The sequence below is a fragment of the Eubalaena glacialis genome, chromosome 10 (assembly GCF_028564815.1).
Source record: "Eubalaena glacialis isolate mEubGla1 chromosome 10, mEubGla1.1.hap2.+ XY, whole genome shotgun sequence".
NCBI classification, from domain to species: domain Eukaryota; kingdom Metazoa; phylum Chordata; class Mammalia; order Artiodactyla; family Balaenidae; genus Eubalaena; species Eubalaena glacialis.
Window position 1 is genome coordinate 18,541,426 of NC_083725.1, and position 288,358 is coordinate 18,829,783.

At 41.6% G+C, this 288,358-nt stretch overlaps 6 protein-coding genes, 1 non-coding gene and 1 pseudogene across 10 annotated transcripts in view; 3 read left to right on the forward strand and 5 right to left on the reverse strand.

Annotated features, from left to right (window-relative positions):
• The window catches only part of HTR3A (5-hydroxytryptamine receptor 3A), a 12,708-nt gene extending 8,148 nt beyond the window's left edge, over window positions 1-4,560 (reverse strand). Inside the window, exons 1-3 of the mRNA XM_061202526.1 lie at window positions 4,491-4,560; window positions 1,990-2,156; window positions 931-975 (exon numbers count right to left, since the gene is read on the reverse strand). Coding sequence (XP_061058509.1) covers window positions 931-975; window positions 1,990-2,156; window positions 4,491-4,557 — 279 coding nt within the window. The 5' untranslated portion in view covers window positions 4,558-4,560. The remainder of the gene's footprint in view (window positions 1-930; window positions 976-1,989; window positions 2,157-4,490) is intronic.
• A 23,439-nt stretch (window positions 4,561-27,999) lies between these two features.
• On the reverse strand, window positions 28,000-98,134 carry HTR3B (5-hydroxytryptamine receptor 3B). Its single transcript, XM_061203672.1, has 11 exons — window positions 98,075-98,134; window positions 97,836-97,981; window positions 61,706-61,770; window positions 56,255-56,415; window positions 41,218-41,262; window positions 40,788-40,897; window positions 39,817-39,986; window positions 39,146-39,303; window positions 29,841-30,051; window positions 29,525-29,707; window positions 28,000-28,235 (listed from the first exon to the last, which is right to left on the reverse strand). The coding sequence occupies exons 1-11, from the start codon at window positions 98,132-98,134 to the stop codon at window positions 28,000-28,002; spliced, it is 1,545 nt and encodes a 514-aa protein (XP_061059655.1).
• Window positions 28,745-28,848, reverse strand: LOC133100219 (U6 spliceosomal RNA). Its single transcript, XR_009702456.1, has one exon. It is a non-coding gene; the product is annotated as a U6 spliceosomal RNA (small nuclear RNA).
• On the forward strand, window positions 98,084-154,158 carry USP28 (ubiquitin specific peptidase 28). 4 transcript variants are annotated; one of them, XM_061203871.1, is made up of 26 exons: window positions 98,084-98,189; window positions 111,195-111,272; window positions 112,264-112,396; window positions 119,283-119,388; window positions 120,311-120,470; window positions 125,630-125,716; window positions 126,435-126,572; window positions 127,521-127,594; window positions 129,136-129,215; window positions 130,478-130,626; window positions 132,377-132,504; window positions 135,097-135,192; window positions 138,214-138,393; window positions 140,414-140,631; window positions 141,595-141,665; window positions 143,076-143,304; window positions 145,167-145,361; window positions 145,967-146,106; window positions 146,268-146,453; window positions 147,462-147,557; window positions 148,251-148,429; window positions 148,532-148,610; window positions 149,418-149,497; window positions 150,063-150,186; window positions 151,642-151,837; window positions 152,973-154,158. In XM_061203871.1, exons 1-26 carry the CDS (start codon window positions 98,133-98,135, stop codon window positions 153,146-153,148), a joined length of 3,435 nt encoding a protein of 1,144 aa, XP_061059854.1. In that variant the 5' UTR covers window positions 98,084-98,132; the 3' UTR covers window positions 153,149-154,158. The 4 variants fall into 4 exon arrangements, with proteins under 4 accessions (XP_061059854.1, XP_061059851.1, XP_061059852.1 ...); XM_061203870.1 differs by lacking the exons at window positions 98,084-98,189; window positions 146,268-146,453; window positions 147,462-147,557 and adding exons at window positions 98,849-98,876; window positions 109,389-109,481; XM_061203868.1 differs by lacking the exons at window positions 146,268-146,453; window positions 147,462-147,557.
• An 11,279-nt stretch (window positions 154,159-165,437) lies between these two features.
• Window positions 165,438-166,114, reverse strand: CLDN25 (claudin 25). Its single transcript, XM_061204009.1, is given in 3 exon segments — window positions 165,438-165,767; window positions 165,769-166,072; window positions 166,074-166,114. Coding segments are annotated over 3 exon segments (675 nt in total).
• Window positions 166,115-171,794: 5,680 nt separating this feature from the next.
• On the forward strand, window positions 171,795-204,375 carry ZW10 (zw10 kinetochore protein). Its single transcript, XM_061202528.1, has 16 exons — window positions 171,795-171,970; window positions 174,445-174,579; window positions 179,198-179,299; window positions 179,493-179,570; window positions 180,042-180,201; window positions 181,708-181,860; window positions 182,288-182,479; window positions 189,526-189,689; window positions 190,600-190,782; window positions 193,485-193,723; window positions 195,779-195,850; window positions 198,204-198,373; window positions 199,210-199,340; window positions 199,920-200,051; window positions 200,850-201,052; window positions 203,773-204,375. Exons 1-16 carry the CDS (start codon window positions 171,866-171,868, stop codon window positions 203,891-203,893), a joined length of 2,340 nt encoding a protein of 779 aa, XP_061058511.1. The 5' UTR covers window positions 171,795-171,865; the 3' UTR covers window positions 203,894-204,375.
• LOC133099039 (large ribosomal subunit protein eL42-like) lies at window positions 174,877-175,213 on the reverse strand (annotated as a pseudogene).
• A 27,268-nt stretch (window positions 204,376-231,643) lies between the features above and the next one.
• TMPRSS5 (transmembrane serine protease 5) lies at window positions 231,644-242,677 on the forward strand. The gene is made up of 14 exons (XM_061203673.1): window positions 231,644-231,724; window positions 232,007-232,130; window positions 232,519-232,617; window positions 233,121-233,243; window positions 234,710-234,845; window positions 235,194-235,307; window positions 236,826-236,869; window positions 237,565-237,727; window positions 238,681-238,859; window positions 240,468-240,566; window positions 241,047-241,189; window positions 241,473-241,625; window positions 242,056-242,155; window positions 242,550-242,677. The coding sequence occupies exons 1-14, from the start codon at window positions 231,644-231,646 to the stop codon at window positions 242,675-242,677; spliced, it is 1,686 nt and encodes a 561-aa protein (XP_061059656.1).
• The last annotated feature ends 45,681 nt before the right edge of the window (window positions 242,678-288,358 follow it).

The following is a 288,358-nucleotide window of genomic DNA, read 5'->3' on the forward strand; positions in this document are numbered from 1 at the left end:
AGATGTCCCGGGAAAGGAGCCCCAGGATGCCTGTTCTGGCTTGGGTCCCTCTCTTGAGGCAGGTGTGTTGTGTGTTAAGAGATCTTTCTAAGGCAGAAAGGGAGCAGGATGTCAGGAATCAGCATTCTGGCTTCTTCCTCCACCCCACTCCCTGTCCCATGAGGAGCGGGAGGGATTTAACAGAGACCCATATACACCAGGTGTGTCCTCAGAACCTCTCTCAGGTTTGACTTCTAGGAACTGTCCCCGCCTCCTGCTGTCCTCTCTTCAGCCACTTTGGTGTCCCCTCCTGCTCTGATGTCTCCCCCACAGCCTCAGGGGCTGCCAGAGCAGGACCAGCCTGTGGACCGCGGCCCGTGCTGTCTCCTGCCCTCCCCCGCGAGCTCCAAGCCAGAAATGCTGCCAAGGCCTCACCAGTGCCTGAGTGATGCCCACCGGAAGCTGGAAGAGCAGGCACATGGCCGGGGATGGGAGGACCAAGTGGATGGAATCATCCTGTTTCAATCTCCCAATCTGGTTGTCGTTCAATTTGGCTTTAATAGAAGGAAGAACTTTCTAGCAATTAGAGCTGTTTGAAAACGAAGTGACTGCATTCTGAGCTACCAGTCACCGAGGTGCTTGAGCAACAGAGGTGGGAAAAGCACTTGTTTGCGATGCTGTGAAAAACTTCAGAAACCAGAGGGGTGTGGAGGATTTCTCCTCCGCCAATCTTTAAGCTGCCTGCTATTCCCAGTCCTGAGGGTAGAGGGGTCCAGATCCAGGAGATCCTGGATCTCGTGAGTATGCCTCCCACCTCTTCCCTCCCCTCCCCTCCCCTCCCCAAGGCCTCTGAGATCCTGACTCCTTTGAGATGGAGGAGCCCCTCCAGGAAGGGAAAGTCCCAGTCCGAGGAAATGGGGGTGGGGGAGGGGCAGGGGCTGGTCAGCTCACCTGCCGGTACCAGATGTACGTGGTCAGCACCTGATTCTTCTCATCCTGTGGAAAGAACGGGAGCTCAGCCTAGGTGGCCCTGGGGGCTGCGGGCCCCTTGCACACACCAACCCCAACAGGAGCTGCTGCTCTGTGTCTCTGTTCCCTTGGGAAGTGAGAGTGAGGAAATGAGGTGGAGGAAAAGGGGTGAGCCAGGAAAAGTTGGTCTTTACTAGGACACACCTAGAAAGAAGTTCAGTGATTTCTTTTTTAACATCGTGCGTGTGTGTGTGTGTGTGTATCTTCTATTATCTTCTATTCTGTTGTGTATGTTTTACATATACATTGATAATAACACAATAGAAGATAATGATAGAAGACATATAACAGCATCATATAGATGTATATCTGTACATTTATATATATGTATCTATCTCCTACTCTAGCATGAAGTCAAGCTGTACAAAATCACATAGAATGAAAAATCCATCACTATCCCTCCCTTCGATCCAATTCCCAATTTCCCTTCCTGAAACAGCCAACTGACTCTAGTAGAGACAGCCAGAGAAGTCCGTTCCACCCATCCTACCCCAGCGCAGTGCCCTGCCTCTTGCAATTGCCCTCTCATTTATCTCTGCCCAATGTCCGACTTCCTCGGCTGGGCAGTGCACCCCACCCTACTTCAGTAACTGATTAATTGATTTATTTATGATTAATTCTTCAACAACGATTTAGTGACACCCGCCATGTACCAAGGATGTGTGTAAGACAGCAAGGGTGTAGACAGCAAGGGTGTAGAGACGAATAGGACGGTGTGAACCCTCACACAGCTCACACAGGTAGGTACGATTGTGAAAACCGCATGCGCTGAGTGACCCACTGGCTGTAGGGTACAGGAGAGGCAGCCATGAAGGTGACCCCAGTTTTCTGGTTTGGGCAGCTGTCCTGAGCCGTGGTGCCAGAGCACAGGTACTGGGGGCGCTTGAATGCCCACCGTGTTGCCTGGGGGTGACTTGGTCTCACATGGTCTCCCACCCAGAAGGTCCACCTCTGAGCCGGGCAGTGGGGCCAGACGCTCACCACGCTGAGGATGGCGTAGATGATGACATCAATGGACACAGTGGTCGGAGTCCTCCAGTCGCGCACAGGTCGCACACCCTTCTTGTAGTTGGCCAGGAGGTGATCTGACAGCCGCAGCAGAGCTGGCCTGGAGGCGTCCCGGGCCTGGGGGCCCCGCCTGTGCTTGGCTGGGAAGGAGAACATTTCAAATCAGACAACAGAGCCTGAGTCTCCCTGGCCAGTTCTCTGGCTCTGGTTTGAAAGCTATTAAAAGGAAAGTGTCCCCACCCTTCCCAGATACTCCCACAGACTGAAATGCCCATCACTATAGCGTTTGATCTGCAGAGATTCCTGCCCAAATCCAAAGATATTGTCTCCTAAGGGTAACCTAGGCACCCATTTACATGAGAAGGGAAGCTGGGCTGTTAAAGCAGGTGCCACAAGACAGGTGAGGTCTCAAGTAGGCCAAGGGCTGAGAAGGGTTGAGAGAAGCTGCCTGCCCAGAGGAGGTGGGCCCATGGGGCCCTGCATGAGAGGCTCTGGGAGATAAAGGGGAGCTGGCCCTCAGGTGTGATACTGGAAATTGTGGCCCCAAGTGCACAATTTCTAAGCCCAATGGTCTGCCGAGGGTCAGCCTCAGCCAAGGTCACATCTCAGCGTCCGCATAGCTCATTGTCCCCTTGACCCCAGCCCGCAACTGGTAAGGAGGAAAGGGTGGGCATCCAGTGAACATGGACATTCCTTCTCCCTCCTGCAAAATCTACCCCGAGGAGATCCCTGCCCCCTCTCCACACTCACAGAAACTCCTGGGGAGGGTTTGCCAGGCCTCCTTCTAGGGTAGCTTTATGGGCAGGTTTGATGGGGTTAGGAAGAGGGCTGGGCTGAGGTGTGGAGGAAGCGAGGAGAAACCAAACGGTCCCCAGAGCAGGAGGCCTGCAAAGATAAAACAGTGAAACCCCAACCCCTAAGCCCTAGCCCCGCTCTCTGGGGATTTCATGAGCACCTCAGTTGTCCGTCTGGGAAACAGTAGAAGCACCTCCTGAAAGGTGCCAGAAATATGAAGGTGAAAGACGGGGTCGAGGAGGGGAGCAACTTGGAGGACCAGGGCACAGGCTGCAAGGCAGTGAGGGGCTGGCAGGGGGAGACCAGGGTCTTTCACAGACCAGGGGCCAGCAGGCCCGGCTTTCTCTCGACAAGGCTGCTTCTTCTCCCATCTCATCTATCATGTGTGGACCTCTACAGCAAGTTGGTCCTGCAGACCCCCCTTCCTGCCCCTCACCCACCTGCCCCTGATAAACTTTCAGCTTTTCTCAGAAAAGGCAGAGAAGAGCAGAGAGAAAGACAAGAGGACATTTAGTGAGTGTCCCCTTTGGAAAAATATCAATGAACATATTGTTCATTTCAGTCTTAGGAGAGCCCACTGGAGTGAGTATCATGACACCCCATTTATAGATAAAGAAGGTAAGGCTCAGAAGCCTTGGTGAGGCTCCCCAAGGCTCAGAAAGATGAGTACCATGCCCTGCAAGGGAAGGAACTGAAATTCAAACCCAGGTCCCTATGTGTCTTCACTACACGACAGCCCAGATCCTATTGTCTGGGACTCTGATCTCTTTGGACAGAACAAGTCTGGGCCCTGCAGGCCTCAGAGCAAAGGACCAACGCTGGGAGGGACAGAGCTTCTCTTCAGCCAAGGAAACCCCAGACCACAGTCCTAACTTGCAGCCCAGGCCTACTCATCCCACTGAGTTTCCCCAAACGACAGCTCATGGGAGGAAAACCATTGTGCCCAGAAGCCCTTCAGATCCGTCCAATTAAGCACATCCTAACTGTGCCCCAGCCCCAGCTTCAACCCAGCTCTGGATGGAGAGAAAACCTTCCCAAATGGGGAACGAATATTGTCTGCCGTAAAAGGAAATGGATCCTTTTGTGACCAAAACACCCTGTGTCCCCAGGAGGGGCAAAGGGATGGGTGGGGGAATGCAGAGAGAAGTTTGGTGCTATTAGAGGTTAGCCCTGGAAGGAACTTTAGAGAACCTGTGCAACGAAAGCAGTGAAGCTGGAGAAAGATGATGGCATTCATTCTGGTCTCCACTCTACTGCTAAGGAGCTGTGTGACCTTGAGTGAATTACTCCCCATCTCTGGTCCACAGCATTCCCAGATATAACAAGAAAGGATGGACCAAATGAGCTCAAAGTTCCCTTGCAGCTGCCCTTCGATGAGTTTGGGGGCAGGGCAAAAGAGAGGAGTCCCTGTCCCATGCCCATCTAAGCATTTCCCACACAGCTCAGGGCCCCTCTCTGCAAGCCCTGCTCTCACCCGACGTTCAACATCCCCAATTTCTAGCTGGATCCCAGTGTGTTAAAATCCTCTCATGCTCATATGCAGTAAGATCCCCAACTTTCCTGTAGCCCCACCCACTCCAAAACCCTCTTTCCCTCAACTTTTGGAGGAGCCAAGCATCCCCTATCCCACCTCTGTAGCTGCCAGCCAGGTCCTGCGTGCTTTCCCACTGTCTCCTTACCTTCTCCCTGTGCCAGGAGCGTGGGCAGAAGCAAGGCAAGCAGCGCCTGTGGCACCCACAGCAGCATGGCGAGCTTCTTGCGGTGTCGGATGCCTCGAGTGGCCTTCAGGGTGAGCCCTGCTGAGGACCAGCCTGCCTGCCCTCTGCCAGCCTCATGCCCCAGCCAGCCTGACTCTCCCAGCTGGCTGCTCCCTGCACCTTCTGAGGCTGCAGCCTCGCGCTGCCCCGGCCACCAGGGCTGGGAAGCGGCCAAGTTTTCCTGCAATCAGTCCTTCAGCTGGATCAGGTTTCAGGGCGGGGAAGGAAGAAGAGGGAGCCAGTGAGAGGGGAGCCCACCAGGCTGATGTCATGCGGCCAGAGCTCAGTCCACCCATTCAGCCAGGTGGCCTGGCCAAGTTCCCCAAGGAGTAACTTGGTGTCAGGGGGCTGCGGGAGCTCCTGGAGCAAGGGTGCAGCCTGTCCGCTGGGAGGTGCTTTAGGCTGCTGCCTTCATTTATGCCCGTCGGTAGCATCGGGCTGGGGCAGGGTGGGGTGGGTTCCAAGAAGCAGGAGGACCATACTTTAACTCCACAGGTGACACAGTGCCCCTAGCTAAGCGGGTGACTGATCATTAAAGAGCAAATACACATTTAACTGCTCCCCTGCCACACACACACACACACACACACACACACACACAAGGATACAGAATGTCCCATTATGTATCCTTGGGGCTCCCTGTGTGTAAACATGAGGTGCCCCCTGCCCCGCTGTATTTTGCTTCAAGCCCAGGTCAACGTGGCCTGGGGCCCATTCCTTCCACTGAGCCAAACCCTCCAGAGACAGAGAGCCAGGAAGGAGCATCAGACACTGAACTTGATCTAAAAGGGGCAACACCAAAGCTGGAGGAAAAAAAGGGACAAGAGGGGCTTCCCTGGTGGTGCAGCGGTTGAGAATCTGCCTACCAATGCAGGGGACATGGGTTCGAGCCCTGGTCTGGGAAGATCCCACATGCCGCGGAGCAACTAGGCCCGTGAGCCACAGTTGCTGAGCCTGTGCTCCGCAACAAGAGAGGCCGCGACAGTGAGAGGCCAGCGCACCGCGATGAAGAGTGGCCCCCGCTCGCTGCAACTAGAGAAAGCCCTCGCATGAAACGAAGACCCAACACAGCCAAAAATAAATAAATTAATTAAAAAAAAAAAAGGGACAAGAGGAAGATGAAAAGAAACAGAAGGTAAACTATAGAAAGGGGGGATCTGGAGAAGGAGAAGGGGGAGAAGTAAAAAAGTAAAAAGCAGAAAAGGAAGACGAGAAGAGAAAGAAAAATTGGTAGGAAACTGAGAAGGAAGAGGACAGAAGTAAAAGGCAAGGAAGGAGGGGGACAAATAGAGGAAAAGAAGGAGGAAAATAAGAGAAGAAAGAGGAGGGGAGAGGATGAAGCAGAGGCAGCAGGAAGGGGCTGAGCCGTGAGCCCCAGGTGGCCTGAATGTGGCTGACCATCCCCGAATGGGACCCTGGGCAATGGGCTCTCCACACCGCGGTGGACAATCCCGGGGACAGTAAGGAAGCCTGGAGACCCCGTGCCACGGACCCCAAGCTTTCACTTCTGCAGTGAGCTCCTGGGACCCTCTGGGACTGCCCAATTGTGTTAGGGAGGGAAGAGGATGTCTTCTGCCCAGCGTGTGCATTAGAGAATTAGCTTCTTAGGTAACAGAATTAGAGCGAGCCAGGCAGGCCACGGCCTCCAGTGGAGATGTATTGCCTGTGCATCTCTCTGATGGAGCAGCAATCAAGTTTCCCCTGAAGAAATTAATGGACTTGATGGCACAACAGACAAGGGGAGCTGGAGCCGTGGCCAGTGGCGGGGTGTAAATTGCCTCCGATGAAACTGTGGAGTCACTTTTGCCCCTTTTAAACAAGATAAGAATTAGTGCGAGGCCTTGATGAACTCTCCTTGGCCAGTGGGGATGAGGGAAAAGCAGAGGCCTGGCTAATTTGATTCCTGAGCTCTGCCTGCAGACGGCCAGGCTCCTCCCAGGGAGGCAGACGCACAGATGGCAGCCATCCAGTGTGGGTAATGAAAAGCTCGGAGACTGTAGGGTCTGCAGGCCTTCCTTTGTGTCCAGATGCTCCCAGAACCATGGGAAGGAGGACTTTGTTCACATGTGTGCTTGGAGCTTTCCACCCATTCATGATGCTGTCCCATGACATAGTCCTGTATCACTTTTCTTGCTCCCATTTTCCAGGTTAAAACACAGAGCCCAGAGAGCCTCCAGGACTTGCCTCAGTTCCCAAAGCTACTTATGGATGGAGCTGAGATCCTCCAGACGCTTGGTTGCAGCCCTTCCCGTTACAGCTGTGTGCTTCCCATCTCCTCCAGTAGACTTTTACTGGTCTGTAAAACTTTTACCACCAAAGAACCTGATCTTTTAAAACCTATAAACCTATAAAAATTCTGCAACCTGTAGTAACATCTGGTCCCACTACAGGCCCACTGGCTAGAGAAGGGCTGGGGGAAGCATATGGTTTCTCATTATGGTGCTAAATGGGAGATAGAGCTTTATCCTCCCCCAACGCCTTGAGGAGAGGGATTTACGAAGCCCATTGGTTGGACACCCAGGCTTGGTTCTCGCTCGGAGTCCCTGTGAGACCCACCTCTCTTTGCTCTGGGGGTGGCATGGGGGCAGCCTTTCTACCACCCAGTTCCAGGGACCTGACACATCCTGGCCTGGAGGCTGAACAACTTAGGGGTTGTCTATTCATGGAGAGGGTGGAAACCAGGAGGATCAGTTTTCCTAGTTCCTCTGCCCAAAGAGGCAGCAGTGGCCTTTATAGGAAGGAGAGAAGAGGAACAGTGTCTTCAGACATTGGAGGGTCTCTTCTCTCTGGGTTTTTCTTTCCTCGATGTCCCATCAGGTCCCATCACGACCTGTTCTCTAATAAGGCACCGGTCCTTGGAATGGCCTGGTTCCACACCACTCCACCAACAGTACCTGCTATTTATCAAGCGTACTATGTGCCAGGCACTGTGCTAAGCTCTTTATCATATTTAATCCTTACTTCCTACGAAGAAGATATTATTCCCATATTGCCAGTGAGGAAACTGAGGCACAGAGAAGTTAAGCAACCTTACATAGCCAATAAGTGGAGAACATGGTATTAAGTCTTATAGACTCGGAAGTCTGGGCTTTTAACCACCGGACTGCACTGAGTCCCAGAGCATCTCTGGATTTAGATCCAGGCTGATTAGACTCTGGCTCCAATCCCGGGAATGCACGGGGGTCCACATTCTTGCCTTGATTGGTTTTGTTGAAAGGGTAGGCTCACGAGCCTGCTAATTAAAGATATTTTTATTGAGGCGTGTCATAAGTAGAATATATGATAACTTAATGGACTGTTAAGTGTACTATTTTCCCCACTACAAAATGGATTCAGAAACACCGCACTCTGCCATCCTGGTCCCAGCAAAGCTCATTTCTGTAAATGTCAGGTATGGGCTGCACAGTAAATGTGGAACTGGTGAACTCTGTAGCCCCTCCTCATGGTATGGACGTGATGCTAGAGTTTTTGGAGTCTAATATTACTCTGTAGAGTCTGGGTGCATGAGGTGGGGCTTCATTAGAAGGATGGGGTTATTTCTTGTGTCTTGCCACCGAGGAAAAGGCTTTTTTTTAGCCCTCCAACCAGACAGGATGGAGATTCTGAAGTAAGTGATACATTGGGGCTTTTTCTCTCAATATTGACCCCCAAAGGTCAAGATGACCAAGGGTTTGTTCCTAGGAGGTGGCTGCTTATATTGCCACCTTCCACATGCAGACAGGCAAGAAGTAGGAATGAAGACACCCAGGCAAGGGGCCTGTGAAGTTATGCTGTTCTTTTTGGGACTCTATGAAGCTATTTTGGGACACTAGGTTGAGGAGGAATGAGTGCCCTGTGCCCTACAAGACGGACTGTCTCAGTCTTCATGTATCCCTTTGCTTACTTCCCTCGTCTCTTCCCTTAATATGTACTCAATATGGAATGCCCCACCTTCATCCTCCACGCTAAGGGGAGGAGAAGGAAGGGGAATTTACGACTGATTAGGCCAGTGTGGTGGCAGCAGCGACGGTCTGAGAGAGAAGCACTGAGAACAGTGAAACCCAAGGGACCACGATGGGCTGCTTGGTCCCACTGCCTCGCCTGCCTGGCTGTCTTCCTGCTGCTAAACTTCAGAGATCAGGGACTTGTTTTCACAAGGGAGCTGGTAATCCTTCACACAACCCATGGTGGCGGTGGTGGGGTCATGGGTGTGAGAAACAGCAGAACAGGCAGGGTCCTTCTGGCACCGAAGGATGGAGGTCTCACTCAAGTCCTTGCAAAGATCCATGAAGGGGGTATTCCAGCCTCTTGAATATGTCTCCTTCCTAGAGATGAAACTTTCCGCCTTCCCTTTTCCCTAAATTTCCATCAAATTCTAGCTTTTCCAGCTCCTTGAGATGGAATCTCTTCTTCTGTGCCCCCCAAAACAGAGAAACTTCTCCAAGGTAGAAGGTCCTGGAAAGTGCATCTAGAATTAGCAAGCTAGTAACAAAGGCCAGGCCTTAATGGGGCTGGTTATGGGTCATTAGTCCATCTGGTCACCCGAGATCTAGACCTGGGGACAGAAGGTCATTTGGCTTAAATTTCTCTCTCACTCAAAAGAATTACTAAATTCCAGGGAGGAAGGGACCAGAGAAGACACCTTATTCCTAGTGAGTGGCCATTAGTCCATCTGGACACCCCAGAGCTGGGCCTGGGGACGGAGATGTTTTGGCTTAAATTTCTCTCTTACTCGAATTCTAATTCCTATCAAGGAAGGAACTGGAGTGGCCTTTTTATCCATCCTCTTGTTTCCGGGAAGATTAGAGTCTTAATATACTGCTATTAGTATTTTCTGAGAAATTATCTTTTTTTTTTAAACATCTTTATTGGAGTATAATTACTTTACATTGTTTTGTTAGTTTCTGCTGTATAACAGAATGAATCAGCTATACTTACACTTATATCCCCATATCCCCTCCCTCTGGCGTCTCCCTCCCACCCTCCCTATCCCACCCTTCTAGGTGGTCACAAAGCACCGAGCTGATCTCCCTGTGCTATGAGGCTGCTTCCCACTAGCTATCTATTTTACATTTGGTAGTGTATATATGTCAATGCCACTCTCTCACTTCGTCCCAGCTTACCCTTCCCCCTCCCCGAGTCCTTAAGTCCATTCTCTACGACTGCGTCTTTATTCCTGTCCTGCCCCTACCTTCTTCAGAACCTTTGTTTTTTAGATTCCATGTATATGCGTTAGCATACGGTATCTGTTTTTCTCTTTCTGACTTACTTCACTCTGTATGACAGATTCTAGGTCCATCCACCTCACTACAAATAACTCAATTTCATTTCTTTTAATGGCTGAGCAATATTCCATTATATATATGTGCCACATCTTCTTTATCCATTCATCTGTTTATGGACACTTAGGTTGCTTCCACGTCCTGGCTATTGTAAATAACGCTGCAATGAACATTGTGGTACATGACTCTTTTTGAATTATGGTTTACTCAGGGTATATGCCCAGGAGTGGGATTGCTGGGTCATATGGTAGTTCTATTTTTAGTTTTTTAAGGAACCTCCATACTGTTCTCCATAGTGGCTGTATCAATTTACATTCCCACCAACAGTGTAGGAGGGTTCCCTTTTCTCCACACCTTCTCCAGCATTTACTGTTTGTAGATTTTTTGATGATGGCCATTCTGACTGGCGTGAGGTGATACCTCATTGTAGTTTTGATTTGCATTTCTCTAATGATTAGTGAAGTTGAGCATCCTTTTATGTGTTTGTTGGCAATCTGTATATCTTCTTTGGAGAAATGTCTATTTAGGTATTCTGCCCATTTTTGGATTGGGTTTTTGTTTTTTTGATATTGAACTGCATGAGCTGCTTGTATATTTTGGAGAGTAATCCTTTGTCAGTTGCTTCATTTGCAAATATTTTCTCCCATTCTGAGGGTTTCTCCCATTCTTTTCATCTTGTTTATGTTTTCCTTTGCTGTGCAAAAGCTTTTAAGTTTCATTAGGTCCCATTTGTTTATTTTTGTTTTTATTTTCATTTCTCTAGGAGGTGGGTCAAAAAGGATCTTGCTGTGATTTATGTCATAGAGTATTCTGCCTATGTTTTCCTCTAACAGTTTTATAGTGTCTGGCCTTACATTCAGGTCTTTAATCCATTTTGAGTTTATTTTTGTGTATGGTGTTAGGGAGTGTTCTAATTTCATTCTTTTACATGTAGCTGTCCAGTTTTCCCAGCACCATTTACTGAAGAGGCTGTCTTTTCTCCACTGTATATTCTTGCCTCCTTTGTCAAAGATAAGGTGACCATATGGGCGTGAGTTTATCTCTGGGCTTTCTATCCTGTTCCATTGATCTATATTTCTGCTTTTGTGCCAGTACCATATTGTCTTGATTACTGTAGCTTTGTAGTATAGTCTGAAGTCAGGGAGCCTGATTCCTCCAGCTCTGTTTTCCTTTCTCAAGATTGCTTTGGCTATTCAGGGTCTTCTGTGTTTCCATACAAATTGTGAAATTTTTTGTTCTAGTTCTGTGAAAAATGCCCTTGGTTGTTTGATAGGGATTGCACTGAATCTGTAGATTGCTTTGGGTAGTAGAGTCATTTTCACAATGTTGATTCTTCCAATCCAAGAACATGGTGTATCTCTCCATCTGTTTGTATCATCTTTAATTTCTTTCATCAGTGTCTTATAGTTTTCTGCATACAGGTCTTTTGTCTCCTTAGGTAGGTTTATTCCTAGGTATTTTATTCTTTTTGTTGCAATGGTAAATGGGAGTGTTTCTTTAATAACTCTTTCAGATTTTTCATCATTAGTGTATAGGAATGCAAGAGATTTCTGTGCATTAATTTTGTATCCTGCTACTTTACCAAATTCATTGATTAGCTCTATTAGTTTTCTGGCTGCATCTTTAGGATTCCCTATGTATAGTATTATGTCATCTGCAAACAGTGACAATTTTACTTCTTCCTTTCCGATTTGGATTCCTTTTATTTCTTTTTCTTCTCTGATTGCTGTGGCTAAAACTTCCAAAACTATACTGAATAACAGTGGTGAGAGTGGGCAACCTTGTCTTCTTCCTGATCTTAGTGGAAATGGTTTCAGTTTTTCACCATTGAGAATGATGTTGGCTGTGTGTTTGCCATATATGGCCTTTATTATGTTGAGGTAAGTTCCCTCTATGCCTACTTTCTGGAGGGTTTTTTTTTTTTATCATAAATGGGTATTGAATTTTGTTGAAAGCTTTTTCTGCATCTATTGAGATTATCATATGGTTTTTATCCTTCATTTTGTTAATATGGTGTATCACATTGATTGATTTGCGTATATTGAAGAATCCTTGCATTCCTGGGGTAAACCCCACTTGACCATGGTGAATGATCCTTTTAATGTGCTGTTGGATTCTGTTTGCTAGTATTTTGTTGAGGATTTTTGCATCTATGTTCATCAGTGATATTGGCCTGTAGTTTTCTTTTTTTGTGACATCTTTGCTTTTGGTATCAGGGTGATGGTGGCCTTGTAGAATGAGTTTGGGAGTGCTCCTCCCTCTGTTATATTTTGGAAGAATTTGAGAATGATAGGTGTTAGCGCTTCTCTAAATGTTTGATAGAATTCACCTGTGAAGCCATCTGGTCCTGGGCTTTTGTTTGTTGGAAGATTTTTAATCACAGTTTCAATTTCAGTGCCTGTGATTGGTCTGTTTGTATTTTCTATTTCTTTCTGGTTCAGTCACGGAAGGTTGTGCTTTTCTAAGAATTTGTCCATTTCTTCCAAGTTGTCCATTTTATTGGCATATAGTTGCTTGTAGTAATCTCTCATGATCCTTTGTATTTCTGCAGTGTCAGTTGTTACTTCTCCTTTTTCATTTCTAATTCTATTGATTTGAGTCTTCTCCCTTTTTTTCTTGATGAGTCTGGCTAATGGTTTATCAATTTTGTTTATCTTCTCAAAGAACGAGCTTTTCGTTTTATTGATCTTTGCTATCGTTTCCTTCATTTCTTTTTCATTTATTTCTGATCTGATCTTTATGATTTCTTTCCTTCTGCTAACTTTGGGGTTTTTTTGTTCTTCTTTCTCTAATTGCTTTAGGTGTAAGGTTAGGTTGTTTATTTGAGATGTTTCTTGTTTCTTGAGGTAGGATTGTATTGCTATAAACTTCCCTCTTAGAACTGCTTTTGCTGCATCCCATAGGTTTTGGTCATCGTATTTTCATTGTCATTTGTTTCTAGGTATGTTCTGATTTCCTCTTCGATTTCTTGGTTATTTATTAGCATATTGTTTAGCCTCCATGTGTTTGTAGTTTTTAGCTTTTTTCCTGTAATTGATATATAGTCTCATAGCGTTGTGGTCGGAAAAGACACTTGATACGATTTCAATTTTCTTAAATTTATCAAGGCTTGACTTGTGACCCAAGATATGATCTATCCCGGAGAATATTCCATGAGCACTTGAGAAGAAAGTGTATTCTGTTGTTTTTGGATGGAATGTCCTATAAATATCAATTAAATCCATTTTGTTTAATGTGTCATTTAAAGCTTGTGTTTCCTTATTTATTTTCATTTTGGTTGATCTGCCCATTGGTGAAAGTGGGGTGTTAAAGTCCCTTACTATTATTGTGTTACTGTCGGTTTCCCCTTTTATGGCTGTTAGCATTTGCCTTATGTATTGAGGTGCTCCTATGTTGGGTGCATAAGTATTTACAATTGTTATATCTTCTTCTTGGATTGATTCCTTGATCATTATGTAGTATCCTTCTTTGTCTCTTGTAATAGTCTTTGTTTTAAAGTCTATTTTGTCTGATATGAGAATTGCTACTCCAGCTTTCTTTTGATTTCCATTTGCATGGAATATCTTTTTCCATCCCCTCACTTTCAATCTGTATGTGTCCCTAGGTCTGAAGTGGGTCTCTTGTAGGCAGCATATATACAGGGCTTGTTTTTGTATACATTCAGCCAGTCTATGTCTTTTGGTTGGAGCATTTAATCCATTTACATTTAAGGTAATTATCCATATGTATGTTCCTATTACCATTTTCTTAATTGTTTTTGGTTTGTTATTGTAGGTCTTTTCCTTGTCTTGTGTTTCCTGCTTAGAGAAGTTCCTTTAGCATTTGTTCTAAAGCTGGTTTGGTGGTGCTGAATTCTCTTAACTTTTGCTTGTCTGTAAAGGTTTTAATTTCTCTGTCAAATTTGAATGAGATCCTTGCTGGGTAGAGTAATCTTGGTTGTAGGTTTTTCCCTTTCATCACTTTAAATATGTCCTACCACTCCCTTCTGGCTTGCAGAGTTTCTGCTCAAAGATCAGCTGATAATGTTATGGGGATTCCCTTGTATGTTATTTGTTGCTTTTCTCTTGCTGCTTTCAATATTTTTTCTTTGTATTTAATTTCTGATAGTTTGATTAATATGTGTCTTGGCATGTTTCTCCTTGGATTTATCCTGTATGGGACTCTCTGCACTTCCTGGACTTGACTGATTATTTCCTTTCCCATATTAGGGAAGTTTTCAACTATAATCTCTTCAAATATTTTCTCAGTCCCTTTCTTTTTCTCTTCTTCTTCTGGGACCCCTATAATTTGAATGTTGGTGTGTTTAATGCTGTCCCAGAGTCCTCTGAGACTGTCCTCAATTCTTTTCATTCTTTTTTCTTTATTCTGCTCTGTGGTAGTTATTTCCACTATTTTATTTTCCAGGTCACTTATCCGTCCTTCTGCTTCAGTTATTCTGCTATTGATTCCTTCTAGAGAATTTTTAATTTAATTTATTGCGTTGTTCATCATTGTATGTTTGCTCTTTAGTTCTTCTAGGTCCTTATTAAACATTTCTTGTATTTTCTCCATTCTATTTCCAAGATTTTGGATCATCTTTACTATCATTACTCTGAATTCTTTTTCAGGTAGACTGCCTATTTCCTCTTCATCTGCTTAATCTGGTGGGTTTTTACCTTTCTCCTTCATCTGCTGTGTATTTCTCTGTCTTCTCATTTTGCTTAACTTACTGTGTTTGGGGTCTCCGATTCACAGGCTGCAGGTTCGTAGTTCCCATTGTTTTTGGTGTCTGCCCCCAGTGGGTAATATTGGTTCAGTTGGTTGTGTAGGCTTCCTGGTGGAGGAGACTGGTGCCTGTGTTCTGGTAAATTAGGCTGGATCTTGTCTTTCTGGTGAGCAGGATCACATCTGGTGGTGTGTTTTGGGGTGTCTGTGATCTTATTATAATTTTAGGTAGCCTCTCTGCTATTGGGTGGGGTTGTGTTCCGGTCTTGCTAGTTTTTTGGCATGGGGTGTCCTGCACTGGAGCTTGCTGGTCATTGAGTGGAGCTGGGTCTTAGCATTGAGACAGAGATCTCTGGGAGAGCTCTCACCAATTGATATTACGTGGGGCCGGGAGGTCTCTGGTGGTCCAATATCCTGAACTCCCCTCTCGGACCTCAGAGGCTCAGGCCTGACAGCCGGCTGGAACACCAAGGCCCTGTCAGCCACACGGCCAGGTATGTGGGGAGTTTCTTGCCTTTTGGGAAGTCTGAGGTCTTCTGCCAGCGTTCAGTAGGTGTTCTGTAGGAGGTGTTCCACATGTAGATGTATTTTTGATGTATTTGTGGGGAGGAAGGTGATCTCCACGTCTTACTCCTCTGCCATCTTGAAGGTCCTTCTTCGAGAAATTTTCAAAGAAAAAACCTCACAAGCCCCTCTGGGATTCCAAACCCAAGTTTCTTCTAATATCTCACTTTAATTGCCCTTTGTACACTTTGAATCATTTCCTTCCATCCTGTAGAAACGAGTTGCATCTCCATCCATCCTCTCCATCATCTCTGAGAGGCGGTGAGAACACAGTGGGCATTTCTGGACTCTTCCAGAGAGAAGAAAGCAGAGGCAAAGAATAATAACATTTACCAAACTTTGTACTGCACTGCATGGATTACAATGCACTTTCATGCATCTTCTCATTCCCTTTGAAATACACTAGAGCACTCTGAGGGAGGTGACATTATCCTCACTTTATAAATGAAGAACTACCACATCGAGACATTTAGTAATTTGTCCAAGGTCACTCAGCTAATAGGTGGCCAAGTCTGCTAGGAACCCTAAGCCAACTAGGGCTACACTCATGAAAAACGGATGCTGTCATCTACCTTTTCCACTGAGGTAAGAAGCAAAGAGGAAGGAAACACGATACACTGTAATGGCCATTGCCTCTAGGGAGTTGTGGAATGTGGATCTAAAAACAGGGTAGGCAGGGTGTGGAGGTAGTTTTTCTGTATCTACCTATTAAGCCTTTACATTTTGTACCATGTAAATATATTACCTATTCAAAAAATGAGTTTTTAAAAAGAAGCTATGGGAAGAATGGAATACAAGCCGCTTAGTCATGGCTCCATCATAATCTATCCGAGTGACCTTGGGTAAGTCAGCTAAACTGTCTATGCCTCGGTTTCATCACCTATCAAATGAGGATAAGGAGTAATTGCCCTGACTACTGCATTTACCTGTCTATCAAATGCACAGGACTTTTTTTGAGAGTAATCGTTCAGTAACTACTAATCTGGAATGGGAAAGGCAGTATCAGCATCACCTGGTTGAAATTACACACGCCCCCCCACCCAGATATTCTGATACCTGCTCCCTCTTCCCCGCTACACAACTATGAAAACCATAATTCATAACCAGTCTGTGTTATGAAAAACCACAGAACCTGGAGTCAGACTTGAGCTCAAATCTCAGTTGCTCAGCTTACTAGTTGTATGATCCTGGTCAAGATACCTAAAGTGTCCAACCTCATCTTTCTCGTGTCTAAATTGAGTGTACCATACTTATCCCTGTAGGTCACTGTGAGAATTAAATGAGGTGGTGGATGTAAAGCATGTAGCACAATGCCCAGGACCTAGTATATACTCAAAAGCTGTGTAGTATCCTTCTTATTACAAATAAAAGGAAAGCAATAGAATTAATAGCCACCATCCATTCTACTCTCAAATTCTATGAGTTCAACTTTTTTTTTTAAAGATTTTACCTACAAGTGACACCATACAGTATTTATCTTTCTCTGTATGGCGTATTTCACTGAGCATAATGCCCTCCAAGTTCATCCATGTTGTCACAAATGGAAGGATTTCCTCCTTTATGGATGAATAATAAATATTCCATTGTGTTTATATACCACATATTCTTTACACTTAGGTCTTTCCCATATCTTGGCTATTAGACATGAGAGAGCAGATTTCTTTCTGAGAGTCTGATTTCATTTCCTTTGGATATATAACCCAGAAGTGGGATTGCTGGATCTCATGGTAGCTCTGTTTTTTGTTTTTGTTTTTTTAAATTTAATTTATTTTTATTTTTGGTTGTGTTGGGTCTTTGTTGCTGCACAGGGACTTTCTCTAGTTGCGGCGAGTGGGGGCTACTCTTCATTGTGGTGCGTGGGCTTCTCATTGCGGTGGCTTCTCTTGTGGAGCACGGGCTCTAGGCAAGTGGGCTCAGCAGTTGTGGTTTGCAGACTCTAGAGCGCAGGCTCAGTAGTTGTAGTGCACAGGCTTAGTTGCTCCGAGGCATGTAGGATCTTCCCAGACCAGGCCTCGAACCTGTGTCCCCTGCATTGGCAGGCGGATTCTTAACCAGTGTGCTGCCAGGGAAGCCCTGGTAGTTCTGTTTTAATTTTTTAAAGAACCTCCATAATGTTTTCCATAGTGGCTGTACCAATTTACATTCCCTCCAACAATGTACAAAGGTTCCCTTCTCTCTACATCCTCACCAACACTTATTTCCTATCTTTTGATAATAGCCATCTTAACAGGTGTGATGTGAAGTTATATCTCATTGTAGTTTGACTTGCATTTCCCTGATGGTTAGTCATGTTGAGCACTTTTTCATGTACCTGTTGGCCATTTTCTTTAGAAAAATGTCTATTCAAGTCCTTTGTCCATTTGTCATCAGGTTATTTGTTGTTTTTGCTACTAAGTTGTATGTGTTTCTTATATATTTTATGTATTAATCCCTTATCAGGTAATATGGTTTGAAAATATTTTCTCCCATTTCATAGGTTGCCTTTTCATTTTGTTGTTTCCTTTGCTGTGCAGAAGCTTTTTAGTTTGATGTAGTCCCACTTGTTTATTTTTGCTTTTGTTGATTGTGCTTTTGGTGTCATATCCAAAAAAATCATTGCCAGGAGCAACGTCAAGGAGCTTCTCCCCTGTGTTTTCTTTTAGGAATTTTCTGCTTTCAAGTCTTATATTTAAGTCCTTAATCCATTTTAAGTTAATTTTTGTGAGTGATGTAAGATAGGAGTCCAATTTCATTCTTTTGCATGTGAATATCCAGTTTTCCCAACACCATTTATTGAAGAGACTATCTTTTATAGGCAGGGAATTTTTTTAATCTGCTGTGTTGATTGTTGAATTCCCAGAACCCAGAAGAGTGCTTGTTACATAGTAGATGCTCAATAAATATTTGTTGGGTGAGTGAATTAATGGCATTAGCAGAAGGGAAGAAAAATGGGGCTATTCTATCAAAATCCTCCTGTGCTTTACATTCCTACCAACAGTGCAAGAGGGTTCCCTTTTCTCCACACCCTCTCGAGCATTTATTGTTTGTAGATTTTTTGGTGATGGCCATTCTGACCGGTGTGAGGTGATACCTCACTGTGGTTTTGATTTGCATTTCTCTAACAAATTACCAATGGCATTTTTCGCAGAAGTATCCATATTTTACAGATGAGTAAACTGAGGCTCAGAGAATTATTTAACTTTTCTAAGGTCACAGAGTCATTAAATGATGGAGCCAGGATTTGAATTTAGCCCTGGATGACTCTCATCCCATCATCTTCTTTATTGTCTTTGAAAGAGAAGGCTCCCAGCCCTGGGCACCCCTAAGCCCTGCACCCTCTACTCCAGCCCCAACTAGCTCCATCACTTCCCCAGAGCAGCATGGCTTGTCACACCACAGTGCCAGCCTTCTTAGCCTCCTCCTTAAATCCGGACCTGGCCCATCCTGACTTGACCTGCGGTAGCCCAGCCCCATATCTGACCCCTTCCCCTACCCTTCCCACCAGCTTCGCTTCAACCTGGGCAGGGGAGCACAGGGGGTCCTCAGGATTCTTGTCCAGGACGGTGTGTGCATCTTCTAACCTGACGGCATGGGGGCAGGGCCTCTCTCCCAGCAGGGTTAACTTCGGGGAGGCGCACTGCATTGGGAAACAGAAGACCCCAGCTCTCCTCTGGGCTCTGCACTTGAGACTAATAACCCCTCATGTTTGCAGCTCCCAACCCCTCAGGAGCTGATTTAACTCTGCCACAGCTCCCTGCGACAGGGAGGGCCCCGGTTATCATCACCACCTCCCTAAACTCTAGAGATACTAGATGCACCTAGATACTGGCATCTAGATACTAAAGCTAATAGGTGTTAAGTCGATAATCCTGAGCTCAAATTCTACTCTTTCTCTTACTCACTATGTGATGTTAGGCAAGTTATTTAACCTCTCTGGGCCTCTGTTTCTGTATCTGTAAATTTACCTGACCCTGTAAGATTATCAGGAGGACTAACTTACGTGCAATATGGGAAGTTCTCACATTTAGTAAGTATCCCATAGGTGGTAGCTGTCAGTAATCAGTATCATTACCATCATCTTTATCATTATCTACAGTTTATTGTTATTTTCTCCCAGCCTCATCTACAAAATGAGAGCTTTGAACAAGATGGTCTAATTCCCTTCCAAATTTGAGTGACTCCCTCAGACTCACACACACACACCTTGCTGCTCAAAGAGGCAGTGCAGGGGACCCCAGATTTCCAAAGCCACAGTGACAAGCCTGAGCTCCGCTCAGTTACCCTCAAGGGTCAAGTTCAGGGAGTAGGCAGAGTGTCATGGCGGCTGAAAGGCAAGAGGGCAGAGGGCGAGGGAGAAACAGGCCAAATGCCCAGAAGGATTAGCAGGGTGCAGGGGAGACCTAAGGTCTTGGAGTGCAGCCCCAGAGCCATCACTTGGAATCAGTGCCCCATAAAACCTAATGGGTGTTTGAAATATCACCAGCCAGGGAAGGTCTGGGAGTTGGAGAGAGCTTTCATCCCTCCCCGCGACTGGGGCTGAGACATGGTGGCAGGGAGACCTGGGTGGGGAGACAGAGCATCGTCTCCACTTGAGCGTCGCCTCCTCCCAGAACTGGCACCTCTGGAAGACAGGCAATGAGCGGTGACAGCAGCACGGCGCACCTTGTCACCTGGGGTTCTTCCCGTCCCCACCCCCGGCGCCCAGCGCTTTGATACAAGATGGCAGCAAAGCGCTTGCCCCACCGCAGCTTGGCCGGCTGCCTTCTGGGGAAACTGGAGCCCATGTTCCTTCATCCAGAACTCCCAGTGCCCTACTCTGTGCGGGCCTGTGATTACATGCCAGATACGGTTAGGGCGACTGCAGCTCTGGTCGCAGGTCTACCTTCGCCCGGTGTTCTGAGGCGCCAAGCTCTGGGGAGTGGCGAGGATTGGGGTGAACAAACCTGCTACATCTGTCAGAAGCCAATCCGTTAGAGGAAGCCCCTCCTGCGAGGGGAAGGATTCACGCAATGGAGGTCCGTGGAGATACCGTGGCCATGACCTGGCCGGCAGGAGGGCTCAGGAGTTTGCTGCATTGAGTTTGCTCCACGGCGGGTGGGCTCTGGGGGAAAGGGGCCACCTGATGGTTGGTGTCGGCAGCCTGGTTCTCCAAAAAAGAAGGTGTCTGCTGTCAGGGGGAGGAGGGCAGTGGGAGGGGCCTTCTTTTCCCTTCACTGCCCTTTCTCTTTGGACGGCATACACAGAGTCATCTCCGGCATCTGCCCACAGCCTGTAATTCAGCCACCCAGCTGCACTGAGTGTTTGGCTGCTCCGGTTGTGGGGAGGGCAGATTACCGAGTGGAGTGCAGTGATTGGCAGGTGCCTGGGGGGCCTGGCTGCCCTGGTAGCGGAGGCAGGCTCCTCGTGACGCTGAACTGCCCGAGAAGCCCCAGCTCCCGGGACTCCTGTGTGTCCCCTTCCCAAAACTCAGACCGTCCCCCTTTCGCTTCATCATTCTTTAGATCCACGCTTCTCCAACTGTTATAAGCAAGTGAATCATCTGGGATCTGGTTAGAATTCAGATTCCAATTTAGAGCCCAAGATTCTGTATTTCTAACCAGTTCCCGGTACCGCTGCTGCTGCTGATGCAGGGACAATGCTCTGAGTAGGACATCTTTAGAATTTTCATAGCATTATTATGTATATGACCTCTGCTCTCATAACAGCCCTGTGGAAAGATTAATAATAATAATACTAACAATAATAATAGTAGTAGCTTATATCATTCTCATTGCCTCCAGTGTAAGACAGTGAGCCCCGAATTTCAAAAATCCTATTTCAATCCTCACAGCACCTCAGCAAAAGAGCTCTTTCTCAGAATTTACAGATGAGAAAAATGTTGACATTCTGAGATAACTTGCCAAGGTCAAGAACCCAATGAGCGGTGGAGTTGGAATTCAAACTCCCATCTTCTAACACTGGTCCCTCCTCTATTTATATATAAGGTTGGCAAATTTAGGCTTCTTTTAAAAAGTAATGGTCAAGGGTGTAAGCTCTGGAGCCAGAGTGTGCCTGACTTTAGCAGAGAGCCCAAGAATCTGGACCCAGACTCTTAAGATTTGGATGCTAGCTTTGTCACTTGCTAGCTTAATGATCTTGGGTAACTTATTTAACCTCTCTGTGCCTCAGTTTCTTTAACTGAAATGGGAATGATAATACTAGGGTTATTATGAGGATTATACAGTCAGCCTTCTGTATCTACAGATGTGGAACCTGCAGATACAGAGGACTGACTGTAAGACACTTGAGCATTTACAGATTTTGGTATCCACGGGGGTGGGGTCCTGGAACCAATCCCCCTCAGATACCAAGGGACACTGTAGATACTATGATATCTCATTATATATGCATCTCATAATATATATAAAATCCTCATAATAACCGTAGTATTATCTATCTATCTATCTATCTATCTATCTATCTATCTATCTATCTATCTATCTATCTATCATTGACCTTAAACAAATAGACAGTTATTTCTTCAGCAGTACATGAGTTTATTCAGGATCAGCAAAGAATTGTAATTTGGGGTCTGCAAGCATGGTGAGCCATGTGTAAGTCTTGTGCAACAAAGAGAGGAGAACTCTTCTATAGCGGGGGAAAGGAAGCTGGGAGGGCTATAGTAAACGTAGAGTCCATTGGAGGAATTGAGAGTTCAAAGAATAGTGGCTTTTCATTGGCTGAGCACCTGCCAGCCTAGAAGAGAAAGTTTTTCTTCTTCCTGTAGGGCTCTGCTATCATCCAGGGTGTGAGAACTCCTCCTTCTGACCTCCCAACTCGATTTTCATTGAGGTTTCTGTTTATTCATTTTTATATTATCTATCCAATGAGATTATAGACAGAGAGCACTTAGAAAAGTGTCTGGCACAAATATCAGTGGTATGATTACTTGTGAAATGGGGATATTGATACTAAGGATAAAGACTATCATTCAATCAAAGACTTTGCAAGTGTCAGACACTTTTCTATGTGTAGTAACTCATTTAATTCTCATAATAATTCTATAAGCTAGGTTTAATATTAATCACATTGTATAGATGAGGAAACCGAGGCACAGAGTTTAAATGACTTGCCCCAAATCACATAATTAATAAGTGACAGAGCTGGAATTTGAACCCAGTGTGGTTCATGCAACACGTATTGACATATTGATTGAGTGTTTACAGTGTGCCAGGCACTGCTGTAGGCACTGGAAATACAGCAATGAACACAATAAACCCCTTGCTCTCTAGGGGTCCTAGACTAATACCTCCTAAGCACTCAGCACAGTGCTTGGCACATGGCAAAACCCTCAATGAACACTAGCTCTGCTTGTCCTCTTACCCTTCTCTTGCCTGTGGCAGACATCACTAATTGATCACAGCATTCTTTCCCGCAGAGCCTGCCTCTGTCCAAAAAATCTGTCTCAAGACAGCACTCCAGGCAGCCTCTGTTTGCACTGAGACCAAAGTTATGTCAGCTCTGAGTAACCATGCTATCATGGAACAAATGAACGTTTCTGATCTCAAAGCCTGTGGTGTCAGCACCCAGGAGGAGGCAGGTGGGACAGAGACAGAGGGAGGCTAATATGGGGAAGAGCCGAGAAGCCAAGATTGACCAGGGAGGTGGGGAGGGAAAGCACTGCCAACAGCTGCTCAACTCCCTTGCTCTCGGCCTGGAGGTCTCCAAAGAGGATGAGCAAGATGACTGGGCGGGGGGCTGGCCATCCACATGCAGGTCTGTCCCTAGTGACACCAATTACGGCTGATAATCCTGCTAGGCCCTCGTGGGCCCCAGGTCTTTGGAGCCTGGCACTAGGCTTGGGGAGAGGTAGAAGGTGAGGTAAAGGGCGAGCAAAGGGCTCCCCACCCCGGCTCTACTGCCTGCTATCGAGCCCACCTACTGCCCAGCAGTCCCCTCCCGCCCAGCAGAAAGCCTGGCTGCAATTCCCACTTTATGGCCTCTGCCAAATGAAGCACAAACTTAACTACATCACCCCCCTGACAGGACAGGGAGGGGCTGGGGTGGAATGCTGGACGGCTTCAGCCCCTAATCTAATCACTGGCATGGGTCATTTCAATTCTGCACACCGGAGTGTGCTGGGGGCGTGGCAGCTCCTAAAAGCCTCCATGCTGGTGCTCAGCTAATTGTGAATCTCTTACTGTCTCACAGGTGAATAACTCAGGACTAAGAGCTTCTGGCTGCTGAGATGGAGTGTGAGCTGGGGAACGGGACAGGGCAACACCTGAGATGGGCCCTGGGGCACAGATGGGGTTGCAGGGAGGGAGGCACAGCCTTCCTGGAGGGGACACAGGAACTGGGGTCCCTGCCCTGCGGTGACCACCCACCATCTGGGAATTGGTCTTAAAACCCAAGACCTAGAAACAGACTCACAGACATAGAGGTCAGACTTGTGGTTGCCAAGGGGGAGGGGGAGAGGGGGGAGGGGGGAGGGAGAGGGATGAACTGGGAATTTGGGGTTGGTAGATGCGAACTATTACATTTACAATGGATAAACAACAAGGTCCTACCGTAGAGCACAGGGAACTATATCCAATCTCCTGGGATAAATCATAATGGAAAAGAATATTTAAAAAAAGAAAGTCTATATATGTATAACTGAGTCACTTCGCTGTACAGCGGAGATTGGTACAACATTGTAAATCAACTATACTTTGATTTAAAAAAAAAAAAGAAAGAAAGAAAAAAGAAAAAAAAAAAAAACCCAAGACCTGAAGTTTTCTGGAACCTCAGAGCCACAGGGTAGGGTAAAAATTTGAGTTCCATCCCTTCCTACTAACCTTGCCTTTAAATATATAATTAGATCCCTGAGAAGTGAGAGGGCCCAGGAAGCCTTGGGGCTTTACCGAGGGGAGGACTAATGCCTTCGGGCAGCTTCAGGCTGGCTGCCTGCAGGGCGGCTCTTTGGTTCATTTATGGGTCTGGCCCACAGAGGCTTAAAGCTGGACCCCGGGAGACTGGCTGAGTCATGGAGATGTAAGAGGCGAGGGGCTCAGCATCCTTAACCACACCGCTCCTCTCCTCTAGGACAACTGGAGAAGGAGGTGGGGATGTCTTGGGAGGAAAGTGAGACCTCTACCGTCGAATTATTGGCCATCCAACAGGCTGCAGAGACTGTGGGAGATTGTAGCAGCAGCACTTGGAAGTTTTTCTGGATATAATGACAAATAGAGGGCTGCCTGTCTAGCCAGGGGTTGTGCTTAACTAACTCTTTATTCTAGATGTTGGTGAAGTCCCCAGAACTGGAGCTGTGATTTCTTGGTGAGTGCTGAAACTACCTGAGATTCTGGGAAACAGCAGATGGTAGGAGCATTCACAACTGGGAAAATCCCATTTTTGCTCTGTTCCTCAGTTTCCTTCCTCTATGAAATGGGAATCATGAAAGGCATAAACACTTGGAGAGGCTGAGCTAATGCTGCCCTGTAAGTAAGGGCTGCTGGTGCCCTATCTTCGTCCCACTGCAGAGGGACACTATTCCAGGAGGAGGGCTCTAGTGCCATTCACTAATGATGGCTTTGCTTCAGGATGCAGACCTGACCCAGGGCTTAGAATGAGTCCCTGGCTGCCATGTTGCCATCAGGGCCACTTGGCACTTGGACAGAGGAGGTCCACACACTGGGGCCTGGCTCAGCAGCCCGGCTTCACTCCTGAAGGGCTGCTGACATAGAGAGGCTGGGAGATATTCCCTAGGGAGGAAGCCAAGGTGAGCTGCATGGGAAGTGAAATGGGAAGTCCCTTGGGCAGCACCCACCCCCACCCAACCCCCTGCCCGGCCCGCAGCCCAAGTCCCCGACAAGGAGGCATATGGTGGCTTCAGTCCTTGGCCTTTGGATTCTGGAATAAAGGCCCTTCTGGGGAATCCAGTCCATAAATGGATTCTGATAGAGGTAGCTGGAAGAGGACCTCACAGCAAAGACTAAAGAATGGAATCCGTCTGTTGATAGCAGGCAGGTCTTTTTATTTCGCAATATATGATTTACTTTTCCAAGTACTCTTAAATACATTGCTTCATTCTGATCCTCAAAATTCTGTGATATGGATAGACTAAGTATAAGCAGTCCTGATGTCAAATAGGGTAAGCCGAAGCTCTGAGAGGTCAGTCTCAAGGTCCCCTGGCTAGGTAGTGATGGAGCCAGGAGCAAAGTCAGGCGCTTTCTCCAAGACAGAGGTGGAAAGGAAGGAGACTCTGTAGTGGGGACCTCACTGCAGATCTTTTCCTTTTCTAATAACCGAGGCAGTGAAGAAAGATTTGGGGTCAATTTAGAGGCTAACTGAGCAGGTCGAGGCAGAGGAGACCAGGAGCAGGAAGTAGGAAGCGAGGAGGGAAACAGGTGGAGGTTTGCACGGACACTTCCTGTTCACAAACTTCTTATGCTCCTCATTTCATTAACAGCAGCAGTGGAATTTCATGGACAATTGGTGTTGAGCACTAACTGGGAGGTAATGAGAGAGGGAGGATGCGGGTAAAGGCTGTTTGAATTTAAATTCTTTTTCTTTGGGGGGATTGGGAAGGCAGATTTTTTTAAAGGCAATTTTAGTGCTGGAAAAACTTCCTAGCAAACAGCAGTCCTCTGTAAGCAGTGTTAGGAGTAATGCCTTACCCTCAGCCCACTGTGTTCTTCTACCCACCAAATCCTGGTGGTTGCCCTGAGTGAGGGATGCTGAGGGACTGGGTGTCTGACCCTGGGCAGATTCAGTCCCTCAGACTTGGGGAAACACACTAGAAATGTCTACCATCAGCCATGAGCTAGAATGAGTTTCTCTGCAATAGTTATGGCAGAATCACCATGAAAAAAACTCTGTATGGACCTGGACAGAGATGAGAATGACCTAGAAATAGAAAACAAGATTTCTGTTTTAGGAGTGTGCAATCTATTTGACAAGCGATACACACACACACACAGCCACGAAACATTCAAGGGGAGAAGGATAGGAGATAATGTAAGTCTGAAGTTAGAGGAGAGGGGACAGAGTCATGGAGTGATCAGGTGGGAAGGGTAGGGGAGGAAGGCTGTTTTTTGAGCCAGGTCCTTAGACAAGGACCTACAGATTGGTGAAACAGAAGAAGACTATGCCAACTAGAAGTAGAGGCTTAGATGGAAATGAACCCCTTCCTGAGCAGGATGGCAGGCAGGCTGGCTTGGCTAGATTGAAGGTTCTGTAATAGAAAGCAATGAGAAATGAAGAAAGTTAAATATAAGGGGAGGGAAATTTCGTGGAAGGCTTGAATTCTAATCTTAGGATTCAAGTTATGAGGCCACAGGAACTGCCATAAGATAGGATAATCAGTACAGAATTGGCTACTGAGGAGAATGAACCAGAAGTTGATTAGTTACCCAAGTGCAAGGTGATCAGGGCTCTTCTATCTGGACAGATGGCTGTGGGCACAGATGGGAAGCTAAGGGGCCATCAGGACTCTGATGGCTAATTTTGTGTGCCAACTTGGCTGGGCCACAGATATTTGTTCAAACATTATTCTTGATGTTTCTCTGATTATTCTTGATGTTTCTTGATTTATTAGATGTTTAAAGTCTTTAAACCAGTAGACTTTGAGTAAAACAGATTGTCCTCCAGAATGTGGGTGGGCTTCATCCAATCATTTGAAGGCCCTAATAGAAAAAGACCAACCTCTCCAGAAGAGGAGAAAATCCAGCCAGCAGACCGCCTATGAACACAAACTGCAATTCTTTCCTGAGTCTCTAGCCTGCCAGAATACCCTACAGATTATGGATTTGCCAAGCCTCCACAATCATGTGAGTGTTATGGGCTGAACTGTGTCCCCCCAGAATTCATATGTTGAAGTCCTAACCCCCAATACGTCACAGTGGGCCTGTATTTAGAAACGGGGCCTTTAAAGAAGTAGTTAGGGTTACATGAGTTCATTAGGGTGGGCCCTGGTCCAGTGTGACTAGTGTCCTTAGAAGAAGAGGAAATTTGGACACATATGTGTCCAGAAGAGAACCACAGGAAGAAGGCAGCCATCTACAAGCCAGGGAGAGAGGCCTCAGAAGAAACCAACCCTACCAACACCTTGATCTTGGACTTCCAGCCTGCAGAACTGTGAGAAAATCAATCTCTGTTTAAGCCACCCAGTCTGTGGTATTTTTTTATGGCATCCAGAGCAGACTAATACAAGGATAGCATATTATAATAAACTCCTTGAACCCAAGGGCCATGCATTAAGCCTATCCCCCAGTGCCTTACACATGGTGCGTGTTGATGAAATGTTGTGCTAGATCTGGATCCCCTCCAATAGGAATGCACTGCTGAGAAGGCACAGGGGAAGATAGACTCACCTGGGATGAAGGGAACAAGAGCTCCAGGATACAGATAAGGTGGGAACTTTGTGTTCTGGTTGGAACAAGGTTCCTCAAGGATCAAGTCAAGTGAAGAATGATCTGAAACTGACTTATTTTGTACTCTCTGGTGTGCCTAACATAAGGCCTAGGACTTAATCAACACTCAATACAAGTTTTGTTGAACGACTGACTGAATAAGTGACCAAGACAGGACTGGGAGATGGAGTGCTCTTATAACTTCTAAAAAACCGTTTGAACACACATGTATGCTTGCATGTGCTAGAAATTTTCTGAAAGAGGTTGCTAACGGTGGTTACTTATGGGGAGTGAACTGGGTAAGAGGGCAGGATTACTTTTCACTGGATACCTTGTACTGTTTATGCATTTTCATCATGAATGCATTACTCCTGGGTCATTCAATAGCAAATTAGATGATGTGCATCCCTGGGCTGAATGAAAAGAGGCAACGGGGGCTGGAGAACTTTTTACCCCATCATTTGTCCCCTTCCAATATCCCCACAAAAACTTTCAGCCTTCCCCAAGTGCCACGCAAACACATTGATGGAGACCAGCAAACTTGGGTCTTCATAAGCCACTCCACATCACCCAGAGGGAACACAGTGTGATGGTGTAGAACCCAAGCACAACGAGATAGCTTTGGAAGAGCAGTCGGTCAAAGCGTTCCAGGAGGGCCAGCCACCCAGCCTCCTGTCGGTCCGCCTGGTCCTGGGTCTGCAAGTAGCTGCTGATAGATTGAAGCTGGGACCAGACTTCCCTCAGGGTCCCTGGCTGGGCCTGGTGCTCTTGACAGATGGGGGGCTCTATATGAGAGGAAGACACTCTAGGTGAGCCAGGGGCTACCAAGGCTCCCGCAGCCTTCCCATTGAAGCCGATGGCCTCAACCTTCAAGAAAGGTGGTGGGCAAAACTGGGCAGTGGGTTAGTTAGGATTGGGGACCCTCTCCCTACCTGCTGAGGGGAGGCAAGACTGCACTGAAGGAACCCCTGGAGAACACAGCAGGTAGGGTGTTGTGTAAGTAGGGTGTCAAGGCTACATCCATCCGGGAGATTTTTCTGAGCTAGCAGCCAACCCACGTTGACTTAGAGCTTTAGGGGCTGGAATGGTTCTTTTTTTTTTTTTAATTGAGGTATAACTGACATATTATATTAGTTTCAAGCGTACAACATAATGATTCAATGTTTGTATATATTGTGAAATGATCACCACAATAAGCCTAGGTAATATCCATCACCACACACAGTTACAAATTTTTGTTCTTGTGATGAGAACTTTTGGAATGTACTCTCTTGGCAACTTTTAAGGATACAGTGAAAATATGGACTGCTTCATGACTTTGCATGTCATCCTTGCACAGGGGCCATGCTAACCTCTGTATCATTCCAGTGTTAGTATATGTGTTGCCAAAGGGAACACTGGGATGATTTGTATACTTTTGCACACTAAGCGATCAGATCCCAAATGTATACAAACTATTTGTGTGTGTGTGTGCGTGCACATGCACGCACTCTGCTATTCTGGGGTCAATGGCTCCAAACTGGAAAATAAAACAAGCTAAGGGGGGCTTCCCTGGTGGCGCAGTGGTTGAGAATCTGCCTGCCAATGCAGGGGACACGGGTTCGAGCCCTGGTCTGGGAAGATCCCACATGCCGGGGAGTAGCTGGGCCCGTGAGCCACAATTGCTGAGCCTGCGCGTCTGGAGCCTGTGCTCCGCAACAAGAGAGGCCGCGATAGTGAGAGGCCCGCGCACCGCAATGAAGAGTGGCCCCCACTCGCCGCAACTAGAGAAAGCCCTCGCACAGAAATGAAGACCCAACACAGCCATAAATAAATTAAAAAAAAAAAAAAAAAAAAAAAGCCAAGGGGACTGAGGCCCAGATCTCTAGGCTGACACGTGGCTTTCTGGCAAGCCAGCAGGAGACGGTCTTCAGTCTCCAGGGAGGTAATGTAATATGCAGGGCAGAGGTTAAGAAGCAGGTGTTTCCATTTTTTCGTACAGCTGACTCAAGACGGCCTGCTGTTCCACCCATGGGAACTAAGGCTGAGGGTGATAAAGCAGAACCAAGCAGGGACCTCAAGTCTTCTCACAAACCTGTTACCCCAGCGAGCTGGGCCCAGGGATCCATTCTAGGCCCTTCCTCATTGGTGTCTCCTCGAAGGCACAAGAGTGTCCACTGCCGCCTGCTGCACTGCTCATCATGGAGGAATTTGACCAACAGGATGGACTTGGATAAGCTGAGAACCAAGAAGGCCATGCAGACCATGAAGAAGACCCCTGAGGGAAGGAGCCAGAGGAGGTGGAGTTAGCAGGGGTCTCTGGGACTCTTCCTTCCCCATATGAAAGGCAACATCAGATCTTGGACAGAAGTGATGCAAGACAGGTACCTAGCGACCCTGGAGCTGCTTACCAATCAGAGGGGTGCTCACTGTGCTCTTCGGCACCTCATCAGACATGTTCACCCTGAAGACGGTGTAGCCCACCAGCACGCTGCTCTTGAACACAATCCTGGCGTGGCAGGTGGGCGGAAGATAGAAGCTCCCCAGGTCCACGAGCATTAGGAAGATGCTGGGAATCAGCAGGCTCACAACATAGACCAGTGGGCACCTGCGAATCACCACCTGGGCAGGGACGAGGAATCTGTTGACAAGAGGGTCTAAGCCAATGGACAAATGTTTGGCCAAACCCCTAGCCAAGAATGCTTTCTGCCGTCCCAACATTTCTGCATAATATGAAAAGTCTATGTAGTTTAGAATAGGAGATCATCTTGTGGTTTAGAAAATAGAAAAAAATCCTTTAAGCTTTTACATAGAACTAATATTAATATTATTAATCATTATAAGAAGAAGCTACCATTTATTTAGCACTTGCTCTATGCCAGGCACTGGAATAAGTGTTTCATATGATTTGTCTTATTTAATCCTCACAACAACTCTGAGGGCTGGGTATTATTTTTTTTTTTTTTAACGATTTTATTGGAGTATAATTGCTTTACAAAGGTGTGTTAGTTTCTGCTTTATAATGAAGTGAATCAGGTATACATATACATATATTCCCATATCTCTTCCCTCTTGCATCTCCCTCCCTCCTACCCTCCCTATCCCACCCTTCTAGCTGGTCACATAGCACCGAGCTGATCTCCCTGTGCTATGCGACTGCTTCTCACTAGCTATCTATTTTACATTTGGTAGTGTATATATGTCCATATATACACTACCACTCTCTCACAGGGCTGGGTATTATTGTTTCCATTTTACAAACTGGGAAACTGAGGTTCCTAGAGATTAAATTGCTTGTCCAAATTCACGTAGCTGGTGAGTGAGAAACTGTTTTAAAACCAGGTCTTACACCATAATCTTTCTTTTTAAACCATTTAGTTTGCAATATATTGTATTGGTTTTGGTTTAGTCTCTCTTCTTACCTGGAATGCAAACATTTTAGTACCTGTGTATCTGTCAGAGTCTGGTTAGGAACAAATAGCACAGTTAAACTGGGAAAGTTGAGGAGGGCTTGACAAGGTGTGGGCAGGACATAGAGAAATCACAAGGAGGAGGACAGTGCCCCAGGGATTCGGGGGACTGCGTCAGCTCTTCCTACCCTTAGGCCTGAAGGGACCAAAGACCGGGAATGTGGTTGGAACTTGAGGGGACAGAAAGCTGGTTGGACTTGTGGCTTCCTCTTAGGAGCACAGCCAGCTGGCGGAGACGCCATGGGGTGGGGAGAAATGGAGAGATAAATGCCCCACTCACTCTCCCCCCTCCTTCCAATCTCCTGCCACTGTCTCCCCTGCCCGCTACTGGCCAAACATGACCAGGAGTCCCAACTCTACAGGCCGCAGACCAGCCTCCAGGAGCAAAAGTAGATGTGAGGTGGGGGCAACTGCAGATACCCAGCAGCACCTGCAGCGCGGCTGGGCAGAGAGCTGCTGAGCAGGTTTTTTAGCTGGGAATTTAAGACTCATAAAATTACAATGATGGCTGTTGCCATTTTGTTATACCTAGCTTCTCTGGGATGGGAATAGGAGATGTCTGTAATTAACACAAAATCTATTCTCATCCTTCCTGGAGAGAAACTATGATATGACAGGGCTGTTTCCCCCATCAGACACTTACTGCTTTGCAATGACCATTTGAGGGTGAAAATGGCATTTTTTAATCCTTCATGGGGCCAGAAATAATACCTATCTTACAGTGGGTATTTGATAAATGTTTACTGAACAAATGAATGTTCTGGGCCATGTTGCTGTTAGATTTGGAAAAACATGATGTCTGAAATCTCCCATTTCTCTGATTCACCAAACAGCTGACCGATTTCTACATGTCAGATAGTGTGCTAGATACTTTTTCACATGGGATGTGATTTATTTACTCCTCACTGTCAGTTTGTTGGCAGGTAATAGAGCATCCCCACTTTATAGATTTTTAAAAATAAAGCTCAGCCCCCTAAGTAAGCTGAGTAAGTGGCAGAGCTGGGATGTGCTCCCACATCTTCTGGTTCCAAGCCCTGTGCTCTTTCCCATACAGCCTACTCTCGGTCTGATCAGACCTCTGAGCTGAGTTCAGGGTCTTCTCTCTCACCTCTGCCTCCCTCTCTAGACGAGGATCACATAGACGGGAGCCAGGGCAGAGACCAGGGACGGAGCAGAAGGTGGTGGGAGAAGAGCCTGGCTGGGTGAGACCAGATGTCACCTTGCTGGTGAGAGCAGGGCCTCCCCAGCCTTTGGGTCTGGAAGCATGTCCTGACTCAGTGGAGCTCTGCAGACCAGAGCCATTCGGCGGATTGTAGTCTGGCTATTGTCTTTCACATGAGACATAACTGGCTGCAAATATCTAAACCAGAGTGACACTCACTGCTTTGCAATCATTTGGTTAAAATACATTTTTACCCAAGTGCAGTCAACAAGGAAAACCATGACCTGTCATCAACCTGCACCTTTCTACTCCCTTCGTTGTGCTGTGACAGACATAGCCATGGTTAGGAGGCGCAGGGGGAAGGGAGTCAAGGGGCCAGAGTCCACAGGGGCTCTTGTGTTGTGAGCCCCACCTGGGCTGTTGGTGATCTGGCCATATGGGGAGATGGGGGCGACCAAGCCTGCTGTCTCTGGAGGGTAGAAGTGGGAAGACCCCCAGAGACTTCATGGTGGACATTACATAAAGGAGATGAAAGGAATAAGAATACCACCCTAAAGAAAAGTACCAGTAGGCATGTTGGTTAAGCAGAAAGAGCCCAGACTTAGAGTCAAAGGAACAGCAGAGTTCCCGAGCCCCTCAATTTGATGTGCTGGTTTAAGTGATTCTGGATTGTATCGAACTTCTCCATGCCTTGATTTTTCCCTTTTTAAAAAAGCAGTTTACTTTTGCCTTGCCAAGCATCTTGGGTACAATTGAGATTAGCTGTTGTACTCTTTAAATAAAGTTCCCATGTAAATAGCACACGCTGAGATGACTCTTCTCCACCCAGAGGCTGATGCAGAGAGTGAATGGAAATCTGGGACAGAACCAAAGACGGGCAGTGTGGCTCCTTAGGGTCCCTGGTTCCTAGGAAAGTGCAGTTTCACCAAATCTCATGTTCCCCAAGGTGCCAGGGGAGAGGCCTGGCAAGAGCTAAGAGGCTGGGAGGCAGGCCAGCTTCATGCAGTCACAAGGAGCCCTGCACTGAGATGCGCCCACGCTTGGCTTTGTGCCATTTTGAAATTCTTAATAATTTTTAAGCAAGGGGCCCTGCATTTTCACTTTGCACGAGGCCCCACAAAGTATGTAGCCTGTCCTGTTGTGAGGATACTCCTCACTGGCTATCAACAATAGCTGAAAGTAAACAGGTAGGTACAAGTGTGGACAATTAGCTTGGGCTGTGACATAAAGCAGAAAGCTCTATGTTATGTTTGGCTTGTAAAATCGTAAAACTAGACAGACCCTCCAGAACAACCTTAGCCATTTTTCTGCCTTTTAGCAAGGATGTTCCAATTCCTAAGACAGATCAAATATTTCCTACAGTTTTGGTTTTCTTCAAGCACAAAGGACCCACCTTTTTCTTTAAGTTGATCTGGGGGCAATGTTACCTATGGACTAGACTAATTTTCTCTACAAGCCCAGTGCAGCCTAAAGAAACTCTAATTTTATCCCACAGTTTTCAGAAATGTTTTGTTTTCATGATCTCCTTTGATCCTTAAAGCCTTTGTTCCCCCGCTCAAGAAACATGAATTGAGCATGAACAGAGTATCAGGCACTATCCTAAATAATAGAGTTAGAACTGGTGACAGGACAGGTCTCTACTCTTGCCCCTCAAACCCCCAACCCACGTCTTATGGGATCAGGAACCAGATTCTGATGGTTAGATATTTCACAAGTCTGCAGATCGAAGTTTGCCCCAAAATGGACCATACCCAGGGTCTATACTTGATTTGATGACAAGATTTGGGACTTTCTGAGTTTATGTTTAGGTGATATTCTGGTCTTAGAATCAGTACTGGAATGGGTTAAGACATTTGGGGATGTTGGGATAGGGCGTCTATATTTTGCACATGGGACAGACATGAATTTGGGGGAGTCAGAGGGTGGCAGATGGTACTGGATTGAATAATGCCCCCCAAAATTCGTGTCCTTCCAGAAGCTCAGGATATGACCTTATTTGGAAATGGGATCATTGCAGATGAAATTAGTTAAGGTGAGGTCATATGGAATAGGGTGGGCCCTTGACCCAATATGACTGATGTCCTTGTAAGAAGAAGAAAAGAGACATACAAAGGATAATGCCATGTAAAGATGGAGGCAGGCATTGGAGTGATATGTCTACAAGCCGAGGAAAGCCAAAGATTGCTAGCAACCACCAAAAGCTAACGGAGAGGCATGGAGCAGTCTCTCCCTCAGAGCGCCCAGAAGGAACCAACCCTGCCAACACCTTGATGTCAGATTTCTGACCTCCAGAACTGTGAGAGAAGAAATTTCTATTGTTTTAAAGTGGTACTTTGTTACAGCAGCCCTAAGAAACTAATACAGGCGACTTGGCCAGTAACACACGGTGGAAGGATGCCACAGACTGGACTGGAATATTACTGCTTATCTTTAGTTGTGTGTCACCCTCATATAGGATTAGGCACAGAGTTTCTGGAGTCAAGTCCAGGCTCCACCATTCACCCTATAACCTTGGTTAAGATACTTAACTTCTCTGCACCCCAATTCAAACACTTGTAAAAACGTGGACCCTTAGAGTCCCCACCTCATAGAGATGTGAGGATTCCAGTATGACCTCTTAAAACAGTGCCTGATTTGGAGTCAGTGCTTGGTTTTGCGGTTACTGTTATCATGTCTCCGTGGGCGGATTTTGAGGCCCGTGATAGGAACCAAGAGTCTTGTTTTATTCATGCTTGTGTCCTCAGTGCTCAGCATTGAGCTTGGTGCATGATAAGAACACAAAAGGTGTTCATTGAGCTGTATTAGAATCTGTTAATGACGCTTCTTTTAGCCCCAGTGGGGTGGGAGAGTGGAGTGAGCCCAAAGGGGGGCTCTCATCTTAAGGTCAGTGTTCGGAGGGCTACCTCTCTGCAGGTCATGTCAGGCAGTAACCCCTGTATGCCAGGGGACGGTATGTCACCAGCTCAGTGAGACACCACTCTCTGCAGAACTGCCCCTACCTAGAGCCCATCATTTCTAATGGACTAAAGGAGCTGGTGCCTTTAAATTCCACAGAAAGGGAAGAAAAAGCACTTTGGCTTCAGTCCGTGTTCTCCATTAGACACCCTTCAGGTGTTAGCAATATTATGCCACAATTTCATTATCCATTAAAGCCAGGTAATAATAAGTACACAAAGGTATTTGGAGCCTATTGATGTTAATGAAAGAGATCAATCTAATTCAGAATGTGTATGTGGAGAGCTCCTTGGAGATGGAATAGGCCCCAAGGTTAGCCTCTAATTGCCTCCTTGATGGTAGACCTCACCAGTACTCAATTTTGCATGACCATCTTTATGACATAGTTGGAATTTTGACGCCCAGACTCACGCTTCATACAGAAGCCCATTTTCCTCCTCTCCCAAGCCCCTCCCAACATTCCCAATTCAGAAAGAATGGGAAAGTTGCGGCCATTTAAGTAAGATCCTTGCACAAGAGTGAGAGTTTCTTGGATCTAGACCATGGGTCGGGTTGGATTAGCAGAAAGTCCATGATTCCAGAGTTACTTGAGTGACCCTGGAAGGGTTTCTAGGGGCCTAAATTCTCTCTCTCTCTCTCGCTCTCTCTCTCTCTCTCTCTCTCTCTATATATATATATCTGTGTGTGTGTGTGTCTCTCTCTCCTCTCTTTCTCTCTCTCTCTGGAGTGACCTAATAGAGCTTAGAAGGATCTTCTATCAAGTTTATGAGCTGCATTCAATGGATATCTCAACAAAATTAATCTACCCTACTCTAGAAAGGAAAATTACATCTGAAAATGAGGGTAAACAAGGCGCCTTTCTTTCCCAGATGCCCCTCTGCATTTTTCTAGGAGTCCCCTGTGGGCCTCCCAATTCTGGCCACATGAGCATTTAGGCAGTGAGAGGACATCTGTGGTCGGGCTCACTTTAGTTCCCACAACGGTCCACCCTTTTCTATCCAACATGAGTTCTCAAATTTTATTTCTACTGCCTCTCATTTCTACCCTCATTCTTTAAAAAACAAAAAAGAAACAAAACACTACCATATAGAAATCAAATGTTCACCCTGCTGTTTCTGGGAACCAGCACCTCTGACAATGTATTGGAGGAAACCTCCCCTCCCATGGCTGCTGGATCGGGTGCCAGGCTGCATACAGACATCCTCGTAGGCAGAAGTGCCTGTGCTCTGGGCCCCCTGTGGAATGCAGCCTGACTCCAAAGTGTCAGCGGTGCCCTCTGATCAACAATACATGTCCTGGAGCTGCAGACAGGATTGCACGTTAGCCGGAACTAACGGGGCACCCGGAGCATTTGGTTCAGTATCAATGGCAGCATGTACATCAGGCCCAGGCTGATGACGTATTTAGAATAGATCTTTGTTTCTCCTGCCTGCCCCACCCATTCCCTACCCTCTGCTGGGTAGCCTGGACTTGGACACAGGAGGTGATTAGATTGAGAGGGAGCTGGCCCTTTGCTGTCAGGACCCTGGCAGGCCCAATGTTGGCATGGAACCGGGCTCTGAATTTCACATTATTGGCTAAAGGTCGTTGAAGGACACCAGGGTGACTTGATTGCTAAATTCAGAGTAGGATGTCTGGCACGGAGTAGGAGAACATGAGCCGACACGGTGCATATGGTGGGAATGGGGAGTCAGGGAGGCTAAAAGAGGTCGAGGGGGAAAAAGAACTGAACTGGAGAGTCATTCAATCTACTTTGTCTTCCAAAGTTGCAGGAATGCTCCTGAGTCGCTCCCTGCCTTACCAAACACGATCTGTGGCTCTTCTCAGGATTCTTTCCCTACTCTGTTCCCGAGGGCCAGGGTGGAAGGCAGCCTGCTAGATAACCAACCTTAACCCCCAGGGCAAAGGTCCCCAGGCAGAAGTTCCAAGAGCATGAAATCGAATTGATGTCCCCTCCAGCCCCCCTCAATGTAAACACTGAATGGAGAAGAAGTGTGGCAGTGAAGACAACAAAGGAATGGGACCTTGGTCCCTGAGATCCAGGGAGGAGATCGTCTCCACCCTTTAACAATCTTTTACGCCTCTGTTCATCATATTTAACATGGAGCTAGGACATAGAAAACCTCTTGCCAGGACTTCCCTGGTGGCTCAGCGGTTAAGAATCTGCCTGCCAATGCAGGAGACACGGGTTTGAGCCCTGGTCCGGGAAGATCCCACATGCTGCAGAGCAACTAAGCCCGCACACAAGCCACAACTACTGAGCCCACGTGCCACAACTACTGAAGCCCGCACGCCTAGAACCCGTGCTCCGCAACAAGAGAAGCCACCGCAATGAGAAGCCCACGTGTAGCAACGAAGAGTAGCTAGCCCCCACTCGCCGCAACTAGAGAAAAGCCTGTACGCAGCAATGAAGACCCAACACAGCCAAAAATAAACGAACAAATAAATAAATAAAGTAAAAAAAGAAAATCTCTTGCCACTGTTGAGAAGACAATTAATATTTAGGGTAAAGGGTGACATGTAACTACAAATAATGCCTGCTCTATGGAGAGAGTTCATTTGTGCGCGTGGGAGCACACACTCCTGTTTACCTGTCCCGTCTCCCATCTTTGTTTGTCTCCTCCGTGCAGTGTAGGTAATGGTGTGTGCAGCGTTCTCCGGAGTGCTTGATAGGTGACTGTGTTCCACCTTGCACGTGCTACTCCCTCACATTTCCCTTTAATGCTCTCCATTATTCGGGCTGCATCAATAATGTTTGTGGGCTGATATCTTTAAAATTAATGAGGTGTTTACTCTTAGCCAAGAAACTCATTGAAATTAAAAAAGCTTTCTTTTCCCCTTCCCTTTCTCTTGGTAAAAAAGTGGACAAACAAGCCACAATGCAAGCTTTGATAAAAACCAAGCAGAATAGGCAAGAATCCAAGCCCTACCGCAAGGAAGGTACGAATTGGGATTAGCTGGTACCCGGCGTTATAGATTAGTCAGGTTCAAATCACTGCTGTGTCTAAGGGGCCTTGATTTAACAAGAGCTTTGCTAGAAAGCTGCATACCACACCTTTTAACCAATGGAGGACTTCTGTGCCCTCAATAATCGCTTATTTCATCACCACCACTCCACTTAGCATATGATTATCCATTGTACCAATAGCACCTTAGTCTAGTCTGACTTTTCCTTCTTATTCAAAAGGTTTGTTTCCAGGAGACTTCATCTGTGTGAATTCATCTGTGCAATCCTGACCTGTCTGTAGTCTCTACTTTTCAATCAGACTACCTGGCGTGAAAGACCCTCCCACTGCCCCCAGCTCCCACCACCAGCTGACTCTGTGCAGAAAAGCAGGGCTGAATACTAATGACAAGTCTGCTGGCTGCAGAAACTTGCTGCAGACCACATGTCAGGATGTTTTGCCAGGAGGGAAGGAAGAACGGTGCCCCTGGACTGCAAGGTAACAGGCTTCACTGTCCTGCTCCCAACTGCCCCCCAGGTGTCTGCTGGACAAATTTCCCCAGGAACAGTGCAGCCAAGGGCATTCCCGGTGGCACATCTGAGAAGTCTGGGTTCTTATCACGTCGTTCTAGAGTAGTTGTTCTCTCTGATCCGGAAACCACCAGTGGTCTCTGTGGATCCTGCAGGTGATTTGTTAGCTAATCCCTCAAGATACTCAAGTTAATAATATGATAATTTTATGCATTTGTGTCTGGGATTAATTAATAATTTACTCAATTGCAAACAGGACATTAATGTTGAAGAGACACTCTTCTCCCAATTTTTTGTTGCTGTTGTTTGTGGGGTTTTTTTTTCTCTCTCTCTCTCAGTAGCAATTAAAAGTGAGGCTGTTATATGTATTGAAAGGCTTGAAGATTCCTGCTGTAGTGGCTGGTTCAGGTCTCTGCCTGAAAACCATTCTCTTTATATTCACATATGGAATAGCTACAGCAGGAGTCCAGGATCTGTGGCTGAATCTCTGGTCTCTGAAATGCCAAAATGCAAGTGGATGTTGGAACCACTGGAATCACCTGTACTTAGGTGATAACGAATGAGAAGATGCAGGAGAGAGACTCCTCAGCCCGATAGAGAAGGTGAAAGACTGCAGAGAAGTGGGCAACAGGGACAGGAAGGGGGAGGACCTACATTAAACTGAATCTGTGCAAAGTTTCCAGCGCTGCTCTGCAGGATGTTGTATGTTGAGGACACAGAAAGAAGTTCCCACTCACTGTCATTCAAAAATGCTTTTTGGTCATGTGTAATGTCTTCTCTGCTTCTCAGGAAGGCCAGGTCTACATCTTCCACTGAAAACAACAGAAACAGTTGACTTCCCATGGAGAGAGGCACCAATATTAACCCACTTTTCCAACTCGCAATTCAAATCCTTCCTTTTTACTCCTGTCCCCACATGGACAGTCTTATGGAGATGGGGTTCAATATATCATTTTGAATTAGGGGTAGGGATGGGGGATAAAAACTTTCTGGTCATGAAAAAAAGCAGCTATGAACTGAGGGTTTGTACTCCATTGTCTATAGTATGAGACTTCTATAACGTTCTCAATGGCAGTAGAAGCCTAATATTGTATTTTCAAACCAACAGCAGCAAAGGGCAATATCTCTGGGCACAATACTGTACTTAGTCTGAATTACAGCAGGAGCCAAATAACTGCAAGAAGAGATTTAGATTTATAAAAAGTCAATTATGTGCAAGAATAAAATAGACCTGAGGGACAGCATAATATAATAATTTCACCTGTGTGTGCCAACCCAGCACAAGTGTGTTTGCCCACTAGCAGGTTACACCTCTTATGGCTTACCTGTGTGCAGAATGCTATTGAAGGTTAGGCTGCAATTCTGGATATCGAATGGAAAAGCGTATGTGTCTAAACTGCATGCAGAGACAAGTTGGATGGGCTTAGAGTGCTTAACGGTCCCAGATGAGTTCACGTAAACATAGGGAAGATCAGGTGATCTTTCAATATCCACACTATATGAAACACAAAAGATCTTTGTTACAGAAAGGGCTTTAGTCATTCCAATACATAAACAGAACTGATTATGAGATGATAGTGACCGTAACACCCAAGACTAGCCTAGAAGTGCAAAGACAGAATCACACTTTACATGAGATACCCACCCTGGCAAAGGTGGGTTCAGCAATGACAGCCTTGTAAGTCAACTCACTTGCTAATGTTAAAACACAGACATAGGACTTCCCTGGTGGCGCAGCGGTTAAGAATCCGCCTGCCAATGCAGGGCACACGGGTTCAAGCCCTGGTCCGTGAAGATCCCACATGCCGCGGAGCAACTAAGCCCGTGAGCCACAACAACTGAGCCTGCGTGCCACAACTACGGAAGCCCACGCGCCTAGAGCCCATGCTCTGCAACAAGAGAAGCCACTGCAATGAGAGAAGCTCGCACACCGCAACGAAGAGTAGCCCCCGCTCACCTCAACTAGAGAAAGCCCACGCGCAACAACAAAGACCCAATGCAGCCAAAAATAAAAAATATAAATAAATAAGTAAATTTATAAAACACACACACACACACACGCACACACGCACACACACACACAGACATAATCCATGAGTAACATTAAGCATTAGCAATCAAATCTGTATCTTAAATGATGTCAACTCATGGTACTTCTAACCTGAATACTCCCAACAGTATGCTCTTCTTCAAGTTGAGAAACAAAAAATAGTAACCATGACTTAAAGGAAGCAGCAACCGGCCTGAATATTCTAAGCAGCCTAAACCCCACAGAAACACACCCCAGCACACTTACAACTCATTTATGATGATATCAGGAGCCCAGACGGCACTTAGAGGTAGGGAGATCTCTCTAATCTCATCAAACATGCTGGAGTTCCAGGATAAAAACTCATCATCCCAAACCTGTAGCCAAAAAGGAAACATCACAAAGGGGCAATGTCAATCTCATCAAAGAACTGAAGAGGGATTCGGATGAATAACTCAATTGATCAGCCCGTTGGTTCTATCTGTCAGGGGAGAGGACTTTCCATTCAACTCCTAAAGAGGGTTGCCCCAACCAGAAACCACGGCCATGTATCTTACTCAGATTCTAATAAATCAGGTCTGCTGCAGACATAAAGAACTAGAAACACAAGATAGTATCTATTTCTTCGAATAATTACATCTTGCAACAGATCGAGTTCAGGAGTCCAGCATGCACGGAAGAAAACATAATCATTTACCTCACGATACCATACACTTGTCTTTAATTTTTGATTCTGTGCATCCTGCAAAGCAAAAAGAACATCCACACCAAATCTTAGAGTGTCAGTAAATCAAAGCCCAATTCAACAGTATGACAATTCAGAGGAAGAAAATCAAATCCAACGAAATAATGCTGATTTTAGAAACATTACCTTGACTCTTCAAGATCTGAGTATTCTTAGTTCTTATTTATTACATACACCTGTCGCTATGAGCTTTACTATATTATCTATGATAAAATGACACACTAACTGCACTTGACATCTTAAATGATTTGCTAATCTCTTTCCTACTCTAACTGTTACTCTGCCATTAATCAGACTAAAAGATGATATGTAGTCGTAGCCAATTTTGGACTAAAAAGATGAGACCATGCTTTTATTTGTAATCAAGATGTTATTCATAATCTTTCAATGAGTGTTATCTCAACTGCCATTGGCAGCCATTCCTGTTGTTACCTTATGCTTGGGTTTCTCTGCTTATAAAACAGACTGAATGAGCTTAATCCAAGTGAGGTATATTTTTGGTGATATAAATAGATGTGGCTTCCCATGTGTGCAATGAGTCAGTGATTTAAAAAAAAAGATCTCCCCAAACAAACAAAAAAACCCACTTTACTAATTTTTTTTCATATTGAATCTAGTAAAAACATGCTAAAATGATTATGTTCTTAGGGATTAAAAGAAAAGGAATATCTCATACCATATACAAGCATTAACTCAGAATGGATCATAAACCAAAATGTAAGAGCTAAAACTATAAAACTCTTAGAACAAAACATAGGAGTAAACTTCATGACTTTGAATTAGGCAATAATTTCTTAGATATGACACCACAAACACAAGCAGCAGAAGAAAAAGTAAATGGGACTTCATCAAAATTTAAAACTTTTGTGTTTGAAAGGACATCATCAGGAAGTCAAATGACAACCCACAGTATGGGAGAAAATATTTGCAAATCATATACCTAGTAAGGGGCTTGTATCCAGAATATATAAAGAACTCTTACAACTCAACAATAAAAAGATAAATAACCCAGTTTAAAAATGAGCATCAAAGGACACAGTCAACAGAGTGAGAAGGCAACTCATGGAATGGAAGAAAACATTTGTGGATCCTATACCTGATAAAGGGTTATTATCCTGAATATTAAAGAACTTCTACAACTCAAAACAAAACCAATATCCTTATTTAAGAGTGGACAAAAGACTTGAATACACATTTGTCCAAAGTAGATATACAAATGGTCAATAAATACATGAAAATATGCTCAACATCACAGCTATGGACCAAACTGTGTTCTTCCAAAATTCATATGTGACTGTATTTGGAGATAAGACTTTTAGGAGATAATTAAGGTTAAATGAGGTCAAAAGGGTGGGGCTCTCATCCAATAGGATTGGTGACCTCAGAAAGAGAGGAAGAGAGAATGATCTCTCTTTCTCCTCCCTGTGAGGACACAGTGAGAAGGCAGCCATCTGCAAGCCAGGAGGAGAGCTCTAACTAGGAACCAAATTGGCTGGAACTTTTTGATCTTGAACTGCCCAGCCTCCAGAACTGTGAGAAATAAATTTCTGTTGTTTAAGCCACCCAGTCTATGGTATTTGTTACGGCAGTCGGAGCTGGCTGATATAATCTCTAATCATTAGGGAAATATAAACCAAAACCACAATGAAATACCATTTCACTCTCATTAGGATGGCTACTATTTTTTTAAAAAGCAGAAAATAAGTGTTGGTGAGGATAATTGGAATTCTTGTGCACTATTGTTGGGAATGTAAAATGGTGCAGCTGCTATGGAAAACAGTATGGCAGTTCCTAAAAACTTAAAAATAGAATTACTACATGGCCCAACAATTCCTCTCCTCGGCATTTACCCAAAAGAATTGAAAGCAGGGACTTGGACAGATATTTGTACATCCATGTTCATTATTCACAATAGCCAAGGGGTGGAAGCAACCCAAGTGTCCCTCAGTGGATGAATGGATGAACAAAATGTGGTATATATATGCAATGTAATATTATTCAGTCTTTAAAAGGAAGGAAATTCTGACACATGCTACAACATGGATGAACCTTGAAGACATTATGCAAAGTCACAAATAAGCCAGTCACAAAAGGACAAATATTTTATGATTCCACTATATACAGTCTAAGTACCTAGACTAGTCAAATTCATAGAGACAGAAAGTAGAATGATGGTTACCAGGGGCTGGGGAATGGGAAATGGGGAGCTGGTGTTTAATAGGTGCAGGGTTTCAGTTTTGGAAGATGAAGAGTTCTGGAGATGGACAGTGGTGATGTTTGTACAAAATGAGCATGTACTTAATGCCATTGAACTGTACACTTAAAAAAGGTTAAGATGGAAATTTTATATTATGTGTAGTTTACCACAAGCAAAATTAATAATTTTAAAATAAGCAAAGGACTTGAGTAGATATTTCTCCAAAGGAGATATATAAATGTGGCCAATTAACACTTGAAAAGATGCTCGACATCATTAGTTATTAGGGAAATGCAAATCAAAACCACAATGAGATACCACTTCACCCCACTAGGACAGATAAAATTAAAAAGACAGAAAATAAGTATTGGGAAAATGTAGAAAAATTAGAGCCCCCCTACATTGCCAGTGGGATTATAAAATGGTGCAGCCACTTTGCAAAACAGTATGGTAGTTCCTCAGAATGTTAAACATACAGTTACCATAAGACCTAGCAACGGCACTCCTAAGTGAATAACCAAGACTCTTGAAAACAGAAGTACACACACACACACACACAGTGTGTACAGGAAAAAAAGCAAACTTGTACAGGACTGTTCATAGCAGCCAAAAAGTAGAAATAACCCAATGTCCATCAACTGATGAATGGATAAACAAAATGTGGTACATATCCATTCAATAGAACATTTTCCAGCACTAAAAAGTAGCAAGTTCATACATGCTACAACATGGATGAAACTTGAAGACATTATGCTAAATGAAAGAATTCAATCACAAGAGGCCATTTATTGTATGATACCATTTATATGAAATGTCTGGAATAGGCAAATCTATAGAGATAAAAGGTAGATTAGTGGGACTTCCCTGGTAGTCCAGTGGTTAAGACTTCACCTTCCAATGCAGGGGGTGAAGGTCTGATCCCTGGTTGGGGAGCTAAGATCCCACATGCCTTGCAGCCAAAAAAAAAAAAAAACCCCAAAACATAGAACAGAAGCAATATTGTGACAAATTCAATGAAGACTTTTTAAAAAATGGTCCACATCAAAAGAAAACTTAAAAAAAAAAGTAGATTAGTGTTTGCCTAGGGCCGGTGGGGTTGGGGTGCAGGATGTGGCTGCTAATGGTATGAAATCTTTGGAAGTGATGAAATGCTCTGAAATTAGATAGTGGTGATGGTTGCACAGCTCTGTGAATATACTGCAACCACTGAATTATATACTTGAAATGGATGAGTTTTGTGGTTGTGTTATATCTCAAAAGAATTGCCATTTAAAAAATGTATTAATAAAGAAAAAGAAAATCATTATTTTTTGGCCACGCTGTGCGGCATGTGGGATTTTATTTCCCTGACTGGGGATAGAACCCGTGCCCCCAGTAGTGGAATCGCAGAGGCTTAACCATTGGACCGCCAGGGAAGTCCCAGGAAACCATTTTTGAAGATGTTTCAGGGAATGTATAAGTAAGAAGGCTGGGACAAACTACTGATGAAACCATTCCTTTCCAATTGCATCCTTCAAAGAGAATAAGAGGCATGGAAAATCCAAGATGAAAACATGTGAAATAAAATGTGTAAAACACTTCCTTACTGATTTTGGTTCAAAGCTAAGGAGTCATTTAAATAACATTTGTATTTCTGTAATATTAAGTATAATACCAATTTCAGTAAAATAATAGAGTTGGGGAGTTATGGCATGAAAGCAAATAACAGCTCCATTTTCCTCCCCAGAACAAAGTATATTAAATTAATTATCCAGTCAGTTATCCAATCACATCAAAAATATATAATCTTTGTGCATAGGGTCAAGACAACCACTCTCTTCAATCCAGGTTGGGTTGGGGGTAGGGAGGAGCCATTGATATTTACTTCTTGCGGGGGGTGCACCTGGAATTGTGTAGTACTCAGACTATACAGGTGTACACAGGATGGCATCATTTGAAAGAGAAACAATAAACTTCTAAAATTAAAGTTCCCCCTTTTTGCAATCAAAAAAGCAAGTTGCTATTGAATAAACATTTCTAGGTACCTTGAGAAAAAAGGGTGGTTCAGCAAAGGTTAGACTGAGTGAACTTGTTCTGCAGATTTTTATGAACTTCAAATAGATACTTGAGAAAGGCAGGTTTTAAAATGGTATACAGTTGTCCCTCAGTATCCATGGGGGATTGGCTCCAGAACCCCCTCAGATACCAAAATCTATAGATGCTCAAGACCCTTATGCATAAAATGGAGAAGTATTTGCATATAACCTACACACATCCTCCAGTATACTTTAAGTCATCTCTAGATTACTCATAATACCCAACACAATGAAATGCTACGTAAATAGTTGTTGATGCATGACAAATTCAAGTTTTGCTTTTTGGAACTTTCTGGAATTTTTAAAAATAAATTTATTTATTTTATTTATTTATTTTTGGCTGCCTTGGGTCTTCGTTGCTGCATGCGGGCTTTCTCTAGTTGCAGAGAGCAGGGGCTACTCTTCGTTGTGGTGCGCAGGCTTCTCATTGCGGTGGCTTCTCTTGTTGCGGACCGCAGGCTCTAGGCACGTGGGCTTCAGTAGCTGTGGCACATGGGCTCAGTAGTTGCGGTACATGGGCTTAGTTGCTCCGCAGCATGTGGGATCTTCCCGGACCAGGGATCGAACCCTTGTCCACTGCATTGGCAGGCGAATTCTTAACCACTGCACCACCAGGGAAGTCTCTGGAATTTTTTAAAAATATATTTTTGAGGCACAGTTGGTTCAATCTGCAAATGCAAAACTCATGGATATGGAGGACTGACTGTACAAAATGAAAACACTGAATTCACAAGTATTTCCCCAAGAAACAGCTTGGAGGAGGTACAGAGGGGACTCCCAGCCAAGATTGGCTCTGAGGGGCTCAGGGCAGTTAAAAAAAGACTTCTAGTGAGAGCCCAAGATTGGGTGACACCACTTTCTTCCAAGTTTTACTGGCTGAGAGAGCCTGAAATAGATCATATCTCACCCACTAACACACAAAAGGCACAGTTCTAGGCTTAGCTGCAATCAAAGAGGGTCCCCCCTTAACAGGGGAAAAAGTCCAAAATGTTGTTTCTATTACTGAGAAATATAGCTTTTAGCTACTCTTTCATAACAAATATACTTTTACATCTATGAAATGTCCCAACCAGTTTATCACTGTCATGCCAAGTTGTGAATATAATTCGTTGACTCAGTCATGTGGCTGGGGAGGAAGGTCTCTACGTCTTAATGTTTCATTTTCACTGTCATTTTATCTAGTTGGTTCTTATTAACTGCCATGTTGATGCCTTCACTTGTTTTTCTCTTCCTGCCAAGCACTTTGTCATGTTACACGTAACAATAGTGTTAAGAATTTTTTTCCTAATATCTTATGGGGATGTCTGGGAGGATTTGTCATTCAGCCCTAAAGAACACAATGTCAAAAAGAAGTTTGAGGCTAAAACTGAAGTCTTCTTTTTGTCAAGGGAAACAAGTTTCTCAATGCCAGCTGGTGAACATAATTGGTTCTCTGGTGGCATTATTCACAGCTTTTCCCTCTGTGCATCTCTTTCTTTTTTTTTTTTTCTTTAGATGCCTTCCATCTTGCTTGTTAAAAGCAAAGGATATTTCAGAGAATTGGAATTCATTAGTCTTCCTAACAGAGGGAGTCTATTTAGATCTAAATTGGTGGTTAGCAAATATACAGATAATTCCCGCACATTCTTATTTATCTTTCCCAGTTCCAAAGACTATAGAAACAGATGCCTCAACGTCTGGCTGGGAGGCTCTAGTCAGTGGACTGGAATACAAAGGAATCTTGGATTCAGAATTGACAAAACTCAATAGAAACAAATGGAAACTCTTCCCTGTTAGTAGATTATCTCTATAATCAGATTTCCCTAAGGTACACATAATACCCAGAAATTCTAAGACAAGACTGTAGTCTTTCATGTAAACAAAACAGGAGGCAAAACATAACGGAAGGGAGGTGCACTGATGAAAGCTGGGCTGAAAGCTCTTCACTCCAAACAAAAGTTGCCAGCAGTTCAGCTGCTGGTAGATGCATCCAACAAGTTATCTATTCACATTGGGAGTGTCCTTGTCTGAGCAGAATTTGTGAGCAATTTTTATCAAGTCCTTCAAACCAGCCCTGCCTCTGGAACGAACTTTAGGAGCAGCCCACCTGAATGTAATAGAGACATTTGCAAAGTATATTAGACTAAGTCGTTCATAAAGACAACCCTAGAATTGTACTCACATATCTTAATTAATTGGTTAGACAAATATCTACCCAGTAGCTTTGAAGTAAGATATACTATGCTGCATATTGTGGGAAATAGGACCATGAGTTAGAAAATCCTTCCCTCAAGTAGCTATTAGTGTATGTGACATTTTAACAATTAACTATGGGCATTAAGAAATATACATACTTCGTTGGATTCAAAAGAGGGAGACATTGCTGTCAGTTTGGAGAATTGAGGAAAATTTCTCTTAGGAGCTGAGATTTGAGGACTATAATATTTGATAGATGGCAAATGAAGAGGAAAACACATTCAGTGGAGGAAATAGCAGAATTAACAGCATATAGGCAGGAAACAAGAAGTTCAGGTTCATTGTAGCATTGAGTACATGTAGAAGATAAAGGTAAGACAGTAGATAGGAATAAAACTAGAGGGATGGAATATAAGATTTTCCCATATTTCTGAAGGCAAGTTTTCCATATCCAATAAAATATGTCTAACATATTCTTGTAAAAAATTAGTATACTTCACAACAGTGGAGAAAAGCATATCTTTGAAAAAATAATGGTGTTCTCCTTACCCACCATAAGGGATATAATTTTATTTTCTTTTATTGGGGTAGGAAGAAAGAGTTAGATTAAAATTTTCAATTTGATACAGTTGTTCCAAGGGAATTAGTAATATAAAGACTTTACTCCTTTTCTTTATCTCCAAATAAGCCTCTAAAGGAAAGCCTGAGCAATTCTACTTCACCTTCATCAATATGAAGTCAGAAAGTAGAAGAATGAGGAGAGACCTAGAAACCTGTCTTCAGCTCTTAACTCAAGGCTGATTCTATCTCTTCCCTGGAGTTTCATATAACATGGTTCATATCGTGTCTTTATTCAAATCATGCTTTTCCCATTGGACAATGTCCGATAAACAATATAGACATAATAACCCACTGACAACTAAATAGCAAGGACTAATATCTCTTAAGTAAGTGAAGATGCAGCCCCAGAAAATTGTCTCCAAAATTCTAGTTCAACATCCAAATAGAAAAGAGATTTAAAGGAGTTTTCTATTGGAGCTTTGTGTAAGACTAGGTCTTTTGGAGAGTAAGGGTGGGCGTTTTCTGGCATTTAATTAAACAGTATTTTCTAGGATCTTAGATATAGTACTTTTACTAGTGTGAGTGGGAAAATAAAGCTGAGAAAAGTGAAATTGTGTGCTAAAAGGAGGATTTTTTGTGTTTCATTTAAATGTACCTGCTTATGGCCGCATAGCACAGGGAGATCAGCTCCGTGCTTTGTATCCACCTAGAGGGGTACGATAGGGAGGGTGGGAGGGAGACGCAAGAGGGAGGAGATATGGGGATGTATGTATATGTATAGCTGATTCACTTTGTTATACAGCAGAAACTAACACACCATTATAAAGCAATTATACTCCAATAAAGATGTTAAAAATAAATAAATAAATGTACCTGCTTATGAAGAAATAATGAGTAGGGGTTTATCTAAGCTCAAGGAAAATTATGCTAAAATAACTTCATTAGATAACAAATAATTTAAACCGTGTTATAACAGAAAATTTATACTTTCAGTTTTAAAGTATTTTTCATCAATTTCAATACCTGAGTCTCAGTCAAAAAATCAGAGTCTCTGATTCATAGTGCAGCACTAAGATATTAACATAGAGAAACACCTCCATTAAAATAAATTAAAGAGAAATTATTGGATTATTTTTTTAAAGTACATTAAAATAATAATATTGTATTGTAGGGCGTATTATGTATGTAAATGTAAGGGGAACAGGTAAATAGAATTTTACTGTTATAAGATTTGCACATTTTATATGAAGTGTAATAACATTAATTCTAAGTACATTGTATTAAGTTAATGATGGGTATGGAAATACCTAAAATAACATCTAAAAATAATACACAGAGGGACTGCAAAAAAGCTAATTTGATTTTAGAGGAACTAAAATCAAATATTAAAAAATATTTAATTTATCCAAAGTAAGGCAGGATAAGGGGAGCAGAAAACAGAAAACAGATGAGACAGCTAGAAAACAAATAGCAAGATGGTATTGGTAAATGGACAAAACACTTCCATTAAAATGCATAGATTGATGGGTTAAAATAGCAATACCCTGGAACACTACTCAGCAACAAAAAAGAGTGAACTATTGATACACACAACAACTTGGATGAACCTGAAGGGAATTACACTGAATGAAAGAAGCCAGCCTCAAAGGTAAGATACTACATGATTCCATTTATATAATATTCTTGAGATAACACAATTATAAAGATGGAGAAGGGATTTATTGGTTGCCAGGGGCTAAGGGTTAGAGGGGAGAAAGGATTGCGGCTATAAAGGAACAGTACCAGGGAGCCCTGTGGTGATGATTGTGTAGCTTGATGTGGTGGTAGTGGTGGTTACACAAAGCTACACATATGATAAAATTATAGAGAAACATACACACACATGCAAATGAGTATATGTAAAACTGGAGAAATCTGAATAAGCACCAAAGTCCATTTTCTAGTATTGATACTGTACTGTATTTTTGCAAGATGTTAACATTGGAGGGCATTAGGTGAAGGGTGCACAGAACCTCCCTATAAATTTATTAGCAACTTCCTGTAAATTTATAGTTATTTCAAAATAAAAAGTTTAACAAAATGAAAGACCAAACTACATGCTCTAAGAGATGACTTTGAGTACCACAGAAATTGAAAATAAAAGGATGGCAAAATACATACCATGCAAAAAGTAAGCATGAAAAAAACTTCAAGAAAAAGAATATTACCAGAGATAAAGAAGGGTATTTTATAATGGTAAAAGGTTCTGTTTGTTAAGAAGACATACGATCTTAAATGCGTATGCATCTAATAACAGGGAAGAGAAATAGAAAAACCACAATTATAATTGGGGATTGTTATACCCCTCTCTACGAAATTAATAGAACAACTGGACAAAAAAATTGTTATAGGAGATTTTAACAATACTATAAACACATTTATTGAATTTACATTTATAGAACAGTGCACCCTTCTATTCAACATTGCACTAGAGGTTCGAGTCAAGGCAGTAGGCAATAAAAGGAAAGAAAAGCTATAAAGATTGGAAAGAAAGATGTACAGCTTTCATTATTCGCAGACAACATGATCTTCTACAGAGAAATTTTGAAAGAATCTACAAAAAGACTCAAAAATTAATGAGATGGCAGGGTCACAGGATCAAGGCCAATATATACAAATCAGTTATATTTTTGTATGCTAGCAAGTAACAGAGACCCAAAATTAAAATACATTTATATTATTAAAATTTTAATTCTCTTTCTTATCAAAAAATATCATGTATAATAGCATCAAAAATGTGAAATACTTAGGGATAAATTTAACCAGATATGTGCAGAACACTGAAAAACACTAAACATTATGCAAAGAAATTAAAGAACTAAACAAATGGAGAGATACACTGTTGTCATAGATTGGAAGCTTATTGTTAAGATGCTGATTCTCCTTAAATTGATCTACAGATTTAATGCAATCTCAATAAAAATCTGGTAGTCTTTAAAATAGAAATTGATGAATTTTCTTAAGTTTATATGGAAATGCGAAGTACCTAGAAGAGTCAAAACAATTTTAAAACAGAAGAATAAGGTTGGAAGACTCACACTATCTGATTTCAAGACTTCGGTAATGCACAGTAATTGACACAGTGTATTGGTGTAAGGAGAAATATATTGATTAGTTGGACAGAATAGAATCCAAAAATAGACCAAAACTATATAAAGAACTTCTGCAATGCAATAATAAGGTAATAAACAACCCTATTTTTTTAAAAGTAAAAGATTTGAGTGAATACTCTATTTTAAAAGATATACAGTTGACAAGTAAGCACATGGAAAGATGTTCAACATCATTAGTTTATAGTGAAATGAAAGTTTAAAACCACATCGAGATATCACAAATCTACTTTGTGGTGACAAATCTATTAGAATGGTTAAAATTTAAAGGGATTGACAATATCAAGTGCTGACGATCATGTGGAGGAACTGAAACTCTCAGACATTGCAGGTGGAATGCAAAATAACACAGCCACTTTGGAAAACAGTTTGGCAGTTTCTCATAAAGTTAAACATAGACTTATACAACTCAGCAATCCCACACCTAAGTATTTATCCAACAGAAGTGAAAACGTATGCAAATGTTTATAGTGACTTTATTCATAATTGCTCCGATTTGGAAACAACCCACTTCACATGTCCAACAGCTGGTAAATAAGTAAACAAATTGCAGTACATTTGTACAATAGAATACTACTACTGATATATGCAACAACACAACACTGATAGCTCTCAAAGGCATTATTCTAAGTGAAAGAAGCCAAAAACAAAGAATAAAATACAATATGATTCCATTTATATGACATTCTAGAAAGGCAAAACTATAGGGAGAAAAAAGAAAAGCTGTGGTTGCCAGAGACTGGGGCTAGGGGGAAGGGACTGGCTTAAAACAGATGAGTTTCAGGGACTTCCCTGGTGGGCCAGGGGTAAAGAATCCCCCTTACAATGCAGGGGATGCGGGTTTGGTCCCTGGTCAGGGAGCTAAAATTCCACATGCCGCGGGGTAACTAAGACCGTGCACCACAACTACAGAGCCCAGGCGCCCTGGAGCCCACGCACCACAACTAGAGAAGAGAAAACCCACATGCCACAACTAGAGAGAAGCCCACACACTGCAACGAAAGATCCTGCATGCCTCCATGAAGATCCCACATGCTGCAACTAAGACCTGATGCAGCCAAAAATAAATAATAAATAAATCTTAAAAAAAAATATGAGTTTCAGTCTATATAATTTATACCTCAAATTTTAAAATGCATCAAAATTTCATAGGATGCAGTTCAATTAGTGCTTGGGGGAAAACTTATAATTTTAAATGCTAAAATTATAAAAGAAAAAAGGTTTAAAATCAATGATATAACTTTCCACTTTAAGAAACAAGGTAAAGAAGAACAAATTAAGTACACAGTAAGTAGAAGAAAGGAAATAAAGATAAGAGTAGATATCAGTGAAATAGAAAACAATAAGGAAAATTCAAAACCAGTATTTGGTCCTTTAAAGAAATAAATTGATAAACATTTGGCAATAGTGGTCAAGGGAAAATAAGAGAAAACACAAATTACCAATATGAGGAATGAAAAAGGCAGTATCACTGGAGATCCTTCGGACATTAAAAGAATTAAAAGAGAATATTATGAACAAATAAATTTGCAACTTTGATGAAATAGACAAATTCCTTGAAAAATACAAATTACCAAAACGGACACAAGAAGAAATAGAAAATTTGAATATTCCTATATATGTTAATGAAATTGAATTTATATTTAAATACCTTCCCACAAAGATAACTCCAGTCCCAGATAGTTTTACTGGTGAATTTTATCAAACATTAGGGAAGGAAATTATCCATGTTACACAATTCCTTCAGGAAATCGAGGAGGGAAACTTTTCAACTAGTTTTATAAAGCCAGCATAACCCTGACACCAAAACCAGACAAATACATTACAAGAAATAAAACTATAGCCCAATACTCCTCATTAACATAGATGCAACCTACAATAAGTAGGAATTCAAATCCAGAAATATGTATCAAGATCAAGTGGAGTTTATTCTAGGAATGCAGGGGTGGTTTAACATTTGAAAATCAATCAAAAATAATTTACCATATTAACTGCATAAAACAGAAAAATCATATGATCATTCAAATTGATTGAGAAAAAATTTGATGTAATTTAGTATCGTTCATGATTTTTAAAATATCTCTCAGCACATAGAAAATAGGAGGGGACTTTTTCAACCTGATAAAGATCATCTATGAAAAATCTATAGCTAACATCACACTTAATGGTGAAAGATTTTTCTGTAAGAATGGAAACAAATAAAAATGTCTGCTCTCACCACTTCCATTAACACTGTAGTAGAGGTCTTAGGCAATGCAATAAGACAAGAAGAGTAAAGGGCACACAGATTAAAAAAGAAAGAAGTAAACTATTTGCAGATGAAATGATTGTACATGTAGAAAATATTAATCTGAAAAACTACTAGAATTAGTAAGTGAATTTTGCAAGGTCACAGGACACAAAGTCAACATACAAAATGAATCCTATTTCTTTATAATGACAACAAATAACTAGAACATTTAAAATTTTAAGTAATATTTATAGCCACATCAAAAATACTTTGGGATAAGTTTAATAGAAATATGTATAAAACTTCTACATTTAGAATTATAAAACACTGCTGAAGACCCAAATAAATGGAGAGACATACCATATTCAAAGACTGGAAAACTCAGTATTGTTAAATGTCAATTCTCCCCTAAATTTCTCTGTGGGTCCTACACCATTCCAAGCAAACTCCCAGCAGGTTTTTTTTTTTTAATGAAGTGTGACAAACTGAATATAAAATTTATGTAGAAGTACAAAGGTTCTAAAAAGCCAAACTATCTTAAAAATGAAGAACAAAGTTCAAGGACTTACACTATCTGATTTCAAGATATCAGATAGTCTGACACTTATAAGTTAACTTAATTTTCAGCCAAGACATCAAAGCAATTCAACAGGGAAAGGAAAGCCTTTTCAAAAAATGGTGATGGAAAAAATCCTTTCTAAATGCAAAAACAAAAACAAAACAAAACACAAAACAACAGCAAAAAACTTTGACCTATGCCTCACACCATTACAAAAATTAATTCTCAAGATCACAGAACTAAATCTAAGGAGCTAAAAACTACAAAGCTTCTGAAAGAAAATATAGGAAAATATTTTGGTAAACTTGTAGTAGCAAAGATTTCTTAGACAGTACCCAGAAAGCACTAACCATAAATAAAGAACTGGTAAAAAAATGGACTTCATTAAATTAAAAAATTTCTGTCCATCATAAGACCCATTAGGAAAATGAGTAGGCAAGCCACAGACTGAGAATAAACATTTGCAATACATAGATGACAAAGGACTTGTGTCCAGAATATATAAGCAATCCCTATAAATCTATAATAAAAATACAACCAACACAATAAAAAATAGGAAAAGACTTAAACAGGTACTTCACAAAGAAAGATATATAAGTGGCCAATAAACACACTAAAAAAAGAGCCCCTAATTATTAGCCATGGGAAGTATAAAGAAAAACCACAATGAAATATCCCTACACGCTTACCAGAATGGCTAAAATTAAAAAGACTGATAACACTTAGTGTTGGTGAAGATGTGGGGAAATGGGAACTCTCATAGCTGATGGGCGGGAGTATACAATGTACAACCACTTTGTAAATCAGTCTGGCAGTTTCTCATTACATGTACATCTATCCTATGAGAATTGGCAGTTATTCCACTTCTAGGTTTTACTGAAGAGAAATAAAAACATATGTACACCAAAATACTTGTACAGAAATGTTCACAGCAGCTTTATTCATAATATACTAAAACTGGAAACAATCCATATGCCTATCAACAGGAGAATGGATAAACAAATCATGGTATAGCCATAACCAAATACTACTTATCAATAAAAAAGAAAAACTACTGATATGCACAACAACATGAATGAAGCTCAAAAATATGATGAAAGAAATCAGAACAGCGGTTGTCCTTGTGGATGGAGGGGATGATGATTGACTGGGAAGGAAATGGGAGATCTTTCTGGGGTGATGGAAATGTTTGACGTATTGATAGGGATATGGATTATGTGGGTGCATGCAATTATCAAAACTCATACTGTGCATTTCAGTATCTGTATATTATACCTCAATTGGAAAAAAAGTTTTGAGAAGTAAATTGAAAAACAATTATTAAACTACTTTAACAAACAAGCTCAGTAAAGTCTGCTTTTAAAAGAAATCAAAAGAAATTTGGGATCTATTGATACTGAAGACTTTGTAATTAAGAAAAAGGAGAAAGAAGAAGCAGTGATAATTATACGGGCCATCACTGAGGGCTTCCTAAGACCTCTGCTAACTGCTTTACATGCACTTTCTCATTTAATACCCACAACAACCCATTTTTCAGACATAGTAGGAAAGATGAGCTTTAATAAACAAATCTTCCCACTACCCTTAGCAAATACCTTAGGTATAAAGTCCCTTAAAAACTCAGGATAGCAAGGCACTTTTTTCCCCCTTTTAAAATTTCAGGCAGTAAGTTGTAGAAGTTGTTTCATAAACCCACTACTATCACTAAGAAATGTGAACCATAGAAAATAATGCCTATTACCATTTTGGGTTTCAGCAATGCTCATAAAATATGTTCTGTGACCTATGACCACAATTCTTAAGACATCTTATTTCTGTGAAATTCCTATTTCTAGACTATCTGCCCTCACAATGTAAGTCGGGGGCTAGAAAGCATGATTTGCCTAATAAATATTTATCCTAGGCTCACTGCTGAGTCTAGCACAACTTCTCTATCAGCTCAACGAGAGTCTCAAGAATAAAACTTCTCCTAGACCCCTGCGTAAACAGCAGGTAGTTATACAAAAGAATGATGGGACTAGGAGATGGTAAGATGGTCCTTACCACATCCAACACAGCACGGACAAACACATCCAGGTATACTGTGGTGGCCTGGGTCCAGTTGTGAACTGGCCTCACTTCCTTGCGATATTTCTGTAATAGCTGCTTGGTGAGATGATGCAGAGCAGAACTCCTGGGATGAGGGGTATCTATGGCCAGGATTCCTGAAAAAGAAAACTATCATCGTTTTCATCGTTTATGAAAATAAAAGGAACTTAGCATCTTTAGGACACTTCAGACTGCTCAGGACTCAGTGGCTCCTAGCAGGATATAGTTTTCAGCTCATCCAAACTGCTTAAGTTCACAGCCAACTAGCGGGCTTATTGGCAGACACTTATTTAAAGTAAGCTGATGACATAGAAAATAAACTTATGGTTACCAAACTGGAAAGAGGGGGAAGGGATAAATTAGGAATTTGGGATTAACAGATACACACTACTGTATATAAAATAAACAACAAGGACCTACTGCATAGCACAGGGAACTATATTCAATATCTTACAATAACCTACAATGGAAAAGAATCTGAAAAAGAATACGTGTGTGTGTGTGTGTGTGTGTGTGTGTGTGTGTGTGTATAACTGAATCACTTTGCTGTACACCTGAAACATTGTAAATCAACTATACTTCAATTAAAAAGCAAAAAAAAAAAAAAAAAAAAAGCAAAGTAAGCTGATGGTCTAAGTGCCCAATGGAGAAATCTCATTGTAAAGATAAATAAATCAACCCCATCTCTGAGGATGCAAACTTGCACCTACAGTTCCATTTTTACAACAATCTTGCATCTTGGAGACAGCATCCTTTCTTTTTTCCTGTATCACCCCCTCCCGGTACATAGGAGAAAGCTTCCTATGCACTTAGCCAACATTTAACTTCCTCTTTGGATTTTTCTTTGGATTTTCCATTCGTAATTCAAAATCACATAGAAAGCCCAAGCAGAAACATGGACAAACCAGTTGAACCCAGAGATTTGTGTGGATTTCTGAATAATGGGATTAGTGAGATTCCAATTCATATTTTTCTCCTCAAAAATATATCTGTTCTCTCACTCTGCCTTAAAATGCACTTGTCAGAAAATGAGACCTTCATTTTGGGAAAATTCTCTGTGGTTCCAGGGAACAACCATTTCCTATGACCCAGGAATCTTGATTTGTAGAGGAGCCGTGATTGGTGTTGAGGCCGGGAAGACCAGGGGAAAGCAAGCAAGAGAAATGAGCACCAGCAATTGGAAGTGACAAATCTGTGAGGGCTTTCTCGGAATTGCAAAAAGATATTTTGTTCACCAGCTTTGCCGGCCCCTGAGGGATTCAAAGCTTCGCTAAGTCATTGGACTGAAGCAAATTGCACACCTCCCGCCAACAGCGCCTGAGTGAAATCTATCTGTAGTGTCCTGCGCGTGAATTCACCTCGGCTCTCAGCGGTTTTGATGGTTATTTTGATGAGCTGCTGAAGGTACGCGGGATCCAGCAGGAAACTGTAAATGAGATATCCTCTCCCCATGCGACAATCCTGTTTATGCCCATCTCTTTATGAATGATGCTATGTCACTTGCTGCCGCAGGCAGCAATTTCTATATTTATCAATGTCGGTGTGACCAAAATGCTAACAACGGTGCTGGAGGTGCAATTCCAGACTCATGTGGGCAGTGGAATATTCACTTTCATTACCATCTGAACTGGGAATCTAATTAGCGTTTTAACTCCCTAACTATTCACCCGACAAGACGCCAGAAGTGGCAACAGCTATTCTGGCATGCGGGACTAAGGTGGGTGGTTCGCATCAGGCATCATCTTTAGTTTTTGTGAACTGTGATTGTCAAAAAGTGTGCTGTGAATCTCTCTACCTGAGACTGTTTCTCGCTGGCGGACCCTGGGGGGAGAGAATTCTGGAGCCTAAAACAAAGCTGGTCTGGTGTTTTTCCTGAGAACTTCGCTTTGGGCAAGTTCACTCTTACCTCCCTTGGAAGCTCCCAATTCAAGTCCCAGTTGGGGAACCACTGAAATGTGCCTGTTTCAATACAGGAAACCACTTGAGACAGAGTTAAGACATAATTCTGAGAAATGAATGTGTGTTCCCTATACCCTCTGTTCATGGAGACTCAAATTCCCCTCTGATACCTTTTCTAGGAAACAATCCATAGGTCCCCTATGGATAAACACATACTTTCTAGACTGTGTCAAAGTCTTTGGGTAAAAAGAGAATGTTCTGGAAGCTGGAAATAGGAACAAAAGAGAAACAGGCAATGATTGGAGAAAAATCCGAAGCAAACGGAAGTATGCTTAAATAAACTACAGAGGGAAAGAGTTCTTTGTTTAAAATGGGAAGAAATAATGAATTACATTTCTACTATGAGTGCAAATTTGCCTGAGAAGAAAGATCAATTAGAGGAGAGAGATTAAGGATTTAAGTGACCATTAATTAACAGTAAATTATGCCCCTTGAAAGCTAATGTGACATTCACACAAGCACTAAATGACTCACAGTTCAGTGATGTTTCAACAGACACTGATGGAAACTATCAACGGACCCAGGAGAGATTCCTCACTAGCACTGCCTCCTTGAATGCTAATAATCAGCTTCAAATAATTCACTTGTAAAATTTCTGGAAAGTAGAATGTGTTAGGAACTGAGCTGTGAAGCACTTTTAGGTGAAGAGAGATTTAAAAAAGATAAGAATACAGTAGAATTATTCCTTTGTTTTCCTTATTTCAATGAGTTACACACACACCTATCTGAGAGTGTTCTGGGCACTTTGATGAAAAGAGCTCTTTTTGCTTCAGTGAGTATACCACCTTTAGGATTATAAGAGAGTGATACTGAGACAGGCTGGGACCTGGGACCTAGTGCTTTGCTGCAGTGCTTACACCTGGACAAACATCTCCTTAAGGAGCAAAATACAAAGAAACTAAAAGGGACTAAAAATAACTGTGTGCATGTGCAGTTAGGGCAAATTATGGACAACAAGATACAAAAAGACCAAAAAAACCCAACTGCCACTTCTGAAGAGCAGGGGGCAAAAGCAGGGTATTGCGCATGCCCCCTGCACACAGCACCACCAAAGGGGTGGGCAGACCACCTCAGCCACTGCTCCGACCCGACCCCTGGACCCGCCCCTACCCTCACCCCGTGTAAGGAAGCAGCTCGTCCCACCTCAGGAAGCAAGCAAGGAAACCTGTTACTTGTTTTTGCTCCTCCCTGCTATAGTAGGGGTCCCAGTAGAGCCTTGCCTGAACTTCTTGTCTGGCCTCTTATCAATTTCTATTGATTAAGGAAGGCCAAGAAACCTGGTTGGTAGCAATACATATATCTGAGATGTTACAAGGAAACAGAGGTTTGGATGCATGGTACTACTGAATACCTAATACTGATTAAATAATTTGCTGTGTGCCAGGCACTGGGCTGAGAGCCCTTTACATGAATTATCTCATTTAACTTCTACAAGAATAGGTACTCTACAGCCCCGTGAAGGGTCACTTACAGGTGAGGGACTCTAGGCCTAGTGAGGTGAGTACCACTGAAGATCACACAGCTTGTAAGTGACGAGGCCGGAATTTAAACAAGACTGATCTGGATGCAAAGGTCAAGCTCTTACTCTGGAACTACCCTGAACTGGCTCCCTGAGAACACTAGGAACAGCAGTGAGTAACCCTTCAAAAGGAAGAGTTGCATGTTGTACATTTTTGGACAGAAACAGCCCATTGTTATTTTCTGTGTTTGTGGGTTTTTAAAAAATATTTATTTATTTGGCTGTGCCGGGGCTTAGTTGCGGCACTCGGGATCTTTTAGTTGCAGCATGTGAACCCTTAGTTGCTGCCTGTGGGATTTGTTCCCTGACCAGGGATCGAACCCGGGTCCCCTGCATTGGGAGCATGGAGTCTTAGCCACTGGACAGCCAGGGAAGTCCCCATTTGTGTGTTTTCAGGTCAGTGATATCTTACATTTGCATTGCACCTTACAATTTCATAATGCTATCTTATTCGGTCTTCATGAATATACAAAATAAACAGTTAACTTACAGGGAAACAGAGTCTCTAAGAGGTTAATTGACTTGCCCGGGGTCACGTGGCTGGTGAGTAGAGTGGCAGGAACTAGATGGCTCTAATCCAGGCCTGCTACCCCAGCACACTGTCTCCTGGGTGCAGCGGTGAATTGGTGGTTGGTTCAGGGCTTTAATGTTTACAAATCATCTTGATATTAAACCAGTAAAAATTCCAAAGCATGAATTTTTCTGCAACAAATGTTCTTAGTATGATTTATGGTCAAGCACTGATTACGAGACACTATTAAAACACTTTCTCTGCCACAGTTAGAGCAAAAATCAAGCATAATGCAAAACATTAGAAAGAGAAATCATTAAGAAGAATTTCTTCTGTTTTCAAACCTTCATTTTTCTATTTTATCTTACTTAGTTTAATGTTCACGATTATTTTCTGCTAAGAAACCCATTTGACATTTAATGAAATTCCCTCTGTTTTCATTTTTATAATTAAGATGTGCTTTTATCCTTTAAGTTCAACACCCAGCATTTTTATACTTTAATGATAAGTGGCTATTTTTCTTCTCTACCCAATAAAAAATCATTGCCAGCTGCTTGGCTACCAAATTCCTTCCTCATCTCCGTAATTGACTCATTCCACTTTCAGTTATATTTTAAAACATGGAAATTCAGATACGAGCTCTAGGAGAACCCTCAAGAAAATGGGGTGTTGGGAAACACCAGCATAAACATAAATTTTTGATTTGTGTATATTTTCTAAGAACCAATTGTATCCTAATTCAAATGGCTCAATTCAGTAGAGTTAATACTGGCACTATGGAATTTTAGTTCCAGAAATTTAGGGAAAGAAAGCATATATACATATACATATATATTAGTTTCTAAAGTAGTTTTAAGGGGAATTGTACACTCAAAACATGCAAGTTTATAGAGTTCGTCTTTAGAGAAACACTCATCACCGACACAGACTTTGTACGGCTGGATGTAAAGCCCCTAATACCAAAATGACATCCAGGTTTCTGTAGCCATGATGGATCCAAGGGACTCTCTCCCTGGCCTACTAAAAGCCAAGACTACTTTGGATAATAAAAATATACTATTCAGACATAAAAGTAAATCTGAAAGAGAATACCCCAAACTCTCAATGTCAATTGTTGTAAAGAAAGCCTGATTTCTAAGGAAGCAGAAATTTATCAGACAATTATAACATTTCAGAGCATATTTTCAGCCATGGGTAAAGCCCCACTGTGTGACTCTATGTGTATATACATCTATAATTGTAGGAGCAAAGTCGTAACAAATTGTTGGTCTCCGTATAGCTTCACAGGACTGACATTTTACAGATGGTAAATAAAAACAAACACTTGTGAGGAGTTATACAGCACAGCGTAGAAAACCATGTCTCTAGCTTCTAGGCGTTAATATTCAAAGCCTAGTAATATCATTAAAGGACTCACCTGAGGCGGCCACCAGGACCAAGGGCCACAGAGGGGCCATTGAACTTGCCAGTGTTCCCCAGGCACTTCCAGAAGATGAGAAACACAAACTTGCCTATTGGATGGAATGTCACTCAATCTTTCCTGAAAGACCTCCTTTCCATTCCGTTCTTCTCTGTTTGCCAGTTTATGCTGTCCTTGCTGGTGCTATTTTGTAAACACTAAATAGGACCAAAGGCAGTACCAGCACCACACAAATGTTTTGGAATTGATGCCATTGCAATACCTCTTAACTACTCCATTTGGTTCTGCCCCAGGATCAGATCTTGGCCAACATTTCAATTTCCCTGACAGGAGATAGCTAAGTGAATAATATAATCTAAGAGGAGCCCCTAAGGAGGGGAAATTCCACACTAATGTGATTTCCTTTACAGCCTTTACCTAAGGCAGTGCTCTTGCTGACATTTAGGACACTAATTTCATTAATAATTGAGATCCAAATAGCTGATCTAAATCAGACTTATGCAGTAACATCTTCAGCATTTGACTATGATTTTTGGACTCTTGAATTACACTAAGCTAATGGAAACCTGGTATTGTCAAATGAAGAGCAACTGCTAACAGTACAGTGGGAAGAGTGCCTTTTGTTTCTCCTAAGCCCCTTTCATTAAAAGAAACATCGATTTTTTTTTTTGATTTTTGATAAATAGAAATGCTTCTTAAATTCTCACTGCCCATAATTCAGAAAGTAACTACATAAGAGAGAATGCGTCTAGGCTTACTGAAGATGAAAACTACTAAAGTTTAACATCACTCAATAAAAACTGTTTTTTTTTTTTCACTTTTTGATTGAGCCCCATTAACTTTTCATTTTTAAGGAAAAAGATGCATCATTCCACATAACTCTGACTTGCATTGGTAGACCCCTAGATGCTCTAGAAACAAAAATTAAATTTCATACCATTTCCAACATCTGCCTGCTTTTTACTATAGATGGAATGTAGAGGCACAGGTTTGAGATAAGTTTTCACAGAACAAACTGAGAGGGGGGAAAGTATATACCTGATCCCTGTTCTCCTAATTATTTGGTCCCTTTGTTTAGAATCCATGAAGCTTTTTAATTTTCATCTACCAGTAAAACATAGATGTTTGTGAAAGCAGTTACAAATACGGAAAGGGAGAAAACTAGGATGAACCCTGTAGTGTTGAGTTGGTTTTGGAAGTATCAGAGTGAACTCTTGGTTTTCAATACATGTAGCTAAATATAGAAATACATAAATATGTAAGTGTGTGTGTACATGTGTTCATACATACGTATGTTCCTAGCTCTGACCACTAGAGTGCCTGAGAGCAGGAACACCCCAACAAAAATGAGTACACCTAACACCCAGATCTTGGTCTCTAAATAGCATACATACCTACAAGGAAGAAATGGAGAAATGTGTGATGCCAGGGCCAGGGCAGGAAAGTAGAAAAAGAGCCTAGAACGCCTCCTTGTATCACAAAGTAAAAAAGTGCTAAAAGAATCATGGGGACAGGATAAAAGGACAGAGTCAGCTTGAAGGGGCTCCCACTGGCCAAATCTGTGATGATTCAAGCATCAAAATCAATAATGATGGCAAAGAATTATAACTCACGAAGTAGAATAACAATCCATGAGTCCATCCTGATTTAAATAAAGAGATGAATGGGAAGAAGAGAAAACTTTTCCCTTAAATTAGAATTGCCAACTAATAAATGTAGAAGAAATAATGGAATCTTTATAGTGATAATTAATTCACAAAAGAAACATCAATGGGTGATAAAAACTAGTTGGCAAAAGTTTGATGAGGAACAGGACATTAACACAAAATACTTATTAAATACAAAGATTTAAAAATATCTTTCAGGACTTCCCTGGTGGCACAGTGGTTAAGAATCCGCCTGCCAAGGCAGAGGACACAGGTTCAAACACTGGTCCAGGAAGATCCCACATGCCGCGGAGCAACTAAGCTCGTGTGCCACAACTATTGAGCCCGCATGCCGCAATTACTAAAGCCCGCGCGCCTAGAGCCCGTGCTTCGCGACAGGAGAAGCCACCGCAATGAGAAGCCCGCGCACCGCAACGAAGAGTAGCCCCCGCTCGCTGCAACTAGAGAAGACCCAACGCAGCCAAAAATTAATTAATTAATTAATTAAAAAAATATCTTTCAGTGGAGAAGTCTGGCAGACAACACCTTAATCAAATGATGAAAATTAGCATCTCCAGTTATGGGAGTTGTGCACCACGAGATTTGAGAAGATGCAGCAGCCCTTCTGTTATCATCCTGCCAAAAATTCATAACTTGAATCTATCTAGGAGGAAACCCCGTATTGTGGGACATTCTACAAAACAGCAGGCATGTAATCTTCAAAAGTGTCAAGGATATGAAAGTTAAAGGAAGACTGAGAAACCGTATCAAACAAAAGGAGATTAAAGAGGCATGACAACTCAGTGCAACGCGCGATTCTGCAGTGGATCCTTTTGTCATAAGAATATTTTGGAGAGAACTGGTGAAACTCAAATGGGGTCTGTGGATTAGATGGTAGTAATATAGCGATGTTGAATTCCTCATTTTGATTGTATTGAGATTATGTAAAATAATGTCCTTGTTTGTAAGAATAATGCTCTAAGTAATCACAGGTGGAGGGTCATCATGTTGGCAACAAACTCTCACATGGCTGGTGGGGGTGGAGAGTTCTTTCTACTTCCTGTGCTTCCAGTTTTGCTGGGCATTTGAAAATACTTTTACTTTTTCAGAAGAAAAAGTAAAAAAAAGAAATATAACGTGGTAGAGGAAATTGGATACAAAGTTACGGAAAGTTTGAGAAATACCCTTGAGATAGGGTAGAAAAATAAATGGGGCTTCATCAAGAGGTAAGATCATCAAGGACTGATCCGGCCATCAAAATCCCATCACTTCCCATCAATGCTTTGAATTGTTGGCTTCTACCTATGAGATGAATTAGGACAGGAGAAGGGCAAGCTGCAGGCAGCAGACCATTTTTTTTTTTTATGGGCAGGGAACACAGAAGCTTGCCTTTATGCAAAGGTTTAATTGAGATGGTAATCAACATTATCTTCTTGTCACACATTTTAGTAAGCCATGGCTCTAAGTCAAACCTCCTGGGACACGCTTGCCCTCCCTTCCAGCTCACTTTCTCATATACCCATCTGTTACTGGAAGGCCACTGCTAATGACGTGTAATACAGGTACATTATGACCTTCATTAGCTAATTTAACAACAGTCTGGTGATCCTGCCTATTACAGCTCTTTATTGACTGATGAATTTTGCAAAGACAGGAAAGGTTTGTGTGAGTGACTTGTCTTCAAAGTAGTTTATATACAGATATTTCCTGATCTTCCCTTGATCGCCCTGCTCTGCACCACCAGATGGCTCAGAGCTTCCTTCTCCCAACCTTACTGTCCTGTCTGGGTTCAGTTTATATACTCAGTGCCTTTACGTTTGGTATCTGTCCCTTGCTCAACCTTTAATTTTCCATGAAAACCATCTCTTCTCAACTCCTTAAATTCAATACTGTTTACTCACATTGTTTCTTGCAATCCATTAGTCAAAGATTTCATCCCCCTTAGACATCTCTTTAGGAAGGATGAATGCAGGGTGAACCCTGTTCAGACCCTTCAAACAGGTCAGGGTATTAAAGTAAAGAAAATGGAATTGTCAGGGGATAAGCATTCAGGCTTCTTAAATATCACCTGGGGAAAAAAAGACCTATTAATCTGAAGTTTGAATCTGCCATTCTCTGAGAGCAGTTCAGGCCAGGCCTAACATTAAGAGAGTACCTAGAAATATATTTATTTCGGAAGTCCCCTCTCCACATTCCTATGAGCCCTTGCACTTTGTTTTTCCATTATTTCCAAGTAAGATATGACACCTCTTGGACCAGTTTTTTGGAAGAAGCAGTGGGAGAGTGTTTATTATGCAAACATAATAAGGAAGTGTTTATCATGCAAACAGCAACTGAGTTATGTGTCCTTTAAGACTACTAAATAGTTTTTAATTACTGCTATATCAGTAAATCCCATAAATATGCAAATGCAATTAGTTGACAAAATAGGCCTTAAATATCTTTATTCCTCTCCAACAAAGTTCTTTGAAGTTAATCGCTAACTCTCTTTGTTCACTCCCTTGGCAGTAGTGCTAAAATTGACAGGAATTTTGACAGATGTACATATTCAGGGAGAACGAAATTTTCTGAGCACATCTGGTCAGGCTGGAGGAGAAAAGCAGAAATGGACACTCTAGCCAAACTCAAATATTTAATGAGTAGAGTCCCATATGAAATTTCTTTTATTCCAAAGCATTGTCTTCTGAAATAAATATCAGGGTAACCACTTGGGTACCACTTCAAGTTCAAAGCTACATTGAACATTTGCTTTTTTTTTCTGGCACAGGATTTCATTTTTTAATAATAATGCACATTTTCTGGTCCCTAAAAATAAACAAATAAACAAAGAAATATGGTCCGCCATGACCCTGGCCTTTCGTGGTTATGTGACATTGTTTTCCGTGAGAACATAGGAGCTAAGGTTCCAGGCTTTGGAGTCAGACACACCTCATTTTGCCGCCCAGCTCCATCACTTGCTAGCTGCTCATGGCCTTGGTCAAATTGCTTACTGTTTCTAGGCCTCAGTTTTCACAACTGTAAAAAGGGTATAATAGACTCTGTTTAGTTTTCTATGGTTGCATAACAAATTACCACACACTTAGCAGCTTAAAACAAAGCTTATTTGTGAGCTCAAAGTTCTGTAGGTCAGAAGCCCAGGCACAGCAGGGATAAATTCTCTGCTCAGGATCTCACAAGGCAGAAATCATGGTGGTATGCTGGAGCTGGCTCTTACTGCATCAAAAGGGCCAACTGTGGGGACTTCCCTGGTGGTACAGTGGTTAGGACTCTGCACTTCCACTGCAGGGGGCACAGGTTCGATCCTTGGTCAGGGAACTAAGATCCCGAAGGCCGCCCTGCACAGCCAAAAAAAAAAAAAAAAGGGGGTGTACATCCCTTCCCAACCCCGTGTTCAGGTTAGTAGCTTGAAATCAGCCATGACGGAAGTATCTGCCACATGGGAACCAGCAAACACTAAAAATCAGGTCTCCTCTGACCAGCTGATTACTAAACACCCACTAGCACCCCAGGGCCCACTCCCTTGAACTTACAGGGCTTCATAGACACCTCCATTATGGCACTTAATTCAAGTGTATTATGACTATTTGTTTACTTTCCTATCTCTCAGAATTCTGTGGGTTCCTTGAAGGCAGAGCACTGTATCTTATTCATCCTTCTATCTCCAGCACAGAGCTTGGTACCTAGTGAGTGCTCATTAAATGTTTGAGAAGGATGGAAAGAGGAGAGGAAGGAAGGAATTAACAAATAGGCAGAAAAGAATTTTGGTTTATGCAGGAAAGATGGCACCAAGAAGGGCCTAGCTTTTTCACAACCACATATAATATGCTATCTTTTCACTACCCATCTCACAGAGGATGGTGAGAATGATGACTTGGGTTCAGATCAAGACTGCTTTTATTTAGTTTGCTCCAGAACTGGCCAGCAAGCCGTGAAAAGGATAAACATGGGACACAAATGCAGGAAGTTCATGCCTCTCTTTGAGTCTCTCAGAGGGTACCTAAAATTCGGGGTCTTGTGATCACCAGGAGTGAGATGTCCCCCTAGAAGCCAGAGGAATGTGGACCTGGTGGCTTGCTGCTTCTGTGTATTCCTCCAATGACAGCAGTTCCAGAAGCTGCTTAGACTGCAGTGTAAAGCAAATAGTCTGACTCATGATGCCATGCTGGTCAGGCCTTCTGCACAGATCATGAGCCTTCAAGTCTTGCTGTGCCAGCACTGGGGAATCTCTTGTGACCTGTGGCTCACCGCAGAGCCCAGGACTTTTCCATTTAGGTTCATTTAGGAGTCTTCTGTGGAGAGGCCTGGATACGGTCAATCACAGAAACCAGTAAGATATTCTGGTTTGGTCTAAATTTCTGGATATTTCTATCTCTGCTGTGGACTCAAGATGGGCAAGGGCTTTGATCTTTTAGAGCTTGCTTTATTCGTTCATTCATTCACTCTGTGGAGAATTGTGGTAGACACTGGGGATATAAAGATAAGGGAGTTCAAGGAAATTGGGGTGGAGGTAATAGGTAAGAAACACCTAGAATACAATGAGATAAATGCCAGCAGATGAGTGAAGTGGGGGAAAATAGAAGTAAAAAAAAAAATGGAGCCCAGATTTGGGGCCAGGTGAGGAGAGGCTTTTCACAAGTGACATTTGTGCTGGGTAAAGACAGGTAGGTGAGGAAAGAACTAGGAGAGCAGATGGAAAAGCATGTGAAAAGGCTGGGTGGTGAGATGAAAGAGCACGAGAGAGTGAAATGATGCCACTGCAGCAACATGGATGGACCTAGAGATTATCACACTAAGTGAAGTAAGTCAGACAGAGAAAGACAAATATCATATAGTATCACTTATATGTGGAGTCTAAAAAAATGATACAAATGAACTTGTTTACAAAACAGAAATAGAGTCACAGACATAGAAAACAAACTTATGGTTAACCAAAGGGGAAAGGTCAGGGGGGAGGGATAAACTGGGAGTTTGGGATTGACATGTACACACTACTATATATAAAATAGATAACTAATAAGGCCCTACTGTATAGCACAGAGAACTCTACTCAATACACTGTAATGACCTATATGGGAAAAGAATCTAAAAAAAGAGTAGATATATGTGTATGTATAACTGATTCACTTTGCTGTACAGCAGAAACTAACACAACATTGTAAATCAATTATACTCCAATAAAAACTAAAAAAAAAGAAAAGAAAAGAAAGAGCATGGTACCTTCCAGGGGGCTGCAAGCCTCACTGTGTAAAATTGGGAGGCAGATAATTCCAGATTCACATGAGTTGAGTGGATTAATAAGTTAGTGTTAAAAAGCGTTGAAGAGAGAATAAAACGGAAAAGTGAAATACTGTATGTCTGTATAAGTGCTGTTGTTATAAACCTGTCTCCAAATGGCCTGTAGCAATTATTCTAAAATGCACAACAGCTGTATTTGTCCCCTTTCTGCCATTGCTGAAATTTACACTGTCATTGCTCCAGGAGGAAGGCTTGGCACTAATAATAGGCTGGCTGACTATGGCTGGGGTGTGACAGACCTCTAGTCAGAGCCCTTAAAGACTGCAGAGTGGGAAAAGGGAAAGTTACTTGGAAGTCAAAGTGAATGTAATCAGAGCGCTGCCTTGTGGCAGCTGTCATACCTGCAGCCCCAGAAAACGCCAAGCTGTTTTCTATTTTATTACATGGTGCACTTTTATGTGACTTGAAAGTCACGTCCCACCTCTATTCGTGTCACCACTCTTTTTTCTTTGTTCTGACTATCCCTGTTTAGATTCCCCAACATCAACTCACACCAACCTGTCTAATCTGTTTCCACGCTGCTTACAAATGTCAACCAATTCCTCCCTGCTCACTTACTTTTGTTCCTCCAAACTCTTTGTTTCTGGGAGTTTCCCAGTGACTCAGTGACTTCCCTACTCTGTTCCTAAGAGCAGGAATAAGTAAAGCCTTGATGCCCCTTATCTGAAAAGTTATAAACAGTTATTATTAAAAGTCATATAGAATTTTAATATTAGACAGAAAGTATAAAATTCCATAAAGCTGAATGTCTTAGATTGGGTTTTCCTGAAACATACCTGAGATAAGGATTTGTGAACGCGTGTTTATTGTAGAAGTACTCACAATAGAAATAGCTAAGGAAAAACAGTCGTCATAGCCTCACACTGCAGGGAAACTGACAGAAAGCTACACTAACACTTTGTTCATTAGTAAGGGAGCCTGGTGGCATACTCACACCTGTCCGTCATTAGCTTTGGGCCTGGGGGGCAGGGGTGACAGGGAGTGAACTCCCAGGCATCTTCTGCTCTTTTCTTGGGCAGATAAAACTTTAGTAGCCCAAGGAAAGTTCTATGAAAGTTCTAGGTATTGGCATTTGAAAGCAATAGCACATAGAAGTTGAGATAAGGGAGCACAGAAACAGTAAAAAGGGATCTGAGAAGAGCTGGGAAGATCACTGAAGGTTTCCACTGAAGAGTCAGCAAAGATGTGTGGGAGATACTAAGTTTCTTATTTTTCCAGAAGACTGTTACATTCTAAGGAACCTGATGATCAACTTTGTTTCAGAGCCTAATCATACAGAAATATAAAAAGCTACCTTTCACACCTGAAACTAACACAACATTGTAAATCAACTACACTCCAATAAAAAATTTTTTTAAACAAAACAAAAAGGTACCTTCAAATTAATACTACCCCACCCTGAAGGAAGCTCTTCTCTCCCCAAAATACTCGATGATTTTGCCATAAATTTTAGCAGAGGCACATGATTCCTAACTTGATCACATCTTTTAAGAATAATATATGAAGGGATTTCCCTGGTGGTCCAGCAGTTAAGACTCTGTGCTCCCAATGCAGGGGGCCCAGGTTCGATCCCTGGTCAGGAAACTAGATCCTGCATGCTGTAACTAAGAGCCTGCATGCTGCAACTAAGAGCCTGCATGTCACAATGAAAAAAAAAGAAAGATCCTGCAGGCCGCAGCGAAGATCTCGTGTGCTGCAACTAAGACCTGGCACAGCCAAATAAATAAATAAATAAAAATTTTCAAGTATTAAAGAATAAGATATGAAACCATAAAATCAGAAGTCTAAATTATAATGGCATGAAGTCTAAACAAGAAGTTTGCAACCCTGGCAGCACACTGGGATCATTGGAGTGCTTAAAAACTTTAAAAAAATTACGTGGGCCCCAACTTCACAGATTCTGATGTTAAGGTAAAAGGTGGGAACAAGGCACTGGCATGTTTTTGAAACTCCACAGGTGACTCTGATGTGCAACCAGGTCTGAAAATCACAAGTTTAAATCAGTGCAAATAGATGCACTTGTAGATGGATGGAATGAATTTCGCTTCATTCAATTATTATTGAATTCTACTTTGACGCTTGTAAAAAGACACTGTCAGGTTATTTGCCCTGTGTACACTTCCCTTCTTTGATAATTGCCTCCTTCTCCAGTTCCCATGGCCATGTGTGTACTGTTTTCCCAACCACTCTGACCAAAGCCAATAGGACAAGGGGTGGACATCTGGTCCAAGTGGACCACTAGACTCTCTCCCAGAACTTGGGGGATAAGTCACTGGCCAGTTGGTTAGTGGTGCTGAGGCTGGGAAAGTATCACGGACCTGGGGCCGGGGGAATGTCAATTTCCACCATTTCCACAGAGAAGCAACTGGACGACAGAGAATGAGAAGAAAACAGACCTCTAGAGAGATCAAGGATGAGAAATCACGTGGCAGCAAAGAGAAGAGTAACTGATTCCTGATGACTCTCCAAGAGTTGGTTTCAGTGCTCGTGTGGCCCAGCTATGTTACCAAGAAGTTGCCCTGTGGCCTCCAAAAAAGCCCTCCTCGCCCCTTTTTACTTAGAGCTTCTTTGTGCTGGTTTCTCTTACTTACAACTAAAAAGCCTTTGTTAAAACAATGGTAGTTTGGCCAGGTGCTAAGTTTGTGCCCCAGAATAACTTTCCGTTAGGTAAAGTATATGAGCTGATAGTGCGTATACATTTCTGAGTCTGTGTGGAATCATTTTTCATCACCATGTTTGTCTGCCTCACTGAACTAGAGGGCCCTTAAGGGAGAGAGTCTATGCCTTAATCATCCAGCTGGCATCGAGCACGGTAAAATGGTACAGTGAAGTTTCAGTACATGATTGTTGAATTCAACTATGAGGCTTGTCAAATAGAATATGTATATATTAGTCTGCTAGGGCTGTCATAACGCAATACCACAGACTGTGGGGCTTAAATAATTTATTTTCTTACACTTCTGGAGCTGGAAGTCTAAGATCAAGACATCAACAGGGTTGGTTTCTTCTGAGGCCTCTCTCCTTGGCTTGCAGGTGGCTACTTTCTCACTGTGTCTTCACCTGGTTGCCCCTTGGTCTGTGTAGGTTTCTGTGTCCTAATCTTTTCTTATAAGGATCCCAGTCGTGTTGAACTAAGGGCCACCCTAATGACCCCATTTTAACTTAATTACCTCTTTAAAGGACTTGACCACATATTCTCCACATAGTAACATTCTGAGGTACTAGAAGTAATGGCTTCAACATACACATTTGGTGGGAGCACAATTCAGCCCATCACAATGTGTGCTGATTTATTTATTCAACTCACTTTTATTGATTGTAATGAAATAGGTCGAGTGTGATCCTTCAAACTAAAGACTCTAGGGTGCTCCGTCATTGCTAAATATGCCAACTCCTTCATATTCTTAGTTTATAGCTCTCAGAGAATCTTAGAGATTGAATTAACTCCAAATTATATGATTAGCCCTCAGAGGAAATCTAAGGCTACAAACTTCAGAAAAATAGGTAAGTTCCCAGCACATAATCTTATTATTAAAACCAGTATGGATAGAGTTTTTAAATTTTTGCTTCATTATTTTTTTAAATGAAGACTTTATTTTTTAAAGTAGATTTAGGTTCCCAACAAAATTAAGGGGAAGGTACAAAGATTTCTCATACACACCCTGCCCCACCCAACACACGCATAGCCTCCCATATTATCAACATCCCCCACCAAAGTGGAGCATTTATTGCAATTGATAGACCTACACTGACATGTCATAATTTCCCAAAGTCCATAGTTAAAACTACATTTCACTCTTGATGTTATACATTCTATGAGTTTGGAGAAATGCATAATGAGTGACATGTATTAATCATTATGGTACCATACAGAGTATTTACATTGCCCTAAAAATCCTCTGTACTTTGCTATCCCCTATGCCCCCTCCCCCAACTCCTTGGCAACCACTGATCTTTTTACTGTCTCCATAGTTTTTTTATTCCAGAATGTCATATTGTTTGAACCATACAGTATGTAGCCATTTAAGACTGGCTTTTTTCACATACGAATATTCATTTAAGGTTCCTTCGTGTCTTTTCATGCCTTGAGAGTTCATTGCTTTTTAGTGCTGAATAATATTCCATTGTCTGGATGTACCACAGTTTATTTATCCATTCACCTACTGAAAAACAGTTCAATTGCTTCCAAGTTTTGGCAATTATGAATAATTATTACTATAAACAATTGTGTACAGGTTTTAGTATGGATATAATTTTCAACTCCTCTTGATAAATACCAAGGAACACAATTTCTGGATCACATGATAAGAGTATGTTTAGTTTTATAAGAAACTGCCAGACTGTCTTCCAAAGTGCTGTACTATTTTGCATTCCCACCGGAAATGAAGGAGAACTCCTGTTGCTCCACATCCTCACCAGCATTTGGTGCTGTCAGTATTCTGGATATTTTTTTATCGTTGATTTACAATATTAGTTTCAGGTGAAAAACAAAGTGATTCAATATTTTATAGATTATACTCCATTTAATGTTATTATAAGGTATTGGCTATATTCCCTGTGCTGTGCAACATATATTTGTATCTTATTTATCTTATACCTAATAGTTTCTACCTCTTAATCCCTCACCCCTATCTTGCCTATCACACTGGTCACCACTAGTTTGTTTTGTGAGTCTGTTTCTGTTTTGTTGTATTTATTTGTTTGTTCTATTTTTTAGATTTCACATATAAGTGATAACATAGAGTACTTGTCTTTCTCTGTCTGACTTATTTCACTAAGCATAATACCCTACAGGTCCATCCATGTTGTTGCAAATGGCAAATTTTCATGGCTGAGAAGTATTCTGTTGTATATATACACCATGTCCTCCTTATTCAGTCATATGTTGATGGACACTTAAATTGCTTCCATATCTCGGCTATTGTAAATAATGCTGCTATGAACATAGGGAAGCATATATCTTTCGAATTAGTGTTTTCTTTCTTTTTCGGATATATACCTAGGAGTGGAATTGCTGGATCATATAGTATTTCTATTTTTAGTTTTTTGAGGAACCACCGTACTGTTTTCCATAGTGGCTGCACCAATTTATATTCCCACCAACGGTCTATGAGGGTTCTCTTTTCTCCACATCCTCATCAACATTTGTTATTTGTGGTCTTTTTGATAATAGCCATTCTGACAGGTGTGAGGTGATATCTCATTGTGATTTTGATTTGCACTTCCCTGGTAACTGGTGACACTGAGCATTTTTTCTTGTGCTCGTTGGCCATCTGTATGACTTCTTTGGAAAAATATCTGTTCAGGTATTCTGCCTATTTTCTGATCAGGTTCTTTGTTTTTTGATATTGAGTTGTATGAGCTGTTTATATATTTTGGATATTAACCCCTTATCAGACATATCATGTGAAGATATTTTCTCCCATTCAGTAGGTTGTCTTTTCATTTTGTTGATGGTATTCTTTGCTGTGCAAAAGCTTTTAAGTTTAATTAAGTCCCATTTGCTTATTTTTACTTTTGTTTCCTTTGCCTGAGGAGTCAAGTCCAAAAAAAATAAAATATTGCTATGACTTATATCAAAAGTGTTCTGCCTATGTTTTCTTCTAGGAGTTTTATGGTTTCTAGCCTTACATTTAGGTCTTTAATCCATTTTGAGTTTATTTTTGTATATGGTGTGAGAAAGCGTTCTAATTGCATTCTTTTACATGTAGCTCTCCAATTTTCCCAACAGCACTTGTTGAAGAGACTGTCTTTTCCCCATTGTATATTTTACCACCTTTGTTGTGGATTAATTGACCTTATATGCATGGGTTTACTTCTGGGCTCTCTATTCAGTTCCACTGATCAATGTATCTGTTTCGTGCCAGTTCCATGCTGTTTTGATTACTGAAACTTTGTAGTATAGTCTGAATTGAGGGAGCATTACAACTTCAGCTCTGTTCTTTTTTCCAAATATTGCTTTGGCTATTCAGAGTCTTTTGTAGTTCCATATAAATTTTAGGATTATCTGTTCTAGTTTTGTGGATAATGTCATAGGTATTTTGATAGGGACTGCATTAAATCTGTAGATTGCCTTGAGTAGTATGGACTTTTTAAAAAGTTTTTTTTAAATTGAATTTGTTACAATTATTTCTTCTGTTTTATGTTTTGGGTGTTTTTGGCCAAGAGGCATGTGGGATCTTACCTCCCAGACCACAGACCAAACCTGCACCCCCTGCATTGGAAGGCAAAGTCTTAACCACTGGACCACCAGGGAAGTCCCCTAGTATGGATATTTTAACAATATTAATTCTTACAATCCATGAACATGCGATATCTTTCTAATTCTTTGTATCATCTTCAATCTCCTTCATTAACATTTTATGGTTTTCAGAGTATAGGTCTTTTGACTCTTTGGTTAAATTTATTCCTAAGTGTTTTATACTTTTGGATGCAATTTTAAATGGGATTATTTTCTTGCTTTCTTTTTCTAATAGTTGATTATTATTGTATAGAAAAACAACAGATTTCTGTATATTAATCTTGTATCCATCAACCTTGCTGCATTCATTTATTAGTTCTAACAGTTTTGGGGTGGAGATTTTAGGGTTTTCTAGATACACTATCATGTGATTTTCTGCTCTGATCTTCATTATTTCCTTCCTTCTGCTAACGTTGGGCTTTGTTCTTCTTTTTCTAATTCCTTTAGATGGTAGGTTAGGTTGTTTCTTTGAGATTTTTCTTGTTTCTTGAGGAAGTTCTGTATCACTATAAACTTCTCTCTTAGAACTGCTTTTTCTGTGTCCCAAAGATTTTGGAAAGTTGTTTATTATCATTTGTCTTGAGGTATTTTCTGATTTCCTTTTAATTTCTTTATTTACCCATTAGTTTTTTAGTAGCATGTTGTTTAGTCTGCACATGTTTGCATTTTCCCCACTTTTTCTTCCTGTAATTGATTTCTAGTTTCATATAGTTATAGTCAGAAAAGATACTTGGTATAATTTCTATCATCTTAAGTTTGTTGAGACTTTTTCTTTGTAGCTTAGCATGTGTTCTATCCTAGAGAACATACCATGTGCACTTGAAAAGAATGTGTATTCTGCTGTTTTTGGATGGAATGTCCTGTAGATATCTATGAAGTCCAACTGCTCTGTATCAATTAAGGCCACTGTTTCCTTCTTGATTTTTTTGTCTGCATGATCTGTCCATTGATGTAAGTGGTGTGTTAAAATCCCCTACTATTATTGTGTTGTATTGAATTGAATTGAATTGAATTGAATTGTCTATTTTTCCCTTTATGTCTATTAGCACTTGCTTTATAAGTTTAGGTGCTCCTACGTTAGGTGCATATATGTTAACAAAAGTTATGTTATCTTCTTGTATTGATCCCTCTATCATTATGTAATGTTCTTCTTTGTCCTTTGTAATAGACTTTTTTCAAAGTCTACCTTGTCTAATATGAGTATTGCTACCTCAGCTTTCTTTTCAATTCCATTTGCATGGAATACCTTTTTCTATCACCTCACTTTCAGTCTGTGTGTGCCTTTAGCTCTAAAGTGAGTCTCTTGTAGGCAGTGTATAGATTCATCTTTTATTATTATTATTATTATTATTATTCAATCAGCCACATTTTGTCTTTTTTTTTGAATTTTATCTTATTTACTTTTTCATACAGCAGGTCCTTATTAGTCATCAATTTTATACACATCAGTGTATATATGTCAATCCCAATCGCCCAATTCATCAAACCCCACCCCCACCCCCTTGCCACTTTCCCCCCTTGGTGTCCATACGTTTGTTCTCTACATCTGTGTCTCAATTTCTGCCCTGCAAACCAGTTCATCTGCACCATTTTTCTAGGTTCCACATATATGCATTAATATACGATATTTGTTTTTCTCTTTCTGACTAACTTCACTCTGTATGACAGTCTCTAGATCCATCCACGTCTCTACAAATGACCCAATATCGTTCCTTTTTATGGCTGAGTAATATTCCATTGTATATATGTAACACACCTTCTTTATCCATTCGTCTGTCAATGGGCATTTAGGTTGCTTCCATGACCTGGCTATTGTAAATAGGGCTGCAATGAACATTGGGGTGCATGTGTCTTTTTGAATTATGGTTTTCTCTGGGTATATGCCCAGCAGTGGGATTGTTGGGTCACATGGTAATTCTATTTTTAGCTTTTTAAGGAACCTCCATACTGTTCTCCATAGTGGCTGTATCAATTTGCATTCCCACCAACAGTGCAAGAGGGTTCCCTTTTCTCCACACCCTCTCCAGCATTTGTTGTTTGTAGATTTTCTGATGATTCCCATTCTAACTGGTGTGAGGTGATACCTCATTGTAGTTTTGATTTGCATTTCTCTAATAATTAGTGATGTTGAGCAGCTTTTCATGTGCTTCTTGGCCATCTGTATATCTTCTTTGGACAAATGTCTATTTAGGTCTTCTGCCCATTTTTGGATTGGGTTGTTTGTTTTTTTAATATTGAGCTGCATGAGCTGTTTATATATTTTGTAGATTAATCCTTTGTCCGTTGATTCGTTTGCAAATATTTTCTCCCATTCTGAGGGTTGTCTTTTCGTCTTGTTTATGGTTTCCCTTGTTGTGCAAAAGCTTTGCAGTTTCATTAGGTCCCATTTGTTTATTTTTGTTTTTATTTCCATTACTCTAGGAGCTGGATCAAAAAAGATCTTGCTGTGATTTATGTCAAAGAGTTTTCTTCCTATGTTTTCTTCTAAGAGTTTTATAGTGTCCAGTCTTACATTTAGGTTTCGAATCCATTTTGAGTTTATTTTTGTGTATGGTGTTAGGGAGTGTTCTAATTGCATTCTTTTACATGTAGCTGTCCAGTTTTCCCAGCAACACTTATTGAAAAGACTGTCTTTTCTCCATTGTATATCCTTGCTTCCTTTGTCATAGATTAGTTGACCATAGGTGTGTGGGTTTATCTCTGGGCTTTCTATCTTGTTCCATTGATCTATGTTTCTGTTTTTGTGCCAGTACCATATTGTCTTGATTACTGTAGCTTTCTAGTATAGTCTGAAGTCAGGGAGTCTGATTCCTCCAGCTCCGTTTTTTTCCCTCAAGACTGCTTTGGCTGTTCGGGGTCTTTTTTGTCTCCATACAAATTTTAAGATTTTTTGTTCTAGTTCCGTAAAAAATGCCATTGGTAATTTGATAGGGATTGCATTGAATCTGTAGATTGCTTTGGGTAGTATAGTCATTTTCACAATATTGATTCTTCCAATCCAAGAACATGGTATATCTCTCCATCTGTTGGTATCATCTTTCATTTCTTTCATCAGTGTCATAGTTTTCTGCATACAGGTCTTTTGTCTCCCTAGGTAGGTTTATTCCTAGGTATTTTATTCTTTTTGTTGCAATGGTAAATGGGAGTGTTTCCTTAATTTCTCTTTCAGATTTTTCATCATTAGTGTAGTGTGCATTAATTTTGTATCCTGCTACTTTACCAAATGCATTGATTAGCTCTAGTAGTTTTCTGGTGGCATCTTTAGGATTCTCTATGTATAGTATCATGTCATCTGCTAACAGTGACAGTTTTACTTCTTCTTTTCCAATTTGTATTCCTTTTATTTCTTTTTCTTCTCTGATTGCCGTGGCTAGGACTTCCAAAACTATGTTGAATAATAGTGGTGAGAGTAGACATCCTTGTCTTGTTCCTGATCTTAGATGAAATGCTTTCACTTTTTCACCATTGAGAATGATGTTTGCTGTGGGTTTGACATATATGGCCTTTATTATGTTGAGGTAGATTCCCTCTATGCCCACTTTCTGGAGAGGTTTTATCATAAATGGGTGTTGAATTTTGTCAAAAGCTTTTTCTGCATCTATTGAGATGATCATATGGTTTTTATTCTTCAATTTGTTAATGTGGTTTATCACATTGATTGATTTACGTATATTGAAGAATCTTTGCATCCCTGGAATAAATCCTACTTGATCACGGTGTATGATCCTTTTAATGTGTTGTTGGATTCTGTTTGCTAGTATTTTGTTGAGGATTTCTGCATCTATATTCATCAGTGATATTGACCTGTAATTTTCTTTTTTTGTAGTATCTTTGTCTGGTTTTGGTATCTGGGTGATGGTGGCCTCATAGAATGAGTTTGGGAGTGTTCCTTCCTCTGCCATTTTTTGGAAGAGTTTGAGAAGGATAGGTGTTAGCTCTTCTCTAAATGTTTGATAGAATTCACCTGTGAAGCCATCTGGTCCTGGACTTTTGTTTGTTGGAAGATTTTTAATCACAGTTTCAATTTCATTACTTGTGATTGGTCTGTTCATATTTTCTATTTCTTCCTGGTTCAGTCTTGGAAGGTTATATCTTTCTAAGAATTTGTCCATTTCTTCCAGGTTGTCCATTTTATTGGCATAGAGTTGCTGGTAGTAGTCTCTTAGGATGCTTTGTATTTCTGCAGTGTCTGTTGTAACTTCTCCTTTTTCATTTCTAATTTTACTGATTTGAGTCCTCTCCCTCTTTTTCTTGATGAGTCTGGCTAATGGTTTATCAATTTTATCTTCTCAAAGAACCAGCTTTTAGTTTTATTGATCTTCGCTATTGTTTTCTTTGTTTCTATTTCATTTATTTCTCCTATGATCTTTATGATTTCTTTCCTTCTACTAACTTTGGGTTTTGTTTGTTCTTCTTTCTCTAATTCATTTAGGTGTAAGGTTAGATTGTTTATTTGAGATTTTTCTTGTTTCTTCAGGTAGGCTTGTATAGCTATAAACTTCCCTCTTATCCACCATTCTGTCTTCCAGGTCACTTATCCATTCTTCTGCCTCAGTTATTCTGCTATTGATTCCTTCTAGTGTAGTTTTCATTTCAGTTATTGTATTGTTCACCTCTGTTTGTTTGTTCTTTAATTCTTCTAGGTCTTTGTTAAACATTTCTTGCATTTTCTCGATCTTTGCCTCCATTCTTTTTCCGAGGTCCTGGATTATCTTCACTATCATTATTCTGAATTCTTTTTCTGGAAGGTTGGCTATCCCACTTCATTTAGTTGTTTTTCTGGGGTTTTATCTTGTTCCTTCATCTGGTACATTGCCCTCTGCCTTTTCATCTTGTGTATCTTTCTGTGAATGTGGTTCTTGTTCCACAGGCTGCAGGATTGTAGTTCTTCTTGCTTCTGCTGTCTGCCCTCTGGTGGATGAGGCTATCTAAGAGGCTTGTGCAAGCTTCCTGATGGGAGGGACTGGTGGTGGGTAGAGCTGACTGTTGCTCTGGTGGGCAGAGCTCAGTGAAACTTTAATCTGCTTGACTGCTGATGGGTGGGGCTGGGTTCCCTCCCTGTTGGTTGTTTGGCCTGAGGCAACCCAACACTGGAGCCTACCTGGGCTCTTTGGTGGGGCTAATGGCGGACTCTGGGAGGGCTCAAGCCAAGGAGTACTTCCCAGAACTTCTGCTGCCAGTGTCCTTGTCCCCACAGTGAGCCACAGCCACTGCCCGCCTCCGCAGGAGACCCTCCTACACTAGCAGGTAAGTCTGGTTCAGTCTCCCCTGGGGTCGGTGCTCCTTCCCCTGGGTCCCAATGTGCACACTACTTTGTGTGTGGCCTCCAAGAGTGGAGTCTCTGTTTCCCCCAGTCCTGTCGAAGTCCTGCAATCAAATCCCACTAGCCTTCAAAGTCTGATTCTCTAGGAATTCCTCCTCCCGTTGCTGGATCCCCAGGTTGGGAACCTGACGTGGGGCTCAGAACCTTCACTCCAGTGGTTGGACTTCTGTGGTATAAGTGTTCTCCAGTCTGTGAGTCACCCACCCAGCAGTTATGGGATTTGCTTTTACTGTGGTTACGCCCCTCCTACCATCTCATTGTGGCTTCTCCTTTGTCTTTGGATGTAGGGTGTCTTTTTTGGTGAGTTCCAGTGTCTTCCTGTCGATGATTGTCCAGCAGCTAGTTGTGATTCTGGTGTTCTCGCAAGAGGGAGTGAGAGCACGTCCGTCTACTCTGCCATCTTGGTTCCTAATGTCTCTCACCCTTTGTCTTTTGATTGGAGCATTTAGTCCATTGACATTCAAAGTGATTACTGACAGGTATGTACTTATTGCCATTTTATTACTTTTTTTCTGGTTGTTTTTGTAGTTCTTCTGTTATTTTCTTTTTTAGTCTTTTTCCTTGTGGTGTGACAATTTTCATTAGCAGTATGCTTGTGTTCCTTTTTTCCTAGTTTTGGTGTATCTATTGAAGGTTTTTTATTTGTGGTTACCATAAGGTTCATGTATGTTGACTGATAACTATATTCACTTGTTTTAAACTGGCAGTCATTTAAGTTCAAACACATTCTAAAGATCTATATTTTTTACTCCCCTCCCCCATGTTTTGTGTTTTTGATGTCATGGTTTACATCTTTGTGTCTTTCCCTTAACTGTTTATTGTATTTATAGTTGATTTTACAATTTTTGTCTTTCAATCTTCATACTAGCTTATTTAAGTGGTCGATCCACAGCCTTTACCATATATTTGCCTTTACTAGTGGGATTTTTTCTTTCCTATAAATTCTTACTTCTTTTTGTAGCCTTTTTCCACTTAAAGAAGACCTTTTCACATGTCTTATAAGATCAGTTTAGTATTGATGAAATCTTTTAGTTTTTACTTGTCTGAGAAGTTCTTTATCTCTCCTTCAATTCTGAATGATAACCTTGCTGGGTAGAGTATCCTGGGTTCAGGTTTTTCCCTTCCAGCACTCTAAATATATCATGCCACACCCTTCTGGCCTGCAAAGTTTCTGCAGAAAAATCTGCCGATAGCTTTATGAGGGTTCCTTGTATGTGGCTCTTTGTTTTTCTCTTGCTGAATTTAAAATTTTCTCTTTATCATTAACTTTTTGCCATTTTGATTATGGTACATCTTGGTGTCAGTTTGTTTGGGTTCATCTTGTTTGGGACTCACTGTGCTTCCTGTACCTGGAAATCTGTTTCCTTCTTCATCTTCAGGAAGTTTTCAGCAATGATTTCATCAAATACATTTTCTATCCTTTTCTCTCTTCTCCATCCAAATTCTAGTATGCTTGATATGGTCCCATAGGTCCCTTAAAAGTCCTCATTTTTAATTTTTTTTTTTGCTATTCCGATTGGATGATTTCCATTATTCTCTTTCAGATTGCTTATTTGTTCTTCTGTATCACCTAGTTTGCTGTTAATTCCTTCTACTGTATTTTTCATTTTAGTTATTGTATTCTTCAGCTCTGTTTCTTTTTCATATTTTTTAGTTCCTTGTTAAAGTTCTCACTGTGTTCATATATTCTCTTCCCAAGTTCAGTTAGCATTCTTATTACTATTACTTTGAGCTCTTTATTTGGTAAATTATTCAATATTTATCTCTATTTAATTAGGGTTCTTTTGGGGGGCGAGGGTTCTTGTTAGTTCAATTGAAACATATTCCATTGTCTTCTCATTTTGCTTATCTTTCTCTGTCTCTATGAAATTAGGTGAAATGGTTACCTATCCCAGTCTTGAAGGGGTGTCCTTGTGTGGGACCATCCTTATACAGTCTGCTTGTGCCCAGTGGCTTTAGTGAAAGAGCTGAATCTGAAGCAATCATGGGCTAAATCTTCCCCCAGGGTATGCTGGCAACTACCACCTTGGTAGGAGGTAGGGCTGGAGATGGAAGGGCTAGGGCCTGAGACATGTGTAAGCCAGGGCTTCTCCTCTGCTCAATGGCAGTCACTGCCTTCTCAGGGATGGGAGTGGGGTTCAAGGGACTGGAGTGGAAGTCCTGAGGGTTGGGTCTGAGCCAGCTCCATTCCCTTTAAGTGTGCACACTCTCCTTGGCAACAGCACCTCCACACTAGCAGAGCCAGAGCAAGAGGGGCCAGAGCAGGTGCCTGATATGGACTGGGTTGCATGCTGGGGTGGTCCCAGCAAGCTGGTCAGGGCCCAGGCAGTTTTCAACCTGCTGCCTCCAAGCTCTTCCTGGGGGTAAGCAAGTGTGTGTGTGTGCACTCCCAAACAGCAGAGCCTTGGTTTCTTACAGCCTTCCTGTAAGTTCCACTGGTTTTCAAACCAGCTAAGGGGACTTGTCTTCCTGCTGTTGGACCCCAGGGCTGAGTTGCCCAAAATGTGACTTGAACCCCTCACTCCCCAGGGAGGATCACCAAGCCCATGATATTCCCCTCCTCCTCTGTGTCCCCATGCTAGGAGTGTGGTTCCTGACCCAATTGCTTCTTCTCCCTTTCTACCTGACTACATGTGGATCTTTCTTTATAGCCTTGGTTGTAGAAGAGCTTTTCTGCCAGTCTCCATGTTATTTGCAGCAAGAGATGCTCCACATATAGATATATTTTGATATGTTTGTGGGGGAGGTGAGCTTCACATCCTCCTACTCTGCCATCTTGATCCAGTATTCTGGATTTTGACCATTCTAATAGGTAGGTACTGTACCTCATTGTTGTTTTAATTTGCATTTCCCTGATGACATATGAAGTGGAGCAGGTTTTCATATGCCTATTTGTCATCTGTATATCTTTGATGAGGTTTCTGTTAAGGTCTTTGGCCCATTTTTAGTCAGGTTGTTTTCTTATTGTTGGGTTTTAATATTTCTTTGCATATTTTGGATAACAGTCCTTTATTAGATGTGTACTCTGCAAATATTTTCTCCAAGTTTGTGGCTTATCTTCTCATTCTCTTCACATTGTCTTTCACAGAACAGTTTTTAATTTTAATGAAGTGCAGTTTATCAATTATTTCTTTCATGAACTGTGACTTTGATGTTGTATCTAAAAAGTACCCGAGGTCAACTGTGTTTTCTCCTATGTTATTGTATAGGAGTTTTATAGTTCTGTGTTTTACATTTAGGTCTGTGACCCATTTTTGATATATTTTTGTGAAGAGTGTATGGCATGTGTTAGGATGGTTTTTTTCTTTGCATGTGGATGTCCAGTTGTTCCAGCACTATTTATTGAAAAGAGTACCTTTGCTCCATTGTATGGCCTTTGCTCCTTTGTCAAAGATCAGTTGACTATATTTATGTGGGTTTTTTTCTGCACTCTCTATTTTATTCCATTGATCTATTTGTCTATTCTTTTTCTGAATCTACACTGTCTTCACTACTGTAGCTTTATATTAAGTCTTAATGTTGGGTAGTGTCAGTCTTCCAACTTTTTCTTTTTCAATATTGTATTGGCTATTTGGGGAATTTTTGCCTCTCTATATAAACTTTATAATCAGTTTGTTGATAGTCACAAAATAACTTGCTGGGATTTTGATTGGGATTCCATTGAACCTATATAGATCAAATTGGAGATAACTGACATCTTGACAATATTTACTATTCCTCTCTACAAGCATGGACTATCTCAACATTTATTTAGATCATCTTTGATTTAATTCATCAGCGTTTTGTAATTTTTCCTCATGTAAATCTAGTACATATTTTGTTTGATTTATACCTAAGTATTTAATTTGGGAGGGAGGGAGTGCTAATATAAATAGTATTGTGCTTATAACTTCTAATTCCACTTGTTCATTGCTGGTATATAGGAAAGTAATTAACTTTTGTATATTAACCAAGTGTCCTGAAACCTTGCCATAATCACACATTTGTTCCAGGAGGTATTTTTGACAATTATTTTGGATTTTCTACATCGATGATCATGTCAGATTTATTTCTTCCTTTGCAATCTATATACATTTATTTCCTTTTCTTGTCTTATTGCATTAGCTAGATCTTCCAGTATGTTGTTGAAAGGAATGGTGACAGAGAACATCCTTGCCTTCTACATGATTTTGTTGGGAAAGTTTAGAGTTTCTCACCACTTGGTATGATGTTAACTGTAAGTTTTTTGTAGATTATCAAGTTGAGGAAGTTTCCTTCTATTCCTAGTTTACTGACAGTTTTTATCATTAATGAATGTTGGATTTTGTCAAATGCCTTTTCTGCATCTATTAATACGATCATGTGATTTTTGGAAACAGGTTTTGTTTTTGTTTTTTGTTTGTTTTTGGCCACGCTGCATGGCATGCAGGAATCTTAGTTCTCTGACCAGGGATTGAACCTGTGCCTCCTGCATGGAGTTCTAACCACTCGACCGCCAGGGAATTCCTATGAAAACGGTTTTTTAAAAGGCTTTTATTCTAGTTTTCACCCTCAGTTTGGCCAGCTCACTTTTTAATTCTTTTACTTTTAAATTCTTTTCTGTGCTTTGTTGTTACTGTAAAATGGAGATAATAATTTACATATGCTAAAATGCACAGATCTTAAGTGTACAGGCTGATGCATTTTGAAAAACGTATACATTCATGTAACCAACATCCCAATTAAGATACAGTACATTTCCAAAAATTTCCTTCATGTTCTTTTCCTGTTCTGTTTAACACACCTTTGCCTTTAGAATTTCATATAATTGGAATCATATACAGTATGTACTCTTTTGTGCCAGGCTTCTTTTTCACAATTAAGTGTTTTTGAAATTCAAATATGTTGTTATGTATAACAATAATTCTTTGATTTTTATTGCTGAATGGTATTTTATCATATGGATATTACACAACTTGTTTATCCAATCTCCTGTTTATGAACATTTCAGTCACTTCCAGTTTGGTACTATTATGAATAAAGGTACTATGGACATTCTTGTACAAGTCTGTTTATGGATGCACACTTTTCATTTCTCCTGGGTAAAAATCTGGGAATGGGTTGCTGGGTATTAAGATATGTGTATGTTTAACATATAAGGAACTCTCAGTTTTCCAAAGTGGTTTTACCACTTTGTACTCCCACTTTGTATCTATATGTGAGTTTGGGTTGCTTCAAATCTTTTCCAACACTTTATAAAGTCCTTTAAATTTTAGTCGTTCTAGTGGGTGTGTAGTAATATCACATTGTAGTTTTAATTTGCATTTCCCTGGTGACTAATGATATATGGGACATTCATATATCTTTTGTAAAGTATCTGTTCAAGTGTTTTGCCCTTTTAAAAATGAGCTGTCTTTTTCTTAATGATTTGTAGGCATTCTTTATACATCAGGTTATGAATAATCTTGTAAGATATATGTATTGCAAATATGTTCTCCCAGTCTGTGGCTTACCTTTTCATTTTCTTAACAGTTTTTTGAGGAGCAGAAATTTTTCATTTTGATGAAGTCAATTTATCAATTTCTTCTTTTATGTTTAATGTACTTTATGTTCTGTCAAACAAATTTTTGCCTATATCTAGGTAGAAAAGATATTCCCTTATGTTGTCTTGTCTCTAGAAGCATTAAAATTTTAGTATTACATTTAGATCTTTGGCTGATGTGGAATTAGTTGTTGTATATAAAATTAAAGTCAAAGGGGCTTCCCTGGTGGCGCAGTGGTTGAGAATCTGCCTGCCAATGCAGGGGACATGGGTTCGAGCCCTGGTCTGGGAAGATCCCACATGCCGCGGAGCAACTGGGCCCTTGAGCCACAACTACTGAGCCTGCGTGTCTGGAGCCTGTGCTCCGCAACAAGAGAGGCCGCGATAGTGAGAGGCCCGCGCAGCACGATGAAGAGTGGCCCCCGCTGGCCGCAACTAGAGAAAGCCCTCGCACAGAAACGAAGACCCAACATAGCCAAAAAAAATAATAATAATAAATAAATAAATAATTAAAAAAAAAAGTCAAGGTTCATTTTTTCTATACAAATATCCATTGTTTATCACCATTTATTGAAAAGACTTTTCTTTTCCCAGTGAATTGCATCAGCACTTTTCTGAAAATCAATTGACTCTGTGAATTTGTTTCTGGACTCTCTTATGCTGTTGCGTTGATATATTTGTCTACCATAAGGTTTCTCAATTTCAGCACTATTGACATCTTGAGCCAAATAATTCTTTGTTGTGGGGAAGTTTGTCCTGTGCATTATAGGATATTTAGCAGTGTCCCTGACCTCTACTCATAAGATGCCTGTAGTACCCATCCCCTAATTGTGACAACCAAAAATGTCTCCACACATTGCCAAATGTCTCCTAGGGGACAAAATTGTCCCTGGGAGAGCCACTGCATATCCTTTTGCCAACACCACATGACTTGAAATTATATAGTATAAGGTCTCCAATTCTTTTTCAAGATTATATTAGTTATTCTAGCTCCTCCACATTTCTATACAGGCATACCTCAGAGATATGTGGGTTTGGTTCCAGACAACTGCAACAAAGCGACTATCACAATAAAGAAAATCACATGAATTTTTTGGTTTCCTAGTGCATATGCAAGTTATGCTTACACTCTACTGTAGTCTATTAAGTGTGCAGTAGCATTATGTCTAAAAAAACAATTTATACACTTTAATTTTAAAATTCGTAATTGCTAAAAAAAATTGCTAACCATCATTTGAACCTTTAGTGAGTTGTAATCTTTTTGCAATGGTAACATCAAAGATCACTGATCAGAGATCACCATAACAAATATAATAATAATGAAAAATTTGCAATATTATGAGAATTACCAAAATGTGATACAGAGAGATGAAGTGAGCAAAGGCTGTTGGAAAAATGGTGTCAATAGATTTTCTGGATGCAGGGTTGCCACAAACTCAGTTTGTATTAAAATACAGTATCTGCAAAGCACAATAAAATGAAGTGCAATAAAATGAGGTATGCCTGTACAAGCTTTAGAATCAGCTTATCAATTTCTACAAAAAAACCTGCTGAGATTTTGATGAAATTATGTTGAATCTGTAGATCAATTTGGAAAGAATTAACAACATAACAATTATTGAATCTTCCCATCTGTCTTAGTCAGCTTAGGCTGACTATTTTTATTATTTCTCGTAATAAAAATAGCAGGGACTTGGTGGCTTAAACAGTAGAAATTTATTTCCCACAATTCTGGAGGCTGGGAAATCCAAGATCAAAGTGATTGATTCCTGGTGCTCACTTCCTGGATTGCAGATGGCCAGTTTCTCACTGTCCCTATATAGCCCTTGTAGGGCTGCCATAACAAAATACTACAGACTGGGTGGCTTAAAACAACAGAAATTTATTTTCTCATATTTCTGTAATCTGGAAGTGCAAGATCAAGGTATGCCTAGTTTGTTTCTCCTGAGGCCTCACTCTTTGGCTTATAGATTGCTTCCTTCTTGCTATGTCTTCACATGACATATGTGAATTTGTACACATACATCATTGGTGTCTCTTCCTCTTCTTATAAGGATACTGGTCCTATAGGATTAGGGCCCCACTCTTATGACTTCATTTATCTTAATTATCTCCTTCAACGCCCTATCTTCAAATATAGTCACATTAGGGATTAGAGCCTCAGTGTGTAAATTTTGAGGGAACACAATTCAGTTGATAACATAGGAGGTTATCAGTTTTCTAAAGAAGTATGTTTCAATGAGCCAGATTTTGGCTTTGTTATTTTCTTTCTTTTGTCTGTTTTCTATTTCATTGTTTTATCCTCTTATCTTCATTATTTCCTTCCTTACGCTTACTTTTTTTACTTTGCTCTTCGTTTATTGTCTTACAGTGGAACAGTAGGTCATTGATTTAAGACCTTTCTTCTTTGTCTAACATAAGCACTTAAAACCATACATTTCCTCTAGGCACTGCATAAGTGACACTGCACAAATTTTGATATGTTGTATATTTACTGTTTTTCAGTTTTAAATATTTTCTAATTTCTCTTGTGATTTCTTTCCTGAGCCATGTATTATTTAGAAATGAGTTGTTTTAAATTTTTGGATGTTTTCTAAACTTTGTATTGCTTTTGATTTCCAGTTTAATCTTGTTTTGGTCAAAGAACATACATACATATGATTTCAATAATTTCACTCTGATTGAGAGATGTTTTATGGCATAGCATATGATTTATTATTGTGAAAGCACCATGTACACTTGAAAGGACTGTATATTCTGTCATTGTTGGATGTAGCATTCTGTGAATATCAATTAGATCAGGGTGGTTGACAGTATGTTCAGATTATATTTTTACTGACTTTTTTTGGGGGGGGTGGTATCTTGTTCTACCCCTTCCAGAAAGGTGTTAAAATCTCCTGCCACTATTGTAGAATTGCCTGTTTCTCCATTTTATTCTTTCAATTTTTGCTTCATGTATTTTTGAAGCTCTGTTATTAGGTGCATACACATTTATGATTATTGTGGCTTCCTGATGAGTTGATGCTTTCATCAGTATAAAATGACCCTCTGTGTAATGAGATCTATTTTGTCTGATATTAATAGCCACTCCAGCCTTCCTATGGTTATTTTGCACTATGTCTTTATCATTTTGGGCTGCTAAAACAGAATACCAAAGACTAGGTGGCTTACAAATAACAGAAACTTATTTCTCACAGTTCTAGAGGATCGATGTCCAAGATCAGGGTGCCAGTATGGTCAAGTTCTGGTGAAGGCCCTCTTCTGGGTGGCAGAATACCAACTTCTCTGGTATCCTTATATGGTAGAAAGAGGAATAGAAAGCTCTCTAGGGCCTCTTTTATAAGGGCACTAATTTCTTTCATGAGGGCTCTACCCTCATGACTTAATTACTTTCCCAGAGGCCCCATTTCCTAATACCATCACATTGGGGGTTAAGATTTCAACATATGAATTTTAGGGGGACAGAAACATTCAGTTCATTTTCCACCCCTTTTTTCCAATCCATTTACATGTGTTTTTATATTTAAAGTGCATCTCTTGTGTATAACATAGTTGGGTCTTGCTTTTAATTTTATTTTGTTAATTTGTGCCTTTTGATTGGAATGTTTGATCCATTTGAAGTAATTATTGATATGGTTGGATTTAGGTCTCCCATTTTATGATTTGTTTTCTGTATTTTTCTGGGTTTTTTTGTTCCTCCTTTTTGATTTTTTTTAACTCCCATTTAAGATTACCTATTGACTTTTTAGCTATGTCTCTTACATAATTTTCTTAGTGGTTACACTAGGGATTAAAATATTCATTCTTAACTTTTCACAGTCTACTTTTAGCATTAGGACTGTACCTTCCCATGAAATGTAGTAATCTTGCAATCACTTAGTTCAATTTACTAGCCCCTGCTATCGTCTTATGTATTCTGTTTTATATACTCCATGTGAAAATATTATAGTTTTTCCTTTACATAAAAATATGTAGCCTGTTATAAAGCCAGTTCAATTACTTTATTTCAAATACTGAATGTTTTAAGTTCTAAATTTTTCATTTGGTTCTTGTTTGTATTTTCTAATTATCTGTTGAGGTTTTCCAGTTTTTCATTTATTAATGTATGTTTTCCTTTACTTCATCAAGCATAGTTACCATAGACACTTTAATTTTTTTTTAATTTTTATTGGAGTATAGTTGCTTTACAATGTTGTTTTAGTTTCAGGTGTACAGCAAAGTGAATCAGTTATGCATATACATATATCCACTCTTTTTTTTTTTTTTCAGATTCTTTTCCCATATAGGCCATTACAGAGTATTGAGTAGAGTTCCCTCTGCTATACAGCAGGTTCTTATTAGTTATCTATTTTATATATTTTAGTGTGTATATGTCAATCCCAATCTCCCAATTTATCCCTCCTCCCCCTTATCCCCTGGCAACAATGTCAGGGGATAAGGGGGAGGAGGGATAAATTGGGAGATTGGGATTGACATATACACACTAATATATATAAAGTAGAAATAGAGTCTCCATGACTCTACTTGTTTTGTAAATAAGTTCATTTGTACCCTTTTTTTTCAGATTCCACATATAAGCAATATCACATGATATTTGTCTTTCTCTGTCTGACTTACTTCACTCAGTATGACAATCTCTAGGTCCATCCATGTTGCTGCAAATGGCGTTATTTCATTCTTTTATATGGCTGAGTAGTATTCCATTGTATATATGTACCACATTTCTTTATCAATTCCTCTGTTGGTGGACATTTAGGTTGCTTCCATGTCTTGGCTGTTGTAAATAGTGCTGCAATGAACATTGGGGTGCACGCATCTTTTCAAATTATGGTTTTCTCTAGGTATATGCCCAGGAGTGGGATTGCTGGGTCATATGGTAGTTCCAGACACTTTAATGTTTTTATCTGATAATTCCAACATCTTGATCTGGCCTATTGATTGTCTTTTCTCTTGAGAATGAGTCACATTTTCCTGGGTCTTTATATACTGAGTAATTTTTTATTGTATGTTGCACATTACGTTATTTTGTTGAGACTCTGGATTCTGTTATATCTAAAGGAGAGAGAGGTGTGCGTGTGTGTGTGTGTGTGTGTGTGTGTGTGTTGATGTTTTTGTTTCAGCAGCAAATTAATTTGGTTATATTCAAACTGCAAACTATTTCTTCTAAGGTGGGTAACAGCTCAAAGCTCAGATGATTTCTTTTGTCCTTTCTGAGGTGCTTTGTGTCTATGGTATAAGAGTCAGCCAGAGACTTGGGCAGAGTCTACACAAGAACTCAGGGATCCTCTTCTCTACTTATCTCCTTTTCACAATTCCCTTTCTCACTCTTGAGTGGCTGTATTTAAATATCCCAAGCTCTAGTTTATGGTTTATCAGTCCAGAAACCTGGTTGGTTTTCTATAAGTGCTTCAACCACCCTGTGCCATGCTGAAATTGTGGCCTGTTGTCTGAGTAATGCTGCAAAAATGGGGCACATGCCCCTTCTCAGAACTTTCTTTCACATTTTGATTCCCTTTTAAAAACTATGTTCAATCTGCAGACACTTCAAGTAGTTGTTTTTATTTTGTCCAGAGTTTATAATTGTTATCTGTTGGAGGATAGGTTTTTTAAGATTTTATTCCTCCACATCAGAAGCAGTACTCTTGATTGATTCACTTTTTAGGTTTATTTTAAAAGTCAACACCGTATCAGTAATATAGAAGGAAAATGAGTATCACTTGCTGTGGACTGAACATAAGCATAAAAATAACAATGATTAATTATTATTTATTTTTTAATCTGAAAGTAAAAATAGATAAGAACTATAAGAAATAAATTTTTAAAATATAAATTCCTTTATGAGAAAAATAAAACTATTTTTAATCTGTCACTTTTAAAAGAGAAAATCAGCTCTAGTAGCTTAGTTTAAGACAAAGATGATATCTTACATCATTGAATGGTTCAGATTTTTAGTTTTTACCAATAGAGAGATTCCAAACTAACATGTGTACATGGATGGAAAAGGCAAAAGATATATCATAGCTTTTCTAGTATGGCTAAATACTGCTAACCAAGAAAGTAAACAAAAATGTCACTTTAACAAACTTTTGCTTCAAGAAATCTCCCTCAGGGAATCTCTAGAATTTGCTCTGAAGGTGTAGGCTTATTTGGTAATGTCCACAGGCTGATGGAATAGGGGTTCTTTAACTACCCTATCCAGTTTGAACAATGCATATTTAGCATTTGTAAAAATCAAAACATTCAAGTGTCAGTTCATAATGTCACAGTATTTTCATGTTCATCAGATGAGCTCAGAACCAGCTCATTCAGAAACAAGTCATAGTGTTGGTTTGCCCTCAGCCCATTCTCTTTGTCTTGCCAATGAAATAATGAGATTTAGCATAAAATAATAGTCATTGGGGTCACTGCTCATCTTTTCATAAAGCTGAAGGAACAAAAGTTGAGAATCCTCTACTTCAAATAACATGACTAACAATTTTAAGCTGAGATACTTTCCCAAAGCTTTTTAACTCCTTGGTACTAGAGCTCCTTGATTTGCAGAAACCAACTCTCTAATCTGCTGGCCCCAGTAATGCAATACTTACCTGTACTCCCAAAAGACACTGTCACCCATTCTATAGGGCTGCAGCTCCTCACAAAAAATGGTTGGATTCCAGACAGTCTATTCAGCACCCCATTCCTTTGGTTTTAAGTTGCTTGCTATGGATTACTCTGGAGAAGTCTAAGAGACAATAAATATAACAATTGTTTCAGAGCTTCAGAGTTCTTAGCTTTGTCTCCTCAGGTCTGAAATTCTAAATTCTTCCTCCAACGGGGACAAAAGCCCCATTCAACTTCTGCCCTTAGCTTTTACCCCTCAGGCAGAGACCATCAATTATTACCTGCCTGCCCCCCCCCCCCACTCCCCGCAACTCCACAAAGCTCCATCTCTTCAGGGATGGCCTTGAGGCACCTAGGCCTTAAGTGCCAGTAGAGGTTGGCTTACAAAAGTGAAAAAGCTACAGTCCCTTAAGGGCATGGGACTCAAGGCAGGGAATTCACTCACTCTAGGGTACCCTCTATTCCCTCTGGCTGTGTTCTTTAGAAATGAAACAAATTCTTGTGAATGATGCATGCTTATCAGACATAGCTAGTCTGAAAGACTTTGGGAAATACTATGGTAAAATTCTCTAGGATCATTGTTTAAATTAAGTTCAGGATAAAATGCTCCATAAGGAGGGTGAACACGTAATTTATCATCCAAACCTGGAAGTTTGAGGAAGGTGGAGCTACTAATAATCATGAGGGGAAAATAGGGGTAAATCAGAATTGCACCAGGCAAACTGGGACCTGTGCTTACCCCAACTATACCTGGTCTTCTGAGTGCCTGGACTCCCACTGTCTTCCTCTCAGCCTTCCCTGTCGTTCTCAACTCAAATAGCACCTCCTCAGAGAAGTCTTTAGAGGCTGTTTCTTCTCTAATTATTCATCTTTCCCAGACTGGGTTTCCCTAAGCCAGAATCTTATCCTTTACCCAGGCTACAGAAAGAGAGCTAGATTGCTTAGCTTAGAATCCTGGCTCTACCTTTATTAGTAGAGAGACTTTGGGCAAATTAACCTTTCTGTGGTGGTTTTCTTATCTGTGAAGCAGGTAGTAAATAATAATAGTACTTACTTATGAGGATAAAATGAGTTCATATATGCAAAGCACTCAGAACACCACCTAGGCTGTAAGTGCTCAGTACTGTTAGCTATCACTTCCTCTAAAAATATTATTTTTCCTACCAGAGTCAAGTATCAGATCACTAAAAACTTTGCATTTCTAAAGGCAAAATTGTATAAGTTACTTTTGCCTCATCTATTGTTTCAAATCCTGATATTTGGAGGAGGATATTTTCCTTCAGTGGTGGTCCTGAGTGAAAAAAAAAATTAAGTCACCTCAAGTCCCAATTTATGTCCCAGTACTTGCTGCATTATACAAGTTTCTATTTGCTTTTCCTGGGTGGCTTTCTGGTTTTTATCCTAAGTCATGTTTTTGGTTTCTGTAGCAAAGCCCCAGCTTTGACACATGTGGAAAAAGAAGGTCCCACCTGCCATTTCAGTAAACAAGGGATGTTGCAGCCATAAAGCCATCAGCCACTGTAGCCCCTGCTGGTGTGCCCTGAGGGGAATTCAGGATGGAGGAAAACAGGGTACTGGCCCTAGATAGTTAAGATGCATATCAGAGGAATAATTTCAGTGAGCCCAGACTTGCATCTTTCCATACCTAGAAAAGGACTAAAATCATCTTGAGATGTCTTTATTTTTAACTGAAGTATAGTTGATTTACAATACTGTGTTAGTTTCAGGTTTACAACATAGTGATTCAATATTTTAATAGATTGTACTCCATTTAAAGTTATTACTAAATAATGGCTATATTTCCCTGTGCTGTACAATATATCCTTGTTGCTTATTTATTTTATACATAGTAGTTTGTATCTCTTAATCCCCTTTTTTGCCCCTCTTCTCTTCACTCTCCCCACTAGTAACCACTAGTTTGTTCTCTATATCTGAATCTGTTTGTTCTGTTATATTCATTTGTTTTATTTTTTAGATGCCACATATAAGTGATAATGTAGAGCATTGGTCCCCAACCTTTTTGGCACCGGGGACTGGTTTTATGGAAGACAATTTTTCCACAGACGGGGGTGGGGTTGGTTCAGGCGGTAATGCGAGTGATGGGGAGCGATGGGGAGCAGATGAAGCTTCACTCGCTTGCCCGCCACTCACCTCCTGCCATAGCCGGGTTCCTAACAGGCTGCGACCGGTTGGGGACCCCTGACGTACAGTATCTGTCTTTGTCTGACTTATTTCATTTTTCACTTAGTTTAGATCTGTGATTCGCAGCTGGAGGAGAATTTGCCCCTTAGGAAACATTTGACAATGTCTGGAGACATTTTTAATGGTCCTACAACTTGGCAGGGGAGAGTTACTGGCATCTAATAAGTTGAGCCTCCACAACAAAGAATTATTGGGCCCAATATGTTAATCATGCCAGATGAAACCGGAGGTTTGTCCTAGATACTAATATGTTACCAGTTATATGTATTGTAAATATTTTCTCTCAGTTTGTTGATATTTTCATTTTCCCTGTGGTACCTTTTGATGAAGAGAAATTCTTAATTTTAATGTAATTTAAGTTATCAATCTTTTCTTTTATGGACTGTGCTTTTGTCTCTGATTTAAGAAAGTTCCCCTCTGCCCTAAGGATAGAGACTCCCCAATGAAGTGTCTCAAAAGTTTTAAATTTTGCTTTTTTACATTTAAGCCTTTCATTACATTTGTTTATAATGTAAGAGTCCAAAACTAATTTTTATATGAAGAACTGAGGACCATTTACTAAAAGTCCATCTTATCCCCACTGGGTTACAATGTTGTCAAAAATCAAGTTTGCAAAAATGGACTTATTTCTAATTGTTTATTTTTACCTTTCCATCTGGAGGCTAAAGTTGTTTTCACTTTTTTATAAAAGGAAAATTGAATCCCAAGATTTCAGTACTTTTTTTTGTTTGTTTTTTTAGTGTTTCTCTATATTTTCTAGAGAAACAAAAGGAAGGAAACCTGATGTTGTTATTTTGAATACCAGGGCCAAATATTTCTCAAATTAAAATGAACTCATTAACTTTACTGAAAGTTGTTTCAATTCTCCACAAACTACATTGCCCATAGTACACATTTCAGAAAGGTTGGAAACACATTTGTTTTTCAACTAGCAAAAGACAGCCTTTTCTGAAACCTTTTTAACACCTATATTTAACCTTACACATCATCTAACTCTTTCATCTAGGGGCCATAACAGAAATACCCATATTCTTTCCTCCATAGTAAGAAAGGCCATTTTCCTAACTGCTGAGAAGCTGGCTCTTCAGGACATTCCTGTCTAGATCATTCCTGGAAAGGAATCCATAGCGCAAACAACAGTCACACCTGTTAGTCAGCCTCAGCCATCAGCTTTCAAATCCAGTTGCTCCAAAGCCAGTGGCAAAACTATTCACGGAGTGAAGCAGAGAAGAAATATAAGTATACATTGCTTTCTTTTCCCTTTTTTCCTTTCCGAACATTTCCCCTTCATTCTCATTTAGCCCACACAAGCTCCACACCAGTATTCAATAACATTGAAATGGGATCATTTCATTAAAACAAACTATACTTTGGAATTGAGGTAAATCAGAGGCAGAAATATAAATTCATTGACTCAGAAAATAATTTAGCATTGGGACAAGAAGTTTTCCAGGAGAGGAAATTTTTTCTTTGGGAAAATACTCTGGAAACGATTCCTTTCTTAAACAAGTCAATTATTTGCTACTGCTTGTTATTATTTCTTTTTTTCCTGAATATTCTTGAAATGATTATCAACTAATAACGCAATTATTCTGGAGCCTTCAAGTATGGTTTTAAGGACAAATGAGAAGGGGTTTTCTGTAGTGATGTTCCATGATACCTACTTTTGATATTTGGTCACCATGAAGATTGCCAACTGATGGCCAAGCAATGACACAGAGTATTCATTAAATACTCTGGTTGGACAGGGGGTCTCTAGCTGATTACCACGTCCAGGACCAAGTGGTAGTTAAACCCAAGGGGGCTAAGAGGATTTACCAGATCTACGGCTCTCACATTATAACAAATTTATTAGATCTGGAGCCCTGTTTAGAACCATATAGCAGAAAGACACTTAATCAAAACTCAGGGGCCTGTATTTACAAAATGGCTATGCATACCTCGTTCAGATATATGGGTGTAGAAGGTCTCTGGAGGTCTTTTAAAGAAAATTTCATAAACAAGAGTTACAGGTTTCCACCGCATTTAAACACATTAAATAAGCAATTTCCTAAAATGAATGTGCAAAGGCAAACAAGTTGCTCCAGAGACATGGTAAAGACACACGGAAATAGAGCTTTCTAGCAATGTAGAAGTATGCAATGCTGCAAAGAAAGTGGACTGAGAAATCAACTTATTTTGCTATGACCCCCAGGTTGAGGCCAGGAACACACGTTTTGATTACCCAGGAGAAAAAAAAAAAAAAAAAAAGTCAAAGTCACAAGCATAAAGAGTCCTACAACCATCAGACATAAACACACAGCCTGCTAATGTGGAAGATTATGATCACGCTGCCAGTTTACCTGCCAGGGAAAGGGGACCCCCTGAATCTCCAGGTGAAGGAAGTAGCAGCAGTCGTGGTCTAGGCTCCTGAGAGTAATCGGGTCTCCCACTGGAGCTGCACCTGATCTGTATCTGTTTCCTTATGCCTCAACCTGTGCTCCCATGCAGACTAGAAACGCCTGCAGGTGAAACATCACAATCACACGGACGACAATGCCAGGCGCACAGGAAAGGCACCATCCACATAAAATTCACACTGAAGGTGCTGCCCAAGGGCTAGAGCAGGGCAACCAGATAAGCACTACCCTCTAAAAGAGGCCCTTCCCTACCCAGCCTCCACACAGATTTGGACCAGCCCAAAGTGTGCCAAGTGGATTGTCATTGCGATACATGTGAATAAACGTGAGACAGAGTTTAGCAGTTACAATCTCCATCAAATTGTTGAAAACACAATCCAATTGAGGGCACCTTAGCTCTTAATGTGCCATCATAAGCATCTGGCTCAAACTTAAAACACTATAAAATTTTAGTTTGAACGCCATAAAATCTAAAATGGGAAAACTGGGCAATTCTTGCTCCCCCTGCCCAGGTCGGTGTTAGGGCACTTCCCTGAGCATCAGTGAATACAGGCTCTGGTCCGCTTGGTTAGCTTTACCCGTCAGACCACTCCATTCAGCCTCCGCCTTTCCTTTTCTCAAGCATGATAAATTTTTCGTGTCACTAGACTTGGAAATGGCTCCACCGCCAGGCGGAAAACCCTCTATTACGCGGTCCCTAGACAGGTTCCCCAAATGGGGAGCAGCCTGAACTCGTCCGTGAGGAGTCTTGAGCCGGTGGTGGGTCCTAGAAATGCGCAGGTTTGAGAGACGACGGCAGAGAAGGAGACTTGGGAAAACAGGGTCCACACTCCACAGCACCATTTCCTGGACGTCAACCGCCCGGAACACACCGCTCGGGCGCAGACGCTGACCGTTAGGCGCGGGCGGGGCCGGGGTCACGTGACCGGCGCCGGGTCATATCCCGGCGTTTGCGGGAGCACGCAGAGAGCGGCTCGGCCCTCGGCCGCGCGCTTGGCGTGCGCGCGCAGGCCGGGGGCGGAGCGTGTGGGCTGAGCCGCCGGCGCGCAGCGGGGCGGAGGCGGGGCCTTAGCGGGGTGGAGGGCGGAGGCGGGGCCTCCTTCTCCACCTCCTCCTTCTCCTCCTCCTCCTCCTCCTCCTCCTCCTCCTCCTCCTCCGGCGAGGCTGGGCTGGCCGCGGCGGCGGGAGGCGGGTGACCCGCGGAGGGGCGCCTCGGCCATGACTGCGGAGCTGCAGCAGGACGACGCGGCCGGAGCAGCCGACCGCCACGGCTCGGTGGGCCCCGCGGCGGCGGGCGGGAGCCGGGGGGCTGGCTCCGGGTCCCGCGGGAGTAGGGGGTGCGGGGCCCGGGCGGGAGCGGCGCGGGGCGCCGGCGGGCGGGCGGGCCTGCGGGGCTCGGGCTCGGGGCCAGGCGGGAGGGGTCTGCGGAGGGCGCCCGGGCCCGGCTGGGGAGAGGGCGGCGCGCCGGCCGGGGTGAGCCCCGGGGCTCGAGGAGGAGGGTGAAGTCTCTGCAAGGCTCGGTCGCAGAGATTGAGGACTCTCTTCGGGTTCGGGGACGGGCTGAAGTTCGAGGGAGATTAGCTAATTTGGAAAATCAAATATAAAGGGCTGGACGTGGGCTGTCTGCATCAGGGATCTCTAAGAAGAGCGCTCCTGGCCCCCCACCGAGGGTGAGAAACTTCCGAAAGGGGCAGCAGCTTTGGTGGTTTTTGTTTTTTGTTTTTGTTTTCGAATCCGTTTTAGGGCAGTGCTGTTCTAAGAGTCTAAAGCAGCCCGAAGTTATCTAAGTTAAAGGCAGGATTTATCTACACCGTGTGAAAGACCAGGGGTCCTTGTTACCACTTCATGCCTTCCACACACACCCCTATTTTTTTAAGCAGAAAGCAGCCTTCCCAATTACTGCATTCATCACTCTAGATTTTTAAGGAAGGGGGAGGAACAGAACAGCGCGATGAATACAAGGTATGCTGATAATGCTTTCCCTTTTCTGTTATCTAAGAAGATTGAAATCAATACGAGGATTTCTGGGCTAAGGTGGTGAGAGTGAAAGAATACTGGTTTGAGAGAAAATCAAACGGCTAATGTCTGTGCGAAAAAAACTTGGGAAGTGGGCAATTTGAGAATGTCTGCTAATGTTACTTTGGAATGTTATAACTTAAGAACCTGTCACCCGTCAAGTGCTGCGCTGTTTCAGGACAGAATTGGAACCCTGTACCAAGTATTTAAATGCGAGTTTGGAAGTGAGGAATTTCATAAAATATTTACAGTACAGAGCTGTCAGAGACTTCCACGTGAGAAACCTTTTATGCCTTTTTGTTTTTCCTCTTCAGGCACTCGGGAGACCAATAGTGTGTAAAGCGACCGCACTTACTTTTTAAACTCCTGTAGTAAAAGATACCTCCGGGTCGTGGACTCCAAAATGAAAATAGGCAGATGGTGTTTCATGTGCTGATTTGTAATAGAAAAATTGTTAGGTGTTTACCAATGCCTATTGGAACCTGAGTCAGGATTTTCTTTGGTTTCAGAGATCAGTTCTATTTGTTTTTAGGACAGTGAGTTAAAAACAGGTGGGAAAATCTTAGCTTTGAGACAGTCATGTTGATTTGGAGAAGAGACTATTTTAAGGGAGAGCAAGTCATTTAAATTCGTTGGTTGACACCATGTGCCTTTTGGTCAGCAGCAGCTGCATTTACCTCTGCCGCAGTTTGATAGGTGACCACTGTCTCAGCACTCTCTGTTTAAGAGTTCATATGTGAGGTGTTTGATGAACACTTGTATATAAGTCATAGCTATTTTTGGAAAGCTTTGGAACTCCAGTGGCTGTGGCTAGCTGGAGGACCCTGACTCCTGGCAACCTGCAGAGTGATGACATTTACTGTTCTTCTCAGTGATTCGCCCCATACAGACAGATGATAAGCTTGGAATGCTTGATAATGTTTGCCCTTTTTGTTTTTGCTAATGTAAAATGCTTGAAGTTAGCAGGCTAGGCTGAAGGAGTCCTATATGAGGAAATTACCTTTCACATCTCAGAGGAAAGATTTTAATATCTTCTTCCTAATCTTCATAAGTTTCATGTTAGAATGGACTCTATTTTGAATTCTCTGAAGCATTCTACATTGCCCTTAAAGGATCTTTAATTGCTCTAATTGAGGGGAGCGCTCCTCCCCTGACACTCAGAATCTATTTAAAACCTAGAATGCTTCCTTTCCATTATTGGTCATTTGTACATGGAACAGGCAGAACCCATTATAGCCATCCAAGATTTGAGTGCAAGAAAAATGTAGTACTCTTGAAATATGTTCTCAGTATGTACTCGAGTCTAAAAGAGGGTACTATTTCAATCAATTCTTGACTTAGATGAAAACCAGCAGCAATGTTTACTGTTATTGTAGGTTAAACAACTTGAAGTCAGGTTGGCTCTTAGAAACCTGTGGTCCTTGGCAGCTATACTAGGGCTCATCACACATTCTGCTAACTGAAGCCCTGTGAAAACCTGTCCGTTTCGGTGAAAATGTAATGCTTTCTTTTGATTTTTTGGCTTTACACCGTCTTTTACCTTGTCTCATTAATTGTGATTTTTGGAACATCAATAAGTCAATGCTTGGTTGGCTTCCACAACTCTCATGCCTCCAGCTACAAACAGTTCCTATTCACACAGTACTTTTAGGAAATTTATAAAACACATGGACAAGTAACACCTCACCAGGCAAGATCTTTCCATGTGTTTTGTTTCATCCAAGAAATTTAAAGCAATAGCCAAGTGAAACATTTTTCAAGGAAAATAATGACGCTGATAATAGTAGTAGATAACATTAATTGATCATGTACTATATGCCACACTCTGTGCTCCGAATTTAACATATATTATCTCAGTACTTATGACAACTCCAGGAAATTTTCTTGTTTCTTGTTAAATAATTTGCCGAAGGTCACCAAGCTAGTCAATGGTACAGCCAGGATTGAACCCAGGCACTTCTGACTCCAAGGAGCCCAGGAAATCCCTGATCCTACTTCTTAGTCAGTGGACCCACTGTTTTGGGTCAGATCCTTTCTATTACTCTCTAGAACTCTCTTCCTGATGTTTTAAACTTTCAGTCCTCCCTGCACTCTTTCTAAATAGATAACCTTCCTTTCTACTTAATGGAGCTTGCTGATACCTTAAGAGCTCTCTGTCTCATATTTGGGGTTTTTTTTTCCCCCCTCTTCATCATCTCTTTTTCTCTCAATGGAAGAGGTACCCTTCCCTTCTCCCTTCATTTCTTAGAGATGGATCTAAATCATTGGTGTCTAGAGACCTTTTTGATTGTGACTACTGGGGGAGAATGCTCCAGTAGAAGCCAGGGATGCTGCTAAACATCCTACAGTGTACAGGATAGTCCCGCCTAAACAAAAAGCTGTCTGGCCCAAAATGTCAATAATTTTGAGCTTAAGAAACCCTGATTTAGATGTCTCTCCTCACATGCCTAGGTTTTCTTACATCTTCCTTATCCGAGCCTAACCCCCAGGCACCTTCACTGACTTCTGCTTCCTTGCGACTCAGACTATGGTCCATGGACCAGCAGCATCCACATCACCTCGGAGTTTGTTAGAAATGCAGAAGTTTGGGTGTGCTGTAGCCAGCTTGTACTTGTCCTGCATCCAGACTTTTTTGACAATTTATGAAGCACTTTAACATTTATTCTCATTGAACCCATATAGCAACCCTATGAAGTAAAATTTAGTGCGACTAGGAAGTAGAATTTGCAAAGTGACACAGCTAGTAAGTGATAAAACCAAAACCATAGCACAGGCAGTTTTCTCCTAGGATATCAGTATTTTTACTACAACCTCTAGATAAGTTTTGTTAGATGGGCAGGTCACAATATTTTACATTTAAAAATCATTTTTTCATTTTAGTAACAATTCCTGTATGCATTACTTCATTTCATAGTCACACCAGTGCTGTCAAGGCTTATGGTATACTTTATTTTCCAGGTGTGGAAATTGATGCTCAAGAAAGTTGAAATTTGCCTAGAGGCTAATGTGTGCTAAGAATCTGGGCTACTTAGTGCTATTTCCACCATCAAGGCTTTATAATCAAAAGGGAGGTCAAAATACCAGACATTCAAAGCCAAATTAAAGATCTGCTTGAATAGGTGCCGGCAGCTGCTGCATGATGGTTGGTAGTCAGGTTAAACTTGAGATGTCCTAAACACATATTTCCTTTTTCAATATTCCAGCCCAAGTTAGTACTTTCCTGGTGTCTTTTTTCTTCTTTTGTGTGTGTGTGTGTGTGTATGTGTGTGTGCACGATTGTGCAAAGCTTTCCCTTTTTATTCAGTTGAATAAATTCATATACTATAAAATTAACTATTTTAAAGTGTACATTTAGTATATTCACAGTATTACACAACCACCACTTCTATCTAGTTCCAAAATATTTTTAACACCCCAAAAGAAAACCCACTAAGCTGTCACTCCCTGTTCCCCCTCCCCCCTCCCCCTGGCAACACCAATCTGCTTTCTGTCTCTGCGTTTACCTGTTGTGGATATTTCATGTAAATGGAATTGTATAGTACGTGACCTTTTGTGTCTGGCTTCTTTCACTTAGTTTAATGTTTTCGAGGTTCATCCAAGTTATAGCATGTATCAGTACTTCATTCCTTTCAATAATGGCTAATATTCAACTCTATGTATCTATTACATCTTATCTGTTTTTCCATTGGTGGACATTTGAGTTGTTCCCACCTTTTGTTTTTTATGAATAGTCCTTCTGTGAACATTCACGTACGAATATTTTGAGTACCTGCTTCCAGTCCTTTGGGTATATACCTAAAAGTAGAATTGCTGGATCATAGGGTAATTCTATGTTTAATGTTTTGAGGAACTGCCAGACTTTTGCACAGCAGCTGTACCGTTTTACATTCCCACCAGCAACGCACAAGGGTTCCAGTTTCTCCACATCCTCCCCAAACACTTGTTATTGTCCATTTTTGCTTTTTTTTTTTAACATCTTTATTGGAGTATCATTGCTTTACAATGGTGTGTTAGTTTCTGCTTTATAACAAAGTGAATCAGCTGTACATATACATATATCCCCATATCTCCTCCCTCTTGTGTCTCCCTCCCACCCTCCCTACCCCACCCCTCTAGGTGGTCACAAAGCACCGAGCTGATCTCCCTGTGCTATGCAGCTGCTTCCCACTAGCTATCTATTTTACACTTGGTAGTGTATATATGTCCATGCCACTCTCTCACTTCCTCATTTAGTTTTGATTTGCATTTTCCTAATGGCTAATGTTGTTAAGCATCTTTTCTTATGCTTATTGGCCATTTGTATCTCTTCTTTGGAGAAATGGCTGTTCAGGTCCTTTGCTCATTTTTGAATTGGGTTTGTTTGTCTTTGGTGGTTTGAATTGTAAGAATTTTAATATAATCTGGATGCTAGACCCTTATCAGATTTATGATTTGAAAATATTTTCTCCCATCCTGTAGGTTGTCATTTCACTTTCTTGATAATGTCCTTGGATGCACAAAAGTTTTTAATTTTGATGAAGTGCCACTTACCTATTTTTTCTTCTGTTGCTTGTGCTTTTGGTATAATATAAAAAGAATCCATTGCCAAATTCAAGATAATGAAGATTTACCTTTAACTTTCTTCTAAGAGTTTTATAGTTTTAGCTTTTATATTTAGGTTGTTAATCCATTTTGAGTAAGTTTTTGAATATTGTGTGAAGTAGGGGTCAAACTTTACTCTTTTGGAAATGGATATCTAGTTGTCCTGGCACCATTTTTGTTTGTGGTGTGTGTAAATTTAAGGTGTACATCATGTTACTTTGGTAAATTTGTATATTATAATATGTTTGCTCCTGTAATGATATTTATTATATAACGTACTTATAGTGCAATATTATTGTCTACATTCAATAAACTGTACATTAAATCTCTGTGACTATTTTAGTACTTGTTACAAGTTTGTACTCTTAAACACCATCAATCTTATCCCTACAGCACCCCCAGTACCATTTTTTGAAGAGAATATTTTTTCCCCATCAAATGGTTTTGACACCCTTGTCAAGAATCAGTTGACCATAGATGTATGGTTTTTTTCTGGACTCCCAATTCTTATTCATTTGTCCATATGCCTGTCCTTATGCCAGTATTACACTGTCATGATTACTGTAGTTTTGTAGTAGGTTTTGAAATCTTAAAGTGTGAGTCCTCTAACTTTGTTCTTTTTCAGTATTGTTTTGGCTATTCAGGGTCCACTGAAATTCCATATGAATTTGAGGATCAGCTTTTCCATTTCTGCAAAAAAGGCCATTGGAATTTTGATAGGAATTATACTGAATTTGTAGATCACTTTGGGTAGTATTGATATCTTAACAATGTTAAATCTTTGTGATGATTAGTTTTATGTGTCAGCTTGACTAGACCAGGAGGTGCCCAGACATTTAGTCAAACATTTTTCTGGGTATGTCTGCGAGGGTGCTTCTGGATGAGATTAGCTTTTGAATTGGTAGGCTGAATAAAGCTGATTGCCCTCCCTAGTATCTGTGGGCCTTACCCCTTCAGTTGAAAACCTGAATAGAACAAAAAGGCTGAGTAAGAGGAAACTTCACCTACCTGACTGGGTGCAGGTCTTCTCCTGCCCTCAGACTGGAACTTATATCATCAGCTCTCCTGCTTCTCAGGCTTTCCAGATCTGACTGGAATGACACCCTTGGCTGGTTCTCCAGCTTGTCAACTGCAGATCTTGGGACTTCTCAGCCTCCATAATCCCAAGAGCCAATTCCTAATAATAAATTTCTTAATTCACACACACAGGAAACTAGGAATACAGGGTCTCTTCATGTACTCGCACACACATGTGCCCTATTGGTTCTGTTTTTCTGGAGAACCCTGACTGATACAGTCTTCCAGTCCATGAACTTGGATGTTTTTCCATTTATTAAGGTTGCCTTTAAGTTCTTTCTCAGTGTTATGTAGTTTTTAGTGTACAAGTTTTTCACCTTCTTGGTTAAATTTATTCCTAGGTATTTTATTCTTTTGGGTATTATTGTAAGTGTAATTGTTTTCTAAATTTCCTTTTCAGATTGTTCATTGCTGCTATATAGAAACACAACTGATTTTTGCCTGTTGATCCTGTACTCTGCAACTTTGCTGAATTTATTTATTAGCTCTAGTGACTTTTTTGTGGATTCTCTGGGATTTTATATATCATGTCATCTGTGAATAGAGATAGTTTTACTTTTTCCTTTCCAGTGTGGGTGCCTTTTATTTATTTTTCTTGCCTAATTGCTCTGGCTAGGACTTCTAGTATAATGTTGAACAGCATTGTTGAAAGTGGACTTCTTTATATTCATACTGATTTTAGGGGGAACTCTTTCAGTCTTTCACCATTGTGAATGATGTTAACTGTGAGTTTTTTTTTAATAAAGGCTCTTTATCATGTTGAGGAAATGACCTTCTCTTTCTAGTTTCCTGATTGTTTTTATCATCAAAGAGTGTTGGATTTTTTCTGCATCGACCAAGATAACTGTGTTTTTATCCCCTTCATTCTGTTAGTGTGGCATGTTACATTGGTTGGTTTTTACTGGTTTCCTTTCATGTCTTCGTCAATCACCTTCTCTTAGGCATCCATTTTCAAATATTTGGCTAAGCTTTATCTCTTCATTCTTTGAGATGTGCAGAGTATACTCTACCTTTCCATTTCTCCTGCCAGCTTCCTACCTCTCTCATCACACTTGGTTTATTCAGTAGCCCTGTAACTCATGGTTAAGCTTTCTTTCCCTAGGCTCATCCCACTTTAAACTAGTTGTTGACATGTGCTAGATGAATCCCCTTAAAGTACCTTTTTTACCCCTCATATTTCTTCCCTGCTGAGGAACCTGTAATAATTTTTCATTGTTCATTAGATCAAGTCTAAACTCATCTTGACATTTAGAACCCTTCATAATCCAATCCCACATCACCTCTCTGGTCCCTGTTATTTATCAAAAATGGAAACTACACACTGAAGCCCATCTAATAATAACTTAAAATTTTACTGTTAGATTTCTAAAACTATAACCATGTAAACTTGATTTCTTATATCTTTTCCCATATTTTCTTAGTTTCTCAATAAACCTTAGCAGTAGATTGCTGAATTTTCTTTAATTTTTGAAGATACATTTTATGAGACCTTATTGTAACAGTTTCCTGGCCTCGTTTCTTGTATTTAGTTGGGGCACATATGTATTTAAAGAAATGAAAAAAATACTGTCTTAATGTATTCAAAAGTAAGAAAAAAACAAGGTGCAGGACATGATGTATAGTATGAAAGAATATATTTGTGTGCATAGACCATTTCTGGAAAGATATGTCAGAAACTATTCATAGTGGTTACTTCTGGGAAATGGGACTGGATGGGAGGAAGAGGGAAATTTCCCTTTCATTTTATATCTTTCTGTGCTGTTAGAATTTCCTACTCAGTGAATGTGAAAAAAAAAGATGAAAAAATTTGAGTAAATAATGATTAGTACTTTTTTTTCTTGCTTTTAATTTTAGTTTAAACCCCTCTATACCATTTGGAATTGGCTAACTTTTAAAAACTTTTAATGCTTTTTAAAAACTTTAAGCCAGTTGATGAACTGAAGCAGTGATTTTCATCACGTACCTAATTTTTGCACCATTAAAATAAGTTATCAAGTAGCCCATTTTGGGGGATTTAGTTTCATCCACTAAAAAAATGCTATTTGTCAATTGTAGAGTCATAAGGCACTTTAGATTTCTACGTTATGAGTAAATTGGACCAACATGGAGTTGTTGCTGGGAGAAAAAGTGAAAAAATACCAGGGCTTTTGTGGACTTGTTCCTTGTTTCATGGAAGTTGGAAAGGTTAGCGGCAGTCTCAGACTGTGTTGTTAAGACCCTGTTGTGTAGGTTGGGTTTCTGGAGTTGCTGCTGTATATTTTCTTTGACTCCTAAAGTTATTCCTTTGCTTTCCTTGGGTATTTAAGTTTTATTTTAAAATTAGAAAATCAGATCTTTAACTTTGGAGGGAATTTTATTAGGTACACCTTGGTAGTTCTTTGGAGTAAAGTAACATTTATCAATTATGTACTTAGTTTTAAATTTAGAAATGGCTTTGTAAAAATAGTTGAGATCAGGAAATGTGTGCATCAGAATGATGAAAATAGCATCTCTGTTTGAAGGAATGGAATAATCTAGAAAGCGCCTCATCACAGTGCTAAACTGGGTATTTGAAGATTGTGAGATTAGTAATCTCACTAGTTTGCTGATCAAAGAGTTTTAATTTAGTTGCAGTAGGATTAGGACTATAAAACTTCATAGTTTAATGTTTTACTGGGTGACTAATCCTGTTTATTGCTTACTATAAGGTGAGTTATTGTCTTTGCTTTAAGAAAACCTCAGTCCTGAGAAGTTTTGCACCAAAACCACGGAGTAGTTGAGGTCGGAAAGCTTGAGTTCCTTCTTTCTAGAGATTTGTGTGTGCCTGTCTTTTTTCACTGCCTCTGGGCAAGAAAAGAGAGTGCTCTTTGTTTTATGAAAATAATGTGTATTTAGCTAAGGAAATGCAAACATGTTGGCTCTTGCCAGTTATTTGACTTCATTATGACTGGAGCACAGGCTTTGTCTTGTCTCATGTTGGGTGTGTACTTTATATTTAGCATCACAGTTAGGGTGAAGTTAATATTTAAATCAGCTTCCTGTGAAGTTCCAGAAGAAACTGTGAGTTAGTAATACAGTAGGATCCTAATGAGCTTAGCTTGTCTGTTGTGGTAAAATTAACTAGGTCATATATAGTACTGATCAGGATTTGCATTGTCTGTGTGAGAATTTAGGTTTACCTAAATATTTATAAGACTGAGTCATGTCATAGCAGTTGTTTATGTGTATCACTAGCATAGCTTAATCCTTGTGAAACTTGGTATTCAGACTCTTAGTTATTTTTGAATCTTTTAATTCAAGACATTTGATGACAAAATAGGTTTTGTAAACCTTAGTTTTCTAATTTGCACAATGAAGATAATGATTCTTAACTTTTTTAGGGTTGTTCCAAGGATTACATGTGTGTGTGAGGCATCTAAGGTTCCTGACAGAAAGGCGTTCAGTAAGTGTTAGTTACAATTGTTAATAGCACTGTCCTATGGCTAATTCAAATCAGGTAGTGTGTTGTGTGATTCTTGCCTTTACAGAGGCAGGAATTTCACTTAAAACAGTTAGGAAACCACATGGTGAGAAATACCAGGTAAAGCCAGTAAGTCCTGTTCCTTCGCAGGCTCATTCGTTCCCTCAACATGGGAGGGGGAGAGAATAGGAAGGGACCAGAGTTCTTGAAGGAGGTAAGATGAATATAACGTCGTTCTTGACACCGTACAAAATGATTTTATGTAGCTGTCATCTCTGCCCAATAGCTTTTAAAAAAGGGAAACTAAGAGTTTATTCTCCTTTCCTGAGTGTATTATTCTAGATGTGTTAATGTCCACTGCTACCTGTTACAAAGTGGAGACAGAGGAGTGGGACTTTAACCCACAGCCAAATGTAATGGTTAGTAAATTATTTATCATTTCAATACCGTATTTCATTGATTAGCATTTATTTGGCATTCTGGGATCTCTGAAATTGAGGTGGTCCTTACATTTACTATCATCCAAGTAGCACATGTGGTGTAGTTATCATAGTCTACACATGTGTGGGCTTAGTCATAGCTGTTCCTGCCGTCATGGCAGTCGGGTTATAGGCACTCTTGGTACCGCACGGTTAGTTTACTTGCCATTTAAAAGGGCTTTAAAAAGATCGAAAAAACTATGAAGAAAGGCACAGAAATAGAACAGCAGGGTACAGATTTGATTTCATGTGAAGTAAAATATTTGTCATTGGAGGAATGATTACAGTTTCAAATTTTCTTGCAAAGCTACAATCAAGTGCATTATGGGACCTCAGAAAGGAAGATACTATAGGTGTTTTAAGCTTTTTGTTGTTGTTGCTGAGAAATATGCCAAAGAATTATCTATTGCATGCCAGGCAGTGCACCTGGAAGTAGGGTGAATTGCTCTATTTCTCAACATAAATGAGACATTTTGGAGCTACAAGAAGCTGTTGTGACCGATTCATGTGTCTCCTAGGACTGTCATGAAGGCATTGGCTCCTAGGACTGTCATGAAGGACTTCGTCACACTTCGCTGTCATGAAGGCATTTAAGTGGCAGCCGTTTTTATCTTTGATGGTGCATAAAATAATGGTGCTTTTTATAACTGATGGCACCTTAGGTTCCGTCCATTATAGTGTTTACCTCTCTACTTCCTGATGATAGCTTATTTGGAACTGATTGTACTACTGAGTAATCAAAATTGTGATTATATAAGGGCAGCTAAAATAAAAATAGGAAACTTGTTAAGATGCAGAGATCAAGGTCAAAATATAAGAATAAAATGTTTGCATTGTTTTGCATTAAATAGGTATTCTTGCCTGTTTTCTTTGTCTTCTCAGATACAGCATGGCATAGAGGTTAGAGTGCAGACTCTGGAGTCAGGCAGCCTGGGGTCAAATCCCAGCTCCACCCCTTACTAGCAATAACTTTGTGTAAGTTACTTAACCTCTCTATGCCTCAGTTTTCTGTCAAATGGGCGCAGTGTCTATCTCACAGGTTTGTTAGGAGGGTTAAATGAGTTAATACATATGAAGTGTTTTGAACAGCACCTGGCTAAAAGTAAGCAGTGGGTGTGAGCTATTATTTTAACTGGGATTGTCTTCTGTGACTCCTGCATCCGTTGGTACACAGAGTAATTTGAGGTGAAGATGTGATTCTCTATCCCGCTCTTACCTTCTTGGTTCCAGTTCAGGGCTGATAGGCTACCCATTTCCTCTTCCTTTCATTCCACCCTTTTTTGGGTACATTGATTTGGATTTTTTAGAAAATTGGTTATGATTGACCTATATAGATTCACACACTTTTACACAATACTATCAATGGAATTAGAATTTGTTTGGAAACAAACTTTTTTAATACTTTATTTTTCTAAAAATCATATGCTGTGTTTTCAGTGTTTTCCAAGGTTAAATCTGGATACCTCTTAGTGTGAGAGTCAGTCTAGCAGTGCCCAGGCGGTGACTGCCTTTGACAGACTCACAGCCTCCAGAACTGCTGGGCTCAGCAGGGTAGGGTTCCATTTCTAGCCTATGACGATGACCTGTGACTAGAACAGAAAGACTGTTGATGCTTTTCCAAGGACTGTACAGGGGTGTTTCAGTTCGTTATTTCTAGTGGTGTGCTGCTTGAGTGTTGCATTGGGCCCTCAGCTGTTGAAGAACAGAGGATACTGTTTCTATTACAGCTGGCAGTGAGCTAGACCGCCTCTTGGAGACATAGTACTAACTGAAAGACAGTTAATGGTCAAGCATCAAGTATTGAATCGGGGCTTCATTCTAGGACAATGTTAAGAATAAATTAGATTTCTTCTCGCTGGATTAAATCTGAGCTATTTCGTTTTCAGTATTCGTCTGTAAGATCACTGTGTCTTCACTTGGGCCAGCCAATTGTTTAAATTGTTTAGAAGCTTACTTGTAAATAGGTGTTTTGTGTTAACTTGTCTGTGTTCACTTGTCAGTTGAAGACTTTAAGGCTGAAAAGGGTTATAAACTGATCTTGTAGCTAGAAGTTAATAAGAAGGGTTTTTCCATGATTCAGATTAATGAAGAGAAAACATTCCATACTTTATTCCCTCTGCAATTATATTTATAATTCAGAAAATTCTAGCTTTATCTATACATTTTTTTAAGCAATCAAACCTAAAGTTTCAAATATGACATTGTGGTATCGTTTGTTAATTACATGATTGGAAACTTAATGTCAGTGAAAAATGACACACACAAATGGCATGTGCAGTGAAGCTTAAAATAGCACATCTTCACATCCATGCAAATTCCCTGGACTCCTTATAATGACCTACTTACGTACTGCTCACAGAGAGAAACCTGAGGCACTTGAAGCGTCCATTAAGGCTAGAATATTACATTTAAATGTTTTATGTATTTGTAGTTTTGCTATTTACTCATGTTTTGTCCACAAATGCCAAAAGCATTTTCCATGATTAAGCTTTTAAAAGAGCAATACATTTGGCATTTCAGAATGTGTCTGACAGTCAGTACCTTGTTCCTTGGAGCTTGTTGGTTTTTTAAAGTAAACAGTGCAAGTCTCAAGCCTGTTTACCCAAGATGCTGGTGTCTATTCTTTAAATGTATCCAGGTTTACTTTCTGATTGACACGTCTGTGTTCTTTCTGTTTCTCAAATGTAGAGCTGCCAAATGCTGTTAAATCAACTGAGGGAAATCACAGGCATTCAGGACCCTTCTTTTCTTCATGAAGCTCTGAAGGTTAGTCTCAAGGCCTCTATTAGTCAACAGGTTTTAAAACTGTTGTTCGTATCATAGTTATGTCAGTTCAAGCTATATTTATGCCAAAATGAAAGTGCATACGTATAGGGACAGAAGTTCTAAAGGTCAAATGACCCAGTATCTTCAACATGTAAATTATAAGAGCAGGAAAAAGTTGAGGAGGGGAGAGACTCACGGTGCGGGGGAAACCTACAGAGATTTAAGGTACCTGTCAACTAACTGTACTGTATGGGCCTTTTGTGGATCCTGATTGGAACCAAAAAGTATTTGAGGTCAGGGAAATTTGAACCAGTTATTTGTGTGAGGATAGCATTATGGGTTATATTTTTTTTAAAAGATACATTCTGAAATGTTGACTGATGAAATGATAAGACACTTAGAATTTGCTTCAGAGTATCTGGGGGAGGAGGGCAGAATAGGTAAAATAAGACTGACCAGGGCTCGGTAATTATCGAAGCTGAGTGATGGGCACATGGGGTTCAATTTTACATTCCCTCTCCTGTTGTGCATGTTAGAATTTTTTCCTAAGAAAAGTTTAAAAAGTTAAAATGAAATAGAAGTATGGTCATCACTACAGAATATGATAACTGTTTGGCACGTTTACTGTAGGGGCTGACTTCATGTAGACTCTCTGTGTTAATCGCCAGCCCCCTTTTTGATACATCATGCCTTAGCTATTCTGTGAAATCAGGCGGCATGGTATCCAAAGCAGTGAGATTTCATTCTTGTTTGCATGTTGTGGGAAATCAGAGCATGGCAACTCCCTTCCTGTAACTAGGAGTTTAATAGCAGTGCTTTAAGCATAATAGACCTACTATCCTCCACTGTACTCTGTTTCCTCCTTTATACCCTAGAATTATGCCTAGACTTATTCAGTATGTCACCAGGGTAGTAAGAGTTATAACTTGCTGCTTATTTTAAATGCTCTGATGCTTTACTTTTGAAATTTCTCTTTTTTTCCTCCCCGCAGGCCAGTAATGGTGACATCACCCGGGCAGTCAGCCTTCTCACTGACGAAAGAGTTAAGGAGCCCAGCCAGGAGACTGCTGCTACCGAACCATCTGAAGTAGCGGGCAGTGCTGCCAGCAAAGAAGAATTAGCAAGTAGGTATATCCTGGCTTGGTCCCGCTCTGAACTAGCAGAGAGTAAGAGATGAGTTTACGTGAGTGTCCTTTCCATCACATCAACCCTTCGGAAATAGTAGTAATAATGGCTAATTACTGAGCCATTACTAGGCGCCAGGAACAGTTCTCAGCACTTAAATGGTTCCATTCATTCAGCACTTATTTAATGAACCCCTATTATATGCCAAGCACTCTTTTAGGCACTGGAGATGAACAAAAGAAACAGGAATTGCTGCCCTGTGAGAGATGAGGCCATTGAGGGAACAAATGGGAGGCAGATCTTGCAGAGCCTTCATAGCTGCTTGGCATTTACTCTGACTTAGAGGACTAGCCATTGGAGAGTTTGGTGCAGAGGAATGCTGTAAACTGGTTTCCTTTGGCTAAAGATCATTCTGGCTGCTCTGTTGAGAACAGAATGTGTGGGAGGGAGTCGTGAGCATGGGGCAGAGCAGGGAGCCCAGGACGACTCAGGAAGCTATCGCAGATGAAGGCGGTGTGGGCCAGGATGCAGTGGTGGAAGGGTGACAAGTGCTTGCTCTACAGGATTTGCTTACAAAGGATCTGAGGGTTGTGAAAGAAAGAGAGGGGTTAAAGATGACTCCAGGTTTTTTTCCTAAGGAGCTGAAAGGATGGAGTTGCACTTAACTGACATGGGAATAATTGCAGATGGAGCAGATTTGGGGTGGAAAATGAGGAGATCGGTTTTGGCAATATTAAGTTTGAGATGCCTGTTAGACATCCAGGTGGAGTATCAAAAAGGCAGTGGAGGTCCAAGTGTGCAGTTCAGGGGAGAGATCTGGGCTGGAGATGGATAAAACTTGGAATCATAAATCTGTAAATGGTACTTAAAGTTACGAGAAGGGATGAGCTCTCCAAGGGAGTGAGTATAGAAAAGAGAAAAGGTTCAGTGACTCAGCAGTAGACGCTTCCAGTGTTGAGATGTCTGGGCCGGGGGCAGAGTGGGGGTGGGAGTACGTGAAGAGCATACAGGGGAGTAGGAGGAAGACCAGGAGAGTGGTACTCTGGAGGCCAAAGAGGCTTCCAGGAGGAGGGATCTATCAGCTGTGCAAGGTGGTGTTAATGGATATTTGAGCTGTTTGCAATTTTGAGCTATTCTGAAAAATGCTGCTGTGAATATTCTTGTATATGCCTTTTGGTGCACGTAGTGACTTTTTCAATCCACGTTTTTCTTTTCTAGACGCATCCATGTTGGTTGTACCTGTAGTTATTTCTTTTGACTGTTGTGTAGTATTTCTTAGTCTGAATATACAACAGAATTGATATATTTGTTGATTGACTTTGGGGTTGTTTTGAATTTTTTTGCTGTTGTAAACAAGGCTGCTGTGAGCTATTTTGATTTATGTTTCTTGTGCATGTATGCAAGAGTTTCTTTAGTGTATATGCCTAACAGTGTAATTGGTGAGTATTAAGATGTGCTCATCTTCAACTTAGTAGCTATTATTAGTGACATTATTTTCCAAAGTGATTTTTTTTTCGTATTTATTTATTTGTTTGGTTGTGCCGTGTCTTAGTCGCGGCATGTAGGCTCCTTAGTTGCAGCCCGTGGACTCCTTTAGTTGCGGCAGGCGGGCTCCTTAATTGTGGCGTGCGAACTCTTAGTTGCGGCATGCATGTGGGATCTATTTCCCTGGCCAGGGATCGAACCTGGGCCCCCTGCATTGGGAGTGCGGAGTCTTAACCACTGTGCCACCAGGGAAGTCCCCAAAGTGATTTTTTTACATATTTATACTGCCACTAACAGGGTTTGAGAGTAACTCTTGCTCTCAAATTTGTTAGATTGTAAAATTGTTGCCTGTCTTTTTGATATGAAATGATAATCTTGTTTTTGATTAGAATTTTTAAAAATTAAATTATGAGATTGAGCATCTTTTCCCTTTTGACCATTCATGTTTCCTCATGTGACATTTCTCTTCGTGTCTTCTGCTGGTTTTTCTGTTTGTTTGCCTCTTTTTATTGATTCTTGATGTTCTTATTGATAATGACCTTATATTATTGATATTAACCCATTTTTCTGGACTTGGGTGTTGCAGATACCTTCTCTGTGTTGATGACTTGTGTTTTTACACTATGGTGACGAACTAACAAATAGCTTTCATTTATTAATCTTCTGCTATGGTTTGTGTTTTTTGTTTAAGAACTCCTATATTGTGAAGTTATAGGATATTCTGTTATATTTTCTTCTAAAATTGTAATGTTTTGCTTTTCACATTTAAATCTTTAATTCATCTGAAATGAATTATCTTGGTAAGGCATAAGATAGAAATATGGTTCGATCCACCCCCCCACTTCCTCCAGCTATTCAGTTGGTCCAGGACCTTTTATTGAATAGGCTATACTTACCCACTGATTTGCAGTATTAGCTCTGTGTTATATCCGATTTTCATGTTTTCCATTCTATTTCATTGAGTATCTGTTTTTAATTCTTTGGGGTATATACCTAGGAGTGGAATTGCTAGGTCATATAACAATTCTGTGTTTAACTTAAAAAAAAAATTCTAAAAGAGGACTCTTTTTTCATAACTGCAACAATATTATCACACTTAAAAATTAATAACAATTTCTTAATCTCGTCAAGTACCAGTGTAGAAATTTCCCTGATTGTCTCACTAACAGTATGTTTGTAATTGGTTTGTGAGAATAATGATCCACATAAAATGAAAACATTAAAGTATGTTTGAAATGTTTTTAAAAATCCCTTTTATCTATATAGTCCCCCTCTCTTTTTTTCTTGCAGTTTAATGTTTGAAGAAATAAAGTCCTTTGTTCTGTCATGTTTCACACATGACAGGATTTGCATGATACCACATGATTGCATTCCTGTGGTATCCTTTAATGGATTTTTATGTCCTCTGTCTTTCCTATTAATTTAGATGCTTATTTGGCATGACAAAGTCATAGGTAGTGTTGTGTGTATTTCTTTTATTTTGTTGTATCAAGAAGCAAATAATGTCTGGTCACCCTCTTTTTGTGTTGTTAAAATTGTTAGTATGTTCAGATTGTTAGTTTGATTAATTTATCATAAAATTCCCCACCTAGTATTTCCAGCCACCATTGGTGATTATTGCTTAGATTCTTTATTTTATTGGAGATTTCAAAATGGTAATATTTTATCTATCATTACTTCATAATTTATTAGTTGGAATTCTTTTTTTTAAATTGTAGTTAAAAAAACACATTAACATAAAATTTACATTTTAACCTTTTTAAAAAATTTTTTCATCATGGATTTTTTTTTTTTCCTTTTTGGCATCAGTTTTAATTAATTAATTAATTAATTTATTGGCCACGCCATGTGGCATGCTGGGTCTTAGTTCCCTGAGCAGGGATTGAACCCTGCCCCCTGCAGTAGAAGCAGAGTCTTCACCACTGGACCGCTAGGGAAGTTCCACATTTTAACCATTTTTAAGTGTACAGTTCAGTAGTGTTAAGTATATTCACATTATTGTATAAAAGATCTCTAGAACTTTTTCATCTTATAATCTGAAACTTTATTCCCATTAAACAACCCTTTTCTCCCTCCCCGCCCCCAGTAACAGCCTTCTGCTTTCTGTTTCTGTGAATTTGACTACTTTAGATACCTCATATAAGTGGAATCATACAGTATTTATTTTTTTGTGACTAGCTTATTTCACCTAACATAATGTCCTCAATGTTCATCCATGCAATGGCATGTGACAGGATTTCCTTTTTTTTTTCTTTTCAATTTTTTTTATTATGGTAAAATACACATCACATAAAAGTTACTATCATAACCATCTTTAAGTTCAGTGGTATTATGTACATACATGTCATTGTGCAACCATCACCACCAGTCATCTCCAGAACTCTTTTTTTGTCTTGCAATACTGAAACTCTCTGCCCATTAAACAGTAACTCCCCATTACCCCGTCCCCCAGCTCCTAGCAACCACCATTCTACTTTCTGTTTTCTATGATTTTGACTACGCTAAGTACCTTATATAAGTGGTATCATACAGTATTTGTTCTTTAGTGGCTGGCTTATTTCACTTAGCATAATGTCTTCAAAGTTCATTCAGATGCACGTTAGAATTTCCTTCCTATTTAAGGTTGAATAATACTCCATTGTATGTATATACCAAATTTTGTTTATCCATTTATCCGTCAATGGATATTTGGGTTGCTTCCACCTCTTGGCTTTTGTGCATAGTGCCATTTGAATGTGGATGTGCAGACAGCTCTTTGAGACCCTGGTTTTTCATTTTGGATATATTCCCTGAAGTGAGATTGCGCGATGATATGGTAGTTCTACTTTTAATTTTTTAAAAAGTACGGGAACCTCCACACTGTTTCCCGTAGCATTTGCACCATTTTATAATCCTGCCAACAGTGCAAAAGGGTTTCAGTTTCTGCACATCCTCACCAATACTTGTTATTTTCTGATTTTTGTTTTTTTGATAGCCATTCTAATGGATGTGAGGCATTATCACATAGTGGTTTTAATTTGCATTTTCTTTGATGATTAGTGACATTGAGCATGTTTTCATATGTCTGTTATCCATATTACATCATCTTTGGAGAAATGTCTATTCAAGTCTTTTGCCCATTTTAAAATCAGATTAGTTGATTTTTTGTTGTTGTTGAGTTGTAGGAGTTCTTTATATACTCTGGATATTAACCCTTTATCAGATACATGATTGGCAAATATTTTCTCCCATTCTGTAGGTTGCCTTTTGACTCTTTCGATTGTGTCCTTTCATACTTTAAAGTTTTTAAGTTTGATTTAGTCCCATGTGTTGATTTTTGTTTTTGTTGGTGCTTTTGGCGTCATATCCAAGAAATCAGTGTCGTGAAACTTTCTATGTTTAACTTTTTGAAGAACTGCCAGCCTCCATTCTTCTAACTTCCACAGCAGCTGCACCATTTTACATTCCCACCAGCACTACACAAGGTTCTAATTTCTCTACATCTTCACCAACACTTGTTATTTAGCCATCCAAGTGGGTGTGAAATGTTAATCTCATTGTGGTTTTGATTTGCATTTCCTTAATGGCTAATGATGTGGAACAGCTTTTCATGTGCTTATTGGCCATTTGTGTATCTTCTTTGGAGAAATGTCTAATGAAATTCTTTTCCTATTTTTAAAGTTGGGCTGTTTGTCTTTTTATTATTCAGTTGCAGGAGTTTATGTATTCTGTATATAGGTTCCTTACTAGATACATGATTTGCAAAATTTTTCTTTCATTCTGTGGGTTGTCTTTTCACTATCCTGATGGTGTCCTTTGAAGCCCAAAGATATTTATTTGATGATGTCAGATTTACCAATTTTTTCTTTCACTGCTTGTGCTTTGATTGTCATCTCGAAGATGCCATTGTCTAATCCAAGGTCATGAAGATATACCTGTTCACTTCTAAGAGTTTTGTAGTTTTAGCTCTTATCTTGAGGGCTTGATCCACTTTGAGTTCATTTTTGTAAATGATGTGAAGGAGGGGTTAAAAGCCACTCTTTCCCTATTGAATTGTCTTGGTACCTGTGTTGAAAATCAGTTGACTATAACTGTGAGGTTTATTCCTGGACTGTCAGTTCAGTCCCACTGATTCTGTTCCATCCATCCATATGTTTGTTCTTATGCCGGTAGCACAAGGTCTTTATTTTTAGCTTTGTGTTCTTTGTGGTTTTTTTCTTTATAAATTAAGTATTTCATTGCTCATGTATAGAAATTCATTCAACTTTTGTTCATTGATCTTTTATCTAACCATCCCTTTTTTTTTTTTTTACATCTTTATTGGAGTATAATTGCTTTACAATGGTGTTAACCATCTCTTATTAATTATAACTATTTTCCATAGATTATTTTGGGTTTCCCTTGTAGGTGATCATTATCTGTGAATTATGACAGATTTGTTTCTTATTTTGCAATCTTTATTATTTTTTAAAATTTATTTTATTTTCTTATCGCACTGCCTGGAACTTTCAGAACCATGGTGAATAAAAGCCCTCACAACAGACATCTTTGTCTTAGTCTTGGTTTTAAAGGAAATGTGTGTAACATTTCACGATTAAGTGTAAAGTTTGCTGTGGGCTTTCCATGGATATTCTTTCTCAGTCTAAAAATATTCTTTTCTCTTCCTACTTGGCTTGGAGTTTTTATTCCTTAATGGAGGTTGAATGTTATAAAATACTTTTTCTGGATCTATTGAGATGATCATTTTTTCCTTTAACTGTTAAGATAGTGGATTTTACTGGTCTATTTTCTAACATTAACTCAGTTTTTCATTCCTGCAGTGAATTCAGCTTGGTCTTAATGTATAATCTTTTTTGGTGTGTTAGCAGGATTCTATTTGCTTTTATTCAGGCTCTTTGCATCTGTGATCATGCGTGAGTTTGTCATTTTTCCTCTCTCTTACTGTTCTTGATTGGTTTGTGATATACCAAGATGTTATGCTGACTTCATAAAATGAATTGAGGAGTATATTCTCTGTTCTCTAGAATAGTTTGTGTGCGATTGAAAATATCCATTCTTTGAATGTTCAACTTTTAGCTGATATTTTACAATGATAAGTAAAGAGACTATTTAACCTACAGGTATGGGATATATTTCTGACTCTGTGAAGTAAGACTGCAAAAGGAGGTATTTGATTCATTGCATTTTAGCAGCTTGTTATTACTGTACTATTAGCTAATCATAAGGTTACAGTGTAGCTGTAAGTTATTCATTTGACTCTAGCATAGAGTAATAACGTTGTTTTTACACAGATGAGCCATTGTATTGAGAGCTAGGGAGTGTATCTAATTTTGTGAATGCTTTTACCTTTTTTCCTACAATACAAACAGAAAGGCAATGTTTCCTGCATGTAGACTAATTAAATTTCTATTTATCTTACAGAAGTAATAGACCTTACTCATGATAACAAAGATGATCTTCAGGCCGCCATTGCTTTGAGTCTGCTGGAGTCCCCCAAAATTCAAGCTGATGGAAGAGATCTTAACAGGTTATTGATTTAATTTATAATCTTTGCTCTGCACATTAGTGTGTAGGTCAAAGGCAGTATCTCTGTGAAACAGTTCTGCCAAGCTTCTTTAATTACACCTAAATGAAATTTGTTTTATGAGAAAATTTAAATTCACATTAGCTTACTTACTCTTTGGTTCACTTTTGAAGAAGCTAAATATGATAAGGGTCTTATTGCAGCCTGTGGTCTTTGAGTTGAGTAGAAGCCTGCAAGGTTTTGTAGTTCACATTTGCTAGGGGAGAAAAAACCGTCTAGGGCAAATATCTGATAAATATGTATTCTCTTTATTAACTTTGAGCCTTTGTAAACTTTGAATGTTTTGTTGTTGGCTATTGAAAATGAAAGTTATCACTCAGCTCCCCTAGGACTAGGGGGATATATGTTTTGCATTGGTACTGATTTGGTGATTGTCTGGTATTGTTCACAGATATCCAGTTCCAGTGGTGGCCAGTCAGTTAGCAGACACGTTTATCCCGTCATACTGCCAAGTTGTTTCTTTCAGGGAAACATAGGGCCATGGTTTGTGTGCTAAGCAATTTCGAGGCTCTTATCTTTAGCAGAGTGTCTCTCTTGCCTCTTTCAATGGCAAGGTCTGAGATAAGGCACTATTGTTGAAATGTAAAACTTTTAATATGGTAGCCATAAATAGTCTTGAGTCTCAACTCAGTTCCATCAGGGTCCTTGTTAGTAATAATCTCTGTTATGGCAGGATTAACAACTCGATGTTTAAACCTTTTCACTTATGTTGCAACCTTATAGTTATTATATAGCCAGTGGTTACCCAGTAAATAGTTTATCTGGCACTTTGAATTACCTGTGACAGCTTACCTACATCCTCCATATAGTATATTGTTGTTTAACTCTTTTCTTTTTTGATGTGTGATATGTTGGCACAATATAGGATGCACGAGGCAACCTCTGCAGAAACTAAACGCTCAAAGAGAAAACGCTGTGAAGTCTGGGGAGAAAATCCCAATCCCAACGACTGGAGGCGAGTTGATGGTTGGCCCGTTGGGCTGAAAAACGTTGGCAATACATGTTGGTTTAGTGCTGTTATTCAGGTATGGTATTAAGAGACAACTGTGTCTTCTGGAAACGATTTTGTAATTTATTAAACTGAAATGTGAGAAACATAGCTTTAAAAAAATGGAAACAGATAAATAAAACTGGAGGGTTTTCCCCATGGCATTATTGTGTTTTGGTTGCTTTCTTGTGTTTTGGACGTAGATGCTCTTGTGTCTAAATTGGTCAGTACTGAAAACAGAATCTTCTGTGGTTGTAAATAGGTTGAGGAGGTGTTTTGGATCAGCATTTAGTGAATGCTGTATTACAGCAGAGCAAGAGTTAACAAGGAGAAATCAGTCTTTGGGAGGCTATCATAAATGACCAGGCAGGAAGGAAATGATGGCGGCCTGGAATGGAGAAGTGGCATAAGCCATGGAAGGGAGGAGTCAAAGCATTCACGAGGTATTTAGGAGATCAGATCTGTAGGATTTGGTAAGCAACTGGGTAGGGATATGTGCAGAAGGGGCTGAGAAAGACTGCAAGGTTTCTAGCTTGAGGTACCAGGTGGACGATGGTGCCATTTAACACTGGAGGAGGAATAATTTGTGTGAGTGTTAAACGGGGGATTTCAGTTAGTTTTATACATGCTGAGTCTGAGGGTCCACGTGGAGATACCATGTAGGCAGTTATCTACGTGAATCTGTTGCTCAGTAAAAAGATCTGGGCTGCAGATATAGTTCGGGGAATCAGTAGCATGTAGATTGTGATAAAGCCAAGCTAGAGGATGGATTCCCCTGGGGAGCGTGTTGCCTCTTCAGCTTAACGTGGCTGCAGTGCAGCACTTGATCCTGCCCTGCAAGCTTCTCCTTCACAGTACTTGACACCGACCCAGCTGCTTAGCCAGAAACGGAATCCTCCGTTTCCACACATAAAATCCATGGATTCCTTCAGCTTACTGTGTGCCTGGACTGTTCTAGCACTGGGGAAAAGCAGTGGATAAAACAAAGCCCTCACTCCCATGGAGTTTACTTGGAAAAGAGTGGGACAGACAGGAAACAAAATATATATCAGATGGCGATAAGTGCTATAAAGATGAATGAATGAGGGCAAGAGGGGCTAGAAAGGGTTCAGCTAGAGAGGAAAGGGGTGCTGTTTATATAGGGGGGTTAGGTATGGCCTTTCTGCTAAGGTGGGCATCTGAGTAGAGGCCTGACTTAGGCGAGGGAATGAGCCATGTAGTTCCGTGAAGAATGTTTCATATAATTATATAGAGGACACTGCAGAGGGGGAACAGCAAGTACAGAGACTCAGGTCAGGAGCTGAGAAATAGGAAGAAGGCTGGAACTGGATCGAGTGATCGAGGATGGGAAGCAGACGGCTGTGAGTGCAGGGAGGTGGTGGAGGTGGCGGGGGGAGCTTGGGGTCGTGATGAGGGTTCAGGAATCATGTGAGATGGGAAAGTATTGGAAGGTTTGGAGCAGACAAATGCTGCGATCCTACTTCCATTTTAAGAGGATCACTGGCCTCTGCATTGAGAATAGGATGTAGGAGTCAGTTCTTTCCTTTTGAGAGAGAGGGAGAGATTGAGATTGAGACCGAGACCCTTCCCTGGATTCACTTCCCTCCTGTGAGAGATGGTGAAAGGAGCGAGCCTGTGGAGGGGATGACTGAGAAAGGCTTCTGAGAAAGCATGGGAGGACAGGACAGAGAGCAGGGCGTGTGGGGAGGGCTTGACCTCCAACAGCAAGAGGGCAAGAGGGTAACGGGAGAGGACAAGGAGGAAATGATGACGGCAAATTGAAGTTGAAATAGTTCCTAGTAGTCGTTTTTTCCTCTGAAATAAGCAGCCATTTTTTGAGGCAGAGTGGAAGAGTGACAGAATCAGGTTTTAAAGGGAGTGAAAGTTTAAAATGGTTGTTGTAAACAGCGGGAAACCAGTTGGCGCCAGAATACAATGGTAGGATTTCTGAAAATGTGAAGGTCTACTTGAGGTTGTAGACCTTAAATGTATAGTGGTATCCACGTGTCCTGTCTGATCGGGACTTTTTCTCTTAGCAGTGCTCCAAAACGCTTAAGTGGAAAATTAAATTCATTTAAGTTGGAGGATTTGCTGGGTATGATGAAAGGACAAAAGAGCAGTTGGAGGGACTTCCCCGGTGGCGCAGCGCAGTGGATAAGACTCTGCGCTCCCAAAGCAGGGCGTCCGGGTTCAATCCCTGGTCTGGGGAACTAGATCCCACATGCATGCTGCAACTAGGAGTTCCCATACCATAACTAAGGAGCCCGCATGCTGCAACTAAGACCTGGTGCAACCAAATAAATAAATACGTAAATAAATAAAAACTAAGAGATTGTTTAAAAAAAAAAAAAGAGCAGTTTGAGAATTTAATGAAAGATGGGAAGAGACCACGGAATCAAAGCTGGGGAGAGGGAGAAATGAAGACAGGAAGGGAGGACAGGAAAGAGGTCTGTTTGCTTGGGTTCCTGATGACGTCAAAGCACAGGTGTCCTGTGGGTCATTGAACAAATGAGCCAGAAGACAGGTTATGGTTCAAGAGCAGGTTTTTCTGAATTTGTGATCTGAGAAGTGGTAGTGTTTCAGGTATTGACATATCCTGGGTATGTAGAGATGGAGTGGAGCAATAGGTCATGAGAGGTAAGATGCTCAGGGAGCCGGGGGGGTCCCTCGGCTGAACAAAAGTACCCGTGTTCCCTCAGAAAATGTGAATTGGACTCCTGCTGTGTGCCTAGCACTGTTCTAAGCCCTTGAGATATAGGAGTGAACCAAACCAAGACAGAGCCTTGCCCTTAGGGGTTTAGATTCTTGTGAGGCAAGACAGACAAGGAACAATAAATAGAAAATAAATAGTTGAAATAGGAATCAATAAATAGTTGAAAAACTAACTAGTTAACTACATAGATGTTTATATAATATGTTAAACTCTGGTCAGTGTGATAGAAAAGAGAGCAGGGTAAGGGAGATTGGAATTGCTGCAGGAGAGACGGGAGCAGGTTCCAACATAAACTATGATGTTAGGTTAGGCCTCGCGAGGGGATGAGAGTGGAGCAAATGCCCGGGACTGAGTGAGCCAGGCAGCTGTCGGGGGGAACATTCCACGGAGAAGGGAAAGCACCAAACAATGGCCACAAGGTGGGAGTGAGCTTGGCGTGTTCACAGGACATCAGAGTCCCGAGTGGCTGGAATGCTAGGAGCGGAGGCAAGGATCCCTGGAGGTGGGGTTGGAGAGGTAACTTGTCTTTTGCTCTGAGTGAGATGGGGAGTCATGAGGGTTCTGAGCAGAGGAGTAATGGACGCTGACTCGAGTTTTAAAAGGCTCCCTCTGGCCACTGTGAGGAGAGCAGAATGGAGGGGCCGCGGATACAAGTGGAGAGACCTATGAAGGGGGCCGCTGCAGTCATCACTGAGAGCCTGTGCTGCCCTGGACCAGGCTGGTAGCCATGGAAATAGAGAAGAGGTTGGAATCTTGATTTATTGCCAAGGCAGAGCTGACAGGATGTCCTGTGGATTGGGTACTGACCAAAGTCACCTAGTAAGGATGGCAGACTTGGGATGGCAGAGCTCTCACCATATGACAGTCTTCAATGAATCAGGTGCTTTATTTTGGTTACATTAGAAAGATAGTTAGAAGGACCTGTGTGGAGAGTGGGCGGGTACAGAGGAGGTTCTAGAGGCTGGGAGGCGCTGTGCCGTGATCCAGGTGAGCAGTGATGGGAGTCTGATTAGAGCAGGTGATAGAGACTGATAGAGAGGAGGTGGTTATGAATCAAACAGCGCCCCAGAGGCGGAGTGCAAGGGACTTCTTCCTGGATGTAAATGGTTGATAAAGGGAAAGGAGTCAACGATTATTCTGAAGTTCTAAACTTTGATGCCTGGAGGAGGAGGGTGTCATTAGTGATACAGAGACTACAGGAGAAGAAGCAGATGTTGGAGGATGAAGTTGATATTGTTTTGGGAAATGAGTAATATTAGCTCACACGGTTGTAGATTTTAAGAATAATAGCGTCTTGGGGAAAAGCCAGATTTTGGTGAAGGTGAGGAGGTGGAGTGAAGGGACTTGAGAACGTAAAGCCATTTTTCTCAAGGTAGAACAGAAGTCCTGGAACGTGTTACGGGGTAGTCAGCCGAGTAGGGATGAAACCAGGAGGAACAGAGATGCGCTAGGTAGACCTGGGAGGTGGGAGGAGAAGAGACTGGGCTGCTTGTAGAGCTGAGCATCCCAGCCCTGGCTCCAGGTAGAACTTTGGTATCACATCCTAACCTGACTTAAGTTCCCAGCCCAGGTGTACACTCCTCGTATTGGCTGAATCCCAGTAGAGCTTGTAGTGGAGTGAGGGGAGTCGGAGGCTTACAGGCCACCCAGGATGCTGCTTCAAGAGTTCCAGTCTGTGTGGGCTGGAGGGGTTTTTCATCTGAGCATTATGTTGGGATGAGGAGTTATATTCATACAAGGGATTTTTTAAAACATTAACTTTCAAAAGATATTCATAGTTGGAAAAATGTATGATTTACAAACAGTAAAAAGGAATTCCTTTCCCTAATTCTGCCAGCCAGGAGATATCTGTTAAAATTTCTTAAAATACAGTATTTAAGACAAAGAGTGGCGAATAGTAAACACCACTGTACTCACCACCAGCTTTAGAAAGAAATGTTTCGAATCCCTGTGCTATTAAGTCCCCATTGTACCCATCGCCCGTCATACCACCCCCTTCACACAGATACAACCACAGGTGCATGTAACCCTAAACAGTGTACCATCTTGTTTTATATGATTAAACTTCTTATGAACAATATAATACTCTATCTTTCTACACCTTTTTCTCACACAGAATGTTTCTGAGATACCTCTATGTTGATACATGCAGCTCTTGATCATTCATTTTTACTGTGTAGTTGTCCTTTTATGAAAACATTGTTTCTACAGTATTATTTTAATGACTATATAATAATCTGTTATACAGATGTACTATAGTTTATTTAATCTTTTCCTGCTAGCCATTAGGTTTTTTCTGGTTTTTTCCTAAAAAGGATTAACACTCTTGCGGCGAAATTTTTATGCGTAGCCATTATTATTTCCTTAGACATAGTAGAAGTAGAATTACTAGGTTGACAGTTATACATACTTTTAAGGTAAAAAATATTTTTTTGCTGCAGTTATTTTGAAACAAAGGCTATTAATCCATTTCTTTATTTCAGTCTCTGTTTCAATTGCCTGAATTCCGAAGACTTGTCCTCAGCTATAGCCTACCACAGAACGTACTTGAAAATTGTCCAAGTCACACGGTAAATTGGTATCGAGGAGTCTTCACTGTTGTTTAGTCCCATTCTTCCCAAAGGCCTTTTAATTTTGGTTAAAGCTGGTTACTGTGATGCTCTTTGGCTTGTACAACATTTGTTTTCATTTCCAAATAGCTCTTTTTCTTTCTTTGTGACAAGGAATAATGTAAAGTTAAGCAGGAATAAAATTAGGAAAACAATTCTAAGAAAGTGGCAGGTCACCCTGATGGCCTCAGCTTTTCTGCCTCTGGGTGGGAGATTTAGAAATCCCTGTTTTGTTTGCACCTTCTTCAGGCTCCTTTAGTCGCTTGCGCTGAGGGATGCAGAGTGGATGACCTGATGCCAGGAGGCCTGGGCCTTCTTAGAAGAGTCTTTAGTCCATTCTTGCCAAAGGATATAGCCTCCTGCCGAGATCTAACCAACCCTTCCCAGGATTTCCCTTGGTGATGCCTTTCCCAAAAGGAGGGATGGCAGCGGTTTTAGAAAATAAACACTTTTGCTTTCTGACATTATTCTCTCTCTGGCTTCTACATAGATATTCTCGAGTTTAGGGCAGTCCCCTACACAGACTTTATCAGAGTACCTGTAACAGTTTGAGACCTGATTCCAATCTAGAACTTTGTAAATATAAATTAGGGAGAGATTGTTGACCACTTTTTTCTTTATGTGTTCACATTTTCCAAATATGAGGTTATAAGGGTACACATCGCTGTCTTTCCTGCAGGAAAAGAGAAATATCGTGTTTATGCAAGAGCTTCAGTATTTGTTTGCTCTGATGATGGGATCAAATCGCAAGTTTGTAGACCCTTCAGCAGCCCTGGACCTCTTAAAGGGGGCATTCCGATCGCCTGAGGAGCAGCAGGTACAGGAAGCCCATAGTCCTCGTTCTTTCCCTCGACTCTGGAGTTTGCAGTGATGCCTTGTTACTACTACTGTGATGTTGCCTTGTTTCAGCTGTGTCATGAGCTATGAACATGACCATGCAGGACTCCGGGTGCCTGCTTTTGCCCTTTGTAATGCCTAAGGAACAAGTGAAAAAAAACGTGTGTGCATGTACATGTTGTGTGGGGGAGGCTGGCTGTTTTAAAGGAAAGAAGAAAAAATAGTAGAAAGAATAGAATTTTCCAGGGGCTGTTGAAGTAGAAAGGAGGAGATTGGAAAATATCTCAGTAAATCATGGCAGAGGGTCACCGAGAAAAGGAAAGTCTATCCTTTGTCTGCACCTTTGTCTTGGAATGGCCCAAATAGAAATCCTATTTTTAAAACGATCTAAACCTGAGTTCAGTAGCTTTTCTGAGCAGTCTTTCTCTTCTAGACTCTAGTACGTTCCTTTCCCTACCTCCTATTCAGATCAAAGCTATCACTATTAGAGCAGCTGCTTCTTCATAAAATTACTTTTTTTCTCTATTTGTCTAAAGGCCCTGCAGTTCTACAAAATTCTCAAAACATTTCATAAAGGTTTCCTTTCTCCATTCGGATCTCATATTGTTCTAGAGGACTTCAGTGTGTTCTTTGGGCCTTTTTTTAAAGGCCTAACTGGAAGATTTTGTTTGTTAGTTTGTTACAAATAGATGTGGCTGGAAGGGGTAGTGTTCCCATTTCCTCCTAGTCAGAAATCGCCCAGTGGGTCTTGTGTGTTGTCTGCAGCAGCTGGGTTCCAATGTTCCTTGTATCTTCACGATATTTGGACCTGAAAAAGAAATCCTATGTAGTAATAGAATCTTAATCATTGGTGGGATAAGGGCAAATTTTCATTTCCCTAAGTATACTGTTGGGTCTAACTCTTATGCAATTTGTGCGTCTGTTACAGCAAGATGTGAGTGAATTCACACACAAGCTCCTGGATTGGCTAGAGGACGCATTCCAGCTAGCTGTTAATGTTAAGTGAGTGTTGAGGATTTGTTTGTACATCCTTCCTACTCACAGCGGGCCAGTGAGAATTATGATTTGGGGGGAAATTATTCTTCTCAAGTAGAAATTGCTGATTTTTACCAAACCCTGTGGGGTAACCACTCATATTTGTCATTGTTTATCCCCCTTGCCTTTGGTTTTCCCCCTGTAGATAATCATATTAACCTGTAACTTTTTTTCTAAAAGGGTCATAACTATTAACTTTTTAAAAGTCATCACCTGTGCTGTAAAAGTATTGAAAGATACAAATCAATCCTTGATGTGAGAATGGAGGTATAATATGAATACATTGAATTATTTCAGTCACTGACAGAAGTAAAATTCAAAGCAAAGAATATAAATAGCCCTTGCCGAATACAGATGCAGAGATACTTGCTTCCTAAGTTTTTTTTTAAAACTCATAAAACAGCTTTCCAAATAACATCTTACATAGTTAATTTAAGATAGGCTTATAGAAATAAGCTGTTTTCATTCCATCTCTATTGTGCCACCAGGAAAACATTTTCATATTCATTTGGAAAACTGCACAAGAGGGTTCATTCTTACTTTTATATGACTTCTATACCTTATATATTTCTGTCACTGGATATAGATGTATATATTGAATGTACACACACACATGTATTTGCATATATGACTCCCCTATTAGACTTTCAGTTCTGTAAGGCCAGGGATCATGCCTGTATTGCCTTTGTGTCTCCAGAATTTGGTACAGTGCTGGGCATATACTTGTTTAATGAGGGGTTTTTTTTGTTTTTTTAATTTTAATTTTCTTTAACATCTTTATTGGAGTATAATTGCTTTACAATGGTGTGTTAGTTTCTGCTGTACAACAAAGTGAATCAGCTATGCATATACATATATCCCCATATCTCCTCCCTCTTGCGTCTCCCTCCCACCTTCCCTATCCCACCCTTCTAGGTGGTCACAAAGCACCGAGCTGATCTCCCTGTGCTATGCGGCTGCTTCCCACTAGCTATCTATTTTGGTAGTATATATAAGTCCATGCCACTCTGTCACTTCGTCCCAGCTTACCCTTCCCCCTCCCCGTGTCCTCAAGTCCATTCTCTACATCTGCATCTTTATTCCTGTCCTGCCCCTAGGTTCTTCATAACCATTTTATTTTTTTCTTTAGATTCCATATATAGTGTGTTACCATATGGTATTTGTTTTTCTCTTTCTGACTTGCTTCACTCTGTATGACAGACTCTAGGTCCATCCACCTCACTACAAATAACTCAATTTCGTTTCTTTTTATGGCTGAGTAATATTCCATTGTATATATGTGCCACATCTTCTTTATCCATTCATCTGTCGATGGACACTTAGGTTGCTTCCATGTCCTGGCTATTCAATGAGTTTTTGAACTGAACTAATCCGTTACTTATTTTAGAGCATACTTAGATCTTTGAGGGTTGATGAAAATGTATTAGTTTTGCTTTTGAATGGTGGTTTGGCTTAATGTATTGCTTATCTGATCCAAATGACACAGAATTGTTTCCTTGTTTTAAAAGCAGCAATCCCAGGAACAAATCTGAAAATCCAATGGTGCAGCTATTCTACGGTACTTTCCTCACTGAAGGGATTCATGAAGGTAAATTCTCTGCTCTAAATGTTAATTCTAGACTTCTGACCACATCTGTATTACTGTGAAATGGCTTGAGAGTCAGACAAATGCAGGTCTGAATACTGGTTCTGCCTCTTAGTATGTGTGTGATCGTGGACAAATTACATGAGATCCTGGATCCTCAGTCTCTTCATCTGTAAAATGAGCACAGTGTTCATCTCAGAGTTGCTATATTGAATTGTGTAATATTTGCACAGCCTAAATCTGGTATTAATGTCAGACACACACTGATGTTAATCAGTTTTCTCTGTTGTTTTATCTAATCTCAAGGTTTCATTGAGTCAGGCTGCCAAAAGTGTGTCTACTCTAGGAGCTTATCTAAGCTGCATGTTGGACACATGGCCAATCATTCTCCATCTAACACCTGTCTTCTTTTACCCCTCTGATAGCCTTTGTAAAACAGTCTAATCCAGGGACTTCCCTGGTGGTCCAGGGGTTAAGACTCTGTGCTTCAACTGCAGGGGGCATCAGTTCAATCCCTGGTCAGGGAACTAAGATTCCGCATGCCATGCCGTGTGGCCAAAAAAAAAAATCTAATCCACTGTCACTCCCAAAAAGCAGCATTTCTTGATATCATATAACTAGTCAAGTGTTCAAACGCCCAATTTGTTTTACAATTTCATGTGTATATAAATATATAATTTTACATATGTAAAAATAAATACACTTCCCCATATGTATACTTTTTTACAGTTTGTTTTAATCAGGATGCAAATGTGGTTCATTTATGATTGGTCTTTTAAGTTCTTTTCAAAATCTGCAGACTGTCCTTTCCCTCCATTCTTTCTTCCTTGAAATATATTTTTTAAGAAATTAGGTTGTTTGTTCTCTTATATTCTCTACAGTCTAAAATTTCGCTGCTTGCGTACCTGTGATACAGTTTAACATGTTCCTCTTTGCTCCTCTTTTTGTAACTTGATAGTTGGATCTAGAGTTTGACCAGATTCAGGTAAGGCTTTTTAATTAGTCAAGACTAATTCACAGGTGGTGGGACAGTCTTTGATCAGGAGGCATAGTTGGTTGTCTTTCTTTTTGTGATGTTAGCAGTTGTTAATGATCTGTGCCTGGATCCGCTGGTTCATTAGAGGTAGCCATCCCGGCTAAGTATACTTCTAACCAGTTCTCAGCAAGTTGCTGAATTAAGAAGATACTGTCTCTGTGGTGCCAGGAAAAAAGCTTTCGATAGCAGTAGTGATGTCTTTAAAAAAGCAATCTGTTTCTTTGCCTAGGGAAGCCCTTTTGTAACAATGAGACCTTCGGCCAGTATCCCCTTCAGGTAAATGGTTATCGCAACTTAGACGAATGTTTGGAAGGGGCCATGGTGGAGGGTGACATTGAGCTGCTTCCTTCCGATCATTCAGTGAAATATGGACAAGAGGTGAGTTGGATATTTTTATTTGCTTTGCCAAGACAAAGCCAGTTAAATAGGACTGAGCTTTTGGGCAAACTGTTTTCACATCACATATTAAATAACTTTACACTAACAGGACTTGAACTAGTCTGAAGTCTCTCATGAGTTGATAAGAGTTAGTGAGTCTTAGTGTTTGATGAATAAATTCTTGTATGAATTTGAGTTAATCGTATAAAGGTTGTATGCTGCTTCTGACGTTTTAAGTATGATCAAGTTTCTCTCTTTCTGTTGAAGCCTACCTGTACCTGAGTAGGGAGAACCACTGCCTCCATATTTTCGGAGGGTAAAAGTACAGTGATTAACTCCTATGGTATGCCATTTAGAATATTTTCCCTATTATAGTGTTTACTTTTCTCAGTTGTAAATTCTGCCTTTGCTTTAAAATTTTTTAAATGTAAGATTCATTTATTTATTTTTGTGGGTTGGAAAGAAAGGGGGAATTACAGGGCAAGCAAGGGTAATTAATATCTCCAAGTTCCCGTTAAGAATTAGTTACATTGTGGCATAATTGCCAACACCACACAGCTTGGATTATTCTCCTTTCATCATACATTTTGAACAGAATTGTGCCTTATATGAGTCCAACTCAGTAATTACTTATAAGAGAAAGAAAATCTTTCTTGAATTAAATAGGGAGCCTGACATGAGCCTTGTCAAAAGTGCATTAGCTGTAGAGCAGTGTTGGAACTGGGAGAGAGCTACTGCCTCCCTAGCTTTCCAAGGAAAGTATTAATTCCTTATTCGGAGGCATGTCATCTGTGCCATCTGTGCAGAGCTGATGCTTGCTCTTACAAAAGGCAAGGAGTGTTCATTAGCGACTTAGACCTCTGGAGACCTCTATTCAAGAATGGGACCTCTCTATTAAAAAAAAAAAAGAAAATTGTGCCTATTAGGTATAGCTGTGAGGTGGTCAGGCAGGCTGTCTGGATTCACCTCATGCTGACAAGGGTATGTGGAGGGAATGTAGCTATTTGCACCTTTGGTAAAGGGAACATTTTAAAGCTGTTCATACAGACCTCTGGCATACAGGTGAATTGAACAGAAATGCCTTTCCTGGTTTAGCTTTTTCCTCATCTACGATCAGTGACAGTTGAGACCTTCTTTATAATTCAGTGCTTTCTGTTCTTGAAACTCAAGGCAACATTACAGGTTGATTTGACTAAGTCCTTTGTGAGATCTGTATATTCTTGGAATTCAGAGATTTTCTCAGAAACTTCAGAACTCATAATCATGAAGCTATTTCAAGTTTCCTTTTTAGAAATAAAGGGGATTCAAATTATGGTTAATAGACTGTAAATAAATAGTATATAGTATATGTACACATACTAATCTTTCTGGACAATTTCTAATTCTTTGGTTAGGCTAGCCATTTTCTCCAGGTTTTAAACCTCTTGAATACTGATGATGCAGTGAATGATGTGTAGATTCTTGATGAAGTTCACGTATTTGAGGGTCGTCATTTCTGAGGATGATAGTTGAGTTAAAATGTTGTTCACTGGCTTGTAAATTTGGAGTCTTGAGAAATGTTTAACCATATTCTCTAAGAAGGCATGATTCTAAGCGGTCATTTTACTGTTTGGAATTAAAAAAAAAAAAAAAAATTCTAGTATGAGTTTGATTACCAAAGGAAGAAAGTCTGATGAGGGATAGTTTAAATCTGGCTATTGCTATTTCCTAAAATTAACTTTTCTCTCCCGCATTTCTACTCCTGACATAGCGTTGGTTTACAAAACTACCTCCGGTGTTGACCTTTGAACTCTCAAGATTTGAGTTCAATCAGTCCCTTGGTCAGCCAGAGAAAATTCACAATAAGCTGGAATTTCCTCAGATCATTTATATGGACAGGTGAGTTCTGTGGTTGATTGTCTTCTTAATGTGTTGTAGCAGTAGAAGTGAGCATATACTAAGTGTATTGTACATAGGACTCACCTGGAGCTCTTGCTAATATACATATTTGGATACAGTGGATCTAGGTTGCGAACTAAGAGTTTGCATTTCTAAGAAGCTCTCAGGGCAATGCTGTTTGATGCTTCTGATCTCTGGACCACAATTTGAGTAGCTAGGCTTTAGGTGAAAGCCCTGCTGTCTGGTGAACAGTATCTGGAGTAGCTACTGTATATTTCTTTCTCATTTAATACTATTTGTATTCCTGCAAAAAAAAAAATCCTAGACAGACTTACATTATAGAATTTTAATCTTCTTAAAGTCTGTTTTATTGACATATAGTTTACATACAAAGAAATGTTACCATTCTTAGGTGTACAGCTGATGAATTTCAACGAATGTATACAGCCAAGTAATACCACCATCACCCAGAAGGTGATATAGATATAGAACATTTCCATCACCCAGAAGGTTCCCTCATGCCCCTTTGCAGTCAGTCCCTTCCCTCCACCTTCAGGCAACCACTTGTTTTCTGGCGCTGTACTTTTGTCATTTTTAGAATGTCATAATTAGGGACATTAATATTCAGTATGAGCCCTCTTGTGGCCGTCATCTTTCACTTAGAATAATGTATTTGGAATTCATCCATGTTGTTGCATATATCAGTGATTTCTTTCTTAATATTATTGAGTAGTATTACATTGTATGGAGATACCACAATATTTTTTCCATCGACTAGTTGATGGACATTTCAGATGTATCCAGTTTTAGGCTATTATGAATAAAGCTGCTGTGAACTTTCACATAAAAGTCTTGGTGTGGTTTTTAGTGCTTCTGGGTAAAATACCTGGGAGTGAGATTGCTGTTGTATGAAAAGTATATTTTTAACTTTATAAGAAATTTCCAAACTGTTTTCTAAAGTGGCTATACAGTTTTGCGTTCCCGTCAGCAGTGTTTGAGAGCTACATTTGCTCCAAATCCTCACCAATACTTGGAATTATCGGTCTTTTAAATTTTAGCCATTCTCTTGGGTTTGTAGGAGTATTTTATTTTTCTTTTGATTTATAGTTCCCTGATACCTAACAATGTTGATCATATTTTCATGTGCTTAATTAATGGTCATTTGTATATTTTCTTAGGTGAAGTGTCTGTTCATATCTTTTGTCCACTTTTTAATTTGGTTGGTTGTGTTCATACTGAGTTGTAAGAGTTCTTTATATATTTGAGATACAAATCCAAATATTTTCTAACTCTACTTGTCTCTTCCATTTCTTTACTGGTATTTTTAGAAGAGTGGGTGTTTTTGGTTTTGATGAAGTCTAATGTATCAAGTGCCCTTTTATAGTTTGTGTTTTTTGTGTTCTAATTAAGAAATCTGCCAACCCAAGGTCACAAAGGTTTTCTTCGATATTTTTCTAGAAATTTTGTAATTTTAACTCTTATATTTATGTCTATGAGCCATTTAGAGTTTATTTTCATATATGGTATGAGGTAAGGGGATTTTTTTTGCAGGGTGGGTAAGGCGGCATGCGGATGTCCAATTATTCCAGCATCATTTGCTGAAAAGACTCTCTTTTCCCCCATTGAATTACCTTGGTACTTTTTTCAAAAATTAGTTGAACTTGTATTTGTGGGCCTTTTTCTGGAGGTTTTATTCTGTCTATTGTATAATCTTATGCCAGTGCTACATTGTCTTGACTACTGTGATTTTATTGTAAATCTTGACATCAGATAGTGTAAACCTCCCACTTTGCTATTCTTTTTAAAAAATTGTTTGGGCTATTCTGATCCATTTCTATCTAAATATTAGAAGCAGCTTGTCAAAACCCCTAATAGCTATTAGGATTTTGATTGGGACTGTGTTGAACCTATAGATCAATTTGGGGAAATTGACATCTTAACAATTTTTAGTCCTTCAATCTATGAATATGGTATAGCTCCATTTACTTGAGTCTTTGCTAATTTCTCTCAACAGTGATTTATAATTTTTTGTGTACAGTTCTTGAACATATCTGATTGTTTATCCCTAAATAATTATTGCTTTTGATGTTATTATATGGCTTTTTAAAAAACTTTACTTTTCATTTGTTCTTTACAAGTATACAGAAATGCAGTAGATTTTTTTCCTCTTTCTTTTTAAATTGACTTTGCATCTTTTGACCTTACTAATAAATTCACTTATTAGTTCTGATGCATTTTTGTAGATTCCTTGAGATTTCCTATGTAGATGATCATGTTATCTGCAACTAAAGGCAGCTTTACTTCTTCCTTTTCTATCTGTATGACTTTTACTTCTTTTTTTTACCTTACTGCACTGGCTATGCCTCCAGGAAAACATTGAATAGAAGAGGCAAGAGTGGGCATTCTTGGATTGTTCCTGATACTAGGGGAAAGCTTTCAGTCTTTCACCATTAAATATGATGTTAACTCTGTGTTTTCATAGATATCCTTTGTCTGATTAAGGCAGTTTCCTTGTATCCCAAGTTTGCTGAAACTTTGTGTCATTAATGTTTTTAAATATAAATTGTGTTTGTGGGATTATTATTTGCTTAGGTACATGTACAGGAGCAAAGAGCTTGTTCGAAGTAAAAGAGAGTGTATTCGAAAGTTGAAAGAGGAAATAAAAGTTCTGCAGCAAAAACTGGAAAGGTAAGTCATAGGCACCTTTGTACTTAGAAATGTGAAAGATAGAGTAGGATATTAAAATCGGATAATTTGCTTTTATCTAAAAATTCAGAGTTTAAGTATTAACTAGTGTTATTTTATAAAATAGATAAGAAAAATGTGTTTCTAAGTGTGAAACTGTCTTTAAGATGTGCAGTAGTAGTCCCAGGGAACCTTAGTGACCCAAGTCACACAATTGGCAGTGTACTGAAGAGCACCCAAGTTCTGATTTCACAGCTCTTTACTTTTTCTGCTCTCCTTGCCATCTGTTTCACAAACACAGGAGAGGTAACTGCCACAAAACTCTAATGCCTTTGTCTTGGGAAAGCAGTTTTGAGGTGCCTGGGGAAGGTAAAACAATGGTGTTCTCTCTAGAGTGGTGCTGACTCAAACTGAAGGCTTGTGTTTGTGACACATACCAAGTCCTTTCTCCTGTGGAGGGATCTTTCCCTTTTTGTTCATCTGTTCTGCAAGGACTGTTTCTGTGGAATCGCCACGTGACTTCCTAAGGAGGAGTCAGTGTCATTTCTCTCTAGTAGAAGAGAGCCCATTGATCTAATGTGCAGGAAGGAAATCATAAGTACACTGTCAGTGGCTTTTCCCCCTTTATCTACTTAGCATTTTTGCTGCTACCACCCCACCTCTACCCACTTCATTGCTAGCTCAGTAATTTCCCTGACGGGCAGAACCTTCCATACCAGCCTGAGAAAGACCCTGTACCTATAGGTGCCCCTCCCCAGCTCCCTCTCTCTCACTTAGGAAGAACTTATCCAAGAGGTATTATGATCCATCATCTAGTTGTCTAAATATAGACTTAAGCTGGGGATTGATTCCTCACATACTCCTGGAAGTGACTTACGGGACTTTATACCTGTGGCAATATTTTACTTTTAAGGTTTTAGTGATACTTTGTAAGATTGGAAAGTTCTGTTTTTATACAACCAGATATACGTGATGCATTATAGCTCAGAAACACTCAATTTGCCAGTAACCAGCAAGGCATTCTGGCTTATTTAGATTTTAAAATAGTGTACAGGAGCATTTTCTATAGTATGATACTACTTTCTTTTTAAAATAAAGTGACTTTTAAAATTTCAGATAATTTTACTTGGGTAATTTTTTAAAAAATTGCTTGTCTGTGTGTGACATAATCCTGGGAATCTATACAGGACACTGTTAATGGATACCATTAGGTGGTAGAAGTGAGATGGGGGTGGATGGCTTTTGTGGTTTGTTTTACACTTTTTTGTATTTGTTTTCTTACCAGGTGCATGCATTACTTTTATTATTTAAAAAAATAAAAATGTTCACCATTTCTTCTATAAGGTACTCTAATATTAAAAATAAGATTTCTTGTGTACAGTGTAGACATCTTTATTGAAACTACTTTTGCTCTGATTCTACTAAATTAATACAAGTGCTGCATTGTATGAAGTAGGAATTCTAAAGGACTTCAGTAGAAGAACAGAAAAATGATTGTCATAAAATTGAAGATAAGTTTCTTAAAGAAAATTTTTTCCTGAAATTTTGTATAAGTATCACGTTAAAATACAACAAACCTGAGAAGAGTTACAGATGTAAAAGAATGACTTAAAATCTTATGACAGATTATCAATGCTGCAGTGCCAGTAAGAAGATGTTTCCTTTGGTCCAAGCCAGTGCTGTATTAATAACTTCTTTCAACAAACACTGAAAGCTTAAGAAGACATGTTAACCATGTCTATGGGATAGACAAGAGGTTTAGTTCATGTACTGTAGGAGTTCAGAGAGGGGAGATGTTCCTTTGGCATTTGGGGGCATGGCATATGGAGGGGAGACTTCATGGAGAAAGTAGATCTTGAAAGACCAGTTGAGTTTAGGTAAGCTGATAGCTGAAATTAAGCCAAGGAAATAGATGTAAGGAATAGAACAGTTCTTCAAAGTTCTTCTAGTTTTACATATTTAATATCCTTTTCAGTGAAAGCTGTAACTCTCTGTGGCAGGCAGATCCACAGGAGAAATCATTCTATTTCTCCTTTCAATTAGAGTAGCTGAAGTGTCTTTGCTGCATACCCTCTAACGTGGTTGATTTTGAGTCGCGTTATATTTTTTTTTATTTCATAATGTCCTTTTTGATATAGAAACAGACAGTTTTCCTTCTTCCTAGTTTTATGCCTGTTTCTTTTTTCACTTTCTTTAGAGAAGAGAAATGTGAAGTGACTCTATCCTTTTATAAATGGAATCCCAGGATTATAGTTTACCTGTACCAATGAGTCAGCTTAATTATGTACCATTTAGACTGTCTTCTGCAGTGAACTGTAGAATTCACTAAAGTAAATCTCTTTACTGAGTGTAGCATGTGCTAGTAATGGCAGAACATTGGGTATTATTAAAATAATTAATTAGTTGTTTTGGTTACATATTGAAGACATTTATTATTTACTAATCCCAAAGAAATCTTCAATAATTTATTCCTGGCCTGTGCTGTTGAATGAGTATGTGAATAATAGGGTACGTAGGACTCAGCAGAAGAAAGATTTGCGTTTTCTTATCTCTGACCTTTGTTAATACCTGCTTCCTATTTCCAGATTTCTCTCTCTCATTTTTCCTAATTGCAGAGTACTTGATCTAAAGGGCAGCAGAGAAGAAACCCTTGGGTACTAGTTCACCAGCATTATTTTCAGATTTGAGTAATGATAATATATCTCTTTTGCTTTAAGAAACAGAATTTACTTTTATGACAAGAGCCTAAATGTGATATGAATCAAGAGGAAGCATCACTGGCGTGACTTTGACTAGGAGCCCATTTTAAATGCTTTTTGCCAGGTGTAAAAATTTAGGTTATTGTCAGTTTTCACTTTTGTAGTTAGAGAACTTTTTGCTCTATAGATTAACGTATTAAATATTGTATGGCATTTAGGAATAAGCCTTTCCATTGACTCTCCAGAAAATAACAGATCTTTTGTCAGCGAGCCTGAAAATACAAGGCAGCCTTGGCAGTAGAGTACCATTGTCTCTGCCTCCTAGGTATGTGAAGTACGGCTCGGGCCCGGCTCGGTTCCCACTCCCGGACATGCTGAAATATGTTATTGAATTTGCTAGTACAAAACCTGCCTCAGAAAACTCTGCATCTCAAAGTGATGCACGCGTGACGTTACCACTTTCTTCTGCGCACTGCCCGGCTTCTGACCTGATATCCAAGGAAAGGTAATGCAAACGAGTTTTAAAAATAGTATATAATGGGTTTATTGGTTTAATTTGAACTGTGCACCATCTTTCCACCTGATTAACACTCACCCTGTAAGAGCTCAAAGGCCGTGAACTCTTTGTCTTAAAGGGAAGGATTTTGCCAACTGTCACTTGGGTGAATCTTTCATAATTCCCACCGGTGCCTTTGTCTTGCCCACAGGATAGTTGGGATTATTTCAGAGGCGTTTTGAACTGTTTGGAATAGTGTTCATTCTCCAGCAGGCCCACCTTGCTTTGAGCTTGCTATAAGCTAGGTGCCACAAAAGGCCTTCCTCAGAGGAAACCTCAGCCCCTGATCTTCTAAAACATCTCATTTTCTCATTTGCTGAAGAAGTGTGCATGACTAAGTAAACATCAAGGGAAGGGAAACTTATTCACAAATAGAAAATTAAGATATGGAAAAGAACTGGCTAGAAATTGAAGAGGACAGCCTAGAGGGGTTTATCCAGTAAAGAGACAGGGAGGCCACGTCACATGAGCCCTTGATTCTCTTGCAGCTCAGCCGTGTACAGCACTCTCTGTGGCCCGGAGGAGCCACTGGGGCCAGCGCGGATCAAATTTGATGTGTGTGTCCTGGCTAACAAAAACACTAGAACCTATAGAAAAGGTTAGACTCTGATGTTAAAAAAACAGAACAAAACAATCATTCTTCCAGCTCCCCCCGCCGCACACACACGTATTAATATTCATTCATTCATGTGTGTGCAGAAGTGCATATCTGGATAGAACATACCAAATGGTAGGAGTGATTATCTCTAGGGGATGGCATGAGGCAAGGGGTGGGGGGTTCTTTTACTTTTATACTCTACCTATGCGTATTTCTTTGGATTTTTGTAGAATGTTTTTATGTCCTTTGTAAAATATAAATGGTTTTAATTTTTTTAAAGTGGTTTAATCTGTTTAATAACAGAAAATAATACTGCCTATATTAGATTTTAAAGTGCTCTGTGTGTGTGTGTAATCTTTTCTGAGATTGAGATGTCTGCTCTTTTGCTTATATTGGGCTTATTTTTCCATATGTATGGGTCCTCAGGGAAAAGAGGTTTTCTCCATTACTCTGTGTATGGGAGAAAGGCAGGTGGGAAAGGGAGAGAGGGTTTCCTTTAAGTCAGAGGTAGGAAGTTTATATTCTTCAGTTTTGGTATGAAACAGAAACCTAAGTACAGTTACAGGATTAGTTTATATTCCTGCTGGTTTGTCTATGTGCAGTTTGTTTGGCATTAGTTAATTAGTAGATAAATTAACATTTACTTTACTTACTTTATTCTTGGTTTACAACAACGATGTAAAGAAGTTAACATCCCACATTTTGTAGCTAAGGTATTAGATTACTTGCCTGAGGCTACTAACTTTTCCTTGGGTATTTGGCTAAGGCTGGTAGAGCTGAGATTGTCTGCCTTTAAGTCCTGCACCCTGTACTCTCCCAGGGGGCTACCTATTTGTATTCCTGTGAGATGGATGTTGAGCTGATACTATTTTTCTTCTGTGTATTTTGTTCCTGGATCTGTCTATCCATCTCACTTTAGTCAATTGCATCTTGGAAACACTATAGTTGATTCCTTGATTATTCCAGTCCCAATCTTCTCTTTTCCATGTTCCTTCTCATCCTTTCTTCATGAAAAGGCAAGTGGTTAGAGAGTAGGAGGCATAGACTCTTAAACCCATGCAGATCTGGGTGTAAATCCCTCTCTGTCATTTACTAGCTGGGTGAACTTGGATAAGTTGCTTTATTTCTCTAAATCTTTGGTTTGTAGTTGGTAAAATAGGGATGGTCATAGTACCTGCCTCATGAGCAAGTTGTGTTAAATGAGATGATGCATGTAAAGGAAAGGTTTGGCTCAGTAACTCTGCAGAGTAAACACTCACTAAGTTATAGCTGTACTTCTCCACGTAGCAGCTTGCTTTAGAAAGCGCATTAATTTAGGCCAAGGCATATTTTGGAAATCATCATCTGAGCATGTTTTTTATCTTCCTTCAGTACAAGTAAAGAGAGCACGTCTCAAGATGCTGAAAGTACCTTTTCTTCTGAAGATTCTCTACACAAGTCTAAGATGGCGAATCAGCCACTTATACCTTCCCGATCTTGCATGGAAATGCCCTCACACCCAGCTCCTCGAACGGTCACAGATGAGGAGATAAACTTTGTTAAGACCTGCCTTCAGAGGTGGAGGAGCGAGATTGAACAAGATATACAAGGTTGGCTCTTTCAATACTTCCCAGTTACTCTTTGCCTTTTCTGTTTGTTTGAATATGTGGAAGTTAGGTACCTTGGGTACATGTCCTGCCTTTGCCGTGTATACTGTTGAATTTTGGGGATTGTGACCTCTTTGGTACTTTTTGTTCCCTGCGAGATAGGGTCACACACTTCTGTTTTACAACCATGAAAAGATCCCCCCTGGATTCCCTCCTCAAAATTTCTGGGAAATCCTGGGTAGCTTGGACACTCATGACACTTAACCTTTGGCTGAGAATTTTCTGCATCTGCTGATTTTCTTTTCCCGTAGTTTATCTGAACTCTGGCTTCAGTTGACCCAAACTTAGAATCTTGTTTTCCTGAATTACCACTTTTAAAGTCTTTTCTACATGAAGTATGCTTTATTGAAGGGTAATGAAGCAAAGAATATTTGAGTAATGCACTCAAGGTAAAATCGTATTATTCAGCATTCTGTTCCGAAAATCCTTTGGCCTCGTTGTCTTGTTGCTCAGACTTCCCCTCCTCCCCTTCTTTCTCCTTTTATCTAGGGAGCAGTAAATAAAGAAATAATACAAATCTAGATTCCTCCCAGGTTCTTATTCATAGAAATCTGGCCCTGCCTTTTGTTCTGCCTTCTCCTTTCAGGTCCTGTCTCTGGGACAGATATTTTACACCCAAGTGCCCCATTAAGGTCTTTTTCTAGAAACTGTTTTCTCTCTAAGAAATTCTGGTGTGAATTATAAGAGGTGATTTTTAAAAAATCTTAATGTAGTTATATTAAACTAAAAGCCTTTGTAGCCTAAAGCTCCACCTACTTTAAAACCGCGTCCTTCTTCGTGGTTCATAGAGTGAAGTTGAGCTGGTCAGAACCCCAGGTACGGAGAAGCACTACTCTTTGCAGAGCTAAAGCTGCCTGGGTGACGTGTAATGAAATCATTTTAACTAAGTATTCTTTTTTTTAACAGATTTAAAGAACTGTATTGCAAGCACTACCCAGACTATTGAGCAGATGTACTGTGATCCTCTCCTCCGTCAGGTAGAATGAAAATTGATGGGAAGGTAGTCAAGGCATGTTCTAATGGTGCTAATGGTAGATACAAAAAGAAAAGTTGATGGTTTTCTTTGAAACTGAATGGAAACTTCCCTGAGATATAAAAATAACTTTAGGAAAGAAATATCTATTATTCTATAGTTTAGGCTAAAAAAAAGCAATGTATCTTCTGTCACCAACAGAACCTAAAATTTATTTGTTTTGATTCTGCCACGTGGTATTTTTTTCATGTATTTGAAAGGTTTGTTGTTAAATATTAATAAAAATTTCTCATAAAATGGTCATTTAAGTAGTGCAGTGGGGGGAAACCTGACCAGGGACTGGTTCCCCATCCTTTCCAAAGTACCACGATCCTTCGTGATCCTTTGTTTAGCAGCGTGCTTTCAAGCTTTACATCTCTAGTAATTCCAAAAGGGAGGTAGGCAGGGCAGAAATTTTAGTTTCCACATATGTTTTCGTTTAGAGTAACATTCTGGGCATAGAGGGGAAAGAGGCTCCAGTTAGGGGCCTGCCCTCCACTGGCTTCTGTGTGAACGATAGGCCGCGGGAGGAGGGCTCTGTTTCTAGGGTCGCATGGAGGCACAGTTGTGTTGCATGGCAGGAATGCATCATGTACATCTTGGCTGTTCCCCATTTTCTCTTTTCTGTTATTTAAAAAATTTCACCACCAGTAAAAACATGTCAAGGTACTGATTAAATGTAAGTTCACTTTGATTCGATGGCTGACTTTCCTTTCTTTCACCAGTACTTAACTTTGGCAATTAAGCATTGCTCTCTTTTCCCCATATTGGGGGAAAAAAAGGCTTTTCACATGTTGAAACAAACAAGTATGTCGTTAAAAGGGTCTTCACCCCCAGATAAGTAGATGATTACTTGCAAGAAGAAATATAGAGACCATGAGACTGACTCATAATGAAATATGCTAACTTAGATTTTGTTAACAAGTAAAATAGGCATAGAACAAGATAGCTGCTAAACTTGTTGTAGGTACCAAGTGTGGTAAACATCTTCTCAACGTGAGTAGTCATGGTGATTCTGTTTTTAGATAAACTGAGTTTGGAACTGGGGGGATAAATAGGTCTCAGTTATCTTTCGTTTTAGATCTGTAATCATAGGAGTTTAGAGTTGAAAGAGGCCTCAACGAAGTCATCTAGTTCAATTGTCCGATTTTAAAGATTCAGGAACCAAGACATAATTAGGAGATTCCAAGGCTGTGTTTTTGTTAGTTCATCTTGAATCAACAAGATGTTTTGATGTGAACCTAACATCAAACACATGTATAAACAGGCAGTTTTCTGATGTCTGATAGTTGGGTATACTTTTGAATTTTAGTAACCTAAGTCTTGTCAGATTATTTTGCTTAACCTGATACAGGAATTGCTTTGTGATTTGCAGGTGCCTTATCGTTTGCATGCAGTTCTTGTTCATGAAGGACAAGCAAATGCAGGACACTACTGGGCCTATATCTATAATCAGCCCCGACAAGTCTGGCTCAAGTACAACGACATCTCTGTTACCGAGTCTTCCTGGGAAGAACTTGAAAGAGATTCCTATGGGGGCCTGAGAAATGTTAGTGCTTACTGCCTGATGTACATTAACGACAAGCTACCCCACTTCAGTGCAGGTAAAAACACCTTAACAGAAGCCAGGGGTGGGGGAAATCTGTACTGCTCAGGGAAGGGAACAATCTTGTAGTTTAAAATAAAAATTTTAACTCAGATTTATTATAAAGTAATAATGTATTTTAAAAATACAAATAGTATAAAGGAGACTAAAAAGGAAAAATAGATTTGCTTTCCTACTTCCGTCCTTGAGCCCAACGAGTATCCATTCTTAGGTTTCATATGTAGTCTTCAAGAAATGTTCTATGCAGAGGCTAGATTTTATTTATCGATATCTCTCCCACACCCCATTTTTCTCCCCAAAGGGGATATTTTTCCATTCTGTTCTGCCTCTTTTTCATTAATTGTTTTTCTTAGTGATCTCTATATTTTTATAAATAGAAACAACTTATTCTTTTTAACAACTGCATAATAATTCCATTGCTTGGAATATGTATATAATCTATTAAACCAGCCTCCCATTGATAGACTTTTAAGTTGCCTCTAGTTTTTTTTCTTTTAGTGACAGTCTTGCACACGTATTTTTACACCCTTTGGAGAATAGCTAGATGTTACAAGTGGATTTGCTTGAACAATTTCATACTTCTCATAATACTATTGCTAATGCTAAGAGCAATCATAATTATCATTTATGTTGGTACTTTACTCCTTACTGCACGCTTTCAAACTTTATTTCTCTAATAACTTATAACTCTAAAAGGGAGGTAGGCAGGGCAGGAATTCTTATCACCCACATTTTCCAGCTGAGGTTCTGCACTTGTCTGGAGTCTTATAGCCAGTAAATATTCTGATTCCAGGTTCTGTGCTCTTTTCCATTTATAGTACTCTCTCTTTCTTTCTTCCTTTCACATCTGAGATCATGGAAGGCACCTTCTTTTAGTGTTCAAACTTCACTGTGTTGCATAAGTAAGAAAACACATAAGGCATTTTGTCCGGGCAGCAAATGATCTTTCTGACTTGTTAGTGTGTGCTTGAGGGATAAGGGATGGAGACAATGATCACTTAACGGTAACCGATCTTCATAATTGCATGTTTGCAGTGTGAAAGCAGGAACAGCTGCTTGTGGGAGTTACTGTACAAATAATTGTGCTGGCTGTTGGTGGTATATAGGAGCCTTGTTGTTACACGTATGGCTCATTTTTATATTACAGAAACAGACAAAAAGTGGAAACTGTCATTTGCTTAGTGAAAAGACTAGTTAATAGCAACCAGTACGTGGATGTTCTATTCTGCTGTAGGTTTTTATGTTTTGTTTTGGTCACAGGGTTAGAAATGAGATTTAATATGTCCTTGATATCCTTGCCATTTTTCATCATAGCCTTTAATGAACCAGGTATTATTGACCATCTAACCTTTGTATCAGTTTGCTTTCTTATAGCACTTGATTGTATGAAACTTAAGGGGGTATAAATGTCTTGGAATTCATCTCTAACCGTCTTGAGGTGGATATTCTTATCAGTAATAGGAGCATTGGTTACACTGATAAAACTGTCTACCTTGAAATATCCATTGGATCTAATGATTTTCTCAATTTCCAAGAAGTGTTTGGTTTGTTCTTGCTACTTTGTCACTGATTGGCCTCTACTCCAAATCCTTAGTCATTATCGTCGATTGATTCGTTTAACAAATATTCAATGTGCCTACCTACTAATATGCCAGGCACTGTTACCGGGGTGCTGTGACTGTTGGCCTGATATTGTCAGTACTTCAGATGGATTATGTACGTGTGTATGTATTTTTCATTAGGAGTAAGAAAAAAAGACAAAGTGTCTTATTTTCTTTCTTTCTAGAAAGGACCTTTGGGTTCCTTGAGACCTTTTGCTTGGTGGAACTTCGTTTAAACTCTGTCTTCGTTCTTCCTCAGAGGCGGCCCCGAATGAATTAGATCAGATGTCAGGAGAAGTGGAAGCCCTCTCTGTTGAACTTAAGCATTACATTCAGGAAGATAACTGGAGGTTTGAGCAGGAAGTAGAGGAGTGGGAAGAAGAGCAGTCTTGCAAAATCCCCCAAATGGAGTCTTCCACCAGCTCAGCATCACAGGATTTCTCTCCATCACAAGGTACCTGAGAAGGGCGTCTATACCAGTGATCTGGTGGGATTCATGCTGCACTCCAGTAGCCAGTCCCGTGCACTTCATCTGAGTGAGCCGTGCCACGGTCTGCACACTGGAGTTCAGATAGAGTTGGTGTTGCACAACCTGACGGCCTAAGCCTGTGGCTCTAGACTGTCATTTCTGCTGAGCGGAAGTAAGAGCAGAAAGACTAGCTACCTGTACTTTCACTCTGTTTAGTTTTTTGCTTATTTCCCAGGTTGCAGGAGAAACTATGTAGGATGAATAGGTAGATTTTATGAAAACTATTCTCCAAAGGTGATCTTCCTAACAGATGGTGGTTTGTAGGAAGGCTTCTTGGCATAAAGAAATAGGACAGCATCAGGAGCACATTAAACTTTACAGCATCATCAGTGGCTTCTTGCTAAAGTAGCCATTTCTTTTAGTCACTAGTTTCTAGGGGAAATTTGCATGGGTTTTTTAAAAAGGTTTGTTAGAAGGTTTGTTAGAAGGTTTGCACATGAAACTTTGTATCAGTCCTGCTTGCCTTTTACAGAGTGTTCTAGAGGTGACTTCTCATCAGATGCTAATTCCTTTGTGCGGTTCTTTATCAGAGTCTTCCGTCGCCTCTTCCCACGGGGCTCGCTGCCTGTCCTCCGAGCATGCCGTGATTGTGAAGGAGCAGACCGCTCAGGCTATTGCAAACACGGCACGCGCCTACGAGAAGAGTGGTGTGGAAGCAGCGTTGAGTGAGGTGAGAATGGCTTACGCGCCCAAGTGCAAGAGGGGTGGGCTCTTGGCAATAACGGCCACAGTTTCTCGCATTTCCGTTACCCTGTGCCTGCTGCATTTAACCAGTCCCTCTTTATTTCTTCTGTTTTTTTCTTACTCTTTCTCTCCATTCTGCTGCCACAGCTTAAGGAAGCTGAACCCCAGAAGCCCATGTCCCCGGAAACAGACCTTGCAGAGCAGCCCGAGCAGCCCGCACAGGCTTGTGACGCAGAGTCTGCTGCCCAGCCTAATGCTGAGGTCTCTGAAGTCGAGATTCCCAGTGTGGGAAGGATTCTGGTTAGATCTGATGCAGATGGATATGATGAGGAGGTACAGAGATGAGTCAGGGTTTAGCTGTCTGTTGTCAGTCTTGTATTTCCTTCTCACGTGACTGAATATAGTTGTGTAAGGTGTTTGGCAATAGTTACTATTTTCTCATTGACGCAAATAATGGGCAAGAGGGGCTATCTCAGTTACCACTGTACACTGCTGCCAGTATGTATCTACCCAGACCTGTCCTTATGAGGGCCGCTGCGGAGTCCAGATGGCTCAGAAAGGCAGAATTTAGTTTTTTGTTTGGTATTGTGAGCAAAGAAATTGCCTTTAGGAGTCTTTGTCTTTGGTAATATTAGTCCATTGTGTGTGTCTCCTCCAAATATAAAGTTTTCAGTTGTCTAGTGAGCAAAACAACAGATGTGACTTGAAGGTGCTTTTAATTCTGAAGCTTTAGGGAGAAGCTGTAGACTCCCAGGTGGTTCATTGTCTGCCGCCTGTACAGTTGTCACCGCACACTAACTGTCAGGCACCCTGCCTCCTCAGGTTTCTGTTTTTTCCTGTGGGGTATTTTTTTAATCATTGTAAGAGTTTCACTTTGTAAAGTGTTATTTGTGTATCCCCTAGTTTCCAGACTGTTTAAAATGTGCTCTTCATCCTAGTAAAACTCTAAAATGCTGGTGTATTTAGGATATACACCCAAATTATAGAACTCAGTTGGAACTCTCGCCTCAGACACTTCCCCTCTGAGAGTTGTAATTTAACTCGATTCTGTAGCAGTGCCACATCGCAGGTATTTTTAGACATACATCTTTATTCATTGGCTAAATCAGAGAGACTATGTAGGAATAGCTTGTCTTGGGCAAAGTCTTGACATTGTGCAGAGGGCCAGGGCTGTGAATGTGTGTAGGACCCGGTGTGTGAGCCTTGCCTCGCAGTGGGTTCCAGCCACGGAGCACGCTGCCATGCTTCCCTGCAGCCGTCTGTTCACCTTTCTTTCATACAGTCTTCTTTTGAACCTTTCTTCTCTCCTTTTTCTCTCTGTTTTGTGCCCTCTTGTGGTAGGTGATGCTGAGCCCTGCCATGCAAGGGGTCATCCTGGCCATAGCTAAAGCCCGTCAGACCTTTGACCGAGATGGGTCTGAAGCAGGGCTTATTAAGGTATCTCTGTTTTTTGAATTCTCATCCTTTTACCACAGGTATCATAACACGGGGCAGTAATCTCCTTAGATGCTAAAACATGGGATTAAAAGGTTTTCATCGAAGTAAAACATAGAACTTCCTTTCCTGCCCGACTAACGACCCAGCCACCTCGCAGCACTGATGGCTTCTCCTCTCTTGGCACTGACACGGCTTTGGTGTTCTGTGTTACACCTGGCCTGGAGGGCTTGTTGTTGTTCTTAGGAGCCATCTGTTCATAAAGCTGTGAATGGGACCTTGCCTTTGTAATTTGGGGGCCATAAAATAAGAATGAAGGCCATGCTTTTTAAGGTACTTGAATAAAATTTAAGGTACTTGAAGAAATTGCATTCATGTGGATTTTTAAATTTCAGGTCCTTGGTACTCAAGGATATGCCTGAAACAATTAAAACTAAATATTTGTTTTTCTGAGAACTTTATGAGGAAGATGAGTTTCTTGTGAGTACAGTATGTCTTTGGTGCCAGAGGAGTTTTATCCTTATGAAATGAAAGAAACTTTCAGATTCCGTAGTTGCCTCTGTCATGTCTCAGTAAGAAGAACTTCTCAGAAGTCTTCTTAGAGTGATGAAAACCTCTGTAGCGCTTAGGCGTCAGTTTCTGTGTGTAGAAGGTCACAGTGTGCACTTTTCTAACCACCAGTTCTGTCTTCAACAGGCATTCCATGAAGAGTACTCCAGGCTCTATCAGCTCGCCAAAGAGACCCCCACCTCTCACAGTGATCCTCGACTTCAGCATGTGCTTGTCTACTTCTTCCAGAATGAAGCGCCTAAAAGGGTAGTAGAGCGGACCCTTCTGGAACAATTTGCAGACAAAAATCTTAGCTATGATGAAAGGTGAGGAGGGGCTACTTCGGTGAACCACCGTTCCTTCTGGGTCTGGCTTGACTAACTCCTCTGAAGGGGGAGCTTTCATTGCTTTCTGAACTTTGTTCACAGGTCAATCAGTATTATGAAGGTGGCTCAAGCGAAATTGAAGGAGATTGGTCCAGATGACATGAATATGGAGGAGTACAAGGTGAGATCTTCTCTTTACATCTACAAAGCAAACACATTAAGGCCAAACCAACAATTTTATATTATCACAGACTGACCACCCGCCGCCCACCCCCCAAAAAAAGCTGGGTGAGAATGAATGAGCGATCTTTTCTTACCCTTAGAATGGCCAGTTTCCTTATTCCATTGTTCTGTTAGACTGAATCAGCACTTCATTTCTCTTAAATACCCACTTTAGCCCTGTTCTGGGCAATGAAATTCTTGAATTCATGGCTTTGGTTTGCTTTAAATAATTTAGTTCTCTAACATTTCTATATCAGAAATTAGATTTTTACACATTAAAGTGCATGCGTGAGTACAGATTTTCAAAAAAGGCATCGTGTTGTAGGAAAGACACCGTCCTGTGCCACCTAAGGTATGTCACCACCCCCACTGAGCTTAGTGTTGTTCTGTGAGGTTGGAATGGCCGTGTCCCTCCGTCTTCCATCATCTGGATGGTTTCGTCAGAACTCGGGAGGCCGTTCATTTAGACCAGAGCTGAATGACTTTGACGTGGGTGTTGGAAATTAAGATCCTAAGTTCTAAAGGTCATATGAAATGAGTATTTCTGTTCCTTGGTGGAAGGAACAAGACATGGAAAATTAAGGTCAGCGGTAGACGTTAATTCTAAATGTCGAATACTTTATTATCTGAAAGCTTTTGTGTCTCCTGTTTTTGTGCCTGGCCATATGTGCTCAGTGAGTATTTGTACTGAGTTTGAAGTTTACTGTGGTGGAAAGGGTAGAAGTAGTGGTGGTCATAATCGTGAATGACTGTCATTCCTTTTCAGAAGTGGCATGAAGATTACAGTTTGTTTCGAAAGGTGTCTGTGTATCTCCTGACAGGCCTGGAACTCTATCAGAAAGGAAAGTAAGTTGGCCTCTTATGTCACTGAGATTACTGGTCAGGACACTTATTTATTGATGCCTACCAGGAATTCGGAAGACCGCAGCCCCTTCACCCCGCTTCTCACATGCACCCTGTGCCTCTCCCTTTTTCCAGTGTTTCACTTCACTTTTGCTCTGAATATCACACATGTTTTTTCATCCTTTACATAATGATAGATTTCTTAGTTGAGAGATATAATGGCCAGGTTTTCTTTGTGATAAATGAAAATGAACTCAGAAAGTGAATTTTAAGAGTTGGCGTGGACCTTAGTGAGCCTCTCGTCCACTTCTTTGTCTTAGAGTTGGGAGAAACAGAAGCCCGGGGAAGTTCCATGATTTGCCTTGGGTTTCTCGGCCAGTTTGCAGAGGAGCTGAGACTGGCTGTGGTCTTTGGCCCTCAGGCTTTTCCCGGTGCTCCGTGCTGCCTGCATCGTTAAGACTTTTCCGTCATTTCAGCCAGTCGCATTCTTGTGTTAGGGAACGGTGGGGACTAAGCCCTGGATGTGGGGAAGGAGCACTGAGCTGTTTTTTATCTCCCACTTTCTAAGGTACCAAGAGGCGCTTTCCTACCTGGTGTACGCCTACCAGAGCAATGCCGCTCTGCTGATGAAGGGGCCCCGGCGGGGCGTGAAAGAGTCGGTGATCGCCTTATACCGAAGAAAATGCCTTCTGGTTTGTACTGATTGTAAAGCCTTACGACTTCTTTATTATTTTATTGTGTTTACCTCTGCTCCTTGAAGCCGTGAAGAAATACTACTTAAAAAAATCTCCAACAGGTTTTAGATTTTTCCAAACTCTGAAGAGTAGTTTTACATTGAAACAAATCATTTTAAGTTACTTCAGTGAATGTCATTCTTCTTCCACCCCTGATAGAAGTTAGGTGAGAATCACTTATCCGCATTTCGGTGCCCTTTATATGTACTGCATTATAGCTTTTATCACATGGGCTGTCTGCTAGATTGTGAGTTCTTGAGCACAGATCCTCTTCTTATTCAGCTGTTTTCTCGGTGTCTGGCCCAGAGTAAACATGTAAGAAATGTGTGTTTTTCCTGTGTTCCCTGCTAAGCTAGTAGATGAGAGTTTTAGTGACTTCTAAAGAGATTCCAGTTTTTTTTTAAAAAGGTATGAACCATCAGGATTGGTCCTGCCGTTCTGTTAATATCCTCGTCATACACCACTGGAGATCTATCCTGACCTATTTTGCATTTGGCCACCACGTGGGAAGGAGACCCATATCCCCTCTGCCTCCCCAGGGGTTCCTGCAGGTGCTTGTCCTTCAGAAACTACAGAGGCGGCTTTCCCAGACCCATGTGCTTGCCTTTAGCCTCTCTGACACCCGGCAGGATCACCCTTCACGGGAGGAGTCAGGCCAGCATTTCTCCCGCTGCTTCTGTTAATACCAAGTGGAGGAGATTAAGTCATGACATGTATTTAATCTCAGAAGCTTCATTTTCTGATTAGACTTAGGTTCCTGCATCAGTTATAGGTATGGCAGGGCACTTTGAAGCTGAAAAAAGGGCCTTGTAGATTTGATGGACCTAAATTTTAGTAAAGACATGCTTTTATTTTTTAAATCACCAAATACAGATTACATTTTGAATGTCCCACTCAGCTGCCACAGGGAGACAGTACTAGGGATTTAGATTCTTTCCACCTCTGGCTCTCGACCCCCAGTGTGCGTCAGAATCGCCTAAGGAGCTTTCACATAGTTGGGACCCAGGCGTCTCCCTAGCCAGTTAAACCAGTCTCCTGGGGAGGGGCCTGGGCACCAGCTTGCCTTCTGCAGGTGATTTTGATGTTCAGTGAAGATTGAGAACCATTGAATAGGCCTTTTGATAGAAGCGGGTGTTAAATATGACCTTGACTTGTAAGTTTAGGCCACTGGGTCAGAGACTTTGCTGCATTCGGATCACCTTGGGAGCATTAAAAAAAAAATCCCAGTGCCCAGGTCACCCAAATACCAATCAGTCAGCTTGCTTGGGTTGGGGCATCAGTAGTTTTTAAAGATCCCCAGGCAATTCCAGTGTACAGTGAAGTTTGGGAAGTACTTGTTTAGGCTCTTCCAAAATAGATATTTATCTTCTCTTTCAGACTTTTTTTTTTTTTCACTCTGTTTTTTATCTATAGGAGCTGAATGCCAAAGCGGCTTCTCTCTTTGAAACAAATGATGAGCACTCTGTAACAGAGGGTATTAATGTGATGAATGAGTTGATCATTCCCTGCATTCACCTTATCATTAATAACGACATCTCCAAGGATGACTTGGATGCCATTGAGATCATGAGAAACCACTGGTGCTCTTACCTTGGGCAAGATATTGCAGGTGTGATGTTGTTGCCGCTTCCAGTAATGTCTAAGGCCCTTGAGAATTCTAGAAATTGCAGTGGACTCAGTCTGTAGTACCGGTTGTCAAACCATTTTAAGGGACTGGAATCCCCTAGAATATAAATGAGTCAAAAGTACACCTACTCTATTGAAACAAGGAATGGGAGCCTGAACCCCTGTCCTTCTTAGCCTCCCCTTACCTCCTCTGTAGCTGCTGAATCACTTCCACAGCCAGCCAGCCAGCTCTGTTTGAAATAAATCACTGCTCTCCAGGAATGTCAAACTGCTGTTACTTTTTCATCTGCCGAAATCTGAACTTTAATTTTATAGTTTAAAAATAAAAATCTGTTTATGCAGCTTGATTGCCTGTTGGTGCCATAATTAAATTTTCCTGTGACTTGAAGTTGCAAGACATAAACATATTATTAACTATGATGCCTTCAAGGTTAACAAATTAGTAAATGGAACGTCTGTGCATGTCCAAAGCATTTTGGAGAGGGAGCCTAAAACTAGGTATTTTTAGGTGAGTTTGATAGATTTAGAAAGTTGCTATGTATCCTAATATGAATCCTCTTTGTTAGTTTCTCACTGATGTAGAGATATTCTACTGACTTGTTAAAGTGTTCAAGTTTATAATATTTATTGAAAAACTCTATAATAATTAGTAGCTATGAATTTTGTTTTAATGTCTTCAGTTTTTATTTAGACCATGTGTGATATATAGCTTTACGTAATGCCATGTACACACTGGTATATTTTAATTACTTGAAAGAAAAGAGCAGCATTATATTTATGGCAATAGTATATTTACGGTACATTATATTTATGGTACTTTCTCAAATTTTAAAGGATGATTGATTGGAGACGTGTCCATAATGAAGTGAATATATTCTGCCACACGTCACATGGCTTAAAACAGTGACCTAAAACTTTAGTATATTTGGCAAATAGGTCTTTGCTACCGGTTTGGCCTGAAGGAATCATCATTTGTCATTAGCTGGCCAAAACAGTGCTTTAACCTTTCAGGTTGGGTGATGGCTATATGAAAGACCTTCTCCTATCATTGCAGACTTATTAGTTTTTACTCAGAGATTTATTTAGCTGTATAGTAACCATCCATTTTTCCTCCACAGAAAATCTGCAGCTGTGCTTAGGGGAGTTTCTACCCAGACTTCTAGATCCTTCTGCAGAAATCATTGTCTTAAAGGAGCCTCCAACTATTCGACCCAATTCGCCCTATGACCTTTGTAGCAGGTTTGCAGCTGTCATGGAGTCAATTCAAGGAGTGTCAACTGTGACAGTGAAATAAGCTCCCACGTGTTCAAGTCCCATCCTGGTCGTTGGTTGACTGTCTGTTGCACAGAAGTCTGTCTGTTGTCACAGTGTTTACCTTGGGAAAGGGATTAGGTGGAAAAGTAAGATTCAGATCCAGACCCCAACCATGCTGTGTATGTAAAGAAGGATTGAAAATAAAATTGCACTTTTTAGGTACAGAATCATAAAAGCGATTTCACTAAAAAAAAGGCAGGAACCAGTGTATTAAGGTATTGATTTATGGCAGAAGACCTGAAATGCCTCTTGTACCTACAAGCGTGCTTGGGCTTTTCTAAACCTCTTGACACTTTTAAAATTATCCTTCAGGCATAAGTATTTTTGACAGCAGAGTAGAAGGGTGATTCATCAGAACCTGAACCATATGAACAGCTACTAGTTATTTTATCAAATACAGATGACATTAAAAAATTCTTAACTGCAAGAGAGGAGAAGTATACACCTTGCCTGGCTCTTGACAGGAGATGACAAAATAGGTTGTTGATGAACCACTACCCTTTCACACGTGGGTAGAACATAAGGTCATGCATGTGGCAGTAAGATGTTCAAAAGTCAAAAGAAAGCTGCCTCTCCTTTCTTTCTTCTCTCTCTTTTATTTTATATTTTTAAATAAACCAGAAAACCTCATACTCAGTCCTGAGTGAAAGAAAGGAAAGCATTAAGGACTTCAGACGGAGTAAGAGCATTGTGAAACTTGACTAAAGATCACGTTTTCATAGTTAACCATTTAGGTAAAATTTTCTAGTGTCTGAAAATTGTCAAAACCCATGTCTAAGGCTGCTGCTGGCCCAGAAGAACATTTTGATGCCCCTCCCCTTTTTTGCTTTTAAAAAATAAGGGATGTGGGTTTGTAAAAAAAAAAAAAAATCTATATATATATGTATATGTAGAGAGAGAAATATCCCCTGTTGATCATTTTTAAAAGGCTCCAAATTGGGTATCCAAATTTTAAGATTAATGAGGGAATCGTGGGAGGGAAAAACACTTAACTCCAACAATGCAGATTTTATAAATGTGCAATAAAAGTATTTGTTTTACCTTTGGTATGCAGTATGGCCTTTATTTAAATATATATTTTCTATTTTGGAAATGGATGGACTCAATAAGCATTTCTCATGTTTCAGTTTTTCTTCTTGAAAAGAAAAAGGCAGATTAGAGCGTTGAGAAGCTTGATGGGGATGAAAGGCAGTGGTCACTTCTTGAGCAGCACCTAATGGTGACTGATCTCTTTTCATCTCATTTGCTAGTTGCATTGCATGTAAGTGTATCCACTTGGTAATTTTTCTGATTTAGAAGGCAAAAAAATTATTTTCTTGAAACCAAATTCTTATATTTTGGTTAAATTAATGGTTAGGCCATCTTTTACAGATATTCAGAGGTGCTTTTGTGTTTTAAAGCTCACTGCAAAGATCTGTTTCGTGGGAAATTGATCAATTTTCTTACCCATTGATTACCTTTTACTATTTAAAATTCTAGGTAGTAGCACCATTTGCCTTCTGCTTTTAGATACCTGTCATTACTGATTACTGTGCACAGTTATATAACAGCCCTGGGATGAAAATGGGGACTGTGGTTTGCCCAAGGTCATAGGTGTCCTAAGTAGTGGAGCCAGGACACTAACGCTTGGTGTGTCTCACTTCATAGCCTGTGCTATTAACAACTGCTTGACTGCCCTTGGAAGTCTTGTAAAATCTTTTGCTTTGTACCTTTCCACATTAGTTATTTCCTTATGAGCTTTTGAGAATCTGCAGTTGGTGAAGAAAGGAACAGCTGGACATCTGTAGTGGTGGATCCACTCAGACCATCATGGCGGGTACTGGGGCTGCCTTAGGTACAGCTTAGTTTCTTTCAGGGTCAGCAAACTGCCTCAAGCTAAGAACGGCTTTACTTATTTAAAGGGTTGTGAAAAAGAAGGATGAGGGGAAGGGATGTTGGGGGTGGGGTGGGAGAAAGAACCAGTGTGACCCTTAACCAGAAATGATTTCAAGAATTTGGGCAGGGTACTTGACCTCAGCATAATTTCCCTGGAGCCTGGGTTTAGCCTTTCCCTGGTTAACTGGAATTGCAATCGTTTTCCATCTGGGTTTGTTAATTAGCTCTTTCAAGAACTATGGAGCATATAAACTCATTGTTACCCTACCCACTTCAAGAAAGAGGTGTGAAGTGGATACATAGAACAATTTAAATAATGAATGAAGAAGAGGCAAGGATTGAATGAAGGGCTGGGATGTAGCAGGGATAGGATAGAAGGGAGAATTTACTCATTTTCCTTGCTCGGTTTATTATATTTCATTGAATGAATATATCTTACAATTTATTATGCTACTGTCATTTGAGTGTTTCCAGTGTTTGGCTGCTACCCATAATGCTACCAGGAACGTTCACGTACATGTCTTTTGATGCACCCAAGAGTGCGTTTCTGTTGGTATGTAATTCTGAGTGGAATTACTGGATCATTAGAATATATGGGTCATAGGAATAGGTAGATGTATCTTTATTAGGTTCTACCAAACAGTTTTCCAAAGCAGTTATACCAGTTTAAACTCCTACCAGCAGTTTACAAGAGTTCCGGTTGCCCCATATCCTTGTCAAGATTTGATTTTGTCAGTATTTTTAATATAGCCATTCTGGTAGACATGTGATGATCTCATTTTGATTTGCACTTCCCTGTGTCAGCTGAAGAAAAATGCACAACCTACAAGTTGCAAGTTATGTTTTATTTAGGGACCTTACTGAGGACTGTGGCCCTGGAGGCATCCTCTCAGATAACTCTGAGGAACTGTTCCAAAGAGGTAAGGGAGGGAAAAACATGTAGTTGAACATTAAAAGACTACTACTAATCACAAAAACACCAGACATTTCAAGTTAATGATTTTAGTGCTTTTCTACCTATGAGAAGATGCGAGCCTCATTGAAATTATTCCTTAGATATGCATCTTAACTATCTAGGGCCAGTATCCTGTTTTTCTCTGTCCTGAATTCCCCTCAGGGTGCACCATCAGGGCTGGCTGCAGTGGCTGATGGCTTGATGGTGGGCAACATTCGTTTTTTTCCTGGGATGGCAGGCAACATTCTTTTGTCCGCATCTGTGTCCTGAGGATGTCCAGCATCTCTTAATATACTTATTGGCCTTTGGCTATTCTCTTTTTTGAAATACGTATTTAAGTCTTTTGTTCACTTTTTTTTTTCTTTTCCTTAGTGATTTATAGGAGTTTTTTGAAAATATAGCCCAGTTATGGAAACTTTTTTGGTTATATGCATTGCCTATATCTTCTCCCACTCTGGCTTTTCATTTGATGTCTTTGGGTGAAAACAAGTTTTTAATGTTAAGGTTGTCTAGTTTATCAGTCTTTTCCTTCATGGTTAGTGCTACTGTGCCCTATTGAGGAAATTATTTCCAAGGTCATAAAGATATTCTGTGTTATTTTCCAGAAGTTTCACTGTTTTACCCTTCACATTTAGTGGACTGACCCTCACCATTTATTGAAAACATTTTGTGTTTCCCAGTGCTATGCCTTTGTCATAAGGTGTCTATGTAGGGTTCTGCTTCTGGGCTCTTTTGTCTGTTCTGTTGGCCTGTTTGTCTGCTTGTACCAATATCACATTGTCCTAATTAGTGTAGCTTTATAAGTCTTGATTTCTGGTACAATAAATTGTCCAGTTTTGGACATCTTCAATATCATCTTGGCTATTCTTGATTTTTTTATATTTCCATATAAACTTTAGAATCAGTTTGTCAATTTCACACATGCATACACAAATCTCCAGGGATTTTGATGTGGTTTATAGTGACTATAGATAATTTGAAGAGAATTGACATCTGATCTGTGAACACTGTATATACTTTTTATTTAGGTTTTCCTCAGTTTCTGTATAAAGGTCTTCCACCTCTTTCATAAGATTTATTCCTGGATCTTTGATGTTTTTCAACCTATTGTAAATGCTGTGATTTTTTAAAATTCCATTTTTAATTGTTTGTTGCTGACATCTAGAAACAAATGGATGTTTTTATATCAAGCCTGTAAGAATTACTTATTAATTCCAATTGTTTATCAGTTTTTTTTAAGATCTTCTCTATACACTATGTTATCTGTGAATGATGACTTTTATTTCAAGTCCTTACAACATTTCTTTTTCTTGCCTGGTCACACTTGGACCTCTGGTACAATGCTGAATAGAAGTGGTGATAGTGGGTGTCATTATCCCCCCCTCCCATATCAGGGGGAAAGTTTTCAGTATTTCGCCATACTGTAGGCTTTTTATAAATTCCATTTATTAGATAAAGAAAGATTCCTTTTATTCCGAGTTTGAGTTTTTTTTAAAATTATGAATGGGTGTTGAAATTTATCAAATGCTTTTTCTTTATCTATTGAAATGATTACATGGGTCTTTTCCTTTACTCTGTTCATGTGTGAATTACATTTATTAATTTTAAACCAACCATGTTGCCAGAAGAAACTGAATTTGATCGTGATATATTTTTTATATGCATATGGAATTTTTTCATATTCTATTTAGGACTTTTGCATGTATATTCATGAGAGAGATTGGCCTTTAGTTTTCTTTTCTTGTAATGTTCTTATCAAAGTTTTGGTGTAGATTATTCTGGCCTTATTGCATGAGTTGGAATGTTCTCTCATTTTCTATGCTCTGGAAGAGTTTGTATAAGATAGGATTATTTCTTCCTTAATGTCTGGCAGAATTCATTGTTGAAGCCATCTGATCCCAGAGTTGTTTTCTGTGTGTTTGAAAAGATGCTTTTAATTATAGATTCAGCTTCTTTTATACATTTAGGGTTTTCAGACTTTTTTTGGTTACCTCCTGGTCAGTTTTGGAAAATTATTAGAAATTTGTCCAAAAAAAAGAGAAATATGTCCGTTTCGTCTAAAATTTAAAATTTACTTGGCAAAAAGTTTATAATAACGCCTCGTGTGTGTGTGTGTGTGTGTGTGTGTGTGTGTGTGTGTGTGTGTGTGTTTAATGGCTCCAGGATCTTAGTGATGTCCCCCTTTTCATTACTGATACTGGGTGACACGTATCTTCTTTTCTTTTTGGTTAGTATTTCCAGAGGTTGACTGGTCTTTTCAAACAACTTTATTTTGTTTTTATTTATTTTTCTCTTTTGTAAGTTTTTTCCTGCCTTTTTATTTATTTATTTTTGGCCATGCCATGAGGCTTGTGGGATCTTAGTTCCCCAACCAGGGATCGAACCCGTGCCCCCTGTAGTGGAAGCGCAGAGTGTAACCACTGGACCTCCAGGGAATTCCCTTTTCTGCCTTTTTAATTCAGAGCTCTTCAGCAGTGATTCCTAACCCTGGTCACCAATCCAGAATCAGCTGTCACTTTAAAAATCCCGGTTGCCAAGGCCTCAACCCTGCAGATATGGACTAATTAGACTTCGGCTGGACCCCAGATGCTTTTATGCTTGGAAAGCATCGCAGGTGATTCTGATAAACATACAGTCACAGCTGAGAACTACTTCTTCATAGAACTTCCATGCCTACTAGTAAGGTGGCTTTTACATTGTCCTCGACACACTGAGTTCTGTGGTTTCGTAAAGTCTGTAGAATCTTCTGCAATGATAGTTTACAGGCTTTTATGCTTTCTGAATTAATATATTATAACTTTGGTGTATTCCTCATGTTGTGAAACTCAACTTTGATGGAGATATAGAAAAATATATTTTTTTCTGTGTAATTAACCTTTCTTTTAATTACCGTGAACACATCAGTTCCTTACAGTTCGCTCACAGGCTCAACTTCTCAGCTATTCAGTCATTACATTGCTTTTCCCTGAACCTTTAAAAAAATTATCCACATTCTCTTAGGCTATTAAACACTAAACTGACATTGTAATCTACTACAAATCAGAGTGGAACTGCCTTAAGAGATTTTCAGGGCACTTTCATGTCCTCCTCCTTTCAGCCCTCTTGTTTGCTGCATTGCCCAATAGGCTGTTGGCTAGTTACCTGATCCCGCAACCTCCTTGCTGTGTGTAACTGATTGGCCATTTACAGACAAGTGAATGGGTCTTATAAGGTAGAGACCTGGTCTCTTCCCTTCTCAGATAAGATAAGCCTGGATTGTTCCTGCTATGAGGAAGACAAGAAATTGTGATAATAAGCAATGAAGCAGGAATATTAACTTTGAGTAGGAGAAGGGGACAGAAACCTTCTAAAGAATTTAGGTGACTTGGGCAACAAAGAGTAGCCCCCACTCGACACAACTAGAGAAAGCCCGCGCACAGCAGCGAAGGCCCAGCACAGACAAAGACAAAATAAATTAAAAAAAAAAAAAGAATTTAGGTCACTTGGAATTGATAAGCTGCTACATAGGTACTCAGGGATTTCCAAGAGTGAGTTTTGAAAATTAAATGTGTGCTGGTCCTGGTATTAATCATGTTCACGGAGGTATGACCATTTTTCTATCTAGAGCCCTAACGGTGGGCTAGAGGTATCACTCATGCCAAAGATGGTCTTCCCAAATTAGCATTTAGATTTTAACAGTGAGGATAGAACCCCCAATGATGACCCGGAAGTAGCATCGTCGTTCATTAAGTCATCTTGACCGTCTCTACTTAGGGAATAGCCAGATCTCACTCATGAGTTGAACAGTTTTACAGCTTTCCTGATTTATAAATCACTGCTGAATCAATGTGTCTCATGAAGATGTAGTTCATGGAAAGAATATTGGCATCGTTATCTAACAACTGAGTTCAAATACTGGCTAAACCTATTTTCCTGGTCTATAAAACAAAAATATCCTTAACCTTGCAGTTATGTTCTAAGGGTTAAAAGAAACAATAGATGCAGCAATGACTCGGTGTAAAGTATTGATAGCTGCAGGTCTCGTGTGGAAATGTATTGTGGGGCAAGGTCTTTAAGGCTTCTCCTTGGCCTATGTAGGGCTCACAGGTGGATTCTAAGTAACTGGGACGTAATGTAGACATCCAGGGTGCTGTAGGTCTCTGGCAAGTGGATGTGCTCATATTAGCCAGTCTGACTGGAAGAGAGATGCTGAAGGGATCCGGGCCTATGCTGGATAGAAAAATTACAGTATCTCCTATCGGATTCTTTTCTTGCTTTGGGTTTATTTTTTCTTTAATCATTTTATCGAATGGCCTAAACTTGATAGGGAACAATGAGTCAATAGCTTTCTTTTTGTTTCCATGGCTACCTTCCAGTATGATCCTTTGGCTGTCCTTTCCCAGAGAACTTTATTGTCACGTTTGAGTATGAGAAGAATAATTTTCATGTATTACAGCGTCTGGACCAGTCTAGATCAAAAGTTCACTCTCATGCATTTGCTTCAGTGCTCCTCCCCTCATGTTAGTCCAGGCCTCAGCCTGAAGTTCAGGGACTAACAGTAAGGAAAGAGCCGTAGGATGTTTTTCTGCTCCCTGCTCCGTTCCCCTCCTAACCCCCAGCTTCCGGCAGCCCTAGAGCCTGGGGGAGGAGAGTTTACAGCAGAAGAAGGCAAAGGACATTGTTTACTTTTTAAAGAAATAGTTTTGTTTCTAATACACTTTTTTTTTTTTAATAAATAAATTTATTTATTTATTTATTTTTGGCTGTGTTGGGTCTTCGTTTCTGTGTGAGGGCTTTCTCCAGTTGTGGCGAGCGGGGGCCACTCTTCATCGCGGTGCGCGGGCCTCTCACTGTCGCGGGCTCTCCCATTGCGGAGCACAGCTCCAGACGCACAGGCTCAGTAGTTGTGGCTCACGGGCTCAGTAGTTGCTCCGCGGCATGTGGGATCCTCCCAGACCAGGGCTCGAACCCGTGTCCCCTGCATTAGCAGGCGGATTCTCAACCACTGCGCCACCAGGGAAGCCCCTCTAATACACTCTTGTTCTTTGTTATGGCAAGAATCCAATTACTAGTTCTTGGGTGGGGTATTTTATGGGTTCTTCAGAGAGCTCTGTAGAAAACTTCCAGATCATTCCCTGATAAGGCCTTTGGACTTCCTGGCTGGCCTCTTCCAGTCCCTCTCAGCTCCCGCTCTAGTCCCTCACGCCGTCCAGCAGTGCTCTGGGACAGTGTCACCCAGACTGCCTGCCCCAGCACCCACCTGGGCTACAGAAAGCTTACCATCCTTGCCCCAGTAAAAGGCAGAAGGGCAGGTGCTGCCACTCTGCCCCACTCGAGCCAGCCCCCTGCTTCAGGCTGCTCTGGTGGTGGTCAGGCACCCTCGTCTGTGCCTCCATAGCCCAGGAGTTTGTGCAGCTCAGCACGGCTGGGGTGGGGGTGTTTCAGGTACCCATCTTCCCTGCTGGGAACAGCTCCCATCTGTGAGTGGTGCTTCTGAGGTCCATCTCCACCCCACTCCTCACAGGGAAGCGTAGAGACATCACCGTGCTCCCAACTGTTACGAATTCCCTTCCAGGAAGCCTCCCTAATGAGTCTGGGTGTTTCTCTTATGTAGGTGTTGGGTGTGAAGGCTGACCACCAGTTTGGTGACTTCTTAGCAGCAGTGTGGTGAGCCCCTGTCTTTAGAATCCAGGGCATGTATCACCCATGGGATTTGGCTTTGAGGCACTATCCAAAATTCTGGGCAACAACAAAACAGTCTGTACACATACTATAAATGTGGACAAGGTAGCAAGAACAACTGGCTTAAAAAAATAAATCCATCAGTTAGTAGAGTGGAATGTGATCCCAGCTTCTTGCAGTTCCATATCAGAGGCCAGTGACTGCAAACATTTCCCTAACTCTGAGTTTTGTATTATCCTAACCCTCCCTGGCTGCTAAGACACATCTCCTGTCCAGAAGCCCATAAAACTATTTCTTACTTTCCTCCCATCCCAAAATGTGTCTAACCCTTGGGACTTTTCCCTTAGAGCTAGTCTCAGAGGCTCAGAAGGGTAACAGATGAATGTTTTGATAGGGACCTTCTGGAATGCCTTCTCTGCTAATGATGAAATGTTCAGACCCAAAGGAAGGCCGGTGGAGAAGATAGCACTGAACATATCAAATTCTAACTGCATCACGTTTGGCGAGTCCCCGGGTTATTTTCTTACAATGCTTTGCACACAATAAAAGCTTTTGCCTTGAAACATCGATTGATTGATGTCCCTTTCTGTTTCTAATACATATGACAACACACCTCTCCATGTGTAACCACAATAAAGAAATGTTTTTAATGTTAATTTGCCACAAATGTATGAGAAAAGGCTGAACTGAAGCTAAGATTTAATTAGTTCTATTTTTATTTCTCATTATTTTCCCTACAACGCAGGTAGACAGAAACAGTGGCAGTTTTTGGTGAAAAGCATCTTCTTCCTCAGACTCTTTCTATAAAAGTAGATTCTGGCCAGAATGCAGATCACCTTTCCTTCAGGGGATGACATGCTATTGACTGCTTGGGAATCAATCAACAGTCCCTGCTCCACTCCTATCGTTTTAAAAAATGCCTTTTGGGACTTCCTTGGTGGTCCTGTGGGTAAGACTCTGAGCTCCCAGGGGGCCCGGGGTTCGATCCCTGGTCTGGGAACTAGATCCTGCATGCATGCCGAAACTAAGAAGTCCACATGCTGCAACTAAAAGATCCTGCTTAAGACCCGCTGCAGCCAAAATAAATTAATAAGTAAATAAATATTAAAAAAATGTAGACCTTTAAAAAAAGTTTTTAAATGCCTTTATGTCCTTTATAACGGAGAGTTAGGAAGACAGGCTGTTTTTTTCCTTAATAAATCTTTAGTTTGTGTCCAATTTCTTTGCAGAGGAAGCCATAATCACATGCTGATGAAAAATACCATCAGCGCCTGCACACGTGGGATTAGGATGAGGGCTGCAGGTCACCAGCAGGACCAGGTGAGCCACCTGGCAACAAAGATCCTGTTTAGACCTCAACAAACGCACAGAGCACAAGATTTTTCTTTTAGGACTTTGGTTTTTTCTTCTGCTTGGGTGCTAGTTTTTCCTTTGGTCTGGTGGATTGTCTCAGCAACCCATCCCCATGAAGCAACAGGATGGGGTGGGTGACAAAAGCCTGCCATGGCATCCAAGCCTTGGATTCAAGTCTCAGCCAGCTAATTACTCACCATGGGCATGTTGCCTAAATTCTTCATTTTCTCATTAGCAAAACAAATAATATCTGTTCTCCCAATCTCAAAAAAAAAAAAAAAGAAACCCTCAATATAACAGTAAATAAAACACAAGATACGTGAAAGTGCGTTGTCATCTCTTAAACCCTACACAACTGTGTGGTGGGGATACGGCCCAGGGACAAGGTGTTAGGAAAGGGGGAGCAAGCAACTGTTTCGGTCAGTTGAGCTCCTGTTCCTGGCCGCATGCTTGGCTTCCCTTGGTTCTGAGAACAGAGACAACATTCTCCAGGCCTTACAGGCCCTACAGGTCCTGCAAGATCCTGTTCCTTCCTACTTCACCAGCCTTGGCTTTTACTTTTTTCTCTCTCTATCTAGAATTGCTATCCATCCTTTAGCTTGTAGGCAGTTATCATTTCCTTAGGGTACCCGCTCATTTAACCTGACTAGGTTAAATTGCTCCTATTGCATGATCTTATAGAACCGTGTACCTTTCCAGATTTGTAAAGTTTGTCACAACTACAATTTGCATTGATGTGATTTCCCATTAATATTTGTCTCCCCTAATTGCCTATATGAGGGGCAGGGATACACTTTGTCCTACTGTTTTATTCCTGGTTGCTAGCACAATACCTGGCACGTGGTAGGTGCTCAATAAATATTTGTTCAAAGAGTGAATAAACGGCCAGATGGATGAATAACAAAATGAGTCCTTTTTGTAGATCCTATGGGATCCAAGGATAACTCTTGGATATTTGAGCTTCACCCCTGATTGAAACTTGGCCTAAAGATCCTTGAAACATAATCAAGAAGGGGTAGTTGATAAAATGGGCATTGGAACCAGAGAAGGCCAGAATACAAATCTGATGCAAACTGCTCTTTTATACTCAAAAATTTATTTACCTAAGAGTCATTTGGATTTGTGTATGTCAAGTGGACATATACAAAAGGACATACTGGGAAAGGAGCTTTCTGGAGAAACTGTGCCTCCTAGAGGATGCTATTCTGGGTGAGAAGGTAACTGAGTCAGGTGCTGAAGACGAAGTTGCACCTGAGCAGACTCATTTCCTCAGGAAAAAAAAGAAGGGAACTGGTCTGGGCTATGCCGGCAAACTTGTTTATTCTTGTGTCGGTGCATGCGTATTCTGTGGTGGCTACCTCAAGATGCCAGGGCTATGCCGATGTTATTTAACTGAGAAGGAGAGGCATCTGAGCACAGGCAGTACAGCCTCAAGGCAAAGCACAGGACCAGCATGTGGAGGGAGGGAGCTCCTCAGTCCTGCGAGCAAAAGGTGCCTCCAAACTTGGAAAAGGGACATATCTGGGGACACTGGGAACCATCACCCTTAGTTGTTCTCCTGTGGGAATTGTCGACGGGGTCAGTGGTGACTCTCAACTGATTAAGGCAGTGGGAGGCAGATGGTAGCGAGAGGATCAGGGTGGACACGCAGGGTAGTTTCAGCTGATAAGCAGGTTTATGAGCAAGCGGGAGGCTCCTCCTTGAGGACTTGCAGAAATGCCTGAGGAAGACCTGGGCCAGGCGGTCAGGAAGCAAAGGAACTTGGGTCATTGTTGTGAAAGAGACTTTACTGGTTGCCACAGCCTAGGTAGGTCTGCTGACATTTGGGTTAAAATTTAAGGGATTTATAATGTGATTTTGCATATGGTAAAAGACATTTCCGAGGAGCTGATAATTCTCTCCACGTGTATGCCCACATTGGGCAGTCCTTGGGTACAGCCACAAGGACTGATGTATTGTGAAGCTCCCTTTCAAATCGTGCACCTGAGACTGAAAATGAACCCAAGGAGGGTCCCTGTCCTGAGGTGATATTATAGGCCAATAATTCATTTTCATTTGCAAAGGCATATCTTTAGCTTTTCTATCTTCATATCCAGTAGACTAGGTTTTCTAGGTTGAATGCTATTTTGTAATATGTTTTCCCTAGTAATAAAAGAATCAAGTATATAATTAATGTTATGAGCTTACAAGTATTTTATGTAAATAAAATCTAAATCAGATAAACATGTTTTTAGAAACTGTGCCTTGATTTTTCATTCTGAAATTAGGATCACCATATCACCAAGATAGTCAAATTCTTGAACAAATGAGACAGTGACTACCACCCCTAAAATGAGGCAAGCAAATATAGAGTGATGAAGGATAAGGAAGAGAGAGGATTCTCCTGACATTCCTCTGTTCCATGGATTCCTTGGCAAAGCTTGTCCTAGATGAACAGGATCCTAGGTCTTGGCATTAGGTAGAACGAGCAATCGGACTCTTCCGCTGGAGCACAGGCTGGTGGGGCTGCTGTAGGGACAGCCATCTGGACAGAGGGCACATCTTCTTTTCCCAGGCAGGCCGAGAAGATGAGGAGTAACCCACCAAGGGCCGGGAAAACACCAGCAGCCCAGCCCAGGTAGAGGGCATCTCCAAACTCCCACCGAGACACAATCTCAGGGATGCTGTCATCCCAGAAGTCTTGGATTGTGGCGTAGGCCACCCAGGAGACTGGAAAGAGGGGAGTGACCGAAGCTGATGCCTCCAAAGTCCCCCCCCCCCAGGAGGCAAAGCCACCTCTGAAATACCCATCTGATCCTGTGAAACTGGAAGCATTGGGCCCCAAAGCCAGAGAGCAGAAGCCTCAGTAGTCCATGGGAGGCTACCATGAGGATGTGGGATGCCTGGAGCTCCAGGGGCAGAGACGAGAAGGACTCAGAGGCCTTGCACACAGTGGCAACTTCCTCTTGATCTATGCAGACCTCCCAAAGTCCCATGATCCAGGTCTCCATTTCGTTCAGCTCCAGATTGAGAGTTTTCCATTGGGGCAGGACACATGAAGAGACCCAGCCAAGCAGAGAGCAGTCCCCCAAGCTGGGCTTTCCCGCAGAAACTCCAGGCCATGGTTGCTCCCGCCACAAAAGAAAGGCAGAAAGAAAAGGAGGACAGGCGGCTTGGTGACTGATCAACAGGCAGGACTTTTGGGGAGCTGAGTGGAGTCCACTCAGCAGGTGAGGCAGGTGCCAGGAACTTGGCAAAGTTTGGGTTTAGGGGGTGTGCCCAAGATTGGATGTGGGTGTGGATCCTGGGGGAGGGTCCCATGAGAGGCTAAAAAGCCAGACAGTAAGCCATCAATACATATTTGATGAGTGAATTCATACACTTAAATCACTCCCCAGTTCCGAGAAGACGAGAATGATGCTCTGGGAATATACATTGATGTACTCTTTCTGGAGGGTCACATGACTTCATGTTTTACACTTCTAAATATCTGCATACTTTGACCCAGCACCCTACGTCCAAGAACTTACCTTAATTTACTGTGAATATATACCAAGATTTATGAAAATATCCATTGAACTAGTGTTAATAATTGTATATTATTATGTACAATTTAGGCCGCTGTTTTAAATTGATGTAGAAGAAATTTTAATGACATGAAAAATGCTTTTGGTATGTTGTTAAGTGAGAAAAGCAGTGACCAAACAGTATATAGAGTATATAGAATGCAGTTTCACTTTCACCAAAAAGCGCATATATCTGTATCTATGTGTGTGTATGTATGTATGTATCATATACCACAAAATGTTAACCATGGTTATTTTAGTGGAAGGATTATGGATAGTTCTTATTTTCTTATTTGTGCTTGTCTATGTATTTTATACATTTCTACAAATTTATCATTTAGTATTTTTGTAAGCAGAAGAAAAAAATTCCCGAATCCAAGGAACCTATCCAGATCCAGAATATACCAGGAGGGAAAGCCCTTCCTCCCCAGTCCCCTGCTGCTGCTGGGACAGCAGCTATAAATAGATGGTAGTCACACCAGCTTCCATTCGTATTTGTTGCTGCTGCCAAGAGGCAGGTGCCGACAGGAAAGGCAATAATTTGCATTTACTGAGTGAGGCTAAATACCAGACTTTTGGCTAGATTCTTTATCCTTATTTAATTTTCACACCACCGCTGTGAGATACGTGTTAGGTAACTTGCCAAGGTGCCCCAGCTGGCAAGCAACAGATCCAACTCCTGAGCCAGGCGGCTCGGACTGTGACATTTCCTATTCTTGTCTCCAGCGCCGCAACAGAGATGCCTCCTGCGCTGCGCCTGCCCACTGGTTACACAGCATGCAGGCGTGGGCTCCTCTTTATGGCAAAATACGGAAGAAAACTGGGATTTATTATATTGAAGACATAGATGTTGACCGATGTATTCTCCTATACATATTTTAACCTACTGATTGCCCTGTGGTACACTACGATGTGCAAAAGGGGCGTGGGATAGTCAGCAACGAGGAAGCGTCTGAAAAAAGCAGTATCTTGACTTTACCCGAATGACGTCTCAACACCTAAGCAGCCTGATTAGCTTATCAGTCTTGTAGGGGTGGAGGGAGGTGAGCAGAAACTTCTGGAATGCCTTTTTTTCTTTCATGTTTTATTATAGAAAATTTCAAACACATACGAAAGTAGAGCAAATGGTATAAAGAAATCTGATGTACTATCACCCAGCTTCAGAAATTATCCACTCATACCAATCTGTTTTCACCCATACCTGCATCCACCACTCCCCCTCCCTCCCTTAATCCTATCTTGAAGCAAATGGGATGCTCTTTGAAATTGTAGGCTCCTTCTGCTGCTTTTATAACAACCACATGTTCTAATCAAAACGATGGCAAAATATTATGCATCTCTGGAAAGTGTCTGCTTGTACTATATCCATCCAGATTTGTGTTTGATACTTTGCTTCCTGAATCCAGGCATGCCACATGTGTGTGAGACATGATTGGTCAGGAGGAATCCTTTCAGACATTGCTCCTTATTTCTTTGGCTTTTCTTCAGAGCCCCTTCTTGGTGATTTATGAAAATCTGTAAGTCAGGAGAGATACAAACCACGATAAGCGTGAAATATGAAGGAGGTCAGATTACTGAGGGAAAACAGAACCCATTCATTTGTTAATTTCTTTTTAAAAATTTAAATTTATTTTTTATTGAAGTATACTTGATTTACAATGTTGTGTTAGTTTCTGGTGTACAGCAAAGTGATTCAGGTTTATATCTACCTATCTATCTACCTATATTTCTATATATAAATATATATATTAATTCTTTTCCATTATAGTTTATTACAAGATATTGAATATAGTTCCCTGTGCTATACAGTAGGTCCTTGTTGTTTATCTATTTTATACACAGATTGTATCTGTTAAACCCAAGTTCCTAATTTTTCCCTCCATGGCTTTCCCCTTTGGTAACCATAAGTTTGTTTTCTATGTCTGTGAGTTTGTTTCTGTCTTGTAAATAAGCTCATTTGTAACATTTTTTTAGATTCCACATACAAGTGATATCATATATTTGTCTTTCTCTGTCTGACTTACTTCACTCAGTATGATAATCTCTAGGTCCATCCATGTTGCTGCAAAAGGCATTATTTCATTCCTTTTTATGGCTTTTTATCCCACTGTGTGTATATATATATACCACATCTTCTTTATCCATTCATCTGTCAATGGGCATTTAGGTTGCTTCTATGTCTTGGCTATTGTAAATAGTGCTGCTGTGAACATTGGAGTGCATGTATCTTTTCGTATTAGTGTTTTCTCCAGATATATGCCTAGGAGTGGGATTGCTGGATCATACGTTAACTCTAGTTTTAGGTTTTTAAGGAACGTCCATACTGTTCTCCATAGTGGCTGCACCAATTTACATTCCCACCAATGTAAAGGAGGGTTCCCTTTTCTCCACATCCTCTCCAGCATTTGTTATTTGTAGACTTTTTGATGATGGTCATTCTGACCAGTGTGAGGTGACACCTCATTGTAGTTTTGATTTGCATTTCTCTAATAATTAGTGTTGCTAAGCATCTTTTGATGTGCTTTTTGGCCATCTGTATGTCTTCTTTGGAGAAATGTCTATTTAGGTCTTCTGCCCATTTTTTGATTGGCTTGTTTTTTTTGTTCTTGTTGTTATTGAGTTGTATGAGCTGTTTGTATACTTTGGAAATTAAGCCCGTGTTGGTTGCATTGTTTGCAAATATTTTCTCTGAGTCTGTAGGTTGTCTTTTCATTTTGTTTACGGTTTACTTTGCTGTGCAAAAACTTGTAAGTTTGATTAGGTCCCATTTGTTTCTTTTTGCTTTTATTTCTACTGCCTTGGGAGACTGACCTAAGAAAATATTGCTATGATTTATGTCAGAGAATGTTTTGCCTATGTTCTCTTCTGTGAGTTTTATGGCATCATGTCTTATATTTAAGTCTTTAAGCCATTTTGAGTTTATTTTTTGTATGGTATGAGGGAGTGTTCTAACTGCATTGATTTACATGTGGCTGTCCAGCTTTCCCAACACCACTTGCTGAAGAGACTTTTTTTCTCCATTGTATATTCCTGCCTTCTTTGTCAAAGATTAGTTGACCGTAGGTGAGTGGGTTTATTTCTGGGCTCTCTATTCTGTTCCGTTGATCCATATGTCTCTTTTTGTGCCAATACCATGCTGTTTTGATTACTGTAGCTTTGTAGTATTGTCTGAAGTCTGGGAGGGTTATGCCTCCAGCTTTGTTCTTTTTCCTCAGGATTGCTTTGGTAATTCTGGCCTTTTGTGGTTCCATATAAACTTTAGCATTATTTGTTCTAGTTCTGTGAAAAATTTCGTGGGTAATTGGATAGGGATCTCATTAAATCTGTAGATTGCTTTGCGTAGTATGGCCATTTTAACAATATTAATTCTTCTAATCCAAGAGCTGTTAATTTCTTTTTATTTACTCAAGTGTTCATTCATGCCTGCATGCATTGTCTGTCTGTGTGTAGCAATCCCACTCCATTCCCTATGCCCTTTTTTCTCCTTCCTAAGTCTGGCTCTCCCCTGTCTCTTCCTGGAAACTTGAGGGATAGTCCTTAGCTTATCCAGTGCTCAGGGAGAGGTAGAGCTTCTGCAGTTGTGTTTGTGGGTATTCATGGCTTAGTTTCCTGGAGGAAGATTCCAGAACTTCCACCTGACACCTCCTTCCATTCTTAGTTCAGATTCCTTATTACTGTGGAACCTCCCTGATTCAATCAGAGACTGGGTGCTCCTCCCCCAATATTTCCTCTGCCCTTTGTACCTCCTTAGAGGTGGATTAAGCTTCCAGGCCTGTTATTTGCACAGACCCCTTCCAAGGCCTGCAGTTAATTTTGTATTTGTTATTTTATATTCTTTTCCTTAAAGAGTCCTCCCCCTCCTGGCAAATCTATAAAATTTAGGCCCTACCACATCTGGATCAATCCCTCATCTACCTCGAAGATAGTAATGAACATATTTTCCTGAGATTATTTACTCACATATTTTGGATTCCCAGCCTAGCACAGTGTCCGTCATATAGTAGTTGCTCAATAAATATGTGATACAAATTTTCAGGAATTTCATCTGCAGGTCCTTCTTTCTCACTGGGCATTTATTATTAGTAGCGTCTAGAATTCAAAGAGAGGCTGACAGGTCTACCAAACAGAAGTTTGGTTGGTTTTCTAGGGAGAGGCGATTCCCAAGATGTTATGGCTTCCCGTCTCAACCCCCTTTGCTCATGTCACAGGAAGCTGCCCCTGCGTCACTAGGACAAGCAGATTGTTCCACAGGCACTTAAAATTGACAAGGACCTTAGGGTCAGCATCTACTTGGGGGTCCACCCTCACAATGTACCTTTAAAAAAATTTAAAAAAGCATTTTAATCAAGGCAGTACATGTTTACTGTAGAAAAATAGAAAAAACAGGGAAAAGAAGAGAATAAATACCATAAATTCACCACTAAGAGAGTTAAATTGGTGTACTTCCTTTACCTTTACCTCTATATATGTATCTATATCTATTTATTTTTTTAATACTGTACATAGTATATTGTGAAAATCTTTTAGTATGTAACGCATTTATATGCATATATGTATACATACATACATATATCTTATAGTATGTATGTAACACATTTAAATAATGAAACAATTTTTTTAAAGTTTCGATAAAATTGATTTGTAATCTCTGATAGAAAGTGCTGAGTATCATGTTACAGTCCATACAGTACTAATGTTATTTATACCTAGGTAATATAAATAATATAAACTTATATTTCATAGATGTTATATATGTATATACATATATACTATGTAATATAAAAGGTGTGCAATTATGAGCATACTTTTATTTATAATGAGGTGATTCCATTTCCTTGCACAACTGCAGAGGGCACCATTCATATGAACTCTGATGGCCACTGAGGCCCATGAGAATGAATATTTAACGAAAAAAGATCAAGATGGGCTCGTTGGGTCTTCAGGCTAGATAAATTTCACAAGTAAGCGTTTTGAAGCTGAGAAAAGTTCAGTTGTGACTGGTTATTAAATAAAAACATTTTTCTTCTAGTGAAAACCCTGCGGGAAAAGACAAGCTATTTGAAAACGAACAAGGAGAAAACGCGTCTCCGCACAGTTTGCCAACTACCGGACACCGTGAAAAGTCTACGCTAGGATAGCCGCGGTGCCTACTGGGAGTTGTAGTACGGGCCTCGCTTTTCGTGCGGAGGTCTGGGCCCCGCGAGACTCCGTTTCCCGGCAGGCCGCGCGCCAAGGCCTCCGGCGGGACTGGAGCTGCCGCGCTGGCTACAAGAGAGTGACCCTGTCCGGGTTGGTTCTTGTGGTAGCGATGGCCTCGTTCGTGACGGAAGTCCTGGCACACTCGGGGAGGCTGGAGAAGGAGGATCTGTGCACTCGGATCAGCCGCCTGACCCAGCGGGTGGAGGAGATCAAGGTGAAGCCGGGGCAGCTGGCGGCTGGCTATAAAGGGACGGAGGGAGGAGTAGAGCCATGGCAGCCAGAGTGGATGCCAGCTGTCAGGCGTGGGAGCCGAGTGGGAGGAATGAGGAGTGGGAGGGCTGGGAAGTATGTGGGCCGAGGAGGGGGCTTAGAGGGAAGCCCAGACGGGGGTTGGCGACTGCGGAGGAGAGGAGGCGGGACAGTGGAGAGGAAGAGGCGGTGACTGGGGCAGCGTTGGGAGTGGGGTTAGGCTGGGGAGGGATGGGGGGTCGAGGGCGAAGGCCGAGGAGACCAGCAGAGCAGGGGAAGTGGGACTGGAAGCCCGAGGTTTCTAGGGAGGGAGCATAGGAGCGGGCTAGAAATGAGGGCAATCCCGCCCACCCCTCATCGGTGTGTGATTTCCTCTGTACAATTTGTGGATGAATATAATGGCTTTGAGAGGATTGTGCCGTTCTCCTCCCTCCCTGAAATTTTTGTTATTAAAACCTATCGATATTTTATTAAACTCTCTTCTCCACCTCCAGGCCCTTGAGACTACGATGAGTGTTATAAAACACGTGAATAGCACTTCTTTGGACCCTGCTGTCTTGAGATTGATACAAAAACAAAAGGCACAAACCACACGCAGTTCCACTTTGTACTGCTATCTTTACCCTACATTTGTATTTGCCCACATCTTTGTTGCTTTCATTTAAAAAGATGTGCACATATATATGGAATCTAAAAAAATAAATGGGTCTCACAAACTTAGGGGCAGGACAGGATTAGACACAGATGTAGAGAATGGACTTGAGGACATGGGTAGGGGGAAGGGTTAGCTGGGACAAAGTGAGAGAGTGGCATGGACATATATACCCTACCAAATGTAAAATCGATAGCTAGTGGGAAGCAGCCGCATAGCACAGGGAGATCAGCTCGGTGCTTTGTGACCACCTAGAGGGGTGGGATAGGGAGGGTGGGAAAGAGGTGCAAGAGGGAGGAGATATGGGGGATATATGTATACATATAGCTGATTCAATTTGTTATACAGCAGAAACTAACACACCATTGTAAAGCAATTATACTCCAATAAAGATGTTAAAAAAAATAAAATAAAATAAAAATAAAAAGATGTGTACCCGTGTAGGTCTGGATTTAAGGGAGCAATTTTAGCACAGCACCATAAAGGCACAAAAATGGTTTTATTTTACCAAAATGATTTCCTAAATGTTAAGTATTCATGTCACTGGCATCTCTTCTTTAATATGGCTTTAGGATTTTTCATCACTTTTTATGTGATGGAAAGAGGGCAGGCTATTAAGCTACTTTAACGTGGCACTCAAGGCTCCTCCCTGTTCTGGACCTAACTTTCCTTTCACTAGTTTATTTTCCCTGACTTGAATCTTCAGACAGTTGAGAATTACTTTTTATACTCCAAACAGGCCCACTTTTTTCCTAGTTCCCAGATTTTACTTATGTTGCCATTTCTCCATCTTTAACCTATTAGTGTTTCTACTTATTTTTCAAGTTCCATCTCAAATATAGTTCCCCGCATGAAAAATATCCCCATCTTCCCTCAGGCAGAGGTGCTCTGTTTCCCAGTTGTGCTCCTGGAAGACATTAACTCTGTTGCTATATTACATTTCTCTATTCTGTATTCTGATTACTTAAGTGCATACTGTCTTTCCTACCTAAAAGGAATATATTCGTGTGCAAGCATAATTTATTCCTGTGTCTTTCAAAGCATTGACTAATTCAGTGCAAAGTATTCAATAATTTGTTTATTAAATTAGTTTGCATTAAAGGAGATAATGGAACTCAAATCAGTTTAGGGTTTTAAGGGACTTCCCTGGCGGTCCAGTGGTTAAGACTTCACCTTCCAATGCAGAGGGTGCGGGTTCGATCCCTGGTTGGGGAGCCAAGATCCCACAGGCCTCGCGGCCAAAAAACCAAAACATAAAACAGAAGCAGTATTGTAACACATTCAATAAAGACTTTAAAAATGGTCCATATCAAAAAAAAATCTTAAAAAAAAAATTTAGGGTTTTAAGATTCGGCCTTACAATTTTATAAGCAAGAGAATAGAAATTCATAAATCCATTGAGGTATACAGATGATGGGTTTAATTTATCCATTTACTTTTTTTCCTATTAGGTGTGATTAAAATTAGTGGCTATAGTCTGAGCTGATACAGTTCCAAATGAGAATTTCTGTCTCTCCGTTTCTCTTTTTCAGTGTTTGTACAACTCTTGGGCACTGTTGGAATTTGGTGATCATTGTCTTCTTGCATCCTAGTAGTGTTATGGGACTCTTAACGGTGGGAGAAATGTGTTTTTTTGAGGAAACCCGTTGGCTTGGAGGGAAAGTGAATGGGTGTGGGTAACTGGCAAGAAGGCCCTAACTTGGAAGATACCCTAATAGAAGATGAGCTATGTATTTGAACAGAGTTCCCTACTCATCTCATTGTAATTTTTCCATCTTATATAATAGGGCGAGGTATGCAGTATGATCAGCAAGAAGTACAGTGAATTCCTGCCTAGCATGCAAAGTGCACAGGACCTGGTTACCCAAGTGGATAAACTATCGGATGACATTGACCTGCTGAAATCCAGGATAGAGAGTGAGGTAAGAATAGTTTGTTATATAGGGTAGGTTTTGTAGGGAGGCAGTTCAACTTCCTGATTCCTAAGACAATTCAGTTTTATACAACTTTTAAAGACCTCACTTTCCGTATTGGCGAATGGAAGTTGAATTAGATGATTTTAGGGTAACGTCCAGTTTTAAAATACAAATATTTTCCAAAACTATACTTTAAACAATTTCCTTTTTATGGTAAAAAAAACATTTTAAGCTATAACATTAATGTCTTGCATTTTAATAGAACTTTGTAAATTAAAAAATAATCTCAGGATTTGATTGTCCTCATAATAAAACAAAAACAGATGAAGCATAGAAGTGAATAATTTGGCCTTTTCTCTTATCATCTCCTACTTTAAAATGCTTATCTCTCTTAATGGCCAGCATTCTCTTATATCTGCAGCTGGCCTCAGCATATTAAAGCTTCAGCACAATCTTTTCTTTCGGCCTTCCTCTGGAAAACTGGCTCAGATCACCATTCACAACCACTCTACTTCCTGTCATAAAGCCACTTTCCCTGGACATGCAGAGAATCCCTGCCCGTCTTGTACTGTGTCACTTTGTGGGGCTAGTGCTTGCTATACTTCTTATGGAAAGTCTGACAGGTTTTAAGAATGTTCATCACGTTTGCCAGAGCGCTGTCATCGCAAAGAAGTAAGCCCGTCTGGAAACAGGAATATCCATTTTATAATTTAAAAAATATTTTTCACATATATTATCTCACCAGGATTTTTCCCTTGCAGTTTCCTTTTAGGAAAAAAAAAGCAGTTGAAAAAAATCAAGCTGATATTAGAGGTTTAAATAAAGTAGGTGTCTTGTACCTCTATTTCTAAATTATCAGTCAGGGTGCATTGATATCCAAAATCAGGATGTTGAGGTATTCTCAAGGTTCTAAAGGAAAGACACCAAGTCTCTTCTCTATGTGATAGTTACCAAAGAAGGAAAAGGAACAGATGTATTTTTAAAAATTCTCTATAAAAACTTGAATCACAAGTGGAGAAACCACTACCTACCTAGAAAATCTATTTAACAGTGAGTTTACCAGTCATTCTGGTTAGAGGTTTTAATAAAAATAAATCCATTACTCTACAAACTCTGGTGCAGTTCAAATAATATTTTCAAAGTGTATTTGTCAGACAAATGAGTCAACAGTGCAATCTTAGACTGTGCTGTTAGAAATGAAGTATCTGGAACAAGAGAGTAATGGGCTGTTTGTATGTTTTGCTGGCCAGATTATGGCTGGTGAAATTTATTCAGTTCTGGTTGTTACGTTTTGAAAGGTGACTGGTCTCGATGAGAGGGTCCAGGCCTGAACACTGTACCATCTGAAGAACAATGACGAAACTCAGGGTGTTTAGCTTCAATGAAAAACAATATTCAATATTTCAATATTTGCAGCCCAGTATTTTCATATGGGAGAAAGATTTAAATTTATGGCTAGAGAAGGGGAATTAGATTCAATAGGTGGACATTATAAAGGGGTTTATTGAGTCATTTGATATATTTATTGAGCATCTACAAGGTGCCAGATACTGTGGTAGTTGGTGAACTAGACAGTGTTTTATTTCAAAATGTGAATCTCATGCCTGTTATAGATGAATACAATAGTGTGATATACACTAAAATTGGAATAATCCAGTTAAAGAGAGCAGATGTAGCTAAGGATGGCTTTCTGTAGGAAGTAGTGTCCAAACCAAAATCTGAAGTGGCAGGTAATTAAACAAAAGACGAAGGAGGAATGTTTAGGCAGGCATAGGGGACAGCATGGTAGAGGCATGGAGGTAGTGGAGAGGTGTCACTTTTGGAGAGCTGCAAGTATTCCATATGACAGATGTTTAGAGAATGTGGTGGGAGGAGACATGAGATGAGATTAAAAAGGTAAGCAAGGACTGTGTGTATCAGTTTAAGTAGTAAGGACATTATCTTGATTGCCCTGTAGAAGCCATGGAGGAGTTTAAGCAGGGGAGTGATGTCAGATTTGAGTTTTAGGAATCCCATTCTGCTTGCAGTTTGAAGAAAGGACTTGAGGGAAAAGAGACTGGGAAATGAGAAGGCACTTAAAGCATTAGGAGGCAGTTAAAGTAATCAGGCAAGACAGGATGCAACCTGCCCCATCATCAATGGCAGTGGGGGTGGAGAAAAGTGGATGAATCCTCGGGACTTTCAAAAGATATAGGATCTCTGGAATTTGTTGATATGGGGGGGTGAAAGACTGCGGAGTCAAAGATAACTGGGGAACTAGGTCATTGGTGTGTCATTCACTGAAACAGAATCTAGAGGGAGAGTAGGTTTTTGTTGAGTTTAAATATGGGGTGCCTGTGGGGTATACAAGTGGAGCTGCACAGTTGGATTGTATGAAGATGGAGGCTAGAGTGTTGTAAAGAAAGATGGGGCTGGGCGGGAACCTGAAATGCAATGGCTCAAACAAGATACATATTTTTCAATCGTAGTGTCTAGGCTAGCAGGCTGATTCTACAACCCAGGGCCTGGCTACTGTAGTGTAGTCTGTGTCAAGAACCGTGAAGGACAGTTTATTACTCACAGCGGTAGCCAGAGGATGAACGTTTTTGCACAGTGCCGCGAGCCCCAGTTTCTACAGGGCAGTGTGCAGTGCGCTGTATGGATAGAAGAGAACTTCTGTGCTTAGGGAACCTGAACCTTTTCTAACGGGTAGTGAGCATGCTGGCTTTTTGCTATGGAGGAAAACGCCATGTCTGTTTTTCAAGCTGTTTACTACACAGACATTTTTGAAAAGATAGTCCAGAACAAAAGACAGTCAATTGCTTCACTTGCAAGATAGTGCAGAAATGGGAGAGACTCCTAAAGAATTGTCTTCCAATGGTCTGTAGGGCAGCGGAATTGGCAACACCTGGTGGCTTGTTAGACGTGGAGGATCTCAGGCCCCATCCCAGACCTACTGAATCAGAATCTGCACTTTAATAAGATTCACCAAGCGATATGTATGTATGCGTGTTGCAGTTTGAGAAACACTGCTCTAGGATTTTGTTGTTTGCATGGTTGAAGTTGGTCTCTCCCCATGTCCAGTTATAGCTGCAGGTTAAGGTCAAATAGAGGGAATAGAGGAGACACATGTGTTTTTTCTTAAGACTTGGAAATGGTACACATCACTTCTGCTTATATTCCACTGGTGGGATCTTAGACACGTGGTCACACCTGACTGTGCAGGGCACTAGTACCTATAGTCTAGCTGCATAGCCTTGTGCTGTTACTGTGGGAGAGTGGGAGAATGGATTTTAGAGGACAGTTTGCATGTCACACTACCCATTTACATATTAGGATGTTAGGAAAATGGTGTGGACATGAGGTAGCTGCACTTAGAAGTTGAAGCTATGGGAATGGATGAGATTGCCCAGAGAGAGCGTGGCGAGCAGGGCTTTTCAGTACAGGCACAGCTGGTATTTGGGGCCGGACGTTCTTTGCTGTGGGGGCCTATCCGGTACACTGGAAGGTGTTCAGTAGTAACCCTGGCCTCTACTCACTAGGTGCCAGGAGAGCACCCTCGATCGTGGCACGCCAGACGTCTCTAGACATTGCCAAATGTCCCTGGATCGGGGTGGGGTAAAAAAAAAACGTTTATTTTTTGAGAACCATTGGTTCAGAGTAATGAGAGGGCCAGGGAGAAAGGAATATCAGCGTGTGTGAAGTGATCAGAGGGGAAATTTCGCTCCCAAAAGAAGATGAAAGGGAATGGCCAAAGAACCAGGAGGAAAATGAGTAGATATTGGTGTCATAGAACTAAGGGAAGGAAAGTAACAGTGTACTGATGCATGGTAATACTGGTGACATATGCTTTGGATTTAGCAACAAGGATTTGATTGGTATTTTGGCACCAACTGCTTTGGAACAGCTTTGGTGGAATGGCGGGGGGTAGAAACCAGATCACGTGAGTTATAGAGTGAATGAGAGGTGAGAAAGTAAAGACAGTGAGTATGGATCACTCTTGCAAGAAGCTTGTTTGTGAGAGGGAGGAGAGAAATCAGGTAGCTACCGAGAAATAGGGTGGTTGCTGAGGTGGAGGATATTTTTTCATAGAGTTGGGGGAAATTTTAAATCATATTTAAATCTGATGGGAGGAGCCATGCTCTAATAGGTATTCATATAATTGGAATGGAGAATGACTTAGGGAGAAGTAAAAGATAGAGAAGAGAGGAAATAATTGATAGTGCAAAGTCCCTGAAAAGGTGGGACAGAATGGGAGGCGGATTCTCACTCAACGTAGAAAAATCTTTCTATTAGTTAGGACTATTCAACTGAAGAATGAATTATCACTTGGCAGTGGGGATACCAGTAATCCAGGTGGATGAGTTCTTTGATGAAAGATAACTGCTTAAACTAAGAATACATGGTGACACGAGGATATTATGTTGATGGGAACGGGTATTCCTGCATAGGATAAGGGTTTGGGCTAAGTGGACCACTTAAAGTCTCTTCCTACTACATTCTGTGATTTTTGTTCCAGTCTTAACCAGCATTTAAATTTCATCATGAATTATATTCACCTAATAAAGCTTATTGATTACAGTAAATGTTTCATTTCTTAAGTATAGTATAGCTTAAAAGTACTTGTCTTTGGTGTGTGACTTAGGTCCGCCGGGATCTTCACGTATCAACTGCTGAATTTACAGACTTGAAGCAACAGTTGGAAAGAGACTCAGTAGTCCTAAGTTTACTTAGACAGCTACATGAGGTCAGTATACTCAAATCAAACTTTAGTGTTTTGGTGGTGAGAAAGTTATTTTTTTTTCCAATTGTCTTATCATTCAATGGGTAACCCCTAACTACGTGGTATTTTTTCATAGTTTAAAAATAAACAAGCAGACAGACTTGAAATAGTAGGATGTATAAAATAAAATACCTAATAACGATACTTATCTTTTCAGTTTTCTACTGCTATTGAGGAATATAATTGTGCACTGGCAGAGAAGAAGTATGTTACTGCTGCTCAGCGTCTAGAAGAGGTATTAAACACTTTCTCTAAAGCATGAGCAATTAGTACTATTCCTTTTTTAAAAAATTAATTAATTTATTTATTGGCTGTATTGGGTCTTTGTTGCTGCGCGGGGGCTTTCTCTAGTTGCGGCGAGCGGGGTCTACTTTTCGTTGCAGTGGCTTCTCTCGCTGTGGAGCACGGGTTCTAGGTGCGTGGGTTTCAGTAGTTGTGGTACGCGGGCTCTAGAGCACAGGCTCAGTAGTTGTAGCGCACGGGCTTAGTTGCTCCACGGCATGTGGCATCTTCCCGGACCAGGGCTCGAACCCATGTACCCTGCATCGGCAGGCAGATTCTTAACCCCTGTGCCACCAGAGAAGTCCAGTACTATTCTTGTTTTAAGTAAATTTTGTGTTGCATGTATTCCTTATCATTATACAAATATATTTTAATTGCCTAGAGTCCAGATGAAATGTTAACAATGATTCCATTTCACTACCAGGCACAGATATGCTTGAAGTTATTAAAATCCAGAAAATGCTTTGATTTAAAAATACTGAAATCTCTCAGCATGGAGCTTACAATACAGAAACAGAACATACTTTATCACCTTGGAGAAGAGTGGCAGAAGCTGATTGTATGGAAGTTCCCACCATCAAAAGGTGCTGCTGACCTCAGGTGGACTGCTTTGCTTAATCTGCCTGAACCAGTTTGGCCTCTGAATATATTCCAAATATTTTATGTTGGGAGAGAGGAAGGTTTCCTTTATTAATCTCCCAATTCTGTATTGAGTTCTCATGTTAAGCAGAATGCTTGTTAGGACCAAAATGCTTGTTGCTTCCCGTACATTTCTCTTTCTGTCCCTCTCACTGGGAAGGAGCAGAGAAGAGAGAAGATGATTGGGAGGGGTCCAGGTGGTGAGGCTGTGGTAGAAGAGGTGGTAGCACTTGAAGACCACACAGTTTCCACTGCATTGTAGGATGTGCCCGTTCCCAAAGCTCTAATCCCAACAGTTTATCTTTTCTAGAAAGCTTAAAGAAGCTGTTCAACCATTCTCTCTCTCTTGCTAAGGAAAGGGGTAGGAGTTTGGCCCAGTTTTTTTCAGTCCTTGGAGAAAAATGGTGACAAAATCATGAGATGGGGGATGCTTTGCAAGATGAAGAAATAGGATAACTCTGGCCCTGGCTTTTATTTATACTACTTGGCTCTCAGCCCCTCTGCCCACCTCTGGGTGTGAGCCCTCTTTGATATCTTGTTTACACAAAGTAAAACCTCTGAGGGTGTATGGGAAGGACACGCCATTAAACCTGGTATATTTTCCAGCGTTTAATCTTGAAATGTAGTCTGTTTCAGGGGAAACCTCACAGTCTCCCCTTGCTCCCTTTCCCACATCCACTATGGCCTTCAAATACATTGTATATGTATGTGTGTACACACACGCGCACGCGCGCACACACACACACACTCACACACCCCACACTGTATGTATTAGGTATTTTCAAGGAAGTCATCTAGAAAATTTTAGATTCTATTTCCAAGCAGACTGTAAAATTAAGAGAAGGTGGCAGGTGTGTTAATTCTTTGTTGTAACACACCCTGTTAAACTTGTTTGGCAGGCTGTTCTCTTTACTTCATAAGAGGGAACATAGAATAGGAGGCCTTAATTGAAACTAGGATCTCACTTTTTATTCTTTGCCTTCATTCTGTCATTCAACACGTTCTTTTTTTTAATTGAAGTATAGTTGATTTACAATGTTGTGTTAATTTCTGCTGTACAGCAAAGTGATTCAGTTATAAATATAAATACATACTTTTTTGTATTCTGTTCCATTATGGTTTATCACAGGATATTGAATATAGTTCCCTATGCTATACAGTAGGACCTTGTTGTTTATCCATTCTCAATACATATTTAGTAAGCAGTTATTGTATGCACATCATCTTACTTTGGCACTCAGTTTGATTCTTTGAACATACCAAAGGAAGTAATTTCCTGTTTTAAAGTGATGCCAAGGACATGTATTTAGTAATTAATATTTGATTGCATTAGAAGTGTACTGTAGTAAAACCACATATTTAGGACTCTTAGTAGACAGTGGGCTCTCAGGAATAGAAATGAGAACATCTTGTATTGCTGAGACAGCTGATATTTTTTCCCTTTTTCTTAGATATCAGCAACTTGGAATCTTGCCTACAAACAGAACTTCATTTATGCACTGAACAATCTCAGAAAGAAGAGAAGACCCCCGGGCCACCCATCAGTTCTGTCCTCTTGGCATTTTCTCTTCTTGGGGAGCTACATACCAAGCTTAAGTCATTTGGTAAGGCATAATACTTTGTTTCATTTACATGAAATTTCAGAAGGTCCATTGTTAAAGGAATGACAGAAAAATTATCAGTATTCTCTGAATAATATTGATGATGGTTCATAGGGTTTGGCCTCATGATTTATCAAGTGGAATTGTATAAATATTACACTTTTCATTAAGGGCTTAGATCCTTTCCTTTTTTCTTTTCTTCTTTTATTTTTTTAACGTAGCTGCTGGTATTTATTTTATTTGATTTTTTGAATAATTTAAATAAAAATCTGTAGACAATCTGGGAAGCTTCAGTGGGAAAACCTGCAGTGCATAATGGGTGTTGTGTAATGTCATGGTATATGTATTTTTGTTGTCAGGCTCGAAGATCTTTTTTTTTTGAAGTGTCTTCTAGTGATTTATTTTTTATGAGTGTTCATAAAACTTTCAGGTCAGATGCTGCTGAAGTATATCCTTAGGCCTCTGGCATCTTGCCCATCCCTTTTTGCTGTGATAGAAAGCCAACCTAACATCATTATCATTCGTTTTGAATCTGTGATGACTGACTTGGAGCATCCATCGCCATCTGAAGTTTTTGCCAAGATCAGACTGGTACTGGAAGTGGTCCAGAAACAACTTCTAGGTATGTATCCCCAAGGCAGTGCTTTTATATTTTAGAGAAGTCAATATGGTTTTTGAAAGTAAATATTATTTTAAAGTGGATAAGAATGTCAGCAATCTGAGTGAATGGCGGGTCAGACGTGAGTAAATTATGTCATGGGAACAAAGTAGTTACCTTTTTATTTCTTGCTCTATTTTGCATTCCTTCTCTGCCCTGTGTTGACAAGTAGGGTCCTTAGTGGTGCCCTAGAGTCTGTGTTTGTAATATTTAGTTGAGTTTTGGGATGCATTTCCCTCATGGGACTTCTAGGAACTTCACATTTTGGGACTCTTGCTTTAGTTGTAGGAGAAGCAGAAATGAACCAAGTGCTGTTTTACATCTTTCGATGGGAAAATCCCCATCAACCTAATTGATATAAACAAAATAGGTTTAACATAGGCAATGAATTTCATTCCATCTCAGCCTACTGGTTAGATCTTTATATATTCACCCTTGAAATAGTTTCTGTGTTGCTTGAATCATTTTTTGGCTGTCACACTATTAAAAGTAAAATTTCTTCTGGTGTTTTGTTATAATACTGTTGTTTTTAGTCTATTTGACTTACCTTCTTTTTGCTTTTCTCAGTTGTCTTATTGAATAGTCAAATTAAGCATTCTTGCTGTGGAGAAAATGAAAAAGAAATGCTGCTGTTGTTTGTATGCCTTCCTGGCAGTCACATAATTTATTTATATATAAATAATTTATTTTTTTTAATCGAAGTACAGTTGATTTACATGTTTTGCCAATCTCTGCTGTACAGCAAAGTGACTCAGTTATACACATACAGACATTCTTTATTTATATATAAATTTATATGTAGAGCAAGGAATTCTTTCTAGTTTTGACAGCAGAGAATAAAAAATTTTAAGACTTGGCATAAATTACAAAAATCCAAGGTAGTTTTCTTCTTATTCCTTTACTTAGGGAGATAATACACCCTTATTTTTATTAGATATAAAAACAAGTTGTAAGCAAAGTATCCAAGGATTGGAAGGAACTAGAAAGGTGACCCAATACAGATGTCTCTGATGCTTGACTCTCCTCTGTAACTCTCCCATCAACTGGTCATATAACAAACCTGAGCACCTTTAGTGAGAGGGAACTCACTTCCTCTTGAGGCATTCCATCCTACCTCTGGGCGACTCTGAGTACTAGGAAGTTTTTGTTCGTTGGTTTTTAAAAAAAACTGTATCTTCTTTCTAAAATGCTATTGCCAAAATGACCATTTTGGAAATTAAATCTTTAGGGTAGTTGTTTAAAAAATATGTTCAAAATATATGCCCTGTAATATCTGCTTTACTGATGCTGTTTCTACTCTGTGGAGCTATATAGAAGTCTAATTCTTATTACACATGGCGGACTTTCAGATTCTTTATAGTAGCTGTTATTATGTTGCCTACATCTCATCACCAATATAAAACATCTTTAGTTTTATTTTTTTAATGAAATAGTTTTTTAAGTTCCTCTTATCTTCACTGATCTTCTGTGAATATATTTCATTTCTTCCTTAGTCCTATTATTAAAGTATGGTGTTCAAAACAGAACAAAGTACTCTAAATATAGTCCGAACCAATTCAGAATAGTATGGGAGTGTTCACACCCTCATTCTCAGTTTCCTGCTTCTGTTAGTATAGCCAAAGCCTATTATTACACAGTTAACTTATTGAGCTTGATGTCAGTGAAAATCCTATGTCATACTCAGTGCAAACTGCTGCTTTCCCTTCTTGTACTTGATTTTTTGGCATTAACATTAATCTTTGTTAAATTTTACTTGATAAAATTTTACAATGTGTTGACTGTCCTTTCTACTTCATATCGAATGCATAATTGATAATCATGTTTTCTTACAGTTTAATCTGAGTCAGTGATGGTACTATTACCTAGGATAAGGCTAGATCAGAGGGCGCTCTGGGGAATTCCAGTAGAAACCTCTTTCCAGTTTGACATTGGTCCATTTAAGTATTCAACCTAGTGTTTTATTTGTCAGTTTTCTTAGCCCTAGGATATTCAGAGCAGAAGACAACTAACTCACTGTTGCTAGGTGCTCTTCTAATCCCTTTAATATCTTTCAGTCAGTATTCCCTTCCTTCATCTTCTTGCCCTAAATAAAACCTGAGGATCGTATTTTGTGGCCTTAGTTCTTTTTGGAATCCTCTACTTTCTTTGGATTTTAGTTATTCTGAAACTTCATAAAGATTTTTGCCTTTCGTCTTACGTTTGTCTTTGGTTTTATGCTCTTTTCATCATTTAAATATGTATTTTTTTCTCCCAAGTTTTCTGTATTACTAAGCATCATTGTACCAACAGCAAAGGACCTTTTAAAAGAGGAGAAAAAAAATTCTTTTGGAAATAATTTGGCAAAATATATAAAAAGCCTTAAAATGTTTATATCCTTTAAACCAAGGTTTCAACTTCTAGGAGTCTGCCTTGAAGAAATAATCTTAAATATGTAAAATCATTTATGTATAAGGATGTTCATCATAATGTTACTTATAATATTGAAATACTGGAAAGTCATAAAATCTTGAAGAATAGGGAAATGATGAAGTAAATTATACAGCTGTATAATAGACCACTTTGCATAATTATGTTATGCTTTATTGATTTTTTTTAAAGTAATTAATTTTGAAGCTAATTGCTTCTAAAAAGCCAGCAACAAGCATCTATTAAAGGATTAAAAACTTTATTTCCATTAAAATCAGTTTTAAGTCAGGAAAGCACATTATTATTAATATTCGTTAACATTGTTTTAGGGGTTATGGCTGATGCAAAGAAGAGAAAATAAGTATGAATATTAAAATAAGGAGAAGAATTTATCTTTACTTGTAAATGATGTAATTGTATACCTAAAAGAACAAAAGACTGCTAAAACTTTCATAATTAGTAAGACATTTACTAAGTTGTCTAGGTATAGTATAAATCTATAGAAATCAGTTTCTCTCCAAACTAGTAACAATCAGTTATAAATAAAATATAAAGATATCTTATTTATAATGGCAACAAAATCTATGAAATTCTTAAAAGATAAATTTAATAAGAATGGGAAGAATACATGTAAAGGAAAGCATAAAACTTATTGAGGGCGTAAAGTAAGGGGAGGCTATCGTGGATTAGAAGACAGTCTCAAAAAATTGTCAACTCATGCCAAAATAATGTATAAATTTAATACATTCCCAATCAGATTCTTGTTATATATTTTTCCAACTGGACAAATTAATTACTCTAGAGCTTACATCAAAAAATATATTTATGAGACTTGCTAATAAAGATTTGCAAAACACTAGTTGGAGAATTTTATAATTAAAACTATGTTCTTGACATAAGAAGATCAGTGGAATGAAAAAGCATCCAGAAGTAGAGCCAAGAATAAATGAGAATTTACCATTTGATCAAAGTCACATTTCAGTTTAGTGGGACAGATAGTTTATTAAATAATGGTGCTAGCAAAATTGGCTATATGGAATAAGACAAAGTTAGATTCCTGCTTCGTACTTCATACAGAGATACATTCCAGATAAATTAAATCCCTATATGCAAAAGGTAAAACAATAAAAATGTTAGAAGAAAATTTACAAGAAGACTTGAATATTCTCAGGAAGCTCAGAATGCATAAAGGAAATGATTGATAAGTTTGACTACATATAAATGTTAAATTCTGTATGGTAAACAATGCCATAAACAAAGTCAAAAGATAATATTATACTGGGAGAAAATATTTGCAGTACATTGGCAGACAAGGAGCTAATACAGAGATTTTTTTCCAAAGAAAAAGAGAACATAATAACAGAAAAAGGGTAAAAAATATGAATAGGCAGTTTATGGAAGAAAAGGTGCAAGTTGTTAATAAACATAAAAATATGTATTGCTTAATGTCCCTAATAGTGGAATGGAAATCACACCATCAAAGTAGAACTGTCCACCCCTAGGGTTGACAGAATTCAAAGATCTGTGTAAGACACTTTCGGTAAGAAAATGGAAAGGTAGTCTCCTTCATCGCTTTTGTGAGTTTTTTAGAAAGTAATCTGCAGCTCTATAGTTATGCTAAAATATACATCGCTTTGACCCAGGTATCCCACTTTTTAATTCCTTACTATGTGATATCAACAGTGTATATGTTTGCATGTATGAGTACTGTATATACTTGCATACTGGAATGTGCATCATTTGAAGAATGGTGCAGCTATTGAAAAGAAATGAAGTGGAGCTAGATATAGTGACCTCAGAGATGGCCACGATCTATTTTTAAGGGATTAAAAAGTTACATGTAAAATCTGTGGCATGAACCCATTTTATAAAAAAGGAAGTAGCCCCTTATATGAATGTTACATTAGTTTGCTAGCGCTTCCGTAACAAAGTTCCACAGGCTGTTTGGCTTAAACAATAGAAATTTATTCTCTCAGAGTTTTGGAGGCTGGAAGTCCAAGATCAAGGTGTTAGTAGATTTGGTTTCTCCTGAGCCCCGTCTCCTTGCCTTGCAGACAGCCTTCTTACTGTCCTCACATGGCCTTTCCTCTCTGTATGCTCATCCCTGGGGTCTCTCCTTTTCTTAAAAGGACACTAGTCATAGTGGATTAGGGCTCCACCGTTATGACCTATTTAAAGGCGAGCCCTGTCTCTGAGTGCAGTCACACTGGGGACTAGGGCTTCAACATATGAATTGTGGGGGACACAGTTTAGTCTATATCATGTGTCTGCGTGCGTGCCTGCATGTGTGCGTGTGTGTATTATTAATGTAAGGGAGGAAGAATACAAACCAAACTCTTAACTCTGGTTACTTGGACACAGAGAGAGAGAGATAAGCTTGTGGGTATGGAGAGGGAAAATAAGGCTTTTTCTTTGTAAACTTCAGTGGTGTTGGCTTTGTCACAACAAGCATATTTTGCTTTTGCCGTGAATGATTTTCTAGAAAGTATACATTACTAAAATTTACCAAGAAATAGAGACTCTGAACATACAAGTAGTTGTAGAAGAAATTTGAAAGGTTGTTAAAGATTTTCCACTAAAAATGCCACCATCAGGCACATACGGTTTATGGCTACATTCTAGGTACTCTTCAAATTACAAATAATCCCTTAGATAATCAAGCTCTTTTGGTCAGTAGAAAAAGATGGATAAGTGCCCTAATTAATTTTTTAAAAACCAGCGTAAATTTGCTACCAAAATGTACACGCAGAGAAAATGTATGGAATGATTTTACTAAGTCATTTTATCGCTAGCTAAATTTACAAGCTCAGATCCCCTTAAAATCACATTTTTGGTTGGACATTTAATTGTGATTTCAGGTGACTAATTTTGTCAATTCTTCTTTGAGAGGAAACTTGACAAATTCCTAATGTATTTGTTGAAATTTCTCTTAATATTGTCTGCTTTATCATCTCAAAAATTTTTTTGCACAGCAAGAAAAGTTTTGTTTTGCTCTGTTTTAGCAAGCTGCAGCTGCCATTTATTGTAAAATTTGTGGCATATTTTCTTCCAGTCTGTATTTTCCTTTATTGTTCTACCAGTTCTTCTAGCTTCTGCACCTTCACTTGATTCTGCATCAATAGTGTACCTTAGTTTTAAATTTAAAAGTTTGTTTATAGTCATTTTCTTAAGCTAGAAAAATATATCATAGTGAAAATAATAAGCATTCCAATTTTACTACCGTTTTCAGTTTATTATAGGTACCACTGTAACCTGTGCTGTATGTGCAAAATATTCAAATAAATGCATTACAGTGTTACATTGGTGCATAGGAAAACAAAGTCATTCGAGTGGAATGAATCTGTTTACACTGACTACATCGAAGGTGTGTTTATATGAAATACTAGAAGTGATACACATGCCTGATGTGAGCACTACAGTATACATAGTAGCTTACACGATGCGATGGTTAAAGTGAGGCATAGTCTTTTCAAAGCAACAAAATTGTGTTTAACAGAAAAGTATTTTACGCTACTTCCTCTTTTTTATTTTTAGTTTAAAATTTTAATTCAAAAAACGTACAGAGGTCCCATGTACTCTTCACCCAGTTTTCCCCAATGTTAGCATCTTGTGTAACCATAGTATAGTATCAGAACCAGGAAATGGACTTTGGTATGATTCACAGAGCTTATTCAGATTTCTCCAGTTTTACTTGCACTCATTTGTGTGTGTGAATAGTTCTGTGCAATTTTATTACATGTGTAGATTCATGTAACTACCACCACAATCAAGATATAGAACTGTTCTATCACCACAAGGCTCCCTTGTGCTACCCATTATAACCACACACCCTTGCTTCCATTTTTAAACTTAATTTGAAATTGCTTAAAATGAAAAAAAAATTGAGTTCGTCAGTCACACCAGCCCCATTTCAAGTGCTCAGTAGCAAAATGTGACTGTTTGCTCTCACATCGGACAGTGCAGGCCTAGACTTCAGCTATTGTAAGATATCTCAAGGCTCTGAGGTAATATGGTCACTTTCTTTTAAGGTTCTTATATATTGTTTAGTTAATTAATGGTATATTCTAAATATAACTCCCTCAAAATGTGTTAGAAAAAGCCACCATAAAATATACCGTGGAAGAGATACTGAAGTATTCTGTTTGGTAGGCTAGATATTACGCTGTAATGTAAGGTGTTTGTTGATATTTTACTTAGGATAAACACTCAGATCCTTTGCAGAGATGAAAAAAGGATATTTATTATTGGAGAACTTGGACTTTATTCTAAACTAGTTTCAACTTGGTATGCAGAACTTCTGAGTGCTTCATATAATCAGATCTGTAGATTAGCAGTAGATGATTATAATGTAGATGGCTTAATACCTTATTGTTATAGAGAACAGGCAGTCATACAGTGCAGATGATTCATTTGAGCAGTGAAAATAAAATAATAATTGTGTGTCATGCTTTTCCCATGTAGTCAGTTGAGATAGCTACAGAATTATTCGTGCTGTTTTCTTCCCTGTCATCTTAAAATTAAAGAATTCTAGAAAACTAGGGAATTTGAGAATATGTCCAGACTGTGAATAGTTTCTTGTTTAAAACTTTTTCTTTTGAATTCAGATTTGCCTCTTGATGCTGACATAGAAAATGAAAAAACATCTAAGATCATATTGGCTGAGATGCTTGGTGACATGATCTGGGAGGACTTGTCTGAGTGCCTCATTAAAAATTGTTTGGTTTATTCTATCCCAACAAATAGCAGCAAGTTACAGCAGTATGAAGAGGTAAGAGCAGAGGTGTCACAGAAGGTTTGAAGCGACCGTAGGTTCCTGTTGGTGTCATTTGTTTACCTTGGAGATCTTTAGTTCTGTAGTGACATCTTTAAGAAAATTATTCATAAAGTGTGGAGGCAAATTCCCTCTGACTTCATGTCTCTTCTGGCTTCCTACCTTTTGATTGGGTGGGGAAGTACGTTTTGTCATTAAGTACGTTTTCTTTAGTAAGATACTTTTGAAAAACAATTGTTTTTCTATTTGTGTCAGCTATAGTAGCTACTATGTGACACTTTACTTTTTGGCTTCTTTTTAGTGTTTGCTCAAACACTACAATAAGCACAATAGTCCCCCTTTATCTCTGGGGCTACGTTCCAGTTCCCCCAGCGAAGGCCTGAACCTGTGGATAGTACTGAACCACATATGTACTATGTTTTTTCCTATACTAATGGGCAGGTAGTGTATATAGCATGGATATGCTGGACAAAAGGATGATTCATATCCTGGGCGAGACAAAGCAGGACGGCGTGATATTTCATCATGCTACTCAGAACAGCACACAGTTTAACACTTAGGAATCGTTTGTTTCTGAAATTTTCCATTTAATATTTTCAGACCATGGTTGACTGTGGGTAACTGAAGCCGAGGATAAGGGGGGACCTACTGTCTATTTATTTAAAAATGTTTGCACCTTTACTAAGCAGAGTCCAAAACTTCTAATGAAGATGCTCTTCCTAATGAATTTAAGGCTAGAAAAAAATGAATAATATTTTTATACCTAGTAATTGATGGTCTTTTCTAAAACTTAAATGATCAGCTGGTCCTTGTTCTTTCCTGTACATTGGATTTGAAATTTTAATATTGGAAAGGAACATACATATTCGATTCTTTTCCTTTTTTTTCTCTTGCCTTTCTTTCTCAGATCATACAGTCCACTGAAGAATTTGAAAATGCCTTAAAGGAGATGAGTTTTTTAAAAGGAAACACTACTGATTTGCTGAAATATGCCCGTAACATCAATTCTCATTTTGCTAACAAGAAGTGTCAGGATGTGATTGTGACAGCTAGGAACCTAATGACCTCTGAGATTCACAACACTGTGAAGGTATTGGGGGGTTACAGGGTGTTACCTTGTATTAGGAAGCAGCTCATTTTTGAGATGATTATGGTAGAGTGGAAGAACACTGACCGTTGCTGAGCTCATTGAGGCGAGTTATTAATCTTCTTAAACATTAGTTTTCTCATCTTTAAAGGGGTCCTAATTCCTACCTCTTTTATAGGGTATTGTGGGGTCCAGATGAGATAATGCACATAAAAGCATTGTATAAATTAAAAAAGTCTACGTGAATGTGATAGATTACTGTTGTTGAAATCAGAGAGTATATCAACCTATAGAGTTTTCTCAACTTTATCACTTGAATTTTTAGGATACAATTTCGTGACAGGTATTGTTATATCCAGAGATTATATCCTGTTGTGAAATGTTGACTTTATCGCTTAGGCTAATAGAGGTGCTAGTTTTGAAGTTAATAAAAACAAACAAAAAGATGTGCTCTTTGTATGGTGTAAACAATTATCTGTAAAATCTGTGGACAAATTAATTTGCGTTGAGGGTAATTTACTCCTTTGACCTTAGATAATTCTGTTTTTTTCTTTTTTAACATCTTACATATATAAAATAATATTTGACAAATGTAAGGTGTTACTTAGATTAAAAGAAGACATACACTAAAGTAATCCCTTAATAGAAAATTCCTCAGCCATTTATCTGTTATCGCTGAAAGGACTGCAGTCTTCCTCCCTCTGTCCTTTCTGTCATCCCCCACTTTCCTGGGGGTAGGTACCCTGTTATAGTGTCCACTTCAGTAAAATATTAAATTAGCCATTTGAGGTGCACAGATATTAACACATTTTGATGTAATCTTGGGTTGTTAAGGGAGCCGAAATGCACTCAGTACCGGGAACTGGGCTGCAGGTTTTTTTCACATGAATATCACTTATGTCACTCTTGTGCACAGAATCCAGTGGCTTCCCATCTCATTCAGAGAAAGACCCAGTAGCCTTGCAGTGGCCTGCACGGCCTCCTGTGAACTGTCCCCTGTTGCCTCTCTGACTCCATCTCCTATTGCATTCCTCTTCAGTCACTCTGCTCATTTGCCAGGCCGACTCGGCTGCAGAACTTTTGAACCTCTTTTTCCCTCTGCTTGGAATATTACCACAGACTTGCTCCCTTTCCTGACCACTCTTTTAAGATTGTGACCTCCCACTATTTCCTGTACTCTTTCCTTGCTTTATTTTTCTTCATATCACTTATTATCAGTAAATATTCTATATGAATTATTTATTGTTTTTCCCCTCTAGAAAATAAGCTCTATGAGGGCAGGGTTGGTTTTTTTTTTTTCCTGTTTGTTTTGTTCTTTACTGTTTTGTTTACTGTTGTATCTGTAGCATCAAGAAAATACCTGGTGCATACTACTATGTACTTAGTAAATATTTGGTAAATGAATTAATATATATCCCATTAACTCTGTTATAACTCCTTGTTATAAATAGGATTGTTACTAGATCACTTTGTGACTCTGGGCTAAATCTTTTAACCTTGTTGGACCTCATTTTCCTCTTCTGTAATATGACAGAATTGAACTAGATAATCTCTGAGCTCCCTATTCAACTAGTTCTGACATTTTATAAGACTGTATTTTCCCCCCAAGTACCCAAATCCTAATGATGTAGCTTCCCCTAGATCAGAGTTTCTCAGCAGTGCCACTGTTGACATTTGCGGCCAGATAATTCTTTGCTCTGGGGGCCTGTCCTGTAGGATGTTTAGTAGCATCCCTAATCTCTACCCAGTAGATGCCAGTAGCACCTCTCCCAGTTGTGATGTTTGTATTCTCATTTAAATGTCATAACAGCCCTATGAAGTAGACATTATTATACCATTTTACAGATGGCAAGTCTGATGACTTAAACATTTTTATTAGACTTGGAGTTTCTTCTGTCAGAAATTTTCCATAGAGGTCCAGTATGTGCAGAGCAGAGCTGCTCTTCTTGCAGTAGGAACCTGCTGCTTCCACCTGCTTAATCTCTCCTTTTATTGGTCCCTGAGGCATCTTTGAGAAGCAAGGTTTGAAAACCATTATTGTAGTGCAGTTTCTGCGTATTACAGTGAGAAAATTGAGGTCAAGAGAGGTTAAATGACTTTGTTAAAAGTTAGGGTAGAAAATATCACTGATGTTTCCAAACTAGAAGCCTAGTGTTCTTTCCTTTAGTCTTGACCAAGTCTGGGAATTTTCATTCTGTATAAATGTTAGGGAAGCTTTTTTGGTTTTTGTTTGGAATTTTGTTTTTAAGAGCAGTATAAGCTAGCCTGAATGTGTTGTTTCTTTGAGTAAGGCAACACATGTTTCTGGTGGGAAATAATTTGTTTAATGACAGTGGAGCACAAGTCATACTGGTGTGTGTTAATCTAATAGTCTAATCTGAGAAAGAGGATTTTTGAAGGTCCTTTCATTTACCTGAAGTCTTGGGCCAGTTTCACAGCTTTGCTGTTTCCACCAAGAGTGAGAGTGCACAGAAGAACTAGAAGAATGGCACAGTAAAGGGATTGCTTATTTCTTATGACATACTTTCACCCAAGATTGAGTAGTCATTAAAGTACTGCCATGTTTACTCAAATCTTTTAATTATTCTGTAGATCCACAGCTTAATCATCATGGAAGCAACTGGTATCTTATTCCTCACTGTATGCTTGCGTTTGGATTATTCTGAGGACAATGCATTTTCTTTGTTTCTGTATTTGACTCTTAGATTACTCCTGCTTCTAAGATAAGTGTGCCAGATTTACCTAGTCCTGCTAAGGATGACAAGCTACAAGTACAGAAAGTGTCCACAACTCAGTACAACGAAGTGATGAATTTAGAGCCTGAAAATACGTTGGACCAACATTCCTTTTCTTTGCCCACATGCCGCATCAGTGAATCTGTGAAGAAATTAATGGAACTCGCCTATCAGACTTTACTGGAGGCAACAACTAGCAGTGATCAATGGTACGAGTTCTGAGTCCTCTGAAAATGTCAATGACTTGGTTAAATGTATATCTAAACTAGACATTTATTAAGAAAATTAACTGGAATTCTTTGGGTTTTCTTATCTTATTAGTTAATATTTTTTTCCCTAGAGAAAAGTATAGTACACAGGTATGTATTGATAATTAACTTTTATTTACAATAACATATAATCTTACAACAAGGTATGAGAAATAAAAGCATTGTATGGATGGACAAATGGGTTTGACATTAAAAATTGTTAATCACTTTTTAACAAAAAGCTCTTTAATTTTTGTTTACTTTTAACTTTATTTGACTTCAATGATATTACATGAGAAAGTGCTTGTGAAGAACTTAGAATGCTACCTGGGAAATAATTAATACTCAGATGTTTATCAGTATTGGTGGTGGTGGTCTTAGTGATAGTTGTACAGTCTGTTTCAGCATGCTCTGGCCCTTTAGCTTAACGTTCATTTTACCTTTTGAAATCTAGGCCCTAATTAATTTACATTTTAAATGTTAATTTTAAAGCAATAATAATTTGTTGGGCAGCCAAAGGTAGAAGGAAAAGAATGGAATGCACCAAAGTTCTGAATTCTCCCTTTCAAGAAGATTTCTTCTAATCAGTATTGTATTCAAGGTACCCAAACTCAATCCATATACTTGCACATTTGTACTGAATCTCTTTTTGTTTAGTAGGCTCTTCCCCTACTCCTAAACTTCATAAATTGAGGAGAAAATGGTAGCCAGTAGCCCAAGTTGATTATAGAGCAGATTTACAAAAGCCTCTTTAGTTTGGATCTGTGTGTAGTAGTATTTTTACTTTTCATCCTCATAGTAGAAAACAGTTTCAGTTAGGGCTTGACTTAAATTGCGTCTTCCGATGGGCTTCTGGAGTTTCAGTTTTTATCTCCATGTACAAACTAACCCCTTTATTTCATTCTGCTCTAGAAAGAACATGTTCACTAAGATACTTCCATGACTTTAATGAATCATTATATTCAGAAGTCCATCCAGTTTTAAATCTAAGTAGGAAGAAAAATACATGTAAAAGGAATTATGCACTCCTTTGGCAGAATAATATAGGAGTGACTGTTTCATTACATGGCATTCACCTGAAATGTACCAGACCAGAAGTTAGGGATGCAAGGCAATTTTTCCTAAGAGAATACCAAACAATATTTTTGTATACTGAATGTCTATGGACATTCTTCCCACCAAAAAAATAGTTTTAACAGGATAAACAAAAACACAACTACATTACAACAACTCACTTTTCCTATTATCAAACTTCAAACAGCAACACATGCAACAAAAATAACATGAAATAATTTAGTCAGGTATCATAGTAATCAAGTTGTAACAGTGTTTTGGGGTATAGTGACCATGACTAATTTTTAAAAATTATTTGTGGAATTCCTGTGATGTATTCAAGGTACATAGTTTAAGATATTCTTATGTAGAAGTAAGCTACACAAACCTTATATTTGCTCTTCCTAAGTGCTTTTTAATAATAATCTTTAGGTGTTCTAAGACCAGATTTAAAGGGCAAGAAAACTTGAGGTTGGATTCTATCCTAGAAATGTTGATTCATCTCCTTGCATTGGGGTGAGAAGGAGGGAAGGTGGAGGCTGAAAGGCAGACTGGTTCCGACAGCACCAGTGAGTGCCTTTATTGATACCTTGCCCTTTGCAGAGTGTGTCAGTGAGTAGGTGACATTTGCTCGAGGCTTAGCTCCATTTGTTACTGAAGGGATACTCTGGGTACTGGCAGAACACAAATTGATAAATGGAAAAGAGGCTTTGGGTTGAATGCTGCTATTCTTAATATTATTAATGGGTCCAGGTTTTTAGACCTGCAGTCTAGTTAGTGAATACCGGCCGAGAATCTATGCCATCTAGGGGAATGGTGTTCTCAGCAGTGACCAAGGCAGCTGTTCTCTCCAGCTGTAGTTTTAGCTGCTGACTCTCACTTCAGGTGCACTGAGTTTGAATTTTTTTTCTCATTGCCAATATATCCTTATGCATGTCTGTTGAAACTGTGTTTTCCTTTTAGTGCTGTTCAACTTTTCTACTCAGTGAGGAATATCTTCCATTTGTTCCATGATGTTGTGCCAACATATCACAAGTATGTGCCACTGTGTCTGACTTCTGTGTAATATTGTAGGTCAAAAATGTTTGTGAGTCAGGTTAAAACCAGTAATTTTATATTCCCACCAAAGATAATTGGTTACTAAAATTCACAATAAAATGCACTAAACATTTACATTACATGTTTAAAGGACATTGGTCATTTATTAGTAAATTAATAAGGGTACTATAATCTTGCAGTATAGTAGGTGACACAGATTTAAAGACTCAAAAGGACTTTACCCTGTTACTGATGGTAGGTACTTGCAGAACTGCCTCACTTTATTTGGTTACAAAACAAAAAGGTCATCCATCACTCCATATTGCTATCCAGTAAACATCCCACATTTTCCTTTGGCATTCATAGCTTTGCAGACTTAATACCACAAGAGATTGCTATTTAACTGTCGATCAGCCGCTCTTAGCAATCTTAAGCTGTATTTACCTAATGTCTTGGTTTTTTAAGGTTTCTCTTAACATTAATCGGAGAAGTTACTCATAACTTTAAGCCTCCAGGAGTTCTCTCTGTTATCCAAATTAAGTGTTTTGGATACCTTTTACAAATGTTTTAAATAATATGTCAACAAAGCTATTCCTTAGTCAAGGACTCTGGTTTCAAAGAAAAAAATCTGTTTATTGTTTGTAGTATTTTTTAGTTCAGATTTTTGAACAATTGAGATGTTTTTAAGTAGGACCAGTTATTGTTTGTGTTCTAAAAGACAGCTTATTTATTGTAAACATTATTTTTATTTGTATTCTCTTTGCTGTGGCTTAAAACTTTTATTTCACTTTCTACTTAGGTAAAGGAAAAAAAACATCTTCGGGTCAGCTAATAGCCACGTTCTTGGGGATTCAGAGACAGTTGGCTTAGGGGTTTTCATGCTTAGAAACATTTTTCACACTGGTGTGGAGTTAGGTTTCCCTTTTTCCCCATTGTATGATCTGGGAACTTTATGCTAGACCAGTGGTTTATAAACTTCAGTGTGTGTCAGAATCACCAGGAAACCTTGTTAAACTACAGACTGCTGGATCCCATGCCTGAGGTGTCTGATCAGTAGGGCTGGGGTAAAGCCTAGAATTTTTAACAAATTTCCAGGTGATGCTGATGTTGTTTGTCAGGGGACCACACTTTGAGAACCGCCGTTCTAGATTAGAGTTCGCAGCTTTGGCAGTATTTTAGAGTCTTTTATGGACCTTTAAGAATATATATTTGCTTAGGCCCTACCCCTAGAGATTTTGATTTATAGGTATGGTTTAAGATTCAACACATCTCTCTTTTTTTTTTTTTTTTTTTTTTTTTTTTTGCGAGGGCTTTCTCTAGTTGTGGCAAGTGGGGGCCACTCCTCATCACGGTGCGCGGGCCTCTCACCATCACGGCCTCCCCTGTTGCGGAGCACAGGCTCCAGACGCGCAGGCTCAGCAGTTGTGGCTCACGGGCCCAGTCGCTCCGCGGCATGTGGGATCTTCCCAGACCAGGGCCCGAACCCGTGTCCGCCGCATCGGCAGGCAGACTCTCAACCACTGCGCCACCAGGGAAGCCCACATCTCTCTTTTTTAAAGCCCTACGATGATTCTGATGTGTAGCCCAAAGTGAGGACAACTGTCTTAGATTGTTAGTTTCCAGTTTTGTATATTCTAGCCTGACATTGAATCAGCAAAGTAGGAAGTATTAATTGAATGACTGCTAGTGGATATGTAGCAGAGGTATAAGACAAGATCTCTTCCCAAGCTGGGTAGGTAGACTAATATGTGCAGAAGAATTAGAGCAGTGATTTTCAATCTTTTATGAAAATTTAAAATCACATGGGAAGATTTTAAAACATATAAATGCCCTGGCTTCACTCAGAGGTTGTGATTTAATTTGTTTGGGGTGAAGTCTAAGCGTCTCGATATTAAAATTTCTCAGGTGACCCTAATCTGTAGCCAGCTTTGAAAACTAGTGAATTAGAAAATAGTTGAGTGCTTCATTATACAAATGAAATTGGAATTTGGAGAAAGGGGAAGCAAACCTGTATTTCCACAGACTTATCAGTGTTAGATTTCAAGGGAATTATGATGTACAGTTATGCCAGGTTTCTAGTATAAAGAGTTGACACAGGTAAACATCTTGATTCCCATGTTCTTTTTTGTTAATCACGAGGATAGTTTTAAAGGATAAGGTCCCATGCATGCAGAACAACCTCAGTGACTGAGTGGGAGTGGGAGTGATGAGGTTATGCCTTGTTATGTACAGCATTTATACAGTAGACAATGATTAACACCTAGAAATACATTAAAAGAGTAACTTTTCATCAACCCCAACTTCAATAACAGGAGATTTCTTTCTTTTCCTACGCTTCCTCCTGACCTAGGGAGAACCTTCAAAAACTGCCCCAGTTGGCTGCCATTCACCACAACAACTGTATGTATATTGCTCACCACTTGCTGACCCTCGGGCATCAGTTCAGATTACGTCTTGCCCCCATTCTGTGTGATGGCACTACTACTTTTGTGGATCTTGTACCTGGCTTCAGGAGACTTGGTAACTGATACTTTAAGAATCATATTGATAATGCAGCTTATCAGACTAGTATCTTTGTAATTTATGAATGCAGCAGTTAGAAATTAGGTGGTGGTCCTGAGCTGTATTGGAAAGTGGGAGGGCATTTAATTTGCGGGTGTTCCCAGTTATTTAGTTTTATAAAGTGAATGCAGTCTTTTGAAAGCATTACTTTTTCATGACGTGATTTCATGGTACATTAGTGTTCCAGACTGCATTGCTGGTGTGCAGTGAATTCGCCAAATCAGAGTTATGTCAGTACAGTGACACATACTAAGATGTAGTGTGACAATTCTGTTAGCATTGTTGGTAAGAGCTCACTAATGACAGTGCTTATTCTTTTGCAAAACCTCAAACTAGCTCCCTTCTCGTCTACCTCCTTCAGCTTTACTTCTGATTATTAAAAATCAAAAGAAATGAAATGTGGGGTAAGTCAATAATGGTAGCCTAAGAAAAGCAGAGAATCTATATGATTTACTTAGCTTTTCAATTCCTGACTTTTCCCTTAGGTGGTGTAGATATATCAGAAAAATAAGCAGTTACATCTACTGTATAAGCAGTTTTTCTTATCTGACTCTGGACAAACTGTTGGAAAAGACTTACTATCCTGAGGGTGGGCTTGGAGGGACCGGCTAATGTATTAGAAGTGATGTTTCTAGTAACCTTAGGGCAACCTTATGATGTTATCTAACAAGCAGTTGTTTTCAAATAGGCAAAATCAGATATTTGGTTCATGCTTGTCTCTCCTCTTCCACCCTGGTTTTGCACTGTGTAATTGAACAACTTTTAGAATTCTTTATTCTCTTTTCTTATTATAGGGACAGAGTGTTTTTTGGCCCAAATGCGGGCACAGAAAGGAGAACTTCTGGAAAGATTATCAAGTGCTAGAAACTTTTCAAACATGGACGATGAGGACAATTATTCTGCAGCAAGTAAAGCAGTCCGACAGGTGGGAGGCGGTTGTTCCCTCTGGAATTTGTACTCTTTCTTTAGGTGCTCCCCACCTTGTTTTTTAAGCAGCAAAGAGTATGTAACAGGTAGCTCAGTTCATTCCCCAGAACTCCCATTGGAAAATGTGGCTGCCTTTTACAGTCTTGTTTACGATCTTTCCCTTCCCCTACCCCACCAAGTCAACAGGAAGCTATCTTCCCATCAAGCCACTAGTGATGGGAATAATAAGTCTGTCATAGCAAGTATTTAACCCATGAACTTAGGTTTGGGAAATTTGAAATACTAGCTTTCATCTTAGAAAAATGCCTCTCTCTCCTAAGTGACTTACCTTTTTACTAGTTTTCCCATCCTCAGAATAAGTCAGTTTTTCATCTAGCAGAGATATCACTAGGGTGAACTATTCAAGAAGCACATGTTCTTGATTACTTTACCTCACCGTTATATAACACCTCTTCTCCCATACACACACACAAACACACACACACACACACAAGCACTCACACAATAAATGTAAATCTAGAAAAATGTGAGTTGTAACAATCTCTCTTCCATGTAAATATCTGTATTCTTCTGACAGGTACTGCACCAACTAAAGAGACTTGGAATTGTGTGGCAGGATGTCCTGCCAGTGAACATATATTGCAAGGCTATGGGGACTTTACTCAGTACAACAATTTCTGAGATCATTGGTAGAATCACTGCCCTAGAGGTAAGGGACATTAGATGTCTCACCAGACTTGAGATGCAGTTCTTGTTCCAGATTGTCACTTTCCTAAGGAAGTGATGTTGAAGTCTCATTTTTAGTCAACACAGATGGTGGAAGAAATTGTTCATGTTTCATGTCTAACTCATTATACTGTTATTTTTTTTCACTTTTATCTTAATTCTGTTTTGCTGGAGACTTGCTAATCTCTCTCTTTCATACCTATATAAGAAAGTAGGATTATGCTGCTTCTCCATCTAGCATCTGTGTAAATTATGAATGAGGAGGTTGGAAATGGGGCAGTGCTCCCAAAATGTAAAGTATGAAGTCATATATACTTAACATGTACGTGAACTAAATAATTTAATTTAGTAAAGTGAAATGCAGCCTTGTGCAGGTACCACGTTACCAACACACTCGTGAGGTTGGGACTATATGTGTGATCCTACGGGAAAGTTGCCTGGACTCTGCCAGCTGATACCTCTAAAGTATAGATTGGCTAAACCCTTGTGATAACAATCCCTGCTTTGCAGCAAACTGCACCACATTCTGTTGGAGAAATGGATTTTTTCATGCAGGCAAACTAAATTACCGACAATCTGTTGAAACATATTTTGTGTCATTCTAGCTTTAGGAGTATTGTCAGAACTGATGAAATCTAGTGTCTAGTAAGTCGTGCTAAATTGGTTGGAAAACGTCTTGCTGTGGCTGACCCCCTAAATAGTATACACCAAAGATCTGCTTTTTACTTACTACTAAGCTGGCCCAATTCTGTTCTGTTGTGTTCCCTTTGTGCAAAATCAGGACATCTCTACTGAAGATGGTGATAGATTGTATTCCTTATGCAAAACAGTGATGGATGAAGGACCTCAAGTATTTGCACCTCTGTCTGAAGAAAACAAGAACAAGAAATATCAAGAAGAGGTTCCGGTCTACGTGCCAAAATGGATGCCATTCAAAGAATTGATGATAATGTTACAAGCCAGCCTGCAAGAAATTGGGGATCGGTGGGTAAAATCCTTCTATAGGATTTATATATCTCTTCACAGCTATAAAAGAGTATTAGTGCCATTGAGAGCAGTGCTTCTCTGTGTTTCTTAATATTACTCAGGAAAGTTTCATATTGAGTAACAGTAGGTGGGGCCTTTGCATGGTCTATCATAGTGTGGATCTCATGACCACTTTCTCATATTTGATAACGTAAAGACTTCTTGTTTCTATTATTTTGGTCTTGAGCATGTTGTTTTGTCATGCTGTACGTATGATCTTGTACTTCTTGCACTTACAAGGAGTACAGCCATCTGACACCTGGGTGGAAATTCTTGCCCATTTTAATCAACAGTGGATGCATTTTAAGATTGGCTTTGATATGTTAACAGAGAAGTGACTTTTATCTGTAAGAATATTCAGCATCAAACCATTGTTTGATTGACCAGCAGTTTTTCTACAGGGAGTAAAGTAGTTTTAGAGATTCAGCACCACACACGTAGAAAGGATTCATCTTTTCTTAAATATAGTAGATGATGTTTTCTCTCAATACCATCAGTTAATGTTGCTGTGCTCTGTAATTGTATGCTATGTCGTATCGTACTGAGTGTGTGAAGGTCATTAATACTGTGCAAAAACAGGATAGATGTGGGCTAGTTATACATCCTTGGATGCTTTTATTATTGTCTTGGTATATTTTTAACAAGCATGCATACCTTGTATAGGGAACTCACTGAATAGGCATTAAGGTCCATATCCATCCCTATAGCTACTTGTCTGTCTACTTTGGTTTGGTTTATTATAGATGCCCAATTACATTAGACTAGTTGTCCTAGATGTGTCTGAGTTGTTCCCAGCAAATATTATCCATTCTAAAACAAGGTAAATGAGATTTTTTTGCTTGAAAAAAAAAATCACATCAAAATACCTCTGACTACATTTAGTATAAAATTTGATTTATTCGTTTGTTATTTACAGGTCCTTAGTGAGTTATGTCTTCAGGTAAGACTCCAGAGGGCAGCAGATAAGAATTTTTCTTTCTGCTGTTAAAGGGCCCGCTTGCAGCCCAAGAATGATCGTTAATTCTTTGTTATGAGAAAAATTACAATACTGATATATCTCAGCTTCTTTTCTTCTGCCTAGGAAGATTTTTTTTTCCTCCTAGAGATTTCAGTAAATATAAGTATAATAACTAATTGAGAAAAATTTTTTTACCAAGGAAACTATCTCCAGCTGTGTAGTTTAAACATTTAAAAATTTTAAAATATACATATGAAAGAGTACAGTATATATAACATATATTCACAGTTTAAAGGAAAAAAAGTGAAATAAATGTTCATGTACCTATTACTCAGCTTAAGAAAAATATTACCACTACCTTTGAAGACCCTTATGTACCCTTTTCCAAATCGTCCTCACCAGAGGGGTAACCACTATCTTGAATTTTGTGTTATTTATCTCCTTGCTTTTCTTTATAGTTTTACCACATTTGCACATATCCCTAAATGGAGTCTTCTATAACTTGCTTCTTTTGTTCAGAAAATTCTTTCGTGAAGGTATCTGTAGCTGCAGTTCATTTTCACTGCTGTATCATATTCCATTATATAAATATTTCATAGTTTTTTTTAAAAACTGAGTTATAATTAACATACAACATTATATTAGTTTCAGGTGTACAACATAGTGATTTGATATTTTTATACATTATGAAACGATCACAGCAGTAAGATCAGTTACCATCCATCACCAAAGTTGTTACAGTATTATTGACTATATTCCTCATGTGTATGTTACATCCCTGCCCGTGACGTATTTATTTTATAGATGCATATTTCATGGTTTATCCTGTTGCTTCACTTTTTCACCAGTATTTGGTATTATCAGACTTTAAAATTTTTGCTAGTCTAGTTGCTATGAAATGGTAGCTCATTGTCATTTTAATTTATATTTCCTTAAATTCTAATGACATTGAGCATCTTTTTAGTGATCATTTTTCTTCTATTGTAAAATGCCTGTTTATATTTTTTTTATATTGGGACTCTGTGTGTGGTTTTTTTTTTTTGAAGTATAGTTGATGCACAGTATTATTAGGTTACAGGTATACAATATAGTGATTCACAATTTTTAAAGGTTATACTCTCTTTATAGTTATTATTGGCTATATTTCCTGTGTTGTACAATGTAGCCTTGAGGCTTATTTTATACACAATAGTTTGTACCTCTTAGTCCCCTACCTCTAAATTCCCCCTCCCCGCTTGCCTCTCCCCACTGGTAACCACTGGTTTGTTCTCTGTATCTCTGAGCTAGTCATATTTTTTACCCTTTATTCTACGGGGTTGTTTGTGATTTCATATGTATTTTTTATACCTATCCTTTGTCAGTTAAAATGTGTTGCCTGTGGTTCACTTTTTAAAGTAGTTACAGATCCGATTACTCTATATAACCATGTGAGGATGTGGTCATAATTGTCAAGTTCAAACAGGCTTAGTGAGTATAGAATGAGGGAGAACAGTTTTATCTTCCTAACTTGGTCTCTTCGTCTGTCTATGCTGTTACCAAAATGCAGCCAAGAAGCAGAAGATGTCAAAGGTACTGACTGGTAGATTCGTAAAGAAGGGGAAGAATGCCAGGATTTGTTTTATTTCCATTTTAAACAAGTACAATTTTGGGATCAAATACGCAATTTAAAAATCTGGCTTATACTTAATAGGAAATAGAAATTGTGTTTTTCATTTTGCAGGTGGGCAGATGGAAAAGGGCCCTTGGCAGCTGCGTTCTCTTCCAGTGAAGTAAAAGCTTTAATTCGTGCCTTGTTCCAGAACACAGAAAGAAGAGCGGCTGCCCTTGCCAAGATTAAATAGCTCCATCTTCCTGAGAAGGCTGTGTCTTGAGCAGGTGGATTCCTTTCTTGGCGTAATTAGTCTTTAAAGACTTCTTGGAATTACCTGTTGGTTTTGGTGAACCGATATATCATGGAAGTTTGATTTCACCTAAGAACGCCTTACCTCCTGGCCTGTATGAGGCTTTGTTGAAGAACGGGATGTTAGGATAAGATGTCAAATGAAGCACCTCAATTTGTTGTCTTTTTAGCCACCCTCCCTTGATAAGAAACTATAGGGTGACGTTGTTTCATGTTGCTTCCAGGGCCCTCTGGGAACTGTATCCATTGAAAATATAAGCCCTGGCCTTGGATCAAGGAATCCAGGTCATTCCAAGAGTCAGGATAAAGAATTTGTGAGAGATGGGAGATATATTTTGTAGGGCAAGGGAACCATAAATTGGTCTTGCAGAAATGAAGAAGACTTCCTTCAATATTTCTTTCCAATAAATAATGCTTTTCAGAGTTAAGGGTGAGTGTCTTTAATAACATGGGGACTTTGACAAAAGAGACCATCAAGTTTTCCTATCTTTCGTGCCATTCTTTTTATCGACATTTATGATCCTCACAGAGGACTCACTGACTTTCCGTCTTTCTTCATGACACTATCTGATAATTTAACATTTCTTTCAGTATAAATTTTTGGCACTTTTTGCTATTTCAACTAAATTATATATTTTTTCTGGCTGAGCCACGTGGCTTGCAGGATCTTAGTTCTCCTACCAGGGATTGAACCCGGGCCCTCAGCAGTGAAAGCAAGGAGTCCTAACCACTGGACTGCCAGGGAATTCCCGGACTAAATTCTATTTTATTGGTTGGATTTTTTTTTTTTTTTTTTTTTTGTCTTCTCAAATTCCACTGTTTCTGTACCTTATCAAATGGCAAAGGTTTTAAATTGCAGTGTTCCTTCGGTATGTATGTGCCATGAGATGCTAACTCTGGGTTCGGTAGCCTAATCTTTTATTTGGTGGATGTGGGTAATCCTTCAGCTCAACCTTCTGTGTTTTTAACTCTTTGCAGCCATTGGAGGTTTATATTCTATTAAAATTACTCTCTGTAGGACTCTGGATTGTCTCTCTTCACCCTGAAATGTGGAATTCCGCTTGTGAAAAGAGGGTAAAGCGTGCGATCTTTGTGTGCCTTGGAGGAGATGCTGTCTGAAGGATATTTTCAGTACAGTGGGCCTGCTTCCTTAGGCTTCAACCCCTGATCCCTGGCACACATTCTGCCTTCACCTTCTTGTTGTTAGTTCGAGCTCAGCCCTTACATTCTGGCTGCTTAGTTTTTCTTTTACCTATTGAGGGGTCATAGAAGAATGAATTAGAAAGAAGATTGGTTTCTTTTTATAAGAGAACTCAGCTGTGATTAATGACAACCTATCTGTCTATACTCAGCATATCCTACTCTGAGAACGCACAGAAAAAAGACTTGCCTGAACCAACTTTAGTTTTTTGAGAACAAAGTAGTTGTCTCTCTTGAGAGGGGGAAGGGACCATTTTCACAGGTGAAGAAAATACCTGTTTTTGAAAATCCACACCACTTCAGGTAGCATTCTTTTTTCAGCAATTGAGAGGATGGGGAACTAAGAACAGAACTGAAGTAAATGCATTGCAGGACTGTGACACACATAGCAGATTTCTTTGTTCCTAGAAGCTATTCCTGTTGCTTGACAGGTAGAGCAGTTGGGGGGTGGGATCTCTTGTAATTGAAATGCACACTCCTCTCCCCTTCCCTTCCCCCATTAGCACAGAAAATACATCATAGTTCTTCTGAGGCTCTGTAGACGCCGTCCCTCGGGACTCCTTCCTCTAATGAATAGTTTGTATGTCATGGCACACAGAGTGGGCAGACTCCATCCTCTTCCCTGGCCAAGGCAATTGACAGCTGGTGGTTACGTGGATACTCGTTCTGGTTAGGGACGAGCCATCTGACTTAGCAACATGGGAGTTGGGTCTGGCAGCTCTTACAGGGACCTTGAGGTACCTATTCAGATAGGGAACCTGAGACGGAATGGGAGGGGAACCTTCTTCCTCTAGAAAGAGCGTGCGGATTATGTGAGTAAGGGAAATTTACGAGGCTTGACTCATTCAGTGGATCTGTAGGCCAACGGGAAGAAACCTCTTCCCAAATGGCACCCAGAGCTATACAAATGACTGGGAAATGAAATTCCGGAAAGGGTCCCCAAGATATTAGTAAAAAGGAAAGTTTTTGTTAAAAAGAGCCTAAATCCCTTAGGTGACTTGATAGTGGCTGCTGTTACATTGTGGATCCTGAATTGTTGGTGACCCATTCATGGTCAGTTTTGCACTGGATTTCTCTCTGAAATGGGGATCTTCAAGATGGCATCTTTCCTCAGGCCTGGGAGCAGCACAAGGCATCTAGGCCTAGTCTGTGGAAATGGAAGAAGGGAGCCTGTCCATTTTACCCTGGGCTTACATTCTGGCCTTGATCAGCCCAGGAGGGTCATCCAGACTCTGCATGCATCTATATTATAAACTGTGACATATCACTGAACAATCACTTGTGAATAGATCAAACAGTATTTTCTTTGATTAATAACATTGTTAAAAAGGATATGGGGCTTCCCTGGTGGCGCAGTGGTTAAGAATCTGCCTGCCAATGCAGGGGACACGGGTTCGAGCCCTGGTCTGGGAAGATCCCACATGCCGCGGAGCAACTGGGCCCGTGAGCCACAATTACTGAGCCTGCGCGTCTGGAGCCTGTGCTCTGCAACAAGAGAGGCCGCGATAGTGAGAGGCCCGCGCACCGCGATGAAGAGTGGCCCCCACTTGCCACAACTAGAGAAAGCCCTCGCACAGAAACGAAGACCCAACACAGCCATAAATAAATAAATAAATAAATAAAATTAAAAAAAAAAAAAAGGATATGGATAATCCTCTTTCCATGCCTGCAAATACTTACGCTATCACTTAAGGCAATGACTCCCAGCCTTTTGTGGGGTTTCATTCTATTTTTATTTGATTTCCAAAGATTATGTCTATCTTGTGGAAGTTCTGAGAGGTGCACACACATCCTCTGGGGGTGTTTTTGTTATAAGAAAACTGGCCCAAAGGAGTCGTTTGCCCAAGCTCCACAGCTAGTTTGTGCCACGGAGAAATGAAGGCATGTATAGGAGTGAGTTCTTAGTGAAGGAGGTAGCTGTAAATTCAGGAAGGAATAAGGCTTTTGGAAATTGCCTCACATATAAAAAGTCTTGGCACAAAGTAGCCTTTTTAAATTGGGTTTTGATGCCCACGTTCTTCCTAATCATGGAACTGATTTTGAACATTGGTTTTGTGATAACTTCCTCCTAAAAATAGGCATTTAGCTAAAGCCTAAAATTTCCTGAAAGTTACAAAGCCCCAATTTTGAGAAGTTTTTCAATTATACGGTTTAGACAGAAATTCCTCTCCTTGTCATGAGGAGTTTGGTTGAGAAGTTTGTGATGTCACGTGATATAACTGGAGCTAGCCTTAGATGTCTCAAAACCATGTTATGAAATCTCTGCCTCAAGTCTGGGGAGGAGGGCAATGGTTCTGATGAGCTATGTATAAGTTCTGCACTCCTCAGGAATCGGGTGCCCCAGATTTCTTGCGTAGTGCGAGAGAGCGGGGTGGGAGTGGATGGGTCTTAGCTACTGCTGCTATTGAAGAAGGCACTAGTACCAGGGCCGAAGACACCTACTCCCTCCCTTGTCTCAGCTTTGTAAGTGGTTCTAAAACTTCCTACATTTATTCTACTTACATTTATTGGGTGCCAGGCATTGTTCCAGTCACTCAACAACCCCCCCCACCAAAAAAAAAAACCCACAAAAATTCTTTTTCTCTGGTGATTTAAATTCTGGTGCTAAAGACAGATAATAAACATGAAGTAAGTAAATTAGATAGTATGTCTGAAGATTTTTAAGTGTATGGAAAAAATAAACATAGGGTGATAAATCTGAACTCCTCTGGAATTCCAGGGCTGGAGGAAAGGGGAGTGAGCTGACATTCTGAATGGGAGGGTCAGAGGGCACCTCCCCGAGACAGTGGGTAAGCCATGTGAATGTCTGGGTGCAGACAACTCTGAACAGAGAGACCAGCCCTTGCAAAGCCCTAAGGTGGGGGGCAGTGTGTCTGGTGAAGGAATAGCAGAGAATGAGGGAGAGAGGAGGAGGAAAGGTGGTGAGAGATATAACAGGAGAGGAGGGGGCAAGACTGTGTAGGGCATTAGAAGGATTTTGGTTTTTTTTTACTCTGAGTCAGATGGGAAACTAGTAGCTTAAAAAAAAAAAAAAGGAAACGTATAAAAGAAGAGAAAATAGCGTGGTGAACCCCTAGGTACCCACCACCCATCTTCAGCAATTGTGGTCATACAGCCAATCTTGTTTCATCTGTGCCCCCCGCTCACCCCCGCCCCATTGCTCCCGCAAACACACACTGAATTGTTGAAGCAAATGCCAGACAGCATATCATTTTAAACCCAGGGCTCGTTCCTGTGAAAAGTCTGAATGTTGTTTCTTGCGAAGCTTTCTCTTTTTCCATCTCTCTTTCAGCCCCTGTCATCCCCCCTCTCCTCTGCCGGCAGGAGTTGTCCTCTAGCTGCCCGCCTCCCTCCCTTTTTCCCTAACCTCAGTTCCCCACTCAGGCTCAGCCTGTATCCACTCCACTCCCATCCCCTGAACACTGGGTATTAAATAACAAACATCTTAAATGCAGTTGACAGCTGACTCACTACCACTTCCCCTTTGCATCCTCCTTCCCTCTGCCCAGCCACTTGCTCCAGCTGACCCAGTCCCATGGTTTCTGGGTGTTCAAAAGCTGCCCAGGAAAAGACTCCTCTTGCTGATTATTTCATCAGAGAGGATATCTCCTGCCCCCTTAGAGTCAGATTCTCCTGGGTTCCTCTCACAGAGAAGCCCAGTAGACATGGCGACCCAGCTACAGCTATTGGGTGTTGGCTGGAGTCTGGGACTGCTTTGGTTTAAGGCAGAGCAACCCCCTTCCCTAAGGGGTGTCTGGGTCGAGCGGCGTTAGGAGTGGAGCAGCTGCTGGCTGGCTTCTGTCTCCCATCCCCACTCTCTGACTTTAGAAATGCTGCCTTACAAGAATATTAATTATTTTCATGTGCATGAAGGGCTCCATTTATGCTTGATTACCATGCAGCATGATAAAAATTATGCATAGCATTAAGTATGTCAGGTTAACTTTGTTATAAATTTCACTTAATTTCCGTACTAAGTTCTGTTCCTAAATGCATACTCTAGTTTGTTTGCCATATCCATATCTACATTATTATTATTCAAAACTAAAAAATTAGGACTTCTTGTTCACCCTCTATCTATTTAGTAATCTTTTCTTTGGTAATATTAACTTTAATCGCATTGGTCTGAAGTAGCAGTAGGTCTTCTGCCCCCTTTTTGAAAACTGGGACACTTGCTCATCTCAAGGACTATGTAACTTGGATTTGTGATTACATCTGAAGTTTCTAAGTCCCATGAGATATAATTCCCCTGAGTGTAGAACTGTGAACTCATTTAAAATCCAGGTTTTCTTTTTCTATCTTTTCACCAATCTTAGCTTTCATCTTCCTCTCAAATATGTTTGTTCCAGCCTTTCCAGGTGGAAGATAATTCTCCTTGATAGGAACAGGGAAGCAAAATAGTGTTTGAGTTGTTCAGTTCTCTTTGTGTCATTTTTTTAGCATCACATTATCAACTTCGAGTATAGCCGAATCCTTTTTGTTCCTTTTCTTTCACTGACCATCCTCTTTCCCTGTGCCCCCAAATTCCTTGAGATAATGTTTTTCATAAACTTCAGCATATTCTGGGCTTTGATCTTCCTGACACTATTTTTTCATGTCCAGGCCATTCTTATATTTTTGCTTATGAAGGGCCTATTTTTGTTGAACCCATCACTTGTTTTCATTTGCAGCCACACTCCTGTTTTTTTAATTGTGTTGTCATATTTATTATACAGTCAGATTTTCAGTTTTGAAATACCCCCCCTCCTCTTTCATTCATAGTATGATGTCTTTTTATTTTTATTTTATTTATTAAGCTATAGTTGATATACAATATTGTGTTTGTTTCAGGTGTACAGCTTCAGATTCTTTTCCATTATGGGTTATTATAAGATATTTAATTTAGTTCCCTGTGCTATACAGTAAATCCCTGTTGTTTATCTGTTTTACATATAGTGGTGTGTATCTATTAATCCCATACTCCTAATTTAATCCCTCCCCTTCCCTTATCCTCTTTGGTAACCGTATGTTTGTTTTCTATGTCTGTGAGTTTGTTTCTGTTTTGTAAATAAGTTGATTTGTATTATATTTTTAGATTCCACATATAAGTGCTATATGATGTCTTTCTTTTAGAGTCTATGGCCTTGAGATTATTTCTGGCATTTTTTGGTGCTCTTTGGAATATGCTTTCCTAAAGCCAGGGCCTGTGCCTAGGCCAAATCTTTTCTTCCTCGCCTGTTGTGAAATTTGCAGTCATTCTCTAACTGATGTTTTGGATAAAAAGTTGCCCTCTTTGCTTCTTTGGCTTTCTGAAAAGCGATTATTAGCAAGGCAATTAAAAAACTCATTGGACATTCTGGTTTTTAGCAGAGTGGGACCTCTAGTAGATTTATGGAAAGCTGAAATCCCCTATATCCCTGTGTCAACTTCTTATTCATTAAAAAAAAATATCAGCCACCTCTTCCATCTGGCTGGGTGGTGCCATAGTACATGCACGTGGAGTATTATTTCTAATTTTCTGTTTCTCTTTACTCCAAGTGCCTGGTTGTTTAGCATTCACTTTATTAACCTATGAGCATTGAACTTGGGATTCCCTGAGAACTCAATAAAATCTTTCTGGTTTTGTTTTTTGCTAATTTCTGCCAGCAAATCAGTAAGGAACAAAGAGTAGTTCATTTAGAGGAGAAGCAGACCTATATGGCAACTAATTTTTTTATAAAGTCACGGTCTCATTAAGAAAGTAATGTTATTCTTCCATGAAGCAAAAACAGTAAAAACCTTTTTTGATTTGCACTGAAGTATATTTCCCCTTGGAGTTTGCTTCAGAGTATAAGAAAGGGGCTCCTGAGAAGCCCCTAATCTTGGTTCTCTGTTTTTTTGTTTTGCATTTCTGGGAAAAGAGTAGTAGGAGCTATGGGTGAGTACGTGGGGATGAAAAGGGAAGGGAAGAAAGCTCTGATCATTTGGAGGATCTTTGTGGCGGCCAGCTGGTCTACTGAGACTTGGATAAGAGGAAGGGCAGAGGAGGCAGGGTCGGGGGGTGAGGTGCCAGCGTGGGCTGTGGAGTCACACAGACCTGGGTTTCATATCCAAGTCTACACTTACTTAGTTCTGTGACCTTGGATGAGGTATTTATTCTCTCTCAGACTCAGAATTTTCACTTGTAAAGTGGGGTTAATAAGATGATTGACCTCATGGGGTTGCTGTGAAGATTTAATGAGATAATTTAGGTAAAACACATAGCATAGGGCCTGGCACAGATCAATGATCTGTGTTAACATGTTAACTCTAGTGTTTAGCACTTCAAGCTCAGTGCACTCAACTTAGAGTTTAATTATGTAGGTGGTTCTCTAACTGAATTGCAGCTTTTTGAGGGTAGGAATGGTGTCGAATGCTTTTCGTGGACAGAGTAAACTTAATAAATAATTATGGATTGATTTGAATTCAGCCCCACACAATGTGTGACAATGTGGCCCAAATGAAGAGAGAAGTGGGGCATCTTTGTGGTGTGAGCTGGAGTGTCCTTGTAAGGAGCCCATGAGATCTCTAACATTGGAAATGTTTGATTTTGGTCCTAGGAGAGCTTCCTCCCTTGACTGTGTGTGAATATTTGTATTTTTGTATATGTATAAAAGCCTGTTTGTTTAGAACTGGAGATACAGTTCTTGTTATCAGGACTCTTCAGCACTAACTGAAGGCCCGACCGTGTCCCTGAAACAGTGCTAAATTCTGCAAGGGTTCTGAACCAGGCAAGAGCCAACCATCCCAGTGCACTTGGAATTTAGCATATTTGATTTACATTCTAATTCTCTGGAAGTTGGTCTTCAGCTTTGACAGGATGACTTTTATTTTTAGTTTAATTTTATTTATTTTTTTAAACAGCAGGTTCTTATTCGTCATCAATTTTATACACATCAGTGTATACATGTCAATCCCAATCGCCCAATTCATCACAGCACCACCCCCCACCCTCCGCTGCTTTCCCCGCTTGGTGTCCATACGTTTGTTCTCTACATCTGTGTCTCTATTTCTGCCCTGCAAACCGGTTCATCTGTACCATTTTTCTACGTTCCACATATATGCGTTAATATACGATATTTGTTTTCCTCTTTCTGACTTACTTCACTCTGTATGACAGACTCTACATCCATCCACGTCTCAGCAAATGACCCAATTTCGTTCCTTTTTATGGCTGGGTAATATTCCATTGTATATATGTACCACATCTTCTTTATCCATTCGTCTGTTGATGGGCATTTAGGTTGCTTCCATGACCTGGCTATTGCAAATAGTGCTGCAATGAACATTGGGGTGCATGTGTCTTTTTTAATTATGGTTTTCTCTGGGTATATGCCCAGTAGTGGGATTGCTGGATCATATGGTAGTTCTATTTTTAGTTTTTTAAGGAACCTCCATCCTGTTTTCCATAGTGGCTGTATCAATTTACATTCCCACCAACAGTGCAAGAGGGTTCCCTTTTCTCCACACCCTCTCCAGCATTTGTTGTTTGTAGATTTTCTGATGATGCCCATTCTAACTGGTGTGAGGTGATACCTCATTGTAGTTTTTTTTTTTTAAACATCTTTATTGAAGTATAATTGCTTTACAATGGTGTGTTAGTTTCTGCTTTATAACAAAGTGAATCAGTTATACATATACATATGTTCCCATATCTCTTCCCTCTTGCATCTCCCTCCCTCCCACCCTCCCCATCCCACCCCTCTAGGTGGTCACAAAGCACCGAGCTGATCTCCCTGTGCTATGCGGCTGCTTCCCACTAGCTATCTATTGTACATTTGGTAGTGTATATATGTCCATGACACTATCTCACCCTGTCACATCTCACCCTTCCCCCTCCCCATAACCTCAAGTCCATTCTCTAGTAGGTCTGTGTCTTTATTCCTGTCTTGCCACTAGGTTCTTCATGGCCTTTTTTTTTTTTTCCCCTTAGATTCCATATATATGTGTTAGCATACTGTATTTGTTTTTCTCTTTCTGACTTACTTCACTCTGTATGACAGACTCTAACTCCATCCACCTCATTACAAATACCTCCATTTCATTTCTTTTTATGGCTGAGTAATATTCCATTGTATATATGTGCCACATCTTCTTTATCCATTCATCCGATGATGGACACTTAGGTTGCTTCCATGTCCTGGCTATTGTAAATAGAGCTGCAATGAACATTTTGGTACATGACTCTTTTTGAACTATGGTTTTCTCAGGGTATATGCCCAGTAGTGGGATTGCTGGGTCATATGGTAGTTTTATTTGTAGTTTTTAAAGGAACCTCCATACTGTTCTCCACAGTGGCTGTATCAATTTACATTCCCACCAACAGTGCAAGAGGGTTCCCTTTCCTCCACACCCTCTCCAGCATTTATTGTTTCTAGATTTTTTGATGATGGCCAATCTGACCAGTGTGAGATGATATCTCATTGTAGTTTTGATTTGCATTTCTCTAATGATTAATGATGCTGAGCATTCTTTCATCTGTCTGTTGGCAATCTGTATATCTTCTTTGGAGAAATGTCTATTTAGGTCTTCTGCCCATTTTTGGATTGGGTTGTTCGTTTTTTTGTTATTGAGCTGCATGAGCTGCTTGTAAATCTTGGAGATTAATCCTTTGTCAGTTGCTTTATTTGCAAATATTTTCTCCCATTCTGAGGATTGTCTTTTGGTCTTGTTTATGGTTTCCTTTGCTGTGCAAAAGCTTTTAAGTTTCATTAGGTCCCACTGGTTTATTTGTGTTTTTATTTCCATTTCTCTAGGAGCTGGGTCAAAAAGAATCTTGCTGTGATTTATGTCATAGAGTGTTCTGCCTATGTTTTCCTCTAAGAGTTTGATAGTGTCTGGCCTTACACTTAGGTCTTTAATCCATTTTGAGTTTATTTTTGTGTATGGTGTCAGGGAGTGTTCTAATTTCATACTTTTACATGTATCTGTCTAATTTTCCCAGCACCACTTATTGAAGAGGCTGTCTTTTCTCCACTGTATATGCTTGCCTCCTTTATCAAAGATAAGGTGACCATATGTGCGTGGGTTTATCTCCGGGCTTTCTATCCTGTTCCATTGATCTATATTTCTGTTTTTGTGCCAGTACCAAACTGTCTTGATTACTGTAGCTTTGTAATATAGTCTGAAGTCAGGGAGCCTGATTCCTCCAGCTCCGTTTTTTTCCCTCAAGACTGCTTTGGCTATTCGGGGTCTTTTGTGTCTCCATACAAATTTTAAGATTTTTTTGTTCTAGTTCCGTAAAAAATGCCATTGGTAATTTGATAGGGATTGCATTGAATCTGTAGATTGCTTTGGGTAGTATAGTCATTTTCACAATATTGATTCTTCCAATCCAAGAACATGGTATATCTCTCCATCTGTTGATATCATCTTTAATTTCTTTCATCAGTGTCATAGTTTTCTGCATACAGGTCTTTTGTCTCCCTAGGTAGGTTTATTCCTAAGTATTTTATTCGTTTTGTTGCAATGGTAAATGGGAGTGTTTCCTTAATTTCTCTTTCAGATTTTTCATCATTAGTGTATAGGAATGCAAGAGATTTCTGTGCATTAATTTTGTATCCTGCAACTTTACCAAATTCATTGATTAGCTCTAGTAGTTTTCTGGTGGCATCTTTAGGATTCTTTATGTATAGTATCATGTCATCTGCCAACAGTGACAGTTTTACTTCTTCTTTTCCAATTTGTATTCCTTTTATTTCTTTTTCTTCTCTGATTGCCGTGGCTAGGACTTCCAAAACTATGTTGAATAATAGTGGTGAGAGTGGACATCCTTGTCTTGTTCCTGATCTTAGAGGAAATGCTTTCAGTTTTTCACCATTGAGAATGATGTTTGCTGTGGGTTTGTTGTATATGGCCTTTATTATGTTGAGGTAGGTTCCCTCTATGCCCACTTTCTGGAGAGTTTTTATCATAAATGGGTGTTGAATTTTGTCAAAAGCTTTTTCTGCATCTATTGAGATGATCATATGGTTCTTATTCTTCAATTTGTTAATGTGGTTTATCACATTGATTGATTTACGTATATTGAAGAATCTTTGCATCCCTGGAATAAATCCTACTTGATCACGGTGTGTGATCCTTTTAATGTGTTGTTGGATTCTGTTTGCTAGTATTTTGTTGAGGATTTTTGCATCTATATTCATCAGTGATATTGATCTGTAATTTTCTTTTTTTGTAGTATCTTTGTCTGATTTTGGTATCAGGGTGATGGTGGCCTCATAGAATGAGTTTGGGAGTGTTCCTTCCTCTGCCATTTTTTGGAAGAGTTTGAGAAGGATAGGTGTTAGCTCTTCTCTAAATGTTTGATAGAATTCACCTGTGAAGCCATCTGGTCCTGGACTTTTGTTTGTTGGAAGATTTTTAATCACAGTTTCAATTTCATTACTTGTGATTGGTCTGTTCATATTTTCTATTTCTTCCTGGTTCAGTCTTGGAAGGTTATACCTTTCTAAGAATTTGTCCATTTCTTCCAGGTTGTCCATTTTATTGGCATAGCGTTTCTTGTAGTAGTCTCTTAGGATACTTTGTATTTCTGCGGTGTCTGTTGTAACTTCTCCTTTTTCATTTCTAATTTTATTGATTTGAGTCCTCTCCCTCTTTTTCTTGATGAGTCTGGCTAATGGTTTATCAATTTTGTTTATCTTCTCAAAGAACCAGCTTTTAGTTTTATTGATCTTTGCTACTGTTTTCTTTGTTTCTATTTCATTTATTTCTGCTCTGATCTGTATGATTTCTTTCCTTCTGCTAACTTTGGGTTCTGTTTGTTCTTCTTTCTCTAGTTCCTTCAGGTGTAAGGTTAGATGTTTATTTGAGATTTTTCTTGTTTCTTGAGGTAGGCTTGTATAGCTATAAACTTCCCTCTTAGAACTGCTTTTGCTGCATCCCATAGGTTTTGGATCATCGTGTTTTCATTGTAATTTTTCTCTAGGTATTTTTTGATTTCCTCTTTGATTTCTTCAGTGATCTCTTGGTTATTTAGTAACGTATTGTTTAGCCTCCATGTGTTTGTGTTTTTTACATTTTTTTCCCTGTAATTGATTTCTAATCTCATAGCATTGTGGTCAGAAAAGATACTTGATATGATTTCAATTTTCTTAAATTTACTGAGGCTTGATTTGTGACTCAAGATGTGATCTATCCTGGAGAATGTTCCGTGCGCACTTGAGAAGAACGTGTAATCTGCTGTTTTTGGATGGAATGTCCTATAAATATCAATTAAATCTATCTGGTCTATTGTGTCATTTAAAGCTTCTGTTTCCTTATTTATTTTCATTTTGGATGATCTGTCCATTGGTGTAAGTGAGGTGTTAAAGTCCCCCACTATTATTGTGTTACTGTCAATTTCCTCTTTTATAGCTGTTAGCAGTTGCCTTATGTATTGAGGTGCTCCTATGTTGAGTGCATATATATTTATAATTGTTATATCTTCTTCTTGGATTGATCCCCTGATCATTATGTAGTGTCCTTCCTTGTCTCTTGTAACGTTCTTTATTTTAAAGTCTATTTTATCTGATATGAGTATAGCTACTCCAGCTTTCTTTTGATTTCCATTTGCATGGAATATCTTTTTCTATCCCCTCACTTTCAGTCTGTATGTGTCCCTAGGTCTGAAGTGGGTCTCTTGTAGACAGCATATATATGGGTCTTGTTTTTGTATCCATTCAGCGAGCCTGTGTCTTTTGGCTGGAGCATTTAATCCATTCACGTTTAAGGTAATTATCGATATGTATGTTCCTATGACCATTTTCTTAATTGTTTTGAGTTTGTTTTTGTAGGTCCTTTTCTTGTCTTGTGTTTCCCACTTAGAGAAGTTCCTTTAGCATTTGTTGTAGAGCTGGTTTGGTGGTGCTGAATTCTCTTAGCTTTTGCTTGTCTGTAAAGCTTTTGATTTCTCCATCGAATCTGAATGAGATCCTTGCCGGGTAGAGTAATCTTGGTTGTAGGTTCTTCCCTTTCATCACTTTAAGTATATCATGCCACTCCCTTCTGGCTTGTAGAGTTTCTGCTGAGAAATCAGCTGTTAACCTTATGGGAGTTCCCTTGTATGTTATTTGTCATTTTTCCCTTGCTGCTTTTAATAATTTTTCTTTGTCTATAATTTTTGCCAATTTGATTACTATGTGTCTCGGCATGTTTCTCCTTGGGTTTATCCTGTACGGGACTCTCTGCCCTTCCTGTACTTGGGTGGCTATTTCCTTTCCCATGTTAGGGAAGTTTTTGACTATAATCTCTTCAAATATTTTCTCTCGTCCTTTCTCTCTCTCTTCTCCTTCTGGGACCCCTATAATGCGAATGTTGTGTTTAATGTTGTCCCAGAGGTCTCTTAGGCTGTCTTCATTTCTTTTCATTCTTTTTTCTTTATTCTGTTCCGCAGCAGTGAATTCCACCATTCTGTCTTCCAGGTCACTTATCCGTTCTTCTGCCTCAGTTATTCTGCTATTGATTCCTTCTAGTGTAATTTTCATTTCAGTTATTGTATTGTTCATCTCTGTTTGTTTGTTCTTTAATTCTTCTAGGTCTTTGTTAAACATTTCTTGCATCTTCTCGATCTTTGCCTCCATTGTTTTTCCGAGGTCCTGGATCATCTTCACTATCATTATTCTGAATTCTTTTTCTGGAAGGTTGCCTATCTCCACTTCATTGAGTTGTTTTCCTGGGGTTTTATCTTGTTCCTTCATCTGGTACATAGCCCTCTGCCTTTTCATCTTGTCTATCTTTCTGTGAATGTGGTTTTTGTTCCACAGGCTGCAGGATTGTAGTTCTTCTTGTTTCTGCTGTCTGCCCTGTCCAGGATAACTTTTAAATAGAATGGGCAGTTAACCAAAACAGCCAATCTCCCAAGAAATCTGGACAAATAGGGCTTTAGTAATATATGACCTTATTGTTACTGGAAGTGGTTTTCCATTTGGTTTTGTTATGATGATTATTATTTTGGGGTAGAGGTGGAAGGGTTTAAGTAACAAGCTTTTTTTTTCTAAAACCAGGCAACCGAAAAGGCAAATCAAAGTGCATTTTTTTTCTCAAAATCTATTTGGCTGTCTGCAGGAATGAGCTCAAGAGTGAAGTGGTGAGAGGCAGGCCCTGGGGGCTGCTGAATGAACTCTCTCCTCTGGCCCAAGTCTGGCAGGAGAAGTGAAGGAGGGGGACTTCTGAGCATAAATCTGAAGTCTCCAGTCAGAGAGAGAGGGAGAAAGAGCAAGCGTGTGATAAATATAGTGGGGCAGAAAGAACAGAGAAGGGAAGCATTCATCATAATGTTCACAGAATCCCATAGAGGGTGTGGTAATATCAGGCTCTTGTCCACTTTGTAGTTATTTTACACAAGTGACTCATATCCATTATGATATTTGTTGTTAGCTGGTCAGAATTTATGCTGGTGACTGCACCTAGTTGCTGAGGGGCCATGTGTGACCTGGATCTGTAGAGGCCAAAGACTACGTTTTCACATTTAATCCTAAGAACACTCCTTTGAGAAAGATACTACTGTCCTGATTTTACAGATGAGGAATCAAGGCACAGAGAGGTTAAGTGTCATGCCCAAGGACACACAGTGGGTAATACAAAGTCAGGATTCCAACCCGGGTTTGTTTGATTCCAGAGCTGATGCTCTTTTCATTGTTCTCATGCAACTTCCTTCTCACCCAGGGGTCTTTATGGCTCTCATGTGTCCCCAGACATATTAGTTGGTGAGGACCGCTATAACAAAGCACCAGAAATTTGGTGGCTTAAATAACAGAAATGTATCATCTCATAGTTCTGGAGGCAAGAAATCTAAAATCAAGGTGTTGGCAGAATTGCTACCTTCTGAGGGCTGTGAAGAAAAGGTCTGTTCCAGGTCTCTCTCCTTGGCCATCTTCTCTCCATGTCTCTCATACTGTCTTCCCTCTGTCCAAGATTCCCCCCTTTTACGGACACCAGTCATGTTGGATCAGGGCCCATCCTAATGACCTCATTTTAACTTGGTCACCTCTATAAAGACACTGTCTCCAAATAAGGTCACGGTCTGAGGCACTGGGGTTAGGATTTCAACATATGAAGTTTTTTTTGGTGGGGGGTACAATTCAACCCATAACATCAGATAAATCACCTACAGGTCACACCCTAGCTGCTGCCATTTAGATGCTTTGTTCACAGTGAGGGGACTTTTCCTATCACTCTTTATTGTCTGTGACCATTTTATTTAATCTGTTAACCAACAGCCATGAACATCGTCACCTTCCAAGTGGGCCTGCTCACTGGAGTGAGCTTGAGGTCAATAAAGCATTCAGTGGGCTCTAATTTAATTAGGCAAGTTAGTGGGACAGCTGCTTCGTAACTGGCTCACGAACTGGCAGAGATCAGAGATGAGACTGGCAGAGCTCGTTGCTGATCCCAGGCATCCCTGATGCAGCTCCAAGCCCTAAGAACTTTGCTCCTGTTCTGGCAGGAAAAGAGAGGGAAGATGAACTGGCATTTGGAATTTCCTACCCTGGATGTATCTTTTAAAAGTATATGGGAACCACAGTCAAAGTCAAGGCCCTGCATTTTCATCTGCCTCTTTCCTCATCTTGCCACATAGCAAGTCTGTTCTCTCCCATAATTTAAAAGGTTTCTGAAAATCCCCTTCAACTGGATTTGTCAGCTGCTTCCACCCCACCTGTCCAAGCTGGCCAAGTTCTTCAAGCCTCTTCCTGTCTCCCCCACCTAAACCCCAGCCCTAGACCTGCCTCTTACTCCAAGGGCACTGATGTTGTCAGTCTCTCTGTGGTCTTCCCAGGTCTGTGGGAGGCAGCCCTGGAGAGGGGGGAGAGAGCTCTGGATCTAAAGTCATAAGATTCGGACTTACCTGTTGCCCCCGTCGCTTGGCCCACCAGCGTGACCTTGGAGTGGTCAGAATGGCCATCATCAAAAAAATCTACAAACAATAAATGCTGGAGAGGGTGTGGAGAAAAGGGAACCCTCTTGCACTGTTGGTGGGAATGTAAATTGATGCAGATACTATGGAGAACAGTATGGAGGTTCCTTAAAAAACAAAAATAGAATTACCATATGACCCAGCAATCCCACTACTGGGCATATACCCTGAGAAAATCATAATTCAAAAAGAGTCATGTACCACAATGTTCATTGCAGCACTATTTACAATAGCCAGGACATGGAAGCAACCTAAGTGTCTATCGACAGATGAATGTCTAAAGAAGATGTGTCACATATATACAATGGAATATTACTCAGCCATAAAAAGGAATGAAATTGGGTCATTCGTAGAGACGTGGATGGACTTAGAGACTGTCATACAGAGTGAAGTAAGTCAGAAAGAGAAAAACAAATATCGTATATTAGCGCATATATGAGGAATCTAGAAAAATGGTATAGATGATCTTACTTGCAAAGCAGAAATAGAGACACAGACATAGAGAACAAAGATATGGATACCAAGGGGGAAAGCGGGGGGAGATGAATTGGGAGATTGGGATTGACATATATATACTATTGACACTATGTATAAAATAGATAATTAATGAGAACATACTGTATAGTGCAGGGAACTCTACTCGATGCTCTGCGGTGACCTAAACAGGAAGGAAATCCAAAGAAAGGGGGATATGTGTATACAGATAGCTGATTCACTTTGCTGTATAGTAGAAACTAACACAACGTTGTAAAGCAACTATACTCCAATAAAAATTACTTAAAAATATAACAACAAAAAAAATGGAGGTAGAAGTCCCTGCTTAGCTTACCTCCCAGGGTGGTCATGTAAACAAAATAAACTTCAAAGGAGCTGTCTCCACACAAGATGATGTAAAAACAAAGAAAAATCTGATTTTGCAGATGTACAATATGACATATTACTGGGGCCATTTTGTTGACTCTGCTCTGCATGTGCGTGTCTGCGTTGAACTGTGAATTCCAAGAGAGCAGAGAACTTTGCTCAGTGCCCCACCCCCACTGCATGCAGTCAGTTATTGATGGGCTTTGGATAATTGATGAAAGCCAGTCTTGGAGAAGAAAGAAAAGACCAGTGGGTGACAAAGTGGGTATCAAAGAAAGTTGCACATGGAGAGAGTGACTTATTTTCTCTGCGCGAGATTTTACAGTCATGTCAGTCATTAAACATTGATTTAAAGTGTTAGTTATTGCTGACCTGGAGCAGATGTTTAGGAAAGTACTTTTAATCAACCACATAATTGATATTTTTTGCTACTCCTTTGTGTCTTAATTAAAGCAGATGAAAAATGTCCTTTGTGTCCAATAGTGACAGCACTGACTCACCATGTGGGGAATTCTTCTCACAGCCCATATTCAGCTGAGCATTTCATAAGTTTAGGTCCTCAGATATAAATTTGAACAGCTCCCAAAGTAAATGGCGCTTTTTTTTTTTTTTTAATGGCTTTTAAACAAAGTGAAAAAGAAGTCTTTGCTAAACAAAATGAGCAATTTGGGGGGTCACTTTTATTTATAGTATGTAAATTACAAACTTGATATTTTATTTCTGAGCTTGAGAAATCGTTCAGAAACAATGGATGGTTCTTTGTAGACTCAGAAATCATTTCCTAGAATATGGGTTGGGTCATTTTTTTTTTTGTCTGAAGATTTGAACAAGGGTGGCTTTGTTTCTCTTTCCTCCTAGGAATGCAGGATCCCACATGGGGAGAGAGAACTGCTTTCCTATCCTTCCCACTCTTCAGGGCTGCCTTAGTGGCTGATGAGGGAGAGTGCAGAGCAGGGACAGAATGGGGCTATGATGTGTTGGTTACTGGGCCTGGTGCTAGGAATAACTATATTTATACAAAAAAAGAAGCCATTAATTTTGGATTTGGGGGGATGAGAGGAGAAGTTTTGTGATAGGTTAGCAGTTGAGCTATATCTTGAAGCACCAGCAGTTTTCCAATTATGAAAACATGAGGGAAGCACAGCCTAAGCAGAGGCATGGGGGTGGGAGTGGAGGTCTGCTTAAGGAATATTCTAGGATTTTGATTGTAGTTGGAATATAGGGTCCAGGGAAGGAAGGATGCAATGAAACATGAGGCCAGAAAGATTAGTTTGAGATTAGATCATGAAGTGCAGTGAATAGTTAGCCTAAAGAATTTGAATTTGATCCTGCAGGCAATGGGGAGTCAGTGAAGGCTTATGCAAGGAGCAGAGTGGTCTGGTCTGACCTTTGTTTAGGAAGGAAACCTGGTGGCCACTTGGAGGATGGATTGTGAGGGGGAAAGAAGGGAGGCAGGGAGATTGCTTAGGAGGCGAGGGATCATAGGAGTCTGAACTAAGGCAGTAGGGTAAAACCTTCCTGGCTGGGCAGGACGGTGGAGGGGAGGAAATAAAATTGGCAACTACACACGTTGATTGGTTGATTGCCGCAACAAATCTTTACTGAGTACTTACCATGTGCTAGACACGTGTGCAGCTGAGAGGACAAAGATGAAGAGGACAGGGTCCCTGATGTTGAGGACTTGCCACTGAGTAACCCTCACATGTCACATGTGCGTGTGGTGCATGGGCTGCTAGAGGGGCGATCCAGGGTGGGGACTGTCTGGGGTGTTGGGAAGGTAGAGGGACATTTGACTTGGGTCTTAAAGGATGGTGGCAAGCTGATCATGTCCCTGGGCTGCTTTTTAAAAATGATTGCCATTGCTCTGGGGATAAGGACCTATCTTTACCTTGGCTCTAAAGGCTCTGCCTAATCTGGCCTACCCACTGCTCCAGCCTCTTCCCATCTCTTCTCTTCACTCACCCACTCTGGCTTCTTTCAGTCCCTTGAGGGCACCTCACTCTCTCCTGCCACAGGGCATTTGCCTGTTGCCTTTGCTTGGAGCACTCTTGCCCCTCCCAGATCCCCGCCCAATCACCCCTTCCTTGGAGAAGTCTTTGCTGAGTCTTCAGACTCAGTCATATGTCTGTTACATGCTCTCATTAGCACCTTGTACCTCTCATAGCACTTCTTCAGAGCTGTAACTGTGCACTGTCTGTGGTCCTTTGATTCATGTGTGTCTCCTCCCACTAACCGGCAAACTCAAACCGGGCAGGGATTGTGTCTGGTTTTGCTCAGCATTGTATCTTTGGTGTTTGCACAGTGCCTGGCACATAGTACATTCTCAATAAATATATATTGGCTGACTGATGGACTAAAACAATTAATTAGTAAAAGGGGGAAGGGTATTTCAGGAATAGGGGACAGCATGAACACAGGTGCTGTGGTTTAGTCTAAGAAGGACTAGTGACTGGCTTATGGGAAAAGGCTTAAGGGGAGGAAGAAGATGAGGCTAGAAAAGTATGTTGGGTAAACTTGGAAAGAACCCTCCGTGCCATGCTAAGGACACCCTGGGTGCAAGTTAGGTGCTCCCACCACACCCTGTTCTTCCCCATCAGAGACTGCACTCTAATTGTTGGCTTGACGGAGCTAGACTATAAATTCCTTGAGGGCAGGGGCTCTGCCTGACTCATTCATTAATGTAACTCCAGAATCTAGAACAGTGCCTGGCACTTGGTAGGACCAACAAACACTTGCTGAATAATGAATGCGTAAATGAATGAATGCTTTTATCATGGGAGCTTGGGGAGCCATGGAAGGTTTTTCATCTATTTAGACTTGCTCTAGGAAATGTTACTTTGGCAGCATGGTAGAAAAAAGAAGGGTCCATTTTCATTTATTTTATCCTTCCATATTGATACTTGAGCATCTGGATTGGCTGAAAAGAAGTAAAGGTACAGACTGATTAGAATGGAATAGACTGCAGGCAGGAGATCAACTGGGTGGCTGTTATAGTCATTCTGGGGAAGATCCTGGTGGATGGTCATGCAGGTGGCTGTGGGTTTGGGAGAGGGGTAGATTTGAGAGACGACCAGTTTGAATGACTGATGGAAGGTGAGGAGTTGGGAGCAGGCAAAGATGAGCCCAAGATATTTCAGATTTCTACTTGCTAAGAAAAATTCAAACTTCTTGCCAGTGGGGTCTTGCTGGAGAGGGAAGGGGGCAGTGAGGGGAGAAGACTGAGTAGGAGTCACCTCCAGGCCCTTTAGGACCCTTCTGAGGGGCTGCCCTCCACACTTTCTTGGGCATCCCCTATTCTAGACTTCAGTCAGAATAACAAGACAGAAGAGAGTACTCAGAGACAGTATGCTAATGAGTAAGCAGCTGATTACCATATGAGACCACAGAGATTTCTTTTCCTTCTAAATACACTTTTATCCATTTCTCTGTATCCAAAGCAAGCAATATGGCAACAGACACTTGGAGTTTCTTCACTGCTTATCGATATGCAGTAATGGTCTGGAATAAGGTAACTGGATCTAGCGTTTTCCCAATTTTCACTCATTAAAGCTTCTCTCTTATTAGACTTAGGAGTCATTCATTTCTTCATTGAGAAAACCACTCTCCAGAGGGCTGGATGGAAAGGGTATGTGTCTGGGCCTCATTAGGCTGTGGGATGGCATTAGAGGGTCTGGTGGCTTGAACTAACCTCAGTGGGATGATCCAAACTGAACTTGAAGGAGGTGGGGGCTGTTTGAGGGGATCCGGGGATACCGTGCATACATGCTACAGATAGACTGGGTGAGGATGGGGGATGCATTGTTGGTAGACAAAGCCAAAGAAGGGAGTGGGGTGGGACTGAGGGGGATGTACAGAGCGTTCCAGAGTCTCCAGACTGCATCTCACACCATGCATGCTTTCCACCTGGAGCACTAACATTTCCCTCTCCAGAGGATAAAGAGAGTGATTATGGAGGCTGTTTAAGCAAGTCTGAAAACCGTATGGGAGGCAGTCAGAGAAGATCACGGGCAGGCTTAAATCCACAAACAAGGGCTGAAGCTGTCATTCACTGGCAGACACGAAGGGGAGATCGTGATCACGATGGAACTCCATAGGCACTGGCTGGAGCTGTGGTCCACAGGTGGAATTTCTTCTCTCTAAGCCTGCCTGTTTAGTGAATAAGTGGCTTGTGGGGCATGTATGGGAGTGGGGAAGACCCTGAACCAGGTGTCAGGAGACTTGGGCTTGGATGGCCTCCAATATGCTGTGGCTTGTTCACCTTTCAGAGCATCCATTTTCTCCTCTGATAGGAGAGATGGTAGATTCAGTGGTCTCTTTGAAAGAACTTTATAGGTCTGAGAATTCTGTATAACTTGCAAGTGGGTCTTTCCATTCGGGTGGAGGAGAAAGATCACAGTGTTATCTGTCTGGAGGTGTCAGAGCCCAGCTGAAGGGCAGTTGCAAAAGGCCCTTGTTGTTTTTGAGAATAGTGGCTGAAGAAGGAGAGAAAGCAAGGGTCTCAAGGCTCAGGAGTCGAGGCTCATCCGTAGAGGCTGTACTGGGGTGTCAGGGAGTATCAGTGGGGAGGAGGCCAGGGAGCAGGGCCAGGACTAAGGTGAGACTGCATCTGAATTACCAGGGGAAGTACACAGAGGGGTTCTGCTTCAGCTGGTTTCCGATAAGGCACACTAGGGCACATGAGTTAAGAAGGCATCACTCTTAAGGTAATCAAGTGCTGACAGTCCGTTTGCTAGTGAGTGCCTCCTTAAATTTCAAACCCTAGGCTCCTGCTACCTCACTCTAGAGGTGGGTATTCTGTCCAAACCAGGGAAATGGCCAGGGCAACCCAGAATGGCTCATCTTGGATGGAAGGAGTATCAGAGAGATAAAGAAGAGAGACTTCTTGGATAGCCAGGCAGAGACAACAGCCAGGAAGAGGCTAACCTCAGTTTAATCTAGAATCACTCTTTTAAAAAATGTTTTATAAAGGTATAATTGTCCAATAAAATTGTAAGATATTTGAAGTGTACATCATGATTTGCTATCTGTATCTTCCATCTAGTTCATTAACACATCTATCACCTCATATATTTACCTTTTCATTTTTTGGTGAGAACATTTAAGTTCTATTGTCTCAGCCAATTTCAGTTATACATAACATCGTTATAAGCTATAGTCATCTGTGTTATAACTTATATTAATTATAAGAGGAATAAGATGCTCAGACCTTATTCATCATATAACAGAAATTTTGTACCCTTTTACTAACCTCTCCCTATTTCTCCCACCCCCAGACTGGCAATCACTTTTCTACTCTGTGTCTGTGAGTTTGACTTTTTATTGAGATCCCACATGTAAGCAATACCATGCAGTGTTTGTCTTTCTCTGTCTGGCTTATGTCCCTTAGCATAATGCCCTCAAGGTCCATTCCTGTTGTTACAAATGTCAGGATTTCCTTCTTTCTCATGGCTGAGTAATATTCCATTGTATATATAGACCACATCTTCAGTATCCATTCATCCATTGATGCACACAGGTTTCTCCACATCTTGGCTACTGTGACTAATGCTGCAATGAACATGGGAGTGCAGACATGTCTTCCATATCCTGTTTTCATTTCCTTTGGATGTATACCCAAAAGCGGGACTGCTGGATCATACGGTAGTTCTATTTTAAATTTTTTGAGAAACCTCCATACCGTTTTCCATAGTGGCTGCACCAATCTGCATTTCTGCCAACAGTGCACAAGTGTTCCATTTTCTCCACATCCTCGCCAACACTTGTTATGTCTTGTCTTTTGATGCCTGCCATTCTAACAGCTGTGAGGTGATATCTTATTGTGGTTTTGATTTGTATTTCCCTGATGATTAGTGATGTGGAACACCATTTCATGTACCTGTTGGCCATCTATATGTCTTCTTTGGAAAAATGTCTATTCATATCCTCTTCCCACTTTAAAATTGGTTTTTTTTTTCTTGGCCATTGAGTTGTATGAGTTCTTGTATATTTTGCACATTAACCTCTTATTAAATATATGATTTGCAAATTTTTCTCCCATTCTTCATGTTGCCTTTTCATTTTACTGATGGTTTCTTTTGCTATGCAGACCCTTTTAATTTTATGTAGTCCCACTTGTTTATTTTTGCTTTTGTTGTCTTTACTTTTGGTGTCAAATCCAAAAAATCATTGCCAAGACCAGTGTCAAGGAGCTCCCTCCCTGTGTTTTCTTCTAGGAGTTTTACAGTATCAGGTCTTAAATATAAGTCTATAATAAATTTTCAGTTGATTTTCCTGTATGGTGTAAGATAAGGGTCTGGTTTCATTCTTTTACATGTAGCTGTTCAGTTTTCCCAACACTATTTATTGAAGAGACTACCCTTCCTCATTGTATATTCTTGCCTCCTTTGTCACAAATGAATCGACCATGGGTTTATTGCTGGACTCTCTATTCCGTTCCACTGATCTATGTGTCTGTTTTTATGCCAGTGCTATACTGTTTTAATTACTATAGCTTTGTAATATAGTTTGAAAATCAAGGCATGTGAGGCCTCCAGTTTCGTTCTTCTTTCTGAAGATTGCTTTGACTATTTGAGAGTCTTTTGTAGTTCTGCACAAATTTTAGGATTGTTTGTTCTATTTCTGTGAAAAATACCATTGGAATTTTGATAGGGATTGTGTTGACTCTGTAGATTGCTTTGGGTAGTATGGACATTTTAATAATGTTAATTCTTCCTATCCATGAGCACAAAATATCTTTCTATTTATTTGTGTCTTCTACATTTCTTGTATCAATGTCTTATGGTTTTCAGTGTACAGGTCTTTCACCTCCTTGGTTAAATTTATTCCTAGGCATTTTATTCTCTTTGATGCAATTGTAAATGGGATCGTTTTCCTAATTTCTCTTTCTGATAGTTATTAGTCTGTGGAAACACGACAGATTTTTGTTTATTGATTTTGTATCCTGAAACTTTACTGAATTCATTTATTTTAACAGCTTTTTGATAGAATCTTTAGAGTTTTCTAGATGTAATATCATGTCATCTACAAATAATGACAGTTTTTACTTCTTCCTTTCCAAGTTGGATGCCTTTAATTATTTTTTTGCTTGCCCAGTTTGACTTGACTTGACTTCCAATATTATGTTGAATAAAAGTGGCAATAGTGGGCATCCTTGTCTTGTTCCTTATCTTCAAGGAAAAGTTTTTAGCTTTAACTATTGAGTATGATGTTAGCTGTGGTCTGTCATTTTTCTCTAATAAACTCTTCCCATATTGTTATAAGCCTTTGGTTAATTTCCAGAGTTCTAAAAAAGTTAATTCTGACAAATTTTTTGCAGTTTTCTCATTGCTATGGAGGAGACAATTTTGGGGGGACTTTGCCCATTTTCACTGACATCTCTGTACTATATTTGAAATGCCCTTCTATGTGATTGCCTTCTCATTTCTCAAAACTGAGCTCAAATGTCTCCTCCATTGTGAAGGATTCTCTGGGTCCTCTGAGCAAAAGAGTCAGCTATTCCTTTATTCTCCTATACCTCTGTGTTCAAGCTTCTGTTATTTCACTTTTTACAAAAAAAAAAACAGTTCTTTATATCTGTTCCTCTCTCTCCTCCCAGCCTGCAAGCTCCTAGCCTGTGACTTATTCATTCCCTATGCTCAGGCTAGTTCCTGACACACAGTAAGTATACAGATTTGTAGGCTGAAGAGTATTGTCCTAGGAGACCTCAGCACTTAGCCAAGAGCTTCTCAGCTCCAGCCACCATGTTCTCCTCCTGCTTCTATGACTCATAGCTGACCTCTGTCCCTTCATTGTGAGTGAGATTCAACAGTAATCATTAATAATAATAATAGCAGCTAATATTTACTGAATAGAGTCTTGCTAGATACTAGCTATAAAGCTAAGAATTTTATATTCAATAGCTCATTTAATTCCAGCATAAACACTATGAGGTAGGTAATATTATCATAAATTTACAGGTAAGGCTGAGTAAGGGAAGTGGCAGAACTGAGGTTGGATGAAGGCCTGACTCTAAAGCCCCTGTTCTTAACTGTCTCATCTGAGGGATCTATGAGAGGCATTTGGAGGAAGGGGAGCCACACTAGTCTTTCCCTTCCTTGGGACCTCTTCTTCCTCCTTGACTAAAGAGATATGGCTCCCAGGTATGTTCAGCCCATCCCCGGCTCAGCTGGGCCACCTTGTGCTTTGAAGCAACATAGCACTGAGGTCTCCTATAGGAACTGGTCCCCAGGGCAGTGGGGTGGAGAGGCCCCATTTCCCTGGCATTGGAGTGACCGGTGCAGCCCTGAGGAGACAGGCCACAAAGATCCCTCATCAACATCCCAATTTCAACATGGTGATAGCCCCAGACTGCTGGAAAAGCCAACCCACACAGAATTGAGATATCATCCAGAGGACTCAGAAACATTTCAACAAATGCTAATATCAGTCTCTTGAATACAGCTCTGTCAGCAGGAAGTGGGGGGATTGTGCCAGCATGCATAGGGCACACTTTTTGGCACAAGGGATCTTGTTGCTAAGCAACAGTAGCTGGCTTCCCCTCCTCCTCCTAACCTTTTTCTCTGCTTCTAAGCTTCCAGTTAGCTGATGGGAGGGGCTGAGGCTGCCCAGCCCAGGCTAGCCCTTGACTCCCTTTCTTGCAACAAGGGATCTATTCATGGTTTCTGAGCAAAGTTCATTGTCTCTCTGGTGTGTGTGTGTGTGTGTGTGTGTGTGTGTGTGTGTGTGTGTGTGTGTGTGTAGGACGGTGAAGGGAGAAGCCATGTGTGAACTAGGGAGACCTCATCTTCCAACCAAGCTGGCCGGGCTATTTAATCAATGCTGATCCAAGAACAGGAGCAGAACATTACCTAGCAGACCTTGAGGTTTTGCATTGGTGCCACGGACCCATATGGTAAGGCCATACCCTGCTCTGGCCTCTCTTTCTTTCTACTCCCACCCCTGACCCCACCCTTGGAATTCTAGGCTCTTGGAAGGAGTCTCCTCTGGCAGCTCTGGTGCAGAGGAGAGGGGGCCCTAGAGGGGACCCTGTGTGGTCAACCTCCTGGTTTGGTTTTCCCCAGGGGTGACTTTTATTTCCCACTCTTGTCCCCCATATGCCTAGCCAGGTGCTTTGCCTGTAGGCAGCACTTAGCAAATCATTATTACATGAACTCTTCCTCAAAAAAAGGACGAAGAAGTCCTGTACCATTGAAGACCATTTTTGCAGGCTACCACATGGCCTTGGACAGGTGAGTGTTGAGGTGGGGCAGCTCCCGAGGTGAGGCCAGTTTGTTCAGAGGCTGAACTTCAAGCCAGGCTCCCTTGATACTGAGACAGGAAGAAAGGCTGAGCATGCCCTGGAATTCTCTTTAGACCAAGCCGTGTTGACAAGGGAAGGTGGTCTGCTGGGGAGACAGGACTTACTTCAACTTTAAGGGACTCTTTCTACTTTACTGGATTATAAATTCATTAAAGAAAGGACCCATAGTTTATATGTATTTCTTATTAATATATTATTTATTATACTTAATATTTGTGTTGTACTTTATAAAACCCTTTCAGCCACATAATCTGTTTTCTTCCTCCCTCCCTCTCTCCCTTCCTTCCTTCCTTCCTTTTATTCAGTGTGCATTAACTGAATTCCCACTTTGTGCTAGGCCTTGAGCTAGACTCTGGGATGCCTAGACCAGAGAGGAAGGAGAGAGAGAGAGAAGTAAATGAGCATAATAGAGGGTCACAATAGGTGCTACCTGGGTTGAAGAAAGCTTCCTGGAAAAATGACACTTAAGCTGAGTCTTGCAAGGTCATAGGAGTCAGTATGTGGGGAAGGGGACAGCAGGTGCCATGCCTCTGTGGTGTGAGAGTGTGTGAGGATGCTAAGGACAGGCACATGTGTTAGTATTACCCTGAGTTCCACCGTGGAGGAGTTAGTGCTGCCAGGTGAGGATGGAGAGGTGAGGAGGGGCGAGATCACAGAGGATGCTGTGAGCTATGCAAGGGAGATTTGGATTTACCCTGAAGGCTACAAAGATCATTAGATACTTTAAAGATGGTGTTAACTTGCTAATGTTTGCATTTTAGAAAGATTGCTCTGGCATGGAGAAGGAATGGAGACAAAGCTAGATGGGGGAGACTACTCAATTGGTAGCAGGGGTTATCACTCTTATTTCATAAAGGAGAAAGTTGAAATTTGGAGGGCTGATGAGTTACCAAGTTCATATAGCAGGCTGTAGACCTAGCTTTGAACTGCTGGTCCAGTGTTTTTGCCAAGATCTTACTTTCCATTACTCTTCTTCATGGCACATGAATTTTAGGCAAATGTCTGACCTACCCCACTCTATGCTTTCTTACTCCCATTCCTTTGCCTCCTCAACACCTTTTTCCTGGAACACCCAATGACCATATATGTCAGTTCGAACCCTATTCATCTATGAGGGCCTGTCTCAGAGGCCGCCTCTTCCAGGAAGCCTTTCTTGATCTCCCCAACAAGAAGTAAGCTCTCCTTTGGAATTCCAATGTTAGTTAAACTGAACTTCTCTTCTGTCACTGAACATGTGCTGCTTTGTTTACATGACTTATCTTCAGGACTCACAAGTAGGTTCTTTGAGGCGGCGGTTGTGGAGGTCCATGTTAATTTACCCTGAACTCCTTACAGTATCCCCCACCGTGGGCTGTCCACTTGGGCTGAATACTATTTACTGGGTGAATGAATGCATGGTTCATAGGGGAGGGGCAGTTTTTCCTCCGAGATAGGAGGGAATGAAGAAGGATGGGATCTTAGGATCCGAGGAGGGATGTCCAGGGATTCAGTGGATGTCCTCCATGCTGGTGGGAACCAAGGTGAGGGGCTGGTGAAGAGTGTGGGCATTGGAGTTAGCCCAGTCTGGGCTCAGGTCTCTGCTCTGACACTTACTGGCTGTGTGAGAGAAAGGTGGGTGGGGCTAGGGGCTCCAGGAGAGCAGGGAGGCCCGAGGGGCATCTATGGGAACACACATGGAGTCCCCAAGATGAAAAAAGGCTCACAAGTGGCAACGAGGGCCCGGCCGGAGTTAGAGAGTGGGGACTTCTTGTGGTCGGTGGTGATTTCTCTCCTTGGTGAGTGACTGACAGCTGTTTCCCCAGAGCCTGATGCTGGATGGCCAAGCCCCCATGGAGGCTCAGTATGCAGAGGAGAGTCCAGGATCCTGGATCTTCAGAGCAGAGCCAGGAGACCCACTGCGGAGGCCCGAGGCCCAGCAGCAACCCAGTAGGCCAGACTGGGCCATCGGGGAATGACAGGGTGGGGGCAGTGAAGGGACAATCTTCCTACATCCTCCAGATTCTTTTTCCCCAGATCTTCCCAGGTCAGCCTTAAATGACTGATGGTGAGAGGCTGTCTCACTGTTTATCCCAGACCTGCTTTTGCTCTGTTTCCCATTTGGGGGCTTGAGTGGGCTCCAAGGCTCCAGTGATCAGAGCTCTGCCCCCTACCCACCCCGGGAATGATGGGGCAGGGGGAGGCGGGCAGGTGCAGTGGGGCAAACTCCCGCAGCGACTCGGTGGCTGCCTGGTCCCGGGGTGGTGCCTCGGGGTGAAGTGAGGCTGGCAGGCGGAGGCAGGGCCCCCAGATGCTCCCCTGCCTTCCTCCCCCACAGTCTCTTGGGCAGGGCGCTGGTGCACAGGGCAGCGCGGCTGGGCAGTGCTGGGAGCCCTGGTGTTGCTGGCTGGTGCGAGCATTGGCTCCTGGCTTCTAGGTCAGTGCTGGGACCTTCAGTGGCAGGGGAGGGGCAATGAACAGGATCTGGGGGATGCTGGGAGAGAGGAACAGGTGCTGAGCAGGTGTTCAAGGCAGGTGGGATGAGTGTCTTTTCCATCTACTCTGAGTAGACAGCAAGTAGAAACGGGGCGAAGGGCCAGCAGGACTCGGGCTCTACGTAAAGAAGAACATTTCAGTCCTACAGTGAGAAATGTGCTCGAGTGGATGATCCAGGGAGGCCCTTGTCAAACTTTTCCAAGAGCTCTTTCCCAGTCAGAGGGAGACAGAGAGACAGAGACAGAGACAGAGACATTGAGAGCGCCATGGCTCTCTTCTGCACGTTGCGGGGGACCTGCCTCGGGCAGGGTGGTGGTGAGGAGCCCCCCCGGGGGCTGCCTTTGCCTCCCTCTGCTGCGAGTCCCTTGCTCTGCTCCTTGGCCCCCTCCTAGGGGAAGCCCTTCCTTCCCCCAGCCTCTCCTTGTCTTTTTTTGCCCTCTGAAGCACTGTATCTGTGGCCAGCTGCCTCTCAGCCTGTTCCCGGGACCCTGCAGGATGAGGAGAGGAGCTTGAACTGCTCGGAGGCCAGCGGTGAGGAAGCCCTGCTCCCCTCGCTTCCCAGAGCAGGTGGGCCACGCCCCAAGGTCGCAGGACTCCCACCTGGGCCCCGGGCCCCTGCACAGCTCTGGGATCCTCCCTTCTGGCTGGGGGCAAGAGGACCAAAATGAAAGGCCATGAGTTCGCTGCCACCCACCTGTGCCTCCCGTACTGTGAGGGTGGAACCACGGCCCAGCCTTGTAGAGCTGATCTCTGATTTAGGGCTTTCAGCACTCCCGGGGGACGGTCTTGATCTCTAGCTGGGGCACGGCCAAGAGCCCAGGCTGCCAGGAGAGATGGCGACTCGCCCTTTGGGCAGCGTGAGGCTGCAGTGTGGGGAAGAGGAGCCAGGTGTGTGTGGGGAGCCAGCCTGGGACTGGCAAGGGTCTAGGCCCAGGGGCAAAGAACGCACAGAGGGCTGGGAACGTCTCGCCACGTTGTCTCCGCATCCCACACCCAAATCTTGTCCCCTCCCCTCCAGGTAAGAGTTGAGGATCAGCAGATACGGTGCTGCTAAGGCTGCGGGTAGAATCAGTTACAGAGGTTAGTTAGGGTCAGCTTGGAGCCTGCTTTTGCTAGCTGTGTGTGCCTTTGGGTCTGTTACTGCTTTGAGCTTCCATTTCCTTCTCCATGAAGTGGAGATGAAAATAGTTACCGCATGAAGTTGTAAGCATAATAAGAGCATAAAATAGAAGGGCTTAGCACAGGGCTTCCCTGGTGGCGCAGTGGTTGAGAATCCGCCTGCCAATGCAGGGGACACGGGTTCGAGCCCTGGTCTGGGAAGATCCCACGTGCCGCGGAGCAACCGGGCCCGTGAGCCACAATTACTGAGCCTGCACGTCTGGAGCCTGTGCTCCGCAACAAGAGAGGCCGCGATAGTGAGAGGCCCGCGCACCGCGATGAAGAGTGGCCCCCGCTCGCCACAACTAGAGAAAGCCCTCGCACAGAAATGAAGACCCAACACAGCCATAAATAAATAAATAAAAAATTAAAAAAAAAAATTCCCCCAAATCTCCCCCTTAGCTAGTTAAAAAAAAAAAAGGGGGGGGGGCTTAGCACAGAGCCTGGAAAAAGCAGATGCTCAATAAACAGGAACCATCACTAGTATTGTCATGAGATTTGAAATCAGAAGACCTGGATCCATCACTTGCAGATCCTGTGACCTAGGACGGGTCGCTTAACCTCCGTGCCTTACTTCCCTCTGCAGAATGTGAGGATGGGAATTCCTACCCCACAGGGTTGTTGTGACACTTAGTGATGGAGCACGTTTAAAAGCACTTGGTTAAAACACAAACCTAAAAGGCTGCACAAAGAGGGGTTATTTTGTTCTCGGAACCGGCTGGCTCCCTGGGGAACAGGGAACCTGATATGGGGTGACCCAGATGCCATCATGAAGGCCTCTTTAGGTCCCATGGTGGCCAGGTCCGGCTCGCCCTGCCCATGCCGCCCCTCCATCCCACAGCAGGTGGGATGTGGCTTTCATACTGTGGTTTCAGTGTCTTTCAGAATAAACACCGAGGACTTCTTGCTGGAAGTGCAGGTGAGGGCCCGGCCAGACTGGCTCCTGGTCTGCCAAGAGGGCTGGAGCTCTGCCCTGGGGGTACGGATCTGCCGGAGCCTTGGGCATCTCAGGTAGCTGGGGCCAGAGCTGGGGCCTGGGGAGCGTGGAGAGCTGATGGGTGGGGGAGGAGCATTGAAGACCTCTATCTGTCTGTCACCATCAAAGTACTCAGGAAATGGCAAGAGGTCATTTTGGTCATCTCCTGGCCTCTGGGCATGATGGTGCCCCAGTCTGTTTCTCTCCTTTGAACATCCTTGATTTTTAAGAAATATAAATCCCAGAAGAGGTCATTGTCAAAGTCTTTCTCAGTCACAACACTGGTATAGTATCACATTCCGGTTATACTTAACCCCCATCTCTCGTGCCGATTGTCAGTTTAAAGCCGATTTCCTCCCATTTTATTCCCTTCTCCTGCCAAGACTCACAGACCACAGGGCAGTGAACCTGTCTGACATCAGGCTCAACAGCTCCAGGCAGTTTGCTCAGCTGTCTCCTAGACTGGGAGGCCTCCCGGAGGAGGTGTGGCAGCCCAGGTAGGGCTTCTCAGGGGGCTGAGTGATGCCCCTCACTTCCTGGTGAACAATCCAGCAAAAATCTTCCTATCACGAGAGCCTGGTGGCGAGGACACTGGAGGTGTGAGATAGGACAACAAAGAGGAATATTTCCCAATTAGAAATCACTAACTCAGCTCACAGGAGCCCTGCCCACCCAGAGTTTCACATACATCATCTTATTTGCCCCTCACAAGAATGGCAGGATTGGGTGTTATTGTCAGAGGATTTGAAATGGTACTCCTATTCCCATTTTACAGGTGGGGAAACTGAGACTCAATGAAGTAAAGGGCCTTGTGCAAGGTCACAGAACTGATAAGCAGCCAAACCAAGTCTTGAAACCAGGCTCCTGTCTCCAAACTAGTCCCTCTCACCCCTGCCGCACTTTATTTGGATAATTCTGCTATCTCAGGAGAGAGATGGCTGACTGTCTGGAACCTGGAGACCCTCCAGAGAAGAGAGGGCTCTGGGATGGCCCCTTCCCCAAATCCTGGGGGTGGGTGCAAGCTGAGCGGGTTTTCACCCTGTCTGGGTGTCCTCAAGCTTTCCAGCAGCCTCCTCCTGCCCCTGCTCTAAAGCCTTCTCACCCCTTCACCACTGTTCCCGCCTGAACCTCAGTCCCCTCCTATCTGGCTCCTGTCCTCTGTGGGCCGATCAGGGGAATGTGGGGTCCCTGTCTTAGATACCTTAATGGGCAAAGGGAAGTAGGAGTGGGACTGACTCTGCCAGGAGAGCAGGGGGGCCGTGGATTTGGGAAACTAGTAGAATCCAGGCATTAGGATGCTGAGGGCAAGAAAGAAGTCAAGAAAGAGGGCTTTGCTCCAAAAGGAGTTGATTTTTTTTTCTTTTTAACAGTATGTTTTAAATTTTTATTTATTTATTTATATTAGGCTTCACTGTGTGGCTTGCGGGATCTTAGCTCCCCAACCAGGGATTGAACCTGGGCCCTCAGCAGTGAAAGCGTCGAGTCCTAACCACTGGACCGCCAGGGAACTCCCGGGAGTTGAGGTTTATGCTAGGAAGGAGGAGGGGAAAGAGGAGAGCAGGCATCTGAGTACGCAGGGCCGGGCAAAGGGCTTGGGAGAGAGTGGAGTCATCTGAGGCAGCAGCACGGGGCGAAGAACTGAATCCGTTCACTCACTCTCTTACCCACTCATCCGCTGAACACACATTTACTCAGGGGCCTTAGTGGGAACAGCCAGATTGTCACATTCATGAGCGCTCCATTTGTAACTTTGGGCCCTGCCCAAATCCAACTGGAGGACCACGGAGTCCTGTGTGCCCGGGACGCCTGGGCAGAGCACAGCTGCTGTTCTAGAGACCTGCTACAAGCAGGGGCCTGGGGGCTTGGGTGGGGGGCAGGAAGCAGGTGGCTGTGGTTACAGAGAGGCCCCCTCTGCTCCCCCCAACAACGATTCCCCTCCCTCAGGCCCTCGGGTGGGTGTGCAGCCTGGGGTGGGCCCCGCCCAGCTTCCTGCTGGCGCTGCCTCTGTTTTGCAGGGACAGCTGTACTTCTGGTCAAATGGTTTCCCTCAGATGCTCTGGTGAGTCCTGTCCTGGGTCCAGGAAGGAGGCGGTGGGAGGAGGGTGTCTCCCCCGTGCCCCTCAGGGTGGGACATCCCCACTGGGAAGCTCAGCTGGGTCTGGGGTGGGGTTCCTTGCCCACCTTCCTGCAGGGCCCCTTCTTGCAGACACAGTTCTGCCCAAACTGTAGATCCCCGTCTACACCTCTGTCCCATCCGCCACCAGCCACTGGTTTGGGTGGATGACCTCCTTGCCTCACTCCCCGCCCTGGCCTCTGACGTTCCCTGGCCTCTGGGGGCGCCCCAAAGGGGAAACAGAAGCTTCTGGAGACTAAGGATGGTGGGGAAAGAGGGGCCAAGTGGGAGACAGTTTGCAGAGTTCCTTTCACCCGTCTTCCCAGTCATCTAGCCATCTCTTCATCTGTCCTTCCACGCATCTGTCCGCATGCCACCATTTGACCCCTCCTAGGGGACATGCATTATCTTAGATCCTGGGGCTCCGTAGATGATGCAGGCACCACCCCTGCTCTCAGCGAGCACACCGCCTGATGGGGCAGGTGGATGTGTAACCAACATTTCCAGCTTCCTGCCCCATGCGTAGGGCCAGGAATGATAAATGGGAGCCGTCCACGCTGGACCACAGGCCCCGACCGTTAGCACAGTGCTGACACCCACCCCGCTTTCTTTCCATCTCACCAGTGCTTGTCTGTTTGCAGAGTGTGGGACCAGGCCCCTGGCTTCCCAGATAGTGGGCGGGCAGGCGGTGGCTCCCGGGCGCTGGCCCTGGCAGGCCAGCGTGGCCCTGGGTGCCCGGCACACATGCGGGGGCTCCGTGCTGGCCCCGCACTGGGTGGTGACCGCAGCGCACTGCGTGCACAGGCAAGGCTGGGGGCTGCTGGGGGGAGGGTGCCCCCCTAGCATTTTCTCTTTGGCCGTTGTTGTGTCCTGTATACAATGTCCAACTGTCCGCCTCCCATGTCTGCTGCGAGTGGGCCTGGGCGGTGTTTGTGAAATTCTCCCTGTTCAGTGCCAAGAACAGCTCTGCCTAAATAGCAGTCATAATACAAGTATTGGTTCTTTAGTTTTGTTCGGTCTTTAAGTTTTTAAGATGCATTCACACTCACAGCCCTCCATGCTTCTTAACGTTTATCACCACTGTAATTAAATCACTTTCCATGTAATTATTTGTTTAATGTCTTTCTTCCCCTTTACACTGGAAGCTCCATGGGGGCAGGGAAGAGTCTTGTTTACCACTGAATCCCTTTGTTGATTTTTCCCCTGCCTTGTCCCCGTGGCCTGGAATACAGTAGGTGCTTAATAAATGCTGGTTGGAAGGAATGAATGAGCTCTTCGGCCCTCTTCTCTTGATGGCGGGCAAGGCAGGTGGTGTAATCCTCATCTTATAGTGAGGAAACCGAGGCTGGGAGAGCCGAAGTGCCTCCCCAGCGATCACACTCAGGAAGTGGGGAGACAGCACTGAGGAAAGCTTTGCTGACTCGGCTTAGAGCTATGATAATCACACAAGACCCTTCCATGTTTGCTGTAAAACCTGAAGGGGGTTATGCTGGAGAGTGCAGGGGTGGTGGCCAATGATCATAGTATCTCACTTCTCTCTCCATCAGTGCCTGAGCATTTATTAAGCACCTACTGCATGCCCAGTGTCTTGCCAGCTGCTGGGGGATTCTAAGAGGCCTGGGTTCTGGGAGCTTGCAGCCTGGTGATGCGGCCCCCACTAACAGCCGCGCTTGTTGGCTTCCTCCCGCCACCAACTCATTTATGTCAACGTCTCCGGCCCCTTCCTCCTCCGGGCTCAGCTCAGCTCCCCTGTGCAGTTTCAGGCTGTCCCGCTGGTCCAGCTGGCGGGTCCATGCGGGGCTGGTCAGCCACAGCACGGTCAGGCCGCACCAGGGGGCTGTGGTGGAGCGGATCATCGCCCACCCTCTGTACAGTGCCCAGAGTCACGACTACGACGTGGCCCTCCTGCAGCTCCGGACCCCGCTCCACTTCTCAGGTGAGGCTGCGGTGAGAGGGGCGGTGCCGGGAGCGCGAGAGCCCCGCAGGTTCCTAAGACCCCCTTGTGCTGTGAACCCAACGTTCACTTCATTTGGTGACCGTCGTGGACTCTGGCATCACCTGGACCTGGGGTGGTGCCAACTCTTCCACATGCTCTTTTGGGGACAAAGGTTCTGGCCCTTTTCCCATCTGGGCTGCAGGCGGGATTTGCCTCGAGGTCCCAAGAAGAGCTTCTCAGTGGCTCCATCTCCCAACAGGCAGCTCCACCCCGTCCCCAGGCTGGTGCCAGGTCCCAGCCGGGTTATAGTGAATAATAGTTAACTATGTATTGACAGTTAATAGGATAACAGTTAATAACCAGCACCATGTTACGGTTAATAAGATTTACCTTACCAAGTATTCTTTCACCCCATCCTCAGAACAAACCTGACGGGGAGCTGAGGCCGGTGTATGTAGATGAGGATGCTGACCTTTAGAGAGCGAATTGACTCTCTTCAAGTTCACGAGGCAAACAATTCCCAGGGTAGAGCGTCTCCGCCACAGCATCTGCCCTTGAAGGGCAGCTCTTCCACACGCATGTGCCAAGTGCACTCACCTACAGACACACATGCTCACACACACACACACACACACGTGTGCATGCCCTCACACGCTCACACACTCATGCAAGGCTCACATAAGTATGCACACCTACTCCTGTGCACGCCTACTCTCACACACACACACACACACACTCAGCACTCCTCCCTCCCATTGCTACCTGGAGCCTTGGGTTTCCCCAGCAACAGTGGTTGCTCTATGCCGTTCACAAATTCTACCGTATATGGGTGCTCTCTGCACCGTTGTTCAACAGTTAATGCTTCTAAGTTGACATGAATATATTTAAAGGGAAACTTTAGGTTACTACCTAATTGGAGAACCCATATGACTTATAGTAAATAGATAATAACCTGAAAAATGCACAGAGTGAAAGCAAAACAGTGCTCAAGTCCCAGCTAGGCGCTGTGCTCTGCAGAACTGCCACATCAGGCCGCTCTCTCTGTGCTTGGAAGGGGTGGGCAGGCGTGAAGAGAGGCACAGAGTAGCACCAGACAGACTCTTTCTCCTTGGTGCTGAAGAGGGGCTGAAAGAGAACCGAAGAGGAAATACTTTCTCCCAGCGAAGTGGCGTTTACTAACAGCAGGTCTATGCATTACGTAAAATCAGGTTCAGGCTCCGCCCACAGGACAGGTCGCACACTTTTGGAAACCATGTCCCAAGGGGGTCCAAACACCCTGGGGAAAATCCAAAATGGGTCCTCATTAGGAGAAGTTAGGTACAAACACCCAGAAGGAGTTTCCATCCCCCCTCAGCCCCAGGTGGGGATGCACCGTGTGTACACCGCCTGGCCTAGGGCACCAGGCACGCTGCAGTTTCCACACTGTCCTCTGCGTGAATGGTAGCTCCCACGTGGGCCAGTGCCTGACCCGCACAGCTGTACAGGAGGCCGGAGCCAGGACTGTTTGAGGAGGGGGCGTGGAGGACATGCCCGCCCTGGTCCTTTGCCCAGGCTTGCGGGCAGGGAGGCCGAGCCGGAGTGGGACCCAGGACCCCTGCCTCTCCGCAGACTCCGTGGGCGCCGTGTGCCTGCCGGCTGAAGAGCAGGATTTTCCGAGGGGCTCGCAGTGCTGGGTGTCTGGCTGGGGCCACACTGACCCCAGCCACAGTGAGTTAGCTCCCAGGGCCCGGGGTGCACAGGGGTGTGGGTGTCGGGGAGGCATCCTTTCCCAAGGTGAGGCACCTCCACCTCCCACCTCCTCCTCCCCTGGCCACAGGGCAGCGCCAGCCCCCTTCTCCTCTGGCATCACCCCTGGCCAGACCCAGGGGCCCCAGTCTCCCCTGCCTCGGTCTTTCTGGGAGAACCACCTGGTGTTTTCCCCTAAACCCAGGCCCCTTCCTCCCCCTCCCCTTCTCCCAGGAGGGCCACGGCCTCAGCATCAGGGTGTATGTGTGGGGTCTACTCCTCCTCTTCGCTCCCAGCCCCCAAGTCTGACGGATCCCTGCCTCCTCGCCCAGAGTCCACAGCTCCCATCCTGGGCTCCCCTCTTTGGGCCTCCGCACCTCCGGGGCCTCTAGGGCCCTCTTGCTGCCCTGCTTTCCCGGGCCTTGCTCTGCGCCCCTCCATCTCTGCATCTGCCTCCCGCAGCCCACAGGTCGGACACGCTCCGGGACGCGGTGGTGCCCCTGCTCAGCACCCAGCTCTGCAACAGCTCTTGCGTGTACAGCGGGGCCCTCACGCCCCGCATGCTGTGTGCCGGCTACCTGGAACAGAGGGCCGACGCATGCCAGGTGCAGGTGGGCGGGGGTCCGGGGCGGGGTGGGCGGGGCCTGCGGCCGGGCGCCCGGCTGACATCCTCTCCGCGAGCGGGGTCGCCCAGGCAAGTGGGCAGCGCGCTGAGGGTTGAAGCGGGGGCGAGGCAAGATGGGATCCGTCCTGGAAGCAGGACCGCCTGGGATGCAGGGTGTGCTCCCGGCCTCGGGGTCGGTGGTGGGGGACTGGTCTGCCGCCACTCCACCAGGAAGGACTAACTAACTGCCTGTTTCTCTGTGTCCCGGGGCCTGGATGCCGCAGGGGGATAGCGGGGGTCCCCTGGTGTGCCTGGACAAGGGCACGTGGCGCCTGGTGGGGGTGGTCAGCTGGGGCCGCGGCTGCGCAGAGCCCAACCACCCCGGCGTCTACGCCAAGGTTGCCGAATTCCTGGACTGGATCCAGGACACGGCGCAGGTGAGTCGGGGGGGCAGGTGGGGCAGACCCATTTGTGAAGGACCACTAACCCTCGGAAACCGTGACCCTCATCCCTCGGGCCTGGGCCCTGCTGTGGGCTGGGGAATATTCCCAGACTGGGAGGAGGAAGAAGTGATGCTTATAACGTTGAATCCATTCTATCAATTTAAGCATTCACTAAGGAAGAGTTGACCTGAGTTTGTAGCCCAGATCTGCCATTTCCTGTGTGACCTGTGGCAAATTCCTAACTTTGGTAAACCTCAGTGTCCTGGTAGTAACCATCATGGCTACTGTATATGCCATCATATGTGACGATTACATGAGGTCAGGCCTGCCCAGCGCTAGGCTTAGAGTGAGTGACCCAGGTGTTATTATGTATTTACTTGTGACCATGACTCATCCCTGGTCGTGCCTGCTCTCCCTGCCCTAGGGAGAGAGCTCAGCATTTAGCAGTTTGAGTTCAGCAACTGATTCATTCTGTGTGATCCTGGGCTGGCCACTCCACTTCATCCGTTCAGTGGAAGAGCCAAGTGAGAGAATGTGTGTAAAAGCACGTGATCTGTATAAAGTACTTTACAAATGCAGGGTGTGATAGTGGGAAGCATCCTTCTGCAAGGTTGGGCTCAGGGCAGGTGGTAGATAATAAACTTTAGAGTTTACAGGGGATCTATGCGTCCACCTTCTCATTCAAACCTTACAAAAAACCTAGAGAAGCAGATATTTTAGCCCCATTTCATAGAAGTGGAAATGAAGGTTCTGAGTGGTTAAGTGATTTATTAAAATGTTAGTTACTCGGCTAACCGAGGGTGGAGCCACTCTGTAGATCAGCTCCTTTCTCTTTCAGCCCAGGACTCCCTCCCCTGGTCCTGTTGTTTCTTCAGTCTCACTGCGTACCAGCCTCATGTTTCCTGGGGTCTCTGGCAGGTCCACTAGATGGAGGAGAAGAAGCAGCCCCGGATGCAGAAGGCATGGATCTCTTATCGCTGCACAAGAGACAGTCACCACCCACCGGCCAGCCTCCAGGCCGCAGGGCCTCTCCCCTCCAGCCCTGATTTCCAGTCCCTCTATCTCACCAGAGAGCCTCAATGACAGGAGAGAAGCTGGGGTTGGGTTGGGAAGGTGGGGGAGCCGAGAGGTGGAGAGGGAGCAGCCGGAGAGGAAGAGGGTGCTGGCGGCAGTCGGGAGCCTGCCCTTCTGCCCCCTCCCCTCCCCAGCCCCTGTGCACATCTTTTGGGAGGATGCTCAGGGATGCCCTGGGCCTGCCTTCTCCCTGCGCTCTCAGGTGGGGGAAGTGCCTCCCTACTGACCCAGGCTGGGAAGCTCCTGGGCAGATGGGATCAAGGCTGGACCGGCCCAGGTTAAGCCCATGGAGTCAGGATCTGCCCCACTCTTCTGTCGATCTCACCTACTTCCTGCTCTCACTTGGCTCTGGCTGGCCCTGCTGGGGCGGTGGTGGGGGGGGGGGGTTGGGCACGGTAAGAACACTCTTGTTGGTGTTGGAATAGGGTGTAGGTTTTAAATGACAGTTCTGTGAACTGTTCCAGGACTTCTGGTATTAAAGTGAAATGATGTATGGCCTCGGTCCCGTCCTCCCCCCACCCCCCTTCTCTCTCTTTCTCTCACACCCACATTAAGGGGTAGTAGAATTACAATTTTCCTCCCATACATGTTTCTTAAAGCTCTGGAACAGACTCCTGCTCATATAATTCTTTACATTTGTTAAATCTACATGTCATGATTGACAACAGAAAGCCCCAGCCTTCCAGGTGCTCTGATGCTGCAAGTCTGAGTGCCACTGAGTCAGTGCTTCCTCCGGGAGGGTCTGGCTTCCCCATGAGACCCATCTCTCCTCAGCTCTTGTTTCAGGACTGGGCCTTCTGGCTCGGGAGATGTCTTTCTGAGTTTCTGCCCAGTTAGCATTTTCCTGGTTAAGCTTCTCCCCCACTCTCTCCTCTCTAGCAATTAAAATGCAATTGGTATCTTGTTTCTAAAAACTGCAATGAATTTTTTATGGTGCTTACCCAAGGAAATGCAATTAGCATTTAGCAATAACACAACTTTTTCGTGAGTTTATCAGCATTTTTTTGAGGGGTAGTACAAATGAATATTCATTCCTGGAGGGTCTGCTTCCTTTGCAAAGAAGTGCATTAGAAAAAAAGGGTCACAATTTACTGTCGTTTAAAAACAGCTGGGGAAGTGGCTGCTGGGAGTCTGCTGCCCAACTGCAGAAGCAACGTGGGTGAGGCCCTGGCAGGTGGGTAGTCTGACCCTGTGTTCTGAGAGCCCCGACCTCCAGCCTCCATCCCGAGATCAGCATTTACTTACCCGACTCTGGTGAGTCCCCGCTTCAAGAGGCGGTTTCAGGGCTGCCGATCTCCCTGGGCAGGGAAGAGTTACCAGCAAATCCATCAGCGATGATCTTTTTTGTGTTTCTGTTGTTGCCCATAGGCGTTTGCTTATTTAAAGGGAGGTTTTTATTTACCACAGTCATTATGATCTGTTAATAATCAGTAACACTTGGATACTATTTTACAGTTTATCAATCCTGCTCACACGTGGTATCCCATTTAAATCTCACACCATCTATGTGGTGAAGATATTATTATTGTGCCCATTTCACAGGTGAGAAAATTCATTCAGAAAGATGAAGTGACTTCCCCAGGACCAGCCGGCTAATAAGCGCCAAAGCCAGGATGGGAACTTCGAGTTTTTTTACGCCAAATCCACATCATTGTTTTGCACACAGATGAACAAGATGGTCCAATATTGCACAGAAGTATAGAATGGGGAGGTTGGTTTAGTCACCTGCCTACAGTCATGCATTGTCATCCCTCTTTTTTATAGGTGAGGGAACCAAAACCTGGGAAGTGGCTCCTGCCAGAGACCCTTCCTGGGCAATGTTCTTACAGATTTCCAGTTCTGCATGGTCTGACTTAAAATGTTACAAATGAGTATTTTCCACAGGAGAACGATAAAGAGAACCCTAATTAGAGAATTTGCTAATAGCGATTCCCTGTTTACCTATAGAAGGTCCTGGTATCTTTCACCAGGCTACCAGTCAGATCTACAGACTCAGAGGCTCTCACCTGCCCTTGCTGTATTGGCAACTGCCAATCCAGCCCTTAGGAAAGTGAGGAAAAGTGGGTGCCCTGGGCCAGCTGCTGGAGGGCAGGGCTGGAGATGGGAGCAAGGAAGGGTGGCAAGATTCAGGTCCGGAAGGATTTTAATGAGGACCAGCTGGGTGCCCAGCTGTGTGACGCGCTGCAGGGAATTCAGAGGCAGAGAAGCGGCTGCCTTGTTGGAGCCATGAGACTTATTTGCAATAAATTATTAGTGGCCAGCCAGGCACAAAGCTGAGTGGTGAGGCAGTAATTGCTAAGGGAGCTCCAAGGGCCTATTGTTGACCAAGTCAGGGCATTTCTGTGTGCAGGAAACCTGTCTCTCTCCCCAAGGATTCAGCATCCCACCTGCCTCGGCAGAGCTTGCCAGCCTCCTGAGGCTTCCCAGGAAGGTGGCTCCTGGCTGCCAGGCCCAGGGTAGAGCCCTCCTCTCATCTACTCCTTCTCTGTGCTTTGAGGGTCTGGAGGGTACAGCGGGGTGCAGGCTCTCTCTCCTTGTTAGACTTTCCGTGGAGCCCTGCATCTCTTAGGAGAGTTGCTGTGAACAAGGGGGCAGCCCTGTCATTCCTCGGAAACATTTCTCAGGCTGTTTCCTGCATTTTATTTTTGGAAGTGTTGGGTTCACCCACCATAGGACGAAACTGGAAATGCTGTAAATGCTAGAAGCTGGTACAGTAGCTGTCAGGAGATGGTTTTCCTGAGTCTCCCCACTGTTTCTCTCTTCTTCCTTTTCTGCCCTCTCCTGGCCATGTACTTAGGACCCTCCTGGTTGCTCAAAAGAGAACCCACCTACACCTGCTTCCACTCTTTCGCCTCCCTCGTCATCCTGGGTCTGGATCCCTCCCCACCTCCCCACTTAGACACACCAGAATGTATCTTTGTGCTTGCGTCACTGGGGCTCTGCTTCCTGCTAAACTCATTGGAGCCCAGTATGGTTAATGGCCCTTTAAACTGTGTCTTAAATACCTCCACCTCTAGGAAGGCTCCTCATCGTAGGTAGGGAGCAGCTTCCTACTGAGAGGCGAAGCTGGTCTTTCTTACACATTCTGAGGCCAGGAAAGGGAGAGGCGGAGCCTGCAGGCACCCTCTGCAGATTTCCAGTGCCCCCGGAGCCCCAGGGCCGAGCAGTGCAGGGAAATCTGCTGGTGGGTTTTCTCCTGGGCTTGGTGCTGGGGTGGACCACGCTGGGGACTCAACAGAATGGAGAGAGGAGTCCTGGCTCCAGAAGGTGTGATCTGTCACTAATGTGACAGGAAGGCGGGGGCTTTCACAGGGCTGGGCTTATCTTCTGTGCATCCTCCCTTCCAAGGAATCTCTGGCTGTGGCATCTGATGGTGGACAGTCCCATCTGGGTCTTTAACCCCTGGAGAGTGTGCTGCCTTGAGCTAGTGACTCTAGCCTTCTTGGAGTTTGGTCTCCCGTCTATCAAATAAGGGGTCTGGGTGAGGGGGGTCTCCGTGGGATCTGCCTTATCAGGCCGCCTTTAACACAAACCTCTGCTGCCTCTGGAGACATCTATCTGCCCCCCACCAACATCCAGTCGGGACACCCATGGAGAAGAGCTTGTTCCCTGGGACAGATCTAAAGGAGCAAGCTTGCTCTGCTGTGTCAGGCCCTCTCCAGGACAGCGCTCTGACTGCCCTCTGGGTCCTGGGAGGATGAGGCACCAGGCAGAAGATTTTAAAGCCATCTTTCCCCATGTCCCATGTACACTGGCGAAGGGTTCAAGGACAGGTTTTCTCAGGGGCTCCCCAGCTCACTTCCCAACACCCCAGGCTTTGGGTGGGGCCCCATGGGTGCCAGCTCCCTAGAGACAGTGAGGGAATTTCCTCCCTGCCCTGAAGTCCGCAGACACTTTTCTTCTGCCTACTTTCCCTTGACAGCTCCTGAGCTGCCCACAGGACCCCCTGCTCTCCAGCCTTTCCTCCTGCACGTGGCCCAGTAGTGAAGAAAGTTTTCCGCCCGCAGAAGCATTACCAGGCAGCTTGGGTCCAAGCTGTCCTCTGTCCCGAGCCATGTGTCAGGCTCACAGAGGGTGGAGCCTTTCCCACGGCCCCTCAGTTAGGGGAACCCCAGCTTCCCGGATTGCCCAGGACTGTCCCGGTTGTAACACCAAAAGTCCCGTGTCCCCAGAAATCCTGCAGTCCTGGGCAAACTGAGACAGTGGGTCATGCTAAGTCCATTGCCTCTCTTCCATATAAAAGGCAAAAGCCAGCTCCCCTTGGCCTCCTCCAGTCCCCCTTTGGTCTGATTGAGCTTAAAATCAGCTATCCCTGGTGGCCCAGAATTGCAGGAGGAGAGGCTCCCAGGAATTCTCAAGATCTGGACTCTTTTGCAAAGATGCTGCCTTGGTCCAGAGGCTGTTGGAGCGAGAGTCCCTCCTTCCACAGGGGCCGCAGCTGACCTGGCTGCCCATCCTTCCCCTCGGTGGCTCCTCAGACGGCACCCAGGGCAGCCGCAACTCATCTTGCCAAATGTTTTGAGCAAACAGCCTGGCCCTGCCAGGCCCAGAAGCTCTGCGGTCTGGGGGAGGGCTGGAAGGTGAGGCAGATGCAGTGCTGCTGCTGGAAGCCAGGAATACTGACTGCCCAGTTTCCCCAGGTCTCACTGATTTCTGGTCCCCAGAGCGTGGTACAGGGCTCAGCATGTGACAGGTGCTCGCTGAGCTCCCTCAGGAGGAGGGGATTGGTGGGGGGGAGCTGCTGCCAGCATCAGAGCTGGGTCGGTCTCTTCTCCTGGCCTCTGCCTCCTGGAGGGGATCAGAGAGGAGCAAAGAAGAGGCCGCCAGACTGCTAGAGCCCGCGAGGATTTGGTGGGGTTTGTTTTTCCTCGGCACTGTCTGCAGGTGCGAGGGCATGAATAAAAGAGTGAGGAAGATTTACTGTTCCCACAGCTTGGCAGTAGCCCTGTATTTGTACAGCGGATCCGGGGGGAGGAGGGGCGGGAGCAGGTGGGGATGATGCTGGGACTCGGAGAAAGTCAGACCCTTGTCAGTCTTTTTGCAAAGACTGTGGGGTGCAAGTGAAGGTGAGGCTGGGAGGGGTCTACTTAGGCCGACTCTCCAACCACCAGGGGCCAGAGTGCCCCCTCCCCCCACTCTCCAGCCTTCCCCCTGCAGGAACCAATAGCAGGCAGCTTGGGTCCTTGAACCTCTAACCCCAGGGGCACATACGTGCTGGGCCTGACAGGCAGTGCTGCCAGTGGGGACCCCGAAAGAAAGGGCCTCAGGCTGGGCTCGGCTGTCACTCATGGCCCTGGTAATGGACACAATCAGCAAATGACTTTTATCACGGCCTAGCCTGGCCTGGGGCTGGGATCCAGAACCTTATAGCTGAAAGTAGCTGTGGACAGGATCCAGTGTCGTCTCTGCACGTGTATCCAAGGCTATACCACCCATCTTTCTCTTGATGACATTGTACTTCTCTTGGGGCCACCAAAAATGGGCCACTTTTTGTACAAAGTCAGTTTTAATGGGTCAGTCTGGTGGTGGGAGGGAGCAGAAGAGAGGAAAGTCTGAGAGACGGGGGGTGGCCCCTGGGAGGGGATCTCATCCGTACTGTGTGTGTATGGATGCCTGTGTGCCTGTGTGTTTCTGTGTCTGGCGTGTGTGTACAGGTATGTATGTGTGTGTGTGTGCGTCTGTGTCTGTGTGTGTCTGGGTATACGTCTGTGTATTTGTGTGTGTCTGGGTGTATTTTTGTGTGAGTGCCTGTGTATTTGTGTGTGTCTGCATGTGTGTGCGTTTTGTGGGAAACCTGAGGGGCCTGAGGGGAGAGGAGGGAGGAGGAGAAATGTGAGGAGTCTGGGGAAGGCTCTGCAGAATTTGTCCCCTAACCCTGAAGACTCTGACCAGTTTCCACATACAGGGCCCCTACCACCTTTACTGCCCCCTCCATGGTCAATGTCAGGGGAGTCCTCATGCAGACTACGATGCTTCTTTCTCACCGAAAGCGTCCTCATCCTTCAGGGTGACCACGCTAACCCCACACCCCTCAACACGCTAACCTGGCAGACCTTGTCATAAATTACCAGAAGGAATCAATCACAGTGATCATACACCAGAAATACAGACTTGTAGTAGCGTATGTGTGAGTGCATGTGTGTGTTGGGGGGAGGGAGGGGTGCGGTCATTTCCCCACAGGGGCTTCTGAATCTTTTTTTTTTTTTTTTAATAAATTCATCTATTTTATTTATTTATTTTTGGCTGCCTTGGGTCTTCGTTGCTGCGCGTGGGCTTTCTCTAGTTGCGGCGAGCGGGGGCTAGTCTTCGTTGCGGTGCGCGGGCTTCTCACTGCAGTGGCTTCTCTTGTTGCGGAGCACAGGCTCTAGGCGTACAGGCTTCAGTAGTTGTGGCTCGCGGGCTCTAGAGCGCAGGCTTAGTAGTTGTGACACACAGGCTTAGCTGCTCCGTGGCATGTGGGATCTTCCCAGACCAGGGATCGAACCCGTGTCCCCTGCATGGCAGGCGGATTCTTAACCACTGCACCACCAGGGAAGTCCAAGGGGCTTCTGAATCTTAAGTCACCCTCTCCAGACTGCTTCCCTCAGGCCCACTTTACCATTTGTGGGTCTAAGGGCAGGAGTGTGGGTGGAAGGCCAAACACCATATAGCTAAATAGTTAAAAGTGACACATCAAACTAACAAATTGATAAATTAAAAATGTTCTCTCCTAGAAATTCCCTGGCAGTCCAGTGGTTAGGACTCCGTGCTGTCACTGCCGAGGGCCCGGGTTCAATCCCTGGCTGGGAAACTAAGATCCCACAAGCCATGGGATACGGCCAAAAAAAAAAGGAAAGAAAGTTCTCTCCTCTTGCCATGACAAATATACCTACACCCACACCCAGGGCCCCACCTCTACACTAGGAGACCCCCTCTGAGACCCCCTCCAACGATCGGGGCCTAAACCCCACGCACACACCCTCCCCCAGGGCCCTACCTCCAAACTCTGGAGCCCCACACTCCAGACGCCCTCCTTTCCACGTGCTGCCTCTCCCCTTCCCCTGCAGGTCCTAAGCAGAGTCCCCGCCCCATGCTTGAATGTCACCCTCCACCCGCCTAGGTCCTGCCGCACCCTAAACCCTGCCCCTGCCTAAGTCCCACCCCCCACCTAAACTCCGCCCCCATAGCCAAGGGTTTTTTTTTTTTCTTTTTTCCTCTTTTAGATTGGGGTTCTGTTTTACCTTGTTGATTCATTGCTGTTGATTCTTTTATATTTTTATTTTTCCTAATAAATCTTTTATTTTTCTAATTTTATTTTATTCTTTATACTTTGTTATTGTTCTCTCCTTTTGGCTTGTCCCCCCACCCCCACCTTTTTTTAAAATTTATTTTTATTTATTTATTTATTTATTTTTTACAAGAGATAAATAGACTGACACCAAGCATTGTACATGGATGACCACAACAAAAGCAACAATGATTGCAATTACCAAACATGAAACACACTCATACTATGTCATAATATTGACATTCAGTCCAGTAATTCTCCACTGTAACAGCTCCTTTACTTTGCAGTGAAAATTGATTTGTATATTCTTTGCCTCTGAGTCCTTGTGGGATTTTTTCTTTTTTTAAATTCAAACAGAAAGTCACAAAAATTATACTCATCCTCATCAGTTCACTCAGTCCCATGTAATTAATTTTTTTTTCATCTTGATCTTTTGTTAGCACTTTTATGAGCTCATCAGTTTTTCATTAGAGTTCTGAAAATGCTTATTCATTCAGTTCAGCAGTACAGTCAGGTACCAGAAACCTGTACTTGTCAGAGTCTTTTCCATGAATTTCCTGAAGATGAAACCCTTTTATAGGAACATATTTACAAAAGCATCAGAGTACACCGAGAACTGTCTGTAAATGACAAAAGACTTAAAAATGACCACGGTTAAAGATTTGATGAAAGTTCATAATAATGCAGTTGACAAGAAAATTAGTTATTTCTGAGATATACATTTTAAAGTAATAACTAGGATTATGACTTATAACATTATACCAGAACATATAAGATTTTTAGAAATTTCATGTAATGTCTGAAACATTTATATTAACATATTTCCATACAAATAACCCAATGAAAGTTTAGTATTAGTTGTTTTGTTTGTTTGTTTATACTGCAGGTTCTTATTAGTCATCAATTTTATACACATCAGTGTATACATATCAATCCCAATCGCCCAATTCAGCACACCACCATCCCCACCCCACCGCAGTTTTCCCCCCTTGGTGTCCATATGTCTGTTCTCTACATCTGTGTCTCAACTTCTGCCCTGCAAACCGGCTCATCTGTACCATTTTTCTAGGTTCCACATACATGCGTTAATATACGATATTTGTTTTTCTCTTTCTGACTTACTTCACTCTGTATGACAGTCTCTAGATCCATCCACGTCTCAACAAATGACTCAATTTCGTTCCTTTTTATGGCTGAGTTATATTCCATTGTATATATGTACCACAACTTCTTTATCCATTCGTCTGTTGATGGGCATTTAGGTTGCTTCCATGACCTGGCTATTGTAAATAGTGCTGCAATGAACATTCGGGTGCATGTGTCTTTTTGAATTACGGTTTTCTCTGGGTATATGTCCAGTAGTGGGATTGCTGGGTCATATGGTAATTCTATTTTTAGTTTTTTAAGGAACCTCCATATTGTTCTCTATAGTGGCTGTATCAATTTACATTCCCACCAACAGTGCAAGAGGGTTCCCTTTTCTCCACACCCTCTCCAGCATTTGTTGTTTGTAGATTTTTTCTGTTGTTTTTTTTTTTAACCTTGTCGCAGTTGTTTCAATTATAGTTTTATTTTTCCTAATATATTTTTTATCTTTCTAATTTTATTTTGTGTTTTATTTTTTGATATTGTACTACTCCTTTTTTTCTTTCTTTATTCCTTTTATTTATTTTACTTTTACTGTGCCACGAAGCTTGCTGGATCTTGGTTCCCAGGCTGGAGGTCTGGCCGAGCTCCTGTGGTGGGAGATCTGCGTCCAAACCACTGGACTAACAGAGAACCTCAGACCCCAGGGAATGTCAGTTGGAGTGAGGCCTCCAGAGGTCCTCATCTCAGCACCAAGACCCAGCTCTATCCAACTGCCTGCAAACTCCAGTGCTGGACGCCTCAGGCCAAACAACCAGTAAGACAGCACCACCCATCAAAAAAAAAAAAAAAAAAGGAACAGAAAAATATGTTACAGATGAAGGAGCAAGGTAAGATGAAATATGTTACAGATGAAGGAGAAATGAAGACGAAATAGGCAACCTACCTGAAAAAAATTCAGAGTAATGATAGTAAAGATGATCCAAAATCTCGGAAACAGAATGGAGAAAATACAAGAAGCATTTAACAAGGATCTAGAAGAACTAAAGAGCAAAAAAACAGTGATGAACAACACAATTACTGACATTAAAAATACTCTAGAAGGAATCAATAACAGAATAACTGAGGCAGAAGAACAGATAAGTGAGCTGGAAGATAAAATGGTGTAAATAACTGCCAGAGAGCAGAATAAAGAAAAAAGAATGAAAAGAATTGAGGACAGTCTCAGAGACCTCTGGACAACATTAAATGCACCAACATTTGAATTAGAGGGGTCCCAGAAGAAGAAGAGAAAAAGAAAGGGTCTGAGAAAATATTTGAAGAGATTATAGTCGAAAACTCCCTAACATGGGAAAGGAAAGTCAATCAAGTCCAGGAAACACAGAGAGTACCATACAGGATAAACCCAAAGAGAAACATGCCAAGACACATATTAATCAAACTATCAAAAATTAAATACAGAGAAAAAATATTAAAAGCAACAAGGCAAAAGCAACAAATAACATACAATGGAATCCCCATAAGGTTAACAGCTGATTTTTCAGCAGAAACTCTGCAAGCCAGAAGGGAGTGGCATGTCATATTTAAAGTGATGAAAGGGAAAAACCTACAGCCAAGATTACTCTACCCAGCAAGGATCTCATTCAGATTCAACAGAGAAATTAAAACCTTTACAGATAAGCAAGTGTTAAGAGAATTCAGCACAACCAAACCAGCTTTACAACAAATGCTAAAGGAACTTCTCTAGGCAGGAAACACAAGAGAAGGAAAAGACCTACAAAAACAAACCCCAAACAATTAAGAAAATGGTAATAGGAACATACATATCAATAATTACCTTAAATGTAAATGGATTAAATGCTCCAACTAAAAGACATAGATTGGCTGAATGGATACAAAAACAAGACCCATATATATACTGTTTACAAGAAGCCCACTTCAGACCTAGGGACACATACAGACTGAAAGTGAGGGGATGGAAAAAGATATTCCATGAAAATGGAAATCAAAAGAAAGCTGGAGTAGCAATTCTCATATCAGACAAAATAGACTTTAAAATAAAGACTATTACAAGAGACAAAGAAGGACACTACATAATGATCAAGGGATCAATCCAAGAAGAAGATATAACAATTGTAAATATTTATGCACCCAACATAGAAGCACTTCAATACATAAGGCAAATGCTAACAGCCATAATAGGGGAAATCAACAGTAACACAATCATAGTAGGGGACTTTAATACCCCACTTTCACCAATGGACAGATCATCCAAAATGAAAATAAATAAGGAAACACAAGCTTTAAATGATACATTAAACAAGATGGACTTAATTGATATTTATAGGACATCCCATCCAAAAACAACAGAATACACTTTCCTCTCAAGTGCCCATGGAACATTCTCCAGGATAGATCATATCTTGGGTCACAAATCAAGCCTTGGTAAATTTAAGAAAACTGAAATCGTATCAAGTATCTTTTCCAACCACAACGCTATGAGACTAGATATCAATTACAGGAAAAAAACTGTAAAAAATACAAACACACGGAGGCTAAACAATATGCTATTAAATAACCAAAGATCGCTGAAGAAATCAAAGAGGAAATCAAAAAATACCTAGAAACAAATGACAATGAAAACACGATGACCTAAAACCTATGGGATGCAGCAAAAGCAGTTCTAAGAGGGAAGTGTATAACAATACAATCCTACCTCAAGAAACAAGAAATATCTCAAATAAACAACCTAATCTTAAACCTAAAGCAATTAGAGAAAGAACAAAAAACCCCCAAAGTTAGCAGAAGGAAAGAAATCATAAAGATCAGATCAGAAATAAATGAAAAAGAAATGAAGGAAACAATAGCAAAGATCAATAAAACGAAAAGCTCGTTCTTTGAGAAGATAAACAAAATTGATATACCATTAGCCAGACTCATCAAGAAAAAAAGGGAGAAGACCCAAATCAACAGAATTTGACATGAAAAAGGAGAATAACAACTGGCACTGCAGAAATACAAAGGATCATGAGATATTACTACAAACAACTGTATGCCAATAAAATGGACAACGTGGAAGAAATGGACAAATCCTTAGAAAAGCACAACCTTCCGAGACTGAACCAGGAAGAAATAGAAAATATGAACAGACCAATCACAAGCACTGAAATTGAAACTGTGATTAAAAATCTTCCAACAAAAAAAAGCCCAGGACAAGATGGCTTCACAGGCGAATTCTATCAAACATTTAGAGAAGAGCTAACACCGATCCTTCTCAAACTCTTCCAAAATATAGCAGATGGAGGAACACTCCCAACCTCATTCTACGAGGCCACCATCCCCCTGATACCAAAACCAGACAAAGAGGTCACAAAGAAAGAAAACTATAAGCCAATATCTCTGATGAACATAGATGCAAAAATCCTCAACAAAATACTAGCAAACAGAATCCAACAGCACATTAAGAGGATCATACACCATGATCAAGTGGGGTTTATCCCAGGAATGCAAGCATTCTTCAATATACACAAATCAGTCAATGTGATACACCATATTAACAAATATGATAATCTCAATAGATGCAGAAAAAGCTTTTGACAAAATTCAGCACCCATTTATGATAAAAAACTCTCCAGTAAGTAGGCATAGAGGGAACCTACCTCAACATAATAAAAGCCATATATGACAAACCCAGAGCCAACGTCGTTCTCAATGGTGAAAAACTGAAACCATTTCCTCTAAGATCCGGAACAAGACAAGGTTCTCCACTCTCACCACTATTATTCAACATAGTTTTGGAAGTTTTAGCCACGGCAATCAGAGAAGAAAAAGAAATAAAAGGAATCTAAAATGGAAAAGAAGAAGTAAAACTGTCACTGTTTGCAAATGACATGATACTATACATAGAGAATCCTAAAGATGCTACCAGAAAACTACTAGAGCTAATCAATGAATTTGGTAAAGTTGCAGGATACAAAGTTAATGCACAGAAATCTCTTGCATTCCTATACACTAATGATGCAATATCTGAAAGAGAAATTAAGGAAACACTCCCATTTACCATTGCAACAAAGAATAAAATACCTATGAATAAACCTACCTAAGGAGACAAAAGACCTGTATGCAGAAAACTCTAAGACACTGATGAAAGAAATGAAAGATGATACAAACAGATGGAGAGAGATACCATATTCTTGGATTGGAAAAATCAACATTGTGAAAATGACTCTACTACCCAAAGCAATCTACAGATTCAATGCAATCCCTATCAAATTACCAATGGCATATTTTACGGAACTAGAACAAATCATCTTAAAATTTGTATGGAGACACAAAAGACCCCGAATAGCCAAAGCAGTCTTGAGGGAAAAAAATGGAGCTGGAGGAATCAGACTCTCTGACTTCAGACTATACTACAAAGCTACAGTAATCAAGACAATATGGTACTGGCACAAAAACAGAAACATGGATCAATGGAACAAGATAGAAAGCCCAGAGATAAACCCACGCACCTATGGTCACCTTATTTTTGATAAAGGAGGCAAGTGTATACAATGGAGAAAAGACAGCCTCTTCAATAAGTGGTGCAGGGAAAACTGGACAGCTACATGTAAAAGAATGAAATTAGAACACTTCCTAACACCATACACAAAATTAACTCAAAATGGATTAAAGACCTGAATGTAAGGCCAGACACTATAAAACTCTTAGAGGAAAACATTTGCAGAACACTATATGACATAAATCACAGCAAGATCCTTTTTGACCCACCTCCTAGAGAAATGGAAATAAAACAAAAATAAACAAATGGGACCTAATGAAACTGAAAAGCTTTTGCACAGCACAGGAAACCATAAACAAGACCAAAAGACAACCCTCAGAATGGAAGAAAATATTTGCAAATGAAGCAACTGACAAAGGATTAATCTCCAAAATATACAAGCAACTCATGCAGCTCATTATCAAAAAAACAAACAACCCAATCCAAAAATGGGCAGAAGACCTAAATAGACATTTCTCCAAAGAAGATACACAGATTGCCAACAAACACATGAAAAGAGGTTCAACATCACTAATCATTAGAGATTTGCAAATCAAAACTACAATGAGGTATCACCTCACACCAGTCAGAATGGCCATCATCAAAAAATCTACAAACAATAAATGCTGGAGAGGGTGTGGAGAAAAGGGAACCCTCTTCCACTGTTGGTGGGAATGTAAATTGATACAGCCACTATCGAGAAAAGTATGGAGGTTCCTTAAAAACCTAAAAGTACAACTACCATATGACTCAGAAACCCCACTACTGGGCATATACCCTGAGAAAACCATAATTCAAAAAGAGTCATGTACCACATTGGTCATTGCAGCACTATTTACAATAGCCAGGACTTGGAAACAACCTAAGTATCCATCAACATTTGAATGGATAAAGAAGATGTGGCACATATATACAATGGAATATTACTCAGCCATAAAAAGAAATGAAATTGAGTTATTTGTAGTGAGGTGGATGGACCTAGAGTCTGTCATACAGAGTGAAGTAAGTCAAAAAGAGGAAAACAAATACTGTATGCTAACACATATATATGGAATCTGAAATAAAAAAATGTTTCTGGTGAACCTAGGGGCAGGACAGGAATAATGACACAGACATAGAGAATGGTCTTGAGGACACGGGGAGGGGGAAGGGTAAGCTGGGATGAAGTGAGAGAGGGACATGGACATATATACACTACCAAAAGTAAAACAGATAGCTAGTGGGAAGCAGCTGCATAGCACAGGGAGATCAGCTCGGTGCTTTGTGACCACCTAGAGGGGTGGGATAGGGAGTGTGCGAGGGAGATGCAAGAGGGAGGAGATATGGGGATATATGTATGCATATAGCTGATTCACTTTGTTATACAGCAGAAACTAACACAACACTGTAAAGCAATTATACTCCAATAAAGATGTTAAAAAAAGAAATTAATTCAGATAAACATGGAGAAAAATGCTAGTGTAGAAATAGATTGTACTTCCAAACCCTCTCACAGAATTCAATAAAAACTAAGGAGAGTCAAAGCTAATTAGGAAAATGGATGTATAGGTTCAAGGAAAGGCAGTGGGAAAGGAGCTGGGATATGAATCTGTATGTGCTTTGTAGATATCTGGATTAAGCTGGTCATGGACTGAATTGTGTCTCCCCCACCCCACCGGCCCGTCCCCACTTCCCTGCTCCCAATGCATGTGTTGAAGTCCTGACCCTCAATGTGACTGTATTTGGAGTAGGGCCTTTAGGGAGATAATATAGGTTAAATGAGGTCTTAAGGGTGCGGCCCTAATCCCATAGGAATGCTGTCCTTATAAGAAGAGGAACAGACACCAGAACTCTCTCTCCTTTTTCATTCACATGGAGAAGAGGCCACGTGAGGACACAGTGACCATCTGGCAGTGGGGAGGGTGGTTCTCACCAGAAACCCATCGTGATGGCACCTTGATCTTGGACTTCCAGGCTCCAGAACTGTGAGAAATAGATTTGTTCTTTAAGCCACCCAGTTTGTGGTTTTCTGTTACGGCACCCCTAGCATTTTAATAGAAAACTAAACCACTGTAGAAGACACTCATAAAACAGTAGAATCAACACAAGAGCAGCCCAGGGTGTGCCAGCCTCATATGGAGCCTGTGGCTCAGTTATTCTTGTTACCACATGTGGGACGCATTTAGAGGAGGCTGGGTGGGAGGAGAGAAGAGTGCTGGCCCCAGACCCCTGAAGTCTGGGTCCTAATCTGTCTTCTATCGCTTGTTAACCGAGCCCAGCTGTCACTGGACTTTGCTGAGTTTCTATTTTCTCCTCTATGTAATGGGACTAATAATATACGTCCTGTGCAACTCACAGAGCAGATGGGAATACCAGTAAAATTAAGTAATGAGAAGGCTTTTCAGATTGCATAGAGCTAGGCAAATGTGAAAGGTTATTGTTTCCAACCTGTAGGGGCAAATCTGCCAGATGTCATATCTATTCAGTCAAACCCCATTTATTGAATGCCTTCTTGGTACCACGACCCCTCTAAGGCTTCAGCACCCAGAACTGAATAAAATAGCACTACCTTCGAAGGGTTTATGATCTAGTTGGAGACAGACACTAAAAATGGGTTATATTTATTATTTGCTAAACAGCACAAATATGGAATATTTTGAAAGAGTTTGCTGTAACTACTTTACAACCATTTACAGATAGATGTTTGCTGCCAAGAAAGAATTGATGTGGTAAATGTAGAAATTTCCCACCTACTATATTAGCATGTAAGGTTTTAAGAAAGCCAATGGAGGCAATGGTTTGATCATAATCGCAGAAGTGTGGTTTCCATACCAACATATTTGTGAGAATGAAAAGCCCAAGACAAAATGCTGACTCAAATTCGCAATATGGCTAGCCTTGATTGAATCATGTTTTTAATAGAAAAGATGAACTCCCTTCCCTTCCCGAAGCGCCCCTCCCCCCACACTGCCAGTGCCTGGCCAAAGTGTGCGTGCTCCCGTACACGTACACACAAACACAATGGTGGGTAAACAGGGGCCCTCAGAGGGGTCAGATCAGGCTCTTCTTGGAATCCTGGGTCCAAACCTTGGCCCATCACTTTATGTCCTTGGGTCTTGGTTTCCTCATCTATATAATAGGAGTAATACTACCTCATAAGATTTAATGTCTTGAGACTGAAATGATATCAAAGGTATTATTATCTTGAAAGAGTGAGTAACAGAGTAGTCGTTCAGGTAGTCCAGAACATAGCACATTCCAGAAGGGCTTTTTCCATGCTTGTAGGAGGTGGGCCAGCAAGGCATGAGAGGCTGCCTTTAGTTTTGTGCCTGCCTTGTCAGTACCGTCACCATGGAGGACCCAGTCCTGCCGGATCTCCCCTGCTGGCCTTGGACCATCCCTTCCTCTCTCCTACCTCTCCTCCCTTCTCCCCTCTTCCCTTTCCTCTTCCCTCCCTCCTCCTTGCCTTTCTTTCCTTCACTGTTATTGAATACCTGTTGTGTGCGGATGTAAAGATAAATATCTCACTATTTCAGTAGCTTACAGTCATGTGGGAACTTGGACCAACCATTTCAGGACAGGACCAGGAATAAGGTGCTGCAGGAGCACGGATAAGGCATGGAGCTGGGTAAGGAGATTCCACTTGAGCTGGATCTTGACTGATGAGTGTCAACTGAGTTGGGGCAGGGGTGGGGCGGATGTGGCTGCGAGGGGAAGAAAGGACGAGGGCGTTTTGGGTCAAGGGAACAGCTTGAAATACCTGACATTTCTGGGAAATGCCAAGTAATTCTGTGCAAGTGGTCCTACGATTATGGACCGGGAGCAGGTCTGATGCCAGTGAACAACATGTGGGAATGAACCAAGGAGTCCTCACTTTATTCTATGGGAAATGGGGAGGAGTCACTGAAAGCGTTAAAGGCGGAGAGAGTCACAGTCAGATCTTATGCGAGCCTGTGCGTATATAATGGAGAGGCTCCTCTGGGAGAGGCACGCATGTGGGCACAGGCACCCATCATAACCGATAGAGTCAGATTTCTAACTTATTTTAAAAATAAAATCTTTGTTTGGAACCCTTAAATAGATGAGACAGAAACAATGTTTTGTTAGTATGCATTTAGCTTGCAGTTCCAAGTTGGTGATACCTACTTAGTATAAAACCAATGTGAGCAATAATGTCGTTTTGATGAGCATAGGAATTTGAAGTCAGGGGCCATGCATCAAATTGCAGAGTTATATCAGTTTCTGGACCCAGTTCACTTCCAGGTTTTGGTTTGGTTGCAAAGCGCCAGGAAATCTTGACTTATACAGCTAAGTAATTGCTAATAGTGATGGGTTTTTCATGGCTGGACTTTTAGTCTCAGGACACTCTTTAATCAAAAGGGGAAAACTTCATTCAGAAGCCTGCATAAAAATGTGTTAATTTTGTATTCTAAGTTAATGTGCTAATGGTCTCCAATGTACCCAAAATGGTAAAACATGTTTTCATTATGATTTAGTTTGTTAAAATTTCTCAACTTCGGCTACCATAACAAAATACTATAGATTAGGTGGCTTAAACAACGTAAATTTATTTTCTCACAGTTCTGGATGGAAAGTCCCAAGACTGAGGTCTAGAAGGGTTTGGTTTCTGATGAGTCCCCTCTTCCTGGCTTGTAGACGGTGTGCTTCTCACTATGTCCTCACCTGATGGAGAGAGAGAGAGAGTTCTGGTTTCTCCTTCTATAAGGACACCAATTCTATCATGGGGGCCCTACCCTTGTTACCTCGTCTGAACCTAATTACCTCCCAAATGCCCCACCCCCAAATACCATCACATTGGAGGTTAATGCTTCAACAAGTGAATTTTGGGGGAACACAAACATTTAGTCCAGAACAGTCATATAGCACCAAGAAATCCTGATTTTCACAGTTAAGCAGTTGTAAATAGCAGTAGGTTTTTCACAGCTTGACTTTTAGTCTCAGGACAGTCTCTAGTTAAGGGAAAACTTAACTCAGAGGCCTGTGTAGCAATGAGATATTTTGGCATCCTAAGTAAATGGGCTGGTATTCTCCAGGTACCCAAATTGGGCATATCACATTTTCATTGTGCTTTAGATGGTTTTAATATATTTTAAATGAAATTTAAATCAAATATTTGAGAAATCCCGAGCCACATATGGAAATTGAAGATACACGAGATTATTCCTACCCTGAGAGTAAAGGGCATTATGTGATTTGTGTGTGTTGGTCATTCCCTGGGGGACAGAAGTTGGCCCTCACCATGGCCGAAGTTGGACAGTTAGAGTTGCACTAATACCTACTTCTTCAGTGTGGGTGTTGAGAGGCACTTCTCTCAAAACTGGCAGGATGTGTGTGTGTGTGTGTGTGTGGTGGCTACACAGGGTTCATCTTTCCCATGAACAGCATGTGGCATTTGTGTAATCTTGGTACCTGTCTGATCTATGATCTGTGGGCTTTAGGAGAATCCCAGCAAACTGTCAGGCTATTGAGAGACCTCACATCCATCTGGAAAATTCTACCTGTATACACTTATGGAGATTCCATGGACTACAAAAGCCCACCAACAAGAAGCTGGTAACAGCTCCATTTACTGAGTACCTACTATATGCTGGGCACTGTTTTATGCTCTTTGTATGCACCAACCTATGGGATGATTGCTCTTATTATCTCCATTTTACAGATGAGGATATTGAGGTACCAGGAGGTTAAGCATCTTCTTGCCCAAAGTCATACAGCTAGTAAATGGCAGAGCTGGGATTTGAACCCACGCTCTGGCTCTAGAGCCTGTATGCCTAATCACCATGTTCTCTTGTGCCTGTTGAAGATAAGAATTCACATTAGACCTCTGAGGTCAAATATCTTATCACTGGGAATGAACATTGCATTTGTTCATAATTTTTCCCAATAATGCCCTCAGTGCTAGTCATAGAAGGTAGGTCCTGATGATGATATTCAGGATGGGGTTTCAGTAATAACTGTGCAACATGCAATACAGTTGGGGAGGGGGACTTACCTACATGTGAACTTTTTGGAAATGTGCTCTTCGGAGCTGGGCTTGAGCCCTCCCTGGTCTGGATTCATGATACTATCATGAAGTATCAGGTATCATGAAGTCAGTAAACTGTCCTAGTGGGTCTGTGAGCCAGGAAGCCTCTGTTTCTCTTTTAATTGCAGGATCCAAGATACCAAGAGGGTTGGACAGACCCGGTGCAGAAAGCTGGTGGGATCCTGAGGCTGTGGGTGTGATGTGGTCCTGGCTCCTGAATCCTCCTCTGACCTACCTTTTTTCTGGCCTTTGTCCTTCCAGGTAAAGAGAAAGAGCCCATTAAGCTTCCACCGAAGGTAGGGGGTTGAAAAGCTTAAGAGGAGACTGGAATGAAAGGGTATAGGAAAAGCAGCTAAATTGATAGGAAACAGCAGAGTGTGTGTGTGTGTGTGTGGTGGGGGGCAGCCATTGCAAAGCCAGTCTATTAAGGGACGGTCCCAAGAGGCCAGGCTGGCTTTTCTCGAGAACAAACACTAAGCAGAACAGACTGAGTAAATGAAGTCAGTCAGAGCCGCACAGATTGACAGGACCAGCACCCTCTAGAATCAGGTCATGGGGTGGCAGCTGACCCGTTTGTCAAGGTTTCAAAGTAGTCACCACACCTTGAAGTTGGAAAGAGTTTATTTCAGGATTAACAAAAGGAATCTCCTGCTGGGAGCAATTTTATGGGGCTTGTTATCTCTGGTGTTCAAGCCAGAGGAGGAGAATAGCATCAAGGAAGGATTTAATGAGTTCTTGGAGAGTGGGAGGGAAAGGGCTATTACGGGAAGTCGGGGAGGTGCAGGGAAGCTGCCTGTGTTCATGGGATCGTCGCCATGAATTTCAGCAGCCCGCCCCTCCCCCGGCCCCCTGGTGCCACTGCGGACCCAAGTGGACACAAGTCACTGATGCCCAGTGACCCTCGAGGGCTTCTGCTCAGCTTCCGGCGTGCGGTACCCATTCCCGGGCTTAGTCTGAGCATCGTGCTCAGAGATTGCGTACCGCTGACTCATAGCCCAGAAGCCTCAAGGGGTCAGCTTCCCAGGTCATGCCAAGCGCAGGCTTCTGCAAGAGCAAGGAGCTGGTTCCAACCTAGCCATGGCTCTGAGAATTGAGTGTGTGGCCCCTCTTCTTGTGGCCAAACCACTGCCCCTGGCTCAGAAGAACAGGGAGGGAACCAGTGCTTTTGGGGACACCTCAGTTGTATCAGGCACTTGAGCCAGGCATGTTAACTACGCTGGTTCACTGAATCTTTATAAAAACCCTGCTAGGGGGCAGTCTGTTCTTTTTTGTGTAAATGGGGAAACCAAGGCTCATAGAGGCTAAGTAACACACCCCAGATCACGCAACTGGTGAGGGATAGAGACAGGGTTCAACTACACATTTTTGGGGGTTCCCAAAGCCCCAGATGCAATGTGTTCTTTGCATTACCCGTGCCTCCTGAGGAGGCAAGAGGCTCACCTCTTTCCCTGAACCCCGGGAGCAGGTCGCACGGTGCCTCCCAGCAGGGCCAAGGCCAGAATGTTCCCCTCAGGACTCAGATGCTCTCAGTCCTTGCCCTGACCTTGGACAAGTTATTTGACTGTTTTGAGCCTCAGTTTCCAACATGGATAACATGGGAATAATACACTCCCTTTCCCCTTTGCCGGGCTGTGAATATCAGATAAAAGCAAATGTGCAGAAGCCCTTTGTCACCGTCAGGGACATGTTTATACATGGAGCTTTTTGGTGACAGAATTATCAGTATTAAACTGCCCAGTGCATTCACTCCCCTCTTCCAGAACATGCACGCCTGGGGATCTCGGGGAGAATGTTGATCCCCAAAATGGGCTTGAAAGATGAGATGAAGATCTCACTATTCAGCCAAGAGAAAAGTCGTTTATAATTCCTTTCAGGGTCTGGTCTGGTCCTGGTGGGGAAGAGTGGGGAAAAATCCATCTAAGAGGCCAAACTTTCTTTTGTGCCAGCACAAGAAAGAGAGTAACTTTTTGATTCAAGGCCTGGGCAGCCTGCTGAGTCCAGGGAACAACGGAAGGTGCCTGGGCTCAAGGGGAGGGCAGGCCCCAGGATGAGGATGGCAGCTCTAGCCAGAATCCTAGACGTTGGATGGGGGAGGGAGGATGGTGTTGGTAATTATGCAGAAGGAGATGATGGGTCCATGTGGACCCCTGGGAAGGCCCTGTGGGGCTCCACTCAGTGGGGCTTGGCTCAGGGCTGCAGTGAAGGAGGCCATGGGCTTTGGAGCCCTCCTGAATCCCCAGCTGTTCCATTTATTTCCTAGTGGTGGGGTCCCACTGAAATTGCCTCTCTCTCTTTTTAAAAAAATACTTATTTATTTAATTAATTAATTTATTTTTGGCTGCATTAGGTCTTCGTTGCTGCGCATAGGCTTTCTCTAGTTGTGGCGAGCGGGGGCTACTCTTCATTGCGGTGCGCGGGCTTCTCACTGTGGTGGCTTCTCTTGTTGCAGAGCACGGGCTCTAGGTGCACAGGCTTCAGTAGTTGTGGCACACAGGCTTAGTAGTTGTGGCTCACGGGCTCTAGAGCGCAGGCTCAGTAGTTGTGGCGCACGGGCTTAGTTGCTCCGCGACATGTGGGATCTTCCCGGACCAGGGCTCGAACCCACGTCCCCTGCATTGGCAGGCGGATTCTTAACCACGGCCACCAGGGAAGCCCTGCCCCTCTCTTAAAACATTTTGTGCTCTAAAGAGCCTTCATCCCTCCCAGAACACCCCTTTCCTGCCACCTGTCCCTCAGCCTATACTTTCTGGCCTGTTGGGGACAGAATACAATCCGCTCGACACCTCCCACTCCCGGCCTTGGTCCTCCAGACACATAACGGCTTTTCCTGTGCTGCTTTTCTTCATTTTCTGCAAGCATCCGCTGAACAGCTGCTCTGTGCCAGGCACACAGGACGGAGATAAATAAACTGACACTTGTATTAATCATACCTTTTCATTTTCTGATGCTTTGACCTCTGGGCCTCGCTGACCCTGGGGGGATTGCCCCTCCCAGGGCTGGCCGGTTCCTAGAGAGAGTAAAGGACACCCCTGTAAGTACACCTTTCACATGCAACCCAGCGACTCCAGAGCCCAAGCCCCAGACAGCTCCCTTACCGGGCTCTTACACCCTGGACCACTAACCACCCAGGTCTGGGTACCAGACAACAAAGGGCGGCCCCTACCCACAGCGCAGCCAATGGAATCACCCTCCATCCTCCAGTGTCCAAGCCAGAAACCTGGGGTTATCCTGACTCCTCCCTCCCTTCCTCCTCCAATCATCAGAGTCCTCCGAATCCCTCTTTGATGGTCCTTGAGCTGGAGCCTTCCTCTTCTTTCTCACAGCTCCTTAGCTCAGGCTCTCTTCATCTCCCCTTCTGCTTTTGGGTTCAGCCTCCTCACTGGTCTCCCTGATTTACTCCGTCCTCACTCTACACCACCACCAGATTGATTTTTCTAAAACCTACATTGGATTGAGCCATTCCTCTGTCTCAGGTCTGTCCATAGCTCTCCAGTGTCCCCAGGGTAATGTCAGAACTCCTGAATCAAATACACAAACTCCTGCAAAATCTGGTCCTCCTACTTCTCGGGTGCTCGTTATTTGTTCGTTAACTCCATCTCTTGAACTTCCCCTGCTGCCCTTTGTATGCTCTCAGAGTTGCCTCCCCACACCTGCCCACAGGGTGCTCCTCCTGCCCTGACGGTGCCACACTCTTCTCCCTTTGCCAGGCCAACTCCTACCGATCCTGCAAACTCGTCAGTGATTACTTCCTCCATGAAGCTTTCCCTGACCCCTACTTCTCCCTCGCCCGGGACGCCTTCATCTTTGGTGTCCTGGCACCTCTGCTGGCACACTTCTGACACTGCATGGGCGTCACGGTGGTCGCCTCTGAGGGGAGGTTGTTGGCCCTCCCTCCCATCCTGAGCGCTCCCTGAAGGCAAGGACTTTGCCTGGTTGGACTCTGTCTTCCCAGCTAGCTGTGGAAAGGACCAAGTTGGTTCTTGGTAAGTGTTTGTTGGATGAGCATGGATGGTCTGGAGGACATGTAGGGAAGGGACCAGGGCTGTGCCTTGCACTGGTGTCTTCATTTCGTCGCCTTCAGCTGAGAGCTGAGTGTGTCCAGTCAGCTTCCTAGGAAATGGAGACTCTTGCCTGTGCTCCGACGATGGCGATGTGGGTTTTCACCATTAAGTGCCTGCTGGAAATGACCTCTCTCTATGCCTAAGAGCACATCTCATGTTCTGACATGAAGCCATTCTCGAACTGGGGAGAGAAGGAGGAAGGAAAGCCCAAGAGAGGAGTGAGAGGAGAAGGTGCCCACTCTTGGGGCCAGTCCCCTGGCTGACCTGTTAGAGACTAGCAAGCTTCAGGTGCCCTTCCTCTTAGAGGAATTGCCCTTTAGAGACTTGTGGGGAATCAAATGCCTTGGGATGGCTTTGGATCGGAGTAAAGAGTACTCTGAGCCTTGCACCTAAGGTGCCTCTCCTGAGGTCCGGGAGAGTTGCTAAGGGGATGAGGAAGTCCCCAGTGGATGGTATTACCTACTAAACAGAAACTCTGAGACGCTGGAGTCACACTGGAACCCTGTGAGCTGTGACACACTGGGTTGTCTGGCCTACAGTCCCCCTGTGGGCAGCAGACCAGGAGAGACAGATAGGACAGGAAGAAGGCCAGGGTCTGTTCAAAAAGTTGCATGTGTGTGTGTTGGAAGGAAACGGGGAAGTAAGAGGAGAGAAGCAGGGAGGGGCAGCATCCATGCCCGCATGGAAGCCAGACTCGGGGGGAGGGGGGTAGTGGGGCCGTACACACGCTCTTGCTCCTTGGGGGACTCGTCACTCCCCAGACATTGTCGCCTGTGATGACCCCCTGGCAGGGGTGAGGCATGATGCTGACAGGGCAGTAAAGTGGTGGTTGAAAGCAGGGCCGCTGAGGTCCTGGAATCTCACTGACCTGGAATCTCAGCTCCGACACTCGCTGTGAACTTGGGCAGACTACTTATCCTTCCTGAATCCCATATGTAACAATGGGGATAATACCTCCATTAAAGACTCACTGTGAGAATAAAATAAGATGATGTATGCAAAGAATTTAGCACATTGCAGGCACATCCACACTCAGGATCTGTCCCCACTGCTTGGATCGTTCTTCCCCCAGATGGCCACAGGGTCCACTCCTCAGGTCTTTGCCGTTCTAAAAAGAGTAAACCCTCTCTAGCCCTGGGAGATACCTGATTCCTTTTTCTGCTTTATCTTTACCCATAGTACTTATCACCATCTAACATAGTATATATTTTCATAGGCTCCATGAAGGTAGGAGTTTTTGTCTGTTTTATTTGCTGCTGTATCGCCAATGTCTGGCACATGTAATAGACATTTATGGAATGATTGCCCCATAAAGGATATCATTAAACTGTAATTACAGTAAGTCCCTTACATGCAAAGGAGTTCTGTTCCAGGAGTGAATTCGTAAGTCCAATTTGTTCGTTAAGTCCAGCAAAGTTAGCCTAGGTACTCAACTAACACACTATATAGTACTGTTCTGTAATAGGTTTATAGTACTTTCCACACAAATAATACAAAAAAAAACAAACACAAAAAATAAAGAAAGCATTTTTAATCTTACAGCATAGTACCTTGAAAAGTACAGTAGTACAGTACAACAGCTGGCATACAGGGGCTGGCATTGAGTGAACAGGCAAGAAGAGTTACTGACTGGAAGTGGGAGATGGTGGAACTGAAGGATTGTCAGCAATAGGAGACGGAAGGCAAGCTGCAATTTCACTCACCTCTGATGTTGATGCAATGCATGTTCACATCTTTGAAAGTTCGCAACTTGAAGGTTCGTGTGTAGGGGACTTCCTGTATATATATTAATTACTGGACATTTTTGCTATGTCATGGCCTGCCGAATAACCAGGTCTCATGGACCGCCTTACCAAGGATCTAAGTCCCAAAGTAAAAGGGGATCGTCCTTCTCTTAAGCACCAGGGACGAGGGAAGGAAGATGGAATTCATACAGAAACTTTAATCATCAGTGGTTCTCTACCCTGGTTGCATGTTAGAATCACCTTGGCAATTACCTTAAAAATACCAATGCTGGATAATGAGAGGCCCGCACACTGCGATGAAGAGTGGCCCCCACTTTCCGCAACTAGAGAAAGCCCTCGCACAGAAACGAAGACCCAACACAGCCATAAATAAATAAATAAATAAATAATTAAAAAAAAACACAACCAATACTGGGCCTGATGCCGAAAACTTGGCCTCTGTGCACTAGTGCCGAATCAAATCTCGGAGACAGAGTTTTGGGTGAAGTAGAAAATAACAGCTTTATTGCTTTGCCAGGCAAAGGGGGACATAATGGGCTCCTGCCCCCAAAAAACTGTATGTCCCAACCCAGGGGGATTTGATGAGGAGTTTTATACAATGGTTCAAGGGTGAGGTTGCTGATAAGGATCAGAGTGTGTGCTCGCCTGCACTCCTTTAATCTTGTCTCAGGTGGTCTCCTAATCTTGATGAGCTCCTCTGGTTCCTTTAATCTTGCCTCAGGTGGTTTCTTGGCTGCTCCCGCCTTGTCTCTGCATCCCCTCCCTTCCCTGATTAGCAATTGTTCGAATCTGCCCTTTGGAACTCAGGGAAGGTCATGGAGGCTGGAGTCTGTTCCCTATAAAAAACAGGGAACAGAAAGGCTTCCATGCCCAGGAGCCCCACAGGTTCCTGCTCGGTTTCAGGCCTGCTTCCAGAAATTCTGATTTAATTGCTCTGGGATGGGGTTCAGATTTAAAATTTATTGGTAAGCTTCCCTATTGATTCTGATGTTGGTGGTCAATAAACTACATGATCAAAGCTGCTGAAGGCTGGAGAGTGAGCTGCTCTTGCACAAAGGCTGACCATTGAGGTTGGAAGAGGGGTGGAACTATCTCAGGATAGGCCAAGGCTGTGGGAGGATTGAACATTCCAGCTCCTGATTAAGGGGATAAGAGACATAGCCTGGGGGAGGAGGACTTGCTCTCCTGCATCTGTAATCTTGAGTTTATGTTGAAATCAGCAGAGTACAGCTGCAATCAGGTGGAACACTAAGGTGGGATCTTACAATAAAGTGACGATGAGCCTGGGTCTAGGATATTCTGGATCCCTCCACTCACTGAGGTGGCCTGAGGTCACTGCCCTTACCCCACACAATGCTTCCCTCTGTGTCCTTCCTCCACATTTCCACACTTAGCCAGTGATAGAGATGCACAGACTCCTGTGACCTGGAGTGAGCCTTCTTCAGTCCCAGTCACATGCAAGTGGGCTCCACAGAGGGCGAATGTTATCACCTTGCCAAGCTCTGTGCATGTGTATCTCCTTCATTCTGCCTGGACTTCTGCCCATTAGATCCAAGCAGAAGCCTGCATGTATAGACCCATGGTTCTTTAGCATGCACCAGAATCACCTGGAGGGATTATTAAAATGCAGACTGCTGGACACACACCCCAACCCCTCCTCCCTGCCAGAGTTTCTGATTTTGTAGGATTAGGGTGGGCCTTGAGAATTTGAATTTCTAATGAGTTCCCAGGTGACACTGATGCTGCTGGTCTGGGCAGCACACTTTGAGAATTTCTGCTTTAAAAAACAAGGTCCTTTCAGTCTGGATTTTCTGGATGTTAACCCCATATAGGGTGTCAATAAAAAATTAATCAGGGAACTTCCCTGGTGGTGCAGTGGTTAAGAATCTGCCTGCCAATGCAGGAGACATGGGTTCGATCCCCGGTCTGGGAAGATCCCACATGCCACAGAGCAACTAAGGCTGTGTGCCACAACTATTGAGCCCGCGTGCCACAACTACTGAAGCCCATGGGTCTAGAGCCCATGCTCTGCAGCAAGAGAAGCCACCGCAAAGGAGAAGGCCACACACCACAACGAAGAGTAGCCCCGCTTGCTGAGACTAAAGAAAGCCTGCGGGCAACAACGATAACCCAAGGCAGCCAAAAAAAAAAAAAAAAAAAAGAAAGAAAGAAAGAAAAATTAATCAGTCGATCTAAGAAAGAGATGGAAAATTTTTTTCGAGCCGAATTGAAGAGTACAACCCAGGAAAAGCATCTCAGAAAGCTCTGAGAACTATTCTATCAGTTAGAAGTCAAGGCATAGTTATGTAGGTTTTTTTGAGACAAAGGTCTATATATATACATATTTTTTTAAACATCTTTATTGGAGTATAATTGCTTTACAATGGTGTGTTAGTTTCTGCTTTATAACAAAGTGAATCAGCTATACATATACATATATCCCCATATCTCCTCCCTCTTGCGTCTCCCTCCCACCCTCCCTATCCCACCCCTCTAGGTGGTCACAAAGCACCGAGCTGATCTCCCTGTGCTATGCGGCTGCTTCCCACTAGCTATCTATTTTACATTTGGTAGTATATATAAGTCCATGTCACTCTCTCACTTCGTCCCAGCTTACCCTTCCCCCTCCGCATGTCCTCAAGTCCATTCTCTATGTCTGTGTCTTTAAAGGTCTGTATATTAAATGATGTATTATTGACAGTTTACACAATTCAGATATGCAAGTACAAAGTGGTGGGTCATCATGACCCCTTACAAAATCAAGAAGGAATGTTTTCTTTTAAGGAGTTGTCTTGTTGGTACCGGGAGAATGTTGCTCTTTATGGTTCAGCAGGTATTTCTGCCAATGGGAGAGGTTTGATTGATGCATAATGCACATACACAGTGCACAGCAGAGGGGAGAGAGGAGGCCAAAGGGCTGAGAAAATTTTTTTATGTTTAAATTTTTCTTGTCTTGCCATAAAATGTGAATTTTATTTCACGAGGGAGAATCAAACCCTGACACACTCCTGGAAACCCAGGATATAAAGCTGTGTACCTTGTCCTCTCTTCACAGAAACTACATGAGAAAACTCTTGTTAGCCTCCATCAGCATCTCCTCTAACCATTGCAAAATACAATCCTTTTCTTTCTACTTTTTTTCTCCTGTTTCTCAGCCCTTTCCTCTTTTCTGGCCCTCATTTTTCATCTTTTAAAACATTCTAAGCTATTTTATCACTCGGCTGTTTTGTTGCACATGCTGAATTCTGTGCCTGGAATTCCCTTTCTTTCTCTCTGTCTGGTTGATTTATTTACCTCTTTGGGCTTGAAGGAACAGGCAGTCACTCAAGTTACATCATTTTACAGGGATTTTATTTTAAAGACCCCCAACGAGAGGCTGAACAGGTTTCAAAAAGAGCAGAACAGTTGGGTGGTTCTGATTTCAGAGTGGCTGAAGTGACAGCAGCAGCAGAAATTTGTGGTCTTTCTTCTAATGTTTGGCCACTAAGTGACTCTGCGACTCTCTATAATGTGCTCCTTGCTCTACTCTCTACCAAGTAACTTATGCTTCCCCAATACTCTATTTTTTCATCCTCTCTATAGCTTCTGCTTCCTTTCCCTCATGTTATTCATAGTTTGTGTTTCCTCATCACTTTGGCTTGCCATGGCTCAAGTTCTACCTCACTGATGTTCTTTCAGATAGGGTGGATGGATTTATAAAGGCTGTTTCAATGGATTTATAATTTGTATGACAATAAAAGTACAGGAAGTGGGCAAGGAATAGAGCTATATTGGAGCAGTTTTTGTAATCTATTGAAATTTAGTTAGTATTTATCCAACATAGATTGTTTTAAGTTAGGAAGTTAATTGTAATCACCAAGGCAAGCACTAGGAAAATAACTCAAAAAACAGAATAAAAGAAACAAAGGAATTAAAGTGGCCTACTAGGAAATATCTTTTTAGCGCAAAGAAGACAGTAATGGAGGGATAGAGGAATAGAAAAGACATGAAACATAGAAAACAAACAGCAAAATGCAGATGTAAACCCTACCTTAGCAGTAATTACATTAAGTGTAAATGGACTAGACACTACAATCAAAAGGCAGAGATTGGCAAAATGACAAAGACAGAGAATGGCAAGAGAAAAGGATGCCCACTCTTGCCACTTTTATTCAACATAGTATTGGAAGTCCTAGGCAGAGCAATTAGGCAAGAAAAAGAAATAAAAGGAATCCGAATCAGAGAGGACAAAGTAAAATTGTCACTATTTGCAGATGACATGATATTTTATATATTGTAGAAAACCCTAAAGACTCCATCAAAAAAGTGTTAGAACTAATAAATGAATTCAGTAAAGTTGCATGATACAAAATCAATACACAAAAATCTGTTGCATTTCTATACAATTACAAACTATCAGAGAGAGAAATTAAAAAAATAATTCCATTTACAACTTCATCAAAAATAATGAAATACCTAAGAATAATTTAATGAAGGAGGTGAAAGACCTGTATATTGCACAGGAAAGGAAACCACCAACAAAATGAAAAGGCAACCTACTAGACAGGAGAAAATATTTTCAAATCATATATCTGATAAGGGACTAATTAATGTCCAAAAACAAAACAAAACCAAAAAAAACCTTCTACATCTCAGTAGCAAAGACTCAAACACTCCAATTAAAAAATAGGTAGAAAATCTGAATTGACATTTTTCAAAGAAGACATATACATGAGCAAGTACATGAAAAGACACTCAATATCACTAATTATCAAGGAAATGCAAATCAAAACCACAATGATATATCACCTCACTCCTGTTAGAATGGCTATTATCAGAAAGACAAGAAATAACAAGTATTGGCAAGGATGTGGAGAAAAGGGAATGCTCATGCACTGTTGGTGTAGCCACAATGGAAAACACTATGGAGGTTCCTCAAAAACTTAAAAATAGAAGTACCATATAATCCAACAATTTCACTTCTGGGTATTTACTTGAAGAAAACAAAAACACTAACTTGAAAATATGTATATACCCCTGTGTTCATTGCAGCATTATTTACAATAGCCAAGATGGAAACAACCTAAGTGTCCATCGATGGATGAATGGATACAGAAATTATGACATATAGATATGGATCTATATATAAAATTCAGATATCAGTTACAAAAAAAGAGTGAAATCTTGCCATTTGCAACAACATGGGTGGACCTTGAGGGCATTATGCTAAGTGAAATAAGTCAGACAGAGGAAGACCAATAGGTTGAAGGTAAAAGGATGGAAAAAGACATTCTATGCAAAAAGAAATCAAAAGAGAGCTGGAGTGACTATATTAATATCGGATAAAATAGACTTTAAGACAAAAATATTTATTAGACAAAGAAGGAAACTTTATACTGAAAAGGTTCAATTCCTCAGGGAGACATAACAATTATAAACATATATGCACCTAACAAGAGACCTCTAAAATACATGAAGTAAAAACTGGCAGAATTGAAGGGAAAATAGATAATTCAACAATAAGTGTTGGAGACTTCAATACCCACTTTCAATAATGTATAGAACAGCTAGACAGAAAATCAATGAGGAAATAGTAAAAACACTATAAATGAACTAGACCTAACAGACATCTATAGAACACTCCACCAATTATAGACTATGCTTTCTTCACAAGTTCATGTGAAACATTCTCCAAGATAGACCATATATTAGTCCACAAAACAAGTTGTAAAAAAAAATAGACAATAGTAAGTTTTGGTGAGGATGTAGAAAAACTGGAACTCTCATAAATTGCTGGTGGGAATGTAAAATGGTACAGCCACTTTGGAAAACAGTTTGGCAGTTTCTCAAAAGGCTAAAATATAGAGTCAACACATGACTCAGCCATTCCACTCATAGGTATATAAAATATATGTCCACATAAGCACCTATACATGAATATTCATAGCAGCATGATTTGTAGTAGCCAAAAAGCAGAAATAATCCAAATGTCCAACAAATGATGAATGGGTAAATAAAATGTGGTATAAACACACAATGGAATATTATTTGTCAAAAAAATGAATGAGGTACTGATACATCTTATACGATGGGTGAACCATGAAAACATTATGCTAAGTGAAAGAACCCAGAAATGAAAAACTGCATATTGTGTAATTTCATTTATGTGAAATGTCCAGAATAGGCAAATTTACAGAGGCAGAAGGGAGATGAATGTTTGCCAGGGTTTGGGAGTGAAAGGATGGGGACAAGATTTCTTTGCGGTGATAAAAAGTCATATAATTAGATAGTTCTCATGGTTGCACATCTCTGTGAATACACTAAAAACTACTGAATTGTGTACTCTAAAAGGATGAATTTTAATGTCATATGAATTACATTTTAATAAAGCTGTTGTAAAAATGTATTATAAAATTCATGGGCCCATATGAGGTATAGTAATTTATCAGTGAATATTTAGAATAATGGGTAAAGGAGAGGTACTTATGTATTTGTTTATTGTCTAGTCTGGGCACGTGAAGAGTCTTCATAATCAACTCTTCCTCTTCAGGCCCAGGAGCCATCTCTTTGTGTTCTATACTGTAAAATTTGAAGCTCCTGGCTAATTTTATATCTCCTACTGAGAAAAAGGAAGCTTTGATATTTTTATGCACAATTCCATGTCTCTTAGGAATGTGTTTTCATAGAAACAATGTAATCATCTTGCCTCTGGAGCTCCCTAATACCATGTAGTTAAGGTTGGTTTGCATCATTATTCATGACCCTGCATCATCTGTCATACCGCCTGTGAGTACTGGCTTCTAATGACTCTCTCAAAGATTGTTACTGTGCTTCTTTGTTGATGATGACCACAAATGCAAGTCTTACTCAGAGTCTTCAAGAGATTGTGAACAATACTTTGTATTACATACGTTAGATTCATCCTTTGAAATTTTATACCGTAAACTTTGAACAGCACATTTTACAAACATACCTTCTTTTGACTTTGCTAGGCACTTTAGAATATGATTTCTTTCAATATTGACTCCACTCCTATTCCATACAATGCCACCTGCAGGGAGGATAGATGAGGGACCCGTGGGTAGAGGAAGAAGGGCAGTCCTTTGTCTGGGATGGCTTAAGACCAACCTGGAGGAATATCCATTAGAATCAAGAGAGGACATCGATAGGAAAATCCTATTGGCAATATGGAGCAGTGATCCCTAAAACACTTGGAGGAGATGGGTCAGCCACCCCCAGAGGACTGTCTGATATGAAGCATGCAACCTGCAGGAGTGGGGTGGGGTGGGGTGGGGTGCTACTGGTAGGGGAGCTTGGGTGCCCCATTGCCCTTGGGTATTGTAGACTGAAGACAGCACCATGGACGGAATACAGATGGGTGACAGCTGATGCATACCCTCCCAGCCCCCCTCAGGCCCAAGGACTGGTGGTGGATTTTTGGTGCTGTAGAGTTCTGAACTCATCTTGTGTCTGACATGAGTGAGAGTCACCAAAAGAAATATGACGGTATCATTCTGTCCACCTAATTTTGTACAATCCCATGAAATAAATACCACATTGGCCAGTAGAAGCAATGCTTTTGCCAGGCTGCCCTCCTGGAGCCTGGGCCTGCCTAGGAAGCCTGGGACAACCACATTGGTGCAAGACCTCTAGCTTTCAGGATATCTGGTCAATCCCACATATAGGAGGCTCTAGAGCACCCTGAAGGAAAGAAACAGGGAACAGAGCCTGTGAAAACCCTAGTCCAGGCTTGGGGTGCCCCAGCTGGATGATACTGCTAGCCCCAAAAGGTCTCAAGCATCAGAGAGGAAGCCTGAGGTGTGGGGCCTGGGATAGGGGCCCTGCTGACTCTGATATAAGGGTGCTGCTGTTCTCAAGTTCATTTCTCACTATCAACTACCTTACTGGCCCAGTATTTCTTGGTTTAAAAATTCCAGAGAGGGAATCTGGTTGTCCTAGATAATTATTTTTGCTCTGGGCTGGTGGTACTCAAAGCATGGTCTATGGACCCCCTGGGGTCTGAGACTTTTTCAGGGGTTCTATATGTTTAAAACCATTTTCATGATAATACTAGTTTCATTTGCCTTTTCCATAGTGCTGGTACTTGCAGTGATGGCACAAAAACAATTGTGGATAAAACTGCTGGCACCTTGGCACAGATCAAGGCAATGCCACCAAACCATTCTAGTAGTCATATGCTCTCGCAGGAAAAAAAAAAAAGCTAGTTTCACTAAAGTATGTCTTTGATGAAGCAGGAAAGAGTATTAATTTGGTTATATCTCGACCCTTGAGGACATGTCTTTTTTAAGTCTGTGTGAAGGACGCATATAGGGCTTCTCTTACACATTGAAGTCCAGTGGTCATCTCCAGGAAAAGCACTGTGTGACTGAGTTCCAAGCTGAACTCACCACTTTTTTCATAGAACATCATTTTACTTGTGAGATTTATGGACAGAAAAACTATGGTTATTCAGATTTGATATTTTGTAGATATTTTCTTGAAAGTAGATGAAGCAAGCCTGCCACTTCAAGAAAATAACTGATGGTGTTGACAATGATGACATTTGAAGTTTCCAGTAAACATTAGGGTTTTGGAAAACTTGTATCCACCATGAACTGGATAGCTTCCCAATACTTAAAGACTTTTCTGATTGCTGGTGATATTGATGAATCTGACTTTTTGGATATAGCATAATAAAGTATGTCATTTGAAAAAATCTACATAAGTCAATAAACCAATATTTTCCAAATGACCAAGACAGGATGTTACACAATCATGCCCGGGTAAAAAGATCCAGTTAAAGTACTGGAGAGACCAATAGATTTGAATGTAACAGAGTGTGAAAAGTTCACTGATGTGGTTTCAGGTTCTACATCACAACAAACCTTTGAGTCGAGTTTTGATGAAGTATTAAAGAAGACTGTCCACAATAATCTGAAAAGGCTATTAACATACCCCCCTCTTTTCCAGCTGCATATCTATGTGAGGCTGGATTTTCTTTGTATGTATCAACCAAAACAAAATATCACAACAGATTGCGTGTAGGAGCAAATATGAGTATCTGTCTTCTAGTAAACCAGACATAGGGAGATTTGCAGAAACGTAAAACAGTGCCATTTTTTTTATTTTGGGAAATTTAGTTGTCTTTCATAAAGATATGTTGTTTATGTTAGGATATGATGAGTTTATTTTTATTTTCAAGTTAATTAATGAATAAATATTTTCAGAATTAGAAAATTTGGTAAATATTAATAGATATAAGCCTGATAAACGAAAGTTCTCTGTGGTCTTCAATAATTTTTAACCATGTAAAGGTATCCTGAGACCGAAAATTTGAGCATTGCTGTTCCATGCCATGCTGGAGAGCCAGGGGCGTGGTTGCCCTCTGTCAGGTGCCCATGATTATGCAATGTTAATGGTGTCGGGTAAGACAGGTCATGACTACTCATTCAGCAGGTCATAGTTGGGCAGCTGGCTCTTAGAAGGAGCTGTAGGTGTAGTAGGCACCATGACCAAATAGCCAGCATACTGACCGACCTCAGTTCATCCGCTGTCTCTGGGAAGCTGGAGCTCTCTTGGGCTAACTTGGCCTTGTCAAAGCTCAAAGCCTTGATGCCTTAGATGTTCAATTAGAACATGCATGTGCCTTTACCATAAGAGTGTGAGTCCCCTGAGGATAGCGACCTGCTCATATTTGTGCCCCCAAGTTAGGAATAGAGGGATGAAGAAACACACATGACCCCTACCTTCATGGAGCTCATAGTCTGGTGAGGAAATATGAAACAGAGTACTGCACACGTAATTACACAATTACAAGCTGTGAAGGAAAAGTACAGGGTACCAGGAGGGAATAAAATGGAGGAACCGAATTTAGATTAGGGTGGTCAGGGAAGGCCTGCTCCAATGACATGCATTCTAAGCTAAGACTTGAAGGGTTAGGGTTAAGGTTAGGGTTAGGGTTAGGGTTAGATCTAGGGTCAGCCAGGCAAGGAAAGAGCCCTGGCACGCCTGGGCCAGTGTCCTCTTCTAGGCATGAGGGACAGCATATGCCAAAAGACTAGGAATGTTTGAGGACCATGATGGATGAGGAGGGACGAGAGGGCACTGCAACCAGGGACAAGGTCTGAGGTGGTGATGCGCCAGAACATGAAGGGTCTTATAGGCCTTGTAAGGGATTGGGATCTTTTTTATTTTTCTCAGTTTAAGTGGAAAGTTTGAAGAAAAGCAGGGGATGATGTGAGGAGATATGGTTTTGGATTGCTCATTCTAGCTGCTGGGAGGAGAAGAGGCTGAAAGGGGACAAAGGTGGGAGCTGAGAGAATAACTGGGGGTCCACTTGGGAGATGATAGTGGCCTGGGCTAGGGTCATGGCAGTGAAGGAGAGAAGTAGAGGAATTGAGATATATATATATATATTTTTTCCTTTTTTATTGAAGTATATTTGCTGTACAATATTATATGTTATAGGTATACAATATAGTGATTCACATTTTTAAAAGGTTATACTCTATTTATAGTTATAAAATATTGGCTATATTCCTTGTGTTGTACAATATAGCTTGTAGCTTATTTATACCTAATAGTTTGTATCTCTTACTCCCCTATCCCTATATTGCCCTTCCCCCCTTCTCTTTCACCACTGGTAGCCACTAGTTTGTTCTCTATATCTGTGAAGTGTGCTGCTTTTTTCTTATATTCACTAGTTTGTTGTATTTTTTAGATTCCACATATAAATGATATCATATAGTATTTGTCTTACTCTGTCTGACTTAATTTCACTTAGAATAATGTCCTCCAAATCTATCCATGTTGCTGGAAATGGCAAAATTTCACTCTTTTTATGGATGAATAGTATTCCATTATATACATACCACATCTTCTTTATCCATTCATCTGTTGATGGACACTTAGTTTGCTTCCATATCTTGGCTATTGTTAATTATGCTGCTATGAACATTGGGGTGCCTGTATCTTTTTGAATTAGTGTTTTCAGGTTTTTTGGAGAGATAAATTTTGGAGATAGAATATTCTAGGCTTGGTGAAAGAATGGATGGGGGGGGTGGATGTAGAAGGAAGGGTGGCAAAGATGTATCCTGGGTTTCTAACCAGAGCACCTGGAGAATGGGAACGTCATTCTTAAGACGGGCAGACTGTGGGAAGAACAGATCGGAGGGGAAGATCATGCGTTCTGATTTGGACTTGCCAGGGGTGAGGTGTTTTCATTACAGGAAACAGCCTTCGTAGAGGGGCTGGGAGTCAGACTCTGGGAGCCCAAATAGGTAAGGCTGAAGTGTTCCTGGTGTGGGGTGGGCACTCCCTGAGTAAACACTCGTGGTCTGTGCTCTTTGCGGGACTACGTGGGCTGCTTCCTCATGTGCACTGAGTTTCTTTAGAAGTTTATTTGTATCATCCAGCAACTCCAGAGCTCCTATGGGGAAGGCTTGGGAGGGGTTGGCAATAGGGAGTGGGCTCAACTCCCTCCACCCTAGGCTGACTACACTCCTCTTGGAGGTTCTAGGCATCCTGGAAGGACCCAAAGGGGAGAAGGGAGCTTGGATAGACCCATTTCACCTAACCATAACAATGCTAAAAATAAATGGCTCAGCATCCCAAGCTCTGTTTAGAAATAAGCCAGATACCCCCAATCTTCTGTAGCATATGAGATACAGTGTTTTTCAGAAATTCCAACCAAAGCCTGAGTATTATTGCACAAACACCCCAAGCCAAAATGCAAGGAAAGACAAATAAGTCTGAAGCTCTGGCAGAATGGCTGAGACAAACAGAGCAAGAGAAAGAGCTGGCAAACATCAAAGTAAAGCCAGTTTTCTTCTGAGACTCAGGGATCGTTCCAAAGGTAGTAATCAAATATCTGGAGGAGCAGAGAATTTGTCCTGGGCTAAGGTTGTGATGAAAGTTTCCCGCTGATGAAGGTGCTCTTGTTTAACCCTTTTCTACGTGTTCCTGTCACTAGGTGAGGTGGTGCATAGCTTAAGCCAGTGGCCAAAACCCCCAAGCCCACACGGCCACAAAGAGAAGGCAATGATATGTGGGTGGAGTGGGGGATTGGGTTGAGTTTGGAGTGTGGCATGGAGGGATTTTAGCTGAAGCAGAGATGCTGGTCCATGAGCACTGTGAAGTCCCTACTGGAAATCTTTCAAGTGGAAATGGGTCTTATTTGTCTCTATATACTCAGCCTAATGCTGGCTGGCACAGGCAGCTAGTACTTGGTAAATATTTGTGGCATTATACTGTGAACTGCTTTATGGGAATAGTGTAGAGGGGATAAAACATCCCAGGCTGGGAGGAGGAAGAGTCTTCATGGAGCCAGCAGCAGAGGAGGCTGGAATTTCCCCAGAGGACTTGTTGTGGCTGGAGAGGCAATTAGAGGAATAAAAGAGAAAGAGGAGGACGGACAGGATGGGAGGGTGAGGACTGACAAAGGAGAGCAGAGAGAGAGATGAAAGATTGCTGATGGAGATCAAAATGCAGGGGCAGACAGAGGTCATGGCAGGCCTTCTGCAAGCCTGAAGAAGTAGAAATAGCAGTTCCCAGGCCTAGGCTCCATTGCCTACCAAGTCCTTGGATGGAGGCCTCAGAAACTAGAGTGGAGACTGTACACTAAGTGGGCTATTTTGCCAGCAGGGCCACTCAGCAAACCGTGGTTCTATAGTCCTTTCTCAGCAAATATTCCCAAATACCACTGATGTCATACCATGTATCAACTCAATGGCTCCCCAATGCTTGCAGCTTTAAGTCTCACCTTTATTCATTGTCTCCTATCCATTTACTAATTAATTAATTAAAAAGTATTTATTGAGTGCATCCTATATGCCAGGCACATGCTGGGTACAAGGGTTAAAATAGTGCAGTCATTCTCAAAGTGCTGTCCCTGGACCAGCCTCACCAGCATCATCTGGTGTATTAGTTATCAATGGCTGCCTAACAAATCACTCCAAGACTTAGTGGCCTAAGACAGCAATAACCATTTTGTTGTCCCTCATAGTTTCTGTAGGTTCTGATTTAGAGTCTGTCATGAAGTAGCAGTCAAAATATTGGCCGAGGCTGCAGTCATCTGAAGGCTTGACCAGGACTGGAAGATCTGCTTCCAAGGTGGCTCATTCACATGGCTGGTAAGTTGGTGTTGGTTGTTGGTTGGAGACTTCAGTTCCAACCCGTGTGGACCTCTCTGCAAGGCTACTTGAGTGTCCTCACATCATGGTGGCTGGCGTCTCCCAAGTGAACAATCCAGGAGAGTAAGTGGCAAGCTGCAATTTCTTCTGTAACCTAATCTTGGAAGTCACACACCATCACTTCCACAATATGTTATTGGTCACGCAAGTCAACTCTATTCGATGTGGGAGGAAACACACACGGGATTTACCGGGAAGCAAGAATCACCACGGTCATTTGTGAGTCTGGGAACTTGTTAGAAATGCAAATTCTCAGGCCTAACCCAAGACCTACGGAATCAGACACCCCAGAAATGGCGCTCTATAACTGGTGTTTTAATAAGTCCTCCCAGTGGTTCTGAGATACAGTAAAATCCAGGAAACACTGCAGTGATGGATGAAACAGTCTCCATTCTTGAGTTGCTCATCACCCAGCCTAAATTATTAAACAATCATGAAACAGTGCCGTAGTAAGCACAGGGGAGAAGTCCGAGGAGGTTTCCTAGCCCTGCATTGAAGGTCTGCCTTAGCCTGAGCTCCTCTGACCCTTCCTCTTGTTCCTTATCATTCCTCTCCTACTTGGGCCCTCTGCTGTCATCTGCCCTCTTTCCTGTCCCCATTCCCCCACATGGTGCTTATTCGCTCTCTGTGCGGATGTGACAGCATCTGGCATGGTGCCTGACACATGGTAATTGCTTAATAAATGTGACCTTGCTTCCATTCCCTTGTTCTGGATTTCACATTTGGAGGACCCATGTCCTGCACCCTCCATCTAACCAAATTCTAACATTTTTTTCAAAGCCTGATGCAGGGTTCCATTTGCATGAAGCGTTTCGGAGTCCTCTGTCTATTCTAGTTCCTCCCTTCCCTGAATCTCTGAGCACTTAGAGTCTGACTCATACAGCCTAGCACTTGATTCCACTAATGCATTTTGTCCTGTATTTTTCCCCTAAGATTCTCCATTTGTGACCATCTTTGCAGCTCTTATCACTATCTGAAATTGCCTTATGTATTATTCTGTTTTCTTGTTGCTTCCTGTCATCACCACCTATGCCTCAGCCCTTACCTTTACCAATAGGCTTAAATCACTGCCCCTCCCACCCAGGGCCCCTGGGAGAGAACAGCCTCCAATGTCAAACACCTCTAAATTGGTTTGTCTTTGTTAATGAACTCCTGGAATGTGCAAGGCCCCAAGGTAGGACCTGTACTACAGGAGAGAGTTCCCTTTTAAATACTATTACCTGTGGGGCATTCACATCCCAAGGCAGTCACCTCCTGTGGCTGAAAGAGCACAGGACAAAAGACCTGCTGGATTCTTGGCTCTTCTGGCGACCGACTGCATCATCCTGGGCAAGCCCTCCTCACTGATTTGAACTTCGGTTTTCTCATATGTGACATAATGCCCATAGCCGCCCACATCCGAAGGGTCATAAATACATAAGGAAAGAATGGATATGAAAGAATGAAACTATGAAATTGCCAAGGAAATGAGGGCTAATGCTTAAGAGTTATCAGTTACTTATCACCCATATATGAAATGTTCACTACACATTAGGACCTGTATCAGGCCCTGGATATAGCATGGTGAAAGAGCTCCCTTAATTATCACTGGAGACTTTGGAACGGTTATCAGGGCAAACAAGGCAGAGCTAGATTACTCTTTTTTTAAAAAAAATGTATGTATTTTAAATTATTTATTTATTTATTGTGTAATTTGGAATGTAGCTATTTTTTTAATTGAAGTATAGTTGATTTACAATGTCATGTTAGTTTCAGGTATGCAGCACAGTGATTCAGATATATATATATATATTCTTCAGAGTCTTTTCCCTTATAAATTATTACAAAACATTCAACAGAGTTCCCTGTGCCATACAGTAGGTCCTTGTTGGTTATCTATTTTATATATAGTAGTGTATATATGTTAATCCCAACCTCCTAATTTATCCTTCCCCGTTCCTGCCTACCCCTTTGGTAACCATAAGTTGGTTCTCTATGTCTGTGGGTCTATTTCTGTTTTGTAAATAAGTTCATTTGTATCTTTTTTTTTTAGATTCCACATATAAGTGATGTCGTATGATATTTGTCTTTCTCTGTCTGACTTACTCATTTAGTATGATAACCTCTAGGTCCATCCATATCTCTGCAAATGGCATGATTTCATTCTTTTTTATGGCCGAGTAGTATTCCATTGTATATATGTACCACATCTTCTTTATCCATTCTTCTGCTGATGGACATTTAGGTTGTTTCCATGCCTTGGCTATTGTCAATAGTGCTGCAATGAACATTGGGGTGCACGTATCTTTTCAAATTAGAGTTTTCTCCAGATATATGCCCAGGAGTGGGATTGCAGGATAGCTCTTTGAACAAGCTGGTGGAGACTGTGTGTGAGGGCAGGAGGAGGGAATAGGACCCTGAGGGCCTGGCAGGGACCATTGGAAATGCTGCCATTCCACAGGCAGCTCCCTAAGACCTTCACCTTCCTTTCTTCCTGCCCCCAAGGACCCCAGGGCAGTCCTTGGTTTTGCTGTAGCACATTGCTGCCCTGTGTCTTCCCAGTGGGCTGGGGCCAGGAAGGGAGGGTAGATGGGGTCTCTGTGGATTCCTCTGAGTTGGGTTTCATCTGGAAGAGGCCCCTTGGAGAGCCTTGCCCCACAGGCCATTATCTGTCCCCCAGGGCTATCTGTCAGGCCCCATCCTCTTTTTTATTTCTTAATGTGGCAGCTGAACCGTGATTCATGTAAATATTTCTCAGATTGTTTTCAGTACTAAGAGAAGGTGTCAGTTCTAATTGTCTCGAGGATTAATTCCCCTGTATGGTTGTCTTAATTGCAGACACAAACATGCTTACCCACACCAGTATGGAGAGGGGTAGGTGTGGGGTAAAGAATACGCCCCCGTGGTTGGCTTTTAATAAGGAACCATGTTTGGCCCTCTCTCGCTAAAGTGATGTTCTTGGGGTCCCTCTGGTCTGTTTGGGAAGGAAGGCAGTCATCTGCTTACCGCTGATGAATTCATGTTCAGAGAAGACGACAGCCAGCTATAGTGGGAAGATCATCAAAGTGGAGTCAGGAGACCACATTTGGTCCCAGCATAGCCAGTGGCTTTGGTCAAATCACAGAACCTCCTTGGACCTTGTGTTCTCATCTGTCAGGTGAGTGGGAAGGATGAGGATGACCCGTAAAGTCCCTTACTGCTCTCTTAGTCTGGGATTGTAGGAGGAGCCTCCAAGCTCATTTCATGCCTTATGATTTTATGACTTCTGCCTGCCCTTCCTCAGTACCTCTCTCTTTCCTCCTCACAAGCTGGCATTTCTGTGCACATCGGCATTCCCCCACAAAAGATTCAGTACTGCACACAAGACCGGAGATGTATGTTGTAATATGAATACCTGGCAACCTACATGTAATGCTTTATGTCCTCTTTCCTTATGAGAAATTAAAAGGAAACATCATAAAGGCAAGCTCTGGGGACTGTCCAATCGTAAATTTGGGTGTTTGTCATTTCCAAGCTTAAATTGCTACCTCTCCAACCCAAAACCCCTGTATAAGGTAACAGTCTCCAATATCAGTTATTGTTGAAATGCTTTATCCTTGGACATCAAGGAACTTACCTCCATTTGTCAAAAAGCTACTGAGCCTCTATCATGTGCAAAATCACGGATGTGGTAGACAACAAAAAGCACAGAACATTCTCCTTTTGGGGGACGTAATTTTATATAAAGTGTATTTTATGCACTGATGGTCCAAGGGGATAGTCATATGTTTTGAACATCTTAAGGTTTCAGTGCTTTGCCTTCATAATATTAGCAATGACTAATTTTTTTAGTTAATGCAAAACTATGTGCTAGCCACCATGCTAAGCACGATGTAGGTATTCTCTCATGTGGTCTTTACAATAATCCCATTCTAGAGATGTGGAAACTGAGGCCCAGAGACTTCAAGTAACTGGCCAAAGTCAAATAACCAGTAAGGACAATTTAGGGACTCCAACCAGGTCAGCCTGCCTCTAAAACCCATGATGTTTATCATCTGAATGGTCTGCTTTGTGTAAAGTTGACAACCCACAAATATTGGTTGGATAATTGAGCAAGAGAAGAGTGAGGGCTTGGAAGAAAAAATAAGTGGAAAGCTTCGCAGTGCAGCCCAAGCAGCTTGGAGGGGGTGGGGTGGGGGAGCGTTCCATGCTGCCCCCTCTACCTCAGTGAATGGGGCCCAGGCCCTGGAGCTGGTGACGGTCCTCTGGATCCATTTTAGTTCTCGTCTGCTCTTGCCTCATGAAGGACTCCACCCCTACTCCCAGCACATATTAATATCACCCGTATTTACCTTTTTATTTGAGGGCAGCCTTTGCTTTGAGTCCCTCAGGTCATTTCTTTTCATACTATCCTCACTTCCATCTCTACCCAGGCCTACTTTCAGCTAAGCTATTGTGTAATGTAGCCCATTTCCTGGCCTGAGACCCCGAGATATCCCGGGATATGTTCTCAGAGTTGTTTCCTTATCTCCTTTCCAGATGCCCAGAGTGGAGACCAGCAAGAGGAGCAGGAGACAGCCTGATTTATTGCCCTCAGCCCCTTCTCGGCACCCTCGTCCACACTCAGAGGCTTTGCCAAGCTGAGAGACACCCAGGGGCCGGGAGCCACCAGCCAGCGACAGCCCTTCCACAGGGCCCTCCACATTCGTGCCATCGGTCCCTGAAGATTCGATGAGCAGGGAATGCCTCTGATGGCTGGCCAGGAAATCTGAACTCACCACAGACCATCAGCAAAAGGAGGGCTGGCCTTGGCCTTTTCTGCCCTCGCTCACCCCTTGGGCATTCTTTGTGTTCCTATCAGGAGCCCCGTCCCTTGGGACCCCTCAGCCTCCCTGCAGTCTCAGCCCTGCCTCAGGAAAGGCTGAAGGACTCACTCCCACTGGAACACAGAGGCTGCCCCGAGATGGGACGAGGGAGGGGAGGGATGGAGCAGGTAAGCTGCTCCAAAGGATGATGCTGTAGAGTGGGGAGAATTGGGGCGTCTCTCAGAGGGTGAGCGGTCTTCCTGGGGCCCTGGAATTACAAGCTGACCAGGCAAGCCTGGCCCTCAATGCCAACTGAGGGAGAGAAGGGCAAGAGGGAATAGATCTATTGAGAGCTTGCTACTGGGAGCCTAGGCTGTGACAGGGCCTTTCCACATGGTCTAACCTTTGTTACAATGATCTTCTGGGTTGGGTTTGACGACTCCCAACTTACAGATGAGGAAACTGAGGCTCAGAGAGGCTAAGTAACTCAGCCATATTTTCACAGCAAATGGTGGAGCTAAAACTTGAACCCAGGTGTATCTGATGCTTCCTTAGGAGGCAGTGTTTCACACGCAGCCCTTTTCGTTCAAGTGTGGCGTGGATCCCTTTGCTTTCCTCCTGCTTCCTGGCTGCCTCCCTTCAGCTGGCTCGGACTGGAGCTTCTAGGGTTGGAGGTTTACCCTGTGCATGTGTGCATGTGTGTGTGTGTGTACGTGCGTGCGTGTGTGTGCATGTGTGTGTACGTGCATGTGTGCATACGTGTGTGTGTGTGCACGTGTGTGTATGTGTGTCTGTGTGTGTACGTGTGTGTGCATACGTGCATGTGTGTGCACGTGTGTGTACATGTGTGTCTGTGTGTGTGCATGCATGTCTGTGTATGTACGTGCGCATGTGTGTGTTTACGTGCCTGTGTGTTCTCACATACAGTCTGCATGGACGGTGTGGGAAGTACGGAGAGGAGGAGGAAGGCTTATCACTCTCAGATTTGCAGACTCTGCCCAAACGTGGTGTCTGTGGGGTCTGCAGAGATGCCTCCCCCCACCACCCCAGGCTTCTGTTTCTGTCCACCCTCTCTTCTCCTCCTCAAGTTCAGACTGCCAGGACCGCTGTCCCAGGGCTGCCCCAGGGCTTTGGTGTTGTGTGGCAGGCTCTAGTCTCGTTCCCCAAGTGGGGGGTAATTGCCAACGACACATGTGGAGCAGTATCAAAACCAACTTTATTTTACTTAATTCCCCCTTTTTCTATGTGCTAAAAAGCTTTTTGGGGAAAAAAGGCTCTTCTAGAAAATTACACACTGCATCTCTTTTTCTGCTTCTCCTAGGAAGTTATTTAAGACGGAAATTAGAGCCCATAATTGCACATTTAATTACCCACCAAATGAATGGCATATTTAATGGAAATGGCAAAATCCTCCAACATGTGTAAGATTTCTGGTTCATGCATCTCTAGACGTGTTGCAAAATAATTCATTAATAGAGACGTGAGTTGCTGGGGCTTTCTCGGGTGAAAAGTAGGGCCAGGGAATAGGGCTGAGGATGTGTGAGCTGATTAGCCAACATCCCTGCCCCCTGGGATGAAGAAAATACAGAATTTGCTCCTAATGTGCTGGGACGTGGAGGCTCTTCCTCACTGGAGGTGGGGCAGGGAAGCCAACACTGGGGTCAAGGGCCCGGGCAGGCTGCGCTTTGGCTGAGTGAGGAGAAGGAGGGGTGGCTAGCTCATCTCCAGCCCCCTGCCCAGCCCCAGATTCCCATAGCACCCATATTGCAGCTGCGGGGTTGGGGAGACCTCGAGAAATGGCAGGGACAAGGGGAGTTTCTGAGGTTGTTACTGGGTGGCCGGCACTATCATCTCTCACCCCCTACCAATGCTCTAGCTGTGTCCTCTCTGGCTTTGGCTCTAGGCTATTGTTATATTTTAGGGATGTTCATTCAGTCAACCAGGCAGCGTTTATGGAACATCTGCTATTTGTGGAAAATCTGTTTGCTCATTCAACCACTCAAACAAGCAAACTTCTTATTAAATACTGTTATTCATTCCTCATTCACTCATTTGTTTTAAGCAAAGAATGAACCAGCCAACATATATTGAATACCAGCCAACATATATTGAATACCTACTGATTCACTTATTCACTTTCACTGTACTTTTTAGGTACAGTCAGCAACACTGTACCTACTATTTGACCACCCATCCATCTACCCAACCATCAACCAACCAAACAACCGTTGATTGAATATTAAATGCGTATTCGTTCATACAACCCATAAACATTATGAGCACATACTATATACTAGGCATTGTCTAGACACTAGGGAAACAAAGATCAAGACACAGGTCCTGCCTTCAAGGAGCTTAGGGTCAAGTAACAATATTAATAACTGACATTTATTCAACATTTAATATATATGCCCAGCACTGTGCTGAATGCTTTACATATATTAACTCATTTGCTATGCTAGGCACCATGAGGAAACAGGGATAGAGAATTTAAATAAATTTCTCGGGAATTCCCTGGTGGTCCAGTGTTTAGGATTCCAGGCTTCCACTGAAGGGGGCCCGGGTTCGATCCCTGGTCGCAAGCCACTCAGCGCAGCCAAAAAAAAAAAAGCGTTAGAAGACTTAAAACAAAAATTTCTCAATGTTACACAGCTTTTGAATGATAGAGTTTCAGAGTTTGAACCGTGCTCCTAACCATGACCTTGGCTCCGTGGGTGGGGTGTGTGTTGGGGGGTAAGATATACGTTGCACATCCTATGGAGGAGGAAGAGAAGATGAATTGGCTCTGCCTGGAGGAAATAGAGGAGTTGGCATTTGTTCTGGATCTTAAAGAAGGCATGGGACTCTGTGAGCTAGGGAAAGGAAGGAGAGACATCTTGAGCAGGACGGTGTTGGGAACTGGGGGATGCAAACACATAAAGACATGGCTTCTACCCTCCAGGAGCTTTCAATCTAACAGCGAAAGTGATACACGGATACAGATAACTTCAGCACATG

Excerpts from the sequence above, each read along its gene's own strand:
- USP28 (XM_061203871.1), top strand. The coding sequence starts at position 98,133 with ATGACTGCGGAGCTGCAGCAGGACGACGCGGCCGGAGCAGCCGACCGC. Across the intron at positions 119,389-120,310 it reads GATGGAAGAGATCTTAACAG|GATGCACGAGGCAACCTCTG; the intron begins GTTATTGATTTA and ends GGCACAATATAG. Across the intron at positions 129,216-130,477 it reads CACTGAAGGGATTCATGAAG|GGAAGCCCTTTTGTAACAAT; the intron begins GTAAATTCTCTG and ends TTCTTTGCCTAG.
- HTR3B (XM_061203672.1), bottom strand. The coding sequence starts at position 98,134 with ATGGCCGAGGCGCCCCTCCGCGGGTCACCCGCCTCCCGCCGCCGCGGC. Across the intron at positions 30,052-39,145 it reads TTGCACAGATTCAGTTTAAT|GTGGTGATTCGCAGGTGCCC; the intron begins GTAGGTCCTCCC and ends GTCCCTGCCCAG. Across the intron at positions 29,708-29,840 it reads AGTGAGCACCCCTCTGATTG|GGGTCTTCTTCATGGTCTGC; the intron begins GTAAGCAGCTCC and ends TCCTTCCCTCAG.
- ZW10 (XM_061202528.1), top strand. The coding sequence starts at position 171,866 with ATGGCCTCGTTCGTGACGGAAGTCCTGGCACACTCGGGGAGGCTGGAG. Across the intron at positions 180,202-181,707 it reads GAAGTTCCCACCATCAAAAG|ATATCAGCAACTTGGAATCT; the intron begins GTGCTGCTGACC and ends CCTTTTTCTTAG. Across the intron at positions 182,480-189,525 it reads GGTCCAGAAACAACTTCTAG|ATTTGCCTCTTGATGCTGAC; the intron begins GTATGTATCCCC and ends TTTTGAATTCAG.
- TMPRSS5 (XM_061203673.1), top strand. The coding sequence starts at position 231,644 with ATGAAGAAGGATGGGATCTTAGGATCCGAGGAGGGATGTCCAGGGATT. Across the intron at positions 232,131-232,518 it reads CGAGGCCCAGCAGCAACCCA|TCTCTTGGGCAGGGCGCTGG; the intron begins GTAGGCCAGACT and ends CCTCCCCCACAG. Across the intron at positions 232,618-233,120 it reads CATTGGCTCCTGGCTTCTAG|CACTGTATCTGTGGCCAGCT; the intron begins GTCAGTGCTGGG and ends TGCCCTCTGAAG.